The following is a 288,358-nucleotide window of genomic DNA, read 5'->3' as shown; positions in this document are numbered from 1 at the left end:
AAAGAACTATAAATCCTGGAAACTAAAATAGATTGGAAGATATTAAATAAAAGAGAAGCTGGGTGGAATTTATAATTAACGTTTTAAAGAATGCTGGAATGAAAATAAGATGTTAAAAAAGTTGAACAAGAATTTTTTAATGAATAACGCATGAAAAGATGTGGAAGCGCTTTAGCCAACGGATATTTTCTACTTATCTTAATCGAAAGACTCAAGATTAAAAATGGTCTCAAAGCAACTCATTAACTAAAATATCAGTCATTCCAAATTGTTCGCGTTTCAACAACCAATATCTTGCCTGCCAAATTTCTGCGGCAAGAATATTAATTTTTGGTAAGTGATGGCTAAAGATGACCTCAATTTAAGGTGCATGTCATCTGCAACCTACAATTTCTGGTGAGATAGAATTTGTTATCATGCGTTTCCTCTGTTTTACGTGAAATTGAAGATACCTTAGAAATCTTTACATAATTCACCTCGTGGATTTTAAATAAATGATGTCAAAGATGCATCCATAGGGGATTTGAACGCTACACTTCAAGTATCTTTATCTAACTCGGCTGACACGCCATCAGTTAATTATTTTTTGTCGTCCACAAATCAAAGGTTTTTTTTTGCAGAACGTAGCGACTATTCAATGTCACTATTTTATATTCCATCTAACCCAACACTAAAGATCCCTAAAACCTACAAATACTTGTAAATATGAACGATGTTTTAATATCCTAACACCAATATTATACATCAATGAATTCCGTCCAGCATGCTTAATATTTTCTTCCACTAATTTAATTTCTCGCAATATTTCCTTCTATCACAGCCTTTAACATTCCATTACCGCTCAGTTAGTCTTTTTCACAAGGTCATGCCTTCAGTTTTATAGAAATTCGAAAGTCAGTTCGAAGGAGCGTTTCCTCATTCGCAATGTTCATCAAAAATGAAAGCATTGCAAAAAGATCGCTAATAAGCGTTATTGTTGGATATTATTATTGTATAGTAGTTGTCTTTGTCTCTCCTGAGAAAACACAACCTTACATGCAACACCACAATAAACACTTCGATTTCGCATACTTTCTTCTTTCCTCCATTCCTTCAATCTCTAACCTATTTCTCTTCGACTTTTGCCTAACGTTCTCCCCTCAATCGCAGTCTTCAATACTCTATTGCCAATCAAAATGCTCCGCTTCCATCTTTCTGGTCTTCATCGGGTTTCTTCCAACAATCCTCTTCTCCTTCCCCTTTATCATGCCTAGTACTTCGTTTGTTTTCCTTTCTGTCCATTTCACCGTCTCCATAAACACTTTTGAAAAGATGTTAATAAGCATTGTTAACTAATAAGAGAATCAATGCGTTGCTAAATATCTAAAAATTATTGCTGATTATTGGTCATATTTTTTGTAGAGTGGGGGGTGTGAGAGTAAGTAGGCAACCCTTCCAGCGTACGGGATTCATGTCTGCTTGACGCGTTTAAAATCCGTCTCCTCACAGCCTGGTCGGAGTGACCAGAGAAAGTTCCTCTGGCATTGAGGCCGATATCAAGAGAGAGGAGGTATCAATAATATGTAAACATGAAAAACTTGCAATAAATGATATGAACAAGTAATAAAAAGTTAGAGGAAATGAAATAATTGAATGACACAGTGAAGAAAAACATTTGGAAAAAATATATTTGTCGGACAGGGCGATGTGTGCCAGAGGTTTTCATATGCTGGACTCTAGAAACACTCTATGAGCCGTGATTTAATGTGATTTTAATTAATTCCGACCGTATTTGCGGTACAATAGGGGTTATCGTTTTTAAGTAAATATTACTGAGAAATAACCGAGATAACCGGATGAAATTCATTTTGTCTTAAAAGTTTTTAAAAATATTCTTACGAAGTCTTCAAAACATTAATTTAACTTAATCCATCTCGATTATGCATTAAATTATTCTTTACTAAAAGCGCGTGATACCCCCTCTTGCGTAAGTAATTGAGATTTGAAAATGCCTGCAGTTGCGTACACTCTGGCCTATAAATACAAAATTTCAGTGGAATAATTACGGGGTGAATCTCGAAACAAGAGAGGTATCTTTAGTAAGTTAAAACAGATTTAATATGAGATATTAGTTAAACTTCTATAGGGTAGTATTCCAAAATTTAAGGCCATTATCGACATCAATTATAAATCCATAGTTATGAATTTTCCTACCAAAAAAACTACTTCCACTACTGCTACCATCTTATACGTAGCAGTTAAAGCCAATAATTACAGCCGTATACCAACTTTCGCAGCAATGGAACATTACAATCAATTTAAAAGTTATATCTTTTCATTCTTTCTCCAAATCTGTGCATAAATGACCTAATATATGACTAGCATATTAACTTAGATACTAATTTACCAAGCCTTAAAATACAAGGTTCCAAATCTCGGTTTTTGAAAATCATGTCCTATCACATTTACTCTAAGTCTCTATTATCACCTCCTTTCTCCTTATAAAAGCTCCTTTATCAAGGACAATTATCGTTCCAAATATAAGAGTTTTTTATCGTTGATTAAGATCATAAATAATCGTGAATATGACATCACGTCAAACAGATCAAAGCTATAATTCTTCAATAAAATAAAGAGAAATATTCAAGGAAACCATCGATTTCCGTCGCGTTATTGCAATAGTCCAAGCGGTGTAGGGATAGATCCCCTACCCGCTAGAGCCTTCCACGGGTCCCCCGATGCAGAAACAGAGTGGAGATATTTATGGTCCCTCCCGCATGCCCTCGTCCAACCCCGAGGGTAGGAAGGGAATGGCAAGGGGGGAGCGGGATGATTCCGGAAGAGAGAGAAATGTCCGATGTTGGAGATCTGCGACGGAAGCCGAGCGGCTGTTCAAACGCGGCCAGTCCGCATACACCCCACACGTCTCCTCCTCCTCCCTCAAACCACAGAGATAAATCGATCGAATCCGGGGCGAAGTGTTGCTATTTTTTCCCCGAGTCTGTTTCTCTTCAATTCAATGTTCCTCCGCCATCAGGGGTAATCAATCCGAAAATTGCTATGTGGAAGCTCTTCTGGGATGTCTATACTGTCACCTGCCAATCTTATCTCTTCATCCCTTCATAACAATTGTTCTCGCTGACGTCTTCTATCAATTGCTGATCGTAATCCATCCTTGTCCTTCCTCCGATATTTTCTTCCACTCCGTCGTCTTAAATTTTCATCTTCAGAGAATTGTCATCTCTCGACATGCGTCCAATTAGTTTTAATCTTTTAACCTCTGTAAGTATTCAACATATGCTTTGATAACTTTATGATATATTTAAATTTTTTTCAATATGACCATTAAAAATTTACCTGAGGTTTTAAACAAGGAAGCAGTGCATTAAAATGGTCGTATGCACTATGGTACACCACGTATTAGACACATGAAATGAAAAAAAGCCTTAAAACATGATGCTGGAGCTAAAATTATGCATAATATTAACTGGGCAGGTAAAGGGAAGACCGAGGAAGTATATAGAAGATCAGAAGAGGAAAAAGCCATATGGAGAAAACTCTACGGAAAAGAAAAGATAAATGAATTAGACACACCGTCAGGCACTATTAATTGGTTAGAAAACTAATAGAAGGGAAGAGATTTGCAGGGAATACCCCATGAGGAAGATCAAGAGAGGATGATATATGAAAAAGTAAGAGGGACGTAAAATAGAGAAGCTATCAGGGGGTGAGGGGGAATTAATACTGAATAAAGAGGAATGAAAGTCTGCATTAAACGGATCTTAGGATTGAAATGCCGATGAGATGATTATAAATTTAGACTAAAATATTTCTTAGCTATTATCCTCCTGGGATATGAATTTGAGCAGTCGTTTATGTCAATATTTGAAAAAATTTCCACTTCCATAGCAAGCTCTTTAATTTCCTCATAGCTACTAGTGTTGATTACCTTATTTCAATTCATTCTTTCACCATTTATTCCCTGTAATTTTCCTTCAATTATGGTCCTTACACACAAGAGCATACCAAATTAGACTATCTTTCAACCCTTTATAAGTATTTATAAAACAATTCCGTCAAAGAAGATCAGAAATTCGGTGATTTTTATTGAAATTTTGAACTATAAGAAATAATTACGTATTTGCACATTTTTGTATCCTCGCAATCAAATCATAATTGTGTAGACTCTGTGTTGTGTAAAATTTCTTCAACAAATGAACCTACAGGTCGTATTGCTCAGGGATGTGAAACATGAATGCATTTTAGCATATCCTAATACTTAGTACAACCTACCCCCTCCCAAACCTCAGTGGAAGCTGGGGTTCTCCCAGGAGTATATGTATCTACTCGGATTGAGCTTCATCTGAAATATACATTTGCTTCGTGTAAGCGAAAACCAATTTTTTGGAGAATAATCAGCATGCGTTTTCTTGCATAGACATAGAGTGCTTAGCTTATGAAAAAATAACATATAAGCCATTGTATTTTATATTGTAAGGCTTTCATTCACTGCACATGTAGTGAATGGTCGTGTATGGGCTTACAAGTAAGAACTAATGGATAGTCATTCATTTGTATTTATAATCGAATTAGGACAGGCAATGGGATAGTAAAAATGGCAATCGAGTAGATAATTCCTGTAAATCGAGATAAACGGTTGAAAACAATAAGGTTTTTAGAAAGAATCAAAGCATTTAGAGTGAACGCAGGGTTAAAGAATGATTTGCCGTATGTCGTATTTGATGATGTTCAGTATGAGTTTTAAGGATATTTGTTTTGATATCGGTCAGGGCTTAGGAAAACCGCAGTAGGTCTAACCATCCATGGGTCCATCGAACACCTACCCTAAGTCGGAGGGCTAATATTAATAATTTAAATCTAAGTAGGAGAAAAAAACTGATTCTTTAGTTTAGGCGTACAGATGAAGACATGTTAAAACTAATATATTTGTAGTTCTAATGGAGGGCAATTTATGTATCGGTTTGATTAGATTGGCGTTTGTAATTAATTACAATTATTCGAATGAAATTTCAATTGGGTCCGATTACTTTTACCGATGATCTTGCCTTCAGTGCAGCACAACTAATAAATGAAAATTTTAAAATACTTTTCTTAGAAGAAATTCAAACATGATCTTAGTTTACCTGATGAATTTTCCATATTACAATCATGAGTTTCATGCAGAAGAACTGGTTTTCTAAGATTAAAGCCTCAGTTGAATTTTGCCGTTTAAAGTGAGTTTATACTCTTCTATCGACTTTTCATGCTTTCAATTTCTTATTTTTACGTATCTTTTTTATAGGATATTTTTAATGAAATATTTTTCTCATTTTCCTACAGTACTTCCAGGAGACTAGCAACTTTAACCCACGTTAATTGTTTCCCAAAGTAGTCCAATTCGGGGCTGTGGTGCGAAAGTGCACATTTGCAATGAGAAATATATGATTTAGTTAATTTGGGCCTAAACCTGAAACCCTATCTACCGATGACCAAAATAGCATCAAGGTTAGATACCATTTCATTATTTCAATAGGAAAAATTGACGTTTTATTATAGCCTTTTGATTAATCCAAGGATTGAGCATCGCCTGATACACATCTAATCAGCGACTAAAGATATTACACTAACAAACCCTACACATCCACTTACAATATCACCTACATTAAAATATATCGATTTTTAAAACTAAGCACCATCACCATCACGCATGTCATATTTTTTGCAATTATTCCATTTAAATTTCAATAATTTTCCAATAACTGCTTACACACGAGCTTCCCTCTAATACGCTCCTAGGCATTCCATTATCCATCCTAATTTCCGGCTCCCAATTTTCCTGCATTCTTCAAATTCCTCCTAACAAAACCTTTCCTTTCCTCCCCCCACCATTCCCAACTCTTCCAGGTTTTTCTCACCATCGATTTCACTCATTCTATTCCTCTCGACATCAGCATTAGCAAAAAAAACCTTCAAACCATGCTTTCTTCTTTAGTTGGAACGATCAAGTTCCCACGGCATTTCGTTTCAGGTAACATTTTCGAGGGAGTTTATCCGTATTCAGAACGCTCTTCCTGACGGAAAATCACGCAGCACCCGGTGTTGAGCTCTGGTAAGTTAAGGGTACAGCCTAGCTTGCTCGTTTGAAACATCAGAAGGGGTATCCGACAAAGTTTTGGTTTTGAAGTTTCGTACTAATATGGATTCTTTTCAAAGAACTCCTACCGAGACTGGTTTTTTTTAGAAAGAACATTAAAGGTTTGGCTCATAGGACTCAATGAAGTTCCCTAGGCAAGGAAATTTAACTCCCCCTTATGTCCCATATCGGTTTACGTCCAATCGGACAAGAAATGATTGCCCAAGGCGGGTGTCCTCTTCAGACGATATTCCAGAAATGAGGGAAGACATATACAAACCAGAAACTGATCTTTCTTGATTATAAAATTGGAATTTGATATGATGGTTGAAAACTTGGTCTGGCTAAATGACTAATCATGAATAATCTTCATCTTTCTGAAAAATAACAGTCGTTAATTACCAAATAATGGTAGCGATGTAATTTGTGGTGATGCAACGGTGACAGTAAGTTAAGAGGTAATAGTTTTTAGTCCATCTATTTTCGGAATTTCATCAGTTTTAGTTTTAATCATGTAATGAGGCAACTATATATTTCGGCCAAATTTTACATTTGACAGGTTTTTTACTATCAACGCATTTGTGTCAGTCTCTATGTACGTGTGTGTGTGTGTGTATTTATCTATATGTTTATACACAGAGACACATACGTACATAGAGAATACATTGAGTACTACCTTTTCTTCTGAGGAGGATGGAGGTAAATTCCGTCGAAATTATTAAGAAATAACTTATGAGTGTTCTTTTTATGTGCTCTTTTATTGTTTGTTGCTGTCTAAATTTTTTTATCAACACTTCCGTGTTACTTTTCTCCGCATTCCTCAGAAGATATATATATATATATATATATATATATATATATATATATATATATATATATAAATAGCATATATATACTATATAGCATATATATATATATATATATATATATATATATATATATATATATATATATATATATGCACAGGGAAAGGAACTGGCCCCCCTACCCTGATGTGTGAATTTCACACGCCGCATAGGGCTTAGTACTGAGTGATCTCTACCATCACCGACCTTCGGGTTGATTTCTGTGTTTATGGTTTATAAATAAATATATATATATATATATATATATATATATATATATATATATATATATATATATATATATATAAACCATAAGCACAGTAATCAACGGAAGGTCGGTTTAGTAGGTGATGGTAGAGATCACCCAGTACTAAGCCCTATACGGCTTGTGAAAATTCACACATCAGGGTAGGGGGGCCAGTTCCTTTCCCTGTGCCGGTTATGGTTTCCCAGGAAGACCTGGTACCCGAAAAATCACTTTAGCTTGGGTGGAGCTGCAGGTGCCCAGAGTGCCTTGACCGGGAATCGAACCCGGGACCCCCCGGTCAGTAGTCCAACACTACCCACTGGACTACCGCGGCCCTATAAAAAAAATATATATATATATATATATATATATATATATATATATATATATTGTGTGTGTGTGTATATATATATACACATGTATATACACACACATATACGTATATACGAGTAAAACATGTACATAACATCGTCCACCACTTTGTGCTTAACCCTCCGAGTCTATAGCTGTCGAGTTGTATGTATTTTCCCATTCATTCATTTCTATACATTTGAGTCATTTTAATAGAGATCCAAACATAATAGAGAGCTAAGTTTCCTATCAACGAGCACTAATGTGGTTCAAAGGTTAATTACTTATATCGCGTAGATGATCGTGTCATCGACGAATATTTTGGCCTTACTAGTAATTTTACAAAAAATAGCACTAATGTAATTTTTATATTTTCACATATCGGCTCCCTCTCTAATCGGGAATGAATCCTCAATGCTCTTATGTATTGAATTTTCTCTCGTCCCGAATTTTCTCTCCTCAAATAGAAGACTCAGAATGCATTCCTACACTCCTCCATCCACTTCCTCTTGCCATTTTCACCTTCCCCATCAACCCTCACCATCGCCAAAATTGCCGTGCAAGCATTTTCGTCAAAAACCCCCGATGATTCCCTCCTCACCGCCTTCCATACTCCCTCCATACCCCTAATCCCATCGTTCCCTTCCGCACGTCCTCTTGCTCTAATCCCTTTATCTTTCCATTAATCTTCTCCTCTCCTTATTGGACCTCTTATCTTACTTCCCTTCACTTCCCTCGAGTGCGCAAAAGACTTCGGGAGGTGGCGGATCGTCCAAGGCTCTCGAAGAAGGGCGTTCGTTACCTTTCTCTCGAGGAGGGAAATGGGAATGGAGAAGGGGAAGCTTGGAGAACTCAAATGGAAGGAGCCACCTCTCTCCTTTCCTATCCCCACTCTGTCTTTCTTTCCCAAACCGAGTTCCGAGAACGCTGCGATGTACTTTTCTTGTTTTTCTTCTCTTCTCTTTCGTTGATTAGGATGAATAAAAGGACGCGTCGCGTGAATGATAATTTGCGGAAACGAGACCAGCGTTTCGACTACCAGACGGTCGGATTGAACACGGTGCGATGTTACGACGTCGATATCAAGTCGATCGGTTTATAGGTATCCATTTATCGAGAGTCGATACACATCGTCGATTTATATAACATAGACGACTATCAGGCTTCGTTCGGTAGATTATAAAACTACTGGTTCGTATCACGAGATTCAGGGATCGAATACCGGTGGTGGGAGATTTTTCGTTGTTTTCTCTTATTCCCTATTTTAGCGTTATGCACTTCATATACATATACATACATAATACCCCTCATTCCACCGAAAGGGCTTGTGATGAGTGTTGCTAGGTCACCAGGCATCCATGCACAATGATTGCGTATTCACATGTCATACTTTTATATTAGTCCGATCATGTACTACAAAATTATCATCGAAGCTAGTGGTATGACAGAATATTCGATAAAGTAATTATTCAATAAAACGATACGATATATCCAATTCATTCGACAACAAGGTCATAAAAAATGGGTCTATTTAACATGCATTAGGTTATCAACAAAATAGTATACACTACAAATAATAACTATTCTCTTCGCACCTGTGATCATATCTATTTTGATCTCTAATTGTACGAGGAAAAAACGACATTTTAAATTCATTCGTTCTTCTATCTATCTCCCTGATTTTCCGTACTAGACCTTATGTACCATAATAAGCAAGGGCTTCAATTAGAGTCCAATCGTACAATCGTTGGATGGGATGCCAACTCTCTGAAAATGTTATGCACGTTTAGGAAAAGGAATCTTCAGGGTGTATTAAGACTAATACAATACTAGGACACTGGCTGTCGCAGATGAAGTTTACCCTAATTGTAAACACAAGTACATAGGAAATAATAATTGCTAAATTAACATTGAAATAGTTTAGTGTGCACATCTCCTTCTCCAGTGCTTCGTGTGATTTACAAGGAAGAAATAGTATCTAAAAAATTATATTATATGCAGCTTGAGTGATACTGAGGGTATACTAAGACGTCCAATATGAGTCGGACTTGGCGATTAGGCGAACTCTCTGACCATTACGACACTACGGTCTTATTAAGTGTTCTCTTTTATTTTAATTCATCAAATAATCAATAGTACCTTTCCGTGTGTTCCAATGTGTTATTCCAGTTTCCAAAAACATTCATTTTTGGAGAAATCCATAACGTGTTACGCCGTAATAAAATAATCACATGTCCTTTCGATCGCCAATAGCATGAAAAGAATAATGGGGACAACCTCGTAGTCCAGTTTATTTCCATTTTTTTCGCGCATGTGAGGTACACATAAGTCTTTCAAGGCACGTAAAATAATCCGGGGATTTTAATTGGAAAAATCTAAATTTTAAGCTTCGTTCATACGTCAGCTGTATCAAACTGAAATTTTCAAAAGGTACTACTTTTGTCTTGACGAATGACAATGTTAAATTGAGATATTTTTTTGGTACCTTTTTTGTTCTGTAAACCTGTTATTATCCGAATAAAAATTGTACTCTTGTGCATCCCTAAAATACACAAAAAAATAACATTTTAGAACGTGGACGGCATCCAATGTTATGAGTTAACGATAAGCTTTTCCCGATAATCCCACCTTCATTTTCCAATTAAATTGTTTTAAAATTTTTGTCATTTAATCCCAATGCTATCATGTAGGTGTATTGAAAATACGTTATTGATAATCGTCCAATTTCGGAGGAGGAGAATCATTTTCCTTAGCCAAACGTTTTGTCTTTGCGCAAATGATATCAGTTATAAATGGAAATTGAAAAAAAATAATTTTCATTTTACTCCTGGCTGCATGATTTAGAAACTAAAATTTAAATGGATTACATATATATTATATATATATATATATATATATATATAATATGTGTGTGTGTGGTGTGTGTGTGTGTGCGTGGTATGTGTGTGTTTCTATATATATATATATATATATATATATATATATATACATATATATATACACACACCCACATTAAGGGATGTTGGATGGGATGAAGGGAGGAAGGAAGTACTCGCTGATGAAGAGGGACTTGATGTAGAGTAGGTTGCTGGATTGTGTTTTGTTGGGAGACACAAAATATTTATTTGGTAGTTGTGCCCATCCAAAACCTACCTTAACCGATAGATTACTTTAAAAAATGTATATATTTATTATATAATTAATATATAATATAATAAAAGTAGTCTACCAATCAATGCAGTTTATTAATTGGCTCTGCGTTTATTGACTTATAACTCTCTAAGCCTCTTTCTTTTCTCCCAACATTCGCCATCTCATCAAAAACACCTAAACACGAATAATTTAAGGCCGTTGGACCCAGCTGCAAACCACTAACCTCGAGTACTAATATATATTTAGTTACTGAAGGTCGGTAGCCCAAAAACCCTAGTCATACGCTTTCTGGGTTGCTTTCAGGGTACGGTGAGCCATATCGAACGCGATTCTAGACACCTTAACACCAGATAAAGTACGAGTGGCTCACATCACGGGTTAGCCACCAGAGGATTAGTTTAAAGCAGCGCACCAATCTATCCTGTTTCCTGCAAGTATCTTAATTTCCCACATCTTCTCGCGGCCATAGTTTCCAAGACTTCCTTCTCGTGCTTCATCTTTGATCAAAACTGCTCTTGTTAACATTACCTCCATAATTAAAATTCTGACATATTTATCGATAGCTAAAATTTCAAACTATAGTGAGCTTGCATACCTGAATTGAAAACACCATCTCTACCACGCGCGATATTTTGTGTGGTATGCTTAGATTTAAGCCTGCCTCCGTAAATATTCCCCTCAATGTTCCCTTTTGTGATGATAGTCAGTTAAATATCATGCTTCAGGATATATCCAATAAATTTTCCTCATCCTGTTGGTGCCTTCCATAATTATCTCTCTTCGCCTACTCTTCGGAGTATTTCTTCATCAGTTACTCATGTGAATTTATTTGATTTTCATCACTATTCTATGGCATCACATTTCTATCGCCACCAATCCTTGTGCTGCTCCTATCGTCCAAGTCTAACATCTGTAGAAAAGTAGGATCCAAATATAACTCTTGAATAATCACATCCTTATGACCGTGCTAGTAGCATACACATGGTTTTAAAAACTTTTCAACTCTGCCAACATAATTTTTAACTACCTCCATTCCGTCTAAAACTCCAATTCCTTTCCTCTCTCCCTACATCACTGTTTCTGGCTGACATAACATTCTCCCCCATAGCACAGACCTCCTCATTCCATTATCACTCAACACGCCCTGCATCCACTCCTGCCTTTTTCTCGTTTCTCTCCGAACAACCTTCTCTCTTACCCTACCTCGACTAGTACTTCTTTTTTTTCCACTCCACCATTTATTTTTTCATCTTTCTCCACAATCGCGTCTCAAAAGCCGCCCCTAAGAGAATAAATAGCAGGAATAAAGATTTATACAAAGGTTTTTGACCGATGTTTTCGCTATGCCCAACGATTACGCCTTAATTAGGCAGATAGTAATTTAAAATTTTGAAAATAAAAAAAAAATATGCTTTAGAAGGCACTAGTTTATGCATTGTAGACGTATGCACTGGGATTCACTGCGGAGTTTTTTTGCCCTACAACACTATGAATTGAGGCCGCATATGCCTGAGATATCCTCATTGCAATCTCTTGTAGAAGGAAAGAACGTTTTTGGACCTCTTTGAAAAATGATCCCATGCGGCAGTGATCAATCTCTCGGAGATCCCTCGAAAATCATCTTCAAGGGACACTTTCACTGCTTCCTCCACTACGCTGAAAAAGATTAACTTTCTTCTTCTGGAAACAATACAAACTTTCCGAATAACTGGTCATGACTGTCGCACTTTTGATGGATTGGGAGAGGGTGAAAGGAAAATGGGATACGTTGAAGAGTTTTAGTGTTCTCGGTTGAGGGAATTGAAGGACATAAGGTGGAAAAGAATGTTGGGGATAGTAAGGAGATGTCGCTCTCAAAATTGAATTGCTTATCACGGCAGACGAGTGAACATAATACCCACCAGTGAGTGGGAAGTGCTCGAGCGGATACAGACTACTTCGCAGATGTGAATGTTATCCCTTCCGGGAATAATGAAAGTGGATTCGATGAAAAATACGTTCTTTAATCTTTTTTTTGAAGCAAGGTTTCAATGCAGTGTTTTCCAAAATAAGAAAATGTATTTTGATGACTCAGTGACAAATTAAAATAGTTTGCATTGAGTTGTGACCTGTAGGTGATGAAACTAAATTAAACAATCATCTTAACTCTAACTTTCAATTCCGCCTCCATCCACTTTTCTCTCCTACGAATTCCGTCTACTTATCCTTTCCACACCATATCATCAATTTCTCTCCTCCCTGAGTATTCCTTTCCACCCAGCTTCTGTTTTCAATTCATCCTTATATTCATGTCTAGAAAGCCTCAAATTTGGGCTCATCCCCTTTCTCCTTGAAAATTAACTTTCCGTATCATGCGTACTGTCAAAGTGATGCCCGATACCGGCGTCTTTGACAAATCCCTTATAAACTCCATTACATCAGTTTTCCTCTAATGCTGCTTTTGTGAAAAAAACTTGCTGGAGATTCGTATTCAATACAATAGTTCCTCTCACTCGTCTGGCAACCAAGTATTAAGGGAAAACAAACTGATGAGGTATTCAGTACATCATCCGTAGTATTACCGTAATTACTAATGGCTTTCTAGCATTCTAAATTCACTACAATCCATTTTGCAAATGTAAACATATCCTTATTCATACTAATTCATTTTGTATCTTCTAAAAATTTACGTATTATTAATTTCAAATTAGTGTTTCAATGATTAAGTTAAGGTTTTTGAAGGACCCTAAACTCACCACTCTAGGAAGAGAAACCAAAATATGATCGTTGAAACAAGATAACACTACCATTTCGTCATAATTTGTTCAATAAATTAGAATTTGTATTTCACGACCCTTGAGTGACAACTTAGAATCGAGGAAATTTGGTGGGAAATCTTACGGTGTAACTCAAGAAACCAAACATTGATCGTGCGTCACAATGAAAAGATAAATAAACGTCTTTATTCGGGTAAAATTGTGACCATAAGGTCCCCTTCATCCATTTAACCCTCGCAAATACAGATGCTATCCTTCGCTAGTTTAGCACAGAGTTTTACGAGTTCCATTTTAAATTTCGGCAAGTAAATGTCGAATTGAATCAAAATGCAATCGATACAAATGCTGGTATAATTAAATTTAATTAAAAACATGACTCAAGCCGAGTAATTCTTTTGTGCGAAGTCTAATCACCATAAGGATGAACTAGAAAAAAGTATATAAACCGTTTGATGGAGGAATTTAATATGCCGTAAAAATCATGGATAGTGAATGTGGTCGATTAGACTTATCTTACCAGATCTTAAGATGAGGAATTTTTAAGAATCTCAAAATCAGAAGATGATGAGTTAAACAAGGTTTGCATGTGATAAAAGTGAAAAAGAAATATATGAAAAAGACATTTGTTCATTTCAATTCTCTCCTTTTAGAAAGCTCAACTAGTGAGTTAACTACCACAAGGTTACGATAGTCAATGTTAGATGATTTTTTACACTAATTTTTTCATTGAGATAGAATTACTGTGAAAGGGCAAACTTTATTGCGTTCCCTTATGCCGAGTATCCGTCTCATCTCTCTTTCATTCTCTTTGTGAGAAGAAAATTTTGAAGGGAAAAGAGAAGGAGATCCGTCACTATTCTTTCCTTGTCCCAGGAACCGTCTGGGTTAAGGGTGACGATGTGTATCCTAAGAGGTGGGAAGGGGAGACGATTGGGAGAAAGGGAAAAGAGAGAGAGAGCAAATAAGGGACCATTCCTCCCGATCTCTCTCCCTCTCACACCCATTCCTATTCATCCCCTTCCCTTCCCACCCGACCTCCACCCCGCACTCCGAAAACCCAAACCCCCGGGGGACATCAAGCATCCCCGCTCCCACGTGTCCCGCCCGCGGAGGGTCATCTCACCAAACCCTAGAGGGCGTGTCGCCATCAGTCGGGGTATCTTCTTTTGCCCCACACATATACATTTGTGGACGTGTGTTTGTGTATGTATATATATGTATTTATATACACAAACACACACACATATATATACGTATATATGTGATTGTGGGTAAATACTTACACAGTCAGCATCATCTCCTACCACACCACGCATCCCTCCTCGCCTTCCCCCACAACCCCCCGAACGTTTCGATTGACGCCCATGATCGATTGGTGCCCAATGTGGAATGTGCGTTCAGCCCTCACACACAAGATCGAGAGCAAGAACATTCACAGGGATCGGATGGGGGGGTGGGTTCGGTTTGAGGGAGAGAAAGGACGAGCAGGGAGGGAGAAGGTTTTTTTTCGGAATGATACCGCGGAGAAACGGTTGCCTCAAAACCCTTCCGGATGCCCACACTCGACCACACCTTAACACCAACCTCCCTCCCCCTCCTCTTCCTCAATCACCTGCTCCTTCCCCTACCTTCCTCTGAATCTTAAGGAGGGAATGGTGCTGTGTGTGCTTTGTGCATAGGTGGTTAGGGGTAGGGAGTGAGGGGGGTTTAAAAGGAGGGGGAGAGAGGCCAGAGGGAAAGGAAATGGTACTGGTTCCTCAGAGAACGAAGGAGAAGAGGATAGGGGTGAGGGCCGGCAAACTATGTTATACAGGCCTTACATGGTCGGAGCGTGGCTCATCCCACTCCTTAAGTCAAATCCAATTGATGCTATGAGAAGATTAAGCTGACGAAACGGGAATCGGTTAGGGAAATTAAATATTTTACTGGTACCCTCGAAGGTATTCAAGTTTTTCTAGGATCTAGTGGATGCTGATAACCATAAGAAGCAAGTAGATATTGTTGTGATAGACATTGCTAGAGCATTCAATGTGATTAATCATAATATAGTGATTGATAAGGATAATAAAATGGGGCTGGACCCAAGAGTAACAGACGGGGTAAAAACATTTATTACAGATGGAAAGCAAAGAATCAAAGTCAGATAAATTATCCGATGAGATTCGGGTGCATTCAGGTGTATTAGAACCTCCTGGGAAACATATGTCCCCCTATCCTTTCATCCAAACAACTATCTTTCTCCTACAACTTTCTCATTCACCTGAAATTCTCCCCTCTGTTATTGCCTTCAATATCCCATCCTATTACCACTCAAAACGCGCATCAAATCAATCTTTCCTGTATCCTTTGAGTTTCTCCCAGCAATCCTCGCTCTTCCAACGCCACCATTCCTCTTTTGCTTTTCTTTCCATCTACCCGACTTTTTTTATATTACCCATATTATAATATTATACTTTATTATATTACTATAATATACCATATTTCTAGTAATTATGACACGAAAAAAAATCATTAATTCCCCTCATTATGCTCTTCGGATAAGATGAGAGAAATAGGCTACAACAAGAGTCAATCCAAGGATCCTTCTTGCCTCGTACGATTCGCGATCCCAAAAGAAACAAAAGCCATAAAAGGAAAACGATACCAACCTTGAAAATTGATTCAGTCAGTTGCTGAAGCCTGGTGATATAATAACCCCCGCCTCTTTCCTCCTGGACTGTAAGAAAAGTATGGCGTTTGAGTAGATTAATAATTCATCTACGGCACAAATCATCATTTTTTGAGGTTTTGGCGTTATGTTGCAACCCCGTAAGGCATTGCAACTAATCCCATTCCGGGATATAATAAAAAGCTTCAAATTTTGCCATATCAACATTGCCAAAAATATTTATTCGTTGGATATCACCTTAATTTTCCGGACAATTTTCTCATATTTTAGACCTAAAATGATAATCCTTACCGACATATCGTCGAATGCCACGGAGGACAAGAGGACGATTCCGTTTTCTGAGGAGATTTCTTAATTGAACGACGAAGGTGCTATAATAGCTTCGAAATTTTTCTGCGTGTGCAGAATTTCACGACTCATTGTCTTCTCCAGGGTTTTCCGGGAGGTTTCTGTCTGGATGGAACTGGGAGGAAGTAAATTTGACTCTTGTCTCCCGCACAATCTCCAGATGGAGTCACCGCTTACGAAAGCGTAGCAGAGTACAGTAAAATGGAAATAACACTTTAAGGGCGCATTTCGGTGGTGGGGAGGAAACGGAATGATAAGACTATTACTACGGGAAAAACTCTCGCGTTCCCTTGCAAGGCCCTAAAATCTTTCGCGAAATGTTATTAATGAAATCTTATGTAAAAATATTATATCAAAATCACACTGTGATCTCCAACATGTTCAAATTGGATTTCTTCGGATTACCAGATTAAAAATTTCGTTTCGGAGTATCTTAGATATGTATTTTGGGGCATTCATTATTTAGCGTTGAGAGGATTGAGCGGTAACCAAACAATATCACAATTTCAATTCAAATTATCAATCAAGGAAAATTATCTTCTTTCACTAGCGAGTTCACAAACTAGCTAAGAGTTTCCGAATGTGATATTAGATCAAGTTAAATATGTGGTGTTAGTCCTAACACCACGCCTTTCATGATGAGAATATATCAGGAGGATATGCAGATCCTTCTTAAAGAAACTCGGCTTCATTAAATAGGTGGTGTGGAAATGTAATGATATGAAGAGGTGTTATTTTGCTTTGGTTAATCCGCATTTGGAATATACCGTATGTATTTAGGATCCTTGGGAGAAAGCGGAGATACAAAAGTTACAAAAAATTCCTAAGGAGTAATCCGCCAGATTCGTCAAAAATTGTTACGATAAGAGGACGAGTGTGACAGGTGTTTTAGTGGAATCAGGCTAGGAGCAGCTTGAGATATGAAGAAAACAAGCGAGACTTGTACTTTAAGCAAGGTTCAGAAAAAACAAGTTCAACTATTGCAAAAAATGGATTAATATGGTCCTACACTATTTGGGTAAGTTTGATCACAAAAATAAGATAAGAGATATATACTCCAGTACAGATAGATGTAAATATTCCATATTTCCTAGGTCAATCAGAATTCATATAAGTAAGAAATCAAAGGCATAGCAGAAATAATAAAGGCACTGGCATTTAAATCAAGGACAAGATTATTCACTGCGAGAATCTCTGGCACATTCACAGGTCCATGTGCTCGTGTACGTTAGTTGTTAGTGCATGTGTGTGCGTTAAAATGGGTTTGAAATGAATATCATCGTTTGGGTGGGTGTGAATTGGTATTTTTTTTTATTTTGCATGTGATTTTATTCTCTTTTACGGATTTTGTCCTAACACCCAAGCCCTTGCGATGGCTTACGGGGTATTGTGTAGATGTAGATGCATATAATTGTTTTACCTTCAGCATGCTGTCACCTTGAAACCTAGGGTACACTGTGAAATTAAGGTAACATTCAATTTTTATTCAATGAATATAGTTATAAAATAGATATTATTTTCAAAACCTTGAAAAGAGATTTTATGCAACAAATGACAGATTTTCAGACAGAGTTATATCATAAATCGAATCCTTAAAATCCGATGAATCGAATATTAAAACGTAGTGCGTTCGGCTGACCTATGTCTACTTAGGTGTTCCGCTGAATTTACTCCTGATTCTGTTTCTAAACCTATTCATATATTTACATCTACATATATTCCTACCTAATCGACCACTAGGGTGTCTGGTAGGGGTGTGATTTACACCATCTATGCCATGCCAAAATTCATTTATTTTTATTTATTTAAAATTATGTAAAATAATCCAAATAAAAACATTCCTTGGTAGTATTTTTTTATTTTTTTTAGTTTACTCACAATAATAATGAGAGCAGTTCATCAAAAAGTAAAGTTTATAAAAAAATCATACACTAAGCACTGTTACATAGCCTAATCCTCGATTTTAACGACATTATATAAATTAGTTAAAATTTAGATGCATTATAATATATCATTCTTAAACTCGACATACTTCCTGCCCTACTTAATTCAGTTCAACATACCCAATCTTTTATTCGTTCCAACTCGCTTCTCCTCTATATAATTGTCTTCAATATTGTACTGTATTTCATTGTGTACTGATTTTTTATTGTAGTTACATTTTGTGCTACGGATTGTGTCCGAATACTCCTGCTACATAACCTTGCGGTAAACTGTGAGGTATTTAGATATTATAAGCACTGTTCCATAAGAGCTCCTTTTGAGACGTCACCTGTACGATTACCATGGAGGTCGTAGAGGGAAGGTGGGGTGGAACAGTTCTCCCTTTTCCCTGAATGTGTAAATTTCGCGTGCCCTCGGGCTAAGTACCAACACAACTTTCACATGTCAAAAGAGACCCAAGGGATAAAAGCTCTTATATTAATGAGTTATGACAGCTAAAGAACTTTGACCGGGTCAGCAAACGATCTCCGTAATGTTCCCAGGACACACTATGAGAGTTGACCTGGCAAAATTATTAATTTACCTTGTCTCAACTCACAATTTTCACTAATGTCCGTATTCATTCTCAGGCAATGTGCTCAAATTATTAACTCACAAAGCTTTCCAAGCCCGCGAAATCTTTTTAAAATATTTTTTTTTGTGTGTGACGAATTAAATGACCTTGAAAGAAGACTTGCAACAGCTCTGAAAAATGCAAGCCTTCCGAATGTCGTACCTGATAAACGGTTCGGCGCTTAGGTCTTTTTCGAAATCTCCTTGGGAACTGAATTTATTTCGCGCAGTATGATATCACTATTATTCAATTCCGAAATCATGTCCAGGAGACTATGGGTTATTCCTTTCATTCCGTTCCGCTATAGTTTAGGATACCGCGAACTCGCCGATGATCATATCGAATGGTATTCATTCCTGCTTACATTAACTGCCCGCCGAAAACATGAGCATTGTAGGTAAACGATGAGTTTAATACCTGAACCCCGTGCGCTCTGAACCATAATTGGGACGCTTCCCTAGAGATCGCTAACATGAAGCTATACGGTGGATCCGAGACGTTTAAGTACTGTTATGGTTCCGCTAAACCCTAGAACGCCACTCTTTCATCACCCAGAGCATTCAACGTCAATCATCTACGAATCCCAAGTATAAATCAGTACCTGGATATTAGCCACAAACTTCCTCGGAGTATACCATAAACAGCTACCAAGGCCACATTTATGATACTCTAGGTGAGACCTCGAGAACTGCTATGGTAACGCGGAGACCGGCAGAGAACAAGAATACTGAGGGGATCCGTTCAAGCTAAAAAAGAGGAAAAATATTCGCGGAATTCATTAATTCTCACGACGGTGATTACTTAATGGGTTCTCGTTGTTGCGTTCTTTTTTTGTTATCTGGTTCCGGCTCGGATTCCCGTGGAGACTTGTGCGGTGCAGGTTGGCGCAAGATGATAATTGCATTGAATAAATCATTCGCGGGATACGGGATGCAGACCCCGTACTTTCTGATTTCCGTCCTGATCCCAATGGCGCTTATGCAGTCTGGTACCGCTGGGAATGGCTCTCTCTCGGCGCAGTTTTATCCAAGGGATCGGATCAGACTCAACCATCGGAGATCTCACCTTAAAGGTGGAATAAAACACCATGCATATTTTGCGATAAAAATTCTTCATCGCATACGTGACATCATCACATGGAAGGCAGAAAAGGAACCGGAAGATGTCAATTGTGCGTAGAACGAAACGTATAACCCCTGTAGTTAAGCCTGATTTGGTGGAATCGGAACATATTTATGAACAAAATAATTCCAATTTTCCAGCGGTTTAACTATCAATATTCGTGGAATTCAAAGAACGAAATTAATTAAATTTTCAAAAAGTTTAACTATCAATAATAAGAGCATATCAATGAACGATATAAATCCAATTTTCCAACAGTTTAACTTATCAATGAGTGGAAAATTGGGAATTATTTTGATCACTAAAAGGTTCGAAACATATTATTTACTTGTTTCGTGAAATCCACATTTTTTTATTCCTAGGTCAAAACGTTTTTTGGTTCATATTTCATTTACCATGAGTCAATCATCTTGCTGCATTTTAACCGTGATAGCACAAAATGTACCCATCGGATATGCACAACTTTAATAGAGACAATTTTTACAGTCCCTTTTTGCAAGTCTTTTAGATGAAATAAGATGAACTAGAGTATTTCATTTCACTATTTTTTTGGAAATCTTGATACTCTGGAACGATTTAATGATCTACCACCCCTTTAAGAGCCACGGTGCTTACTGAGGATTAATGAGTCTGCAGAACTTCGCCGTAAACCTCTTCCAACATTCCGTCGACACCTGCCCTCCACTCTTTTCCACAAATAATTAAAGGCGGAGAATCTCGGACTATCTAGCGAAAAGGCTCGCCTCTCCGGGGAGTTGTTCGGGGGAAGATAATTACCAAGAGTGTTCTACCGGTTAGATTAGGGTGTTTATGCATCTTGAAGCTAAGCATTGCTATGCTTCTAATCGAAACTAAGCCCGAAATTTTATACCTAAGATTCACGAATTGCTATTGATAATTCTTCAAATTCAAATCCATTCTGCCTTCCTTTATTTTCTCCAAATTGATTACTCTTTTCCTGCCTTTGCCTAGCTTACCTGGAACTATCCTCCTATATCAGTCTTCTTCCTTTCAAATTGCACTTAATATTGCCTTTATCCACCTTTCCTGAATGCTTTCCAATTTTTCCAATGGAATTATCTCTCTCTTCCTTATATATGCCCAGCACTTTTTTTATTTTGTTTTCCTTTTTGCTAATTTAATTTTTGTCCATCTTATCTACATTCATATCTCAAAAGTCTATACCGACCTGGTGTTTCTCTATACTAGGAGTCAGTGCCGCCTAAGACGCCACTGCTTATGAAATATATGTTTTTTTTCGGAAACATATGAAAAACTGCCAATCAACGCCCATCTAATTGCCTGAATAACCAACTTTCAGAGCCATACAAAACTATGCTTTGATACAAAAACTTCCTCTAATATTCTCTGTTAATCTTCACTTAAGTTCCGTTTCATAATTTCCATCTCTTTTAAAAAAGCTACCTGAACTAATAAATTTTCTCGCTAATTGTCTGTACTTTTTTGCCCACCTTCATCTATAACACACGCCGAAATCCTCCAATTGTCGATTATTTTCTTTCATCAACTGCCAATTTTCCGAACTGTAAAATTATACTCCCTGCGTCGAAGTTTTTACTAATCTTTTCTGTAAACTTTTTTTACGATTGGTAGTGGAAATACCAGGAGGATAAAGTATAGGATTTATCTTGAGCAAATTTAATCCCTCGCATACCTCATCGATCCTTCAACCGGTGGATGGACCCTGTGAGGGTCTCAGGGTTAGACGGAGCGGTCGGTCGAAAAATTCCTCTTGATAACCCCAGCAATCCCTCATCCAACCGAAACGGTAACGTGCTAACTTTGTGGCCGCTGTAGTCTAAATCATCCCATACTTGATAGTTTCCTACTGGCTATCTTCTTTCGCCATTTTTTGCGACAAAAATTAGTGAGTAAAGGGTTTTGCTTTTGATCGGAAGACCCGGGTTTGATTACGTGTCTCGCTTTTTGGCAACCTCAGCTTTATCCTAGCTGTGTGTTTTTTTGGGCACCAGATCTTCGTGGGAAACCACGGGCGGCAAAGGGGAAGGATCTACACTCCCTAGCTTCCCTTAATTACGCTGCTAATGTGTGTATTCCGTGCAGCGGAAACCTTACTAAGAGGTCTGTTGTCACCTCACGTATCAAAAACAATGTTAAGGTTCATCTTTGTAGTTTTCATATTGACGCGAATTTTTTCTTTATGCTCAGAAACTGTCTCTGTTCTCTTCAAGTGCATAAAAGTAAAGAAGTAATATGCGGAGAAAAGTAATCATCACATCGAAAACTCGTGCTCGTGAAAAATATTTATGAACAAATGGAATTCATCGGATGATTATTATTTCGTCTAGCATGGGAGAAAATGGAAGTACGAACTTCTTATGCAAGGAATAATCTATTAGTTTTATACGTACCATTTATTCGAGTTTAATATTGTCGCAGATGAAATAATTTTGCCACCGCATTGCATCGGTAGGCATGACCACTACGGGTTATTAGGTATAATCACGTGAGATATTTTAAACTCGTTGAAAATAAAATAATATGACATTTTTTACTAATAAAATACTCTGATGGCCTGTGACCTAACAGTAACCGTCATGCACCCCCGTAGGGGCCTATTGGGTAAAAAATAGGTATTTTTTTGTTGTTTTCTATCACTTATATCCTTCCTCATATACTTTCTGCATCTCAATTTTATGGAGAAGCATACTCCAAATACGTATATTTTTTTAGTATATCCTCTTTTCTGATTATGGTTTACGTTGACCTCTCTGCCTGACCCTTCGTGATCTCGAATGTAAAAAAAGGCAGACATTTTGTTTCGTTCATCCCTTTATTTTTCATTCCAGCATCCACCATCGCGAAATTTGCGTGACAAAAGAAGGACGCCTCTTTTAATGCTCGCGGTTTTCCCTTTTTGTTTTTAAAAATTTTTCGTCGTTATTAATTCCCTCTCTTCCGCCCTCTCTCCCTCCTAGGACAAATTCTCCGACGCCACATATACCAACATCAACGTGCTGCGGGGAAGGCAGAAAGTGTTTGCGGGCCCCGGGGGGTTGTGCGTTGGGTGAGAGGGGGCAGGGCGGGATGGGGTGGGATGGAATGAGGGAGATGTGGAGGAGGGCTTGGACGCGAAATTCCAAGCGTCGCCCGAATGCGTGCGTGTCGGCAAAAGGGAGAGTCAAATAAATAAAATTAAAACGCCTGTTGAGAGAACATGGATCACGCACCTTGCAGAAAGTATGCGAATAATATCTGCGACCGGAATTTTCTACCATTTGAACTATTATTAATAGTAGTATATCGGCTTGGCATAGGCATTTGATGAGCCCCGAGAATACACACTACTTGACACTTAATCCTTGAAAATAATTGCACAAATATCCTTAAACCCCACCCGGGAATTTAATATTAATAGCTGGACAAAATATGAATTAAATTACAGGAAAATATAAAGCGTAAGTCACAAATTCGGGGTCAGAGAAAATTACACTGGCACCCCATTTGAAGAAAGATATTTTGCGATTTAAATATTGGTGGCTTTAATGTAAAAATAAATGGTGAAAAAAAGGAAGGAAAATGCAACCTTATTCTGCTCATGCGTGAACATCATGCAAAATATAATGCTTAGTTTGGGGTGACATCTATTCACAGCAATTATAAGCAACATTAAAACTAAATATTCTGATGATGAGGAGAAATGTGTGGAATAAAGCATATTTATGAAAAACCGAATGATTCTTGTGGTAAATACATATATGAACCACTAAGGGCTAAGGACGAAGTCAGTTCATTTTACATACGAGTATAACCAGCCAACTATTATTTTGATTCCTGGCGCGTTTTTTGTGTGGTATTCAACTAGCGTTTTACGCTCCGTAAACTCAGCGAAGAAAAATTCCTTGCGTAATAGTGTAATGTTACACACCCAAAGTCAATGAAAGAATTAAAAATTTAGCCAAAACCTTTGGAGTTTACCATTTTATTGATTTTACTTAACGGCGTTACACTGGTTGATTTTTTAGCTGTCCAGTAACTAAACACTGCCACACTTTTAAATGCAATTTACATGGTAACCACAGTTCATATAAAGGAATATTTCCGCTCGACATAATTTCCTACAAATGAAATTAAAATTAAATGACATGATAGGGGAAAGAGAAAGAATACTTGGGATGAATTCAAAGGTAGATGTAAATATGGATGCAGAGCATTTGTTTAGTGATCAAATTGTGAAGGCTGTGGTAGAATGAAGAACTTTATGCAAGTCAGGTATGAGGTGGAAAAGAATAGATATGTTGGATGAAATAAAGGGAAGTAAAATGTATGGGAAATTAAAAAAAAGGTTTATTAGAGTGCAGGTTATGTCTTGTTTGGTCAGGCTCTGAGAGTTATTGAGATTCAGTCTCTGTCGATCCAAAACCTACCTTGAAGGATTGCCTTTCAAATAATATTAATACTTCCCCACCACAACCTATGTCTCTCAAAACATTGCTGTTCCCACCCCCTATACCTCGCTTACCCAACCTACTTCTCTATGTGTTACAGTATTGAACAGTGCCACTTAATATACCCTGAGCAAACATTTCATGATTTTTTCGAACATTGCTAAGTCCATTCAGTAAATTTCACAACCCACTCTCTCTTCAATCAAGCCTATATTTTTTCATTTGTGTGCCTCTCCTTCCATATTTTTTCCAAGTTCAAATTTCAAAATCTTCATATCTTTCACGCTTGTCCTCTGTTCTCAACGCCCAAGTTTCCGAGCCATACAAAATCTACGCTCCGCAATCGTGTTGACTTTATTGAAGAACCTTCATTAAAGGGAACGACAGATCTACTATAATTATTTCTCCCGAAGAAAGAGGTTTTTGCTCTTGACCTAAGTAGCGGAGAATTTGCTGGTAGCAATCAATCTCAAACAGAGACAAAAGGTAGAGTTGTTATTCCGTGTAAAGTGTTAGAGCGAAAGGGCATCAAAGTGGTGACGTGATGCTGATGTGGTTTGCATGGTGATTCACATTTTGCCTGAGCAAAAATGTGACTTGAAAATAGCAATCCTCAATCAACTGAACCATCTCGATGGAAAGCATTAGTTTTTTCTCGCACCAATATATTTCTGGAGAAAAAGTGCTGGAACCAGGGTAGTTTAATAAGATTACTGAAACATTGTCAAAAATGTTTTCATTTTTTTTTAAACCTGTGTTATGGTTTATATGCAAACCGTTTAGGAGCTAGTAACGGGTAGAGTTAAAATATTTGACATTTCACCATTCTCAAAAAACTCTTTAACATCCTTTGCTATCGTAAAAGTTAACAAATTGTCGGATTTACCAATGCCTGTATTGTACCCACTACCGTTTGTCGCGTGGTATTTGTACACTTCGGCAATAGAGTCGTTGCCAATTCGGAAGACGTCAAGCTCTGTTAGGTTTTTCTCAACCCTATGGATGTAAAATTCGGAACGAAGAGGAGAGTATTTGCTGTTCTCACAGCGAATACGATGGAATGGATCAGCACTTAGTAGCAGAAAAGAACTGTGAATTTAAAGGTAGAACATCTATAAACATTCCATTTGATGGACGTCTGTTCGGCGAAAAATAAGTACAGTTATAACAACCAATATAATACCGTGATCACAGAAACAACAGTACTAATAGAAGAGATTTGGCACGTCCAATCACCAAAATGATCAACGATTTGATGCGAACGAATGGAAGGTCAGCTCGATTCTAGGAAAGGCACGCAAGGATGGGCATTAAGGGTCTTATCAACGTTCCCCAAATTCGCAAGCGCCACGATTCTAGTCGATTGTCACGCTCCTCTTTTCAATGGAGACAGTCTACCACTCTGACTTGAAGAGAAATCCCATAAAACTTTATTCGATCCCCAGTCTCTCCCTCAATCGAAACTCCAGTCGCGACGTATAGGTTGCAACCCGAAGGGAAAAACCATTTTGTTGCTTTGCTGCTGGCGGGCTGCTTTTAATGAGGCTAAAGGGAACGCCTACTTTCCATTGCGGAAGAAGTCAATATTTGTAAAACAGCTTAATGAATCAATGCCCTTAAATTTCAATTCCACGTAGAAAATTCTAAAAATGCAGCAATTCTAACATACATACGAGGGGCAACACGTGTGTAATTTTCACCTGAAGATGACACGGAGTGTTGAAACCCGGGTCGTTAGAATAAAACCAGAATAATGCAAATCATAACTGCTGATTATCATTCCTATCCAATATGGAAATTTTCCACAAAGTTACGCCTGAAACTAGACTTATAAATGTCCCATTAATTTCCCTTAAATCTCCCTGTTTAGTTAAATTATTATTTCTCCATTTTAAAAATGCATCATATTACACAATACTTGTGATTTTTATCCATTGTTAATGTTCGACGTTATTTTTTTGTCATTTACTAATTTCAAATCCGCATCCATGTGCGTTTCTAATGGAATTATCAAAATAAAAATTATGAAAATGAAATTTTCTTTAGCAAAATCGAGCTCTAATGCATCAATAGATTTCAATTATAAATTTAAATGAAATATATAGCCGAGCACGTACATTACCAGATGACGTTAATACGTGTGCTTTATGCGTGAGCAAATATAAATTATTGTTAATGATAGAGCTCATTTTTATGCAAAAATAGCAAGTGCCTAACTTCCCTACCTCCTCATTTACTCACCTTTGGTGGCAATTTGCGGTGTGTTTTGTACGAGTATGTATTCCGTAGAAGGTGAGGAAGAAGACAAATTTTACTAAATCAATAAATTGTGTAATAGAGAGTGATAGTGGTAAAATGAGAGTGGAATTTACGGTAGATCTAGAGATTTTATCCTCTCAACTACCATGGTTGGAGGACAATTACGTTTCATCGGATAATCGAAAATATTTTACATGGACTACAAACATTCATTTATTTTGTTTACACTTAATCATCCTAAGAAATAGAGTCAGTGAGTAAACGTAGGAGAATAATTCTTTGGTACAATGTCCGGTTATTAATCAATATCAACTCGCACCTTTTTATTACCGTTTAATTTCTCTAGCTGTTTGAATACTTCCGGGTAGCATCCTTTTCTTTGTTTCTTTCCATTCCCTTACCCGGGCAGTATTTGTATAGAGCCACTCATAAAAATATTCTTTGACCTGTGTTATAAGAGCATGCTACTAAAAAAATCCTCCGAATAAGCGAAAGTTAAAACATTATTATGAATTCCTTGCAACTCAATATTGTTTTTCTAAGTTTTGGGAAAAAAGCCTCTTCCTTATTCTCCCTTAATTAACATTACCTATGGGTATACGATGACTACAGTGGATCAATCAATAAATGTATTCTTCTTTGATTAAATTAAAGTTTTTGAACGGTCCCTAACGATTTTTTTCCGAGCATAATTAGTATTTTCCATTTCTTTCTTGATGTCTTCGTAAATTCTGCTTGTCTCTATATTGTCTTAAAATCATTCTCTCTTCTTTCCTTTAATTCGCTCGCCTAATATTTTCTCTTCTATCAAGACCTTCCAAATTCCATTATTTTTAATATTTCCTATTTCTCCGCCTTTTTTAGATTTCCTTTTATAAATTTCTCTCTTCGTCCACCTAATTTAAAACATTTTTGTTGGTCTTTCTCTTTGCTCAACTTATTCTCTCCATCCTCTACCACGCCCACACACTTCAAACGCCTCCAATGTACGCTCGCTCTCTTGCCTTAAAGACCGTTACATTTTTTAAGACTTTATTGATCATATCTTCACTTCTTTGCTCAATGTATCCGTCACCAGTTCTCTACTTCTTTCAAATACTTCTTTTACTAACGTACTTATTCCTCTAATATTCAAATTATACAAGTAGTGACACTTTATTTTAATGCCCTTTTTTCTCTGGGATAATATGTAGTGGATAGTAATTGCTAAAATTCCAAATACGATGGTAATTCGATATCTAAAATTAATCCAAAAGCTGCTGTATGTTATAATCTTTTCCTTCCGACAGAGGTGTCAGTATTTACAACTTATTGGCCAGGTGCAAATGATTGAACTAACCAAAGTGCTATCATTCAAGTATGACTTGAACGATACGACTATACACTTTGCTGCTTTAATTACAAGGTACCTGATAAACGTTCACTCTGCCATATATGAATATTTTTCGTTATTAAAAATTACTTACTTATAATATTATTTTATCATTGGTATATATGATTGTAGATCTCAAGTAACGCAGAGACGGAAAAACTATCTAAAATACCGATGAAATTAATATATTATAATGTTTTAATCCACTTATTATCACCAAAATAATTTGACTTATTCATCATTATTCTTGATGAAGGGTAATGAAGACGATTCTGATAAATATCGCCGAGTTATTTATCACCTTTATCGTTAATATCATATTTCCTTCCCTAATGTTATTTCTCCTTTATATTTTCACTGACCGTTATCCTTCTTCAATTCAATTCTGGTGGCTCCTACGAGAACCAACGGACACTGCTTCCTATATATGTAAACCTACGCCCCCTTTCAATTTCACCAAGCAATCAACCCGCATTTGTATCCACCTTACATCATATATTTAAAACCATTTCATTCCTGACATTAATTACACGTATTGTGGTTTCGTTTTTGATGTGCCACGGGGAATGTAAATGATGTCATCACTGCAAGTAGAAGTACAATAGAAATCTAAAGTGAGGTGAATCCAAGGCCATAAACACGCCTGTAATATTTCCTTACTCTTGGTCACTTGGGAAATAACCGTAACCGCAGATGTCCTGATGAAAATCGAGAAATGAGATCCTGCTGCCCTGAGCGACGAGGTAATTACTATGAACAGAAATTATCTCATGACTCGAAATTATTCAACTTGTCAACCGCGAGGCATGTGGCACGTCATGTGAGTCGAGACTTGCTTTCTCAAGAGAGCAATGTCGTATATAGCATCCATACGTATTATTCCGATGGCCTGACTGTTCATTAAAAATGAAGGGCGTAGCAGGACAGTTTCAAGCCATACTGAATATATTGAAAGTTTATCTCCAGTTAGGAGCTGGAAAACAATAAAATTCTCCCCGCCGTACCTTTTAACTTGGGTAAATGGACAAATGGGTAAACAAGGACTAGTCTTTGAGCCTATTTGAGAAGTAGATATGGACGGTTTGAGTTTAATACAGAATATTGAGCATTCTATGCTATGATAAAATTGATTTAAATCTGTGTACCATTAACGAAACCTGCAACCTTCTAAATGCTTACGATGAACGATATTAATTATCTTTCAATACGGTATTATTTTTAAAATGCGTACATAATGATGTTTTATTTTGTTACTTGAATCATCGTTGCTAAGTAAGCTTGAAGTAATAGAGATTATATCAATATGTATTGTTTCGGAATAAAATATAAAAAGTTATACTTAAGTAATACATATAGTAAGTTATGCATCTAAGATATCGGAAGCAGAGGCTCATTTTTACAGTTCACCATAAAATAATCGAATCTGTGGGGGTCGAAAATCAACTGATCATTTTAACTTCAAACATAAAAACGCGTCAAAAAATACCGATATTATTTTCGTTGAGGAATTATTTTCCCCTTCAAAGCGTGAAATGAGATAACATTGGAACTTTTAGCATAAATATCTCACAAGTTAGCTTGCGAAAGATTTTATACTTATTTTTTTAATTAAATAAATATGAAAACAGTAAATACTTATTTTATGTATGAAAACTTTGGTATTCTTTCATATTTTAGATGAGGTTTGCTAATTATGTCATCGAAAACGCATATAGTAATCAATTTCAAGTGTCTTACATATTTTAAAGGCCGAATATAGGGGAAAATCAGTGAAGAAGAGAAGCATTTCAGTGGATAAAACTTGCTTCAGGGATGATTTTGCAGAAGCTTTCAAAGTTCCTGGATTTATAAACCACTTGGAGCCAGGGCCATCTTGGAAGCGTGTGTGAATAACTATACCAGAAACACGAAAGCACCTGGTATACCGCAGTAACTCAGGATATATAGGTAACTCAGATTTGAGCGTGGATGCATACAGTGTCCAATCGCGAGTTTCTCGGTAAGTTTGTAAAACCACCATTCTAAATGGCTCCAGAGGGATTCCCAGCCACCGTATCTGCAGTGCATGTATATCATATTTTTCGCAACTTTTCCCTTCCCAATTTTATTTCACGCTCCGCACAAATTTACCCTCAAGCTTCCAGCTCCATCCAACCAATACCCTCCCATCACCTCCCTCAGGAGCTTCTAGAAGTCCCCTCCCCTTCCAACAGGAATGAAAAAAGAAATCTCAAATTTTCCCCCTTTCCGAACCCATTTCCCGTTTCCTACGCTCCCGCACCAATTACCCTCTCTCGCCCCCGTAGCCGTTAACTGACGCGGTTGTGTTAGCTCGAGTCCCCTCCGACCCCCTTCCCTCCTCCCTTTACACAACCTTCCCCACGCGCTTGTTACTGTGGGAACGGGAGCGCCGGAAAATTCAATCCACTTCGCCCTATGCGAAAATTCACTCCCACCATGCCACCGAAGCCCTCAAACGCTCCTGGCACCTCCGGCCGTCGAACCTAGATGGCCTGGGTTATATCCCCCCGGCACCCTTCTATACCCTTCTCTTCCAGGATTTCTCCTCCCCTTCGCCATTCCCTCCCTGCACCCCCTGCCGTGAAATTCGTATGTCCTACTCCCTCTTCCATCCGTTTACGCTCCGTTCGGTTTTAATTTAAGGAGGCGTTCAGCGTCGCTAGGGAATTAATTGAAGATGCATCCTATTAATGAGGGTTGGATCGTGACTGCACGAGTCAAATGTGTCGTCTTATTTCGTGTATTAATGACGAGTGATGAAAAGTAATTAAACCCCCATTCGTGCGTAGTTCGTGAAGTGATGTGATGTGAATATACATTTTGATGTGAATTTACACTTTTTTAATTAATTCAGAGTTTCTCGTTTTTTATAACATTTTTAAAAACTCAATTTGGGCTAGTTTTGGGGCGCCAAAAAGTTTAATAATTATTTTTAATATAATTTAATGCTGTTTAATACTATTATGCTAATGATATTACAATTCTTAAATAATTGCAAACATAATAACAGTTGTTCGTGATAACGACATGTATATCTGCAAGCGTTAATCCATTGTCTTCCTAATATTAGTCCTCCGCTAACATAATAGTGTGCATAAAACCTTGGATTTTGTACGTCAATTTCTGTTAAAACAAACATGGAAAGATTCTATTTTATCATAGTCATTTGATAGTGCACTCTTATACCTTTTTGTCATCGTACGAGAGCGGGGAAAGAACAGGCTAAAATAATTTGCATATCTGAACATATATGAAGATAAAGATTGTATTCTGACTTTGTAAGTGAGTTTTATCAATAAAAAAGTAAAGATAACTTCTGCTTACTACAATTAACTTTCCAAACTACATAATTGCGCTTTTCTCTGGTTTTTATATTGATGGTAGTTTCTAGGGCAGAGGACAAACAGCTTCTGTTATTTTCGCTACAGGGAGATAATTTGGGGCTGTAGTATTGGAATTTTCAGGGAATCAGATAGAAGGATGGAAAGAAACCCGGCGGCAGCATAGCATACTCCTATAGCGAAAAACTACAAGGGGTTAGACATTTTAACGTCCCATCCGACGGACGGCGTAGTACGCATCCAATTCCCTCCACATGGCACGTAGGTGTAGGGATTATTCCACTGGAAAATACTGACACCGCCGGAATTCAAATTCGGGCTCTTGAGTGTGAGGAATCCAGCGAGCTGGCCACCTCACAAACTCAATTCTCGGGTAATTTTGTGCATCAGAAGGTGAAATGGAAAGTTTCATATTGGCATATCCTATCATAAGTTAGCGATGACGAAGATTTAGCGATTAACAGAGGATTGAGGAAATACTGTAACTCAGGAAAGGAGGCACACCATGAGGTTTTCAACGTGGCAGGCGAAGAGAGGAAGTTACTTGCACTGGGGGAAAATCCGAAGAAGGCAGAGTAAGTGGTTGGAGGAAATATTGCAAGGAAGGGTATGTTGGAGGCCTGCAGTGGCAGGAAGAACGTTGGGAAAGGGAAGCAGTGCAGGAATAAAAAGAGTAGAATTTGTAGACAGCATGCAACCAAGCAGAAGTTATGATGAAATGAGAAAGAAATGGCGTGCGAGAAAATAAAGAGGAAGTTCTCGCAATACTTAGCAGTAAGTAGCTTTAGAGGAAACTTTCGAAACCTACCTGGATATAGATAGAATACCTTGAATGTATGATCGCGCGACATGGTGGGTCCTTCGGGGGAGGGATATAAAACCCATCTTGGACGGCACAATAGAACACAGAAATATAAAGCAAAAATACGAAAAGGACACGTAACAGTTAAGTAAGCCCCACCTGAAGAAGACCTAAGAGAAGGCCGAGAGCTTTGCTAAATGAACTCTTTCTAAACCTACCAAACCTTTGGGATGATAACTAAATTTATGGTGTATATATATGTATGTGTGTGTATATATATATATATATATATATATATATATATATATATATATATATACTTATTTTTTGGCGAAATCCTATACAAAGCACTAATATGTGTGCTCAAATTGGGTTCTTGGTCCAAACATAGGGCATACAAACATTATCCTGATATATGCTCCATAAAAGATAAAACTGATGAGGTCCTATCGATGGAAACTAGGACGTTTTTAAGGATTGCTATGCATAATGCACCCTCAAATTCGACCATTGAGTGCGTGTATTGGTTTAGTTTTTTTATGGACCAGGTTTTTTTTGACGACCGGCTCGACTGGCTCCTCTCTTTGACGACCATCCACGGATATCGTCCATAATAAAACCCTGTCAATTTCATATCGGTCAATCCTCTGCCAATACTTTATTTCCCTTACCCCGAAAACCAAAGCGGTCGAAAAGAGTCTATCTTGGATATGGAAACTGTATATTGCTGAGATACAATCGTAACGGAAAGTCTTTGATTGCGCGCTACGAAAGGAAAACCTTAATATAAAAATATTTAGTTGGACGCGCAGGTTGAACAAAATACCTGATTCCGTCCTGAAATTCATAAATAAAAACTCTAAACGAGAGCCATTAATGTCATATCCGCACCTTTATGGACAATAAAGTTTCTGCTGTGACAAAGAAAGCCATGATCCAGTCCCTCAATATTCCCCAGCTAACCTCGACAACCCGGTTACATTATTCGCTGTCCGACAAAAGTCATTCCTGACTGAGGAGTGGTTTTGGAAGAAAATAATGTCATAAATTCCACATATCCAGCATGTCGACCCAATCAAATACGTAATCCATGGGGAATATCTGAAATATTTTTTATAAGGCATATCCGTGGAAAAATTCCCAGCGGAAGATAACGTTATACAAACGAAAGTTGAGGAGATTTTCAGCGACTTCACTTTGTGTAATTGTCACACGTTTTTAGTAAATAAAGTTGTACTATATGTACTCCAGTTATATATATATATATTTTTTTTTTAAGGTAATCTACCGGTTAAGGTAGGTTTTTGGATGGACACAACTACCAACTAACATTTTATAACTCCCAACAAAACACAAAATCCATCATCCTACTCTATATCAGGTCCCTCTTCATCTCTGAGTACTTTCTTCCTCCCTTCATCCCGTCCAACATCCCTATCCTGTTCCTTCCCTTTCCTCTTTTGCTCAACATTCTACCCTCTATCACAGTCTTCAACATCCCACTGCCGGTCAACACCCCCTTCATCCACTTTTCCTGCCTCCATAGGATTCCTCCCAACAAACCCCTCTCCTCGCCCACCATACCAAGTACTTCCTCATTTGTTTTCTTCTCTGTCCATTTCACCATCTCCATTCTTCTCCACACCCACATTTCAAAAGCCTCCAATCTACGTCTATCCTCCTGCTTCAATGACCACGTTTCCGCACCGTACATAGCTACGCTCCATATCAAAGTTTTTACGAGTCTTTTCTTAGCATCCTTAATCAAAGTCCCTGTCATCAACTCCCTCCTCCTTGTGAAAGCCTCTTTGCCTGGCGCAATTCTTCTCCTTACGTCCCTACTACTTTGACCGTGTTGGTCCAAAACACTACCGAGATACGTAAACTGTTCTACCTGCTCTAGTTTTTGCCCTCCTACTTTAATGTTAAGCTTAGCCTTTTTCTTTCTAGAAAATCGCATAACCTTTGTTTTATTAATATTGATTCTCATCCCATACCTGTCGCACTGAATTTCCAATTCACTAAGCAATGCTTGCAGCCCCTTGGCTGACTGACAAACTAAAGCTTGGTCATCAGCAAACATAACTGATTTTATGAATTCCCCGCCCACCTTCATTCCTACCTCCAGTTCTTCCCATGCCTCTTTAATCATTTCCTCTGCATACAGGTTGAACAGCAACGGTGATAATGGGCAACCCTGCCTTACACCTCTTCCTAACACTGCCCAACCGGACTCCCCGTTCCCTACTCGCACCTGAGCAGTCTGAGACATGTACAGGTTGCGGATTAGCCTCCTTTCCCTCCAATCTATTCCTATTTTCTGCAGAATACTCATTAGTTTTTCCCAATTCACTCTATCAAAAGCTTTTTCGAAATCTACGAAGCAGGCAAATACCTCCTGGTTGTGTTCTATATTCCTCTCGATAAATAATCTCATTACTGCAATGGCATCACGCGTACCTCTCCCCTTCCTAAACCCAAACTGATCATTGCCTAAGTAATTATATGCCCTACTCTCTATCCTTTTGTTTATGATCCTGAGAACAACTTTAGCTGCGTGGGATATCAAACTAATTGTCCTATAGTCCTCACATGACGTGGCCTTTATCTTTTTCGGAATAGGAACTAAAACTGTTCTCACAAAGTCTTCCGGCCAGATTCCCTCCTCATAAATACTACGGATCAGCCCATAGAGTCTCTTCCTCCCACATTTTCCTAAGCATTTTAAAAGTTCCACGGGAATGTTATCTACCCCCACGGCCTTATTTAGTTTCATCTCCCTTAAAGCCCTTTCTATCTCATTGTCTAGTATGCCTGGACCTAAGCTGTCTTCCTCTACGTCATTTTTTTTTCAATGTCTAGCTTTGTTGGTCTGAGTTCTTTACCGTACAGTTCTTCTATATACTCCTTCCATCTCTCTTGGATCTTTCCTGCGTCAATTATTACCTTACCCGCCTTATCTCTAACTGTTAGCATAGCTCTTCCTTTCTTACTTCCCGATAACGATTTAACTTTGCTGTACAGCGCACCGATTTCACCCTTCCTCTGGAGACTTTCCATATCCTCGCACTGCGTCTTCCACCATGCTTCTTTTGCTTTATTTGTTGCCCGCCTCAATTTATTGTTCAATTCTTTGTACTTCATTTTGCCTAATTCTGTATTTATATTCTTCCATTTTCGCCGCTCATCCATCTTTGTAATCATCTCATCCGTGATCCATGGTTTCCTAGTCCTTTTAGCGTTAACGGTTCCAATAGTGTCTTTTGCGGCTTTAGACAACCGTTTCTTGATCATTTCCCATTTTTCTTCGATAGTACTAAGCCCTTTGCCATCCTCCATGATTTTCTCTACCGCCTGTTTGTATTCCTTCCTTTTCAACCCATTTAATGCTTCTACATTCCATTTTCTAACTCGCCGCCCCTGCCTTATCTTTTTGAAACGTACGCTACATTTCATAACAACTAAATTGTGGTCTGAGTCCGCATCCGCTCCCGGGAAGCTGTGGGAATTTATCACACTGTTCCTAAACCTGTATCTAAGCAGGATATAATCTAGCTGATATCCTCCTGAGTCACCTGGCATTTTCCATGTATACCTTCGTCTTTTGTGGTGTCTAAACCAAGTGTTGGTGATGACTAACCCCTGTCTCCTGCAGAACTCAACTGCTTTCTCCCCGCGGTCATTACTCGTGCCTAAACCGTAGTCCCCGACCTCGTCACCATCTCTTCCTTCGCCTACCGTCTCATTCCAATCCCCCATCACTATCAAATGTTTCCCTGTAGCAACACACGCGATCATGTCCTCTAACTGATCGTATATACTGTCGACGTCTTCCTCCTTATGGTTGCTCGGTAGCATGTATACCTGAATAATAACTAAGTTCGTCGGTTCTGCTTTTATCTCCACTAGTAGTATTCTATCCGTTACCTGATCTATGTTGACTACGCTTCTTCCTACCTCTTCATTTAATACTATGGCAACCCCTCGTTGGCTCTCGTCCCCACCGCTGTATATTATTCTATACTTATCACTCCAGTAATCCCCGCTATCTTTCCATCTCACCTCGCATAGACCTAAAATATCTATATTTCCCCTTTCCATCTCTCGCTTAACATTCTCCAATTTCCCTGTCCTCATCATTGTCCTAACATTCCACGTTCCTATTCTAACTAATGTGGTCTTCTTCTCCTGCGTCTTCTGTCCTGCTGCTGCTGGTTTTCCCTTGCAAGGGTTTCGTTGGATGACGACCGCGGAAGCCTTGCCTCCCCCGCTGCCGGGCACGACACACGGCCGATTGGGCCGAGCCCCGTAGTTGCCAGGACTCAAAATATCTGTATAGTCAATCATATTTTTCTTGGGAATGATAATTGAGGTGGTTTCCCGTTGCCTTCCTCATTAGTGTTTTTAACGTGACACCATCACTCACTGGCCGCCCCACTGGGGTCAGACGCCATTGCAGCCGCCTCACTGAGAAACAGACGCTGCGTGGACTACCTTTCGTCTGGCTCCTAACCTTCGACCTATCTGGCATGGGTGACCCTACCAGGAGCAATAATTATTACTCCCGCCAGCACAGCTCTAGGGGTCATCGGAACGCACAAGCCCTTCCACCACGTCAAGGTTGTAGTCCGGGGAGGGGATATATATATATATATATATATATATATATATATATATATATATATATATAATACTAGATTAAGGGCAATAAAAGTGTGTAATACTATAAAGTATGATTCATTCAGCACATAAAAATAGGTGATTAAAATTATCGGGAGAAGTAAAGGAAGAGTGAATATTAGCAAAAGGAGATATTCTCCTTTGGACCTGTTGACCTCAACAATGTTACCGAAAATGATGAGGTCCGAATCGTAAAATCATGAGCCCCAATAGAAAATTCAACGAGAATACGCGCTTGTAAAGGCTTACTTTAGAACTTTAAGGGACACAACTGTTCCATATCTGCCCATCCAATGATGATCTATGAGATCATATATATAAGAGATCTAAGCTACCTTTATCTAGAAGCTCGTCGTTGTCGTTTCTGGAACATCTGGAGCCCATGTTTCACTTTCACCAGTAAATTTTATGAGGTATTCCTGGCCTTCGAAATTAATTTTTAAAACAAAACTGCAGTAGGTCCTTTTTTTGAGAGAATATGTTCGAAATGAACTGCTAGGTAAAAAACGCACAAACACGAAATGAAGAAGCAATTTCTGACTTCGTTTGGTGAATTTTGGTAAAATACTCTCACTATGAAAGATGTTTAGGAATACTCGTAAACTTGTTTAAAAATTGCTCATTTTAGAGATTTGAGAACAACAAAGAATGCACAATTTTCTAGTGAAATGATCTCGTTACGTTACGAGTTAAAACTCTTTCCTTTTCATTTGAACGCTCGGAGTTCCAAACGGATTTCATTATTTTCCGAAAAGATATGAAATGTAGTGGACCTTTCAAACAACTTAAAAATATCAGAATGTTTTTAGTACTGTGGACTAATATATAGTAGTTTGGAATGATCTGATTGGGCATGACGCACACTCAAACTAACTGACAATAATAATCTTATTACATTGGATTAGTTCTGGTATACAATGCTTTGCCATAGTTTTTAGACGCTCAGTAACTCTTAGTGTTCATGATTGAAGCTTTATTTTAGTGATTAGGAGAGAAACAGCTGTTTCATAGTTGCCCGTTAAATGATTTCCTAATCTGTGACTCGTCGTTTGTGCTAAGATTTCTGGCCGAATTTCATTATATTCCGACTTCAGAAAGAGATGAGATCGAGGCTGATCTTGGAAATAAATCCTCCAAATAATAGCGGTGTACTTTCTCGTGTTTTAAGTGAATGTGCCATGGTTTTGGAGTGGTCTGTGTACCGATGAATAATGCGACTTTTGGCCCCGGCCGTGGAACGAACCACCCCCACCCTTAAAACAGATAATATCCAACCACGGGGTAATCACCGTTTGTAATTACATCGACCCTAAGAAAAGAAAACTTTGATGTCTCCATTTCTACCACTGCACCGGTTATTTCCCAGGTGACCAAAAGTAGGGAAATGATTTAGGTGTGTTTATGGCCGCTGGAGTACTTTGCCCTGCGACCCTCTCGCTGATTTATCTTCAACTCCCACCCGTAATGACATAATATACATTCACGGCTGCACATTAAAACGATACATCAAAACGCTTTATCCAAGGGTCAAGGGGTTACAGCTCTGGAATGCAAAGGCTAAAACCTATTCTGGGTAGAACACATGGAAATTAAACGAGGTCGGGGAGCAGAGTAAGGAGCGTCCTTTTGCGAAGATATTAATCAAAAAGAAATGAAAACAGTAAGAATAATTACCCCCAGTCAACATTATCTCTCATAACCCATACTAAAAATATCCATATAGCTACAAATTGTTTCCCACACGATCTTGTCATGATAATTAAATTTTTATGAACATGGTTTAAAATTATTTCCACTAATATCGTCCATATTTTTCTCTGACTATTTAAGCTTAAGTGATAAAAAAATTAATTTAAAACATTACTCCCAAAATAGTATTCATTTCATTTGAAAGGACAAAGTAAAATCAATGGGGCATAATGACTATATTCAAGGGATTCATTGGTATGGTGGCTTATTAAATCGTTCGCCTGTGATTTCATCCCGTTTCAAAATTACCCTTGATGATTTCATTTAGTCATATTGTGAGGAGAAATTGTAAATGAAAGAAGTGGGTTTCCAATCAATACCGCTTGGGAACGTTTTAAAATGAAAAATACTGATCCCGTGCAAATATAAAGCTCCATTTAATTGGGAGTATTTGATAACCTTTATCATTGACATCCCACCGTTGATAAGAGGAAATTTAGATTAAGTGTGAGCCAATTCCGAGAACTATAACCTACCCACACCGGATTTCTTATTTTTTGTGTACTCTATGACTTTACCTACTATTTCCGTCTGAGTGCTGTACATTATATTATTGGTATTCTACACTGAAGGACTGATTTCACGTTTATCCGCTCCTCTTGTAGATTCGTCAATTTCTCTGGCAGTAGATGGAATAGCTCCCGAGTGACATCACTTAGTCAAAAAAAAACGGAACACCTGATTGTATATGTAAACCCTACGAGAATATAACTTGTAATTACGCTATATCAATACCTTAATTACTATAGCAACAACCCGGCAATCCGAAGGTCCGCTGCTCATTCACGGACAAGGAAGAGTTTTTCTACTTCGAAACCTCACCTTTTTACCTTCCCCACTAGCATTTCGTTTGTCCTATTTGGTGTTGCTATCCCATTTTCCTTATACTTTTATCAGCATAAAAAGTTTCTCGCTATTTGGCAGGTTTTATGTGTTTTAATATGCATAAATAAATAGATCACAAATATTTGGGGGGCGGGAAAGAAACGTAAGAGAAACGAAACGTAACACTTATTGCAGTTTTTTGAATCCTTAGCAGATGAATTACCACGATTTTAGAAGAGAAGAGCAGAGATCCTAATCTTCCTGGGAGTATAGTTTATGCCCTGTATTAGAGTAAAAAACATGCTCTTTCTTCAGCGTGTTTGGTATTCTCATCCTTCTCAGGAAAGCTCTATTGCATTCATCTAAATATCCAAATCTTATGAGTGAGAAGGGAAGAGGTATTACATGACGCTATGTTATTATTAATGAGACTATTTAATGGGATGGATACCTAAAATACAGGGAAAGGTAGAATTTTTGCATTTAAGGAAATAAATCATATTCCTAGATGTTTGAGATGGGGTGGTCAGGAAAGGGAGAACACTTGGAATTATTTTGCTGCCGGGTGTGAATGGTCTGAATGGGAAAGGGTTTTGCATCTTAAGCGATTGGAAGGTGACGGTGGTGAATTGGGAGTTGATGATGCTTTATTGAGGGGTCTGGTGGTTTATAGTGTGTCATCAAGATTTGTGAAATGCCTGGAGGAGGTTACTGAATGGGCATTTTGCGAGTAATTAGCGTTGGTTTTATAACTAACCAGGATGGGGAAAAGATCTTTGCAAACGGCTAGGAGGGATTTTAACGCCAGAAATTAATGCACCGCAGATAGATACGAGATTTTCCGGTGAGAGAATTGTTCAAATATAAATGTCAGCGTTAACATACGTGCATTTCTATCGTCGTCGATTTCTAGAACTTCAAGTAGTCTACCCGTTTACCGAAATGCTTCCAACGCTTTGGATTTTGCAGATGCTTGATGCGAAGTTTTTGAACCACATGCATGCATTTTTTAATGTTAGAATCTTTTTAATTCAAAAAATTCCGTCAAAAACACTTAATAATATCAAAGAGACACTCTTCTTTACAGTCCATTATCCAAAAAATGTGAGATCGCTGTAAATATTTTCAATTGAATTTTGTTCGCAAGGGCGTTTCATTAGTATGCAACCGCGAATGCAAACGGTTGATGGATGGGGAAGGGATGCAAGATAATGGATAAAAAATATTAAGTGGCTTCCATCACGTATTGTTTACCGTAGAAATAAGTCTCTAAATATGCTGGATTTGGCTTCCATTACACTGATTTTGTGCTCGTGTCCCGGTAGACAAATGCATAATGGACGACGATATACTATCCTCTTTAAAATACATACGTGAAAATTCTATTCATGGTCAATGCACAATTTGACAGAAACTTTTACTTTTTTACCTAGGTACTTTACACCCCATTCACCCCTGTAACGTTTTGAATACATAAACTCTTTATAACATTTCCCATGGGTACATTTGATAAAAATCTGATAAGAGTGAATTAAAAATGGAAAAATGGAGTATTAGTGGAAGGTATCACTAAAAAGGGGGTTGAGTACTAAGGAATGAATAATTTTTCATATTCAAAATTAAAATATCTAAATCAGCGTACCTATTTAATGTTTCTCATTAAACCACATGGTTTTAAAAATTAACCGGAATTAAATATATTGTCATGAGTTATTTTTATAAGGTCAAACGATCAATAAAGAGTAATACTTACAAGTTCAACGCCGTTTGAATGAAGCAATACGAAGAACAACGAGAAAGAGATCATGACTTTTGCACCTGCTCACATTACTTACTGCTTTTTTGTGAAGTTGTGACCAAAACAGTACTGTGGTAATGATCTTACAGCCTCCATATTTGTCAAAAATGACTCAGTGTGACTTTTTTCCGTTCCTAAAAAAATAAAGATGACCTTAAAAGGGCCGTCATTTTACATGCATAGATAAGATTAAAAATGTATTTCTGAGGTAGCTAAAAGCTATATCAAAGATCAAGTTCCAAAATTGTTTCGAGGATACAAAAAAAGCGCAGGCTTAAGTGTATAATATCTACTGGGGGACTACTTCGACGGGTATGAAACTTATATATAGAAGATTGAATAAAATTATTTCGAAATAACTACAATTCCCGTTATTTATTGGGAACATTTCGTATTCTTCGGCAGGATGATGCACATTTTTTTCTACATTTTGTTGAAGAGATAAATGAGTCCAAATATAATTCAGTTACGCAAGTAGAATGAAAAGATTTTTACGGATAGGGAGAGGAATAATGGAACTTCAAACCACACTTGGAACTGAGTTTAAAGTATTGAATGGAGGAGGAGGGCTAAATTTTTGAGTGGGTGGGAGAGTGGAAGCATGGTCGTTCTTCCCTCGAAAACAAGGATAGGCGGAGAGGAAAGACAAGTAACCGGCAAGTTGTACTATGACAGGATAGAAAGGGGAGCGGATTGCAGCTAGACAGGCAAAGCACTCCGCCGTGCTTCTAATTTGGGATCCACAGAACCATGTACCTCTACTCCAGTGAAGACCGCGGCTTCAGCGTTAAGATTAGACACTGCAATGCGCGCTCGACGTACAAAAAGAGTGAGTCGGAACGCATCAAGAGTACTTGCACGTGAAGAGGTTAAAGGTCAGATGTCGTCCTAATTGGGGTGTGCAACGGGGAAGAAGGGAAATGCGGTTTTAACCAAGCAACTTCCTGAAAATTTATCGCATGAAATGACAGATCTCAAGCAGTAGGGTGTAACGATCTGAAACTAACGCGAGTGTGAAATTCAATAATTCAAAAATTCACATATTTCTCACATCGCATGAGAGAAAAAATGCATTAAAAAACTATGTATGTCATTATAACCCAATGCATTAGGTATTTAGAGTCTTTTTTCCTATTTTCTGCTTCAAAATAGATACACCTAATACGTTTTCACAGGGGGCTAAAACATTTTTAAATACAGGCATTTTCTATTTTAGCTATAATTCATGAAAATTATTTTTTTAATTGAAGTTCATTATTGTCGTTTTAATATTTTAATGGTAAAGAAAGACATAGGAATTGCGAGAGTTAGGAAGGAAATTCAGTGTAGAATAAATAAATTAGATTATTTCTGTGAATGATCAAGCCTCTTGAATTTGCCAGTCAGACATTGAACTTCCAAAGAAGCTTTCATAAGGAAAGCGTCGATGACGAAGTCGTTATGTAAGGATTTTAAGAAAAGGTTTCTTTAAAATGTTGACATTGAGCGTATTTTAGTACGGCGGGGATACATGGTCGTTGAACCAAAATGATCGGCGTAGACTGTAGTTTTTTTAAATGTAAATGATAAAGGATGAAAAGGTAAAGTGGGTGGAAAGAAACAAAAGCGGAGAAGTAATAGGCAGGGTGGGGAAGGGTGGAGGATTATTACAAGGAATTCAAAGGAAGCAGGAAATGTTAATACGGAGTTTCTTGATTGGAGATTTAATATAGAAGAATGTGATAGAGGGAAGAACGTTAGGCAAGGCAGGGGTTGGAGTAGGATTGGCATGTTGGACGGATTAGAAAGGGAGGAAGTGTGTAGAATGTAAGAAGAGCTTACTGTAATGTTGGATGGCAGATTTTGTCTTGTTTGGTTGAGGCAAAGAAAATGTGTACTTATTTCTATGACTTGTGAACTTCGCACATAAATTAAGGTAGGAAAAGTGGTGGCAGAACATACCCACTAGTCGCCAGCAGTCTTTAAGACCGTGATATAAGAAGGGAGAATATTCTTTCAGCGAGTCATAGATGGTAATAAGGGGGGGAGGTAAAATAAAGAGAGGTTGGGAGTATTTTAAATAGAGAAAGGGCTTATTGTCATACCGGGTGCCGGAATGTTTCGTTGAGAGAGCCAAAACAAATGTATCGTTGCTCAGCCTGTATCGCTCCAAAACCTACCTTAAATAATTCATTACAAAATAATAATAACATTTTATCGTTCATCAAAAACTCATGTGATTAAGGCTATTAATGAAGTTTTCTGTTCAATGGTAATTGAAATTACACCAATGTTAATGCTGCTTGTCGATTATTAATTTGAAAATATGAGAAGAGGACGGCACACTCTAATGTAACAGTCTTTCATTACGTTTTTTAAATGGGTAAGGTATAAAACTGATACACGGGATATGAGTAAAATATATTATATGAATGATACATTATGGATAGGCTAAATGTAATTTCGCTGCCCTCCACAAATATTTAAATTCCAACTAATAATGTGGCATAGCTCAAAGCAAACGTTTTACGTTCCCAGGTGTTTTATCAAGGATTTTCGTTCTCATTAGTCTTTTAAAATTGTAATTAAACGCGAATATTAAAGTGTACAAACACTTTTATATGAAAAAATAGTATAGCTCCTTGAATTTAATATCAGAATAAATAGGAAACTATGTATCGAAAATAGTGACCTTTTTACTTAAACACTCGTGGTTATTTTTTTCATGCGTAAACATTCAAGAAAAAATGTATTACTTCGCCAAACTATGCAATGGTACACTTTTAATTTCACGCAAGGATTTTTTTCCTTGAGGTGAAACTAAGAAGGTAAGTTAAACAGCGTATAGAAATCTTTAGAAGCTTATATGTACAACTTTGGAGTAGTAAAGGAATTCGTCTGTCGACCTTTAAATTGTCTCAAGGAGTGCATACACTAATCTGGAAAGAGCTATATTATGGGTAAAGTTTTAAGCTACGGGAACATTTCGGGAAACAGCTGGATTCAACTGCTCTTTAAAGCATCATCAGTCTTAAACTCAACTCATTCCACCAGTGCACTTTCAGGAAGGGAGGACGGATGAACGTCCTAACCTGAAGTAAACAGCGGTAAAAAGGCAAGTTCCCGTAGCGATCAAACACAAGATGTCGACTTACACGAACTACGTACACAGCCATAGAAGAGGATGGCACCAAACGTGAAATGGCGGAAAACTCTCTTTCAATGAGATTACCACGTTGAGGAAATGTATCGTTACAGGGGCAATTGAGACTACCGAACAAGTAAATCACTCACAGTAACATTTCGCATTCATTGAGGTATTTACCGACGCTTATATCTGTTCATAAAGTTGCCTTCATTTAATAAAATTAGTAACGGAGAACTTAAAATTCTATGGCATGGTAAAAATGTTCTTAAAACAAATTCATAGTTAATAAGTAATGTATAGCAATTAGAGACAGTCTGTTTAGCTTTGCATAGTATTAATAATGAATAATTCAACAAAAGTTTAAAAATGATATAATTAATTAGTAGTTCGTAGCGTAAAATTTGGTGAAATAATAAGTCTTCCATTTTTACAGGACACATGTTATAATTCGATCGCTTTAGGCTAAAATATGTGGAATTTCACGTTCATGAAATAAGAAACACTGCATTCGTCCACAAAATTCAGTGGACGAGTACACTGTGTTAATTATTTCATGAAAATACAACATATTTAGCAGAACTATTCTGTCTTCCATTTGTCCCCTCAAAGGTCGTGGGCAAGGGTTCTTCCAAAGGTTGTTTTGATTTGAACTGATGGCTAAATCTTAGAGTGTTATCTATTCAGGCGTGATAACAATTATTTCTGATATCTTTGGTCTTGTACAATCACGCTTAGCCATAAAATATGTTAATTTGTGTATTCGTGTGTGTGTCAAAAACCAAATACATATTAACTATTTGCACATTAACACCTAGTTTTACATTTTTTACTTGTAACTTAAGGTGTTGGAATGGAACTTCCCCCTTCTTACTTTCCAGTTTTGCATGGTGTGTATCAGTTTGGGGGAGGTCTATTGTGTAAATGGTTGTGGTTCATTTGCGTTACGTCCGTTTCCTCATCACAAAAGGCTATTTTTTGAAGTGAAATTTCCACTTGTTTTGAACTAAGTCTTCCACCACCATGCATATAAATAATCATTTGAGGTTTGCTAATGAATATCTTTTCCATTTTCTCTTCCTCTCCCTAATTCTCCCTTATCCCTTAACCATACCACCTAGCGTTTGCACTTCCTACCTCACCTTGTTTTGGTAGATCGAGGAGTTTTTATGTAGATGTACCGAAATGAATGACTGTAAAGGGACCTGGAACTTCCGATCAATGTGTATGTATTGTTCAGGATTTGGACTGCGGATGTGTCATATTTTTCCATAAACGTTAATTTATTGTTTCCTGTATAAACTTTAACCAATACTTAAACTTCGTGAGTGATAATCACTGGTAATCTACCGGTTTATGTATTTTTGAGAGGACCAAGACCTGTACAATGGCACTAAAATACACTGACTTGTTTCTCCTAATAAAATACATCCCGACAATCCGACACTACAATAAACCCCTCCTCGATTCCGCATACTTCTTTCCTCTATTTATTTTGTACAAAATTTCCATCCTATTTCTACTCCCTCCTTGTTTACCTTATGTTCTTCCCTCTATCACAGTATGTTCACTAAAGATAAATATAAGCATGGACAAAAAAAGGCGGAGCGTTGAAACCACCCCCATAAAACGGAGATATAATTTTGGTATTTTCATCTAACCACATTTATTGACGTAAGTAGGAGGCTGATGGTGCGGGTGACGGGTAGGAGGGGAGGACAGGGATAGTAAGAATGGAGGAGAGAGGGAGGATCCAAGGGTGATTGTAAGGAGGGGTAGTTGACGGGAAGATGGAGGGTGCTTCCTGGCGAGTCATTTTCAGGCCCGGATTAGAGGATGCACCCAGGAGCCAATGTCACGCGGCTCGAAGGATTTTAAGCTTTAGTGGTGTGTTTGAAGTGACGAGAGAAGTGATAATTGTAACAATAAAACAGTCATTGAAAGAACCAATATGGAGGAAGGCGTGTTTTTGAACTGCTAAGGAATTGTTAGGGGAAGTGTTGAAGGATTTGTGGTGATTTTTGACGCAAAGTAGAGTGTGTTTCATTGCCCTATGTCGATGGAGTGATACCACAGTTGGTATATTACATTTCTGGAGTCAAAAGTGAATACCGAGCGGAATGGAATAGAATTGGTGATTCCTGTTTGGAAAGGAGGAATGATGAGCATGGAAGACATTTTGCCCCTGGGCCGGTTGTTAATGTTTCCGAGAAGATATTTGAGTGGTGGAGAATTTAGCTTCTCTTCATTCCTACCTTATTTCTTGTCCTCTAATCTTAATAAAGTTCTGAAGGAAAAATAATTAAAACATCGGGTTTTAATATCAAACGTTTCGATCTTGATTCAAGATTGGTGGTATTTATATTTATCTCTATGTTATCGCTTATATATAATTTCTCTTTTTTGCAGACTAGTGAAACTTAGATACAAGTAGATCAGCAACCTCAATGCCTGCGATCAAAATTGCAATGTTTGGGACTGACCAAGTCAACTTCCAAGTTGTAAGCGGGATCCACAATTAGACCCACGTAAGTACAAGACAGCAAGATGTAATTCGAGCAAGAAACGGCGTAAGAGTCTTAATACTTTAAGCCAAATATGTTGAAGTACATACTCAATGCCTTATTGAATTTTGTGATGGAAAGTAGAATTCCTATTGCCTACTTTTCGTAGTTCAAACTCTAGACCTTCCTATGTATTCTTCGCCTCCACGTTTCCTTCAATTATGACTTTCGATCAACTATCGTGTGTCAATGAGTCCAATTAAATTTTCTGTTCTGCCTTCTTCGAATGTACCCCTTGAAAATTATCTATTACCCTGACATGCCTGAAACTTGATCGTTTGTTCTTTATTCTGTCCATTGTATTTTCTTCAATATTTTCTACACCAATGTCTCGATAGCCTCTAGTGTACACCTAACAACTTGCCTCAACTACCTCGAAGTTACCGAACCATTTTAATAATAATAATTACAACCTTTTGTTGCAAGTCCTTTTTTCCTTCAGTTTGCTGAGGAGGGCTACATTGTAGCTGAAAAACGTATATCCGACGCACACTCTCATATTTCCCTGTTTTTTGCTAACTTTGCTCAATTTGAGTAATAATCTCCCAGTAGTGAGACTCACTCTGAATGCGCGAGTGTTTTTTTTCCTGAGTGCTTGTGGGTGTGTCAGCTCTGTGGTTGTCTCTGGCGCGGAATTTATCCCTGTAAATATTCACGGATAGTGTTTATTTGTTCCCCAGGTATCCTTAATGCTGTCCCTTAAACCCTGTGAATGATCCCAATTGGTTTTAAGTGTTTGGGTCTTCAGTTGGTCACCGGTGAGGAAGTAAAATTCCCGCGCACTACTACAGCAGGGTTTAATGGTTGAGAGGTTGTGGTTGGTCACTATCGTAGAATCTCTTTTCCCACAAACCACCACAACAAAAAAATGTTGCTTTCATTGCAGGGCGAGTGGTGCTAACTTATTACGGCTATAGGGGTTTTCATTTTTTTATAGATAATAATAATAACATAAATTTCCGTTTCCATTTAGATTTTTTCGACAGTCATTTTTGGCTACATAATCCCACGCGAAGAGATTTTACCACCGAGGAGGGGACTGTAATAAATAACTGAGAAGGTAACGACAAACCTGAGCAGAGATATATGTAATATAGGAAGAGGGGTGGTGGGAGAAAGACGGGAGAAAGTGGATGGAGGATGGATTTGTGTGCAGGAAGGATTCCTCTGCACCATCCTCACCCACTCTCTCCGCCTAGCGGAGGATGGAATTTGATCGCATAGTCAGACAAATGGGATACTGCGCGCGCGTCCCTTTCCCTTCTTGACAGCGTGCAATCTGTTCCGGGCAATCGGCTCTTGGGGTCTGCCGCACCTAAAGCGGGAGAGAGATTGTTGCAAATAGCGTGGAGACCGGAGGGGTCTGGTCAGGGTTTGAGGGGGATATGTGGACGGGACGGGGGGGAGTACGAACACGGGGTTACGGGGAGGGGTCGACCGCAATAGTATCAGGGAGTAAAGGAGTGGAGAAGGTAACACCCTACCCACCCTTCACAATCCCATCTCCCAAGCGTCCCTGAGCACAAGAGGGATTATAACGCCAGTGCCCAAATCTACCCCTTTCAAGAGATAGGATCGGAGTCTTCCCTCAATATGAGTGGAGATTCATATCGACGTATGGAAACATTAGATATTCTTTCCCTCTCTCTGGATATTTGAATGAAGTTCATTATCAGCGGTAGACCCTCAGTATAGAGTATGTCTTTAACTAACCCTGGCACTACTTAATTAAGTTATCCTATGCCTTAGCTAACATGGCAAGAAATACCCTTTAAACTCCGTAATACATATTTCAGTAATTCACTCTTCAGGTCCACATACCAACTACCTGCCAAAATTCCAGTCTGCCTATTCTTTTCTTCGTCCTACCTTCTTTTTACCCAGCTTTAAATCCTAAATTTCCATCCTCAAATCTAGTCAGGGGTTGAGGGAAAGAGGTTGATAGCATGGGGCAAGCGTGAGGTAGGGGAATGAGTAGGAGGCAGAAAAGTTGGATGCAGAGCGTTTTGATTGACAACGGGATCTTGAAGACTGCGATTGAAGGGAGGACGTTAGGCAAACAAAGAATAGGGAGTATAAGGATATGCAAATTTTGGACGGAATTAAAGGAGGAAAGAAGTATGCGGAATTGAAGATGGGTTTATTGTAATTATGTCTAATTTTGTTTGGTTAGAAAAGGCTAAGAATTGTAGCAATATTCAGTCGCTTTTCATCCAAAAACGTACTCTAAACGGCAGACTACTGAAAAATATTATTATTTTCATTGATAAATAAATCCGTAAGATTTATTTTTTATTTTATTTAGGCATCTTTCAACATTTTTCATGGTCAAAATACAGGTATCGTCGGTCGTTTAATTTATATAAATTTTATATCCTACTGCTAGAATGCTGCTTTCTGCTTCATTAAAATCTTACGATATCATTAGATACAAATGCCTTAATTAGAGAAATTTGATATTCATTATCATACAATACAAAAAAAGTAAAAATAAAAAAACAGGCCTTAGACTCAATCAATTTATTCGAAGTGGAATGGAAGGAAAACTTAAAGGAGAACATTTAGGAGGAATAGAATGTAATTAAGACGAGAGGCAAACTCATTTTAAGGGAAATAGAACCTAATGAAAATTAAGCATTACTTCTACTACAAATGATTCTCTTGAGGTAAGAAATGTAACAGATGATTAGCCTTACTTGGTTGATAAAAAAGAAGAATCAACTTCCCAGACAGAAATTCTAATGAGTGATTCATAAAATCATGCCGGCAAGAATAGGGCTCGCCTTAATGCATCCGAGGATTTATTTTCAAGTACAATTGAGGTTATTTGAGGAAAAATTATTAAGGAATTAATGCTCTCATTTGACTGCAAGTCTATAGAGCCTTTATCTCAATTGTTTAGCGCTCATTAAGATTTTGTCTTGCTTGAACCGGTGAAATGAAAGTAATATTAATTACCATGGAGACGCACGGCAATGGAAGACGAAAAAATTTTCTTAAATCACCATTTGCAAAAAAGAATAAATCATAAAAATAGTAATTTTATTTCTGGTCGGAAATGAAAACAAAAGAATAGTCAATAGTTATGGTGGGAGAGGAGTCATGGCTGTTGGAAGACATGCAAGGAGGCAGGAAAGATGGATGCAGAGCATTTTAATTGGGGCTGGGATGTTAAGAACTCTGATATGCTGCGGAGTGGAAAACTCTAGGTTGGCTGGATAGGGAGAGGAAAGGGATAAGAATGTTTGACGGAATGAAAGGAAGAAGAAAGTATGCGGAAATTAAGAAGGGTTTATTTTAGTGTGGGGTGTCAGGTTGTCTTCTTGGACGAAACAAAGAAATGTAGCAGTTTTCAGTGTTTGTCCATCCAATACCAACCTTAAACAGAAGAATAACAATGATAATACGTGAAAATTATCGTAGTTCACAGTTTGCTAGAAAAAATGTGAAAAATTTCCATTGTAGGATCAGTTTCACTAGGGCATTCTTTTGTTGAATATTGAAATCACTTTTCGTCACTCGAGCGTGATATAATTCAAATTTAACAATAAAGCAATTTTTACCAAGGGTTTACATTGCCATTAGCTATTTTTTCCCATAAAAATGGCGTATCCTCGTAATTATATTGATTTAGATTTCGAATGGGGTGGTCTAAAATTTATTTTTGTGACTTTCCAAATTTGAAATAAATTCGACTCTTAAATATGATTTTTAGTGCATGATTTCCAAGCTAAAACATTGAAGAGCATTCTAGTTTTTTGTGGGAAGTTTTTTAAAGTCCCTGGACTTCTACCCTGATAATTTGGTAAATAAATACGAAAATGGAGTAATGGTAACTGCATTTGGCGAGACATGCATAGTCCAAGTATATTATGAAAAAATTTCAATCGCTTTCTATCATAATTTACATAAACTTAACGGAGGCATTTAAAGTAACACAATGCAGATGCGTTTACTGTGTAAAGAGACTGCTCTTGGCATTGACATGCAGAAACTATTGCTTCATTGTAAAGCTAAGAAAATTAAAATGATCTTATCACCTTAAAAGCACAAAATTATCACCGAACAAGTAGCATGTCAGTCAAAGTTATCAAATAGAAGAAAATATATTCAAATTTTTAAATATTTGAAACATCTTACTCTTGGAAAATAATGCAATTAGCATGCCAAAACCAGCCAAATTTAGTGATACAATGTATAATTTTAATATTTAATTCGGACTAAAGAAAATAAAATCTACAAAACTCAACCGTTGTGAAAAATTCGGGGAAGTTTTAATATATATTAAACCTTACAACGCTTTATTAAATTTCCTCAGATTCGTCAAAAGGAATTATTATTTGTATTTAAACCATTCGAATATATTGGTTACAATTAGGTGTAATGTTACTTCCTATATATACACTGCGATACCTGTGAATACCTGTAATTAAAGTGATACTGATACCTTGGTGACAATGAGTAACACCTGGAAGTAAGGTTATATTAATAAAATGCTCCCTACTTTTTGAGAGAAATGTTAATAATTTTAGTCATCTTTTACGGGTTGATTTGGTCTGGTAGTGAGCACAACCTTCTCCACTTGACATGACAGCAGATGACTTCCATGAGTTCTGAAACCACACAACTGAGTAGGGAGGGAACACTGTTCATTGTGGAATCATCAGCAACCATCTCATGTCCTTTACACTACGAGTTGGCAATGTTAATCTGAGAACGAGAAAGGTGGGAGAAAACAATATGCCCTCATTTTATTAATAGAAAGCGGTGGGCTAGGCTCTCAAAGTTTTGCATCTCCTCCGACGGCGCTCAACTTCCGTTTCCTCTAAATTACTTCCCAAGACCTGCTGAATTTTACTAAGGCGCTTAAAGCAAGTTTGGACTCATTAAAAATTATAGATTGAAAAACTAAGAACCTTCCACGTTCAACAAAGCATAATCTGTCTTCTTCCATCGGCGTCCTCTGGATTAGTTTTCTATTCCCGATTGACGTGAAATTCTTACTTCAAACTCCTGTATGCTATTCTCGCAATATTTCCACACACGAAGTGTTCAAGTACACAGGATGTATCATCTTAAAATGGTAAAATCACGATCTTTTGTAGTGTTTAGCATGTTCTACTGCTTTCATTCCTAATATTTATATTATTATACTTGACTTACTTCGTCGTTTACGTAGTTTTAAAATTTGAAAAACAAAGATAAAATTTCGATTTTTTTCTAACTCCTATCTAACTCCTTATAACTATAAAAGTCTCCTATATTTCTGAATAACAGTTTTATTTGCGGTCATTTTTTTCTTCACAATGATTCTGCAGCATGCTTCATATGCCACACCTGGTACCATGTACGAGTACTTATGTATGGTAGGCTATCGTAGATTGTCTCCAACCTGCCTATCCTTATTCACCCTTGCTTCGCAGACCTAACTTTCTATCCTCTGTATCAAAGTCTTCAATATTCCAATGCGAACCAAAATAATCTTTTTCCCCATTTCCTTTTTTTCTTAGATTGCTCCCAGCAATTTTCCTTTCTCCCTCAACATACCTAGCATCTCTTCGCTTGTTTTCCTAATCTTCAATTTTACTTTTCCATCCTTCTCCACACTTGAATTTCAAAAGCCTTCAATTTACGATTATCATCTTGTTTTAACAACCAAATTTACTAGCCGTACAAAAATAAGCTCCACATTGAAGTTGTCACACATTATTTCCTTACGGTATTATTTAAGGCGCCTGGCATTCACATCCACCGTTTTAAACGCTTCCTAATCAACGTATTTCTTCTTTTTATATCCCTAATACTCCTAATCTTCTCCAACACACTTCCTAAATAGGTGAACTACTCTACCTGTATCAGTTTATTAGCCCCAAATTAAATATTCGTTCTAGCCTACCTCTTGCCTTTAAAATCTGATTACCTTTACGTTATTCTAAGAAAATGTACCTCACCATATCTACCGAATTTATTCTGCAATGCGTTTGGCAATTATAAGTAAGCCCTAGGTTAGCTGTTTTAACCAATGCTTAATCATCTGAAAATCGAAGTAATTATATGAATTCTCAACCTACATTTGTTCCAATATTTAACTATACCCATGCTTCTTTTATAATTTCCTCCACTATTGACATTAAGAATGGAAATCATGACGTTTTAGTCGACATTACCTAATTTTTTCGCCGAATCCTCGACTGTGATGGAGAGTTTGGTCGTTTTCATCTCCTCCCAACTGTAAGAAGCTTAAAAGCTTAAGTGCTTCCCTTATCCCCGTACCTATATCCCAAATCCAAATTGGTCTTTGCCTCAAGAATCACTCCATTATTCGCTCCATTCTTCCGTAGATGAATTGCGTAGATATTATGAATGAATGTTCCACCATGCTTTACAGTCCGAAAATATAATTCGGAAATAACTTTAAAAACGAGTGTTCTTCGCGTCAGTACAACAAAGGGAGAGATTTTATTATTTAGAAAGATATAGATTTTTATTATTCATAGAAAGCTATTTTCTCAACTATACCCATCGAGTGGCTCCTTACTGCTCAGGGTGAGTGTATGATGAAGGAGACATGATATCTATCACAAACGATTATACTTTGAGCCTCGGATAAACGGAAATTGATATCTCTACTATTGCTACGAAACAGATGACATAGCTAAGAGAAATCCGATGAAGGCATAAAAAGGGGGTGTACTAAATACTGAGAGGTAGTGGTATTCATAAGGCTGTTATATCCACCCAACATTGTTTTAGCAAGTTGCCTCCCGTGTCTTCACATACACAATTAGTGAAATAAATAATGAATAAACATATACACTGACTAATAATGGAGTCGAAGTAAAATTAATATGCCGGTAGGTATATTTTTAAAAAATATATCTGGCCTTGTGTACTCGATTTTATAATTTAATAGACATCGTTTCATACTTTTGAAATGTAAAAATATCTTTAATTTGTCTCAATTAAATACAGCGATTGAGGCAGGAGTAGAAAAATTATAAGAATTTCTGACGATATGAAGAGAAGGATAAAATATGTTGGATTAAAGCATGATTATTGTAGTTTGGTATGGCAGGTTCCGTCCGTCACTATTAAACTTGGAAAACATTTGCTGAAATCTATAATTCTGCAACTGAAGGGGCATGTCAAAGAAAGACAATGCTTGCCAAAGCATACCTGCTATCACCAAAGATGATTGCTGTAGGAAGAGATACAGGCAATACCACCTTAAATGATACCCTGGTTGTAAATTTAGCTATTTCTTACTGCAGTGACCATGCAGCTACCGCACATTTCTTATAAAAATGCCGACTAAGGTTTAACTTTTAGTCTGACGCATGTAAGGGGCATAGTGAAACTACAAGATAAGATAATATGGGCAAAATTCAATCAGGCATGCAAGAATCACTCCAAATTCAATTTCTGAGACATCATTGCTGAAGTAATATAATGAATAGATGCTTTTTGATAGATAGATTTATCTAGTTAGATGTGGCTTAGAAATGTAGGCGTTATTAGTCCCTGTCCGTTCAAAACCTACCTTAAATGGTAGACTACCGAATATTTATAACGCAAAACACTTAAATAAAAAAGTACCAGGCAAGGAGAGTTGTGAGAGTACTGTTGGGAGAAATCGAAAGTAGGCAGAAAAGGTGGATTTGGTTAGCTTCTTGATTGACGTTAGGATGTTGAAGGTTTTGATAGAAGGAGGAACGTTAAGCAAAAGTGGAAGGAATGTGATTGAACGTAAGGTACGGAATGAATGGAATATTCAGAATTGAATGAGGATATATCTGGATCCTGTTAGGTTGTCTCTAGCTAGGCGAGATCAAGAAATGTAGCAATATTCAGGCAATTTGCATCTAAAGGCTACCTTAAATAGTTTACTACCAAACAATTACATGTTAAATATGTATATTCTGTAACCAATGATCAACTCCGAGTACGCTAATATTACATGTTTTCTCAAATTCCTCATTCCGCAATTCAGCTTGAGGATAACCATATGAACATGAGAATAGATGTATACGAAAAGTTCACTTTGTTTTACATGTATGATTAATACGATTATATTTGTTCAAAATATAACTTTAAATTGTACTTACAGTTGTTATTACAAAACTTTTCACTCATTATCTAGAACTAAAATTTTTCCATGGAAGAAAATATTAATTTATGGTAATCTCTTTATAAATTTTCATGATGTGATAATTCATGATCAACTGATATTGATAAATAACTGATAACAAATAATTCATAATATTAACTGGCTAAATAATTATCCGATGACTATCTGTATTTTAAAAATTCACCACTACGACTGAGTTAGATGTTGCCACGTCTTTCGTGCGAAGCTCTGAACCACTTTAATTCTTGAGCACAGCACCGGTCTCGCTGGGAACGATTTGGCAACACGAGAATGATCGAAATTATCAGCGCCCCCACTACTTTGGCCATCTTAGCCCCAATCACGTCCAAGATAGTTGAACTGTTCCTCCTGCTGTACTTTTTTTCATCCTATCATAGCATTTAACTAAAATGTCCCCTTTCTTGAAAACCTCATAAGTTTTGCATTTTTTACATCAATTATCATCCCGTACCTATCACACTGATTATCTAATGCTTTCAGTAAGAATTCTAACCCTTTAATGTAAGTTGCTATTACTTCTCGTGGTTCCACGAAAGAAGATATAATTTAATATTCAAATACTATGGTTTGTCTGCGAAAAAATATGTTTTTTGTAGATCCTACCATATCATTACTCAACGCCATTAATCTTTTCTTCCGTATCTTTGCTTCCTAACGATCCATAATAAATCTTATGTTATAGTACCTACTATTTTGGCACATATTCATCCATAATGATCCATTGTGATCTGAGGATATCCGTAATGCTCTAATTTGTTCTAAGATGATCAATAATGATCTAAAATGACCTATAACGATCCAAAAGTATCCAGTATCCTGTATCTATAAATGTCTAAATTAATCTATTACATTACATAGCGATTTCCAATGACTTGTAATGATTTAAAATAATTACATTGAATGTTAATAAATTGGTTTAATTGGCCACTACTTACTCATTGCTTGAAATATTATGTTTGTACAAACTTGCAACTTGTTGAAATCTTGATACTATATCCATCCCTTGATAATATGTTATACTTACGAGGTGACAAGGAACCCGTAGTTGACATTATTCCTAGTGCAAATAAAATTACATTATTCCTAGTGCAAATAAAATTCTCCCCTATTCCCTTCCCCTTCATATATCCCCTTCCTCGGCCGAAAACTCGCCTCTCTTAGGTCACCCGCAACTTTCCCTCCGAGGCGATGAGACCCCTTTCCTTTGCATCATCCCTCACGGCCCTCACCCTATCCACCAAAGCGCCCTGCCGCCCATGACAAACGTTTGAATTCCGAGACCCGGTATTTCTTCCCACTCCGGCTTCATCCATCTCTCATCCGCCATCTAACGCCATCCATCTCTTCTTCCTTCCTGTCTCTCTCTCTCTCTCTATATCCACTCCCCCTTCTCCCCTCCTCTTCCTCCTCCAACCCTCCCTTGCTTCAATCGAGCGGGCCACAATGACGTGACCTTAACTCACTCACATCCGCGTCCTTGGATTCACTCGCCAAATGAAGTCGGTCAACATTTTTCATCCCTCGTCTCTACCTAGGGGATGATGGTGAGAGCATATCGATCGACCATAGGGATCGACCCGAAGGCTTCCGTTGGTTTCGATTGGTGCGGGTGGAGGCTTTGCTCGTCAACAGGGTAATAAAGGGTTCCTTTCTCTCCATCGCCTGCAGTTTCCCAGGTAGTCCTGGCAACCGAAAAAATTACACGGCTAAAGTGAAGCTTTGTGTGTCAAAGTCATCTTATCTCGAACCCGAGCCTGGCGATCAGCATCCTAGAGTTCCGCGCACTAGGTTACCACACCCCAATGGGTGGCGTCGATGGCAACATAGAGAAAAAGAAAGCTGCGAACAACACGGGCACGTGATTTGGATATGGTTTTTCACGGATATCAAAAAATTAATACCGTGCACATTGATGTTGAGCAAAAATTATAATTATCCATCAAATGAATCTTCCCTGTAGTCAGTAGTTATTATCGCATTTACAGATTCTTAAAGAAACAATTTTGAAATTTGGCTAGAATATAAAAAAATGACATAATACTGTAACAAAATTTTATTTTTTCCTTTAGCAGCTAGTTTTTCTGTTTTACGTAGAATATTGACCGCTTTGGCGTTATTATTGTGTATTCTGAGCTTTGTCCATTCCTTCAATCACTAAAATTCCTAATAATTACGAATACATCCAATGCTCTCTGTCACCATATAAATAAACTAAAAATGTAAAAAGAAAAGTAAATCCAAAATATATGGCGGATTTGCCAATGCCTTGGCAATGATCGTAGGTTACATGACGTAGGTATCCGACAACTAGAAAGATGGTGAAACTTTTAGGTGACGTTATGTTCACTATACCGGCAAATGATTCCATGTATTGGTCATTAAAGGTGCTTAAATGTCGAGAATCGATAACTTTAATCGAAATGAAAATGTAAATAGAAGTGAAGATAGGATTGATAATAAAGGTATGCACAATATTGATACTGTTAAATTTTTTAACATTCTGCATATGCATACCGAAAAGGGCAATACGGTTATAACCAACAGGACATAAATGAACATTTCACTCATCAACGGATAATCACAATCCTGAGGGATATGCATAGATTGAAGAACGAAAATTTTAAATGATTTTATATCTTACAATCTGATTAGCTATTAATACAGCAGAATACGAAATGTTCCTGTTTTACGCATAAGACATGAATGTAGTTCGTTATGGTGTCTAAAACGTAAATAATTTTGAATTCCTGAACTATGTAAAGCAGGTTAGGCATTAGTTTTAAAGTTGAAATTTTAATGAATAAAATAAAGTATTTTTGACTCGACGTCAGATAACGGTGATCCTTCAATTTTCATACTGGTTGCTAGAGAGTCGTTTACAAATGAGCGATTCGTTTTATGCCATTAATTACAAAAGAATCACTGAAAGTAAAGCTTTTAAATAATAAATGAGATAATTCTGTTGAAAAAATGGGTCGTTCAGAATATTCAGATATTGAAATTGCGGCAAACCTACCCCAACTATTTCATTCTACCAAAACCCAAAAACTAATTTGAAAGAGCTTACGAAAAGTTTGGAATTTGGCTTAAAGATGAGATACAGATACAATTACATAAATATTTTCGCTGTATTGTTCAGGAAACTTTACAATAAATATATGTTCGCCTGAAAGCAATACTTTAAATAAAAATTAACTGAGACGTGAAAATTGATAAACATACCTTGAGGACCAAATCGTCCACGGTGATTAAATTCTAAACCTTCATATCTAAAATTTGATGTGATTCAAAAGAAAATAATTAGTTAGTTGATCACCATCTTTCCCTTACATTCACGAGCGGATAAGGAAATTCTATTTTTTTTAAATAAATTAGAATAAAAATTTAATTTTTTAACTTAAACCACAGAAAGTAACTATTATTTTAGGGCTTTTAACGTCAACTGTTATGAAGTATTATTGACCTTTAAAGTTCAATGAATTTTTCACACACTTAAAATGTTTTTCCAAAATTAAGTTGAGCCATATATCATTGAACGATTACGGAATTAGCTAATATAAATCTTTAGTCGCAGTACATTTCCAGCAATATTTCCCGAGAAAATTAAATTGTTCCAACCATAACATTTTGCTTGCAAATACAAACACATAATTATATGCATAATGATAATGTGTTCGCCATTTTTCGGGGTTTCGTGTTTGAAAGTATACATGTACATATATGCATACATGTATATATATATATATATATATATATATATATATATATATATATATATATATATATATATATATATATATATATATATATATTTATATATATATGAATATATATATATACATAAATATATATTTATATGTGTACATATATATACACACACACACATATACATATATATATATAATGGGCTGACACAATATAACACAAATAGAAAGAATAGCAACATTTAAAAGGACACTCACACGGTAAATTGTTCGAGCTTTCGGCCCTCTCAGAGGCCTTCTTCAAGAGAGACTGACTATATATAGTGAGGTGAAAGAAAGAGAAAAAACAACTTTGCACTTCCACACACTTTTTTAATATAACACGACCATGGTTTCGATGCTGCGCATCATCTTCAGGACAATATGGTGTTATATTAAAAAAGTGTGTGGAAGTGCAAAGTTGTTTTTTCTCTTTCTTTCACCTCACCATGAAAGAATTCCACCAAGTTAAGCCTGAAACTGTTAGATTGACTATATATATATCTATATATATATATATATATATATATATATATATATATATATATATATATATATATATATATAATATAATATATATATATAAGCAAATTGAATTCCGGTTAATAACTTACCTAAACATAGAAACACAATTAATAAGCACTTACGAATATGTCTAACGTTCTCCTCTTAGCACTTTTCCTCGGTCAGTGGGGAGCTTTTCTCTCCAAACCCCCCTCTTTCCTCTTCCTTCTCTCATATTTCTTGTCACGCTCAACCACCTCCGTTATGTTCCTTCGAGGTTGTCCCCTGGACCATATCATTCCATCCTTCTTTTTCACCCCATCGCTGTCATATTTTTCTTACATCTATTTCGATTCCATCTTTCATCCAACTCTATAAATCTCCGTCTCTTAGCTCCAAATAAGCCTTTTTTTCTCTTGAACCTCATTAAGCGAATCACCCGAATCCATATATTTTTCACAGTTTTTGTATATTTTCGAGTGTATATGCACATACATATGCTCATATACTCGTGCACACTCATATGCATAGATACGTGTATAGATACGTATAAATTGATCGGCGATCGAATGTGAAAGACTTTGGCAAAAGGGAAAAAGTAAAATAGGCGAGGAAGGACGAGTAAACGGATAGGCATTTTGAACGGAATGTACGCGAAATAGAATAAGGGTCCATTTGCAGTGCGCGGCATCACTTTTAATTGCGTAGCGCGTTTTTGGTTTTATAATTAAAATTTGTATACATACAAATAAATTCATGTGTTCAACATGTTATTTCACTAATATGAGTCAGATATGTATTATCTGGTTATTCTCTGTTTTCCGTCTAGTTCTCACCCAATTAATTCTAACATAGACTTTGAAAAGGTTAGGTGTGAATTACGTCACCCGAAGCGGAAACAACTCCGTTACCACCGTTGCTATTGTCATGTTGCATGTGGTAATTGGTTCAGGCTTCGGCAACTCCGGATATTATTTCGGATTTTAACTGTTTACTTATAGGGCAGTAGAGAATATTAATACCACCCGTAGTTATATCAAGTTTTGGGGAATGTAGGGATGGTAAGTTTTAAATAATTCTTATTCTTTTAGTAAAAATTTGGTTGATTTTCTTACCATGAAACATAACATAACCACTAAGCGCCATGCATGCTATTACAATAATCTCCATACGCTAATGTGGTTTCCGTGTCAATTCTTTGAGGATCCGTTAATGAAATGAACATATAAATAATGCTTTTCGCATATATTGATTAAGATCGTAATTTTAACCAAAAATGTTTGGCATGGAAACTGTGTCTGAGAAATATTTGAAAAGTCGCGACCAGCATTGTCACGTGACACGTTGGTGTCACGTGACAATGCTGGTTTCAATATGCCTCATTAGACATTCACTGCGGACTACTAACATTTCCATCTTCATAGATACAGGCCTGACGAATTGTTTTACGTAGTCAATAACTCTCGTTTTCTGCGTACCCTGGCAACGGCACGTGCTGCCGTCTTCAAACTACCCTTTCATTACTCCTTGACGGACTTCCGGTTAGCCACGTCTGATTTTTTATCCTTAGTTCGCGAAATATAATGCGCTTCGCTCCCACGATTCGTAAAGCACTTATGCGCCGGAGTGACAGCCCTTAATCCTTTAAGAACGAAGAAATAAGGCCTATCACTAGGAAAATAGTAGATTGTGGAGAGCGAGTGTGGGGGTATTGAAGGAGGGTAGAGGCAAAGGAGAAGGGGAACGAAACGATCCAATTAAAAGCACTGAAAACTTTTCACGGTTAATTAAGGAAAACTTTGGCATGGGAAACTTTTTTTTTCATTGCGACGGAAAAATAAAAAGTCATCAAATCAGGCTCGAATAATGATGACCGAAAGTTTCCAAAGGAAGACGAACTTTAACAATATTTTATCGGCCCCCCGACAGAACTTTAGCGCGGACGAAGCAGGAACGGAGATGAAAGGAATGCTTGATGGAGACTTAACAAGTATCATTATTCACAAAAAGAAGGGCAATTCTCTTTGGCATATCTTACCAGTGCCGAACACGTCCCATGCTAACTGATGCAGGAAATAATTTTTGGTAATAAGTCTTAATTTAAATGAACGGTAACGAATGAGAGACATTATTTCAACGAAGTGCAGTTTTGGACATATTAATCGATAATTCCTTCTATGAGTACATGTAAGGAATATTTTATGCCAAATTATTTTTATTGATAGTGATATTATTAAAATTATTAACGGCATTCATTATAGTTACTCAGAGTACGTTGATTAATTTTAAGTGAGAATTTAAAATAACTTTCGAAATAAGTACTTGTATTTTTTTTCAAAACTGTAATTACCTACTTTAAGATATTAACCAAAGATTTTGCGGGGCTACTATTCATCTCCTAATATTCCTATATTCCTCCCCGCCTATTCATCCCCTAATAGGGGACGCTTGTGTCACAAGATTATTTCAGTTTCAAATGTTGCGATATTGAGTTTGTGTCCATCCGAACCCTACCTTGAACGGGAGACTACCATGTTTCAATACAAATCGGCTTTCATAGAAATGAGCCATTACATGAATTCAAGCAGATGGGTGTTAACAGCTATGTCCTAACCCAGTAGATAATACTTCGCAGTGCAAAATATAGATAATTGGTTCATGTTTGAAGGAAATTACTTATTTGTTTTTGTCTGGCCGATTCCGTAAAAAGAAAGAATGCATTTGCACCGACATAATACGTAGCAAGCATCCAAGGGCGTGTGGCAGGGGATTAAAGTTAATAAGAAGTAGAATGAACGATGATATTTGGTATGAATTAATTTTCGGATAGTTCAAATTTTCAAACATGACGATAATGTAAAAGAATTTACAATGGCGAAATTAAAACTTCTTTTTTGATCATTATATTGACCCTATAACCATACTGAGAGAATAGCTCAAGTTAAAAGAGAAATCCAATTGTTTCAAGGGTAGACGGTAAAACAAGTGACAAAAAAGAAGCCGCAGTCTGACGTCAGGATCAACACAAATTGGTTTTTTAATGGCAGTCTACTGTTTAAGGTAGGCTTTAGACGAACACACGGCTATCTTTTCAGATTTTCAAAATTTCAGAGTTCGCCTCGATAGCTTAACTGGATAAAGAACTCGGCCAGACATCGAGGGATCCGGGTTCGAATCGCGGTCAAGGCGAATTATTTTTGCACTCTGAAATTGTTGCATTAAAAAAACACTGTTTTAATCATTAAAATAATATTTAAAAATCCGATTTCTGCATAACATTATCCCCATCATCATTGGCAACAACTAATTGCCTGGTGGTGAAATAAGCAAATATCAATACAATTTTTATCGAATAGTTGTGCAAGGTGGATAGAGAGCCTTGTTGGGCATAAATGGTAAAGGAGGATTGGGATGGTTTAGGAAATGACGGTAAGCCGGGAATCTATAAAATCAGTAGAGCTTAATACGGTCGAGTTTTCTCAGCGTTGAAGAGTTTCTGCGGAAGTCCCACTGTGCTAAAGTTTTGTTGACGTGTTAATCCGATGCAAAGGCAGGCTTTGAAATGTTCAGAACAAGTTTACCTTAATGGCTTTCTGTTAGTGTGGCAGAAATCGTTCACGAGAGAAGACTCCAAGTGATTCGCTCAGCTCTACTGGAGCCAAAAATCCATTCACGCCAGTTTCTCAGGTTTTTCCACACATTTCAGTTGTCTTTGAAGGAGCAATTCACGTTTTTACAACAAATATTTTTTATTAAACATATTTTAAAAAAAAATAAAATCAGGCGCATTCATACGCCAAATTTTATTTTCTTTATGCGTAGATGTACGTATGTTTTAGCTTCAAAATAATTATGGCAAGGATCTTGAAAATCTTTAATAAAATATTAGCAAAAACCTAGGTTATTATGACTGACTAATGAGCCATTCAGTTCTCGAAGGAGGAGAAACATACACCTTGTGACATACTGCCTTGAGACAAGACGATGAGCACATCTTGAAGTATTTTCAATTATGGACTTATAGAAAATGGAAAAGATGGCATGGAGGGAAAGGAAAATAAAATAAATAGTGCTTGAAGAGTAGGGAGAGGAGAGAGTATTTTCGGGAAAAATCCAAAGGAGCTAAGAAAGTTGGATACAAAGAATTTTGGATGGCAACGAGATGCTGAAAACTTTGATGGAGGGGAAAGCATGAGGAAAGCGCATTAGGCGTTGTAAGAGAATAGGCATTATGGACAGAATGATAAGAGGCAGAAAGTATGTGGAATTGATGAAGGGACGTACACTGTCCTACACTGTAGAATGGGACGTCACACTGTCCTATCAGATGACGCTTAGAAACTTAGCGGTGGTCGGTCTACGAGTATATGCTCATCTAATACCTGCCTTTATGAGTAAAATAGAACTAATAATTCAAGGATTTTCCGTAAAATAATGTATCAAATTTTCTTCAAGCAAAAAAATACTTTTATTATTAAATAAATTGTACATTGACGAAAAGGCTGGACTTTTAGCTATTTTTCAACGTAATTAATGTTGCCATTAATTTATATTTGCAGGCGTCATGGCATTTTTGCATGCCCTTGGCATAGAACTGTCCTGTCGCGTCGCGCAGGTACCGCTCGAAATGTGACGAAAATATTGAAGAAAAATGTTATCTTTCGCTGGTTAGGCCTAATTTAGAATATGCTGCAAAAACATGGGCTCCTCATGAAGTTGGATTGATTGCCGAGTTGCATCGCGTGTAGCGGATAGGAGCTAGACTTGTAAAACGTTTTTATGGTAGACTAAGTAGCGTATCAAAATTATTAGAGGAGCGAAGTCGGGAATCATTTACGGAGCGAAGTTGAAATTACAGATTAAATGGATGAATAAATTGTAAGGATGTCTCTAAAGCGATAACATTGAAATTTTATTATTAGCCCCGTCTTACTACGGTAGGATAGAACCAAGTGATTTGGGTGAAAAGTAGTCAGGTGTGTAATCACCCCCTGCCACTCATCCCAGTGGTGGTTTGCAGGCTACTATGAATATTAAACTGGTCGAGTTAGATTTGCGAATATTCAATTTTCAGTTGGTGATGGTCAAACAGGTGATGGCTTACCATTGGTTATAAATAATACTTATACAATAGTTGTTGATTTACAGCCAAGTCACGGCATCTTACATCACGAAAATAACGTTGCTACAAATGCGTATGGGGAGTGTTAGAAGTATCAACCTTCTGCTATAAACTTAAGATAACTTTAGAACACGAATACAGCTTGCAGTTTTGCATGCGAAAAAGAACGTAGGGGAATTGAGTCCCAAATTAACATGCCATGCCTGATGTTATTCTTTTTAATGACGAGATGTCGGAAAAATTGTATGTGAAAAGGTATTTCTTGTTCCAGTGACCGCTGTCCATATGTTAAATTAGCTATTGGCACGTGTGTGTAAGGATTAGTTAATTGATTAGCTCTTTCACCAGCACCCGTCGGTGACAAACGCTTTAAGCTAATTGGTAACTTTAACTGCACAAAACAATTATCACCCCCGCCGCACCCACACATCCATTGTCTCGGCGGCAAGGGATAAATAAACTCCCGTCCAAATTAATATCCCCTGTGCGTGCGATAAAGAACGTAAAAATATCGTCCGAGCGTTCTGCCCCGTATTAATCACTCGAAATCATCTAACTAACTGGAGCGCTTTTGTTCGAATGAAGGGATCTGGTAAAAAATGTATATATTAAAGGGTGGGATCAGAACTGTCTGGGTTTTTTGGAACGAAAGAAAATTAAATCCGATACTGAATTGCGTTCGGAACTCCGTAAGAGCGATCGAATTATATATTCATTCTGCATGGTTTTAGTGCCTTCCAATGCAAGATTTTTTTACCATTAAAAAAAAAAGGTTCAGGTAAAAAGGTAAACACGGTTTGGGATGTTCACCACCAACTCTTTACTTCTGAAAATCTTGGGAACCTTTTTCTCGCCATATAGTGTTTGCTTTTTTCAGTTCTTTGTCAATTCTGCATGCATTCACGTAGTCTGTATGCTCTAATCAATTGAGCTTTCGAGGCAAATTAATTACCGCGGAAATCTGCGGATATTTCTTCAACTAAGTGTCCCGATGGATAGTATGAAAAGCAACATACAATCCCATAAAGAATAGGAACACCGAGTTTCGTGGAGGGCATAGCCAGAAGAAGGAAACGAGCTACATTGACTAAATACATACTCACCAACTCAAAAACCCTCCATATAGCGACCACATATTAACATGGATATAAATATAAGGAAAAGGGATAGGTTGTAGATGAAAAGCGGAAAAAATGTTTCTTGGTGAGACTTGAACTAGGGATATTCGACTTACCTGGCCGATTCTTTCTTCTCTTGAGCAGATTTGAAAAATAATTACGTTTCCTCCACAGCCCCCTGGGCGTCTTTTCTTATTAGAGTAGATTAAATCCGACGCCGGATTTCTCTTCACCCTTTCCCTTCTCTATTCCATGAAAATCATAACTCTTCCAAATTACCCATCAATCCCCTATGGCACAGATGATTTCTCAGCTGTTGGTCATCTACCCAAATAATTAAAATTATTCTTTCTTCTTCTACCCCGGACCGTAAATATTCTGCCACCTTTCAATATTTTTTCTCGACCTATTTTCTGATTTCAAACAGCAAATTCCTCTATTCGCCCACCATATTAATAATATCATCATTTGTCTTCCTCTTTGCCCAGTATAATGTTCACCATTCTTCTCTGTACTCACATCGCGAGTGCGAGGGCTATCCAGAAAGTAATTTCGTTTCGGTCTAGCCTTGTGACAGATGAACTGACGGAGAAAATTAACGAAAAAATTCCCAAAAATCTCCGATTTACGGTTACTAATCTCTCGCTAGACGTTAACTGCAGCACAGCGCTTTGACAGAGGCGCAGATTTGCATGCTGGTGTAATCAAGCGCCTAATATGGAAGATGGTAGAATTCTACAGAGACGGAATTGACAAAGTTGTGCATCTTTATGATAAATGTGTCAATTTAAATGACGCCTATGTATAAAAATAGTTTGAGAGTGTGTCTTTCAAATGTATATAATTAAACTGTGTTATGACTAGGTTCTTATTTCATTTCTAAAACGCAATTTATTTTCTCCATAGCCCTCTTTTTACTATCAACGCCTATTCTCTCGTCTAAAAGAAGTTTCCTATCCATACTCACGTTAAATACTTTACTAATCTTTTTCTTTACATTTTTACTCGGCAAACATCTCATAAATGTATTCCCTAAAAATTCTTCTTCAGGCAATCCGGTTGATATCTCAATTACTGCCCCGAATTTCCTCTGCAAAATTAGCAAAACTTGTGAAATATTGCATTAGCTCAATTTAACTTGATCCTACTTGACCCTATTTGACTAAAAAAACGACCTTTAGCTCCAAATAATTCCTATCTAACTCGACTTCGTGTAACATGTCTATTCTTTTCCACCAAATGCATAACTCTCTCTAAATTTTCTTTTATATTAGTCTCCAGCACTGCATCGCCAAATAAAATTCCCGCAATCCATCTCTCCTGCCTCCTCTGTATCTCTGCCAACAATCTCTATCTTCCTCCTCCACGTCAAATTCTTCGTTTGTTTTCTTTTCTGTCCATTTCACCCTTTCTATCCTTCTTCACACCCAAATGTTTCAATCCGCAAATTCATACATTTCATCTTGCCTCATTGACCAATTTTCCGTGACGTACAAAGCCATGCTCTATATTAAAGTTTTTACTAATTCTATTAAAGCATTTGTCCTACAAAAAAGGCTTTTTTTATAGCTTCAGAATTAAATACGGCGACGAACGGTCTCAATCCTATTTGGTTTAGCTCCGAATCATTCACCTATGGTCAACGAAAAAAAATATCTTCATCCTGCAACGGTCCATAATTGCGTTCCACCGAGGATTTCGATATTTTCTAAATATTTTTATCTTCTGGCAATCAATAGCGCCCCGATCTCCGGTGAATGATGGCGCCAATTAATCCGATCGCCTTTATTGATTATTCCATTAAAATTTACCCGGGTGACCTTTTCAGAAATATTAAGCTTCAACTCGGTAATAGAACTGAAAAAAAATGCTCATTCTAATTTTTTTTCACTAACACAAATATCTATGACAATAATATATTTCCCTTCGCGTGGAATATTCCATTTAAAACACTATCATGCGTGTTCTTTTTTTGTGGAGACGATCTGGAAATTACTCTTAGACGCTTCAAGAGTTATTTTATTTTATTTTGGAATAGATCTTCGATGCTGTTTCGAAATAAATTGTTTCGAACTGACTTCAGTGTCGACTAAATTGAGCTTGATATAGACCTGTCAGCTGATTACGTAGATTTATCCATCCCTTTCAAAAAAATTTGAAAGACATCGTGTTCTGATTACCTGGGTCATCGCAGGGCAAACAAAATACCCGATTTTAATCCCTCAGAATGGGGAACACTTGAAAAGAGATAAGGGAAGAGGGAAAGGAGAAGTTTTTTATAAACTAGGGAATGGTTGGGGCACTTAATATTAGGGTCGAGTAAGGCTAGATAGAAACTGTGATAATGTCACTAAAGAGAGAAAGTCCCTAAGGAACTACAGGTATAAAGGTACTACAACTTACATCCTACCCTGAAAGCCACCTCTGGGGTACGTGGCAGGTAGTGATACAACTCAAGATATGAAATATCAAAAATTATATTTTTCTTGCTTTTAAGTTAAAGGACACATTAAACAAAATGATTCAAACAATGTAGCCACTGGTAAATACAATACGATCTAAGTGTGAAGTAATCCTCTACGCATGCCAGAAAAGCAGCTAGTAACTAGAAAAAATAAACTAGTATTCGATGAAATAATGAAAACTAAGAAGAATAATTTATTTCGGCCACTTAGAATAAAAAAAGAAAATAATTTTTAGCGATAGCTTATAATTATTCACGTTTCCTAACATTTGTGGAAAAATGTATATTCTAAGTCTATCGGTATTACAAATGACAGCCCTTATCGTTGCACGACGGGGTTGGTAATACATTTTCAATATAATTTCTGAAGAGACATTACTTCAGTTCTTGCAATTGATTTAATCTGTAATTTAACCTTCGATCCTCGATTCCCAGTCTATATGCTCTAATATTTTGGTAATGCAAGTAATTTTATCATAACAATGTTTTACAAATCTAGCTCCTCTACGCTGCACGCGATCCCAATTGGATTGGAAGGATGTCTCAAATTGGAAGGATATCTCTTTAGCGGTGATGTTAAAAATTTATTATTACCTCCATCGTACTACGGTTGTGGAAATCATGTCAATAAAATAAGAGAGATTGAGTGTAGATCAGATAGATTTAAGTTGTCATTTTTTTTCATGAACGATAAGGGATCATAATAGCAATGTCCGACCGCGGTGAGGTCATGTTCGGGTAAAAGTTGGTCTGGTGTGTATTCACCCCCTGCCACACACCCTAGCGGTGACTTTCAGGGTACATGAATATTTTTTTTAATAGCTGAAAACATTTAACCAAACTTATTTCATTAATGACCGATGCTGGTGCATCCAATTAACACCCATTAGCATTTCCCCACCTTGTATCGCCTACTTATGCCACATTCACTCATCTACCAGTAGTACTTGATATGATTAGCCTAAGAGTAGAGGTACTGCATTTATTCAACCTACTCCAGTTATTCAACCTACCCCATTTATTCGACGTTCATGGTAATTCTGACATACCAATATTGCACTTCTATAAAATACTGTAATAAGGTCCTCGTGGAATAGAATAGCTAATATTATAGCAATAGAATGAAGAAAAATAAATTAGAACATGTTTACTGTTTTACATGTTTATGTAAACATGTAAAACAGTAAATTTATCAATGTGATAATTGTTTGACGGCCTAGAGAGGGTGATAAGGATACTAAAGGAAAAATTTAGTAGCGTAAAGAATCTCTTACAATGATGCGGACGTTGATGAATATCATATGTGTTGTTCGGAAACTTGTTCGTAGAGGCGAGAGGATAAGCGTAGATGGGGGCCTTTCGAGGTGCATGCGTGGAGATGAATGGAAAAAATAAAACGGATGGAAAGGAAAACAAACGATAAAATTCTACAAATTGTGTGGGGAAGAGAGAGAGCCAGTGGAAGAAATTCTAGGAGTGCAGAACAAATAGATTCAGGAGAAACTGAGAAGCAATGAGATGTTCAAGACGGTAGCAGAGGGAATAATACTGATACGTATAACGTAGTAGAGATAAGGAAAAAATGGGAATAATGGATAGAATTTCGGGAACTGAAAAGTATGTACCCTTAAAAGATAAGTTGATGTAATGTGACCTAAGGGATAGGAAAAGAATAGACATGTTGGACGGAATGAAGCAAAATAAGCATGTTTTATTATAGATTGGTTTATCGTAGTGTGTAGTGTCAGGTTGTCAGGTCTTGTGGAGCGAGGCTAAAAAAAGTGGGCGTGTTCAGTCTCTGCCTATTAAAATCACACCTTGACTACCAAATTACGAGTGTGTCTAACCAGCATAAGAATGAGCCGAATCTACCAATAAATATGTGTTCGACTATTAATCGCATATTCAAATTTTGCCGAGGGGAAAAGAGAAAGAAGTAAGGAGTCAGTTTAAGATGAGGGAAAATGAGAAAAATGTGGTTGAACTAAAATTATCTCACCGCACAGCTCAAGTTCAATTTTCGCCCCAAGTCACACAACCACACTCTTTTATAAAGATAAATTCACCCTGAAATCCGCGTTTGATGGCAGAAATAATTTTAAAAGTGACATAAAGACGGTAGAAGAGTGTCTATCACCCGGTATGGCAACGGAATTCGGAGGTTTGCGAGAGAGAGAGATTGGGGGGAGGTTTTAATTGGGAGTTATGACGTCAGCCCCCAAAGTACACAAAGTGATCTCCGAAGTACCGGCACCTCCGAACGGTCCCAATGCTGTGATAAATATTATCGCGGATAACAAGTTGCAAACAAGCCTCGTTCCACTGACCGTAAAGGAAAAGATGCCCAACGGCTCAACGGCTATTGAAAAACCCAGGCATCTCCTTTATTCGACCAATCGACGAAATGCCTATCGATTGAGGATTCGGACCGTAACAATAGCTCGCGGATCAGCTGCTTACACTCCGTTACGGATTCATTCTGTCCCCCCCCCCCCGGTTAGACACACTCTAATTTTCTACCTTACTCAGTCCCTCTCTTTCTCTTGATTTTTCGTTGAAAAGATTCGGCTGTTCAATCCTGAAGGCGGTAATACCACGGATGAGTAATAACCACCATATTTTTGGAGTAGCATATTCCACGACTAAATATTAAAGTAGGAGTGTTAAATATTAAGTAGAAGGTCATCAACCAAAGCAGGTGAAAAAGTTTACTTATCCTCAACGTGTTATGGACCAAAATGTTGAAAGTGTTGGGGACATAACGATAGAAATTGTATTAGGCAAAGAAGCTTTCGCAAGGAGAAGGGAATTGATGATGAGGGATGTAGAGTAATTAGGTTGAAAAATGACTTGTCAAAACTCTGATATGCAGCGTAGTTATCAGCGGCATGAAAACATGGTCACTAAAGCAAGATGATGAGCTTATGTAATGAAATGTGGGTTTGGAGAAAAATGGAAAAGATGGAGGGGACTGAATGGAAAGCAAAGGAGGAAGTACTAAGTAGGGTTGAGGAGGAGAGATAATTGTTCGGAGAAATCGAAAAGAGGCAGAAAAGATGGATGCATAGCATTTTGATGTGGGATGGGATGTTGAAGACTCTGATAGAGGGGAGAACATTGGAAAAATGAGGACGAGACGGAATGCAATTGGTATGTTGGATGGAATTAAAAGAGGAAGAAAGTATACGGAATTGAAGAAGGACTTAACGAAGTGTCTATTTTTAGGTTTTGTTTTGGTTAGAAGAGGCAAATAAATTCATTGTTGTACAATTGAATAGGCCCTGTCCATCCAAAACCCATTTTAACCGGTATTAATACGAGGGGTGTCCGAATGGGGGTGTCCGAATGGGGGTGTCCGAAGTAATGGGGGGAGGGAAATACTCCTCGATCTGCAGTGTTCGGGAGGTCGTGCCGCTTGTCGCTTGTTTACAGTAGTGAGTCAAAATGAACAATGCAATTGGAAATCCCGCCAAATCTATCGTTTTGTGATAAGGTTTGCACTGGCAATAAACTTCAACTACGGACATTCATCATTGGGAAATTTGTGCTCTATACGGACCAAATGTGATGAGTAACTAGATTTGTGCGTCAGTGTTGTCGTTCGTTTGAGAGTGAACACAAATGTCCATGATAATGATTACGGAATTGGCCGCCCGTCTTTGGTGAACAATGAACTTCATCAGAAATTTGACGAAAAGTTCGTGAAAACCGGTGTTTTACGGCATCTGAAATATTTAGAAAGTTGTTCACAGATTTCTACGACTCTGTTGATTGGAAACACGACTGAAAAGTTAGACTGCTATATGTTATGTGTTCATCTCAACGATGAACTTCAAGAAACCGCCATCGGTTGGCTGCGCGATCTCAGGCGGCAGAATTTATGCTGAAGGAATTTGAACTAGTTCAGAGATATGACGAATGTTTAAATCTGTCTGGCGAATATATATGAAATCAGTAGAGGTATACAGTTGTTAGATTAAAATGGTAAATTTTCTGTATCTATTCCAGTGTACTTTTTATAGCATAACAGAGGTTACATTTTGGGCAACCCTCTTAATCTTCTACGATTGAAATATTTTTCCTTGTTTCCTCTCAGATCTCTAATTGGCTGAGTCCATTTGAGTATCTAAGTAATATGAATATGAAAAAATGCTTTCCATTTTATTTTAATACATTGTAATAAAATTATTATTGTTTCATTACTCTTAAAATATAAAATTGAGAAAAGCTGAACGTAACGAAAACAATACGCCTGGTGTTGGAAACTTCAGGGTAAAATTGAAGGAAAGATCTGAATAACTAACATGAGCAATTAATGGAATCGCAAAACAAGGAATAATATATTGTCGTTATAAAAAATAGCCAAAATTATGGGTTCATTAAAATTTATTCTTTTTCGGTGGACTCCTAATTATTTTTCTAATCGTCGAACTGGCATTCTTCGATACACAGAAAATTCTTTACATATTTCAAGGAGGAGGTAGAACATTTTAAATGTTTGCAATCGGTGGGTAATCATCAACTCATAAATTAAATGAAAATTCTTATCAAATTCCTCTGAGTCATTGCGATGAAAAAAACAAAAGAGAAAGGAAAAATACACACCTTGTTTGATATCACACTATCATCTCCTTTTTAATTCCAGAGTCATGGAAATTTAGTTACTAAAGCACTTTGTGAGAAAATTATTTTTACTGTTTAAGGATAATTCAATTTTTTGCTATAAAATGGAATAGACACGAGAAGAAATAGTTCTGAATAAAGAAGGTTTGCAAGCCTCCTTTTGGTTTGGATTGGCACAATCTACTCTTAAAAATAATAAATAAAAACTATTAGCCACCGCATATGTAAACAGGGAGGGTCATAAAATTCCACCTAATGCATATATATATATATATATATATATATATATATATATATATATATATATATGAGATAAATGTAACTAAAATCTGACTGTATCACAATTAGACCACAACTTCAACGATGGACTACATACAATTAGCTACATTTCTACGCCATTTAAATTTCACTGTGGTTAAATTTTTCCCTACATATGACGTTGAAAAATGTTTCAAACGAATTATTGACAGTTGACCTCAATTTAATCTATCAATAACATTAAATTACACAAATATTATACCACATTTTCTTTCTGAAAAGTAACCCTCGAATAAAAATAAGCGATACGGCATAGAAAAAAATGTTATGCCATGAATGACAGCTTAGCCATGGAATAGGTTGCTAATAATTACTAATTGACACGCAACTAAGAGAGAAATGTTCTCAAAAAACTGAACAGTCCACCACACTTCAAAGTATTCACCCATACATTTCCGACATCCTGTGTGAGAAATATTTACGAATCCATCAACTAATTTTCCTCTAGAAGAGATCTAAAGTTGATTGGAATGTAATTGACGTCTTTCTTCACGTTAGGGGATAAAGTTACACCAAGATTTTCAAACTAATTTGTCCATTTTAATTGGTGTCCAGTCATGACAGATAAAAGAAGTATCACCACACCTGTATAAATTCTCTCCCAACAACTGTTTGGAGAAGTGTAGCGCGGGAAACTCCTCATATGTTATTGTTTTGGTGCCGAAAATAAACAGAAAATGGGCCCATTGAATTATGATTTAACTTTTAATTTGAACGAAAATTGAATGACTCCGAGAACTCTCACCGAACTTCCAGGGTAGTGTAGCCCCGACAACGATCATTTTGTTTTTTTTGTGAAAAAAATAAAGGAAAATGGAGTCGCGAATTAGGATTGGAGTTCAAATAAATGAAAAAGAAAAACTTTGTTCCAATCCACCACTTTATTTCAGGTGCGACTAGTTTCGACGCTACGGCGTCATCCTCAGGTACAATAAAGTGGTGGATTGGAACAAAGTTTTTCTTTTTCATTTATTAAAATGAACTTCCACAAAGTTGAGGCTGAAACTATTGAGATAATTGGAGTTTGACAAATTTAAAAAAAAGTTTAAACGATTCTTGAAATCCTCTCCTTTAACAGGGTAGCCCCGGGCGACATTTTGATTGTTTCTTTGTTTGGGAGCCAAGAGTTAAGCATAGTAGTAGGAGCCATGATCAAAACCAATTTCTAAACCTAAACTCAAATTAAATGCCTATTTAAATTCTCACTCCCCGTGCGGAGTGTGGCATCCAAGGCGACTGATCATTTGTTATTGCTTGTGAATCAGAAATGAGTCAATGCCGATAAGTGAGCTAGCTTTGATGGGACCTGGAGCGATGTCAAAATGAGTTGAATTGTAGGCGAAACAAATTGAACGCTCTAAGTAATAGCAATCAATCCATGCATTGCCTGCACTCAAAGAGATGAATTGGTTTATGCCCTGACGTTCATGCCGTTCTAAAGTTTTCGTTCAACGCCAGTTCATGTCTACTGTCCCCGCCTGCGTGAAATTACCACAATTCCAGGACCATTGCATCCCTCCAGGAAGTCTCGTGTGTTGTTCCTGGAAGCACCCTAGGATTCTAAAATAGAAAGCCCAGTATCGCAGTACAGTTTACCCTTTACGGCAGAACTAACAAGTATTTGTGGGAATCTCTTACGGACACAATTCTGCCTTCTGACCAATTTGAAACTCGGGTATTTACGCATGAGGAATTTCCTCGTGTTGAAATTATGTGTGCACAAGGACGCCGTAGAGAAAAAGGTGACATCCATTGGAAGTGGGGTTAGGACTGGTATAGAAGGGGCTAGGGAAAACAACAACGGCTTTACCTACTAACAGTTAAAGCTAAATTGTGGTATTCGAAAATCTAATTAAAAAAATACATTTCAGCGAGGGTTCTAACGGAGACAATTGAAAAAATTATGATATTTTTGAGTATATATGTGTCGATTACGAGCATCATCTTGTATCGCACTAATTCGCCCATTAAAATTGCCATACAACAAGGAAGTTAGTGGTTTTTATAAAAAGTACACTTGACTATGTTAAATCCGTTCAGCTTAGTCTTTCGGGGCAAACAAGTCAATTTTCCATTTGTCAGAGGAGATAAAATCACCGAATTCACAACCAAATAAATACCAAATAGAGCTTTCCCCAAATGCACTTTTTTAATCAGTACTCCACCAACTTGGTTGGGTTTTTTGGTGAAACATGGCACCAGGCACCACTAGAGCCTTATGTTACCTTGACTAACATGATAGAAGTGATCTTTAAAATCTATATCGAATATCACAATAACTCATTCTTTAGCTCTGCATTATTCCTACCTATCTAATTCCTACGAGATATGCAATAATTTTTAGAACCTAATTTATGTACAGTTTTTTAATAATTTTTGAGAGCAAAGAATGCTATCATTTTTTTATAACATTTAATATTTAAAATTTTTACGTCGGAAAAAATTATTCATCCTATAAGAACATTATTCGTCTTTCATAAAAAGTATTCCATACTGCCATGGACTCTATACGACCTGTAGGATGCATCAAACAAGAATAGTGAAAATTCAGAAAATTACCTGAGCACGATAAACAACCTTCTTCCTAACTCGTTGAGGAATTTTTCCGAGAGTCCTGGAGCAGTTTTCTCGAGATCATTCAACGTGAAGACCTTTGCGACTGCCTCGTCTTATGACACGAGAAGTCTAAGTTTGGACGCGCAGTGAATAGCTCATTTTCCCACTCGGACGTCATTCACTTGCCCTAGGAGTAACAACCAGTTGAAGTTCCTCGACTAGAATCGTAAAAAACGCAGCTATGAGGAATAAAACTTTCTCCCATCCTCCTCTCGTGGTTCGTAACTGACCCACTGCATATGCACCTACGAGTCACCAACTCTGAAAGCGGCCGCAATGGCCTATGGAATATGGAATATTTAATTCACCAACAATTTATTAATAGTACCTGTTATTATTTAATACACCAGCCATGCTAAATGTAGTAAGTGATGATTTGACCGCGGATTTTTTAAGATGGAAGTGTAAATTGGCCAATTCCTAGGCATGGTGGGGGTTAAAGAGAGAGAGATGTTGTCGATATGATTGATCAATATCATTTGAAATTTGGGTGTGGGCTAGAACGGAAAAGAGAAAAGTGACAGTTAGAAAAACAAATAAGAAAGTGCTTGGTATGGTGGGGAAGGAGAGATTATTGTTGGAAAAAATCCAAAGGTAGTCGGAAAGATGGATGTAGAGAATTTTAATTGGCGATTGGATGCTGAGAACTGTGATATAGAGGGGGAAATCAGGCAACTGATGAAGGGGAAGGAAAAAATTAGCCATCTTGGACGTATAGAAGCTGATGACAGGGCGTCACTGAATACGTGTATAACGCACTTAAAATAGTTTAATAGTGTGTCTTGTTAGATGAAGCTGAGAAATGTGGCAATTTTAAATCGGTTTTCATCCAAAAGCTACCTCAAATTGTGAAGTACCAAATGAATAATTATAGACAGCTAAAAAATGTTAATTTGCTTAATTGTATCACGACTTAGCTTTATAAAACGCAAAATATTCTCTAAAAGGTACGATTCAAGACCCGTATTAATCCCTCCAACACTCAAACATAAATGTACATGTAAATCAAGAAATGAACAAACTACCAATACGAATGAACGGAAAACGAAATGCAAATAAAATACAACAACAGTATGATCAAGGCATCAACAAAACTAAACGAGGATACAGAAATAGATGATAAGAACACACAGAATGAATGGGTGAAGAGAGAGAAACACATGGAAATGTGGAGTTCAGAATGTATGGAGTCAGGATATATCTTGGTCGTCCACGCCAGAGATGGAAATAGCAAGATTGAAGGAGCTCTTAGCAGACTTAATGCCTGCTACTTGGAGAAAGAAGAAGCCTCCTTCTGCTCAGGGTTCTATAAGCGTACCAACTTGAGGTCTAAGACAAACAACGCGAAACAACACCTCTCCTCGAACTTTTTTTATTCAAATATTTCCCCTCCATTCGTTTCCACAATGGCGTTTTGACTTTGTAGCCACGGAGCAACTTGAACTCGAGTCAACACGGGTGGAGGGAGAAGGGTGAGAAATTAGCTCCTTGCCATGGAAATGAATAAACCTTGACTCCGTCGCCCCATTTTGTGAAGTTTCCATTTGATTAAATGGAAAACATGCCGATACGGCTTGGTCGCCTGGTGCTTGATTGTTGAATGAATTAAGCTGCAATACGTAGTCGACGCAAACCAACGGTACATTTATTCAAACAACTCAGGTGATGTGCTTCCGACATCATTCGAAGTCGGCAAACGCCAAAACGGACTATATGCTCAACGGTGTAGACGGAGTGCATTCTGGTAAGTTGTTTCCGACCTGCTTTGTCAGTCTTTCCGCAGAATTAGTGGACGAATTCCGTAGGAATGCAGTTTTTTTCACCTAATGATGATTCGCAGCATCAAAACCATGGTCGTGAAATATTAAATCTTTATGTGGAAGTGTAAAGTTTCTTTTTTTACCCTCATCAAGAAGGAATTCCACAAAGTTAAACCTGTAACTGTTATGGTAATCAATGAAGTTAATGGAGGTGATTTACTAACTATGCAAGGTAGCTCAACAATTTTTATTATGAGCCTAAATGATGAATTGAAAACTCAATACGATATTCATTTATTTATTATGCCTTAAATTTACAAAAAAATACTACCGTATTAGAAAAAATGAATACATTTGGCGTTAAATCTTTGATATTTGAAAATAATATAGTGCAAATAAAGTTTATCTCGTTTCTTAGCCACGACTTTGATATCAATAAGCGATTTCGGGAGGCAAGAAAAATATTTTTTCCACAAAGAGTCGTAAGGCTTTTACGATTAAATGCTTATTGTTTATTGCAAATTTCGATCAGAGTTACTTCATTTAAATTCTAAATGTGTCGATATTAATCTTAAAAACTTTTTACTTAATTTTAGTTTGCAGATAAATCGTGATTGTCACAGTGAGCATCATATATGAAATTATGATTCAGAGCACTACCATGGGGTTCAATCGATTTAATTTCTCCACGTGTTTTAAATCTTTGATGGTTTTTTTAAGCAATTATGGTGTTACTCAGGTTGATTGGTTAACCCTCTAGAGACATATCGTCCGATATTCTACAAATGATGGGATTTGAAAAGCTCTAATGAGGCAGTGAATAAATCCGAGGGTATATTTCAGAAAAAGTTCTCCAGGATTCTGAGGAAATTCAAATATTGATTTCCACTGAGGAATAATTCATTTAATTACTATCATATTCGCATGCTAGAAACGGATAAGGGTTGAATAAACTGTGACCTTAAACTTGATTGAAGTGTGAATTTCGTATTACCTTGCTTCATCAAGTAAATTATGGAAGATCTTAACGTTCTACGGGCATGACTATGCTAATCTATGGGGATATAAATTAACATTTAATTAAATCCAAATAAAAGATAGTTTCTCAAAGAGCACTTTGTTAAATTATATTAATTTCTTATGACTGTAGTGGAATGAGGTGATTGCATAACTGTACGAGGTAATAGAATAGAGCGGTATATTAATAAAATTAGTGTGGGGATGATCAAGTTTTGGTTAGCCAGTCAGCCAAGAAATGAACAGTATTTGAAGAGCGAAATAGGTAATCAGTTAAATAGGGTTGGGATGAGAATTGATATACCAAAAAAAAATATGAATGAATTTTTTTGAGGAATAGGAAGACTTTCAAGTGTTAAAATAGGAGGGTAAAATCAAAAATTAGAGTAGGTGGAAAGCTTTATCTACTTCCGAAGTATTTTGAACAAAGATTACCAAATTACTAGGGGCGGTAAAAGAAAACTTGTAATAGAAGGTAAAACTTCCAGAAGAAAGAGGGTATTGATGGCAGAGAGACTGAGTATGGTCGTTAAGAAAAAAGTCGAATGTTGGCCATAGATTGGAGAATTTTAAAATGTGGGTGTAAAGTAGGATGGAGAAGATAAAGTGGACAGAAAGGAAAACAAATGAGGAAAAGGGGGAGGAGATAGGATTTTAGGAGGAATTCAAAGGAGGCAAGAAAGATGGATGCAGAGCATTTTGATTGGTAATGGAATGATGAAGATTGTGATAGAGTGTTAAATGATAGGCAAGCAAGGAAAGGGCAGGAATAGGATATGGAAGACGGGATGACGGGAGGAAGGAAGTATGAAGAATTGAGGAATAGTTTATTGTCCAATCGGATATCATGTTATCTTGTTAGACGAGGCTAAGAAATTTACCAATGTCTGTGTCTATCTAAAACCTAACTTAACCGTTAGACAATAAATGATAACAATGATACCTAATGGTTTCCATAAAGTAATCTTCGACTTATTTCAATCTCACTCGATTCTTTCAAGATTAGTTTTTGCAATCTTTTTCGTTGATTTTTGAGGTCAAGCACTATTGATATCGTATCATAAATTTAAAAAATCTAGCTTTCTTCATATCCATTTGAAGTGTAGTAGCCTGCCAATTTCAAGCAAATAACACTATTTTTAAATTAGTACAAATCTATTAATTCATCAGTAGGAAAAATAACTTTGAATAATCTTATATATGAATCAATTTTAAAAAATTACATTTAAGTCCAACGACGCAATAGAGATATCCCTTCGAATTTAACCCATCACATGTGACAGCTTTTCTTGTTTTTTTTAAATTGACAAATTTAACTACAACTTTGAATTTATATTACTGATGCGGTGACTAATTAGCATGTAAAATAATAATTGTATCACTGTCAAGTTCTGTTTTTTTATTATATTCGACCCGACTCTGAATATAAATCTCATATCGTTTTTGCTAACCCTTGTAATATCTACCCTGTAATGGGCGCATCACTTTAGGTTCCATCTGCCTAATGAAGTCAACCACGCGACCGTAATATATTCATTGACTTTGTGCGTCATGAAACTGCATCACACCCATCAATAAAAAAATGCCACGATGAATGCACCGAGTAAGCAAAAAATGATCGATACGAACTTTTTTATCGCCTTCCTCGGTATAATTTCAACTAGAGCAACTAGCAAATCCAAGCTCGCGGCTGTCAAAGAAGCAGAATGATGACGCTCAGTACATCCAGTCAACTGTTACAACCAATGAGCTTACTCCTTTAATCCACTTTTAGTAAACTCACGCTCACCACTAGTCCAAGTTCAGTTCTAAGGTTGCGCTGTTTTTTCTTTGGACTGTGAGTAGATACAAGGATGTGGTTGACCTTAGGTCGATATCTCTTAATAACTTCAAATCATAGATGACTACACCGAACTCAATCTCTCACGGTTCGGGTACCTACCTCTGGATTAAGATTCGATTTCAATAAATAAAATACTGTCGTTCTCAGTAAAATAAAGCCAGGATATGACAGAAGCAATGAATAAAATGTTGAATCATATAAATTTTGCAAGTTTGATACGTAGAAAAGGCAATGTACTGCTATTCCACGAAATATAAGTTTATTGCGAACGGTTTCGATACAGCGCATCATCCTCTGGCAATTTTACAGTAATTCCTCATGGTTATACTGGATGCGTAGGGAAGAGGGGCGATGTAGGACATGATAGGGCGGGGTTGAGCAGGAATCATTGGCGAAGAGAGGGAGGTGTAGATTATGGCTGTTGAAATGCGGGTGTGCAGACGGATGGATGGAATAATAAAATGACGGAAAGAAAAACAAAGTAAAATGTACTGAGCATAGTGAGAGGTGAGTAGATGGGATTGTTGAGAGAAATTCAAATATGGCAGTAAATATGGATGATATGGGTGTGGAAAATTGAGGAAAAGGGGGAATGGACAGAGGAAAAAACTGATGGACAAATGGGGCAGGGGGGTAACTTTGGGTAGAAATCCAAAGGAGGTAGTAAAGTGGATCAGAGCATTCTTATTCACAACAGAATGTAGAGGGCTGCAGTACAGAGGGGAGGATGATAGGCAAGCCAGGAAGGGGGTATGAAAAGTATAGGCATATTTGACGTAATGGAGAAAGTATGCGGAATTGAGAATAAGTTTATTATGTCAGGTTGTGTTTTGTTAGTAGAGGTAAGTAAAAATGTATCTTTGTATTATTTTCCAATCCGGGTTCATCCAAAAACTATATTAAACCGTAGAATACCAAATATTAATAATAATTAAAAAATACGGCAGACGCCCTAGGGTGAATTTTAGTCTAATGGTAAAAAACTTCAGAATAAAGACAAGATTCAGTTTGAAACATTTCATTTTCTGTGTTCTTCATATTCTGCGTACACCTGATCTCTGTTAATGTTTATATAATTTTTCTTCTTTTCGATTTTGCAGATGTTCCCGGGAGGGTGTAGAGGGGTCACCGAGGAAGGCGAGGAGGGGCGGAGGGGAGCATTGCGGTGAAGGCAGGGGGGGTAGGTTGGCGTGGAGTAGGAGACAGGCAGACCAGTAAGAAGGGCGGCTAGTGGGTGAGAATCAGAGAAGCAGGGTGAGGGTTGGGGAAAGAGAGATCGCTCCCGTGTGCTTCTGTTCGCGTGTGTTGTAGTGTCTTGAAGGGAGGAGTTCTAAAGGCGTTGAAGAAGGAAGGAAGAAGTGAAGCGGCGGAAGAGTGTTTAAAGTGATAGTGTATTCGCAGTTCTGAGAGCAGCTCTTCACGAGGATGGGGAAAGGAGACAAGAGATCCAGCCAGCGGTCGGAAGGTAAGTCGGCTGATAAGGGTCTACTCTTGATAGGGAGAAATAACCCCTGACCCCTAACCGAGTCCATGGGAATCTCTTCTTGATCCCCCCATTGTCTTCACACCCCATAATTTTCATAACACTCGTCTTAGATTTTGAGGTAACTCATTGTTACCCAGTCTCACGTCAAAAAGAGATCTTTAATCCGTTCGTGGTATCCTTGCCTCCAGTCAGCAGTCTCAAGCGTAGGTGCAACTACTTCATTGGGGAAAGTTCGTGCCACACAGTTCAAGTTTACGTACAATACATGGTCTACTATTAAAGTAATGCGCATGATTTTAATATTTCTCTCGCAAAAATATATTTATTGATCGTACCTGTGCACATGATTAAAATGCTTCAAAATACTCTCCCTCTGGATTAATTAACTTACGAAGACGTGCCTGCCATGCCTGGAAGGCACTCTGAAACTCCTCGATGTGAATGTCTCTCAGGAACGTTATAATACAGGTGTATGCTTTTGGATGTTTTCCACGGTCTCCCAATGCTTTCCTTTCAGCTCTCTTCAGTCGCGGAAACAAAACAAAAGTCGCACCGAGCGAAGTTGGGACAGTTAGGCGGCTGGAGGACCACCGGATGGTGGTGCTCCGGGCTCGTAGTATACGATTCATTTCTCACGGTTCTCTCACACGCTGCAATTTCGAGTAAACCACTTATGACGACTTTTAAGACCTTATAGTCAGTTCACAATGAACACTTCTTATGAGCCCAAGAAATTTACTCCCCTCAATGGGAAGAATTCTAAATCTGGGCTCACACAAATCAAAATCAGTCACAGCGTATGACCTCTGGGCCCTTGGTAAACCACTGTTACGTCTTCATACTGATACACCTACTCAATTCCAAGGTCAACTTCAACCAAACCGCACTGTAAGTGATTCAGAGCCTTCCAATAAAATTGATTACCATTAAATGTTGTAATTTTAATCACCCTTGTGACTCGGATGAATGGCGGTTAGAGGGACGTCAATCTGATCAATTATGAAAGGGCCAAACATTTTGATTTTTCGTTTCGATTGCGATCATTGTTTACAAGTTTTCCAAACGACTGCCTTTATGTGTTTCAATTGCAATGCTCCCTTTCTTTCTTAAAAATATTCTCCAAATTTCGTTGAATAACTTTTTTAAAAGGCAACCTATACATAAACTGACGTCATGAGTGCGGCCATGTTGAACTCTATTGCGACTTGCGTGACACATTTTTCGATTGAGTTCTCGTTTGAAACGCTACTTGAATATCTCAGATATCTGTGGAATGGAATTCACCAATCAAAACTCGCGTTCGGAAAACACGCGCAGCGATACGCAACTGTTGGAATGGCAATAGCTGACGGTCCTGTTGCTTTTTGTTCAAATCGTCACATTGTTTGTTTAGGTGACGATACATCCAAGGCAAGCAAATCGTTCATTCATTACTTCCGCCAACGTATCGGTTTTCCGCAATTTTATGGTGTGCAATGGCCAAAGCGGTAACTATTCTCACCAAAGATTATTTGTCCACATACAAACAACGTAAAAGCTGAGATTCAATTTTTGCATTTGGAAATCCTGGTACCAACGTTTAAACTCAAGATGATTTGTGCAATATTTCTTGTAGAAGTATCATTTTTGTAGAGTAAAAGATTGCTCGTAAGCACCCATTGCAAGGGAGTTAAACAGAAAAGTACGAGCTATCAAACGAAATATTAATATTTTCTGATCATGGAGTTAATTTCAAAACTTATTCTTTCTTAGAAAACTTGTAATCGTTGAATATTATTATCTAAATCATTGTAAACTATTCAAATATCTATTAGAGTGGAAACGAAAAGAAGAGATACAGGATAAACAAAACTTTGTTACTCGACGCGATTTCGAATATTTTTTCAAAGTTCCTCTATCACACGAAAAAAAATCGCTCGGGCATTAAAAAGACTGTTGGAAAAAGTGAGGATTTTTTCATTCCACAAATTATTTTCTACTTAATAATTGGCATACCTTCGTAGTTCAATAAATCCATAGAAGAAAAAAATATATTAAGTGGATTTTTTTAACATGAGCTCGATGCATTTTCCCCAGCGTTCCTCAAGCCTTTTTTAGCCGTCGAAAAAAGTAAGTTCAGAAGGTCCTCAAAGTAAGTAATAGTGTTGGCCACCTTCACGTTCGACGTTAATTCGTTTTTCGCCAAGCCATTTTTTCAAGTTTGGAAATAAAAAAAATCACCGAAATGCATTTCTGGTTTATACGGTGGATATTTGAATAACTTGAAATTTAATTTCATTATTTTCGCCATAAAAACCGTGCAAGTTTACACGCGGGCATTGTCTTGATGGAAGAGAATTTCTTTCTTTGCAAATACGTAGCAAAGGACGTTTTTACTTGATTTCTTTGTACAACCGGCGCAATAACGACGCACAGTACTCCATTTATTTTTTGCCCTTTTTGCAAGGAATCACTGTAGATGATTACGTATGTATACCAAATACCCGTGGCTATCACCTTGTCGGCCCATTCCACCGTCTTCGCCCTCTTCGGAGCTGGATCACATTTAGAAGCCCACCGTTTCGACTGTTCCTTTATCTCTGGAGTGAATTAGTGTACGCATCCATGTCCCGTTCACAATTATGCATAGACGCAGAAGATAGTTGGGATTGGGACGGAAAAGCGCCAAACCAGCCTCCGAATGGACTAGATGGTTGCTTTTATTTACCACTGAGAGCAAACAAACCCATCTTAACGAGTTTTTTTATGCACACAATATTTCGTGAAAAATTGAAATCACTCAACTTTGTGATACATGAAGTAGCCTCAAATATTTAATGAACTTTTATTCGTCGATCACTCAAAATCATATCGTGGATTTCGTCAATCATTTCAGAGGAATTCAATTCCACTGAATGTCACGAGCGATGCTCATCATTTGTGGATGTACGAGCCACGTTTAAACTCATTAACCCATTTTTGAACAGTCGCAAACACAATATCAGATTTGTCGAACTCCATCAAACTCGGCTTTGAACTCTTTTGGTGTTTTCATTAGTGGTGTTTCATCACCGCACGAAACTGATTCTCTTCCAATTTTTATGTCAAAAAGTTTGTCGCTTCTTCCGACTATGAAAATGAAGCTATGAAATGGTCGTGGCTGTAACTTTAACAAGTCTAGTAAGAGGTATTTTTTTACTGAAAACTATCCTTTTCCGTTGGTACGAACGCCACCTCTCGGATTTTCTAATGCATTATAGAAGACTCATGAATCTCCATGACTCCAAACAGGAATAAAACATTTGGAGGAATTAAAATTCGAAATATATACTAAAAAATAATTTTCTGGGGACGGATTAATGAGGTGACCTAATGACTGTTTTTCTACCCTAACGACTGTTTCTTTAAGTATCCTGGTAAAATCCCAACTCGTTTCGACTTTCTGATTAAGATTTAGACGAAATCATGAAAATTCTCCGTCGCAATCACGTTCAATCTTCCTTTAAGTATTTTATTCCTTTGACTATCAACGATTGAACTATTTCCTCCTAGTCGCGATCACCTACGTGACCTCCTACTTTCATTCCAAACTCTTTACTGTACTTCCTACTTCGGTGCCATTCGACCAGCCCATTCAATTATTACCATTTTGTTGTGCCCCATGTATTATTCCTATTGTTTCGCATCTTTTCTCTTATCTTCAGGCAGTTAGTGTCTCTCCGGAAGGGTAAAGTATCCTCCAGATACGCGCTTTGATGAAGTTTTTTATGTTCTGGAATCTTCTATTGACGCTGGCATTATTTCTCATGCCGACCGTCGACGGTGAGGTAGGATGGGGACAGTCGAATGGGGTGGAGGAGATCGAGTTGGACGATACGGCTAGCCAGCCGGTCGAATGACACGAATGGTTGCTGGTCACCATGGCATCCGTTTTACAAAAAAAAAGTAAAAGGTGGAAGAGCGAAAAGTTTCCTCTTTTCCGGCACGCCGAGCTGATTGTCTTTTTTTATATTTTCCCTCCCTGGCCGCCGTAGCAACGGTGGAATTCTATATCACTCTCGGCCGTGACTGACAGGAAATCGCCCCGACTGATAAATTGCGGGGAGGGCGTGTTAAATCGCGAAGGAGCGGCGAAAATTGTTTTGCTCTTCGACTGCCGGAGAATGAAACAGACGCTTTTCCTGGGGACTAAATTTTTTTTTAAAAAACGGTCCCTTTTGGGTGCACCGCTTGGTAGCGGAAAAAAGTACGTGAGACGAAGCTTATCGATTAAAATATCTCTGCCAGTTAATAAAAAAATAGAGTTCATAAAATTAGGAATTATAATTACATTTCCTCATTTGCCGTAGTTAACTTTGCATTGCATTACATATTTCAAAAATCAAAATGATATTTTAATCTTTCAATTTTTCCATGCATTTAGTATGTATTTCGCAATGAATTGGTGTTTTAATGAAAACTTAAAACAAAATTTCTCCTTGCCAACGTTTTGCTAATGTTCATTTGTAACTTTACGGTCATCGTTACCACAAAAAATGTTGTAAAGAAAAAGAGATGAATACTTTAAATGCGTGAGTTTATTCCTTCGAATAATCCGGGCATACAGGATTGCTTTACTACAGATATATAATAGATTAAACAACGCCGGAGTACGAAATATTCACATTTAATTTATAAAGTATGTACTAATTAATAAACTTCAGGAAAAAATATTTTTGTTGAATTTTAATCCCAAAAATAATTGCTGGCTATTAGAATTCAATAAGCCAATTTCACTATGCTATTTCTTTATTATAACTGTTTTTCGCTTATTTTTATTCCTTAGAAATCCGAAATTCGTCTTGACCGATAAGAAAGAGTGAATCATTATCATTTTAATATTGAAAATCTCCTCAAAGTAATGCTGTAGATGGTTTTAATTAATAATATGTTAAACTGAGTTAATGGCAGAATCTAGTGATATCATTTAACACACTTTTAATCCCATAAAACTTTCATAACTAACCTCCTCCACAGCCAGCAGGATTTTGATTGAGTTAAAAATGGTGAAAAATATTTAATATTTTCCTTAACTAAGTTTGAAGGCCAATAAAATCTCACGGCAGTGATTTTTAAACGCTTGTAATAATTTTCTTGCATTATAAGAATGCATTGGTCTCCTCCTACGATCTCCTGAATTAACCAGCGCATTATCGTTGCATAATTTTCGACTAGTTCTGATAAAACAGACGCTGTCCTAATTTATTAAATTTTCACCATAACTTTCACAGCATTTCAAACGAACATGTTTTAAATTTCATGATATTTGGCTTTGACCTGGGATTTCTATGAGGGCGTACACCACTGGCCACTTCACCTTCATATCAAATAAATGCTCGAGACCTAACGCACTCATGCTTAAATAAATAATCATAAGATACACTCCTATTCTAAACCTATACGTGTAGAAGAAAATTCTACCACCACACTTTTTTTATTTATTATCTGGCATTGTACCCTTTTACTAATTCTTAGATAGATAGTACGGACATTAACAAATTTACTTGTCTCTCCTAACAAAAAACCCAATCTGACATCGGACACTATAATAAGACCCATAGCAATGCCGTACACTCCCTTCATTTCGTCCAGTATGCCTGTCCTTTTCCTACCCCTTCCTCGAATGCCTAACACTCTCACCTCTATCACAGTCTTCAACATCATATTCCCAATAAAAACGCTCTGACTCCATCTTCCCAACCTCCTTTGTAAATTTCCCAACCATTCTCCCTCCAACCTTACGAAGCCTAGCACTTCCTCGTTTGTTTCCCTTTCTCTCTCCACTTCACCTTTTCTTTCCTTCATTACAGTCACATTTCAAAAGCCTCCAAATCTACGCCTATCAACATCCAACGTCAACAATCTTGTTTTTACGCCGTAAAAAATCCCATATCATCAGTTTTGAATAGTCTTTCTTAAAGTTCTTACTCAATATCCGCAAAAAAATGTCCTCTTCCTTGTGGGAGCCTCTTTGCCTAACCTAATTATTTGAATGTCTCCGCTACTTGCACTATTATAATCCAAATCTCTGCCAGCATAGGTAAACTACTCCAACTACTCAAGTTGTTGACCAACAATTTTAATATTTAAAAATGCCCCCCCTCTCTTGTAAAGCTCTTAACCTTGCTTTTTCTTGTATTAATTTTTTCCCACACCTATCACACTACTTTTTCAATGTAAATTAATATCTTAAAATACGTTTTTTTTTAATTACACGTGAGCGTTATAGAAAAGTAGGGGTAAGGTTTACGCTGAAATAGATTTTATTTGCGATACTAAAAAAGATAGTGAGTCCTTGGCAAAAATATCGTTCGGGAAGCCGTATGGTCTTCTTGCCAACGAGGACCAAAGGGGAACGAACATGTCAGTGACAGGTAGTTCCTTGTCACGTAACATGCAGGAACTCCCAACGGAGACGGTGAGAAATGGCCGGTTAACCAGAGAGCGAGGGCATGATGGTCACTCTGCGGTTCGATAACACTGCACAGAACGGCTCGATATTCTCGTTCCCGGCGATGGGCAAAATTTACACGTTCAAAAGATAATTACCAGTTCAAACCAAGCAGAATCCTATGGTGTACATATCATCTCAAATCAGTTGAAATAATCATAAAAATAGTGATTAAATGTTTTATGCTTCCATAAGTTTCCCCTAGTAAAAAAATGGTCTAAGTTCTGAGATATTAATGTTTTTTCCGATCAACCACTTACGCCAGGAAAGTGAAATTTCTATAACTTCCCATCTTAATCGCCCTGCCGACTTGATATATTTTATAAAGTCACATCTACGACGACTTGATAGCCATCCAGAACGGTTTTGTACGGGTTGCAAACGAGTACCTGGCTGTCCAGTGGGCGAGGTTTTTTAAGTCGTTTGTCACCCGAAATTGTTCGGTTTTTTTTAAACTATAAAACACCCACGACAGCACATTCATGACAGCAGCACCACATGTCTCACTCATTTGCAGGAGAATTTTTATGAGCGTTAAACCACTCTAGAAGAGAAAACGGTTGATATTATGCTGTTCTTGAGCAATAAACGGTGCCATTTTAAGTGTCGGTCAAATTTCCTCCTCTAGCGATAGGTAAACGAACCATGTGCACTGCACGGTGCAGCCATCTATATCTTGCGTGAATAACATAGTACATATTGAAAGATAATTAATTGAAATAATTGCGGGAGATGCCGCTATAGTTACTTTTAAGGTTTTCATTCGCTAATGTGTCTTAAAATGCAACATTTTGAGAGAGTGAAAATCATTCGCCATTCCCAGTTTATCAAGAGATAAAGAAATTTACCACTGAAAATTCGATATAATTTAGTTTCAATCCTCATTTTGTCCACTATGTGCGAATACTATCAATATCCCTCCACATTTACATGCATATCCTATCGTATATGACGTCGTAAGACATCGCCAGCTTAACTACGTTGAAAAGTGCATTGCTTTACATTTCATGACCTTCGAGTATAAGAATCCTGTTTTACTGAATCAATGCAATAATGCCTTCAAAAGAACCAAGTAAGGTGTGCATGCGTTTTATGAAAATGTATTCATTTTGTTTTTGGAAAGTAGTTGTAATTTGAATGAAATATGGCTCTTAAGCGAATATCTCCTCTATTAGTGCACACCTGGTAATGTTACTTGTAATATCGCTTTCTGGATCATACACATTCGTTTTATGCAATACGAGTGCGGTTCAATAAGTACCCGTGTTAGAAATGAAGAAACCATTTTATCAAAAACATCTTTTTTTATTTTTAACATAGTCCCCTTTTAGAAAGATACACTTCTCCCAACGTTCCGGCCATTTTTTAACCACTCCAAAAAATAGAATTTGTCGAGCTCTCCAAAATACGCCTCTGTCTCGGCGATAACTTCCTTGTTTGAGCTAAATTTTTTCCCGCGAGACATTTCTTCATGTTAGGGAATAAGAAAAAGTCGCAGGGAGCCAGATCGGGTGAATACGGGGGGTGCGGCAGCGATTCATAACGTAGTCCATGAAGTTTGGCGGCAATTGTGAGGAATCGCGGCACCCATCTGGCCGACAATTTTTTCATCGTCAACTTTTCGGTAAAATATTAATTGCCGTTCCGGTCGACACACCCACGGCCTCTGCTACTTCGCGCACTTTCGTTTTTCGATCAGTGAGAATCATGGCGTGGACTTTTTGAATGATTCCCTCAGTAACCACGTCTGCCGGGCGTCCTGGTCGCTCCTCATTAAAAACAGATGTTCGCCCACGTTCACGCCCACTGTGGTCATAGATGGCGAAGTGGCCCTTATAAACAGCGTCCAGCTTTGCTTTTATCTCCTCGCATTTCTTCCAATCCAAAAACAAAAAGCGAATTACCGAACGATGCTGCTCTTTTTCCATCTTAGCGAAAATCACGAAACACGTCTTACTCCAATGGCTGCCAAATCCAAGCTAAACTTTAAATCCGTCTGAAATTTGTTTCACCGTCGTTTGATAGATGGCAGCATACGATAATAACATAAACTTCCCTCAGGAACGCCCTTTGTTGTCAAACACGGGTACCTATTGAACCGCCCTCGAACAAGTTGTAAGTCATTTTTTTGTATCCATAGTTGGCTGGAATTTTAAATGATTCTTAGGTCCACCTGTATCGTGCGCATTTAATAGTTTTTCTGAATGAAGATTCTTAGATTTCGATTGAATAATTTGTTGGGAGTAACACATATTCCTTATGAGTCAACATTTTTGAGTTTCTATTCTTCCAGTCAGACCCAGGTTCTCCAATGCACTGTTTTTTCCCAATACGCTTGTGAACTACGTACACGTATTTAAATTGATCTAATAATGTCAAAAAAACTTCAATTGTTTTTTGGTTCCGGTCCACACAAAGATAAAATCGTCTGAACCGACGTAGAATATTTTGGTCAGTGGTTGTTTTAAGATGAATGTTTGTGTTTCTGAAGTATCCACATAAATGTCGGCCAAGATGGAAGAGAGGGGAAAGAGTGAGGCAACCCCAAGGTACTCTTATATTTAAGATCATCATAACCCCTGCTATATATTTTGAGGATCACTTGACCCTTGAACGTAAGAGTTAATTGAGAAAGGAACGCCATTAATGAAAACATTTGCACGTCATGGATTTCAAACTGTTTTGGAAGTTAAAATCAAAACTCAGCAGTGAATTCGTACAGTACTTCAAAAAAATATCTCATGCGTACGAAAAGTTAAGACTCTTGCAAATCATATTAAATGCGTTGGACTGAAAATACGTCGTGATTCCTTTGCTGAGTTCGACGTTTTCATTTGTGCCGCACGCTCTCCTCTTCCTCTTTTCAGATTGCAATTATTTCATCATCCTGCCATTCTGGAGATTTAAATGGATTAGCTCAGCAAATGGATAGCTCAGGTGAGCTGTCAATTTTGTATCTCTCCCGTAAAGAGCAAAAAAAAGTTTCGCTTCACTCAACAACCAATGTTTTCCACGGAACGATTGACTGGCATCAAATAAGAAAACTTTCCCTCGCTTTAATTTCTGACGGAGGATAACTCGAGACTCATACCGTTTTAATTTGTTCCCCCAGCACACCCTCCCTCTTTTCCCTTGAGTTGCTAACAATGCTAAAAGCCCGAATTCCCGTTGTAAAATTCCATCAAAAAACAAGGAATCAGATTTTCCTTTGCTTTCTCGGCCAACATTACACAAATAACCCCCTCCACTCTTCCCTTATATGCATATATATACGAGTGTGTATGTAAAAAAAAAAAATATATATATATATATATATATATACACTCGTATTTTTACTACTCTGTACTCCGTTTATATATATATATATATTTATATTTATTTATTTATATGTATTGATGATTTCGTCGACGTAACACGGAAGTGCCGAACAATAAATTAGACAGCAACAAACAATATAGAAACACAAAAAAAGATCACTCACACGTTATTTCTTAATCATTTCGACGGAATTCTGCCTCGTCTTCATCATTACTTCTTTTTCTTCCGATGAAGACGGAGAAGAATTCCGTCGAAATGATCAAGAAATAACGTGAGCGATCTTTTTTTGTGTTTCTATATTGTTTGTTGCTGTCTAATTTATTATATATACATATATACATACATATACACACTCGTATTTTTACTACTCCTTACTCGGTTTATATATATAAAAATATATGTGTGTATATATATATATATATATATATATATATATATATATATATATATATATATATATAGTATAAACCATAAACACAGTAATCAACCCAAAGGTCGGTTTAGTAGGTGATTGAAGAGTTTACCCAGTACCCGATGGCGTGTGAACTTCACACATCAGGGAAGGGTGGGCCAGTTCTTTTCCCTATGCCTTTTATGGTTTCCCAGGAAGATCTGGTATCCGAAAAATTGCATAGCTTGGGTGGAGCTGAAGGTGCCCATAGAGGCATGCCTGGGAATAGAACCCGGACCCTCCGATCAGTAGTCTAAGGCTCTACCCTTGGATAACTGTGATCCCCCATATATATATATATATAAATATATATATATAATATATATTATATATTATATATATTATATATACATATATATATATATACCCGCGAAGAGCTAAAATGTATTAATTCCTCTTTCCTTGAGGTGCCCGGAGCCACTTTAGTCAAAATTAGATATGATTTGGGGAAGAATATTTCAAGGGACAAGGAAACCCATCTTGAGGATATCTGCATTTCCAATTCATTCCCTTCTCGCTATCCTCTTCTCACTCCCCCTCCTATCCACCAACCCTTTTGAAGCTGTCTTTCTTAAAACCCTAATCCGCGTCCTCGCAGCTTTCACTCTCTCCCTTCCCCCGCTAGAAACCCCCTATTCCCCATCATAGCTCCCTCGCAAATCCCCCCCCTATTTTTCCACTCACCTCATAATGCTTAACTCCGATCCATTCACTTTTTTGAGGAAATTCATTCCCCATTCTACCGGAGGTTCGCGATTCTCTTTTTTATTCCACTGTAAATATTTCCCATTTTTGTTTTGGAGTGAGCATTAAAAAGGAATAGGAAAGCGAGGTGGTGGAAGGTCCTCCTGAAAAAATAATGTTACTCGACTCCAATCTCTCAAACTAGAGAGCGTTGCGGGCATAGATGTGAGGATTTTTTTTTAAATGTTTTAATCGTTCGAAATATTCCCCGTCGTCCTACTCAAAAATCTCACTGGGAGAATCAATTGAATTAAATGGCGGAACAAAAAGCATTTTTTTAATCGGATTCATTTTTCAATACTATAGTTGTCATTGTCTACAATTTTAATCCAACCAATTCCAAGTTTATATTTATTTCTAATAGTTTTTTTATATATTTTGATATCTGAACTAAATAACTCTTTCAGAAGTAATTGATGACAGGGACATTGAGTAAGGATACAAAGAAAACGGCTCGTCAAAGCTTTAACGTGGAGAGTGGTTTTAAGTGCGCGGAGAAGAGGTCTTTGAAATATGTTGATACATTTGTAAAAAAATGTATCTGAAAATAAAGCCAGCTAAGGTAGTTAATAAAAGGAACTAAGTTAAGGGTTTCTCCGAGGAGGAAGAGAGGAGGCGTGATAAAGATTATCGGAAAGGTACAAGGTACTCGATTTAACTTGATAGATATAGAGGTTATTCCTTTACCCATTTTTGTTACATAAAGCCGGTGAACTTACACTCCCTGCCGGAAACCTCCTGAGCAGCTTCCAACCTACGGCTTGCGATGGATAGAAATGTTAACGCCTGAGGCACTTAATTGTTTTATAAAAGTCATATTACACGAATTCTATCCATTGGCCTTAATCGCACTTTTTTATATCATCTACCGGATCATCTTTCACCAAGCTTGTGTTAAATTATGCGAAATTATTTATCCGTTTCATTCATATGCAGCTTGATCTCACACTTTAATTATTTTGCTCAATATTCTCATCATACACAACTACATCCATATATTTTTTTAAATGTTTAGTAAAATGTCTACGTTTGTGTGTGTTGGAGCAAACTGATTACGGTTTCAGAATGGAATACCATTAGTAACGGTTAAAAATACCTTTTCAAACCCAAATATATCAGTCAAACGGTACAGTGAGCTTTTCATATTTATTTTTTTCTTTACGGTGTAAGAGCCGGGTGATAAACTTTCTGAGTCTGTGTGCATTATTGTTAAGTGATGTAGACTGAGTGAGAAATTGAACTTTGATAGTGGGTGATGCTTGACGGTGAATGATTTTGGACGAGAGATTTGTGGATAATAATAATAATTTTTACGCTCAAAAATAGAATATAATTTGATTTTATGAACTCAATTAATCATATGACTCAATATTTTTTGGAATCGACCTTTTTTGGCACATTTTGATGGAAATGAAAGGGGGAAAAAACATTTCAAATTGATATTTGATATGATGCATCATTGCATCGATTATATTCAATCGATTTATCAAATTTTGGTGTCAATTATACCGGATATAGCTGTATCGATAAATATTATCCTGTTAAAATGAAGTTATTTAACAGTATTTTCCACGCAATGAGATCCAAGGTCCCGTAATTTTTATTAGAAGATATCCTTTGTGGCAAAAGACTACAGGAAGAAAAAGCATTCTGCATATTTCAATTTGATAATTTATTTGACACATTATTGCATCGGAAATATTCGATTTATACATATTTGTATCGATTATCACGTCATATCGATGTATCTGTATCGATAATTACGATTCTGGTCGATGTGTCGAAGTTAGGAGGAGAGCTCTTTTCAATTCCGGGTGATTATTGCAGACGGGGAGAGAAGTGGAGAGGAATGGGTTGGTAGAAGACACGGAGGTGAATGGTGTGAAATTGACCAGGGGGTGGATGTAGGGGTGAAAACCGGGGCAAAATGGGGGATAGGACTCGCAGGCGTGAAGACTCATGTTGAAGGCGGGGTTGGGAGGAGAGATAGGAAAAATACGAGTGGGGCTGGAGTAAACTTCCTAGGAGTCGGTCTAGACTTCTCTCATTCCTATACGAGGAAGTTGGGTTTCACTCCCACTGGAATATTTAAAACTGTGATTAAACTCCCAGAGTCCTCACCACCGCCGCTATTTATTCATTTATCATAGCCTCGTTAGCGACACTTAACAAACGTGAAACTTCTTAGCAGGAGATGGATGATGGAAAAAGTTTTTAACTTCAAAGCAAAAGGTGCAGACCCGAATTAAATACCTGATTGCCGTCGTTAGGAACTTTTTATTCTCTATCTCCTGAAAATCATTAACTCATTTAATATTATAGTTCTATTTCATAACTTGACAATGTAAACCGTCGAATTTTTCAATCTGAGGAAAGCATTAGAAGAAGTACGTATGCGAAGTTAAAGTATTACTTTCTCATTTGTGCAAATCTATATTTATGTAAACATTTGCCATTTTCTCTCAACTTGGCATGATTGAATGTTCACAAAAAGCGATAAGATATATGAAGAATACATTAAAAGTCGTATGAATTAAGAAATACAGGTTTGTTGGGATGTGAAATTCGTATTGAGAGTATTGAGATTTAGGTTTTTTTTAAAGGAACCCAAAATGAGCATGTATAAGAGTACAGAAGCGCTCCCTACTTATTGTACGCATATAGAATAAGAATTCATTCGTAAATGTGTTCTAAAAATTTTAAGGTGGGTTTGGACGGTTCATAATGATCATTTTATTCAAATAATCCCTATTATTTCCTCTTTCTTTAAACTATATTATGTTTTCCTTCATTTCTACGTAGAGTCTGCCTGCCTTCATGTTGTTTGACAAAACCTTTACATTTTCCTTCCTTCACCCAGCTTTCCCAACGTTCTCTTATTGTCACGGCCGTACAAATACATTACTATTAACTTGCAATATTTCCTTCGTCCACTTCCTCTGCCTTTTTAGAATTTCTCCCAGTAACTTCCTCTATTCACCAACCCTATATAAAACATCAGTGATATACTTCCTTCCTGTCAAACGTGAATTCTCCATTATTCACCACAAAGAAATCTCAAAAAGCTCCAATCTAGGTTCATACTTTAAAGATCAGGTTTCCGATCTATTTACATCAACACAACTCCCCGCAAGCCTTCTTAAAGGAGTGCGGTGAGGAATCAGTGGCTTTTGGCACCCATTATTCATGCACTGATATCAGTTCATACATGCATGTCAATATACGAATATTGGCTCATATACTCAACTCTATATTCACATAAACACTTGCATGCCTATGTACATCATGGAAAAATTAGTTGCTTCTATTTCTTCTAACTTCATCTATGACTACAAAGAGTAGTCACAGACGGAGTTAGCTCAAATACACTAGAAGTTACTTGAGGTGTTCCCAGGGAATGTGTCATCGGACCTCTTTTATCCCTACTTTACGTTAACGTCATTGACTCCGTGGTCACTAGTAAGATGCGTTATTTTGCCAACTGTTCAGTGGTTTACTGAGATATTCGTAATCCTGAGGACACAGAAGCAAAACGCAGGTGAGACACTTAGCAATTACAATATTAACTTAAAGAAATGCGTGACAATGCATTTTTGGGAAAAGAGAAATTCCTTCCAGAACGCCTAGAGCAGCGGGAACACCTAAATTGAATGTGTAGACTCAATTAAATACTTTGACGTCATCTTCACTCACGATCTCTCCTGGGTGTAACGCATACGGGAATATGTGGACTAGGTAACAAAATATAAGGATTTATTGGAAGAGTACTAGGTATATGTGATGAAAAAGTCAAAGAGAAATGTTTTCTGTCGTTAGTCAGGTCTCATTTAGAATATGCTGTAAGCATATGTGATCCTCTTAAAGTTGGATTAATTAACGAATTGTATTGGCTGCAGTGTAGAGGAAATAGATTTGTAAAACTTTGTAATGATAAACTCAGCAGTGTATCCAAAATATTAGAGCAGCTAGGCTGGGAATCAATCACGGAGCGAAGGTTAAATTACAGATTGAAGCTCTTGCATAAATTGGAAGGAGGTCTCTTTAGCAGCGATGATAAAAGTATTATTACCCCCATCGTACTACGGTAGGAGAGATCATGTTAATAAAATTAGAAAGTTCAAGTGTAGAAATTAGCCTGGTGTGTATTGACCCCCTGCCACACACCCTAGCGGTGGCTTGCAGGAGACTAAAATATCTAAATTTGCTTTTACTAAAATAAGGTACTAAAAGCTTTTCCATCGATTTATAACTACTAGTATCTCCTACTCATAAGATAAGATACTATTCTAACGGTCTAAAAAGGGTTTTTATCAGCTTAAAAGGAATACTACACTCAATAAAACTACAAACTGTGTTTGAATGAATTTGAAAGCGATTTATTTTCTTCATCATCTTGTGTTAAAATAAGTATGAATCATTTTCAGTATCAAAGTTCAGAGACGGCAATAGGTGAATCTACGCGTACATAGGTAAACTGGTAAATGTAAAATTTCCATTTATCTTGTTTCATTGTCGCGGTTGTTCAATATCTTTTTACATCTACATAGTACCACGGAAGTGGTCACAAGGGCAGCAAGAAGTAATAGATGACCTACTATTTGGTCATATTTGAATCTAATTATATTTCAGCTTATATACAAACATTCGTTCAAACACACATGTAAATGCATGTAATATCATGTGACTATTGACTCGATCATTTAATAGTTGTCTTTATGTGAATATATTCGTGTGTTTTAGTAGGATTTTGTTATTATTACCTGTCATGCGAAGAAAGAATGAGTTGTTGAATCTGTCGTTGATGAAGCTTCAAAGTGCTGAAGACGTGGGCACTGGAATGTGTCCTCTAAGCGCAGTTTGTGATAGATGTTGGCGTAGCTAAAATTTGAGTGGCATAAACAGTATTCTCTTCCCCCACTCCCCAAACTCGTGGTCAATATAAATATTAAATGCTGTTTCCATGGTGATTCGTGAAAAATACCATCAAGTTGAAGGTTCGCAACGGTGCTTATCTGATTTTCCAGGAAGGGATTAAATAATGAGTGTTTATGGGGGATCAATGCTACGCTTCCTTCGAACAAAATCCATCAGATAATCATTCAACATTATGTGCTCGCGATCTGTCGGCACGGTGCCAAAGAAGGGAGTTTGTTCCATACGACAAACTTCGACGTGGCGGAGGTACACGAACCTAACTCAGACGTCCGCCTGAGGGATGGAGAAGTGTTGGGTTTTGAGAGGGTGGCTGTGGAAGGGTGGGATATAAGAAAAAACATCGGAATAAAACAATGAAAATAAGAGCGGAAGGGATAAAAACAAATGAATGCGGAAAGGCGTGGCGAAGAACGAAGAATTGTGGAGGGAGGGGCGAGAAGGAAGGATGAGGAGGAAGAATGAGATGCCTACAAAAGGAAAGAGTTGACGTGGAGAGGGAGGAAAGGAATTTAAGAGAAAAAAACAGTATCGGAATAAAACAAAGAGTGGACGAAATAAAAGCAAGTGAAGGCGGGAAGGCGTGGTGAAGAGCGAAGAATTGAGGGTTGAGATGGAAGGAGTAGGGCAGAGAATAAGATGTGTTCTCAAAAAAAAGAGAGTGGGAGTATTTGTATTTTTTCCCCTCTCTCTCCTTGAATTAAAGGGTTTTAAAAAAAACGAGGTTAGGAAGGGCAAAGGAGTAAGGGGTACACGGTAAGGGCGGTCTGAAGAGGGTGCGGAGGAGAAGGAACTGAGTCTGAACAAGGGTCTTCTCCTTATTTCGAAACCCTGCCGTTTCTTCCCTTGCATCTTTTCCTCCTTCCCACACACTTTGCCCTCTCACGTGGAATAGGGTGGGTGGATGGACGCGCATGCGCGATCCATCTTGCAATCGGATTTTCCATCCCAGAAATGTCCCTGAAACGTGACTTAAGTTCCTAGAAACTCGTCCTTTCAATTCAACTATTAGTTTTTGACGATCCTATTCTTTAAAACACCACCAATTCCCTAGAGTCCACTTCCTTTCGGTAGTCACATTTTTTTCAGTCTTCTTTTTCGCAGTTTGTTATTCTATTTCACAGAAGCAAGTCACTGCGCGGATTGAAAACTGACAGCCACTGTGAGATGTTTTTTGTCACTGCCCACTGTTGGAATTCGTTCTCTATAATCTTCGTTGATTCGTCCAAATTCTTTGAAGAACACTGTCGCCATCATTGTTGTGTTCAGTGCGAGAGGGCGCCTTGGTAGCTTAACTGGCTATATCACTCGGTTTCGTGATCCTGGTTCAGATCCCGGTCAAGGCGAATGATTTTTATACTTTGAAACTGTTGCGTTGTAATACTATTGCCCTCGATACGAAAATCAAGAAAATATACTTTGTTTCGGCGAATAAAAAAGGCGTTTTTTGGAATACTTGAATGAAAAATTGAAATTAAATTATTTTAAATATATTTTCAAATAAAAAATGCACCCATTTCTTCAGTTAATTTTATTGGACAAATTCAGTTTATCAAACATTGCATTTTTAAATTCTTCTCTTGTTTTTGTTCGCTAGTGCTAACTTTATATAATATATATGTAACATATATATATATATATATATATATATATATATATATATATATATATATCACACATATTTATCTTCGAAATAGAACACTCTTCAATGACGCGAAAATATACAAAAACACTGATTTTGATAGATTTTTAAATCATAAAAACGAAGAAAGGACAAACACGTGTGGTTTTGACGTTTCGAAGGTACGGCCGTCATCATCATCTGATGAGACTTGTTCCATCAAAAATTGCTAAAATTCTTCATAAGAGCACCCTTATGTGTCGATACACCGATGCCAGTGCCTCCGCCAGTTGTGGCATGCTTCCTGTAAGGCATCAACAGGACCCTCGTTCAGGCACCTCGTCATCGCCTCTTTGACATGATCCAGTGGTCCAAAATGGAGCTCAAAGGGGTTATACTTGAGTCGTACTCAAAGACCCATGTCTCGTCACCAGTAATCACCTAATTTAAAAAATTCGGGTCACCCACTGTGGTCCAAGAGGTCCAAGGAAAGATTGTCACGCAAGCAGTTTTCTGACAGCATATTGGGGGTCATCTTGTCACACCTTTCTCGTGCCTAAATCTTCTGCTAACATCCTGAAAATTGGGGATCATTCGGAATTGAGCATGTGTCTCACATTTTTGCACATTTTCATTACACTAGGTTGTTGATGCATGTCCAGGGCATTCCTCATCGTCAACCTCTTCGTTACCCTCTCAGAACATCGTATGCAAGCAGAATACAATCACTAGGGACATTTATCCATCTCCATAAGCATCCTTAACCATGTTCATGGTCTATGAACCCAATTTTTCAAGCTTAATGCACAACTTTATCGCATATCATTCATTGCTCCATGGAAAGTGATATCGTGAATTCGTGACGTGACCGTCGAACAGGTATCCAATCTATCAGCAATCCGCAGACTGAAAATACCCGCATTTAACTGACGTGGGTCGCGCTACTTTCCGAAGATCTCCTATTACCTTTTCCACCACAAATGACCTCACCCCAGTCATCTGCATTGGTGGCAAAAAATCATTGCATTCATGTTTGGGACAGACCCTGTATGCAAAGTAAATGGTCAGCGAGGTATGGAAAGGGTTGTCGACTAGAGTGAGAGTATGTGGGTATTTCTTGAAATCAGTTACATTAGCGGATTAGTAGCCAATCTATCAAGGGTTTACAATTAATATTTTGCATATTACATAATAAATGTGATAGGTATGGGATGGGAATGTATGATCATGAAAATTGGTGATGAGAATCTGAAGAAAGAGGAAGGCTCTGATTAAATTTGAGGGACAAACTGAAACGGGTAAAGCAGTTCAACTCTTTGAGTAGTGTTTTGAATAAGTTTTCTTCAAGCGTTATAAATATGTATTTACAATGATTTATCGGAAATACGAATAATAGAGTTTTCTTATTGAAAACGACTTTAACTAGAGTGCAACGAATTCAAGAGGAGGACTCGAAACCTTTCTTTCCCTCTGAATTTGGAATTATGTCATCAAAATGGTCTCCATGGCTACGCTTTCTTCGTTTACCGCCTCACCTTTGCCCTTTTCACGGAGATGATCTCTTGAAGAACAGATTTAAGGCGTTTTCCCACCTTCTAACGGTTTTCCGAAGATGAAACGAGGCGGATTACAGCGGATAAAATCACCGAGCGCCACCATTATTGCTGCTCAAAAGGCTCCGTGGCTGAATTTAACGCGTCTCACGGTAAGAGTAGCGAGGGAAGAAATGATTTTTTAAGGCGACGTATTCTAGAAACATCTCAGAGTGTGTACCCTAGCACCTTCTCATCAGTCCAGATTAAGGTTTTATTATCGTAAGGTCGAGAATTCTCCAGAGTTCCACTAAAAACGTCCCCAAGACATGATGATACTTTCGATGTTGGAAAACCAGGGCACGTTTCGTTTTACATTGATTCGCGTTAGTTAAATCGGAAAATTTATGATATATGTATTATGGATATATATATATAAATATAAAACCGACCTTCGGGTTGATTACTGTTTTTATGGCATATGTATATACCATAAATATACTAAATATACATATATATATATATGGGACGGCACAATGAACACAAATAGAATAGCAACATTTAAAAGGACACTCACACGATAAATTTATCGAGCTTTCGGCCCTCTCAGAGGCCTTCTTCAAGTAAGACATATATATGTATATGTGTGTGTGTATATATATATATATATACATATATATAGTACAATACACAGTAACACACAATGTAGAAACACAAAAAAGAACACTCACACGTATTTTCTTGATATTTCGACGGAAACAATCCGTCTTCCTCTGAAGATTATATATATATATATATATATATATATATATATATATATATATATATATATATATATATATATATATATATATATATAGATATATATATATATATATATATATATATATATATATATAGATTTTTGTGTGTATTTAAGCGAGATTTTTACAACTTCATTGTTTTTTTAACCTCTTTCTTAAAATTTTCTGTTTTACCAAAGAATAATTTGGAGTTTTATTTTTTCAAAAGCGTTAGAGAGATATAAAATCTAATGTCCTGGGGTTAGCCCTATCGAAACTAATAGCTACATAAGCAAAAAAAATTCTCTATTGTACAATATAGCATATAAAAAGTTATTGAGTACTGAGTACATTTATATTTTTCTAAATACTCAAAATATATTAACAAAAAACTGATACACTCAAATATTTGTTAATTTAATGAAAAATGTAAATTTATGGAATCATTTATAAATGCATTGTGAGTAACTTTGATACTTAAAGCATAGGTTTACATATAGCATATGCAGGGTGCGTTTCGAAAGTAATGCGATTATTGTTTTTAAGTAATGCAAAAACTCGTTCTTTCCCCGGGCAATCAGGAATGTCATGATAGTAAGAAACCAAACTCACTAGAGAATTAATGAATACATTTCATTTACAAGTCAGGGCAATATTAAACGTTGCATAAATTTAAGGTATGTACGCAGGTGCATGTATATGTTATTTGATAGTATATGTATTTTCATGCAAAGCTATAAAGACTTTTGGATGAATAAATACGTCTTTGAAGGTTTAGATTAGCATTAATTCTTGGTTGTGCTAGCGACTTTTATTCTTTTTAGGGTTAGTGACCTAATACCCTTCCACTACATCCCCTTACAGCAGCTTGCGGGATACTATACATATAGATGTAGCACATTTACATCAGCATGGAGTAGATAGACTTGTAACACGTTGATATGATAAACTGCGTCGTGTATAAAGATCATTTGAATAAATAAGCGGGAGTCGCTTACGGAGCGAAGGTTGATTTACTGATTTAATCTCTTGCATAAATTGGATGTCTTTTCAGCCATGATATTTAAAATATATTATTAGTTCCATTTTTCTACAAGAGGAAAGCTCATGTTGATTAAAATTAGAGAGATCAAGTGTAGAACCTCCTTCAATGCAAAACCCTGTTTGTCAATGAGTACTGAGCCTGGGGTTACTAAGAAGCGCCGATGAGCACCATTATGCTACGTACGACCTTCGTAACGAAATTTTGGTTGAAAGAGGACGCACCAGAGAGCGAATTCAGCGGTAATTTGGATGGACGCCGGTGGGAATTTCCCAAAATTGGAACTCTAGTCAGTCATTTGCATTCCAGGTTCTAGAAACTCTTTTTTTTATTATTTTGGCGTTACAGCGGTGTCACTCGTGCCGCCGATCATCCGTGCCGTCAACGTGTTGCGCATTCTGTGCCAATTTTGTCGCGTGTCGGAGCAAATTCCGTCACGTGAGTTTGGAAGGCGAGAATCTGGGACTAGAATGAAATTGTATGCATACATAAACCTTGTGAACACCCAAAAAAACGAATAAGAATTCAATACCAAATATGTTCACTAGGATTTAATGACCTTCTTCGCTCCACCACCAGACTTGCAATCAAGCATCTCGTTATGTACATCATATAGTATTTTGCTAATAAATTAATTGTGTTTCACAAATAATAGAATTGATAAATTCCTGTTAAAAATATATTCCAAAATGGCGTGTTTTCGAATCGATAATTCCTATTATAATTATTTTTATTACAATTATAATATGTAATAGTAGGAGTGTTATATCTTCTACTGGTAGGTTTTTGATGAACCCTGCTATTAAGCATCTCTCTATTGCTAAATACCGCATAAACATGACACCTAATATCCATAGTTCCCTTACTACATTCTACAATAACTCATTTTTTTAGTTCTGTATACTTTTTATTCTCTTTAACTCCACATCAAATACTTATTATCTTCATCCCTCTACCTCAATTTCCCAACAATCTCCAATCTATTACCAACTTTAGCGTCACTTTGCCTCTCAGTATCTTCTGTATCCAGTTGTCCTGTCTTTTTCAAATTTCTCCATAATACCTTCCCTCTTTTCCTACCATTTCAAAAATGTTATCTGTTGTTTTCACATCCGCACATTCTATTTTCTTCATTCTTCTACAAACCCAGATTTCAAAGGCTTCCAATTTATGCTTATCCTCTTATTTCAACAGCCAATCATCCGAATTATGCAAAACCACATTTTTGCTGATCTACAGATATTCTTTTATTCTTTAAACTCATAAAGTTTTTGTCATTAATTTTCGACTCTTTGCAAACAGGTTTTTACCCAACGCAATCTTCTTTGAACTCTACTTATCTCATCCATTACTCTTTCCAAAAAGATAAACTGATATTTAATACATATGATTAATTCAAACAGTAAGAGCATAAAAGAATAATACTAATTATGTATTATTTTGGATGTTAAAAGAATGCGATAGAGAGGACGTTAGGCAAGTGAGGTAGGGTGAGGAAAAAATATTCATGTTAGATGGAACGAAGAACAGTTATTTGCGGTATGGGTTTCTAGGATTCTTCTAAGAGTCGCCTAACATTAGAAAACCTGGCACATCATGCTACTAATATTATTGAGTGCCAGGTTTCGTCATGTTAGTCGGAACTTAAAAATGTATGGTTCTTCATCTAACATCTCAAATGGTAAAATACCAAATAATAATAAAATAAAATTAATAAGGTTATTACTAATAATATTACTAATAATTAATAAAGAAAAATCAGATGGACGGAAAGTAAAAATGAACGAACAAGCACTGGGTATAGAATAACAGGAGAGAAAGGAGGCAGGAAAGGTGAAAAAAGGTTATTTTGATTTTCGATGATAAGCTGAAACTCTGGAATAGCGGGAAGGAAGTTGGGGAAGCGATTTATGAGAATAAAAAGAATGAGCATGGTGGACGAAATGGAGTTAGACTGCAGGAACTATTGAAGAAAGAGTCAAGTTTTAGTGTATTGGGTCAGGTTGTTTATTAACAAATGAGGTTTACGAACGAAGCAGTAGTATACAAATAAATACATTCGGAAAAAAGTCACATGAGCTTGACCTTGAATTTATAAGGGGATGAGTTCTACCCTTCACATTGATTTTTGAGAGATATTCCACAAAAGCATGCACTATACATATACGGCAATGAATTATCTAAGTGCAGCATTCAGCATGTTGTTATGAGATGTGACTTTTTTTCGATTGATATTGCCTTGGATATATTTCATCATATTCTTTCAACAAGATCCGTTCAATTTCCAAAGCTCTATTCCCTGAATGTCGATAGATTAACTGACAACAACTTACCCTACCGTAGGTGAAGTGAACCCGTTTGAATTTACAACTGCCACCGCTGTCGCAAAACTTGAGTCAAATTAATGAAACATGTACCACACATGCATTACATATTATTTTGAGCACACGATTAGTGTGCCATAAATTATTTGAATTGAAAACTTATTTACTTAATTATGGAAGGTCCTCTTTGATATATGTTATTATATGTATTTTTTCAGTCAATTCATTGTGCTGCTGTGGCCAAAGTCTGTATGAAAAATTTCCTTTCGAATGATGACCGTGAAGATGGATTCACTTTGGTAAAGTTGTGGGTTACGAAGCTCCCATTAAGCAACGGCAGAGAACAAGCCATTGTATGTGACAGTTGAGAGATTGGGGACGACCAGATTACGGTTCTCTCCCGCGCTTGTTTCATGAAATCCGCTGAGTATTCGAAAGGTTTCCGTAGGGAAAGGGTTGGGTTTCTACCTCTATGGCATGGTGCATTAGAGTTCAGGTTGGTAGATAATGGGATACATGCATTAAAGGACTGCCACAAACCAATCCCCGGAAATGATTGATGGGTCGTGATGATGAGGTCTCCTCCAGGTGCATAAGCTGAATGAAAACTCCCCCAGTCTCACAACAGGGAAGGTGTGCCAAGGAGAAAGATGGCAGCAGAGAATAGTACATTAGAGTTATTTGAGTGCATGTTTTGACCAGGGTTAGTATCTAAAGCAAGTAGACTAAGACAGTTAAATTGGTAGCAATAGGGTACGAAACCTAAAGTACTAATACATAGGAAATATTTTTGCATTTGTAACCTGCTGGATTCCGCCTTCCCCATCTCTCCTGTGTTTGTCTTTTATGTGCTCCTATCCCATTTCCTTATATCTGCAGATGTCCATGTGAATTAATATTTGTTCGCCATTTGGCGGGTTTGTCATGTTTAAAAGTGTATGTGTGTGTGTATATATATATATATATATATATATATATATATATATATATATATATATATATATACATACATACATATAATATGTGTAAATATATGCATAATTGCTTAAAATATATATATAAATATTTTCGTAAAAATTACGAACGTTTCGGAGCTAGGGGTGGCAAGGAAGAATCTCCTCCATCACTTCATTAGCTGAAGAAAAATAAATTGAAAGTGCACTGCTCTTTTTGTGATGATACATGGAGAGGGAGAAGTGAAGGTTAGGAGAGTAGAACCATAAAGGGAAGAGAAAAGGAGTGGGCTGACAACGAGAAAATATGCAGGAGTCAGGTTTAATATCGAAATAAGTTAAGAGTAAAAATCTAATTGAAAACTAAGGCATTGTTAGTGGAAGCGGAGGCAATGTTGTTCAAATATAATAGTTCCAGACTTCGTGATGAGGGTAAAGAAAGAAACTTTGCACTTCCACATAAATATTTATTATTTCATACGGTCATAAATCTTTATGCGCAGCTTCGAAATCATGATCGTGTGAAGTAATAAATCTTTATATGGAAGTGCAAAGTTTCTTTCTCTACCCTCACAATGTTTTTTAATGAAAATTGTTCAGTCCTGGCAAACATAATGAATTTAACAACCAAATTATTGATAATTCTGTACTTTTAAGCTACGTACCCGACGCAAATGGGAGAAAGGGCGTGAAAGATAGAAACGGAAAAACAGTTTTAAAATTGAAAACAAAATGAAAATTCGTGGGTGAGGGCCATTGGCATTGAATAAGGCCTCAAGGCTGTTAAAGCCGATTGAAGCGGAAAAGCAGCAGATGAGAGAGAATTTTAATGTGGCCGAAAACAGGAATGAGACTACGGAGCTTCGGGGTGGGAGATGGGGGGGAGGAACGTGGGGAAGGCGGTGGTGATGCAGAATATTTCGGAAGGTTGGCGGGTCACCTGTTAAAGATAGTGAGACAATGATAAACAAGGTTTTCAAGTAGAGGATCCGGTGTTGGATTTGGCCCATGGCTTTTATAGGGAAAGGGATGATGCGTCGATTAAGAAGGGTTAGATTTCAGCAGGCTTAGGTTATTCAAATGAAGACCTTTCGTCATTATATACCACTATCGGGTATCAGAGCTTCCTGGGAGACCACAGGCGGCACAGGAACACGATCTGGATCCCATGCCCTTGTTCTGTGAATATCACAGGCTCTTTGGCTTAGATGGACCCTATCCCCCTCCCAAACCAACCCTCGGGCTTAGTACTGTTTCGGTAATGTTTCACACATGTCTTCTAGCATGAAATCGGGTGCGGTCACATACTTAGGTGAGGAGTATTGAGGAGTATTGTGTTATCAGACGAAATATGAAATTACACACAAACCAACCACTGATACACTTCAAAGTCTCACCTAGTGGTCCACGACGTGAACAGTAGCATTGCAATTAACCCTTCTTCAATTCCGTATACTTTCAGTTTCCCTTAATTACATCTAAAATGCCTATTCTCTTCCTATCCCTATTCCCTTCCTCGTATTTGTCTATTATAATGTAATTTGTTCTATAATAGCCCTCAACATTCCTAGTCATCAATCAGTATGCTCCTCATCGGCTTATTTTAACCCCTCTGTATTTCATCCAGCAATGCTTTCCTCTCCCTTACCTTGACTAGTATTTATAAGCTTGTTTTTCTATTTACAGTTACATAAATACCTCGTGGTTCACCAAAACGTTCTGTGTTAAGAGGTACAAGTACCTGGTGGGATGGGTAAGGGATAATGGAGAGGAAGGGTGTGTAAATGGTTAGGAAAAGGGGAAATAATATTCACTAAAAAAACCGAAAAGACGTTCAAAGCCATACACATTATAGCAGAAAACATAGTTCTATACAAGTGTCATTTCCACTCACTATTCAAGCTCCCGGGTATACTAAAACGGAGAGCATAAAAATTAACCTCAACCACTTATACGATAGGCCAAAGCCATACAGGTCATGGAGCACTGTAAAGCAAGAAGAGGAAAATAATATTGGTCCATGACTATATCACTTATGGCCCTCATCCCTAGAGTCATAGGGAGAAAATGTGGCACCCCGCAACTGTCAGGGGAAGGCGCGAGGCATAACCCCCAAGTAGAAGGACGAGGGAATTAAGGGCTTAAAAAAAACAAAAAACGGTTAGGGAGTATTTTAACACGCACTAAGTTAATGTATGTCAGTCCCACCTGGTCAAGCGGGAAGGGATTTGCCAAAAAACACACGAGATCAGCGTAAAATGCATACATACGATTAAAAATAAATATTCCTTGGACGCTGCTGACTTTTCAGTCAATTTATCGAAGGTAGGATTCCATGGTATAATTGCCTGTACTCTAGTAATACCGGTAATAAGTGTTGATTCGCACGAAAACCCTTTAGAGATATTCTGCTGGGAAATATTGCAATTTAAGGGTTAGCGAAAGAGTCCAAACCATTTCCAAAAATGATCCGGGTGGCTACGCTTCAAACCCGCTCAAGCTCACACCCTCCAACCAACACCCTCGCTCATCTGCGACATAATGCACGACCACGAACCCCAGGTTACGTGACAGTCTGCTCGGCAGCGCGAAGTATGGAAGACGACTCATTATCGATAGAACCTTAAATTTCTCACCCGCTCCGTCTCCCTTCCTTTTTTTTAAAAAAATAAACAAGTGGATGTGATTGAAGGGAAGAATTGGCGAGAGAAACTGCGAGAGATATCTTCGTTTCCAATGACAGTACGATTGTATAAAAAAATGGGCATATGGGGGTGGGTGTACGAAACAAGTATGAGACAGGATAAGGGAAAGTGGTTGTTCGGTCTAAGGGGGGGTGGAAAGGGGAGAGTTCCTTGAGGGATGGGGAAGTTCGAGGGTAGGTTGAGGAAAGGGATTTTAAGGGGCGGAGTGGCAGAGGGAAAAGGGTTGGGTGGGGATGTTGGGATTGAGGAGGTAAGGATGAACGAAACCAGGGTTGAAAAGGGTAAGAAAGAGATTGAGAGCGCTCAGACGGTGACAGAGATGAAGGGTGATAAGGAGGAGAAAGGGGGTGGGGGAGTATGTTGGAGTTGAACGGGAGGGTTTTGGTGGGAAATGGGGCGACGGGAAGGAGAAAGTGAAAGGACCATAGCCTTGAGCGCGAAGCCGACGTCTTTTTTTTCGAAGGAAGGGAAAAAATAGGGAGGATTAGTGAGGATAATGAACGATTGGAGGACAGGACTAGGAAGGAGGGTAAGAATAGGACAGAATGAGAGAGAGAGAGGAAGACAAGACGGATGAAAGTGTGGGTAGGGGGGGGAGGGATTGTCGTGACCAGCCAATGAGAGAGTTATGCGGGAAAGGAAGAGTGGATTCGTAGGTGGTGGGAGTGAGGGGGGGGGGTTAGGAAATAGAGGTCTCCCGACCAATGACAGTGCGGGCAAGGTCGTTCGTTCCTTCCTTCATCCATATTCAACATGGCCACCGCGCGTGAATTTAAAAATCGTAAAAAATAAGAGGAGCAACGTGAGGAAACTCTTTTTCTCCACCTTCCGGCTTTTTTGGCCCAATTTCCATGAAATTCCATCCATTTCGGTGATATTTCTCCCCCAGAACTATCCGTATCGGTTCAAAAATCAACGAAAAAAACGAAATTTTAACAAAATAATAAAATTCAAGATGTTCTTTACGCATGGGCTGCGTGTTTGTCCTTTCCAGAAAAAAACTCAAACCTTCAACAATTTTAGGACAGCCTTTATGGCAGTCCACTCTTAAATGGACGGCGATAAATAATTCAGACTGAAATGGAGAGCAAAATATCGCCCACATGATGGTAGCTTGCATTCATTTCCATGTGTAATTGAAGAGATAACTTTACATATCTCACAGTACAGTAATAAAATCTTACTTCAGAGATTACTTTGATTATCTTCCATATCTCTGCTGAGCTAGTCCTGTGGAGGGTTGATCAGTAAAAAACGAGAATCAAAGGCAAATAACGAGTTTTTCTAAGACAATATGAAATTTATGCTATCTTTACCAACCACTAGGATTAAGACTAATTTTACGAATGATTCCATGGCTTAATAATAGAGAAACCGTGAAAATACAAAATGATAAAAATCTCTCTGGCTACGAATATAATTCAAAATAACCGATATTGAATATTTTAGGGGAAATACTTTTTTATAATATTTTTTTAAACAATAACATACCGAAAATTATCTTAGTATCAATATTGTTTCCATTGTTAAAGATATAAACAATTTTTTATCTGACAACATAGACATTATGATTTATTCATAGAATGAGCATCAATACATTTCTGAGCCGAGCTTTATACGACGCTAATTTTTATATAACCACACAGGACAATAAACCGTTTTATAACCCCACACATTTTCTACCTACCTTCAGGATTATGCCTAATTAACTCATTACTCTAACTCACTTATTTCAACATTCTTTCCTTTATCGCAAATTTAAAGATAATTTAATATTGATTTCGCATTCCTAGTGCGGAATCACCCCCTGCCACACACCCTAGTGGTCATTTTCATGGTACCATGTTGATGTAGATAAAATTCAATGACCTACCGCCCTCATTATATTGAATTTGGCATCAGTAGCGAGAGTTTAATGTATTTGCATTGATTATCTATGAGCTTAGCAATAAAAAACCATAGTAACTACGACGGCGATTCGAAAAGTAAGGTCTCCTATTTTTTTTAATAAAAAATCAAATTTCTTCTCAACTTTGTGTACACCGTAGGAAAGGTTGAGCATTCAGTTATTTTTTTTACATAGTTGCCTTGACGATCAACCACTTTTTGCATCCTTGTAACCAGCTTTTTAATACCGGCATCGTACCTTTCTCCCGCCGCGTCGCGAAGCCAACGGACGACTGCTGCTCCGATATAAATTCATTTATTGGTAGCATTACATGATTTGGTGATATTACATGTATTGTTAGGTATTGGGGCTATTTAGTGGTATTGTACGGTGAGAAGTGTATGGACACCAAAAACGTGCGGAAGTGGTGTAGGGAGTTTTTGATGGCCGTGAAAACGTCCACGATGAGCAGCGGTCGGGGCGACCGAGTTTTCCGGAATCAATGGTGGCTCCAATTGACGAGATGGTGCGCAATAACCGGAGAATCACCCTTAATAGATAGACAGATAGACAGAGGTCTTTATTTGGGGGGAATTGAGACCTAATGGTCCCTTCTTCGATTATCTTCCTAATGAGATGAAGGAAGGCCTTAATGAAGAGAGTGGCTACTTCTCCGTACAGTGTCGGAGGCCCTCGGTCACAGCAAGGTGTCTTACCAAAGGAATGTGTTTGCATCATGACAATGCACGTCCCCATGTGTCACATCAAACGACCACCCTACTCAATGGATTCGGCTGATGGGATATCATCGACCACCCTTCTCACCGCCCGGAAGTTGCCCCCAGCGACTACCACTTGTTTCCCGCTCTCAAAAAACACCGTGGAGGACAGAAATTCAAGTCAGACGAGGAAGTGCAAGAAGCAGTCGTCAGTTGGCTTCGTGACGCCGCGGGAGAAAGGTACGACGCCGGTTATAAAGAGATGCTTACAAAGATGGTAAAAGTAATTGATTGTCAAGGCAACTATGTAAAAAAATAGCTAAATGCTCAGCCTTTCCTACGGTGTACACAAAGTTGAGAAGAAATTTGATGCTTTATGAAAAAAAATAGGAGATCTTACTTTTCGAATCGCCCTCGTATTATCCATTGCTCATTTTGTCATATAGATTCATTATATGTGGTAGGCTATATATGAAACATGTTAATCAAACTGAAATCACCTGGTAATTAGGACTTGCTTCCTTAAATTAGATAAAAAAACGGTATTGAATGAGTTGGTCATGAAAAAATTTATATAGGATGCATCTTTATGTGACAAGTGAAAAATAAACGTTGGCTGGATTTGTAACTTTGAAAATATGCAAAAGAGGTAAATTAGAAAACATTTATATGAGAGCAAGTTGTGTGATTTCAGAGAGGTAAAGGGTTGGGCTAAAAAGGGTATGACAAATTAAAACTGAATAGACTTCCAAGACGAAGAATATTATACTGTTAGGAGCGAAGAGTGTGTTATAAATAGTGTATGAATGCAACATAGGCGGGAGTAGTATGTAAAGACATTGCAGCAAGGTGGAAATTAAGATAGCATAAGATTCAAATAGGGAATAAAAACAAAGATATCCACTTTAATCCGTTATTTTCAAGACAATGTTATCAAACTTTTCAAGGTAATGTTAAGGGAAACATAAGAAGGGAAGGAGTAAGGTGTATAAGTCGGAGACTATAAAATCAGTTAGACTTGAGTTTGATCATGCTACAGTCAACCCAAGGGCATTCAAGGTTTACTGACCGAATTTTAAATATGGGCCTAAGTTGAGAATAAATGTAAGCAAAATAAAGGTTATATGCTTATCAGGAAAGATAACTAAGTATTCCTGCAATTTTATTTTATATTGTTAAGAAAGTTTGTTTTAATAGCTCTAACAAAATAATATTTTAATTCTTATCCCATATATAATAGACGGTATGGAAATATATAAGAAACAGAAAAATAAGAAAATATTTCAATTGAAAACCTATTGGGAAAATGCCGTAGTTGAAATGAAGGGCTTTTATGCATAAACGACTCAGTATCGGATAATAGTCGCTGTTTGGACTGGAATTTGTCATGTACATTTTTATTTTAGAAGATCAATGCCTACAGATTTTGGCGTACTTAATACTTATGAGTGTTTGGATATAGGAGGTTGGTCCCAGAAGTGTCCGGCCGAACAAAGAAAACGAAAATATTTTGGAAAAAAAGATATTTATTTTTCAAAAAAATAAACTTTCAGCTCTATACTTATTTCCCGATGTTCAATAAGTTCAATACCCTTTTTATAATAAGAACTGTCTTGCTCCTCAAAATCGTCATTAACTGCTGACATCACTTCTTCACGGTTGGAAAATCTTTGACCACTGAACCATTTTTTCAAGTTTGCCAACACAAAATAATCCGAGGGGGCTAAATCTGGCGAATAGGGTGCATGAGGTACCAATTCACAATTTAATTCTGAATTTTGGCCATTGCAATAACGGATTTGTGAGCTATTGCATCGTCTTGATGAAACAACACTTTCTTCTTAGCCAAATGCGGCCGATTTTGCTTGATTTCTTCGCTCAAACGTTGCATTAAATTCGCATTATAATCGCCGCTGATAGTTTCTCCTTTTTCAAGATAGTCAATGAAAATTATCCCACGCGCACCCCAAAAAACCGACGCCATGACCTTGCCTGTAGATGAAACGGTCTTCGCGTTCTTTGGAGCCGGTTCTCCCTTATGAATCCATTGTTTTAATTATTCTTTTGTCTCAGATGTGCATCAATGGACCCATGTTGCATCCACGGTTATTCAACGGAAAAAAAATTCTGTTTTGTTGATGTGAAACTTTGCTCAACACTCAATTGAAATATCTTCACGACACTGGTTTTGCTCGAGTGTGAGCAAACGCGGCACTCATCTTACACACAGCTTTCTCATGCCCATATTTTCAGTTTAATATGTGATTTACCGCACTTTTCGAAATGCCTAATACAGGGTTCGTCCGGAAAATAAGTGTACTGAGCTCAGGAAAAAAAATTTATTACACTTTTACATATCTTAAGCTAATATTCCTCAAAATAGGACCCTTGTGAGTCGATACACTTGTTCCAGCGGCGTTCCCATTCCTGGAACGCTCCCGCGAAGGCATCATTGGGAACCTCTCGAAGACACGTCGTCACGGCCTCTTTGATGGCCTCCAAAGTCCCGTATCGCGTTCCTTTCAAACTCCTCTTTATCTTCGGGAACAGAAAGAAGTCCGATGGTGCCAAGTCCGGGCTGTAGGGCGGGTGCGGCAGCGTTGCCACGCCGTGCTTGGCCAAGAAGTCCGACACGACAAGCGCGGTGTGAGACGGCGCATTGTCGTGATGCAGCCGCCAGATGTTTTTGATAGCAGGCCGGACGCGGGCGACTCGTTTTCGAAGCCTTTCGAGCACTTGGACGTAAAACGCAGCATTTACAGTTTGTCGTTCAGGTACAAATTCGTAGTGGACGACTCCCCTTTTGTCAAAAAAGACAATGAGCATCGCCTTGATCCGAGATTTGCTCATGCGAGCTTTCTTTTGACGGGGTGATGATGGGGTGTGCCACTCCGCACTTTGTCTCTTCGACTCCGGGTCGTACTCAAAGATCCACGTCTCGTCATCCGAAACAACGTTCTCTAAAAAATGTGGATCATTTTTGCAGTGATCCGCAAGTTGTGTCGCGATTTCCAAACGATTGAGTCTTTGATCATCACTGAGCACTTTCGGCACCAACTTTGCACAAATTTTTCGCATCTGTAATTGCTCCCTAATAATCTCGTACACTACTGTTTTTGGCACATTACACTGCTCTGCTATCATCCGAACACTAAGACGACGATCAGAGTTCAGTACATCGCGAACTTTTCGCACATTTTCGTCGGTGAGTGTCGTTGATGGGCGTCCAGGCCGTGGTTCGTCGTCGACCTCTTCTCTGCCCTCCACGAACATCTTGTGCCACCGAAAGATCATGTTTCTGGACATGGCTGACTCCCCGTAAGCCTGGTTAATCATACCGACAGTTTCGGTAGACGATTTCCCAAGCTTTACCGCAAATTTGATGGAATAACGCTGCTTCGGCATCGCGTTCCGTGACGTGGGTCGAGCGTGGAGGTTCGCGTTAACAGAGCTCCTCACTACACCACAGCTCAGAGCCGACTGCCTTTTTCAGCGTCGCTTGCCAACATACCCCCCTCCAATCGCAGCCCGTCAGAGCGGTGCTGGGCGCGCCTGGAGCGGCGGGAAAAAATCAGTACACTTATTTTCCGGAGGAACCCTGTATGTCTGCTAGCTCTGACACTTTCAGTTAACGATCATCCAGTATCTTTTGGTGGATTTTCTTCACCGTTTCTGGAGTCGTCACCTCGTTTAAACCCTGCTATCCAATATTTTACTGTTGTAAACGAAGGAGCAGACTCATTTAGAGTAGAATCCAGTTCAGCTTTTATATTGTTTGGTCTTTCCAAATAAAAGTATTGTATCACATGGCGATGACCAATTTTCTCCATTTTCACAAATTTAGTGAAAACCTTCCATATTGATGGCTACCAAACAAATACGGGCGTTTAAACGAAAAACCTTTCGTTTAAACGCCCGTCGAACCTGCGAGACATCTTTAAGTCCACAAATCCAACTTCAAGCACCCCCGTCTCTCCCCCGCCCCTATCCGCACCATGCAACCGCCCACGCTGCAAATGCTGTCATCTTTTAAGACCCTCCCCCTCACTCAGTACCAACTCCCAACCACTCGCCACCTGTACCTCAAAAAATATTATATATCGCCTCTCCTGTAACTTCTGCCCTGCCTTCTACGTGGGCGAATGCACGACCGCACTTTCCCTCCGCATGAATAACCACCGATATTCCACCAAATCTCCCACCTTTCTTAATTATCCCATCCCTACTCACACCGCTTCCCACAACCAATCATTTGACGACTGCTTCTCTGTTTCGGTTATTGAAATCCTTCCCAAATCTGCGAGTATAATAGAGGTGAGAACCCGCGAGATGGCGCATATCTGGGTGGCCCAATCATTCAAACCGCCCGGGCTGAACCAAGCCCACTGAATGAATCAATTGGCTGCCTACATATCCCCCCCACCCCCTTGTTCATTTCCTATTGGTCCCTTTACCTCTCCTTCCCCCACCTCTCCCCCGCACATCCTCTCCGCTCTTCCCCGAGAACGCCATTCTGAAGACGACAGCCGTGCTGTCGAAACGTAAAATAACAAATTGTGAATGTCCTTTCTTTGTGTCTCTATACTACCTTGATCAAAAAGTTCCCGGAATAACCACCGTGTGGCGCTCCCATCGTTCCGATTTGAGTTCTGTTTTTTTTGTTAAATTGGTACATCTGTTGTTGATATTCCCTTTAAATCTTAGTGTCATAACTTGACATTTGCAAAAGTTACGTAGCCAAGAGTACATCTATCTCTGTGTGTGTTGGCGATTTTTTACAATTGCAGAAATGGATTTAAATTTGCAACAACGAACTTGTATTAAATTTTGCGTAAAAAACGGATTTAGTGGCGCACGGACGTTGGAAATGTTGGAAAAGTGTTTCGGCAACGATTCTCTAAAAAAAACGGTCGTTTACCAGTGGCACGAGCGGTTCAGAAGTGGTCGTGAGTCAATCGAAGATGATGAACGCAGTGGCAGACCATCGACATCGAAAGTCGGTGAAAAAATTGATAAAGTAAAAGAAATGTTGGTCAATAACCGCAAATTAACCATCAGAGAAATAGCGGAGGACTTGAACATTGCCTATGGATCCACCCAAGACATTGTGGTTAATGATTTGGGTTTCCGTCGTGTAGCAGCAAAGTTGATGCCGAAAGACCTCAATTTCATGCAAAAAAGAGACCGTGTTGACGTCGCAAAAGACATGATTTGCGAGGCTGAATCCGATCCCACATTCATCAAAAGGATCATTACTGGAGACGAGACGTGGGTTTATGAGTACGACACGCAATCCAGACATCAGGCAAGTGAATGGCGTTCACCAAATGAGCCGAGACCAAAAAAACCACGTCGTTTTCAGTCAAAAAAGAAGGCAATGCTGACGGTTTTCATGGATTACAACGGTGTAGTGCATCATGAATTTTTGCCAGAAGGCCAGACAGTAAACAAAGAGTATTATTTGGGCGTTATGAGACGTTTGCGTGAAGCAATTCGCCGAAAGAGACCAGAAATGTGGGCAGAAAACTCGTGGATTTTGCACCATGATAACGCACCGTCGCACAGTGCTATCATTATTCGTAATTTTTTGACGAAAAATGCAACAAATACCATCCAACAGCCACCGAATTCACCTGATTTGGCTCCCTGTGACTTCTTTCTGTTCAATCGAGTTAAAAAACCATTACGGGGAACGCGTTTTAGCAGCCGAGAGGAAGTAATGGAAAAATCGCAGGAAGCACTGATGGACATACCGAAAACCGAATATAAAAAATGTTTCGAGGATTGGATCAAGCGCTGGCATAAGTGTGTTGCAGTCGATGGGGATTACTTTGAAGGGGACAATATAGATTTAGATGAATAAACTTGTATTTTTAATTTTCTGAATAAATTCCGGGAAATTTTTGATCAAGGTAGTATTCTAAAAATCTACATCTGTGTCTTTATATATTTGTGTGTCGCCGATGAGCGTTCCATTTCGAAGATATTTTATATATATATATATATATATATATATATATATATATGCATATATTTATATGCTATATAACTATATATATATATATATATATATATTTATTTATTTATTTATTTATATATACATATAATTTTTAAAACGGGTGCCTTAGTCAACAGAAACTTCGTAACTTCTAACAATTCGACTTACCAGCATGTTTTCATACGCATATATTTATTAAATATATTTCGCTTCCATTTTTATTCACCGCAAAAAGACTCTTCCAGGTGGTAGGATTAACCATGTTTTTAGTATTTACTGCCAACAGCCAAAAGAATAGCGAGTTTAAGGTGGCATTACTTATATTTAAGTACGATAAATAACAGTCCATTTTTTTACATATTGCAAAAAATTACTCTTCCCTAGGCAATGGAGCAAGCATCATTTCTCAATCGATTGGTAGAGCCTGAGGACGACTTTGCAGATAAAAAAAATATGAGGAAAAAATTATTCTTCATCATATCGCTAGTAAAAATATAGGGCGATTTCCCATACGATTCTGCGCATCAGTGCAAAAATTCCCATAAATTTTTAAGTGTAACTTCGAAGGTCATATAAGAGCAATCTATAAATATACAACCGCCACCGGTGGCAGAGGCATTAGGTTGAGGGTTCGCAATCCCCCGAGCTATAAAATGGGTTTTCCGCGAAGGAGGGGATGAAATAAAACTGACGAGGGACAAAAAAAGGGGGAACGGAACATTTCCGTCCAAAATGGTTGAAAAGGGAATGTGGATGGGGGAACGAAATTCGAGGAATGGAGAATTGGATGTAAAAAAACCAGGCGGTCTATTCTCAAGTTTTCGCTCGTATTCGAAGGAACGGTTTGGTGCGAGTCACGTGGTACTTTCTCAAACCGTGAGTGATTTTAGTATGTTCGATCGATTTAATGGGAGCTGTGCGTACAAAATCCTACCTTCTCTCCCAAAATAAACGAGATCGTCTTTATTCATAAGATTGTCATTCAAAAGGACGGTTGCGTTTTAGCAAATGATATGAGTTGAAGATTTGCAAGATCAAAGAAGAGAATGAATGTAGACAATTCGTGAGAGGATATCTCAATTTTATTATTATTTGGCTGTAAACCATTAAAATTAGGCAAGAATGGACACGTACTACGTCCCTACATTTCTTTTCCTCTCCTAACAAAACACAGCCTGAAATTAGACGCTACAATAAGCCTCTCTTCAACCCATGTTTCTTCCTTTCTCCCTTCCTTTCTCCCTTCCTTCCGTCCAGTATTCCCATTTTATTCCTACTCTTCCTAGTTTTCCTAACATTTCCCCCTCTATCACAGTATTTTATATCTCATTCCCAATCAAAATGCTCTAAATCCATCTTTTCTGCCTCCTTAGTATCTCTCCTCCCCCATTATGCCTAGAATGTCCTCCCTTGTGTTCCTTTCTGCCCACTTCGCCTTCTCAATCCTTCTCCAAACCCACTTCTCAAAGGTCACTAAATTTAGGGCTCTTGTTTCTCTTCCACGACCATGTTTCCGCGCCATGCAACGCCATACTCCATACAAAAGCTTTAACTAATCTTTTGTTAACGTTTTCCCTTTACGTCCATGTCACCAATTCCCTCCTTACTTGACAGCTTCTTTCCCTAAGGTAATTTTTCTTATTATACCCCTGTCAATTTGACCGTCAAGATTCGTAAAACATTTCCGAATTAGGTAAACCACCCCACTTAAGTGAAAAGTTTCAGGCTTAACTTTGTGGAATTCCTTCATGATGAGGGTAAAAAATAATAGAAACTTTACATTTCCACACACTTTTACTGTCCTACAACCATGGTTTCGATGCTGCGCATCATCATCAGGCGTTTTCATCGTCATCACTCCACCAAATCCAGTTTTTTCATCCCATTGCGCGATGATCTAAGTCCAGATGCGTGAATCTGAGAAGAATAAGGAATTTTTCAGAATTGAAACAGTGTAGTGAAAATTGGTATTATGCAAAAGTCAGTTCCACAGAACGTGTACTTAATTCAGAATGTTCTTCAGTAATTCGTCAGTCATAACGTCGTGGTGCGTACGTGTTAACCCTTAAAAATTAGGAAACATTTTAGTATTAAGCATGCTCTGACGATAAAAACATAACATAAAGATATTAAGATGTAAGTAGAAGGGAAGAGAGAGTGGCGCAAACACAATCACGTGACATTTATTCATTTCAACAATTGGTTACGAAACAAAAGTGATTTTAAAATCAACATTGAGATTATTTCGCTATTATATCGTTCAACAAGTGGAACAAGAATCGCGATTTGACAAATGATTGATGATTAGTGCTCCGGCTGATTAAGTTTTCCTCTTGTTGGAAACGGCACTATTTACGAACGATTGTTATGCAAAAGCTCGGATATCACAAATTGTGTGCAAGGTAGGTAACGAAAATGCTTCCCAACCAGCACAAAGAGCGGGAAGTATTCTATGAACGAGCGTTTTTGGATGGCTACGGACAACACGTAGATTGCACCTAAAGACAATTTCCTCTTCCTGCACTTGAAACAAAGAACAACGGTTTCAAGAAGACAAGGGACTCCATACCGTTGTTGCAAACTGTTTTCATTCCCAGGAGTCAATATTGTATGCTTAGGAAGTAAAGGAAGTTGGTGCAGCGATACGAAAAATGTTTATAAGTGAACAACGATTAAGTTGAAAAGTTAATTAGGTTTGAGAGAAACTAAAACCGTCAATAAAAATTTTGTCTAACGTATTTATTTCTTTCATTATATTTTTACTAAACGGGACTTATTTTTTAAAAAATACTCGAAATCCCCTCCTGATTCCTTCACCAGTGATGATTCTGCTGCCTAAATAGCAAAACTTTTTTAATTTTTCCAGGCTGTCTTTTCTTAGTCGTAGTTGGGCGTTTTCGTGTATCTTCCCTTCTCTAATTACGAACAGTTACATTGGTTTCGACCACGTCAATCAATAAGCTACACATTTCACTTTTCTTATCCATATTTGATTTTATCCTTGTAATGCCCTCTTTCCTTTCTAATAAATTACCTACAGCAAAATATTTACAACATATTTATAAAATATTTAAAGTATCGTTCAACTGCTTACGTTAGTTTTCACCTTCGAGAAGTAGATTTCTTTTATGATGGATCAAGGTGTAATTAAAGTCGGCGTTGGTCAATGATTCAAGCTGAGGCCTTTTACAGATTTTAATTTTTTAGTGTTTTACATCGTTCAAAGTTTGAGGTGGAGGTGGGTGGGAGATACAAAGGTGAGGGATGATTTTTTTATTTGCTTTCTACATTCTCTTTTTCCGACGTTGGGCGTACGCACGCAATAAGCAAAAATCCCGAAAAAGCGCTGAAAAGAAGAAAAGACCTAATCCATCACCACCAACCATAAAAAATTCAGGAAATATCTCCTATATAGTCTTCCTAATCAAAATGTTCCCCTCTGAGACATCACGTGAGCGGTTTCGCTGAAATTTTTACATGGAATAGGGATGCACGTGCATTATAAGTATGGGTATAAATATATACAAATATATATGTTCTCGTCTATATGTATGTATATATATATATATATATATATATATATATATATATATATATATATATGCATACACGGGGAATTCGTAAAATCAGTTAGGTTTGCTGATGACCAAGCTTTAGTTTGTCAGTCAGCCAAGGGGCTGCAAGCATTGCTGAGTGAATTGGAAATTCAGTGCGACAGGTATGGGATGAGAATCAATATTAATAAAACAAAGGTTATGCGATGTACTAGAAAGAAAAAGGCTAATCTAAACATTAAAAAAAGAGGGCAAAACTGAAGCAGGTAGAACAGTTTACGTATTTCGGTATTGTTTTGGACCTACACGGTCAAAGTAGTAGGGACGTAAGGAGAAGAATTTCACTAGGCAAAGAGGCTTTCACAAGGAGGAGGGAGTTGGTGACAGGGACGTTGAGTAAGGACGTTAAGAAAGACTCGTAAAAACTTTGATATGGAGCGTGGCTATGTACGGTGCGGAAACGTGGTCATTGAAGCAGGAGGATAGACGTAGACTGGAGGCTTTTGAAATGTGGGTGTGGAGAAGAATGGAGAAGGTAAAATGGACAGAGAAGAAAACGAATGAGGAAGTACTTGGTATGGTGAGCGAAGAGAGGGGTTTGTTGGGAGCAATCCTATGGAGGCAGGAAAAGTGGCTGAAGGGCGTGTTGATTGGTAGTGGGTTGTTGAAGACTGTAATTGAGGGGAGAATGTTAGGCAGACGAGGAAAGGGAAGGAACAGAATAGGGAAGTTGGACGGGATGAAGGGAGGAATAAAGTACTCAGAGCTGAAGCTGATAATATGTACTCTGATACTATCATATAATAATCGAAGCACACAGCCTTAAAGATTCTTAGCTTTACTTAAGCTTGTATCGCCATGTGACGCATGGTGGGTTGCGTCACCTCAGGCGCCAGCACGTGCCTCGAAATTCTCAATTTTACGAATTTATGTCCAAAAGGTGCTCCCCAAATATGACTTCCAAAAAATATGTGTAACTGTATGTATATATATATATTTTATATTTATATTTATGTGTATATATACATCATTTATCATTGTGTGTGCCTGTATCGATCAACTCTTATCAATTGCACGTATTGTACTCTATACAAATTAAACGAATGTATCAATTTATTTGGGCATTCAATCCCCATTAGTTTTGTACTCTATACAAATTTTACGAATGTATCCAAATATTAATATTTTGGGCATTCAATCCCCAAGAGTTGTCAAAATCTCTTTTCTGAGGCCGCATTTGTAGTTTTTTTCTTGTTTTATGTCTGTTAACCGTGGTTCCTACCAGTATAACCTAAATTTGCATCGTGGGTTAGGGAACCGTGACAAAAAATGCCACAATTTCTGATAATCTTTTGAACCCCCATTACATTTTATTATATTTCAAGTGCGCGTACATTTACCATGAGAACAAAACCCACATAATTGGCGTGTGTAAAGTGATCACGTTTCTTTAAACCAGCACTTTTGAATTGGATTCTGACCCCGTGATCCCAAGGAACCCAAATTTGTTTCCTGAACCACGTTATCTAAAACACACTTCATAGGATAGGACATAGTCAGAAAATAAAAAATCTATCGAGTTAAAAAATTAATGAGACCTATATTTAAGACCTGAGTAGTGAAATCTCGGTTCCTAGTACACAAACCTATGGCGTGGTTTCTGGTTTCGCATTACGTACATTGAACCACAGTATCCAGAAGCTTCTTATCACAATATGGGTAAGAGCGAATCTTTGGTGCGTGTTCAGGATACCAAGGTAAAATAAATCACACTTTTTGACAAAAATAACAGAATCGGGATTCTTGCATTCGCGCGTTCAAAGTATGTGTGAGAAGTGTGAGACAAAGAACCAACAATTTACTCATCAATGTGGAAACGTGTGCCCTTAAAATAGCGACAAAATAAGGAGAAAACCACAAACGAGGGTACCAACTACTGTGTTTCTCAAAATTGAAAAAAAGTCATCCCATAAATCTTTATCAAGAAACACGGAATTAACACCGATAGTAGTAGAGGAACCCCACAGAAATTGTAATCAAGGGTAATGCCTATCAGTGGTGGAAATCAAATTACGGTGTCCACAAGAGAAAGTACCTCACTCGCATTGTCACAGGATTCTAAGAGTAACGGCGCATTGAATTTATCACCGAGAGAAGACCTCCATTCCCTCGATCTTCTCTCACCCTTCGCCGGTGTTCTTCGACCGATACACCCCGCTAAGATTCCCATCCAATTCCCACTTTAAAATTAGTCCAAGCGGCATTTACAACCCGAGCTGCATCGAGCTTTTTCTCATCGTTACATCAAAAAATAATTAAAGAGAGAAAGCCTAAAGTTGAGGGGGGTGGGAGTGGAGAAGGGGGTTAGAAAACGTTAAAAGGGAGGAGAAGGCTTCAATTATTGGAAAGGGTCGAGGTGGGAGTTTATTGGGGAAAGGAATGGAGGGGGTGAGTGGCAAGGGGAATGGCAGGATAGGAGAAGGAAAAAAGAGGGAAAAAAGAATAAGGAAAAGAGGGGAGCAGGGGAGGTTGTCTCGGGAGTGAGAGAAAGGGGTGGGTCATAGCAAGGGGAAAATAAGAAAGTGAGTCCAGGTTGCAGGTGGGCCCTGACTGACTTCTCCCGCGATAAAGGGAACGTGGAGGAGTGAGACGAATGGCATGAGAGATTCGATTTCAGGTCCATTCCCTGTGTCTCCCTTGGCAGCCGACGGTCGTCGGAACAACCCAATCCTATCTCCCTCCTCCTCTCCCCTTAACCCTGCCCCTCTTTCATCCCCATCTCTTTCTCTCCCTACAACCCTCCCCATGGTCCGAACTCCCCCCCCCCACTGGCGTCATTACCCTTACCCTCAATTCTCCCCCCACCTCCCTTTCTTCCCTCCTCCTTCTACAGGGGCACGGTGAAATCTTTAAAAATCGCCTACGCGTTGGAAATACTCTGGTAGAGGGATAGGGAAATTACCCATTGCTTTTCGATAAATATTTTCACTGGGGAATTGTTCCGTTGCCTTATAAAGGAGCAAGACAAAGTAATATTTTCTCAAAATAACTCTTTCGATACATATGTATGTGTATATATATATATATATATATATATATATATATATATATATGTATACACATACACATCCACACACATATATATATATGTACGAGGGTCATCCGGAAAGTAGTACCCGTTCGTGCCGCATGAAGTGCTGACGACGCGAGTAGCCGCTGGACGAGGTCAGATAGCTTCAGTGGCTTGTCTGCCTTCTCTGAGCCAAGTTGCGTGACGCTAGCATTGCCTGTGTTGTTTCTGTGATTGTTTACAATGTTTAAAAAAATTGAGAACGCCGCCAGTTGTGAAGTGAGGGCAGTGATTAAATTCCTCAATGCAAGAAACGTTCGCCCATGTGATATTCATCGCCAATTAAAGGAGGTGTATGGAGACAATGTAATGGACGAGTCGTCTGTTCGGCGGTGGTGTCGCAACTTCAACATGGGGAGGGGGAACACACACGACGATGAGCGTTCGGGGAGACCGTCTGTCATTACAGACCAACTGGTGAGCTCAGTTGACGAATTCGTGAGGAACGATCGGCGCGTCACAATTGATGACATCTGTGAGCATTTTCCCAATGTTTCTCGAACAATTGTTCATGAAATTGTTAAACACCATCTGCATTATGCAAAAATTTGTGCAAGATGGGTCCCTCGCGTATCTCAATGAGCTGGCGGCGAAGGACTATGCAGCAGGAATACAGAAACTTGTCACACGTTATGACAAATGCCTTAATTTGCTTGGAGATTATGTTGAGAAGTAGTTTAAAGTATCCTCTTTCAAATAAAATTTTTTATGTTTGTTAATATTTACTTTTGTGTCTTTATTTCACGAACGGGTACTACTTTCCGGATGACCCTCGTATATATACTTTTACTGTACCGCCTATGGTTTTCTAGTAAGTCCTGGTGATCGGAAAATCACACAGATAGGGTGTAGCCGAGGGTGCACAGAGGCGTACCCGGTAGTCTGACCTGGGTCCCCCGGTCAGTAGCCCTACGCTCTACCCCAGAACTATCACGTTCATATTTTTCTAAAACTCTATATATATATATATATATATATATATATATATATATATATATATATATATATATATACATATATATATGCATATATATACATATATACATTTACACACAATCTAGCGTTGAATACGGTGATATAGAGGGAATAAAGCCGCCAACACCACGTGAAAGCAAGATAGGAGGAAAAAAGTACGTTTTTGATGTTGCAAACGGAAGCAGAAAGTTTTTCATAGCCAAAGAATGAGTTACTTTAATATTCTCAAGGGTTAAAAATAGTTTTAACACAGATAATGTAAGGTAGAAATATATTTTTGTGATATGAGGACGTTACCGCGCCGACCCCAGTGGCGGCGGGGTAACGTCCTCGTCTGCCACTCCAAGGGTCGCGGGTTCGATTTCCGCCTGGATGAGTTTCCCTCCATCTAGGGCTTGGGTGTTTGTAAATGTGACCATTGTTATCGTTGTTAACAGTTCGATGTAAAGGCCAAAATGCGCGGTTTTCGGACTAATACTGAATAAATAAATAAATATTTGTAACGTCAAAGAGAGAAAAGATTTCTTTGCTCGAATTTACTGTTGTGGTGGTTTGATACTCAAGTTGTTGAAAATTATAGGTTCACCTTTTCTTTCGTGCAAACTCAACGACGAACGGGACAAATTGATACTAGGTCAGTAACACTTTGGTTCCGAATATGAGGAATTTAGAGGTCAATATATGTTTCAATAGGCATGAATAAAATACATGAATTTGTTGCTTGGACCTTTGCCAACATTGATCACTCACTAACAAGAGCCAAAGTTAAATCGCCATTTTAATGATTATAATTCTCCACTTCGCAAACCGTAGTCGACGCACCAGGAACCGGGATTCATTTTTTTTCAGCTATAACTTTTGGGTCAAATCGTTTTCCTAAACGTGACCACATGAATGAGGAATATTTTAAGTTTATTGTTGAAGTGGAGAGTCCCAGAAAGTAAAATGCGGCCAAGCTGGTTGTAAAATATGACGCGCAAACCCATTTAACTGAACCAATTGAGGTTAATTTCCATTTTCCCAGCGGCCCCCATAAATGAAACAATTATCTACAAACACTGGGTCACCACAAATGGCATAATAACGTATGAAGCTAAAAACAAACCGCTCTTAGTTATGAGTTGAGTAAGTGAATATCATTGCCGTTTTATTGATATTATGTGTATGAAATCAAAATGTACTTATCTTTGCTAATAGCCACAGATATGCCATAAATACGTATTTCTTATAAACGACATTGCTTATATTGTTCAATGATGAAAAAATTGTAATATATAAAGGGGTATAAGTAAACTTAAACCATTTTTACTATTAGGGTTTTGAGTGTTTGGAGAATAAGTGTTGATTTGTGGTTAATTCCAATTTTACAAATTGCACAAGTTTAATAGATGTTACAGGAAACTTTTAAGGATATACCTTTTCTCTTAATTAATTATGTTATATATATATATATATATATATATATATATATATATATATATATACAATGGCGTGTCTTATCATACACAATTATAATGCCGTGTTTCATATCACACAATAATAAATGTAAGGGTTGAAAACGTTGGGCGCAACAAAGAAGCAACAGATTTCTTTAAAATTTCTCTTTCATGATCAACAACCAATGATATTATAGCATTTGCTGTCCGAAGTCCACAATTATTTTTCTTTGCTCATTTTTGCAGTAAAGATGAAAATTGGCTGATGAAGTAACCTGAAAATAGTATAGGTCCTAGTTTATTTCATAGATTTGGGTAATTATAAAGAAATTATGAATTAAGAGCACATTGTCCTAATACACATTTTGAATCCTAATAGGACAATTACAAAATTTCCCACCATTATAGTTAAAATTTTTAAATTTAATGTATGACTTTTTTCCTTCATTTACTCATTAATTGGCCGCCCACCGTAGAATTTTAGTCATCAGTGATGGCCTTTACCGTAAATTGTGATATCTGGACTTAAATAAGGTTATGATCACATAAAACGAGGGCAAAGTTCATTATTGATACTATTGGAACATGGACTTATTATACTAGTGCAATGTGGCCACACCATGACAAAATTATGCATCATTTGGCGATAATATTCGTCTCTACCCTTCACTTAAGCTTTTATGATCATATGGTTAAAGAGCTTATCCAGATGTTTGATGATGTAACTAATCATAACATATGATTACTTCAGGATTAGAGGGTTGGTTTCAAAAGTCGAGCGGCTCTCATGATGCTATTTCAATATTGTGACCACTGATTGAGAAGAACATGGAACGAAAGTAGGTTTTATTTTTCTGTTTAGTAGATTTCGAGAAGGCATTAAATGGGGTTTATTGGTCAAAAATAATGAATTTATAACAGAAAATAGAGGTAGATCGGAGGGATGAGAGATTAATCTGTAGCCTGTGTATGCCTCAGACTGTTTAGGTGAAAGTGTAGGGTCGGGATGGATATTGCTAGGCAGGAGAATAAGATTTAAGTCTATTATCACCAGTGATTTTTAACGTTTGCGAGGGATAAATGGTGAACGAGGCATAGGAAGAACTGGAAATGGGAATAAAAATCGGTGGAGGGTTAATGAAAAAAATTATGCTTGTGGATGATCAACCTTTGCTTAGTCAGTAAGCGAAGGGGTTGCAAGCTTTGCTGAGTGAATTTGAAATTCAGAGCGTTAGATATGGGATGAGAATCCATATAAATAAAACAACGGTTGTACGGTTTTTCAGAAAGAGAAAATCTAAGTTGGTCATTTGAATATAAGGACAAAAATCAGAGCAGGTGAAACACTTTACATATCTTAGAAGTGTTTCAGACCAAAATGGTAAAAGTAGTAGGAACATAAGGAAAATCATTTCGTTAGGCTAAGAAGCTTTCACAAAGAGGAGAGAATTGGTGACAGGGACGTCGAGTAAAGATACTTCATGCATACACCCATGGTACGCTGCAAATTACCACTAGAGTATGTGCGGGGTAGACTCCACATCAGTTGGGTAAAACTTGTAAAAACATTGATATTTAGTTTCGTCCGCAAGGTGGGAAAACTTGGTGATTGAAGTAAGTTAAATATAGATCGGAGGGATTAAAGTTTGAATGTGAGGATGGAAAAGATAAAATGAACAGAAATAAGGAAAAGAAAAAAGTGCTTGTTATGGTTAGAGAGGATGGAAGAGGGTTGTAAAGGAAGGTAAGAAATGAAGTTGGATATTAATATAAACCATAGGTCCAGAAACCATACCAGAGCTCGCCGGTTCAAATCCCGTGACCAGCAAGCATTTTACAGCTTAGAAAAAAATTTTTAATGGTTTTTCGGAACGAGACAACCACACATTGACAGGAAAAATACAATAATGGTATTTCGGAACGAGAAAACGACAAAAATGGATTCCCACTAAAAACCTACCCTGACCCCATGGTGAAAGGTAGCAGTTCCACCATCGGGCACTGGTGGCTCAGACCGAGTGGGTCGGCTCGGGATCAGGTGCCACAGCTGCGGGAGAGAGTGAAGTGCACGACAAAAGCCGCAGTACTGCGATGTGGAAGGCAACGGGAAACCACCACATAATTCTCCTTAGAATATGTTACCTTGCCTTGTATTCTAATAAGAGTAGAATACAGCAGCTACAGTAAACCAATCTTAGACTGAAATACCGATGACGATATATATATACACACACATACATTTTAAAAATAACTAATTTTTTTCACTCATCCACCACATGGAAAGCTGCGTAATTTCTATGCAATATGGATTCATAATCCGTCCAGTTATCTCCATTATAAGCTTCCACGCCAATTTTCTAATAGTGATTTTGTGTTGTTTCCATAATAGTAGACATCAAAGCGTTAACTACCCTCACCGACAGACACAATACAATATATCCTTCAGTCATCTTTGCCAGCTACTCAGAGAAAACTTGCCGATTTCAAAAAAGCTTCGATGCTGACAAATGTGAGAACACAGACATACGCAAATGCTTTAATTCCATCATGTTCCCGTTTGTCAAATCTGTGCATCAATTTAAAAATCCCCCTGATAACGGACGAACATTGGCCACAAATCATTCTGAAATCATATGTCCAGTGAAATTTTGCCGCTATAAGAGTATGAAAGGGATTAATGTCGTTATAAACGTGTTTGTGTGATTGTTAATGAATTATGAATCGTAAATTGATTTGTAGCCTTGAATAATGGGACCAAGATATTTGAAGGCACACGGTACGGTCCTTTATCCATAATTTTTTGATACAACTATGTATCGATCTGTTTTTTGCAATCTATCCATTGCTATATGTATGAAAATGATTTTGTATTTATGATGCGATGATATTAATTCTAACGATGTTGATAAATCATACGGCCTAATTCGTTTGACTGAATTGATACGTTCGAGTAGTATTTGTAGTTTTTAGGGGAGGCGACCGACAGCTAAGGTCATTTGCGCCATAGTGGATGGACAGGAAAGGATGAACGCCGGAGAGAAACCCGGCGTCGGCATTAGCCTACTCTTTTCGAAAGGCGCTGAGGGGTCCGCAGTTTAGCGTCCCATCCGACGGACGGCGTACTCACTCAAAGTGCCCTCCACAAAGCACCTCAAGTAGGGATCGAGATACCTCTGAAAAATATTCAACACCGCCGGGATTTGAACCCACGCCCTCAGGGTGGGAAGCCAGTGCGTTAGCTCCCGTACCATCTCGATCCCCCATACGTTCGATATCATACAAAAAAACCCAGCTTATTTTTTCAATTAAGATGCATCGTTTCCAATTCAGTACGTTTTATTTTAAGTCGAGATCAGAAAAGAAAATGTATCGCACAGACCCAAATATTAAAATATTTTAAAGCCGGCTCACACCACAAAATAACAATTAACACGGTCAAACGCAACAACGGTAAAAGAATTATTTCTGTACCCATATGGCTTGTGACCACCTAACTTTATAGTAGTATAAATGTGACCTGATATGTACCTTCATTACGTTCCAATTCAATACAAGGTGGAGCTGAGGTTTCTACTACGAAATTTGGACGCTACTAATAGCTTGTTTTCCATGAAACTCCATATTTTCCGCGAATTTGAGAGCATTACAGGTGATCTAATTTTGCCAACGGTAAATATGGGTTAGAAGGGACCAACAGAACACATGTCACGCATACGCGTGACTGACTCTGACCTCCTAGTGGACTAATGCATGTTAATGCGAATATTATTACCGTATCCCTAAAGAGTTTCATCAATTGGCTCTGTCGCATTGTTTTCGAGTTTCTCGCACTGAAGGTGGTAACTTGACAAAAAAACAACCCAATAATTTTTCACGCGTACGTCAGTTAAAAGTGAAAACAAACAGTAATTTTTATGTGATAAATAATCTTCAGCATTTCATCGCCAATCAAAATACTCTGAATTCATCTTGCCTCCCTAATTTCTCCCATATAATTCCCTCTCCTCCCCCAATATGTCTTGTATTTCATCTTTTCATTTCCCAATTCACCTTTTCTACCCTCTTCCACGTAACAAAAATCTCCAATCTACGTCTACCATCTAACTTCAGTGACCGTACAGGTCACTGAAGTAAGATGGCAATACCTGTATTTCCGTTCCGTTCAAAATTAAGCTTCATAAAATAATTATTCACTAATTTTTTACTCCCTCGCCTTCCTCCTTCCTTCCAATCCTTATTTTTTTACAAATAATTGTGTAATTTGAGAAATGAGAGTCGAAGTGAATAAAAAATATTAATTAAATAAAGGAGATGTAAGATGGCTAAGCCGTGTTTGAGTTACCGTTCAAAAGATTTTGAATGGAGACGGTCAAATTATATGGGACATCAAATGCTGAATTGCCTTATGAAAATAAATGTTTACAAAGACGGAATTGAAAGGGCCGTTGAGTAAGGGGGTAAAAAGAAAACATTATCGGAAACTTTGATAAGGAGATTTATTTTGCACGACGAGGGAACTTGGTCACTTAGGAAAAGAATTAAATGGAGAAGAGTAATATATTCATTTCATGCAAGCTCTTGCATTTTATTCATTTCATGTTTAAGGTAGGTTTGGGACGGTTTCTAACGAGTATTTAGTTATAAGTTTCAAAATAACATCCTTTTCTTGCGCTAAATTGCTTCCTTCTCTATTTAATCCTAACTTTAAACTTCTCTTCTGACTTCGGAAAATACTATTTAAGTTCAAACATATGCAGCCGAAAGAAAAAAGATTTTAATGATTCCCTAGAACTACATGTATTTAGTCGAACCCGAACTTTATTAAAGAATCTTCGCCCATCTATAAGGGTTAGGTGATCGCTCTAGACAACGGGTTGGGATTTTTAAGGGTTTCACAGGGAGAATTAATTAAGACGGATACGCCAAGGGTTTGATGAAGGTCAACCCAAGGGCAACGGCGTTTCGTAGAAAATTCAATCAAATGGACCAGCCGGATGGGCTAAGGAGATTTGAATTCGAGGTTGATTCGAAAAAAAATAGAATTAGGATGGAAATCCAAGGGATTCAGGAAAGTACAAACTGACTACAGCCCCTGTGCTTCGTAGAAGGCTCGGCAAAAAAAGAGCAAGGTCGGACAATAGGATTTTGGACTTATCCGCGCGTAATTCCTGTCGCTAAGGGAAAAATTTTCCGATAAAAAAAATATGAGTTTTGTGAAAGTTTCATCCGTATCTCCCTCTCAAAATCCATGCAACAAGAGTTCGGTTGCTTGAGGTAAGTCTAAATCGTGTTGGAACGTGTAGACTAAGCGTCGATTACGCAAGGTAATCAACTAGCGTGCGAATCCATTTGGAATGCCGACTTTCAAGCATAGAACAAAAGAACAAGTGCGCTATAGACCTAACACGAACTTGATCCATGTTTGTAGTAGCCATCTTGTGCATCTTCAAGTACGCAATACTCCGCAAGTCTCAGTAAGAACATATGGCGGGAGCTGTTTGAACATTGCCCTTTAATCTAAGCATAAATAATTACTCATGCCTAAACATACATATACGTTATATTTCGCATAAGGGAAAGGATCTGGCCCACCTACCCAGGTGTTTGAATTTCAAATGCCGTCGAGTTTTGTATTGAATGAACTCTCCTATCACCTACTGAATCGACCTCATGGTTCATTAATGTTTTTTTGTTTTTTTTTACACTTAGTAAATTACAAATTTTAGAGCCAGATTGGAAGAATAGACAAATCATCCGCAACCTGTACATGTCTCACACTGCACAGATGCAAGTGGAGGATGGAGAGTCCGGATAATCAATGTTGGGAAGTTCAAAGGGTAGTGACACTCGCGATGTTAAGCAGTAATGTAGTCACTTATAAAGAGGAAAATAGAATACAATCTCGATGTACTTGTCTTGTTCGTAGATTTTAAAAAGGCGCTCGAAAGAGTCAATTTTGTAGATTTAATGAATCTCTAGCAGAAAATAGGAGTCGATTGGAGCGATTAGAGACTTATCCGTAACCTTTTTACATTTCACACGCTCAGTTGAGTGTGGCGGATGATGAGTCAGAATGGGCAGTGTTACGATGAGGAGTAAAGCAGGGTTGTCCATTATCACCCTTGTCGTTAAAAGTATACGAGGAGGAGGAAATGGTGAAAAAAAGGCATCAAAAAATCTGGAGATGGGAATATTAGTCAATTGGGGGGGGGGTGATACTAGAATTAAATCAGTAAATCAAAGGGTTCTTATCCCAACGCCACCATCACGGCCTTATAATCCGTGGAGATTTCAATATCCCATCTATTGACTAGAGGACATATAGTTTTAAAATGGGAGGTAAGGACAAAGATATCTGCGAATCGCCATTGAATTATTTTACATTGAAGTCATTGCATCAACTTTTCACTTAACCAACCAGGGTCGATTATATTCTCCATTTGTTAGCGACGAATATTCCTAAGGAGATCTTATATGTAGAAATTTTTAAAGGAATCAGTAGCCCCAGGGTAATAAATACTAAGTTTTTGCTACAAGGGGTCTCAAATAAGAAGCCTAAAAGACAAATTTACTAGTTTAAAGAAGGGGGCTACAAGGACTCTGTCATCACTCACGATCCTGGTGAAACACATGCGGGAAATATGTGGAAAAGATAATAAATAATTAGGATTTTTTTAGAAGAGTACTAGGTTAAATTGATGAAAAGGTGAAAGAGAAATGTTATCTGTCGCTGGTTAGGTCTCATTTAGAATATGTTGCAAGCAAATGGGATCCTCTTAAAGTTGGATTAATTGCTGAATTGTATTGCGTGTAGTGTAGAGGAGCTAAATTTTTAAAACTTTGTTATGATAAACTTAGTAGCGTATCCAAAATATTAGAGCAGCTAGGCTGAGAATCAATCACGGAGCGAAGGATAAATTACAGATTGAAGCTCTTGCATAAATTGGAAGGACGTCTCTTAAGCAGTGATGTTGGAAATGTATTATTACCCCCATCGTGCTACGGTAGGAAAGATTATATTAGTAAAATTAGAGAGATAAAATAAAAAAAGAGAGATTAAGTGTAGAACAGATACATTTAAGATGTCATCTTTTCCACGAACAATAGGTGATCAGAGTAACATTTTCCGACCGTGGTAGAGTCATATTCGGGTAAATATAATTTGGTGTGTATTGATCCCTTGCCACACACCCTATCGGTAGCTTACAGGATATATAAATAAACAAAAAATGAATAAAAATAAGTAAATACATTATTCCATGCTGTGAGAGTTTTCAGTAATACAATATCTTCGATGGAAACCATAGGTGTCGCTGGAAAAGGGATTGTCCCCCCTTGTTGACGAGTGAATTTCACACACCGTTGGGCTGGTTGACCCCGTTCAAAGTTACTGTCGTGACAAATCCTACAGTTCCTTGGAATTAATCTTGTTTTTAACGCAGTGCGTTCCAAATGTAATGTATATATATATATATATATATATATATATATATATATATATATATATATATATATATATATATATATGCATATATATATATATATATACGCTGGGTATTATCCTATGGATGATATCCAGCGCACCCACTCGGGAACGCGATGTTGGCTTGAACGATGGGAGTGAGAGAATTGCGCTGACAAGCAAGTAAGTGGATGAATTAACGACTCATAATTAGGATCTACGCAATGAATGATAGAAATCTATCTAAGTAAAAAGGAACAGGATGGTAGAGGTGATAAATTCTTTAAGGCAATCCAACTCATTTACGACTAACTGTAATTGCGCATGTGCATACGGTTGTGCTTTCGGTTGACGACAATGTTTACACTTTTCAACTCGAACAATCACTTAGTAGTCTTGTTTCCCGATTCCATCAATAGTTCTAAACGAGGAAATGGCAGTGTTTTTAGAGGAAATGTCAACTGTAATACGCTTACGTTGCCGAAAATAACAAAGAGGAAATTTGGGCAAGCAATTAAATTCCCCGGATAACGTTTGAGGAAGCGTACTTGTGTTTTTTGCGATGTTGCAAAATGAACGCCTGATAATGCAAAGGAAGTTTCAGCATCTTAATTAAAATACTCTCCAATCATAAATTCTTAAGTCTTTCAATCTGTATCCAACTTCTTAATCCATTTTTATAGATAGATCACGAAAATTGACTCCAAAAATTAGCTAACCTTTCTGCTCCGTCTCGCGACTGTATATTTGCATATAAAATCAACATTCAATGGAAATGTAGCTTAATATATACGCTATACTCAAACTCACACCTCCCTCACCCTCTTGCGTTATTATTCCACCCCCCACCGCAAGACGTCATCGGCCAGCCGCGAAATAACCATCCAGGTAAAGAATAAGTAATCCTCCATTATATTAGAGCAGTATGAACAAGGCTTGACAACGGCCATTTAAAATTAGACATACACACATATTATGCATACACACACAAGTACATTTTACATTATAATCTTCTGAAAACAAATCACAACAAACGCGACGTCACGTGGGACCGTCAGGAGACCAACAGAGGAGTTACTTTAGAAAAGAGATTGTAATTCATTTCGTGCTGGAAAAGTACGACTGAGAAACGCATTATTGGTACAAAAGCCTCGAGCGCCATTTGTCACAATATACTCTTGATCAAAAGGGACCATTATCGCGTGAACTGGGTTTTTTTTAAGGATTTCTTTTGGGGCTGCGGGACTGACCACGGGATCCTCGATTCCTCTTCGCCGGGATCTTTTCAAGCGAGACTCGCAGTCCGTTATCCATTTGCAGTGGGTCGTTTTTTTTCACCAGGCTTCTGATCGATTCATCATTATCAAAGGGTCAGCGATACCTAGCCAAGAGAGAGAGAGGAGTTTAAAGAAGAAATAATTTCGGGTCATCGAATCGAAAAGCGGAGACTCAGAGGGATAAACAAAAGGCCATATAGGCTCCCGTAATAACTCTTTCTAAAATCCTCTGGGACCGATATTAGCTCAAAAGCACCACCATTCATTCAGGGATAGCCTCAGGAGTAGCACCAAAAAGGTATATAAGGGAAATAAACATTTATTTCAAGGAAATATTCCCTTAGTTTTTTCCAGTTTCATTATCCTTCTGATAGTATCTGACTAAATAAATAATTCATCCATAACCTACATCTTATACTGCAAGCTACCAGCACAGTGTGCGGTCGGAAGGTTCAGCCACATCAAGCATGTGGAGTATGAGAAGATATGAGGCTACGTAATAAGTACGTATATCTGGTTGTAGCAAAAAGTTAAATGGGTAATTATAAAATGCACACTTTCTAAACTCGAGTAGATAGGACAATCAGCACCGATAAGGATATTTCCAGACGAAGAAAAAACGAATATCCTTAAAAAAAATTCTAGTATGTAGTCTGTCTGGTGTAATCAGCAAGAGTGCCTAGAATAACGATTCAGGTAAGATACAAAATAATATTTATTGTAGTCCACAGTTATTATAATATTCACAGCTATCCACAATATTAATTTCTGAATTAATGTACCGTGTCGATTTAGTGCAACAGGCAACATAATATATCCCGAGAACCATATTTTACAGAAATTTCGTTCCATAAATACACTTATGCTTTATTTTATTTCTTTTCTCTTGTAATATTTTACACTTTTTGTGAGTTTTAGTGTCAACATTGACTTTTGGGGATGGAAGAAAAGTTCAGCAAACGATTACACTTGCCTGTTTCATCTTTTGGTGACAGTATTCAGTGTCAAGTGCCAATCTTTTACTAGTCTTAACTGATTTTATCGAACAGGGATATTTGAATTCTAAATTTCATTTCTTTTATTATATTGATAAATGTACCCTGGAAGCCACCGCTAGGGTGTGTGGCAGGGGGTGAATACACACCAGACTAATTTTTACCCTACCGCGGGCGGACAATGTTATTATGGTCCCTTATCGTTCGTGAAAAAAATGTCATCTTAAATCTTTCTCTTCTACACTTAATCTCTTTACCTGTATTGGCATGATCTCTCCTACCGTAGTACAATGGGGTTAATAATACATTTTCAACACCACTGCTAAAGAGACATACTTCCAATTAACGCAAGAGCTTCTCAAGCAATTGAATAAAGTATTGATAAGTGTTGAAACTTTCAAGTTTCATACCGATCCCTCACACATTTCGTGGATTAGGAATTAAGTTACTGAGATTGTCATATATCCCGCTTACATTGAAGTAAATCAATACGCAAGTATTTCTTACAATTGGTTATTTTGATTTGATAATGCTGATATGTTTTTGTTTCCGGAAACGCCTTCGCTCCGTGAGTAGTTCCCAGGCTAGATCTTCTAATATTTTGGATACGCTACTATGTTTATCATAACAACGTTTTACAAATCTAGCTCCTCTACGCTGCACGCGATCCCAATTCAGCAATTATTCCAACTTCGTGAGGATCCCATTTATACTTGCAGCATATTATAAATGAGACCTCACCAACGATAGTTAACTCTATTAAAAATTTAACTTAATTAAAAATATTTCTCTTTGATCTTTATATCATATTTATCTAGTGCTCTTCGAATGAATCCTAATTTTTTTGCTAGCTTACCCACATTATCCCCGTATGTGTTTCACCGAGGAGAGATCTTAAGTGAAGATAACACCTAGGTATTTAATTGAGTCTACACAAACCATTTCGGTGTTCCCAATGCAGTAGGCGCTCAGATTGTAATTGCTCTTTTTCCAAAAATATATGACTACACACTTTTTGAATTTTAATTCTAATTGCCAAGTGTCGTACCAGCGTTGTATAGCATTAAGGTCATCTGACAAAGCTATCTATGCCATACTGGACAAAAATGGAAATCTATGCCTATCCAAGAATATCATGGACAAAAAGCGCTAGTTGTGTCTCGCAGGATCTAACCTTTCGAAAACCGTGCTGATTTTTCATCAATACCTTCTGATTATCGAGGTGTCTCAAGATCGAACTAGCAAATATGTGTTTCATAACCTTGCATGAAATGAATATGAGGAAAATAGGACTGTAATAACTCGGTTTCTCCTTGTCTCCGTTTATAAATATTGGTGTTAAGTTAGTCGTTTTCCATTCTCTGGGAACCTTGTGATCTACCAGCGACTTCTTAAATATTATTTCTTTTAACGGCGCAATTTCAGAAGCTAGATCCTTAATTATGCCTGCGGGTATTTCATCGGGCCCGGAGGATTTATTAGGCTTAATATCTGTCGGCAAACTTTCTATTCCAATATATGATATATTAATTTTGGGCATCGTTTGACCGGCACGATTTGGTAAGCTATCGGAGGTATTCGGTGAGAAATTAGTGAATACACTTTGAAAGTAGAAATTTCATAAGTTCGCCTTTTCCAAACTGCTGGTGGCTCTTTCAGCCTTATCAATTTTGAGTGAATTGACGGTTGACTTATTTCCCTGAACTTCTCAGATGTATGGCCAAAATGATTTTGGATTCTCTTTCAAATGTTCCGCTAACTTTTACCTTTTGAATTCACTTAACGGTTTCCGAAATTCATTCTTGGCATTCGCCCGAGATATCTTATAATCATAAGTGACCTCATTCTCTTTTGTCGCTAGAGATGTCATCCCTTTTATTTTTCATATTGGCGTGATATAGCCTTTGACTTTGTAATGCCTTTCTAACACCCGCATCTAGGTTCCGTCTAACATAAATTTACTGGGAATGAACTTATTGACTGCTGAGCGCGTCTTTTCAAGGAAGTGATTCCACGTATCCTCAGTATTTTGGTTATAACTATCTCTTTCAAAACTAGGAAATCGACTCTCTAGCACGCACTTTAGGCCATTGTAGTCCCCTCTTGAAACAAGTAAATTTTCCTGTTTGGCTTCTTATTTTGAACCGTGAATAGTGCTGCGTGTGGCTCGGAAACATGATCATAGGGGCAAAATGATAGGCGTAGGTTGTAGGTAATTAAAAGATTTGGGAGTAGAGAAGGATGGAAAAAAGTAGAAATTAGCAGAAAGGAAAACGAAAGAGGCAGTGTTTGTAATGGTGGGATGAGGGATAGGATTTTTGGGAGAAATTAAAAGGAGGCAGCAAAGAGGCATTCAGAGCATATTGATTGGTAATATAATTGCTGAAGGCTGTGGTCTAGAGGGGATAACGTGAGGCAAACGAGGAAGTATTAAGAATTGGATAGGAATGTTGGACGGAATTGCAAATTAAATGAAGGATGCATGAGGTATTTATGAAGAGTTTAATGTTATATAGGTTGTCATTTTATTTCTTGTGATGATAGACAGATTAGACTTAGAAATTCAGACTTTTTCAATCATTATCAGTCAAAAACCTACCACAAACGAATTCTAAATAAAATAAAAAGTAGTAGCGTCATTCAAATAATTGTCGGACGTATACTTCACGTTCTCTCAAAAATGATTTTAAGTTTGCAGTGCATTGCGTTTTCCTTGAAAATACTATGATAAAGGCTAACCCGAATGGCAGTAAAAATCCACTTTAATAGAACGCGAACTAACCTCTACATAAAGTAAAAGGAACCTTTTTTCTATCTGATGGCGGGCTCCCTGTAGTTCAGAATTCCTCGCACAAACACGCGCATATAAACCTACGTATCTACATCATGCAGTAATGGGTATGTTCCTGTGTAGTGTTAAACTTTATTTTTTCACTATAAAAAATATTGATTATCCCTTCTCCCGCAACATCATCGACATTAATAACCCACTCTTGGTGTTCGTCTAATGTGTACTTTGTTGAAAACAAAAGACGTAACGTCCGCAACGACGCCCAGGGTCGGACACCCTTTTACCCTCCATGCCGCGTAAATTAAAAATGTGGGGTTGAGTTTTTTCGCCCTCTCGGTGTTTCAATTGGTCGGATTCAGTAATCTCTTTCACGGAGGGATGCCGACGTTTCAAAAAAAAATTAAAATAAATATGTAAGCGAACCGATTCTGGGGGAAAGCGTAGAATGAAGTGAGATGCGATTCCCAGGAGGGAAAAATAAAAGAGAAAATTTCGGATCTAGTCAAGAGTGGTCCGATGAATTTTTAATCTCGACTCGCTGGTAAGTTTTTTCGAGAAAAAAAAGAAAAGCATTATAAAAAAAATAAAAATTACTGAAGTTCCGTCAACAACCTCCGAACCTCCGACGCCCTCGACCCCCCATGAATAGCATGTGAGGGGGGAAAAGGGTTGGATGAGACAGGCGAACTCGTTTTGCGGGACGAAGAGTTCTTTTGTTTTCCTTTTTATTCTCTCATCCACCACCTCCCCCTCCTATCCAACCAACCTCCTCATCTCCTTCGGAATCAAAAGTTCCCGCCGCGTGGGGAATTGGAGGGAATTCTTGACGAAACGCCTTGATGAAGAAAGCAATGTCTTTTTCTTCTTATTCCGGATAAGTTGAAGCTCGTCCCTTTCGTCTCCTCTCTCAAAGACCCTCGTGCCTTTCTCCAGCGAAGCCATCGCCCCAAACGTCATTAATGCATGCATGCCATGCATAGACCCTTTGAGACGTTCATTTCGGGACATGTGAGTTTGAAAAACGAAAACTTCTTTTCAACTTACTTATAGGGTCTTTAAATTTGTCCTTCACTAATTTATCCCTTGCCGCAGACTATACTTGAATAACTCTTCCCCCTCTATGTGACATTCTTCAATTCTTTCAATCATGCTCCTCTGGTCGTGAGACTTTTTGTTTCTTCTTTTCAATTGCTTATTTCAGCTTTATATAAGATATCTTTGTTCTGCACGTACTTGTACACCTTCTCACTCATTAAAATTATCTTCTTTGAGATATGTGATCGGTGATTTGATTCCATTAAATTACCTCAACGCGCAATCATTTTGAGGAAATTATTTTTTGGGAAATTTATTCCATGTTTCCTCATAAACTGGTAATTTTTCACCCCTTGCTATCCTATTTTCGATATAACACACCTCAAGTATGCTACTTCTACCTAATTTAGTCGATATTCATCCTAATTTTGGCATACTCAAATTGCGGTTCCAAATATTAACGTTGAGACGACCAGATATTGATGCAATGCAGGGTGTGGTAGTTCAGTGGATAGGGTACTAGGCTCCTGACCTGACAGCCAAGGTTCGATATCTGGGCACGTTTCCTCTCTGGACACCTTCAGATTCAGCCGAGCTGTGTGATTTTTCGGGTACCAGTACTTCCTGGGAAACAATAGGTGGTACAGAGAAAGGTACTGGCCCTCCCGTCCTGATATGTAAAATTCACTCGCCTTTGGACTTAGTATTGGGTGAACTCTACCATCACACATGAAACCAACCTTCGGGTTGGTAATTGTGTTACGGTTCATATATAATACATAGAAATATAAACATATGTATTGTTATTCGAAGAAAGAAGCCATTTTAGCGTTAAGAGTGGTCAAATGCACACGTGCATATACTCGTAGAAGCATGTTAACGGGAAAATTAAATATGTGATAAATAAACATACATATATATATATACATATATATTCATATATATATACATATATATATATATACACACACATATATATAAATATATATATACATATATATATTCATATATATATACATATATATATATATATGTATAAATATTCATATATATATTTATATATATATATATGTGTGTGTGTTTGTGTATCAGGATATGAGGACAAAACTCGTCAACGTATATTTACGTGCCAAATAATTGCAAACCTACCCAGGTCAAATGTAAACCCTTTTATTCTGCTCTCTTCCTCTGTAATCCACTTCCACTCTCCCATCTTCCATACAAGAAAATACTTTGACCTCCCTCCACCCGCACCTCACTACACCATCCCTCCTCCTTCTCCCATCTCCTCACTCAACCCTCACTCACTGCTCATCAATAACTCAACCGCTCCCGCCTCTCCCCTCCCTCCATCCCTCTTACACTCGCCATAAACCACCAGGCTGACTGAAAAATGGGTTCCGTATTCCGTTCCAGAATCACGTCCTCCTCCCATCCCCAAAAACCGGCTGACCACACACCGTTCCACGTCGATTGATTCAGCGCACAACACGACACACACATACTGTTTCATTCCCGCCAAATTGGGGAGGTTTCGTTTCTCTTTTTTTTTTAATTCTCCTCCCCAGTTTTCGTTGGACGTGAGCCCTTTTGGGAGGCTTGGGGGGAACGGCGCACGTCTCCGCTCTTCCACAAACTCACACACACACAGAGGCAAGACTCCCTCGTTTGAGTTTGATCGTTCAGTGAGCTGAAGAAACAGAAGGATCAGCGGTGCCCCGGGGTGTGTTTTTGGGGCATGAGGAGCAGAATTTATATCATGCGTCGGTAATTCTATCCTTAAACAAACAGAGCCATTTTTTATATAAATAAGGACCGTTAAAATGATGAAATTTTAGTTACAGCTAAAAACTTTGTGACTAACTTCGTACTATTATTCCATTATGAATTGGTCAAGTTAGATTTCGGATGAACAGAAATTTTAAAACAATATTTCCTTGCCTCTCTCTCAAATCACACCTTGACCTCCGGTTCTACAATAAACTCTTATTCAATCACACATACTAATTCCTTCCTCCCTTCATTCAATCCTAAATTCATATATTTTTCCTTAAATTCTCCCCTTTACGTATATCGTTGTTCAACATACCATTGCTAATCAAAATATTCTATATCCATCTTCCCTGCCTATTCTTGTTTTATCCCAATAATCCTCACTCCCAACATTCCCCGCTCCACTTCTTCGTTTGCTTCCCTTTCTGTCCACATAACCTTCTCCATCCTTCTCCACACCTACATTTCAAAAGCCTCAAATGAACGCCTACAGGGTTCGTCCGGAAAATAAGTGTACTGACTCCTGGGCTGGGCGCGCCGCTCCAGGCGCGCCCAGCACCGCTCTGACGGGCTGCGATTGGAGGGGGGTATGTTGGAAAGCGACGCTGAAAAAGGCAGTCGGCTCTGAGCTGTGGTGTAGTGAGGAGCTCTGTTAACGCGAACCTCCACGCTTCGACCCACGTCACGGAACGCGATGCCGAAGTTTTTGGAGCAGCGTTATTCCATCAAATTTGCGGTAAAGCTTGGGAAATCGTCTACCGAAACTGTCGGTATGATTAACCAGGCTTACGGGGAGTCAGCCATGTCCAGAAACATGATCTTTCGGTGGCACAAGATGTTCGTGGAGGGCAGAGAAGAGGTCGACGACGAGTCTTCGAGAGGTTCCCGATGATGCCTTCGCGGGAGCGTTCCAGGAATGGGAACGCCGCTGGAACAAGTGTATCGACTCACAAGGGTCCTATTTTGAGGAATATTAGCTTTAGATATGTAAAAGTGTAATAAATTTTTTTTCCTGAGCTCAGTACACTTATTTCCGGACGAACCCTGTATTATATTACTTCAACGACCATTTTTCCAACCCGCACCAAAACACGCTCCACATCAAAGTTTTCGCTAGCTCTTTTTGAACATCCATACTCAATGTTACTTCATACTATGGGTTAAATAGAAGAAGGGACCATTAGGTCTCAATTTTGCCCAAATAAAGAAATCTATCTATCTACTCAAGGTCCCTCTCTCAAACTAATATTTATGCGGGTATAGCTGGTGCCCTAAAACGCCTTCCCACACAGCCATACGGTATCTTGTACAGTGTTGGGTTGATGTAATTATAATAATGCTTTAAAATACCATGACCACCGTGAAACCTACGAAACCGCCAATGCCGATAATGTAATCCATCCTTTATGATGAAAACTACTGTCTAATTCTTCCATCTTGCCCTGGTAGCCGAAGAAGAAATTCTCAGTGGTATTTAGGGAGTTTTTTTAAATCTTGCTGGGTAGGTTTGATTATTTTAATGATAACTAAATTTTTAAAAACAATTCCCCTGCAATCTGGGGGCTGGATATGTGAATTAAGGTGAGTAGATCCGGTTTAAATCGTGCGAATACAGTTCCATTTGCATTGATGTGTGTGCCCTGCGCCGAGACCTGACCTCAAAGAATTAAAGTGTTGCTCCACGTCTCATGAATTCATTTCATTGCTCTCTCTCCCTGAGCGTCGTTGAGGTCATCAAGGATAAGAGGCGAACGCACAGAACAAAAATACGTAACTTTTCCTTAGCAACCTCTAGAAAATTTCCATCTGAAAATATTTTATTCAAAAATACGTAAATAAAATTTGATGGTTTGGATAAATATGAAAATTTGATTTTTTCAATTTTTGGTTGGTTCCATTTTTATAACCTACCGGAGTCAAGGAAATCCTTTTTATCACTCTGTTATATATTTATTTTCTTTAATGTGCAATGAACCTAAAGATACCTGAAACATATTTTCTTTTCTTAATTACCCTATCCACTACGTACTTCCTTGGATATCTCATTAAGGGTGAAAGAAGAAAAGACCAGATTAATTTACTCCCCCATTTGATGAAAATGAATATTCCATGATACATACTTTTTCCAGTGACCGCGACGATACTGAGTCGTTTATTTTCCAGTTAGGCTGTTGTGGTTTTCGGTTGAACTTCTTTTTTGGTGAGTAAGGCTGGATCGCTCCCGACGGAATAGCAACAAGGGTGGCTTTATCCTCTTCAGATCATTTTTTTGCAGAAGATGGCATGTATCTTAGATGTACGGTTGGTAATGCTATTAATGAGGGTTATTTCATAAGTTAGGTCATTTTTTGTTTGTTCATTGAAAAATATATTATGCATTATAAATTCGTCACAGAAAGATTTTATTTGCGACTTTAATTTTATAAAACCTTATTACACTTTTCTAAATAAACGCCGTTCACTGCTAAGCACTTTCCATAACGCTAAACGAGCTTATTTTATCTCTCAGAAGAGAACTTCGCCGTCTGTGAATCAAACCAGTTGTCAAAGGCGGTCTTGATTTTCATGCCGTATCCTAATTGCCGTACACCAAGTCAATGTTTCAATTGCAGGAAGATGAAATAGCCGCTTGGCGCAGGGTCATTGCGGTCCGAAAATGCTCGTCCACACAACATTCTTTGCTCTTTGTGTTCGTCGGTAAGGATTTTCGGTACCCATCTTGCACACAGTTTGTGATATCCGTGCATATCCGTTACAACCGTGTAAATAGCGACGCGTCCAACATGAGGAAAACTTTATCAGCCAGAGCATCAATCGTCAATCTTCGGTCAGAATGCAGTTCTTGGTCAACTTGTTGAACGATTTCATCGGTCTGGGAACTGTGTCTACCACTCCGCTCTTCGTCATGCACGTTTTCGCGGTGCTGGGCGCGCCTGGAGCGGCGCGCCCAGCCCAGGAGTCAGTACACTTATTTTCCGGACGAACCCTGTAGTTTCAACGCTTAGGCGTCACCATCAGGTACAAATTAATCAAGTTGCGGTCAATTTATATACCTACAGTACAGTGGAAATATTAATTGGGTTCTTCATTTAATGAACATGAACTTCCACAAAGTTGAGCCTAAATCAATTGAATACATAAAGCTTATGAATTGTTCATTCTAAATGTTAGGTTTATATCACAGCCAAAACGTAGGTATAAGCATTAATTTTTATTCTTGGCATACCACAGTGTAATACATACTTTGGTATGCATTAGTTTGATATTACTTTTTGGATAAATATTCTCCCCATCACTTGATTGAAGAGAAGACCCAATCTCTATCCTTTGAACACGTTTGGAGTGTGATTCCTCTTAAATTTTTTAGTGTTAGGGAATGAATGGGAATCAGAGTGAAATGGGAGAATGGGAATCCGTCGCACACAGGCTTTTTCCTTCGAGGGAGAGAGAGATAGCCGTCTCTCCGTGCGCTTATCCATCCGAAATAGGAAGAAACCTCTTTACATGTCGGGGAAGTGTTCCGAATACGACGCATCACCATTACCCAGCATCCCCTCTCTACTCCCTTTACTCCCTTGGTTGATCGATTTTTTTCCCCGTCTTTGAGTCCAACGCAGCCGAGGGAGATGAAATACAACTGATTGTGCCATCCAAGGAGACGGGGAGACGTAACAGCTCGCTATACAATCAATGAGAACGGATTTCTCGATCTAGCCAGATGTCTCTCCTCTGCCATCGTCCCACTCCGGCCCCATTTGACGATCAAAAGGAACGAACTTGTAATTTTTTTCGCCAAAATAATGAGAGAAATATTTTGCGCAATAGTATTCCGCATAATGAATCAATTTTTTTTGCTAATTATTCACTCTCAGTTTCCGATATCTCACCATATATCTGTTTTCGTTTAAGCTTCATAGTGGAAATTATAAAAATTATCATAATATAAACTATTCAAAATCAAAATAAATTGTTGATTATGCACCCAAAGCAAACAAGTAGTGCTGGGCTTTATGAGTACTTCTTGGTAATCGTTACTTCTCATTCCATCGCATGTAGGTACTCGTTACCTTTGAGTAGTTAATAGTCTTTCGTTTCTTTCTTTTTCTCAGGTAACACATATCAAGGGTCACAACAGTTGTTTACATCAGCCGTCTATGTGTAAACTGGTTTCACTGTTTCAATTTTCAAAGGTTTCCAATCAAATGTCTTTACTTATACGGATATATTTGTGATGGAAATGCATGGGAGGGGATCGAGTAATAGGTAGTCTTTCGAACCAAGTTCCCAATTATCCACGGTAGATTAAAATACATTGGAGCCTATCGGTGAATTCGTGTTGACTGTTTCATCTCCTTTTAAACGTTAATTTATTTTTCTATGTTTATAATTATGAAGACAATGAGCGATTAAGCGGCATATTACGATACTGAGAAAGGTACAAAGAAAGGCTGCCAGATATGCACTGGGGAAGTATAGTAGGATGGAGAGTGTAACTGAAATGTTGAAAAAAGCTGGGCTGGGAACCTTTACAAAGTAGAACGAAAATAAGCAGGCTTTGTGGAATCTTCCGCATTCTGAAGGGAGAGAAAGCTTGGGCAGAACTAAGGAAAGAGGTAGGAAATCCAAATTTTTTAGGGAGGAATGATCACAAATTCAAGGTAAAATGCTGGGAACAAAGAACAAATAAAAAAATTTTCATTTCTTAATATAACAATTGTTGGTTGTATCAGTTTACCTGCAAAACTAATCGAGCCCTTTCCTAACAGGGTGAATACTTTTAAGAAAAGATGTGAACAGTTTATATAATAATTTGATTGATGTGTTGTTTAAAATTGTATGTAACAGCTTAGTTTTGATTTTTTTCTTGTTGATTGGGAAACTGATGTTGATGAGTTGGGGATTTTCTTTTTTTTTATGTTTTAGAGATTGGTGTTTTGAAGTTTCCTTTAAATGTATTTTTTTTCTAACTGATTTTTTTTATTTGGTTTGAGATGTCATGTTATCTTTCCAAGGCAAGTTTGATTAAAATACTTGGGGCTTTTGTGCCGACTTCCATTGTCTATCTGCACAGGTGCGTTTAATAATAATAATAAATTTTCCAGTCCACCACCACCATTCTCGTTACATTGCCGGTATTTCACATTCGTGTTGTCACTGTGTATTCATAGCTTTGTTGTACTGGGTGCGGTAACATAACTTGCAGATTTGAATTCAAATCAGCACATTATTCTACCGCACCCTGTATTTAAGACTTAGTTTGAAAAAAAATATCAATTTTTCTTCTTCGGAAAATGGTAGGACAAAGCAAAAATTTTGGTTGTGAGATATTTATATTATCTTGTAAACACAAGTAAAATGTATTTGCCTATTCCTCGCAAGCCTTTTTCCTGATTTTCCGATAGCTTTGTTTTATTTGCAATATATTTGTAGTGTTTTTTGGGTGTTTTATAATGGTCACCTTAGCATTATTTTTATTACGATGCCATAATGCTTTTATTGATCCGTTAATGGAAACAATTGTCGCAGATATTCGCCGGATAAATGCAACATTAATATGAGACCATTTTGTTCGTACATATATATTCAACCGTAGTATCTTGTGTTTGACGGTAATCCTTTATTTTGGTTAATGTACCAACATGCAAAAAATAATTTACTTTGAATGGTGATTACTACATATGTTTTTAAAGCATTTTATTATTTAATTATTGGAAAGGTGATTTCGTCTGAAGACACGATTCTGCAAGGAGTTAAATTAATTGGGATAAAAATACCTTAATTGGGTAATTTTTGAATTCCTTTTTGCGTTTTTTTAGGATTGATTCAGTCACATATTTTGAAGTATGCGACACTTGACGAAATAAAAAAAATACTGGACACCTGAAAATGGTGATTATAATCACCGGTTTTTTTAAGAAGTTACAGGAAGATAAATCTACCTACCTTATATATCTAAGTCCGGGGACCGATGTATCAAAAGGCTCACTCCTGCAATGGTGCACGAATAGATGAATCCGTAAACCCACATATTTTGGTGTAGCTAAAACATGAAAGTAACATGTGTTTTTCAGATAAAGGACCCGTTAGTTCAGACAATAATGAGTAACGAATACCAAAGTAACGAGTAGTTACTACTCGGCCATCTCTACTAATCATTTTTTCGGGCTCTTCCCTATCTGCTGCATTCAGGCAATATTTAGTTATTTAATACATTAATATTAAAGAATAAACTAGAAGGAAATAGATTATGAACATCATTGAACATAGTACATGACCAAAACATCTATTTTTTTCTCTTTCCATCCCTCTCTTTCTATTCTTTTCAATTACCCACCGTCTAATATTTCAAGTCCCTATTCTTAAGTAAAAATTTAAAATAGGAGTTCACAAAGTAGAGCAGGTAGAACAGTTTACTTATCTTTGAATTTTTCTAGACAAAAACGTTCAAATCAGGAGAGACACAGGGAGAAAGAGTTTTTTGGACTGATTCCTAGCATTTATGAGGATGGAATTTGGCCGGAGAATTTGGTCAGATCAGAGTTAGTTCCTATTCCAAAAAAATGGAAAGGAAAATAAATGTGTGAGAACTGCAGAACAATAAGTTTGATTTTGAAGTGGTTCTCAGGATCATCAACAAGAGGATGGAGAGCAGAGCAAATTATTACTTAGGGGATAATCAATACGGGTTCAGGAATGGGAGAGGCACACTTAATTTCGTTGTAGTAATGTGGTCAGAATTTGAGAGGAGTATAGAGTGCGAGAGTAGTCCCAGAAGTACCCGACCCAGCAAAGAAAACGCAAAAATTTGAAAAAAATGTATTTATTTTTCAACAAAATCAGCTCTATACACTTTTCCAAGCGATTTTCAATAATGTCCATGCCCTTCTTATAATAGGAACTTTCTTGCTCCTCAAAATATCCATTAACTCGTACAGTCATCATGTATTTTTTGGTTCGCAAATAACAAAAAGATATTTCATAGAGTGAATTGGGTAGAATTAATTATTCCGTTATAGAAAATAGGAATACATTGGAAGGATAGGAGGCTTATGTGTTTCCTATACACGTATCAGAATGTGCAGGCGCGATTGGAGAATGGAATGTCCGGATGGGGAAAGTTAGGAGGAGGAGTAAGACAGGCGTGTCCATTACCATCTGCGCTGTTCAACGTATACATGAATGAAATGGTAAAGAGGCATGGGGAGAACTGGGGATAGGAATGAAAGTCAGTAATTTTGGGCTTGATGTTAAAATATCTGTCTTACCTCCATCGTGGGACTCCTTAGAATGAAGATGGCAGTGTTACACCTTGACGACGTCTGCCTCCTCTTACACCTGCTTAGTTGAGTATGTATCCCAATATCTCACTCTACAATATTATCGCCTCTCCAGATTGTCTTAGTGCATATTTTTCCTTACTTTTTTAGCATATTTAAAATTTCTCTTCGTGAAGTTAAAAATGTTGCCTCGATTCAAACCCATTTTGCGATAATTGATGCGCTACTCAATTTAACGTTAAACAAATTCCTCTGATGTTTAGTCGCCAAATAGCCGTTCTTTTATTTATTATTAAATAAGGTTAAGCACACATATAATATCAATTTTCGAGTAGTATTTATGCTGTGTTTAATTGATAAAATATATTTAAGACGAATAATATAATTTTATTTCTGTTTCTCCAAACATTTTCCTCGCAACAGTGAGCCATGTTTAAAAATAAGTCCTCCATTTTATCGCACTTTATGGATCATATTTCAGGCTAATAAAAATATTTTTTCCTTATTAATAGTATGAACATACTACCGCGTCTCTTTTGATAAATAAATGAATTGCTTTTAATTTAATACACATAGAACTAATAAAAATTATGTTTATGTATGTAACTTGAGTCTGGCTTATTTAAGTCCGAACTAACTTAAACGAACGTGGAAGGAGCAACAAGTGCCTTCCCCCGCCATTTTGTTCATTGAAGCACGAAGGTGGTGATTATTCGTCGTTTGACCTTACGCAGAAGTAAATCGGAAGGAAAATTGTATCCATTCATTCAGAAAATTTTAATCGGAGTTTATTGGCTCAAAGGTCAAAATTTTACCCGAGAAAGAACTTATCGGTGTTGGTGGATAGCACTTCAAAGGTAAAATATCCCTTATTTTCATCAGCATGAGTCAAATCGATTCGGTCTCCTCTTTCAGGGAGCCGTTAGAGATCTGTGATTCGTGTATTTTCGTGACTATGACGAATTTTTCGGATAATTTTTCGTCCGATATCATTACAGACTCAACCTATATTCGAGTTACATTTACAACAGATATCATAGCATGCTTGTGTCTATCCTATACCTACATTAACCGGGAGTAATAATCGGGAATACAAAAACCGGGAATAATAATAATCATAAAATAGCTAGGAAAAAATATACGCTGTGATGTTTGGTCATGCTCTTTTTGGCATTATAATTTCTCAAATTTCATATAAATTTATATCGCATATTTTTACCGTCCCACATTGGCACGATAAATGTTCATGAAAGTCATAACTTACGGAATAAAAGTCACAAGTTCATTTAATTCTTGTTTTAATGCAAAAAAAGTTGAACTTAAATTTTTAGGATAATTTTTATTATTTATAAAACTATCATTACAGAGATATACGAAATTTGTACCATGAGATTCCATAACCTCTATCTAATATTACAGAATGGAATGCATTCAAATAATTAATCATTTATATTATTACACCAAATATGTTTCGAATATTAAACCATGAAACGCAGAAATTGATCCATTTTCTATAGTTTTTTCAGCAGAGATCGAACTGAAAAAAATTACTTTTCTTGAAGATTTCCTTTCCAAAACCAATTTTGCGGTTAAAGCAAATATTTGTAAAACAGAAAGTTTTTTGCGGAATCAGTGGTATTTTTAATACGCAAGAGAACATTTTAACACAATTTGAGCATTGAACCTCCAAGTTAATGAACAAAACTCAGTGAGAAGTTCTTTTCAAAAATTTCACGGATCACTGGCTCGAGGTCTTATTGATGAGATTCCCATTGTTGAGAGTTTCATTGTTGTGAATCTAATTTTTTAGAGACTAAATTTTGAGAGATAACTGTTGAGAAACTCAGTGTATAGCGTTTAAATGTCGAAAGAGTCACTTTTGAGTGCATCATAGGTGTTCGTCTCATCCTTTGAGACCCACATCATTGATGGGGAAATAGACAACAATGGACACTGTGTCTTTCGATACCCATCAGACGAAAAGTTCCAAAAAAACACAGACACCCGTATCGTTCTCATGAGAACTGGAATTCTTCAAAGGCAAGCAACCGGACGTCCCTTATTCGCCTATCTTGAACGGGCAAACTGTTCCCCGCCCATTTGGGGCACTTCTATCACCCTTGGTACTTCATCGCGTCCTCCCTCGATGGCAACGGACCGATGGGGTCGAAAGGCGAAGATGGCTCCGGCTCCCTGGCCGGCATGGCCATGACCAATCCTGGCGCCTCGGACGCGGCCTCCTGAGCTAGCTTCTCCGCCTCCTTGGCCTCGTAATACCTACTGACGATGTTGTACGCCACCACGGCGCTCTCCCTTCGGCAGGGACTCTCGCCCCAGAAGGGCCCATGGCATTGGAACTGCCCGAAGCAGTGGTCGTCGATCCTCACGGAGCCGGCCCTGCAGCACCCCACGATGGCGAAGGTACACCTCGAGGGTTCCCTGATCTTTCGGACGCTTCCTACGCCCTGGGACGCCGGAGCTGGACTCGCCTCCGGGAGGGAGTTAGAGCCCTGAGAACCGGAGTTGGAGGAGGAGGAGTATCCTCTTCCGCCGCCGCCGCCCTCGGAGGCCTCACCGTTGGCCGAGACCCTACGACCATGGCCGGAGCCCAATTTGGCGTCTGGGGTGTCCAGAAGAAGTGTCTGGGAGGGGAAGAAGAAGCGGTGGGATATGCCGTTGGCGCCGCAGGCCACTACGAGCAGGGCCAAGGCCAGAAGGTCTCGAATCAGCAACATCCCGGCGTCGAAATTTCAAAAATCGACTCCCGTCTAAAAAACACAAATGAAAAAATATTAGCGGATATGCAAGTAAGAAATGTACCAAGGTTTAATGACAACTATTATTTTATCACGTTTCGCTTACAATGTAGTAGTAGTAGTTTTTAGGGGAGACGACCGTTGCTAAGGTCATTTGAGACATAAGGAATAGATGGGTGATACGATAGGGAAAGAACAGTCAGGGAGCGGGGGTACGTTTGAGAGGGTATGAGCGTCGGCATTAGTCTATTATAATAACGTAAGATGCCTAGGTTGCTTCAAGAATCCCATATTCACCGTCCAATCTGACGGCCGCCGCATTCACTTGATTACATTAAACTTGCCTGGTATCTATTACCCTATCCTAAAGAACCACGATTCCACCACCAACCTTTTTCCCAAATTTCACTACGTTACTTTAAAACGTCCCACCAACTTATCAGATCTCCTCAAATCAACCATTCCACTCCTTAAATCCCCGCCCCGTCCCAAAGCCACTCAGACCTGCATTAAATCAGGATTTAAAGCATGTCCTATTTTCAAAACCCGAACCCCATCCCTTTCCAACTCGTTTTTTAACTCTCTCCCGCCAATTCCGTACCACTCGTGCACCTCCAGCAATGCAGTTTACTTTTTGAAGTGCCAATTATGTCCTCCTTTCTATATTTGACAGTGTACCACACCCCTAAATATTGGAATTAATAACCTCATTCAAGAGTTATTCGCTCATTAGGATGTTCCCAATCCCAAAACACGCCTCCGAACATACTTCCTATGATAAATGCTATAGTTTTCCCATTCTAGCATCCCTCCTACCCTCCGCTCAAACTCAAAACAAGAGATCAGGTGTATATCTGGCTCCTTGATTACTTGAATAAGCCAGGTATTAATATCAGAAGCTGATTACCCAAATCTCCAGACATTTTCATCACCCCTTCGCTCCCAAAACCTTCCATATCAATCCCACACTTCCAAACCTTCCCCTCCCAACTCATCCTCTCCCAAACCTTTCCCCGCCTTCCCTTCCATCCTCGTCCTCTCCTATTAAAACCTTCTCCTCAGCTCCTTCTCGCCCTTAAGAAAGGTGGTAGGGACATATTTAAAGAGAATAAAAGCCTGAGTGGCTGATTCATTTTTCTTTATTTCAAATATGTAATTTTTTATTTTATTAATTTCTTATAAATATTACGCCTGACCGATCGTTATGGTACATTTTGGTGCTTCCAGAGATTTATCCTGAAATTTCCTTCCCCGCATAAGTTAGCCAATGAGAAACTCTTCGGCGTTTTCTTATCGGGTACTTCTGATGTCGTCCCAGCCTCATATAAGCTATTTTAAAAGCCCTTCAATATTCTTTACACGATATACTCTCCATCTTTCCCGTCGCCACTCTCCGTTCTCCTGCGCTCCCTTTATTGCATGGAGGAGTCATATATCACCGGAGGGAATATGATCCAGTCAGCGTTTTTGACGGACGGCGAAGTTAATATCTCGCGCGTAGGGTCGGCCGGCATTCTATTTTATGTAAATTCGTACCAGAGGTGTTGTTGCCCTTCGGGGTCTCTTTATCCGGGAAAGAAATAAGAGGGAAAGAAGGACATAAAAAAAAGTTTTTCCAAGCCAGCTTATTTGGTGCCTTATATTTATCGAACTTTGCCAGTGTCTTTTTTCAATCTCCCGCGAAGCTCATCATGGAGCCAATAAACCATATAAAAAGACGGTTGATTGTGCTATATCTTCAGGACTTGGCCATAGTTAAAAATCTTGGGGATATTTCAAAACCCGTCCCCCGTGTATATTAATAGATGAACATGCGATTTTCAATATTTTAATTGCATTAAAAATATTATGAACTGGATCGGATTATGTGCAATTTCTATTATACTGGATTTCTACCCCGAGGCACCGGTTTTGTACCCCAGTGGTGGTAGACGTTTTTCAGAGGTGTCCAGATTCCTTCTAGGGTTGCTATGTTGAGCGTTTTTCACGTTGAATCCACCGTCCGTAAAATGAGACGATGAATCTTGTCGTATTCCTTCGAAAATGGTGGACTAATGTTGACGCTCATCTTATCTCTACCCATCTTCTGCATTATTCTGAAATTCCTGGAAATATAAGATAATACTCTCGTATATGTTACCAGTCTACGTTCACCACCTTTTATAGCAATGCTATTTTTCGAAATGACTTATTTTCCCTAAATCACAAAATTGGCATTCAGGAGTATAGTAGTCAAGCGAAATTATTAACTTACACTGTATTTATAATTAATTATAGTTGCTTTACCTATCTATTCATGTATTTGAGTGATCTTATTTTTAGTTATGCGTAACTTGTTTCCAGGATGGATAAAAAACAAAATAAATACAGAACTATTAAAATTGTTGATTAAATAGTTTTTAGACTACCTAGTATGTGTATTTTAAAATGCAAAAATCATTCGCCTTGCTCGGGATTCGAACCCAAATCCATCCTCTATCCATCCATCCATCCATTTAGCAAAACAGTTAAGCTACCAGCCAATTAAGCCACCCACCTGACCTTGATGGACCCTGTTCCGAATCCCGGGCAAGTTGACTTATTTTTACCTCTTAAAATTCTCAAATCTGTATGTACCCCAGATAGAATGACTGCGCTTCGGTAACTGCCGCGTCATTTACTGCATTTTCATTGAATTTGTTGAAATACTTATATTTTTATTCAGAAAAACCGTATGCTATATTTTTCAAGACACACAGATGAGTAATGATATATTCTGATCCACAAGATAAATAATTTATTACAGGTGAAATTATTTATATCATCCGATATAGGAATTCATGAATTGACACAGAGTACAGAGTAAGATAGGCGTTTTCGTTCCCCACCATCCCTGCGGCCATTTATTGAATCCTCTTTTTGACATATTGGCATGAATTATGGAGCTTATGTATGACGACAAATCAATCAGAATAATAATTTAATCTTTCGTCGAAGGGAGCACACAGAGAAATCAGGAGATATATAAATCTAGTTGAGAATATCAGAAATGAATAATCCAAAATTTAATTCAAATTGATGTGATTATTTAAGTAAAATCAGTGATTTATCAACGTTAAGACATCGTCCGGACGTTCAAAATAGAAAACCATTAAATAAGGAGAAATTATTTTCCATAAGATTATATAAACTTCATTATCTTTTTTGAACTTGTGCATTTATTTTCAGGTATCCAATTGTGTAACTAAATTACCCTTGACAGGAATTATGTAAAAAATGAAACATAGCGTTGATGCGAAATTATAGTTGAGAAAAATATTGAATATATTTGGTTGTGTTTATGTTTGTAGTAGTCATGGCGACATATACGTTTGACATTCATTTTGTTATTAGACAATTAGGTTCATAAACTAGAGCAGATGGCACAGTTAATGACACGCGTGATGCAATGATGCCCACCTATTTCAATGTTTGGCTTGGCCTTTTTCTTTCTGGGAAATTGCAGAACCTTTGTTTTATTGATATTGATTCTCATCCCATATCTGTCGCAATGAATTTCCAATTCACTCAGCAATGCTTGCAGCCCCTTGGCTGACTGAAAAACTAAAGCTTGGCCATCAGCAAACCTAACTGATTTTACGAATTCCCCGCCCACTTTCATCCCTGCATCCAGTTCTTCCCATGCCTCTTTAGTCATTTCCTCTGCATGCAGGTTGAACAGCAACGGTGATAATGGGCCTTACACCTCTTCCTAACACTGCCCATCCGGACTCCCCGCTTCCCACCCGCACCTGAGCAGTCTGAGACATGTACAGGCTGCGGATTAGCCTCCTTTCCCTCCAATCTATTCCTATTTTCTGCAATATACTCATTAGTTTTTCCCAATTCACTCTATCAAACGCTCTTTCGAAATCTTCGAAACAGGCAAATACCTCTTGGTTGTGTTCTATTCCTCTCGATTAATAATCTCATTACTGCAATGGCATTACGCGTACCTCTCCCCTTCCTAAACCCAAACTGATCATCCCCTAAGTAATCATTTGCCCTACTCTCAATCCTTTTATTCATGATCCTGAGAACAACTTTAGCTGCGTGGAATATCAAACTTATTGTCCTATATATCTTAACTTATTTTGGAACTCACTTTTACAAGTGATAAACAATGATTTATTTCCAAAGAAACAAACCATCCTTAGCAGCAGGAACTCAAATTTTACATCTAGCCATCAATTTATTCCTATTTCATAAATTTTCTTTCAGCAAGGTAAATAATATCGCTAATCAATAAATTTTAAAAATACATTCAATACCGTAATAAACAATGTAGAATTATATTTAAATAAGTCTCAGTCAATGTGAATGAAATGAATATAGATGTTTATTATTCTTCTCTGATTTTTTTTACAAAGGCACCATTATTGGATGGTCGATCATTACTGAATAAGGGAATTAATTGGTTGTTTCTCACATTCACTTCATGGACTTAAAGGAAGAAGGCTTTTCTGACCTATAATGTAACGATTTGCGGTCAATAAAAAGAATTTTTATATCCACCAAGACCTCAAGCAGTCAATACCTCAACCACCTAATCGACGCACAATTCTGTGTTCTTACTAGTCGTTAGCGTTTAAATCAACGGTGGTACGTACCAAACGCTATTCCCTTCTCCCCCTAATTCCAAGGATTAAGAGAATTTAAACGCTGACTGAAATGAGAATAACAACGCGTTTGTGAGGGATAGTTACCCACGGGTGGGTAACTATCTCATCGCCGGGATTCCGCGCCCTAGGTTCGGTTCCAGCGTATATACCTGAAGAGAACGGGACGGAGAGACAGGATATATCCAAGTCGTTATCCGAGGGCAAGGTCTTGGCGCCCATTGTGGGCATGAGGGGAAGGGTTATCAAATAGAAGAGATTCAAATTAGAATGGAACCACGGAACTGGTTCCCAAATGCCGGTAAAGACACGCACTGACTGGATAATCAGTAGGATTTGGTTTAATCTGAGCCGTGGAGAAATTTATCGGTTGTTCTGATGAGCTCCCACGACGAAAACGCAACTTTAAATATTATATAGGAAACTCTGGATTATCAGTTTGCGGATTAGCCGTTTTGTGGTTTATCCGTACTACTCTCTTCCCAGCACCTCAAAATCTCAGTAAAATGGCAATCGTAAAGATAAATAAATGCTTTGACATTGGATATACCTTCACTAAAATAAAAGTTTGAAATACCTCGGCTTCTACATAGTTCATAATTTTAAAAAAATCAAAATTTTTAGTAGTTAATATTTTATTTAAACATTTTAGTGCTATCCGTACTTCCCCATTATCTTTTCCCTTGCATTTATTTGCCCTGAGAATTTCATATTCTCCTTTAAAGGCGGGAGCAAAAAAATTGTATATGTTTAACATGGACGGTAAAATAGATCACAAAAATACAAATAGAAAACACTTTAATGAACACATTTCAGAAATACTCAGTCAGGCTATACATATTGGATGTGTGTACATATATATAAACATATATATAAACATATATATATATATAATATTAGGTAATCTACTGATAAAGGTAGGTTTTGGATGGACAAAACTACCAAATATATATCTTGCCTTTCCTAAAAAAACACAACCCAACATCCTACTTCACAACAAATTCCCTCTTTATCTCCGTATACTTTCTTCCTCCCTTCATCCCATCAAACATCAATATCCTATTCCTGCCCCTTCCCCGCTTGCTTAACATTCTTCCCTCTATCACAGTCTTCAACATCCATTACCAATTCCTATGATTTTCATCAAATTTTCTGTCTCTTTAGGATTTCTCCCAGCAATTCCACCCTCACCATTGAACTTTATGTGTAAATAAACATGTGTTTATATATATATATATATATATATATATATATACATTTAATATTATATACATCGTTCTAATATTCAAATAATTCATAGCATGGTTGCTGACCTACGTCATCTATGTGAAATATAGTACACTTTTCTACTCATACGGGATGAGCTGGAGGTAACAGTATTTTCATGTATTTCTTGGCTATCTTTCTATTCTTTTAATCTCTCCTTCTTTCTTTTGTTTTACTTTTCTTGTTTCTTCTCATTTAGTTTATATCTTTTATATCTTATTTGGTTGCATATGGTAATATCGTCCGTTTCGTTCGAAGGTTGCTATCTAAACTCGATATATTGATTCCTACAAATTAATGACATGCAGCAGGACAAATAAATTGAAGCAGGTATCCAGGTATATCTGTAAGGTATGTGGAGATTAAAAATGGTTGGTGGTAATATACGCAGTTCAGGTGTTACGTGTCGAGTTATACAGGTTCAAGAAGTACAGTGGTCCTTTGTCCTTGGTTACAGAAAAACATACTTTTAACTGGTAGAATACTGCTAATTAATTACCTTCGTAATGAGTTAGCCTTTATACTAAAGGTTCACACTATGATGACGTGACGACCCGTGTCGAAGGTCTTTATTCTCGACGGTCACGGTAAGAGACAGGGTTAAAGGGAGAGGGTTATATAACCCGGTCCGGGTGAGGTCACCGGTAGGGAAGCAGAGGAAAGGGTGGCAGGGGATTGGAGGTATAAGGGGATGGGACGGCATGGAATACCTCCTCCTTCCTTCCTCAGGGTTTTGACATGGTCGCGCACTGAAAGGGAAGGAAGCAAGGAGGAACCGTGAGGATGTACAAGGGCTGACTGTAACCCTTTTCAAACTACCTGGGGTACTGAGTGTCAGGCCTAAATGATTTTTGGGACTAGTAGAAGAGAGAAAGTTCCTTAGCACTTGACTGAACAGAGATCATTGGGGTTCTTAACAGGCAAAGTATGTCTTCTCGGAAAAAAGAGTGAGCCGTTGCCATTCTGATAATCATGTGTGTCTGCGCGCCATTTTGCCGAACCTCCGCGTCTTTCCCATTCATTGTTGTCGTTAGAACTTCTCTTAATTGCGAAAGCGATGAGCTTCGTTGTGATATTTACTTTACAGTAAATGATTGACATGTAAATTATGCGAATTTAATATTTAAATGCCTACTTGTTTACCACTGGGTGGGATTTTGAAGCCGATTAATTTAAACATAAGCGCAGGGACGAATGAATGTAGGATAATTACGAGCAGAGTCGCGGATGCTGCGTTGTAGTCCATCATATGCCGTCATTAAAAATGCCGCAGCACATAACTCAGCTAAATGTTTTATTTTGATTCCCATGCAAATTTTCATTATTTAAGTGCCCTAAATTTAAAATATTATTGCAGATAATTATATTTAAAAATGCGCACCATTTATGAGTCGGTTGATCAGTTTTTCCATTTATATAATGCTGCTGATTTATCTTTTAAGATCTTTTATTTTAATAATCACGTATAGTTATCAAATTCATGTTCCTTCACATTTCTTGCACAGAATTCGATTTAATGCTCCAGGCGAAACTTAATTCCTACATTTACTGAAGATTTTTTAAATAATTAGCAAATGAAATCGTAACATGACATATAAATTTTTCTTTGGATATTTAGAAGAATTGTTTTCTCTTCGAATAATTAATTAAACTTTAGAGATAGGGAAAAGGTGAAAGATGGGTATACTTGTAGTTGGGGACACCCCTTAATTATATCCACCCCTGTCCCGTGCTTATGAAGATCCACGTTAGTAGTCAATGTAGAACTCATATCTCAAATATGAAAACACTCCGACAAGTGGTCAAGCTTTCATTTTGTTTCGTGAGGCTGGCCTGAACCAAGGCAAGACGTATAAACATCTACATCTACATACAGGGTTCGTCCGGAAAATAAGTGTACTGACTCCTGGGCTGGGCGCGCCGCTCCAGGCGCGCCCAGCACCGCTCTGACGGGCTGCGATTGGAGGGGGGTATGTTGGCAAACGACGCTGAAAAAGGCAGTCGGCTCTGAGCTGTGGTGTAGTGAGGAGCTCTGTTAACGCGAACCTCCACGCTCGACCCACGTCACGGAACGCGATGCCGAAGCAGCGTTATTCCATCAAATTTGCGGTAAAGCTTGTGAAATCGTCTACCGAAACTGTCGGTATGATTAACCAGGCTTACGGGGAGTCAGCCATGTCCAGAAACATGATCTTTCGGTGGCACAAGATGTTCGTGGAGGGCAGAGAAGAGGTCGACGACGAGTCTTCGAGAGGTTCCCGATGATGCCTTCGCGGGAGCGTTCCAGGAATGGGAACGCCGCTGGAACAAGTGTATCGACTCACAAGGGTCCTATTTTGAGGAATATTAGCTTGAGATTTGTAAAAGTGTAATAAATTTTTTTATTAAATTTAAATTAATTTTTTTTATTTTTTTTAAATTATCCAAAATATTAGAGCAGCTAGGTTGGGCCAATGCTATACGGAAGAAAAGAGTCCCAGCTTTTTAAAAAAGAATTTTTTTCTGCCAACACTGAACACAACACTTCAACAGCGGCCATTCTAGACCCCAGAGGCATATTGTCTATAACAGGGCTTCCTTGTCAGTTGTACTGTTATATTTATAAAAATTTTATTTTAATACTTGTTACTGTACTCCTCTGTACAACTGCTTGGATGAATAAACACCTTTGAGACTGAGAATCGGAGCAACGGTTAAATCACAGATTGAAGCTCTTGCGTAAATTGGAAGGATATCGTTTTAGCAGTGAAGTTGAAAATGCATTATTACCCCCAACGTACTACGGTAAGAGAGATCATGCTGATAAAATTATAGAGATTAAGCGTTGAACGGATGGATTCAAAATGTCTGCCGCCTATGGGTTTCATATAATGTGCACTATACACATGTTTGTGGGTTTTGATGCAGGTTTGCAAAAGGTTTAGCTCCAAATTTACTTTGAAATAATGATATTTCAACTTATCAATTAACAAAAATGAAGAGAAAAATGAACCACAAATTAACTTGGGGAAACTGGCGCCAATATAAATTTAAAAATGACGTAAAAACTACGGAGGAAAACATAAAAGACTGCTATCGCCATCCCTTGTTCGCAATTTGAATGTATTCAGCAATGACTGGCATGAAATGTCTAGGGAGTCTTATTTCTTGGATCCATAACGGTGAAAATTTTATTTTCCGGCAATATTTACCAAATCTTAGACGATGACTTTCTTATCCCGCTGTCTTCAACGTTTGCCGATCGCTTCACCCATTGGGACCTCTACTAAAAATGTAGAAATAAGGTGGTACCCTATTTACTTAACGTATGCCCCATTACACGCAATATGAATAGCCAACATGACGAAAATATAGTATATTGCCTATATTATTACACATAATAATCCAACAATAGAACATATCTTTAATGTCGTCCCATCAGTTGTATATTTCATTTCGAAATTATCGTCCATATAGTCACATCTAAAATGATTATTTACATTAAATATATCGATTCATCAAAATTAATCAAACTAGCATGAGCGATATGATACTACATCATATCGATATGATGTCATTAGACGTATAGTATCGCTCAGTTCTACACTTTAACTTGAGGAACCGGTCGAAAAGGGTTTTCCGTTTTGCAAAGACGAGGAATTAAAAGAGGCAATACGGAGGGTATAAGGTGGGCCCTTAGGGAAGCTAAGTCATCAGAGGTCAGATGTGCGGGAAGCGATGGAGTTGAGGGAGGGTGGTGTTGGGTGAGTGTGTGTGGGGTTAAGGGTGCGGGACAGGGCGGACGTAGGGATAAAGGAATATGGGAAGGGTCTGGTTGACGAGGGTGAAAAGGGTTGATGTCCACTGCGGCCGGAGGGAAGGCGGGAAGGTGAGAGGGGGAGAGAGAGAGTGGCGAAAAGAGGGAAAGGGAAGGGATTTAAGGGGTGTGAGGCGTGGCAGGAGAAGAGAGGGAATGTTAAAGCAGAAAAGAATCCAACAAGGTTCCCCATGGGGAAACGGGGAATTATGTCCGGGATGAAAAAGAAGTTTTAACTATCGAACTAAATTTGAAACCAAAGAAAAAAGAATTATTGCAAAAAAAGGTCAAACTAACCTCTGATTAATTCACACAAGACCCACGATCATTAAGGGCGCGAAATAATAGGAAATAAAGAAGGGAAGACTGCGAATACAGCGAATGAGAGGTGAATAAAAATGAGACCAAGACGAAGATAAATGCGCACGTAGTTTTTTTTATTTAAGTAATGTTGAGATACAGGTACTGGTGAAATATTACCTTTAGCCAGTGGTTTATTGTCCGTTTGTAGTAAAAAGATGGTAAGAATTTGCTATAGATTAAAATCCAAGTTACATCAGAGGGGGTGATAGTAAAATTACGGAATTTACGTAATATTAAGCAGGTCAAGATGGTCTGACTGCTTGCTCGTCGACTATTTTCATTTCGTCGGCTAACTATAGCTTGATCATCCATTCATGGTCTTGATCATGATCATATGCATGATCATGATCAAAACCATGAATGACAAAGACAATGAATATGAATTCAACATGGTCATATGAATTCAACATTTACTTTCATTCCTATTTCTACACATTTTCATTCCTAGTTTACCATTTCCTCCGACTCGATCGTTGAAAATTAGGGCAACAAAAACGGGCCATCTTCAAAATTGAATCTTTATTTAGTGGTTACGTTAATATTAAAATGTCAAGGCTTCCGATAGAGGACAGTATAATCCAGAATATAAACGTTATCCTGATACGACAAAACTGTAGGCATTCTCTTTTTCTTGTTGATTTCTACTTATGCTAGCTATACGCATCGTTTAGAACAGAATTTAAAACAGAGCAATCTTTAAACAGAAGACGCAGAGGCCATCTCACGCCATCGAAATCGGGGGCATGTCCGTGGGACGTGTAAAGGAAGGGTTATAGAATCAGAATTGGATTATAAAGATCTTCTTCGACAAATATAGTACGAGTTGAGTGAAGATTTGGAACGTTAGGGTGAACTTTTTATTCAAAAAATAGAATGCTTTATCTAAGTTCACACATTTGCATGTGGGCTCTAGCTCCAGCGTAGAAATACACATGCGTAGTAAATTCTGCGCACACTCTCCTTGGAGGGGAGGTTCAAAACATTTTTATCACCATTTTCTCTCTGTTCTCGTTTAAATGTCTCTTGACCATAACCCACTACATTGCTAACGCATGGTTCGCGCATTCTTTTAACTTCATTTTTTTTAATTAATCATGTTGACTTATGGTTTGCCAGGATAAATCAATTTATAATAAATTTTATGACTCAAAATTCACTGTAAAGCCATAATTCTTCTCTAAGTTACAAAGGGTACATCTTGGAAACCCTGCTTTTCTGTCTTCCTCAGCGTTACATTTTTCTTAAAGTTCACTTTCTCAACCCGGCATCGCAGTCAACATTTCAGAAACCCTTAAATATCTTCGTTTCTTCCATCTAATCGTCCGCACTTTTCAGGTCCATACATAGACAGGCAGCTCCAAGAGAAACGCTTAGCAAACCTCTCTTCCTCAGCGCAATCTGAAGTTCTTCCACGAGTCAGCAAACCTTTCGCCCTTACAAAAGCACCCTTTCCCCATTGATACCCTGAAGGAAATTAGCAGGTCGCATAAACCGCTCGCAACGGAACACTCAAACGGGGGACAGAGTAATAAAAGGGGTGGACCAGAGATCTCCTTCCCATTGTAAGGATTGGAGAGATACAGCCAACCCTCATAACGGAAGGGTGCGTGAGGGGTAGCGGAGGGAAGAGAGAGGAAGGATTGGGTGGAGAGAGAGGTCAACACGATTCTGACAAAGGGTGGTTGTCCGTTAGCTGAGCCTAATATTTTGCTTAAAACTGGCGGGTATATTCATTCATTCAGGGTATTCTACATATTACAGGTAGGCATTTGAACGTACCTAAATATTACGAGCGTTAAAAGGGTCAAACTTTCATATGGAACCGTCAGATTGCGCCTAAAGCACTTACTGTTGTCAAGGCTCAAAATATAAATAGCAACCCTCGTATTACCTTCTACTCAGCGTTTGAACTTCCTTTTTTCTGCCCTATATCATATGCTTGTTAATTTCTGCTTAAGTTCTTCTTAATCTCTACCTAGCTTACCAGTAACGCTCCCATTTCTATCACGGCTTTCAACCATCCTCAAGCTTTCAATATTTCCTACGTACGATTTATGCGTCTTATTCAGATTTTCCCTGGCAACTTCCTCCCTTCGGCCAACCTATTTAAAACTTTGGCGTTTTTCTTTCTCTCTCTTTCAATTTCTTTTTTCCGTTCTCCACGACACACACACAGACATCTCAAAAGTCTCCAATCAACACTCATCCCCTTGTCTCACAAAACACTAGGTTTGGCAATAGAGGCAGGTAGGTTAATGGTCGTTGAAAACTGTTTCATGTATCAACCTAATTTTTTTACTTGTACAGCAAATATTTTAAACGATAGAAGTCCTTAAGACATATTCACTCAAAATAACTACCTTTCAACCGGACCTGGGTAGTAATGGTGATTGGTTTTTGCTTAGATAGCGCATAGGTTTCTTAATAATATCCTCGAGATTAGGATGCATGTACTGCATTGATAAATTACTTAAGTCTCCTATTTTTCTTCGATTTTATTTTCTATCATCTTTCTGATTTGTGATGTATTTTTATTTTATTGATAAATAAAGCTTGATTGTAAAGTTACCAATTTCATTCTACTGGAGCTCATGTCCTTTCTTTACGTGTCATGTGAACTTAATAACTCTGTCGCTTTCTTGAGACTTTAAAAGTATTTATGTTTTTATCAGGGAATCCGAAAGTTAATATATATTTATAGCGATAAGACTGCTTTATTTCGATACGCCCAGCAAAATTTACCAGGTTAAATGTTCAGAGAAGATGCGAAGGGAGTAGAATTTTCCGAAAATCGCCATTAGAAACACGTAAGGCTCCTTTGGGAAAGGGGTTCATTTCTCTCCACTGCTGGCATCATGCCCTGGGCCTCGTGAAAGGGTTCCGTAATGTCGTTGGTAATAATACAAGCGGTGGCTCCATGACAACCCCCGTTGGGGGTCAGAATACACTCCCTCCCACCCTATCCAATACACCAGGGTTTCCCATTAGGGGAGGTCCACGACAAAGGCCTTTCGCCACCCCCCCTTCACCGCCCCCAACCGAAGATCTTCCATGTCACGTGTTACTCGTTCGAAAATGCTTATAAAATTACGGACGTGGTCAGTAATTGGATATGGTGGGAGGGCATCTTAAGATGGCTTTCAGGCTTGACCTCGAAAGGCTTTAAGATGGGACAATATTTTAATTGACTTTGGCAGGGTACATTGAATTAAATTTGATTTATCTTCACAAAAGATTACTGTAGCATAAAAGAAATGAAACTAATTAAATCTATTGCAACCATTGATGAAAATAATTCATACATCACAATTCAACTAATAGCGAATTTTAAAATTTAAATCTCCGTTACTAGGAAAGTGTTTACATGTTCTGATAAACGAGAAATATTCACTAATGTTACAAATCAGTTCCAAAATATTTTTTTAATTACACAATCATTAAAATTAATCCTCAAACGTTAAGTTTTTAAATTGATTGATTTGAAAAACACGCTATAATTATATTTCAACAAATTATCAAGAGATGCTGCTAATTTTCTTCTTTCCCTTTGTACTTTTTTACCTGTAAATAGCCATAACTTTAACCTGGAAGACGCATCGAAAATTACATCAAATATTAGTTGAATTAAGTCGCCATTTTCCCTTTTAGAGCTGAAAATTACGAATTTTGGGATAAGCACTAATATTTACTGGTATAGTGCATATAATCGACAAAAAATATTTACATTGTTTGTTAACTATCATCATTAATTAATAGTCCACCATATAGGGTAGATTTTGTATAAAACAATATCAAAATAGCTACATATTTCAGACTCGCCTAAAATAACACAATCCAAGGGGCAGGAAAGATGGATGCAGAGCGTTCTGATTGGCGGTGTGATAATGAAGATATTGCTATAGAGGGACGACATTCGGCAAGCGGGAAAGGAACAGGATAGGCATGCTTTAGGTAATGATGGGAGCTAGACAGAATGTGGAATTAAGCATGGTAAGAATATTTTTTTGCAATTAAGGGTAAAACGGGATTAATTAATATCTCCTTAATTGATTTCATTATTAATCTTGAGTTCGCTGACCTTATCTGAGAACATGAGGTTAATTATAATTGCCTGACTCATCAGTACAGATTCCTGCCATGTCTTCGAGTTGGAAAAAAGTATATATATATATATATATATATATATATATATATATATATATATTTATATTTATATTTATATCTTTGATTTCGTCGAAGTAACACGGATGTGTTGAATAACAAACTTGGACAGCATGAGGACGGAGCTGAATTCCGTTGAAATGATCAAGAAATAACGTGTGAGTGATCTTTTTATGTGTTCTTATATTGTTTGCTGCTGTCCAAGTTTGATATATATTATAAATATATATATATATATATTAATCATATATATAGTTTAATATATTTATTATTAAATTTATACATATTATATGTATTAATTATATATTTAATTAAAATGGCAGAGAAGGTTAACGAATATATTTATCTCTATCATAAATTATTTCCCAGATTAATATTTTTTTAATAAAAACAGTACTTCCGAAGCAGTCTACCTATTAATTTTCATGAGGTCGAGGCTCGGTGATCTATGCCAACGGTCCATGCATGCGATAAATTTCTTTTGGAACTAAATATCTTCTTTTCCTTTAGACTTTTTTCATCGGTAAATAACCGTTTATATTTTTCACGGTGAAACTCTGAATGCTTTGAATTGAAGCATCACGGCCTTTGAATACACTCCGTGAGGATGTGAATATAAATATCTCAAAATTACTCTCCTGGCAAAAGGCAGAGAGGGAATCGCCGAACCGAAAGCACTGGAAGTGGAAGAGAAAAGCCGTTTGGTTCTAAAAAAATAAGGTTTCTATTGAGATTTATCCACCTCCCATTCCCTAGGGTCTCGATTATTATGCAAAGACCACGGAATAGTTTAAGTACTTGGATCCTAATCTAAGGTTTTTTTTCGGCCAACCCAAGGAGTAATTTTTTTTTATAGCGGAGATCTGACGTGAGTTAATGGAAGTCCTAACTCGAAATTGCCTTACGAATATCAACGCTCACATGTGAGCAGGCAGAGAGTACCGCATGTGGTTTGGTGACCCATAATGTTAAACTTGGGAGATGTAATAGCGAACCGATTCGAATGCATATTCAAGCTATGTGTATATATATATATATATATATATAGAGACATATATATGGGTATATATTATATATATATATATATATATATATATATATATATATATATATATATACACATTCAAACATGAAAAAACCCCTATATTACGAACAAATATTCATTCACATGGATACAGACATTATATATATATATATATATATATATATATATATATATATATATATATATATATATATGCATATATATGTACATAAACATACACAGGGTGAAGCAGAATGAACTCCCTAGTTTTAAAAAAGTCGCTGGAGAGCGCGCACATAAATTAGCCGAGTGAGAGTAGTGGCGTTAGCTGTGGTAGGCAACTTCATTTTTAGTAATAACCACATAGTGGTTTGATAAGCTGTAAGGCTTTGTCGTAGAAACGTTCTTTAAGAACATTGATAGTGTAGTGGCGACGCAGAGGGCGCTGTGGTCTAATGATGAAGCGAATTTTCACCTCTTCTGCACAATGAGCAAAATTTTCACTGCTGGGCGACTGACAACACTCGCGAACTTCACCCAAGACCTCTTTGTAGCCCCAAAATGAAAGTTTGGTACGCTGTGCCCTCCATAGGCATTATTGGGCCTTACTTTTTTGAATCTCGAGGTTAAAATGTTATTGTGGAGTCTTTGCGCTATTTTGTGATGCTGGAGAACTTTTTAGTCCCCAAAAAGGAAGAGTATGGTGAGGAATATGACACAGAAGCCTTTTCGTTTCAACAGGATGGTGCCACGGTTCATATCGTCCGTCGCTCACACCAAATCCTGCAGGAACAATTCCCTGGCCTCCTGATCTCCTTACGAGGGGATGTTCATGGTCCCCTCGCTCCCCGGATTTGATCTCATGTGATTTTTTTCTTTGGCGATATCTCTTTTATATATATATATACAAATACACGAACGGTGACCCATTTGTACGAGTATATATATGGGTCGCGGTAGTCCAGTGGGTAGAGCGTTGGACTGCTGACCGGAGGGGCCCGGGTTCGTTCCCGGGTAAGGCACACTAAGCACCTACAGCTCCACCCAAGCTATGTGATTTTTCAGATATCAGATCTTCCTGGGGAAACCGTAGCCGGCACGGAAAGGAACTGGCCCCCCTACCCTGATGTGTGAATTTCACACGCCGTCGGGCTTAGTACTAGGTACACTCTACCATCACCTACCAAATTATATATGTATATATATATATATATATATATTTATTTATTTATATTTATAATGTATATATATATATATATATATATATATATATATATATATATATATCAAAGCACATATGACATATTTGATGGAGATTTTAATATTTAACCCCCTTACCATCTCCCCGGGATACGAATGTAACAGCACAAAGCCCCGACTATCCCGAGCCCACTGGAATGGTATTAATCCAATGACGTCGGCTGAAATTTTCACGCTCCATTCCGACGTTTCGCAGTAATACTCTAATGACTACTTCTGCACGCAAAGGTCCCTTCTTCCCTCTCTCTCACACACACACATACATGCAACATACACGTTTGGGTTCGTCCCTTCATCCACCGAACCACATTCCTCGACATACGACCGTTCGATCGCATGCAAATGTATGCGCATAAAGAACGTGTTTACACTTACGAGGCGGCTTTATGTTCCCTTCTTTTTCGTTTAATTCATCAGCCAATAGGGTTGCGTTCTCTTCCAGGCGCGTGCGCGCTTTGAAACGAGAATTTTCTTTCTAATTCAGTTGTTTTTTTATATTATTTTTACTCGCTCTCTCTGTCTCTCTCGCGGCAGTATTCAAATGAACATTGACTCACGTCGGGAGGGATGAGGATGTGTTTTTTCGGTTTTTTCCCAACCCCTAGCACGCACGCACAGACACATTCACACGCGCGGACGGAGTTGTATTTTTTTACGCAAACCTCCGAAGGGAAAATTCGATGAAGCCGCCATGAGTAAATTTTATGTGGTTAATACGTAAATCTCTCCGTGCCGGCGTTTGTTTCATTACGCTTTAACTAACACTGGAGTCCCTGGATTCTGCGGAATGATAATAATAATAATACGGCTGACCTCGTCGAAAGATTGGTTTCTCTCGGTATGTCGCTCGTACAGATTACGGCTTGCGGAAAATTTGGAAAAAAAATACGATCGTTAGGCGTGCAAAACGCATCGATGGGTGCACAGTCTTCGATTGTTTTCCGCCAAGCTCACGCGTGGTGCAAGGAGTGAATGTGGTTTACACGAAATCAACCCCGGCGCACCTCAAAGGATACACTGTTCACTCCCGCGAGAGGAAGGATATGTGAAAGAGGAGAAAGGGAGAAGGAATTTGGTAATTTCAAAAAAATACGTGTGTCGTCATCGCACCAGTGAAGTTTGCCAAGTTTCTCCATTCCATCTAAAATCGGAAATAATTTTCCAATATTCACGTTGGGTGATCACGAATGTTAATCGTTCACTGAAAAAAACAATTTCTTCATATTACATTCCTATCTTCGACCAGCTTAATTGTTTTAAAACGGGTCTTTTCACAAATAACAATCCTTAAAGGCAGAAATTAAGGGTTAAAGGGTTTCGATCCTGAAGTATATTCAGAGAAATGGAACGTGAAGGTGAAGATGAACAATATCTTCCGTATATTTAATTTTCCTAACTCCGAATTCCTCCCAACAATCATGTCACTTTCTTTAACATTCCTAGTACATCTTTGTTTGTATTCCTTTCCGTAAAATTTAATTTATCCATCCTCCTCTACACCCACATCTGAAAAACCTTCAATTTGCGTTTCCTCCCTGGCCTGAACGACCACGTTTCCGTGCAGTGCAAAACTACGGTCCACATCTAATTTTTTTCTAATATTTTATTTACATTTTGCCTTAAGAGCCTTGATATTAGCTTCCTTATCTTTTTCATTTTTTTGCCTACCGTGTATCTCCATCTTCTTATGTCACTGCTACTTTGATCATCTTCGCCCAAAAGACTTTATTTCTTCCAGTATCCCAAACCGTAGCAAACGACGCTCCAATTGAATGTTTTCAATTATTATATTTTTACTCTAATTTAATAACAATTTCTAATCAGGCGAAGTATTTTACCTGCTCTATTGTATAGCCCCCTTCTAAAATGTTTTTTAGACTTCCTATTTCTATGCATAGAGTCTTAGCTGTGTGATGATTGATTCTCGTCTTTGGAAATAGTGTGATTGGAGTTGTATAGGATCTACCGGATACCGAGAAATATCCTAGAGCCAAAATTTAAGGGTTTTTATTCTGTAGACTACCGCTTAAGGTTGGTTTTGGATGGACACAGACTTAACACCACTACTTTTCTTAGCAATGCCTAGAAAGACCTGAAATCACACACTAAAATAAAGTCATTCAATGCCACCAATGCATCCTGTCTGCCTTTTTTCTTTTCAATATGGATTTTTGTCATCCAGCGCGTTTAATAACGAAAACGCAGGAGCTAGCGCGGTAATAGACCAATTATTCCCGCCAAGTACGCACTTGTGTCGGCTTCGTCACGTGCATAACAATCCAGCACATCGATTTCGTAGAACGTGCGCTGCCACGTGGACGGAATGACGACAACAATCACGGGTGCGCTTGGCGGGAAACCAGGGCACACACGCGAATGGAAATAATTCGACGTAGAGCAAAGTTAAAAAAAAATAAACAAATGGCGACGTTGACGACGAAGTCCCTTCTAAAAAAAAACTCCAATTCGACCGTCGACTCGGTGTTCTGATTCACGTATGACGGAGAAGGCAAACAAGGTCGTTCATTCGTTTTAGGGAGGTGGTTCCACGAAAGGGTGAGGGGAATCGGGATAAAAAAGGCGGGAACGCGCATAAAGGGGTTGTTGTTCGGGGGATGGAGCGAAATAAAAAAAATACAAAGGGAGGTCGAAATCGGAGGTACTTTCTGGGTCGTTTGACGATAATGGACCCCAGCACTCATACGTGATAGCCGAGACGACAATATTTACCCATACCCTCCGTTAAAAACTAATAAAAATATAATCAGGTCCGAATATGTGAAAAATGGAATAGCTTGAAATCTTTCCCATGAAAATCCATCGAGTTTTTTTGTATTATTTTTTGTGTCACTGTAAGTGTCGTGCATAGCAAAAAGCGTGAGCACTTCGGCGCGAACAAATTATTTTCAAAATAAAAAAATATGTTTAGAAATATATAAAGTTTTAAATTGGAGTTTCCAGCACCGCGACGACCGTTTGCGCAATTTTCCACCAGTAATCTCTTGCTTTAATTGTGAACTGATGTAACTTTTACGAATATCACGGGGATTGAATAATAGCGGATATTTTTTGGGTCGGTTGATCAAAGAACCAAGCTTTTGCAGAGAAGGGATAATGCGAAATAAAATAAACATTTTTTTCGTTAGCATATTCACAAATGAAAAGTTCACACCAAAAACAAGTTTTTTCAACAGGTTACTATCTTCTTCATTTGCTAATGACCTGTTGGAATCCTAAATCACGGATGAAAGCATGTTTGGGCTCACATAACTAAGGAATTATTTCAAGAAATTAGACATTTAGCCATAGGTATTCTTTTTCAAAGTACCCGGGTCACAAGAATGGTAAAAGAGCAAAAAATAATAGCCCTAGGATATCTAATTGTGAGTATATGACAAGCGAAAGATTGTATTTTTTAACTATCAGTGGATTAGTCTAAATAAATAGGTGAATGTATCTTTCCGTTTGCATTGATAATCTCAATAAAAATTGATTAATTGTATTAAATACCAATAATATTATAAAATCAAATTTATCTAAGATACTACTGATTAGCGATATCGTTTATATTATTGGTATATTAAATAAAAGAACATTGTCTTGCTGTCTAATTGTGAAAGTTGAATATCGCCAAGGAAATTTATAATTTTTGGAAAAGAACCTACTTTTTGTAGTTTAAAATTTAGATTTGTTTGATAAATTCTGGATGTTAGTTAGAATAACTTCTCTTATAACGTCTTGTATAAACTTATATAATTTCAGGTGCGCTTTATTTTATTTTAAATTGATGAGCGGGTACAAACATGGCAGCCATATTTGAGTCACGACGCCATTTTCTCCTTCACGACCAGAAATTCAAAAATAATCGGAATTTTAACATTGGTATCTGCCTAAATGTCGAGTTTCCTTATTCACAAAAACGAGGATCGAATTCTCAATTATTTTAAGCAAGCTTTATACCGAGAAATAAAATTCATATTTAAATTCGTATTTGTTTTACTGAAGATGTCAGAATCATGAAAAAGATCTCGCGTTCAAAATATGTGACAAAAGAGAAATTACGAGAAACTTGTGTCGATACAGCGAATTCTTGTATGTCCCAAAAAAAGATTAAACTCCCTTTATTGTTGTTTTTTTTTTAATTGTCTTGGTTCAATCTACTTTAGGACAAAAACCTCATTAACTACGGAAGTATTCTAATGTGAAATCTGAATAGTACCCTTGGGAAAGCAGTTTGATCGAACGCGCGATGTGGCAACACCGAGTGCGGTTGCGGTGTTGCCGCAACGACAGGCAGTCATCGTTGCTAACGAGATGATGACGTCCTCATGTATTTCGCCACCACCGCGCGCTCGTCTTGAGGTACCCTCCCATCACGGAAATGCGCTTCGATATACAAGGGGAAATGGAGCCGAATGGTACTTAGACACGCCTTCGTTGTCAATTCAATGGAGCCACACGCAGAACACATTGATTCGCGCGGAAATATCCCATGAAAATACCCGCGATATTTGTACTGGTTAAGAACCGAAATTTCTTATAACACAATCAGTCTATACAAACATGAAACATTTCTCGATTTTAACTTAAAAGTAATCAAGGTTGATGGCTACTCGTATATAGCCCCTTATCCAATCGCATTGTTTTAAGGAACTCTTACCAGTCTCGTACAGACAGTCTGGAGTTGACTTTAAAATATAAAGAATATTTTGGATGAAAATTTTTAAATAGAACAGTCTTAAATGGCTCGGAAACTTGGTCTTTCAGACAATAAGATTAAATGCTTTTGAAAACACGGATGTGTAAAACAATGAAATTCTGTGTAGAATTATAAGAAAGGAAAGCAAACTAAGAAGAAGTCACTGTTCATAAAGATAATTCGAAAAGAAAACTCAATTGTCAGGAAGCAGGACATCCCTCTACCGCGTATGTTTTTGATTGCATACATGTAGATAAACTTGGCAACACTGTATGAAATTTCATTCGAAAAGTACAGTGCGAAAAGTTGGATCGGACTAGTTTTAGATTGTGGCGAAAGGTGCGTCATTTGACTGAAAAATAATGATGAATTCGACCACGGAGTAACGCGGTGGCAAAAGAGAGAGAAAGGGAATGAAAGGGTGGGGGTGTGTGTTTTCGTTCCGAAGGTGAGATAGTGAGCTTCCAACAAACCGGTTCGGTATTTGGCCAGATTATAAGCAAATAAACAAAAGAAGGGTGTCCTTGTTTGTAGTACCGTGCCTCCTCGACAGAGGGGAAAGGCAGTGAATTTATTATCATTCTGCCCGCACACAGTCAGAGTTTCTTTTCTCCAGGATTTGTGGGCGCGCGGTTCTGATACATAAATTTGTCCTTTTCTCATCGCCGGTGTTGACAAATTGAATTTTTTTAATCACGCCAGTGAACGATCATCTTTTGTTTATTTTCCCTTTAATTCGAGATCCATTTCACGTAAAAAGTATTAGCCAAACCCACCGCTAGATGTCGCCTTGAGCAAATTATGCAAATGAATCGCGATAAATCAAGCGGCCGCAAAATGTTTCGACCCTGCGAGACTGAAAACAGAAGAGTGATGATAACAAGATGGTAGAGTTTGATTAGTGTTAATTATTAATGGTGGCTCCTTACGCTGAAAGGTATTTTGCACCATTTGGGATATATGGAGGAGCACTTGGGGGAGTTGTTTAATGGAATGGAGGAAAGAATATGTGGAGAGAGAGAAACCCGGCGTCGAAAAAAGCCTGCTTTAAAAAATTAAAAAGGTGCCAAAGGGTCACAAAATTAAACGTCCCATCCGATGGACGGCGTACTTCATTTGAGGCGCTGTCTCTACATAGTAGCACATAATGGAGACTCAAATACCCCTGAAAAATCCTTTGCACCCTCTTGGATTCGAATCATGGCCCTTGATGTTGGATGTCACAGTAAAAACTATCGCATCAATCTAATTTTAATGAGCAATTTTCGATTTTAGAGGTATTATTTTTATAATTATTCATAAATTATTACTAAAAGCTACACCCGACTTTGTCAGACCACGTTTTCGTTGTAATTGGATTAATTCCGCAAAATAGATAGTTTTATGCACGTGTGTAAGTTATAGCTAATGTGTACGCAAAATATAAATATTCCTCACATAAATGAAGCTTAAATATAAAAAATATATAAATATCCTTCTCATAAAGGACGCGACTGCATAAATGTCGCGTCTCATTGAAGAGAATGAATAGAAATCGTATTTCTGAGTCAAAAATGTGTACGAAAAATATTTTTTCCAAATTCGATAGTTCCAATCTAAACAATATCCAGAAGAGAGTATTGATATTGGGTTTAACCTATGTTATTTCTTGTATTTTTACCTAGTTATTGCAAAAAATAGAAGCCATTACTCCGTATCGCCTTGGCGTGATAAGTCCCCAAAGAAAAAGGAAATTAATTTTCAGATCTGTATATTGGGAAAATTTAATTAATCTCGATTATGAACAGAGTGGAATAATCAAGTAAGAGATATAGAGTATATATGTATATATATATATATATATATATATATATATATATTATACACACACACGCATATTCAAACTCGAAAACCCGCCAAATGGCGAACAGATATTCACACAGGAATGGTGGGGGAGGCGGAATCGAGAAGATGACAGGCGTAAAAAACTTTCTTGACCGGGACTTAAACCACGGACATTTCGACTTGCCGGGTGCTCTTTATATATGCACACACAAACATATATATATATATATACATATATTAATATAATATATATAATATATATATATATATATATATAATATATATATGTATACGTGAGTGTGTGAAATGCGGTAGGTTCTATACCCGGGAAAGCCTCTCAGGGTACCCTCAGCTTCACCCAGGCTGTGTGATTTTTCAGGTACCAGGTTTTTCTGGGAAACCATTCCCGGCACAGGAAAAGGAACAGGCTCACTTACCCTGATGGGAGAATTTCACGCGCCGTAGGGCTTAATACCGGGTGAACTTTTTCACCTACCAAACCGACCGTAAGGCTGATTACTGCGTTTATGGTATATACATTAAAATTGGAGGGCAAAACTAGAGCAGGTAAAACAGTTTACGTATCTCGGAAGTGTTCTGGACCAACACGGTCAAAGTAGTGGGGACGTAAGAAGAATTGCGCTAGGCAAAGAGGCTTTCACATGGAGGAGCGAGTTGATGACAGGGACGTTGAGTAAGGATGTTAAGGAAAGACTCGAAAAAACTTTGAAATGGACCTTCGCTGTCGGTCGCCTCCCCTAAAAACTACTACTACTATATATATTTATACACACACACATATACATATATATATGCATATATATACACAATACATATATATTATAATTTCCATCGATTGTCCTGATATATGCGTTTCAAATTGGATTTCGATCTGTTTGAAATATCATGATAACATAACATAATTCTCTAGTGTGTCCGCTAAACGCCACTCCAAGATTTTTTTAAAATGAGTCGATTTGCGCAAACTTTCACCCGCTTTCGCGCAGAAACACCTACCCGAATTGTTTTCGCCCCAAATTGAAGTCACGGAGGTAAATTATTTCCAAGGTTATCACCGCCGCTATCCACGAAAGGAAAGGTCATATAAAAGTTACAGGGAAGTCACACCAACATTACTTTTACGAGGAACTGGCAACATTACACCTATATTTTAGCAGTCAACTGGTTCAAAACGCAAACGCAACAAAACCATCAGTGTCTAGTGCGTGGTGCGGGAGGAGAGGGGGTTGTTGGCATAAATCCAAAGGAGGCGGGAAATATGGATGAGCAGCATTTTGATTGACAATGGGATATTGAAGACTGTGATAGAGGACAGAACGTTGAGCAATCGAGGACGGCATTAAGGGAGGAATGAAGTATGCGAAATTGAAGAGGGGCTAATTGCAGTGTTGGATGTTGAGTTGCGTTTTGTTACGTGAGAAAAGGAAATATATCGTATTGCTGAATAGTCGTTTAGACCTTGCCCATCCACAGCCTACCGTGTACGGTGGATTAATATGCGTCATATCTCGGTGCAACACCCTTAGGAACCTTAAACCGCCTCTATGTGATTACGGTTGGATTTATTTTTTGCTTCGGACGATAGGAATAACTCATCAACTATTCGGATGCTCATCCAGTATCCCATCGCCGAAAATATTCTCGTAAGATATACAGCACATCGCGTACTTCTGCGTAGGTGGACTAGGCGTGAGAGACGGCTAGAGAAGGGAAAATATATTGGTTGGCAAGATTCATTAATTAAACCTTCCCAGAAACGCGCCTCGTCGACGATAATTTCCGCGATTTCGTATGCTGTTATCACCAAGGGCCATTAATCCTCAATCTTAAAGGTAGCTGCATAGAGTTTAAACCATGTAAAAAACGAACTAGTATATGGCATTAAATTAAAATTTCCATGATTTCTTTCAGTGAAAAAATATTGTATGCATCACAATATTTAAGGGAAAATAAGGACGGTTTGACCGTTGAAACGTAATCCAACTTCGTGTTCGTTCTCTGTGTGATCGTGCTAAATTAAGATTTAAATCAGAGTTTATATGTGGATATGTGGGTTTATATTATTATTAATATATATTCTCCCTTGAGGAAGGTGGTTTAGCCACAGTGCATTCGGAATACGTGTGAGTTTCATTTGTATGTAATTGTATTGTTTCATTTGTATGTACTCCGTGTTTTTGTTCGCAAGTGCTATCTTCGTATACATTTTATGTGTGTCTGTATGCATACATATATATGCATATATATATATATATATATATATATATATATATATATATATATATATATATATACATATATGTACATATATATACATATATATACATATATGTACATATATATACATATATATATATACATATATATATACATATATATATATATTTATATATACACACACACATATATATATGTATACATATATATTATGATCCCATTGGATATATATTGTTTAAGGTAGGTTTTGGATGGACACTAGATACCAAACGTTACAGCGACCGTTCCCTGATGGTAGATTTCACCCTGTACTAAGCCTGACGGCGTGTGAAATTCCCTGTGCCGGTTATGGTTTCCCAGGAAGACCTGGTACCCGAAAAATCACATAGGTCGGGTGGAGCTGCAGATGCCCAGAGTGCCTTGCCCGGGAATCGAACCCGGATCCCTCCAGCCAGCGCTCAGTCCAACGCTCTACCCCCTGGACTAGCACGACCCATATATATATATATATATATATATATATATATATATATATATATATATATATATATATACTCATATATACAGAAACATATATAAGGAAAAGGGATAGGAACACGTATAAAGGACGAACACAATAGAGGTGGGGAAGGCGGAATCGAACGGATCACAAGAGTAAAAATATTTCCTCAACCGGGACTCGAACACCGGATCTTTCCACTTGCCGGGCGGATGCTCTTAACCACTTGAGCTATCGAGGACATGTAATTTACCCTGAGATCCGTGGGTCTTATATGTCGCCAAGCGCCCCGATTCTTTAGCCAAGAGATGGCGTCAGGGGGCTGTTTCACCCACCAAAGGAGAAATAGACAATACACAAGAGGAAAGGACCTTGGTTAGAATTCATACAACATCATACAGGAAAAGAACAGTGAGTTTCGTGGCACGCATAGCCAGAAGAAAGAGATGAGCCACATTGGCCAAATACACATTCAAACACGAAATCCCGCCAAACGGCGAATAAATACTCATATATCCAGAAACATATATAAGGAAAAGGGATAGGAACACGTATAAAGGACGAACACAATAGAGGTGGGGAAGGCGGAATCGAACCACTCCCCTTTCCTCTTGTGTATTGTCTATTTCTCCTTTGGTGGGTGAAACAGCCCCCTGACGCCATCTCTTGGCTAAAGAATCGGGGCGCTTGGCGACATATATGACCCACGGATCTCAGGGTAAATTACATATCCTCGATAGCTCAAGTGGTTAAGAGCATCCGCCCAGCAAGTGGAAAGATCCGGTGTTCGAGTCCCGGTTGAGGAGATATTTTTACTCTTGTGATCCGTTCGATTCCGCCTTCCCCACCTCTATTGTGCTCGTCCTTTATACGTGTTCCTATCCCTTTTCCTTATATATGTTTCTGTATATATGAGTATTTATTCGCCGTTTGGCGGGATTTCGTGTTTGAATGTATATATATATATATATATATATATATATATATATATATATATATATATATATATATATATATATATATATATATTATAACAGATACAATTAACGAGGAAAGAGGGCCGCAGGCCATAACGTGGGTGGCCCGCTAAAGGCACCCTCCTGGAGTTGCGTACGTCCATTGTTCGATGTTCTCCGAACCAAGGCTTGAAGCAACCCTGTGATAGGGAGCTCGAGGCAATTTCGGGGTAGGCGCAGGGCGGCCATAAATACGCGCGCAAACGACGCGGGACTCTGCGAGATACGGTTACGGTGGACCAGACCTTAGCAGTAGCGTTGAGGAGCAAGAGGTCATCATTAAGGGGAATGCGAAAATTAACTAACGGGAATGCGTTACCGAAAGGGTCCAGGATGCGCAGTCCCCTCTAGAACAACTCTACGAATAGCCTATAACCTAGGATTGCCTACCACCAAGATTCAGAGGAGAGAGAAGGAAGTGAAAAGTGGATCGTTTGAGGTGGGCCTGGACCCGTAACATTTTGAACCGGCGTTGAATAGAATTTTCACCCTTGGGAACAAATTGCGAAAGGCTCATTTCGACTCAGTTCCCTAAAAATTAAGGAACAGAAAAATAATTCGTTGTCAGTCATGAAATACGTAGGGATTATGCATATGAAGAGTGTTCAATAGTAAAGAGTATTCATGCAACTTTTCCCTCATAATTTATTTGGCAAAGTTATAATGTTATATTTTTAGCCAAAAGTGTAATACATAGATATAGCGCCATTTCTACACACACACACATATATATATATATATATATATATATATATATATATATATATATATATATACATATATATATATATATATATATATATACACACACATACATATATATATACATATATATATATATACACACATACATATATATATATATATATAATTTAAACGGAGAAGTGAGATAGCACTGGCAAACAAAAACACAAGAGTCACACATAAAATGAAACATACGTATTTCAAATTTCGGTGATTAAACCACCTTCCTCTAGGGAAAGATGAAACCCAAGAGGAAAGTGGTTTGGCCACCAAAAATTCGGAATACTATATATGTTTCAGTTGTATGTGTTACTCTGTGTTTTTTTTTAACTAGCGCTATCTCGCTTCTCCAGTTAACTTATTATTCACCCCCGCGAGACCTTTAAGTTTTATATCTATAAACCATAAACATAGTAATCAACCCGTAGGTCGGTTTAGTAGGTGATGGTAGAGTTCACCCAGTACTAAGCCCGACGGCGTGTGAAATTCACACATCACGGTAAGGGGGCTAGTTCCTTTCCCTGTGCAGGTTATGGTTTCCCAGGAAGACCTGGTACCCGAAAAATCACTTTAGCTTGGGTGGAGCTGCAGGTGCCCAGATATATATATATATATATATATATATATATATATATATATATATATATATATATATATATATATATATATATATATATATATATATATATATATATATATATATAGTCGCTCTCTTCCTTGATAAAGGTGGCAACGACCACCGAAAATTCGAAAAATAGTGAGTCTCTTTTTTTGTGTTTCTGTGTTTTTGTCTGTGTCCACTAGTGCTAAGTGTTATACATTATTATCCACGTCCGTGAGACTTTCAAAAAGTGTTATATATATAAATATATATGGGGTCACGGTAGTCCAGTGGGTAGAGCGTTGGACTGCTGACTAAGAGGGTACCGGGTTCGATTCCCGGGCAAGGCACTCTGGGCACCTGCAGCTTCACCCAAGCTTAGTGATTTTTGTACACTAATAATTAATAAGTATACTAATGTACACTAACCATTCTGATAATCTCATACGCGATTGCTATCATATCTAATTTAATCTCTAATGGTTCGAGGAAAAAAAGATATTTTCAATCTACCATCCTACAATAAATCTCGCCGATTTTACGTTGGTGTACTGATCTACCATATTAAGCGGGGGTCCATAATACGTATGTCCTTAAAATCCTCAGATAAGTAACCTCAAATCTATAAGATAAGTGATCTTAATAAGTCTCAAATTTACGTAGTAAATTTAACCTGCATTTAAGCCTAGGGTCAACTATCGGTTTCCATCCGAATTCTTCCAATATTGTCGTGACACTGCTACCTTGTTCATTACAACTTTTCACAAACCTGGCGGCTCTTCGTTGCACTCGACGTAGTTCCAAAATTAAGCCTACTTCATGAGTATCTCATACATTTTCAGCATACTCAAGGTGGTGTCTAAATAACGTGAAATATAATTTCAACTGTCACAATACAACTGTTTCGCATGTTGTAGTTTATTTCTCCCGACTTAAATGTTTATTTTAGCCATCCCATTTATTTAAAAGCTCATTATCTTCCTTCTTTCATTATGTATCCTCATCCCATTTCTACCAGGCTAATTCGGCAATGCCATAGGTAATTATTTTAACATTAAGTTCGGAAGTAAACTGCCGAATTTCGTCGAAATAGGCACACATTTGAGAGTCCATCCTAACACGATGAAGAAAACGGTGCCCGAGTGGCCGCGATTGCCATTTAATTCTCTGATGGGTTCGACTGGGAGCGGATGAAAGGGATAACGGGGCGAGATAAAAAAGCGAACGGGCATCCGCAGTGGACCAGAACCTCGTCTGGGGAAAGATTGGCGATCGTGGCCCTACTGCTTTGATCCATGTGTGAATACAATTGACAAAGTTAAGCAGAGAAACGGATAAAGAAAACCAAGTGAAGGAAGCGAAGTGTGCTTTGTGAGTAAGTTCACAGTTAAAAGGATCTTACTGTTATTGGGATAGAAGGTTAAACTTATCAACTTAATTTTGAAGAAAAAAAATATGGGACGTTTTTTTAACATTAGAAGACGTTCACCTCTCTAGAAAACGGGTGGAAATCTTCGAAGCGAGCTCCTAAAAAGTGATAAAAGCACTGCTGAACGATTTATAATTTGATAAGTAATTACAGAGCTAACCTTGTAAAATGGTTACGAAACTTTTTCGGCGATGCATTCTAGTTTCTCTTTTAGTTTTCTTATTAAACACCACACTGAATCTACAAAAGATCACGTGCGGCCAAGTATTTTATACATATTACGCATAAATTTATGCAAGTAGGTTAAGTCAATTGCATTTTGGGGCGAAAATAAGAAGAACAAAAACTGAAAGCACAACAATGAAAGCAATTTATCAGTCTGAAATGGCGTAACCATGGAGTAGTGTCAATAAATATTCCACGCAAGGAAAATTCTTTGAATGCATTATCTACCTCAAATTGAACGCTAATGTGCAAATGAGTGAATATACTAGGAATTGAAAACAGTATTAACTTCCACTGGATCTGAAGTTATAAAATCTCTAGCTGCCTTTGGGTCATACTGTAAGGAAGGAAATGTTTATACTAGTTATCCTCATTATACGGTAAGTATTTTTTCCCCTTTATGATAAGAAATTCATTTTTTTAACATTCCTAACTTTTATAAATGTATGGTCCGATATCAAAATGGGATTTGAAAATTCATATTGCTATATATCTTATGTAAACGATAAGTAGGGAATGAAATAGGGAAATGCAAAATAAGAAACAAGTCGTCAATGATGGATCACGAAAGAGTGAAGCGGGAAGATGGCGAGGCCATGAAAGACGAGCTCCGCCTTTAATAGAATATTCAACAGGCAATTAGCGGAATCGGATCTTGAGAGATGAGAAAGAATATTTTTCCAATGCTAAGCTCCACCCTTTTGTGTGTTAGGTAACTACAAAACTTAGCATTCATCTGAGTTGACGGAACTCTTTGACGAACTTTATATAGCAGTTTCCTCCCTAGAACACAAAAAGGCCAAGGTTTTGTTCATTAAGGAATGCTATTTTTTTCCTTACTTCCATAAGTCTTTCGTAACATGATAATCGATAATAACCAGATTTTGAGATATGGACACAAAGAATAAACCCCCACCCGTAAGTCAAAAACTGGATATTATAAATGTCAACCTTGAAAATGTAAATGAAGGGGCAGCAAGAAAGGGCTGGGAAAAACTCAATTGAAGTCTTATCCCAAGAGGTTTGATTCAGAAGATCTCTTGAGGCGCATGGAGCCAAAATATGGATTTAATCTGCTCGACATTTGCATACAATAACTTAAAAAAAGACCACGAAAGCAAAGAAATAAAATCCCAAGTCAGGTTTTGATTCACGTTCTCGATAAAATATGAATTCATATTCCTTTCAAGAGCTCATACACCTTCCTTTGTCGACTACATTTGAATGACGCTCAATATGACGTAATCTAAGGCCTTGACTACCCGAATAACATTTAATAATCGATTCTGTAAACAATAGTTACTTTAAACTCCACTGCCATGTTAAGTAGGTCTGTGGTCACTGTATGAATCGTGGATGTATTATTTCATTCAATTTATTGAGACAATAATATTATTAATTGATTTTCTACCGGTTAAGGTAGGACTAATATGGATACAGCCTATACAATGTTACATTTAAACATTTATTTGCCCAAGACACCAAAGATAACCCTTTTTTCAATTCCGCATACTTCCTTCCTCCATTCCGTCCAAAATAAAATGGTAAACTGTTTCATCTATTCTAATTTTTGAACTCTTTCCATATTGTATCACTAATTTTTCTTGTTTCTAAAACAGCATAAACGGTCTTTTGCTTACATTTATTCTCACCACATGCCTATCGCACTGGCTATTCAATACTTGCACTGACTAATATAATGCCTGACTGAAAAATTAATGCTTGATCATCCGCAAACCTGATTAATTTTACAAAAATTCCACTGGTTTTTATTTCTCTCTCCAGTTCGTTCCTTGCCTCTTCAACCAATTTCATTACATATGCGTAAAAAAATACGTTGATAATGAACACCTCTGTCCCACTACTCTTCCTAGTATTATCTAACTCGCAATATTCCATTTAACTCATGAAAATTCCATGTCCACCTTCTTTCTCTACACTTCCTTAGCTCTAATTGTTTCTCACCTAAGTTTATTATTCAATTCTTGTTTTTTCTAACTGTTGTTTCCATTCTTCCATTTCATTCTCCCATATATCTTTCTAATCATCTTGTCCGTAATCCATTGTTTTCTTATCCTTTTCTTATATTAATACTCCTATTGTTTTTTGCTGCTTTCGATACCCCCTTTTTGATATGTTACCATTTTTTCTTATATGGCACCCACTTCACTTTCGTCGCTCATGATTGCCTCTAGAGCCTGCAAATACCCCTAAGACGCGTAAATAGATGAATTGAAAATCCTTACAATACTGCCACATTGAACTACACTATATTAAAATGTTAACTCTTAAATATTATTGAGACATTTTATTCCATATTCTATTATCATTTATTAAACGAAGTCAATCATTCATAGAAAAAAAAATCTTGAACAAATTCCCCGGGAAACATCGCAATTGACAAACATAAATTTGCCGACGACGTTTGTGTATGTAATAACTTCATAGTGACAACGATGTTCACTTGGTTCGGGTTATTGTTGATTTGCGGAGAAATCCCACCAACGCGATTTTTATTAATTCAGCTCGATACAATTTGAAGTAGTTTATTTTCTTTTTCTGTTTACTTCAATTTTATTTTTTTAATCATTCACTAATCTTCATGAAAATATTTGATTATTTTTGCATTTCCAATGGAGTAACTATCAATACGTGTTGTGATAACGGGATTTGTTTACTAACATAAGCGAGATGTAAGCAAGGATGCCAGTTCTCATAACATTAGCAGCGCCACAGGAGGATCGGTTGATAATTAACTTGACTTGATAAATGAATATTTTGGCAATATATATGTTATAGTATTTTATAAATAGCATTGATGACGTGTAGCCAGTTTTGAAAGTTTCAATATTAATTCTTTTCTTTATGTTCTCCGTTAATGTAGTAGATATGACATTTTTATTCGATATTTATACTACTTGTATTTATTTTATCATTTTTTCCCCTCGAAACAGCCCATTCAAAATAGGAAATGTCAAAGTTCAAATATCCAAAAAAAAGACAAGTATCTGAAGGTGCATACTATATATCAAAATGGCAAACAGTAGACAAAAGTTTCAACGCCTTCATGAATCAAGCTTTGTGTAACTGACATATATTTACGATATCATACTCGCCTCTTTAAATGGTGTGAAATTGTAGAAATAAATGAACAAGCAAATGATTTGGAATATTTCAGAACTTCTTTGGACAAGGCAGAAGTGGTAACTTCCGCGTTCCTCCACATCTAAATCCTTGTCCTACAAAAGCATTTTGCCTCCCTCCTATCTTCTCTCTATAAAAAAATATGCCTCTTACTTTTTTCTTGGTCGACGCGTAGTGTGCCATATCTCATCCCAAAAGTGAGTTCAATGATAAGGAGGGTGGTGCTGATAAGACGCGCGAATGTTCAAGAATTGGATGGACATCGAGCCATTCCAAAGTCCCAGCTAAAGGGAAGAGGGTCACAACCTAGTGCCCACTCGATTCTATTGCAGGAAGAACGTAATCCAGTCACGCTCAGAAACGTAGACGAAGCCAAAACAAGTGAGAACCGCATTTCTTTATTTACTCTTCACTACTTAACGTTTTTTATATGGAAGGTTTTAGCTATATTTTATACAGCAGACTTATCTGAATCGGTCATTCGTTCAATTTAATCTCCTCAATTATAATTACCAGCGCTACTTTTAGCAATGCATTATACAATAATGTTTATATTTTAATCATTATTTGCAAACAACTCTCTAGCAACCAGAATTGCAACTGCATACTCAATGTTCATCAATATGACTGTATGAAAGATAATTGCTGTTGACTTAGGCGAGACGGAAATTTACGTGGCGAAAACAAATCAGAAATATCCAGCTAGATCCATCGATATTTCGCATTTTAAAATATAATTTTTTTTAAATTCGAGAGCCATTGCCTAAGTTACCGTATGGATACGTACATAAATACCACTTTTCTGAAGAAAACATAACAACGTAAGAAAACGTGATAAAATTTTGTTTACAAAAACGGAATGACAGATAGAAAGAAACGTACAAAAATTCACACAGTCAGCGTGAACAGCACGAAAAGGACAAAAAGAATAATTTAGGTATCTAATACAATAATAGGCTATCTTGTGCTTCTTATTACATTTGGTTATGTATCGCATATAACCATGGGTAAAAACGTTTCTATATCAAATAAATAGTTTCAATATCAAATCGACAGTGCGTGTTCGTTCCTTTGTTTTCTTATTTACTTACTTCTTCCATCTGTACTGTTTTTTTTCTATTTTTGTCGTAAGTAATTAAAAGATATATTGTATAACTGTTAGAAAGTTAAATCAATTTAAAAATGCAGGTAGACAATGAGACAGCATTTGTCAAATGTTGAATATGCAGGACATTACCGCTTACGGCGAAGAGCTGAAGGAACTGAAGAATAAACAATGCAACTCGTCATTCAAAAAATACTAAATGAATGAAAGAGAACCACTTTTAGTTATATAACCGAACCAAAACATAAATTATCAATCGTGAGCAAGCCAGTACAGAAAATGACTGGCTGCAAAAGACTTTGCATTCTTCCATTGTATTTCATCTGCTGATGTACAGTTTGATAGTTACTGTCATGTAGGGAAAACATTCATTCATCGTAAGTTTTAGCAATTGTGTTTTTTATATTGATACTGATCTAACCATAAAACTCATATAATCTATTTAAATGAATTTATGCCAAACATGTTTCGATGCAATTTATTTACCCTGGGTTTCGCTTGCAAATAAATATTGACTAAGAAATTAATCGGTATTATAAAATAGAGATTTGAAAGAGCAATATCGGGTGAACATCGTTGTATCGAAGGATGTGTCAACCGATTAATGGACAGAAACTTCATTGTATTATCTAATCCTTATTTTATTGTTATTATTTTCTGTTATTTCAATTTCTTTTGGAAGTATTTACTACCTATATGTAGAATTTTTAAGCAGCTGCAGTTAATACTACCTCCATTTTTTAAATACATGGCACTTTTATTGCTAATTAACATTTAAACAAAAGTTAAATGTTGATAGTTTGCCTGGTGTGAAATCAACCCTTGGCAAAGACCCAAGTAGTGACTCGAAGGATACCATGTACATGTAGACCACATACAACAACCCCTCACCACTCAATTCACTGCCGATGTTTTTACGAAAACTAATCCATTCTAGATAAAAAATTGAATGCGGAGATATTAACGAGGCGCAACTGAGTCGGATTCTCAAAAATGTCTGTGAACCCTTCCTTCCATTTTGTCTTGGGGGTAAACACCGAATTTTAGCCTTTTAATGAAGCTCACCTCTTTTGTTATCTCAAAGAAAAAAAGAGGAAAAGTAATTTTACAAAAAATTAATACACAATGACTTTAAAAGAGGATCCCATGTAATGAGAGTGAAGAGGGTCAAAAAGAAATGAAATCAGCTGCCGCGCGCGTGGAGATGTTTTGTTGTTTTTTTTCAATTTTTGGCCCAGAGGACACAGCCAAAAGAGGGTGAGGAGAAGGTAGGAAGAGCGTTGAGGAAGCAGGGGGAATTGTTTGCGTTGGGTCGGTCCGGTTGGTCAAGAGGAGGAAATTTCGTCTTGCAATGAGTTCAGGGGGCAACCGCAAATTATTTTATATTGTACGGGGGATGACTAGAGGGATGGAGGTAAATAAATAGAACGGAAATGTAACAATCTTCCAGAGAAACACGCAAAAGAAAGCTTACGAAATTCAATAAAGGCCCACAGAATGAAAGGACCTCAATTTGGCTGTGGCTGAAACACCAAAAAACTGACGGGCTGATGAAGGCATGGGAGTATTTTTATTATTTTCCGTGGGAGACTAAATTTTCTCGAATCTGCACATTATATACATGCATTTAAGTACATTACATAAACCTTATTCATGAAAACGTATTTTTTCCTGTGAGACAAACAATAGTTTTGGACTTTTAAACGTTATTGTCATTCTTAAATGACATTACTTGACTCACTTCTGCCCAAAAAATGACCGTAAAAAAGTCGATATATTTTTTAAACTGATATTTAAATTTCATTTTTATTACGCGAGTAAATATTTGCATTGCAGCTGTCCGGAACGGAAATTTAAGTATTCAAAAATTTAAATTGCAATGCAAAACCTAACTTTCAAATTTCGTGAGAGCTTTCGCATAAATTCTTGTAAATATTGATGCATAACGTTAGGAAGCTTTTGTGGAACTTTCAGGGCAATAAATTTTTGTGATTCAGTTGTGAATGTGACCTTCTCAGTTATTTTAGCAAGCTTCAAATTAATTCAATAATTTGTTTTACACCATCGGCGTCACACGCATCATTCTTTTGAAAACAGCAATTGAATCAATGTTGACGAGACTCATCTGTAACTATGTGAGTCGTCAATATACCAAATTATATTTAACTCATACACAGATAACTGAAAATATTTCATCAGTTTTGTTGATTGCATTAGTATAAATTATATAAGGACTTCTGCACGCTTTTGTTTTTCCTCCATTGTCACCCGAAAGTAAGATGATTTGGGGGTCATAAGCGGATTAGTCCCTCGCCGTCAGTGTATTCCGCTAGAGTACGTCATGTCAGCAATGCAAGGTAGGCCTATTACGGGTTAATTAGTAAGTTATCAAAACAATGGCGCGACTTTTAGCAATGAGATATCAATTTTCGTGTGATACTGGTTCAAACAATTAATGAGAAGAGTATTCATATGCTCAAAGCCACATTAACCTCAAGCCTCGTACCCAAATCTAGAAGCTTTCAAAACGGCATCAGTCCCATTCATGGTCGTAGACACGTATGAAAATGATACGGAAGATTAGAATTAAAAGGGTAGACATTGAAAACCGGAGTGACCGGTCGAATTAGTTTCGGGCGAAGACACGTTTACGCACGGTTTGCTAAAACGACCTCGAACTTCAAGAAGATAATAAGTGAACGACGAAGGGACACGGGTCCGATTTACGAGGTCGCAGCCTGGCACTTAACCTTTAACTTTACCCAAGCGATGTGATTCATCGGGCATGAGGTCTGTCTAGAAAACCATAGGCCTAATAGAGAAAGGGAACTGCTCCCCAATACTACTATATTAAAAATGAATTTATATTTATATGAATCCCGCATGCCGTATTCATCATTCATTCCTTCATCAGTATTTCAATCGTGATATTTGTTTACCGAAACTTTCCATTCATCTCTATCCAGCGTTTATTCCCCCTAACCCTCTGATGGCTTCTCTCTGTTTTAAATCCTTCTTAATTTATTTCCGATGTACTTTTCTCCTAGTTTCCTCACCGGATCTTCCCTTCAATCTTCCCTCCTATTCGTATTACGTTATTAACTAATCCACTGTACCTCAAGGTGGCTCTTCTTTGCCGTTGAATTCTCACCATAAGGTCCCTTTCCCTATTCTGCCCTTCTGTTTTTATTTTCTCGCTCCTCACATTGTACGATTAGGTCCATTTAATCTACAGAATTATCTCTATCACGCTGTTACAAAGGCTTCTATTCTTTGCTGGTTCATTTTTTCAATAATCACTTTACCGCATAAGGCTTAATATTAGGTGAGCTCTACCCTAACTTATCAAACTAATTTCCGGGTTGATTACTGTAGTTTACTAGAAGCTGAGAATCGGAGAGAGATATCCGGGATATACCGATGATTAGTACATAAAGAGCGCCGTCTTCTAGCGAACTTAACACTCATCAACCAATGCTTAACGGAAGAGGGTGTAAATTATGAACGGGAAAAATATAATGGACAGGAAGGTGAAAAAGAAAGCAGTGAATAGTAGGAGAGTACTCGTAAAGATAAACTTGTTATGAGAGAAATTCTGAAATAGCAGGAGAAAGGGTTGCAGGGTATATCGAGGGGCAATTGAATCTTGAACATTCTCCATCTCCACATTACAAAAAGAATCTAGAAGTGGATTCTTCGATTCAAATGATTCAGTGGAATTTCTTTGCAAGCATGACAATGTCAGCATACGAGGCAATATCAACATCTTAGGCAGGGTTCCTTATATTTTTCTTCGTTTCTATCAAGCAAGCCAACAATGCAGACGCATACATCTATGAAGAGCACCATATTGCATTCATTCAAGAGAAAACAACTCCCTGTAGGTCGCGTATAACTTCATCACAAATGCATACCGCATTTTACACGAATATCCCTCATTTTCTTCATCGGGTCAAGACGAATGATTTTTAACCTCTGATAATTGTTGCATCAATAGAAGACATTCCTGGACCAAACAACGCTAAAACTTTTAAAATATGGCTAAACCTTTTCTTCCGATCGGTACAAATTCCATGCACGTGTTTGCCTGTGTATTATTGGCGTGAAGGTGAATGTCAAAAAGCAACTTACGCAACGCAAATCATCATGTACGCTTACCATCGCAACGAAACATCCGCACGCGAGGAGGTTTTCGTGATCTTTGAGTTACCCAACTACCGAAGTCTCCCGCCGGATAAAATCGCCGGTGTTCCATGGGACGAACGGGATTAATTAAAATCGCTCACTAAATGTCCTGTCTAACTGCTATAATGATGTTATGCTTCACCGTTCATAGGCACGCTCCCTCGTGAACAACGCGTGAGTGACAGCCTGGTTGATACAGAATCACTCACGTGAATTACATCCCCAAGAATATGTAATGGCCGGTAATTTCTCATTTCAATGATACATCGATTTTGGCCATTAATTTGGCATTGACAAGTTTTTCCCGGTAAATTTGTCATACGTAGCGTAAATATGAACTTGTTCAAACAAGATAAAGAAACGTTGTCGGTCGGACACACCTTGAGGCAAAATGGATTAGTAAAAACATAATAGAAGGGAAAATTGAAGGAAAACTTCGTCATAGGAAGAAAAAGAGACGAGTACATAGTACAAATTAAGAAGGATGTAAAATAGAGACGCTGTCGGGGGGTGAGAGAATAAACACCGAACAGAGAAATGTAGAGGGTCGCAGTACCCCAACATTAGGACTGAAATACTGATGATGATAACATTGGAAGACATATGAGAGTCATTTAGTAGAGAGCTTTGAGGAAGCAATTTGGTTGGTTAAGAATACGTTTAGGTTGGAACCCAAAAATAAATTTTTGCCCGAGTTTTTCGGTGAAATGTCAACTCAAAAGCAGATCCACGCAGCCTGTTATACGCAAACTATCAACGTTCAGGGGAAAAAAAATTTAAAAGTAGACCCAACTGACTTCCGGAGGTCAAGAACGGAGCGGATGAGGTGATAGTGACGACCTAAAATGGGTGCAATAGGTCCGCGCGCGAACTTTTTTTTACTTTCACGGAAACACTAATGAAGGCCAACCGGACGCCGAAAGCCATTTGGCCCGACGCAGCGCGAAGCAAGTTCAAATTTGATTTTTCATGGAAACTCTAGATACTCCTATTGTTTTAAGTGTAAAAATAGAAAGTTACATCAGATTTCATACTAACCGATCAAATATGGACACTTGGAAAAAAGATAAGGTCCCCAAGGCGTCTTCCACAGAACTTTTTGTTTATAGCGTAACGATCGAAATGTTTCAACGCTGTTTAACATTTCTCCATAAAAACTGACAACGTTTTCAGAATAGAAATACAGCAAATAAATTTCATAACAATGTACTCTTTTTCATTCGAGATGCAAAGTTTCTAAAATTTCGTTCGATCGATTTCGACGTCAAAGCTGCATTGTTTCGGTACCATTGTCATAAAAAAGGACCGCTTTCACGCAATCTATTTAAATGAAATGGAATTGAGGTCTTTTAAAGGTGTAATTCCACCTTAATAATGACATTGTGACCTCGAAATCGATCGAAAAAATGTATGTATGCGTTTGTGTGTGTGTACTCACACATAAAATAGACTCAAACCAACGCACACATGTATAAATATATAAACACATATATATATATATATATATATATATATATATATATATATATATATATATATATATATAAACATATATATACATATATAAATATATAAACAGGTTGCGGCAAAATAACTACCTTTTTTAAATGCAAAACGCTTTCAAAAAAGGAAGTTAAGTAGCCACACACCGTGTGTATAGGTATATATATATACAGGGTGTGTGTGTGTATATGTACACACACATATATATATATATATAAATATATATATATATATATATATATATATATATATATAAAAATATATATATACATATATATATATATATATATATATATATATATATATATATGCATACTTGAATATATATATTACTTGAAGAAGGCCTCTTTTAAACGTTACTATTTTATTTGTGCTCTATTGTACCGTCCCAATATTATACTGCTCGTGTGAGTGTTTCTTTATGATCGATATATATATATACATATATATATATATATATATATATATATATATATATATATATATGTATGTATATATATACTCACTGCAGCGGAGGTCCTTGAACTCTCGAAAGGAAGAGATGGAAAAAAATTCTCGAGTGACACTCAAGGAAGGAATTACGTATTAGAAACAAAGGGGTTTTCTAGTGCTAATTCTTCTTAGCTGACAAGGGAATGGAGGCTGGCGGAAATTTACGGACACCTGTGAGATGCTGAATTTGACAACAATGAACGCTTCTATTTTGCGATATAACTAGAACTGACGTTACAAAAGGAGGGATTACGAACGACATGCTCAAAAAAGACATGTCTCCTTCATCGAATTAAAGGTGCTGGAATTGTAAAATAATATTTCAGTTAGTCTTTTGAGGAGCTAAATCTGGTAACAAAAGCTGGGTTTTCTATCAAAGCGTAATTGTCAATGTGGGGTAATAGTACTGTCATGAGAGTTGGCGATTGAAAGCTGAGGTTATATTTTCCATTAGAGATTGGTTGGTGGGATATTTTGATAGAGGTAGGATAATCAGGAAATGATGAAAGAAGGATGGAGAGAAACCCGGCTTCTACATTAGCCTACTCTTAGAACGAAATGCGCCATGGGGTCATGATTAAACGTTCCATCCAGCGGACGGCGTGCTTCACTTAAGGTTCTCTCTATATACATTAATACCCAAAGTAAGGATCGGCGTACCACAGGAAAATATCCACCCATTGTCAGGATTTCAACTTGAACCCTTGGGGTAAGAAACCAGTTGATTAGCCATCATTCTAATTCCGTCAAAAACTTGAGAATTGGGAAAACTTGAGGAAAATGTTAGAAAACTTCTCTAACATTAATCCCTGTGAGGGGGCACTATGAACAAGACCTTGTCGAATAAAACCACACGTCCCATTCGTCGAAAAGATATCGAAATGACACTGCAGTCAGTTTACTCTTTCGAGGGGATAAATTTGGCAACAACGGTCGTGTTTTCGATTTAAAAGTGAAGTTTTGAGAAAACTTGCCTAGTATTTTCACCAAGATCTGGGATATGCGAACAAGAACAACGATCAAAAGGCACATATATCCTTCATAAAGAAAGTAGGTTGGGACAATCAGTTGGCGAGTTTAACTTACTTTTGTCGGGACTCTGGATAAAATCCCTTTCGTCCGGTCGAGAAACAATGGCCCCTTGGCGTCACGCGATGGCGGACTGAACCGGCGTCTGGTGGACTCGAACGACGAGAATTTCTTCTCTCTATCTCTTTAAACTTCACCGCGGAGAGGTCGGGAGCAGAGTGACGAAGGACGGCGATATCCTCAGACTCAAAACCGCTCGTTCGGGAAACTTTTTATTTCGCCTCCTCCTTCCCCACAACCACCACCTTCCCCCTCCACCCTACCGGTCACATACACTCTCTCCCACCGTGCCATCAAGCCATTAAGTAAAATCCCCCACCCCCCGCCTCGCCGCAACTCACTTGCGCCATCTTAGGCAGAAACACATCCCCCTCTCAGACCCAATCCTCCCATCCCTCTCCCCTTTCTCGATTCCGACGGGGATTTTTTTTGATAAAAAATTTATATTTTTAAATACAGCCTCGCCCTCATTCACGATTCCTGAGCGCGGGTTCTTCCCGCTCTCTCTCTCTCCCTGTCTTTCAACCTTCTCCACCATTCCCCTTCCTATTGTTAGGGCAGGGTTCTTCTACCTGTCAATGGTTGATTTTTAATTAGGGTTGTCCGGTTATCATAATGCTATGGAAAGGATTCGGGAGACTGCCACGTGTTGCCGGCATAAAATACTCATCCTTTTTTATAAGTGGCGAGGCAAGTTTAATATCTCACGCATAACATCCGTAACACGGTACTCTTACTTAAAAAACGATAAACTTGTAAATAAGGCTCTGCATGTAATTTCTACAGGTTTAAATGCATGCCGCAGTACATAACCCCACAATATTCTTGCTACCCATGCTCTTGATGTTTCATTCTGTCTCTATATGTAATCTTATGTACATTTCCATCTTCTATATTATATACATATGCTATGAATGGTACCCTTCAAGCTGCCGGCAGGGTGTGTGGCAGGGGGTGATTACACACCCACATAAATAACATTGCTCTCTAAACTTTCGTCACATTTGCCCAATACTCTTCTAATAAACTATTTTTTCGTTAGTTTTTCCGCATATTCCCCGTTTATGTTGCACTCAAAAAGTTCCGATTCGGTGAGTTGCATAGGTAACTTACATGACGCGTGTATAAAACTTTGAATGATGGGAATGCTTGTGACTAATGGTAAGAAAACTTCAACAACTCCATCAACAAATAAGGTTAATTGAGTAAATTTTGTCGATTCAATGCAACGAGCATTGTTTAAGCTTCCTAAATCGCATCAATTCTTAAATTGTGAATCATATCCAGGACCAACCTTAGTAGCCGGATGCTCTAAGCAATATATCATCGTGTTCTCCCGCATGGAAGTGTAGCTATGAATATATATATGGCAACGCGTCCCCTAGGCTAGAATCAATGCATTGTGACCGATGCAAATATGATGGATACGTGATTTCCCATGTTTACGATTAGGCTGACCTTAGTCATGGGTTGAGACACCCTCCCATTCTGGGAAACGGTTGGTGGTCACCGGTAGAGTGGAAAGATTTATCCGTGATTCTACTTCCGGGGCGGACCTGCAAAAATATCGGCACAGGAAATGCAGTGAAAAATATTGGCCGGCTTCGGAAAATATTGTAGAAATTATTCATATGATCGTCGTGACCAAAAAGTGCTTAAAAAACCATCGAATATGAAAAAATAACAAAAATTAACTATTATTCGTCAGTAAAAGACTGAAAAAATTATTTGCTCGGGAATAATAATGAAATACAACGAAAATAATAAATTATATTATTTCACTCACTCTTTTGATCCCTGGCGTCTTATCAAAGACCAAGCAACATCGTCAAGGGAAAAAACGCATGTGATAGGGTAAATACATGTTTTTATCATTTATATCCTCAGTATACCATTCCTTCCACTTCCTCATTTACCCAACGCTATCCCCTCTATCACAGTCTTCAACGCATCGTTTCTAATCAAAGTTCTCTGCATCCGTCTTTCCTGCCTCTTTTGGATTTCTCCGAATAATTCCCTCTCATCCCCATTTCTCCATCACACTAGCACTTCCTTGTTTGTTTCCTTTTCTGCTTACTTCACCTTTTCCATCTTTCTCCCAGACCACTCTTCATAAACCTTCAATCTACGCCTACCATCTTGTTTCAGTGGCCATGTTTCCTCGTCGAACAAACGCACGCTATAAAACAAAGTTTTGATGAGCGCATAGTTAACATGATCACTGAACTTCCCTGTCATCAATTCACGCCTCCTTGAGTAAGCTACTTCGCCTTACCCAATTATTCTTCTTACTTATCAACCACTTAGACCATTTTGGTTCCAAACACCTCCAAAGGTAAACTGTTATCTCTGCTCTAGTTTGTGCTCTCCTTTCTTAACGCTTAACTTAGTCTCCCTCCTTGTCGAAAACCTCGTAACCCTTGCTCTGTTTGCGTTGATTCTCAACCAATACCTATCACACTGATTATGTTATACGCTCAACAAATGTTTCAATGTTTCTTTTATTACATAAAATAAAAAAATATGATTGTTGTACAGTTAGAGGGCAGGTAGAAATCATATGGAATTTAAAAATTGTTTGATGAAATACAGTTTTGTTATGGATTTGTAGTGTAGTGTTGGAGTGGGTCTTTAATAGTAGTAATAATGAACCCTCAATCCATCAACAAACCCTATCCTGGCCTACTGTTAATTGTACGTAATAAAAAAATAATGCCATTTTCATTTGAAATCTTCAACATTTGGCTTCACAAAATCTGCGCCGTTTGTACATGCGCAACATTATTTATCTTCCCCAAATTACCCAAATAATTTCGTCCATGTGGGATAAGCATTTAATCAAGTGCCCTCCTAGCTTTATTATTCCCTTGACCACTCGGTTCTCGGCTTGTCCCTTCCGTACCGTTTCCTATCTCTCTCACCTCGTCATTCCAAGTCATTTTTTCCTCGAACGATAAGGGATCAGTATCACATTGTCCGACCGCGGTAGGACGGGGTCGGAGAAACGGGGTCATATTTGGGTCAAAATTAGTCCGATGTGTATTCATACCCTGCCACACACCCTAGCGGTAGCTTGCGGGGTACTGAAATGTATCAAAACCTTCTGATCTAGGGATCGCCGATTGCGTTTTGGAATAAGGTTATTGATTTTTCTCATCATTATGTTTTCCATTACTTTTCATTGTGGTCTCGGCTACTGTTATTCGTAACATTTTAAAGTTTTTTAAAATATTTTTATTATTTCATAGTACCCTGCAAGCCATCGCCAGGGTGACAGACACCCTAGCCATGGCTTGCAGGGCTTGCAATTTTACACGCCAGACTACTCTTGACACAAGTTTTGAAGCACCTAGCCCATTACAATATTTCCGGCAGGTATATACAGCGATATTCAACTACTTATGTCTTCCTCATGGAATGCGCAAACCAACGAAGAAAATCACGCAGCATGCCAAAAATATTCATTAGCGCTATGTTTCTATATTACTCTGTTTACTTGAGCTATTTTAAATTAAAATTAATGATGAAAGGAAGTATTTATTTAACTTGCATTAAAAACCTGTTGTGGCACGCCAGGGTACCACGGCACGCCGGTTGAAAGTCGCAGGGATTCAACTTCCCACGCACGTAACCTGTTTGTGTGTGCTCTGTTCCCCAACACAACCGTATTTTTCTTTCAATAAAATTTTGAAACGAACAAAGTATCCCTTTGAAGCTTTCCAGTATCGTCAAAAAACAATCATTGTCTCATTACCGATTATTTAATGATTTGAATTTTTTATTAATTTTGAAAAACGACAACGAACGGTAAAAATCAGTAGTGAAATTTATGACAGATGAATTATAAAAATCATATACAAACCCCAAGCTAGCAAATGATGAATTTGGGTGACTATCACGAGGGAGTGCAAAATAACAGTTTGATAATTACTTGATAATAATGTTGATCGAGTGAGCGAAGGTCAACGACCAAGGTCGGTGAAACCGGTTCTAAATTTGTGTTTCAGATGCTAAAAAGGTGTAATGACGTCTTATCAATGCGAAATGACACACCTTTTAGCCTTTATCGTCCGAATAATTCCTCAAAATTACTCGTTTGTTGAAACTAAGCTCCTTAAACGGTTTCCCGCAGATATTTCGAGTGGGAAACTGGAATGCAACCCTGCGGGAAACGACTGACCTTGACTGGAGACTGCTCTCTCCGCTCACGACTTTTCGTAGGCATTAAATGGACGCCGTGTTTCATACTCAAAACCATATTATATTGGTGGTTTATAATGGTGGAATCTCTGAACTTTGAATCAACATACATCCACAGATATATTTATAGATACTAACTACTTTGGAAGCAGTATCATCACCACGACTCTGTTAACTCTAACAGGACTCAAGAGATTAGCCGAATCAGTCGACTTGTCTCGGAATATGATTTTTCCGAGAGACCAGCTTCGACTAATCTTGGTTGGTATTGAGCCCTTGAGGAGTATGTTTTAAAATAATAGTTGAGGTACAGTAACGAAAGGATGGCAAATTTTACAAAAGAAAGAAAAATAGGACATACCGATTAAAATGTAATATTTCTGTCATGAAAGGCGTTTCGAGGGAAGAAAAACTCCTCTTGTCCCCCTTCGCCATGTACACACCACTGCTGATCCATCAAAATTTATTAATACAGGTGCTTTGAGTATTAAAAATCAGCCCCCGCGACACCAGATTCCCCAAAACGTGAATCATGCGATCTGCTTGAGCACAGTGAAGGATGTGCCGTGGGCTAGATTCATCACGACCGCATGACGCGATCTCCGGAAGCCGGGATCCACGTGCAATTGCGGGCGGCATAAACAATTGAAACACGAGATAGCGTCCCCAGTCTCGGATCTCCCCGGGGTTTCCCTGCGCTGACTCGTGACAGTGAGTCTCATAAGCGGTCTCCAAGAGCATTAACATTCGGAGCCATTTTTTTCATGCCATGAAATTGGAAATTTGCACCATACGCATTAAATAACATGTATCACACTGATAAAAAAATACACAAAACAATCCTTCACTTAAATTTTAAATAAAGTAAGGATTTCCTTCTATTGCTGGAAAATAAACAAAAAGCAATTTCACGATAGCCCTTAGGTTTTATAAAATCTCGTAATTCCTATATATATATATATATATATATATATATATATATATATATATATATATATATATATATATATATATATATATGATATATATCTATACATACATATACATATCTATACATATATATATATATATATATATATATATATATATATATATATATATATATATAATCATCTTTAAAACTGGCCTTAGAACTTACTGGTCCTGCTTTTTTCGTGTCGATGAAGCTATAAATTAAATCTTGAACTTGAGGAACTCATTACATGGTGGTGGTAAAATTCACTAAATGAATCGCTATGTTAAGATTATCAACATTAAGTTTTGTTGAGCTTATTTCTCCATTTAAGAGCAAAACACTATCTCAACCTTCATATAAAACTGATCGCGAGATACCGAATTACTATGAAAAGCAAAGGTTTTTCTTTTTGTTCTTCGTTGATTTAAAATACGTTAGGAGGACTCGTGGGCGATAAAAGCAGTGAACAAACAAGTATGGAGGCGATGAAAATGTGTTTCTTCAGAATAACGATGAAAAATTAAGACGGGGTAGTAAACGAAGAAAGGTTTCCATTAGTACGAGTAGAGGAAACTCTATGGAGGAAACATATTAAAGAGATGAAATAAACTAATTACATTCTGAGAGTTGATAGTTTAGTGAAGACCCCAGCTGAAGGAAGCTTAAGAGGGAAACAGTTACAGAGGAAGGCCATTGATGAATAACGAGGTGACGGATGACGTCAGAGCAAGAAACCATAAATAAATGAAGGCACTGAAATTCCACAGGTTAGCTTTGAGGAGTTGTTAAAAACCGAACCCTCGCATCGATAACCCATTATCATTATTATTTTATAATTTTTTGAGTATTTCATTGATAATTATTGACAGAACATATCATCATAACAAGTCATACATTAAAATTTGAGAGCAAAAGTTAGAACACGATGAGCACTTAACTATTTAGAAGTGTTTCGGGCAAGCGTACTACAAGTGGAAGATATAAGAAAAAGAATTGCGACAGAATAAGAAGCATTTCCAAAGAGAAAGTAGTTGATTACAAAGACCTTTGAATTAGGATGCAAGACTTTTGAGATGTCGGTGAGGAGAAGAATGGAAAACGTAAAATGGACGGAAAGGAAAACAAACAAAAGAGAGGATTGTTGGGAGAAATAGAGTACAGGAAGGGCAGGCTATTTTCGCTGTTGATTGACAGACGATCAACTGATGATTTCTAAGGATTTTCTACGGACCCCACGGTCAGTATAGGACTGCGAAATGAAGGGCAGAATATTTGGCAAGCAAGGGAGGGCGAGGGAGGAAATGGATAGATATTTTGGACGGGATGAAGATGGATACGGGGCATTGAAGGGTTATCCAATTCTTCAGGGCGTCATATATGTGTCGTGGCCAGGTAAATGCTTAGAAATGCAGCATTGTTTATTCATGGAAGATACAGAGCAACCGTTAAATCAACGACTGTAATGATTGCCTCATTAATTATTATCAACATAATGAGGTTACATCTGGGTACACGGTAGTCCGGGGGTAGAGCGTTGGACTACTGACCGGGGGGCCCGAGTTCGATTCCCGGGCATGCCTCTCTGGGCACCCTTAGCTCGACCCAAGCTGTGTGATTTGTCTGGTACCGGATCTTCCCAGGAAACCATGACACAGGGAAAGCAACTTGTCCCCCTACCCTAATTTGTGAATTTCACGCGCCATCGAGCTTAGTACTGGACGAACTCTACCGTCACCTACCAAACCGGCCTTATTTATTTATATACCCTGCAAGCCACCACTAGGTTTTGTGGCAGGGGGTAAATATACACCAAAATAATTTTACCCGAACACGACCCTACCGCGGTCGGACAGTGATATTATGATCCCCTATCGTTCGTGGAAAAAATGACATCTTAATTCCATCTTTTCTACACAATCTCTCTAATTTAATTAAAATGATCTCTCCTACCAAGGTACGATGTGGGTAATAATACATTTTCAACATCATTGCTAAAGAGACGCCCTTCCAATATATGCAAGAGCTTCAATCTGTACCCAGTGGAAAGAGGATATTTTATTTCCTTCCGGCAGTTAATAGTAGTGTTCCCGCGGGAACAGAAAACAGTTAAAGAAGAAGAAACGATGGATGGGAAGGAAGGGGAAAACAAAGTTATTGAAATGCGTTTTGTCAGTACTGAATTGATACAAATATGGGATACCAACCTATAACTATGGGATGGAAGGGAAGAAAACTTCTCAAACATCACATACTTGCAAACATCCATTCCATTCATACACAGAAATCATCGTTTAGGTACTTTATTCTGATTGGTGTGGGACAAGCATATCCCAAAACTAAGCCGTTGAGGCAGGCTTTTTCCATGGTCATTTGATCATTAGCTGAAATATAAATCCACTATAATATCAGACTTCAAATATCGAGACACATTTTGCGCAACAAAATTCCCATTTGCTCACACAAAATTATGTCGGAGTTAGCTAAGGGTAGGTCCTCTATTGATTTCATTTTCATGGATTTGAAGATTACTATTTGCTGATGATGGTTCGAAATCATTCCAGTAACAAGGCTTCAGTTCATTAGGGAAATCAACTCGGAATATGTTTTTTTTAATTCGCTAATAATCCAATCGACAATCACTTATTCCTATATGCATAATACAATTAATGCCATGTATACCTGCTGTTGAAATTTTGAGAGCAAACAAACCTTCATTAGCGCCCAGCGTCCCTATATCTGTTGAAAGGAAAAAGAGAGAGATGGCGTACAATCGCGTTAATTTTTAGCATAAACACTAGTTCGGACGTCCTAAGTTAATTTTTCCTCCAGTTTAAACATCCATCCGAATGGAACCAATCAAGACCCGGTCCACGTGCCTTGCACACGGGCGCAAGACGTCTCAGGCCGAACAGACCGAACCATTTGCTGGCGCGGCTGCAGAATACAAATCGCTGGCGGGGATCGATTGGGTCCAATGTGTAGCGCCTTATTTTTTCGCCACTCGCTATTTTTTTTCCTTTCTCTTCTTGTACTCGGTAAGAATTAAAAAAGAAAGCTAAAGGTTTCGGACGACCTTTAACTTTATCTGTAGGAGCCATTTTTGGCGCGAAAAGAAAACCTCTACCCTCTCATTATTTTTGCAGACCAACGAAATCTGATGAACATATATCTCGAATAATTCTGCCGGATCTTTGTGCGTACACGAAGATTATTTGTGACAAAAATCGGAGGGAAAAAGAGTGTGAGGAATGAGTAGATCATGAGAGAAGATTGAATGGACAAGCATGGGCAATGAGTGCTACGCTGATTCCGTCATGTTGAGAGAATGAATAAGAGAGTCTAATCACCGATCAGATATATGAGGGAAGAAAGGATGGTTTTAGAGAAGGAAGGAAAAGACAGAAAATCACGAGTAAATTTGGCGAAGAAGTGAATGAGGAAATGATATTGAAAAAACATAAGAGGAAGCTCACACGATGCTTCATAGTTGTCCACTATCGTCCAAATCCTACCTCTGACAGTCTATCTAGACTGTCCAGGACTGTTTATTTGATCTTGGAATAAAACCACATATGCAATGATAGGCAAAGGGCTTTTTCACAGGTGATCAACCGGCTTAGAGTTTATTTCTTTTGGATCCTGGCATTACGTACTGCGGCACTCTTCGAGCCTTAAGTAACATGACAGACAATAATCCTTAAACGTCAAACTACTCACCACAATAACTCATTCTTTAGTTCTGCATACTTTCTACCTACCTTAATGTTATCTAGAATGCCTATTCTTTTCTTTCATCTACCTTCCTCTCCTAGTCAAAGAATAGCCTTCCCATAGGTAACTAACCAAGGATGAGCGATCCGGAACTTTCTTCTTGGTATCAGAAGCTCGCACAATTCAATGCCGTTGAACTTCCCTGGAGTGTTAATTAAGTAAAATTTCTAAATTTTCTAGCCTCTACAGTGACGAAATCATGACGACGTGGCCTTAGTGAAGCCTGAATTATGTACGCAAGAATTGGGAATTCAGCGAGTCTACAACGTCTTAACAATGACAAAATTCTAGCTTAACTTCGACTTATCTCGAACTGTGAAGAATAATGCTTATTGTCGAGGCTGCGGCGTCACGGGTAAGAATTGGAGGTATTTTGAAGAATCATCGACCGTTGACAGTGTCGAAATTGGTGAATTAAGACCTCTGAAACTTTTGATTGCAAGACTCAGAAATGACCGAAGCTGCAACGTTACAACGTCGGAATTGTTGAGTAAATAATGTTGATTCCAGGACATTTGGTTTTCTAAATTGTCGAGCTTAGACAATTATAAAATGTGGACGTAATGGTTCCCTCTGATGGATAATTAATTTTATGTGCTTAAGACCTTGGAATTATCTTCCGTTTATACTTCATAAAAACACATCATTATTGAGCGACGACTATCCTTCCAGTTTTTCTTGAATTAGCAAGCCCTCAGCGGGAAGCAACTCCGGTCTTTCTGTGATGCAAAATCCTAAAACAAGAGGACGAAAGAGAGAAGCACACGAGAGATGAAAGATCATTTATCTTGTTTTTTCTTTCAAAGATATTGTTTCCGTACGGATAAACTAAGGCACCGGGAGAAGGATACGCGAGTATCACACCAACGAAAAGGATGGCGATGTCCAAAGACGGACCAGGTTAATTGGAATGGGCAGTCGGTGAGTGAGGGAAGCATTAGCAACTTCCGCGAAGCACTCTCCTCATTCTTTAACTGCCTCCTTTTCAGGAAACCTAGCCCCAATCCTCAACTCATATCCCGGAAGAGAGGGAATTTCGCCAAATTGACCTTGGATGCGTCAAAAAATTTCATTCAGCATTAATGCTTTTGGTACAGGTCTGATCGTGTTTTTCAGTGATTTAGTTTCAGGTTAAGCCGAACTAAACCCTTTCCTTTTTCCACGAATACCCTTTTGAGTCATGTGTTTTTTATCATTGAAAAAGAGAAATGAAAAATCATAAGTAAATCTTTTTAAAATATACTGGTCATCAATTGAATTACTTACATTTTATGCATGAAAAGAAAACAAAAACTTGATACATCTGCAATTAGTATATTACCAATGGTATTCTACATTTTGAGGCAGGTTTTTAATGGACGCAGAGTGAATAACGAGCTGCATTCCTTGCCTCTCCTAACGAAGCAAAAACTCACCCTACGACAGGCCACTCTTCAAATTTGATAACTATTTACCTCCCTCCATTTCACTCGATATGCCAATCCCATTTACAGCTCTTCCTTGCTTGCCTAAAGTTATCCACTCTCTATCACCGTCTTCATTATTCCACCTCCAATAATATTTTTTGCGTCTATTTTTCCGTCTCCAATTAATTTCCGCCAACAGTCCTCTCTACCCGTCTTACATGTCTAGTACCACTTTGTTAATTTACCTTTCGGGCCATTTTACCTTTTTCATCCTTCTTCACACTCTAATTTCAAAAACCTATCTACATATACCATCAAGCTTCAATGACCATTTTTCCGCGCCGTAAAACAACCGTGCTTCATGTCAAAAGCTTTTTCTTAAAATTTTGACTCAATGCCCCTGTCATCAACTCCCACCTCCTCCTGAGAGCTCCTTGCCTAGCACAATTCTTCTTCTTATGTCCCTACGGCTTTGACCATTTTAGTCCAGAAAACTTCCGAGATAGGTAAATATTTCCACTTGCTCTAGTTTATGACCTCATCTTTGATAAACATATAGCTAAACTTTCTTCCTTCTCGAAAACCGCATCACCTTTGTTTTTTTACATTGATTCTCATCCCATTCCTATCGCACTGACTTTCCATTGCACTTAGTAATACTTGTATCCCCTCGGTTGACATATCAACATCATATACGTACATAAGAGATAAAATCAAATAGTGAGCATTCAAAAAAGGCAGTTTTGGAGTCAACGTTTCGGAGAGAAAATATCCTTAGGTTATGTGCTATTTTCTCGTTTTTCGTGAATCTAAATAAAAGAATAGAATATGCAGCTGCTTTAGTAAATGTATAAAATATAATATCTAAAAGATAAAGCATGTAGTAGTAATATATGCAATTTATGTATTTTTTTATTTATTTATATAATCTGCAAGCCACCGCTAGGGAGTGTAATTACATATACCCAAACCGTAGGTAGAGGAAAAAAATAGCCTTGGAGTGATTTGAACGCGCGACCGTTCGCAGTGGAGGGCTTTACCTTACCGCCAGCGGGTAATGTTTGGTATTCTGGTATCTGCAACCTTGCGCATTCCAAATTCACAGTTTCAATCTCATCGAATATTGGCATTGACAATAAGATCTTACTCCAGGTCTTCCTTTGATCTTGCCAGCAGAATACTTCTCATTACAATTTTCATCACACAGACGCATCGTTAATTAATTCAAAAGAGGTAGAAAAGGTTGATTCAGAGCATATTTATTGATGATGGAGTGTCCAAGGCTGTGATAAAGAGAGAAGCAATGTATGCACAATAGGTGGGGTGATACAGGCGAGCCATTAGAATAGGCAATTTGAAGGATAGTATGAAAGCATACAGAATTGAAGAAAGGCTAATTGTAGTGTTGAGAGTTCGTTGTGGCTTGTTTTGTGACGCTTACAAATGTAGCGGTCGGTGTGCCCATCGAAAACTTACCTTAAACGGTAGACCAACATGATTAAATGATAAGGAATTTTGTCTTATCCATTCTTTATGATATATTCCATCATGAGGGCTATTCCTTAACGATAATTTTATCCAATTCCATGTTAAGTCATCGATGCCACTGTCCTCAGGCTCACAAAGGGAGGATTGCTTATTTTTACACGCCTGTCTCTCATCCTCAAGGTCAGGGCTGGAATCCAGTTTTCAGACTCAACGTTGCTTTCATTTCTGAGGTTCCAAGGTTGGATATTAGGACAGGTTGAAATCAGTTTGCGACGTCGACATACAAACGTTATAGAGCGCTACTCTAAAACATTCTTCGCATTACATTCTTTGTGTTCTCCGTTAATGCTTACATCTTAGAGATTGAAGATTAATTGGATTTCTTTTAGAATGAGTATCGCCCTAGATTCTTGGGCAAAAAAGCATTTGTAGTTTTTTATGCTTTTTTGTTTAAGTTGTTGGTCAAAATATAAATTAAGAAGTCGGCTTGTTTCTTATTGAATAAAATGAATTAAATATGTTTTAGAAAATTTTTAACGAATCCAGAAAGATAATTATGAAGATATATGTCATTCATTTGCGAAACTTTTTTATTCGTGGAAAAGGCATCTGAAGTAGTAAATTCGTTTCTTTTATTCATATTTTAGAATGAAATATATTACCAACCACCAGAGAGTTAAAGAAAATAGTCTTTCTACTTTTTTGGGAGAATTTTCAATGTCCGAAATACGTTGAAATATAATGATTAAATTTAATGAAAATATCTTTTGACACAATTCGCAATTCCATTTCATTTCCGGGCCAAATGTTTAACCGCTTAAAAATATATTCAGCTTTTTTATGTGTTTCCGTGTTTTTGTTTCCGTTCGCTAGTGCTAACTTGATATACATTATTATTCACATCTGTGAGACTTTCACATAAGTTATGCATATATATATATATATATATATATATATATATATATATATACACACACAACCAGGAGGTACTTGCCTGTTTCGTAGATTTCGAAAAAGCGTTTGATAGAGTGAATTGGGAAAAACTAATGAGTATATTGCAGAAAATAGGAATAGATTGGAGGGAAAGGAGGCTAATCCGCAACCTGTACATGTCTCAGACTGCTCAGGTGCGGGTGGGAAACGGGGAGTCAGGATGGGCAGTGTTAGGAAGGGGTGTAAGGCAGGGTTGTCCATTATCACCGCACCTGTCCAACGTACATGGGGAGGAAATGGTTAAAGAGGCATGGGAAGAACTGGAGGTAGGAATGAAATTGGGCGGGGAATTCGTAAAATCAGTTAGGTTTGCTGATGACCAAGCATTAGTTTGTCAGTCAGCCAAGGGGCGGCAAGCATTGCTGAGTGAATTGGAAATTCAGTGCGACAGGTATGGGATGAAAATCAATATTAATAAAACGAAGGTTTTGCGATTTTCTAGAAAGAAAAAGGCCAAGCTTAACATTAAAATAGGAGGGCAAAAACTAGAGCAGGTAGAACAGTTTACGTATCTCGGTAGTGTTTTGGACCAACACGGTCAAAGTAGTAGGGACGTAAGGAGAAGAATTGCGCTAGGCAAAGAGGCTTTCACAAGGAGGGAGTTAATGACGGGGACGTTGAGTAAGGCTGTTAAGAAAAGACTCGTAAAAACTTCGATATGGAGCGTAGCTATGTACGGTGCGGAAACGTGGTCATTGAAGCAGGAGGATAAACGTAGATTGGAGGCTTTGGAAATGTGGGTGTGGAGAAGAATGGGGAAGGTGAATTGGACAGAGAAGAAAACAAATGAGGAAGTACTAGATATGGTGGGCGAAGAGAGGGGTTTGTTGGGAGCAATCCTATGGAGGCAGGAAAAGTGGCTGAAGGCGGTATTGACCGGCAGCGGGATGTTGAAGAATGTAATTGAGGGGAGAATGTTAGGCAAACGAGGAAAGGGAAGGAGCAGGATAGGGATGTTGGACGGGATGAAGGGAGGAAGAAAGTACTCAGAGCTGAAGAGGGACCTGATGTAGAGTAGGATGTTGTGTTTTGCTAGGGGCCACAAATTATTTAATTAGTAATTACGTCCATCCAAAAACCTACCTTAACCGGTAGATTACCTAATAATAATAATATATATATATACATATATATATTTATTTATTTATTATATACATATATATAGAAGCACTGACAAGAGCAATATAACATTTGGAGGACACAATAGAAGACCAAATAAAATAGAAAACACATAAAACCACACTCACATCTTAGAATGTTTGAGGTTTAGGCCTTCTCTGAGGCCTACTTCAGGTCAGACTGCCATATATACATATATACATATATATATATATATATATATATATATATATATATATATATATATATATAAGCATTAAGAAAAGACTCGTAAAAACTTCGATATGGAGCGTAGCTATGTACGGTGCGGAAACGTGGTCATTGAAGCAGGAGAATAGACGTAGATTGGAGGCTTTTGAAATGTGGGCGTGGAGAAGAATTGAGAAGGTGAAATGGACCGAGAAGAAAACAAATGAAGAAGTACATGGTACGGTGGGCGAAGAGAGGGTTTTGTTGGGAGCAATCCTATGGAGGCAGGAAAAGTGGATGAAGGGGGTATTGACCGGCAGTGGGATGTTGAAGACTGTGATAGAGGGGCGAATGTTAGGCAAACGAGGAAAGGGAAGGAGCAGGATAGGGATGTTGGACGGGATGAAGGGAGGAAGAAAGTACTCAGAGCTGAAGAGGGACCTGATGTAGAGTAGGATGTTGTGTTTTGCTAGGGGCCACAAATTATTTAATTAGTAATTACGTCCATCCAAAAACCTACCTTAACCGGTAGATTACCTTATAATTATAAATAATAAATATATGCACACAAACAACCACGCACTCATTGAAACACGAAAATCCGCAAAAATGGCGGTATTCAATCACATAGATATACATGTAAGGAAAAATGATAGGAACGCACATACAGTAAAAAACAAACAGGAATGGTGGGGAAGGTGGAATCGAGCAGATCACAAGCTTAAAAACGTTTCTGTCACCGGGACTTGAATCAACGTACATAAACAAGACCAACTACAGCTGAGGCCTTAACGACGCAACTCCCCAGCAGGGATTCCGTATCATTTAAAATAATCTGTCAAATAAATTGCTTTGCTTCCTCTTGAGATATCAAATTTAGATGTGTCGCAAGCTCGCACTGCCATATGTATGTGCAATAAAAAAACTCGATTCCGAAATAAGAAACGATGCCCATCCAATTGGATTTCAGCCCGCAGTTGCAATTTTATCCGCAAACAAACAGGCAAATTAAAAATAATCATAGCATTAAATGACCCCGACTTCGGATCTATCATGCTTATACGACTTATTCAGAAAACTGACTACTTTACTTCCCGAGTAGAAGATGACGTCCCATTCACTTCGTGTTCTTATCTGTTAGCCTTTGAGACCACAGCCAAACGACGGATTTCCGATTATATTCGACACGCTGCGGCGTGTTCCGAGTAATTTGGTGTTCTGTATATGTCGTACGTAGGTGCATACGTACCTACATATCTCACGGGATATTCCAAAAGAATAATTTAACACGTGGCTGGTAAACGTGACTTTACGAAAATGGAATCACACAGTTATGTAGCTTCTGCCTATAGGGGAACAACGGAGTCTGTGATGGGTGTACAGAAACCGAATTATAGGGGACGATTCGGAAAGGAATTGGTTCTATTGAGCCTCCAAAATGACGCAATTATCTCGTCATTACTTCTATAAATGACTGAATATTATGTGCAAAATTTGGGAGTTACCAAAGCTCGAACGTCAATTCCTAGGTATTGTCGAGGAACGAAGCTTGTTGAGCACACCTGCTGGAGAACAAGCAAACAATAAATATTACGTCCCGTTGACAAAGAATTAAAATCCTACTATTCCGCTCCGAGTCCTTATTGGAAAGACGCGTTTATATTTGCTATGGAATTGTCAGGAGCATATTATGTATCCAATTTTAAATTGTAAATTCCTTATATAACTTATAACTTTCAGGATCCACTTCGTGGAATTTTTAGTTGTCCATATTAAATGAGAGATATTATTGATAGGTATTCCGTGGTAAATTATACACTCATTAAAAATGTAAATTCCTTACTGTAAAATTAACCTTGCCAGAATCGAACGCGTATGTAACAATCCTATGAGCACCGAACTACTAGGCTGGTGGCTTTCACATAAATTTCCTTTAATTGATAACTTTCAGATGCAATAAATCCAGTCTGTAAGATGTCTTTAGAGTGAAACTATGTTTTGATATGATAAATTTGTCTTTATTAGCTTTAACTTTGCAAAGCTCCATTCTAATGTTCCAAGAAATGAAAATATTCTGTAAAACCTGTGAGTAAAGTACTAAGAAAAAATTACACTGCGCGCTATCCACTCAATATTTTTCTTTATTCTCGTATAAATTACGCAGCAGTAGATTATGTTGTCCTCAGTCACTTTACTACTTGACAATATCTATGTTAATCGTTTCTTTACTCCAATATTGTTCCAATATTTATGCAAAATATTAATGGATAACACATGCTACAAAAATATTGTTTACTCATATGCCAAAGCTTAATTTGTTATTTAATTTTTCGGTACTTCGTGTATAGTTAGTAATCATTATAATTTAATTTTTACAAGTATGATTCACACCTTAACCGAACCCAATCATTTGATGGCTTAATTAATTACGCTGCACTGCAGATCGTGATCGTTATTGAATTAAACTCATTGGTAGTTGGAAACCTTTAGTTAGAGTAAATACACGAATTACGAGGGGTATATACATTTTTGATTACAATTTGTCGATATTTAACGGCCTTTCACAACACTGCAACCAATGAGTCAACTGTGCAACATTTTATTGGAGTATTGTATTGTTTGCGTTTTTTAAAAAACACGTAAATATTGCAATAATCTTAATATTACTTAAAACAATTGGATATAACTGCTTAATACTTAGTCATAATGCCAGTGCTCGTCAATAATACATTAGAAATTGGTTTTTTGATAAAGAAACTGCGATTTGATTCATAATTTAAAGTTTTAATTGAAGATTTCAGTATTTTCGACATTTAATTACTGAAGGTCAACTTCCGTGGAAACGAGAGCATAAAAATAAGTCACTATTACGTCCAATATAAAAAGCTACAAGCGGAGATACTTCCCTGAAACTTTCGGGATGACAGGGAGGTGGGGGTCTGTTATGTGACCTGAGGGCAGAAGCACCTTGGAAATGCACTTTGCAGGACTACGAAGTCCGGATGGCTTAGGTACTATGGAAGTAAACCTTCGCAAGTCCACATCGTGAACTTCTTCCTGTACGGCCAAATCGTGTTCAGACTACGTGCCCAGGGTAAAGACTCTTCGTCAAAGGTGAAAATGTCGGTCGTGCACCGCTCAACAGAGCACTCATTTAGGACGACACTTTGGTCTTGCGAGGTCAAAGAATGAGAGTGGCTCTCAGGATTTCGGCACTGCGACACGGAGGAGGTTGGAGAGAATGGGCCCTGGATGAAAAGGGGGAGAAAGTGCTGGATGCGCTCCAGGGGGAGGGGAGAGAAAGAAAGGAAGATATTTGGTGGGGATGATTCCAAGAAGAAAATGTATGAAGGAGAAGGTGTTGAGGGGTGTATCGGTCACCTTTGGAGGTCTTAGTCAAGTTTGGCGCGGGAAGCAAGATAAAAGCGATGCTGTGGGATAGCGTGTAAAGGAACGGTTACCAAAATGGTCGAAGGAGAAGACGGTGAAAGGAAGAAGGAAGTCTTTGTCCTGCGTGGAGTAGCTTCAATTTGCGATGCATTTTTAAAACCGTCCTCCTTCAATGGTTATATATATATATATATACATATATATATATATATATATATATATATATATATATATATATAACACGTTATTGTATTATTAATAACGTGTAAGTGATCTTTTTATGTTCTTATCTATATATATATATATATATATATATATATATATATATATATATATATATATATATATATATATATATATATATATATATATACAGGGTTCGTCCGGAAAATAAGTGTACTGAGCTCAGGAAAAAAAATGTATTACACTTTTACATATCTTAAGCTAACATTCCTCAAAATAGGACCCTTGTGAGTCGATACACTTGTTCCAGCGGCGTTCCCATTCCTGGAACGCTCCCGCGAAGGCATCATCGGGAACCTCTCGAAGACACGTCGTCGACCTCTTCTCTGCCCTCCACGAACATCTTGTGCCACCGAAAGATCATGTTTCTGGACATGGCTGACTCCCCGTAAGCCTGGTTAATCATACCGACAGTTTCGGTAGACGATTTCCCAAGCTTTACCGCAAATTTGATGGAATAACGCTGCTCCAAAAACTTCGGCATCGCGTTCCGTGACGTGGGTCGAGCGTGGAGGTTCGCGTTAACAGAGCTCCTCACTACACCACAGCTCAGAGCCGACTGCCTTTTTCAGCGTCGCTTGCCAACATACCCCCCTCCAATCGCAGCCCGTCATAGCGGTGCTGGGCGCGCCTGGAGCGGCGCGCCCAGCCCAGGAGTCAGTACACTTATTTTCCGGACGAACCCTGTACCAGACCAGAACCCCATTTTGTCTGGGCGTTTGCCCTATCTTGTAAAACTGCTTCGGTGCGACATCGTCCACCCCTGCAGCTGTAGTGGTTGTACAATTTCACATGGGATATAATAACGAACGAAAGTGTAAGTGACGAACGTGTACCTTTCCAGTGTTAGTGAAGGAGAAGTTGAAAGAAAGACCACTAGTGGGTTGGCAATTGGCCGTAAATTAAGAAGAGAAACTAAATTAAATTACCTTAACTTAAGGGCTGGAACATGTTGCCCATTATCACGTCAACACGACGTTAACTAATCCTAAATATTTTAAAATTAAACATATTACTATAAATCTGGTCTACAAACAACTTTTTTTTTTGTTTTGCATATACAATTTATATTTATGTATAAATATATTTTTTTTCAGTCTTTTTTTTTATTTTGTTTTTTTTAATTGGTTTTTTTTCTATCTTTTTTTTATATTATTAATTTTGTTTTTTTTCTGTTTTTTTTTCCTCTCCGATAGGCATTTGGTTGCCCGACAAGCCCGTAACATTGATTCGAGCCTGGGCCATCTGGCAAAGAAATTATAATTTTAATTATAATTATTATTTGATTAAATACTAACAAGTGTTGTAATACTTAAAATATAAAAATAAGAAGTAAAAGTCATAGGAAAGAATTCGGTTTTGTTACCGAAATATGATTTCTTTTGGAAGTCTGTAGCTCGGACGGCGTTTTCTATGTAGGGAGTAATCCCATATGTTTTTTGTAAGCGTGTTACGTGGAAGGGACCTCTCGAGTCGTTCAGCTTGCGCTCGAATGAAGTCGTGTACTTTAGGTATTTTGTGTGCGTTTCTGATCTCTTGTATTGGTACGAGTTTACTTTGGTTTGTGAGGTAGCGAAGTGTTTTATTCTGGAATGTTTCTAAGCGATTTCTGTCTGTTTTTGTCGCGTTTCCGAAAATTTCGCAACCGTACAGCATCCTGGGGCGAACATATGTAAGGTAAAGTCTAATCTTTGCCCGGTGCGTGAGGCGCGATTTGGTACACAAGAGTGGGGATAGGAGTGATCTAGTGCCCCTTGCTATTTGTAAGGCATGCTGTACGTGCGTGGCCCATGTCAGTCTGTAATCGAAATGTATCCCTAAGAATTTGTGTGAGGATTTCGTCGGAATACGCACGGATTGAAAGGTTAGAGGTTTTTTTGGGAAATAGCTTCGTCTCCTCCGAAAGTCGACAACAACACTTTTCTCAGCATTAATTGTTACTTTCGAGTCGACGGTCCACTTTTCAAGTAAAGAGAGGTGGTTTTGTATCTTTCGGAAGGCACACGTGCCGCTCCAAGATCTTGCCGCGATAGCAGTATCGTCGGCGAACATGAAAGTTTGAGTTTGTGGAGAAGAAGGAAGATCGTTGACATAGCAGTTGAAGAGAGTAGGAGATAATATGGCGCCCTGCGGGACGCCACAATTTATCTGTTTCCCGGTTGACAGAGCTCCGTTTTCGGCGACATGTATAGCTCGTGAAGCGAGAAAACTATGGAACATCTTGATGAGATGTATTGGAACCCCGATTTTAATTAATTTAAGTATCAATCCATCATGCCAGACTTGGTCGAATGCCTTGGCCACATCCAAGAACAACACTGCAATGTGTTGGTTGTTCTGCATGCCGTGGCTGATATACTCTGCTAGTCTGAGTATCTGCAGGGAGGTGGAATGTCCTTCCCGGAATCCCATTTGTTCCGGTCGTATTACGTCATTGGTCCGTAGGAAGAGGTCTAGACGGGCTTTCAAAATCATTTCAAACAGTTTAGAGATAGAGGAAAGTAAAGATATAGGTCTGCGGTTAAGAGGAATTGTCGGGTCTTTGCCTGGTTTGGCAAGCAGGCAAAGTTTTGCTATTTTCCAGGAATCGGGAAAATAGCAAGAGGAAAGACAGTTATTAAATAAGCCCAGCAAATGACGAACGGCCGGCAGTGGCGCGTTCTTTTAATGCCTGTTTGAAATGTCATCAATACCCGGGGCTTTTTTCGGGTTCGAGTATTTAATTGTCATTCTTAGCTCCGTCTCTGTAACTGGTTGGAAAGGCGGAGTCGGAAGGAAACTTAGGCTACTTACAGCAGCCTCAGCCTCCCCGTCCTCCACAGTTCTTGGCCACTCATTTCGAAGAATCATGGTTCCCTGAAATGCGTTGGCGAGGATTTCTGCCTTGTCATTGGCGTCAAAATACAAGTTGTTATTGTGCCTGATGGGCTGGTCAGGACGTCCTTTTTTGGTCAATTGCTTAGCAACCTTCCAAAGGGAACCGTCGTCGAAGGAAAAGTTGTCGAGTTTGTCTCTCCATTGGTCATTGAACCGATTTCTGATCTCGCGTTTGACGCAGGACGCGAAAAAGTTATAACGCCGTTTATAGGCGCCATCCCTGGTTCGCGCCCATTGTCTGCGGGCCTTGTTACGCTGTTTTATGAGCATCAGGATGTCGTCGGGTAGGGCATTTGAAGGGGATGGATGAGGGTACGGGAGTGATGCAAGTGCATGCGCTTCCCGCATTGTTTCTGTAATGGCAAGGACATGCGCGTCAATATCCTGCCTGTCTGAGGAATGTGGGATGGGGATTGCTGTGAAGGCGTTTTCTGTAAGGGTGGCGAACTGTTTCCAGTTCGTTCTTACAGGGATGGAAGGAGGTTGCTCATAAGGGACAGTCGCAATGTTGGCTTTAATCGGGTAATGATCACTGGAGAGATCGGGTAGTACCGTTGGAGTCTCTATGACAGGTAAGTTTTTGGTAAGACAGAAATCGAGGATGTCCTCTCCTCCACGACTGTCAATGTGCGTCGCCGTTAGTGGCACTTCAACGTCTAGCATGATGGAGTTTACAATATTAAGCAAACGCCGGCCATTACTATTCGCGGACCGGCACCCCCATTCTGAATGTTTTGAATTCCAATCGCCGATGGCTACGACGCGTCTGTCAGCCGGGAATAAGGGACGAATTTCGTCAGTAACAATAGTTTTACCACAAGGTTGGTAAGCTGAATAGATGTCAAGGTCACCTATGGGAGTTGGGAGTCGTATTCCGACGCATTCTAATGTACTAAGGGCGTGTGCTTTCAATGCCTTGTGTTTTATTGAGGATTTAACTGCGATAAGCACGCCTCCACCGCGCGGATGGGCGGTCTCGCCGATATGTGTTATAATTAGGTATTGTGAATTTGTGACTTGGTTTCAGATGCGTCTCCTGAAGGGCGACTACATCAAAATTGCCAGAGCTTATAAAGTTTTTGAATTCCCGTTGGCGGCCAAGTATGCCGTTGCAATTCCAACTGAGGAGGCAAATGTTGCGGAGCTTACTAGTCATTAAGCTCGTGCAACTCGCATAATTGCTGGAGCATAAAGATTTTTTTCTCCGTTTTTGTCTTTAAGAGACTTAACTGGTTGTGTATTGACATGAAATATCCAAAAAGTGACTGTTCTCCGTGTACGGGATTTGAAGTAGGGAGATTTGGTAGGTGACTGTTAGAGGAAGAAGAGGACTGTGAAATAGCGCCACCGGGCATTAGAGGGTTGATAACATGGGGAGGAGGGATTCTAGGAGGGGGTAAGGAGGGAAATAGGTTGGTGGCGGCAAAAGATGTTTGGCCCTGCAAAGGACCTTGAGCTCGTGGAGCCCAAGCGTTCCTGTTGGGAGCCGGGGCAGGTATAAATGTTTTCCCTTGGTCTGATCCTCGGGAGTTTGTGTCGCGCTTTTCACGCGCCAATAGTCGCTGGTTTTCCCATTTATAGACGGGACAACCGCGATAATTGGCTGGGTGGTCCATTGCACAATTCACGCACCTCGCGGGCGTAGTGCGGTCTTTTTTTTCGCATTCGGTCGTTAGGTGCGCGCCGGCGCACTTAACGCAACGGGGCCGAATGTCGCAATAATTTTTTGTATGCCCGAAGCCCTGGCATTTGTGGCACTGTATCACGCCCTTAGGTTTTGTGAATTTAGTGATGTTTACTCGCATGGTCAGCAGCCATTCGACTTTGAGGAGATCTCCTGGTTGTGGGTCTTTAGTGAGTATTACGTGGAAAACTGGTATCAGTCTCTTGGTGCCTGTGGTTTTCCCTAGTTCTCTATCTTTTAGGGTAGGCTTAGTAGTAGTTAATTGGGTAACGCTTTTGGTTACGAACCCTAGACGTTTCAGTTCGTCTTCCAAATCAGTCGAGCTGACGTCGCCTACCAGGTTTCTAAGACAGAATTCACTGAGTCTGTCGGTGGGAATCTGGTACGAAGAGAATTCTCATTCCCTTTTGCGCAAAATTTCTTTCGTCTTAAAGTAATCTGCAACATTTGCGCAATTGATGGCGACCCTGTTCAGTCCTTTAAGCGTGCACTTAGGGGGGGTGAGGAGGTTCGTTGTAAGCTCCTTTGACAGCTCTACCCACCCAGTAACGTTGTGAACTGTAATTGCTGGGATTTTGGTGGTTTTTGGGACAGAGGGCTGAGCCTCCATCACCTCCGGCGTGTCTAAGGGGGCAAAACTATTCGTTTGCGTTATCTCTGGGGATTCCACTACCCTGCGTCTTTTTAAGGGTGTGCCTTTCTTTCTGGAAACGACAGTGAAGCTGTCGTCATCCTGACCATGCGAGGTTTGCGCTTGTGGGCCAGTGTGTGTATTCATAGCGAGCGGGAGGGCTAAAGTGGCTTCCGCTGAAGAGGTGGACGGTTGGCATGGTTGGTCACAATCGGGGACAATGGTGTCCTTTGCACGTGGCTCGTTTGGTTTTTGAGCTTTTGATTTTAACAGTTTTTCTCTGTTAATGGCCGCTATAGCTATTGCTACAGCAGGAGACGGTGAGGCCGGTGTATGCGATTCTCTCGCGTAACCGGTGTTTCCAGAATGCATGATTTTAACGGCCCCTTCTGGTTTCAATGACGGATCTAGAGAGCAGTTTTCTGCGTTTTTCGGAGCCTCCTTTGAAGGGGGGCCGTTTTTGTTGGGTACCGTAAGGGTGTATACCGGTTTAAACATGCCCTGCAACGGCAGTGCAGGGGGCAGTGTTTTACCCTGTCCCTGGGCCTTTTCGATGTCCATTAGAAGGACAGGATTAGCCTTCGGAGCGGTATGTTTCGGAGCAAGAGTTTGCTCCGAAATGGTACGATACCCCCGAAGGGGTTTACAATAAGACTGTAGCGTACATGAACAATGATACAAAAAAAATTTTCCTTAGATATTAAAGTTAGTCTCTTAAATTTAATAATTGCTTGTTAATTGTCGAAAATTAGGAATTTTCGAAAATTCAGATTGCTCCGAAATGGTACGATAGTACTTATATAGTTGTTTTTAGGGACACCCTAGCGTGGGGACCCACCCGGTTCCCCAGTAAGTGCAATGCACCTTACGGTGCTTTACTGGATTGCCGAAATGAGGCGACCGCTTTATGTATACCCTGTATATATATATATATATATATATATATATATATATATATATATATATATATATATATATATATATATATATATATATAATGAGATCTAACCAGAGAAAGATAACACTTCTCTAAAAATATCACCCTTTCTTTGACGGCTCATAGTTTTAATCCCCTCTTGTTTAGCAAGTGATTAAATTAAATATATTCAATGACATTTGTTTAAAACCTAACATATACAGCATTTGGATGTGAGAGCAATACTGTATGTAAAATGAGTTACCGTAACGAGGATACAATATATTCTTTTATTAGTGACTTATATAAAACTTTAAATGTGTGTGAGTAGAAACGCATATGTGAGTGTATTTGTGTGTGTGTATATATATATTAATATAGGTACAATGAAAGCATGAATTCTCGTCAGTATGGCTAGAATGACGATAAATTTAAAGTTTCAAACAAAATATATTATTGTAAGTTATTCGATTGCACAAAACTTTTACCAAGTAAAATAAGTGTCATAGTCTTATGTGAAGCGCCAATAATTATGAGTACTTTCCGATATCAAAAGTATTCTTGAGTTCTGCTCTCTACTTTCAGGTTCGCCGTCATGCACTAAACCAGGTGAATAATAGCATTAACAAACTTCAACCAGGGGTTGGTCCCGGTAACTTGCGTGAATCACAACGCAGTGAGTCAATTCATTTGCACGTGTGTATTTCAGAAAAAATTATTCAGGTTTTCGTATCAAAAAACTTTCTAAAAATTGTGCTGTTGATATGTTATAGTCTTTTAAAATTATTATTTTCATCTGATGCAAAGAAATTACAATCCTAATTTATATGCATGGATATGAAAAGAACAATGTCTACTAAATAGCGATTCTCTTCTCTTTCTGCTTAAATCAATTTGGTTTTAAAGAAGAACTTAATGAAATGTGTCAATATTTTTAAAATTGACGCTACATTATGATTATTTTATTAAAATATCGCATATTTTCATATTTCCGTCACAAAATTTTTTTGTCGCTGGCAATCACAAAATTTAGTTTTTATAAAGTCTTTGCCACATAAAAAGATTTGTAACGGAGTTCAAATATAAAAGTTCAATGACAAACCTTTAGCATGTCAAAAAAGGCAAAAATCAATGAGCGCATGTGACTTATTTTTGAAAAAGAATATTTTTTCAGAATTGATGCAATTTGTAATAGCAGAAATTTCCATCGTTATGATCCGACAGCAGCCACTTCATATTGGTTTCAAAATTCCGTTTTCACTCATATTTTTTTAAATTTGCATACATTTACCTTATAAATGGGTCTAAATACGAATCTTGTAGTCCTAAGAGAACGTACTCTGCGGAACTCGGGAACAAATCCTAAATTCAGAATTAAACCTGTGGTACCCCCTCCTAAACCAGAATAAGTGAATGGAAAATAGTTTATTGATATTAATAAGTGTATATATGGTGTTGTTGCTGCGCCAAATGTTAAATTAAAATTGGTATGGTGTCACGAAATAATTTCATATGGAATGATCAATTAGACAATATTTGTTAAAAATCATGCAGAAAATACATATTTATGAAAATAAAATTTTATTTCCATAAATTTGACAAACATAAATCAGATTTTTTATCAAAAAATTATTGAATTTAATTAACATTGATTTTTTCGATTCATATTTGATTATTGAGGCAGAGAAATGATTTATTCCATATCATTTCAGTGGAGTGGAAGTATTTAACGCTGAAACATTAAATTTAAATTATTTCATAATACAATTCTAGATTTCTCGCTCAAGCGCCATTAGTTTTATCGTCACGTATAGCTTATTCCCGAAATCCTTTCCATCGCGAAGTTTTCATATGTGTCCAAGACGTATTTGTCCCGCGTGAACCACCATGTTAAATAACCAGAAGTATATTCTACGGCCTTGCTTCAGTTTAATGTGTCGATTGTTTCATAAGAGAAAAAGGAATGCACTAAGGGATACCAATGAAATGAATCAAATTCTGATTTTAATAGAAATAATACATTTGATATTTTAATACCTGCACGGAGATCATTCAACTAATGGCCATTACCCCACCTTCGCCGTATTGCTTTACTCCATAAGTAGCAATTCAGTATAGAGCTTAGACTCGAAGATTTTTCACCAATAAATTCCATTGTCAATCTTTAGCTGAAGTCATTTCATTCATCTCATCTATAAATTAAACATTGAAATGAGGGCGTAACGTTTTTAAATGCCTTGACACAATGCTGATGAAGATTTAAGTCTTGGTTTACTGAAAAATAGAATCAGTTGAAAAAAAAAACTATAAAATGGCCCCATTCCGGTCTGGAAGTGGTTCATCAACAATTCACGCTGGCGAATGGTGATTAACAAGGCCTGTTCCAGAAGAAGTATGACTTATTTTTTCCCGGATAGACGGAAGGACGGGCAGCGGTTTTTCTGGTTGGGTTTGAGGGAGGGGAGTCTCAGGATAGGCTCGAAGATTAGGTGTTCGCATGGTTTCTGATGCATCCCTAAAAGTTATGTGCATCGACTTGGGATCGAAAGCATGGGAATGAGAAAGGTGTGTGTAGTTGAAGCCGCGATTGCTCTCGGACGAACAAATGTAAACTCACACGCGGATCTGCCATGAGCTTTTCTACTACCCTAGAGCCTATATACGAGGCATGTCCAATAAATACGCGAACTGAGGCCATAAAAACTTTATATTGCAAAATTTAGTCTACATCGATTTTGTCCCCTTCGAATTACTCTCCGTTCGTTGATATGCACTTATTCCATCTTCTATTCCACTGTTTATAGCACCCTTGGAAGTCCTCGGCAATTAGGCTTATTTAGTTTTCTCGTCGTTTCTTCCTTTATTGTGTCCACAACTTGCCAGTGATGTCCCATGATCACATTTTTGCATTGTGGCAATGGGAAAAAGTCACAGAGAGCGAGATCTGGCGAATGAGGATGATCAAGGATGGTAATTGAATTTGTTATCGGAAACAGGCGAGCAATCAATGCAAAATGTGCAGGTGCATTGTCATGGTTAAGGATCAATTCATCATGTTCGGTTAAAATAGTGTGCACTGTTGATTTTACTAATTTCAGTTCATCAGCTATCATTGGGACAGTTTTTCGACGATCGGTAAAGACAAGGGACTGCACGCGATCAATGTTGAGTCAATCAGGGGGCTGAAGGTCGTCCCGGCCTTCCATCATCCGTGGCGTCTTATCGGCCATCTTTAAAACGCTTAATCCACTTGAAAACAGATGTTTTCTTCAGAGCATTATCACCGTAAACAGCTGTCAAGATTTAAGTAATTTCTTGAAAGCTTTTACCGCACTTCACCAAACACCTTGATGCTGATTCATTGCTCCATGATTTCGTCAATTTCCATTTTCGGTAAACAGTAAAAACAAGGGCAACAGAAACTAACATAACTGGCACCATACGCACAGCTCGACGACCCGCCAAGCGCAGACGGCTCATTGGGTCTCAGGCAACTAGCGCCGCTAGTGGGCCGCGTCATGGCCACCAGATTATACCAGTTCGCCCATTTATTGTATAGACTACGTACATTCACACCCCAAATCAATATATACATATTACGAGATAATGCGTAAATGAGAATGGTATGAATGACAAACTCATGTTATCAGACTGGAGCAAAAAATGACCACCCGTAACAGGCAACGGGTAAATTTTCCATTTGTACAAAAATCTCTCTCTCTCCGAGGAGACTTTGGGGTGAGAGAGAAAGGTGTTTTTTTATCTAATCCCCTACGTAAAATCCCTGGCATTCTCCCGATCTCCTACCGGATCCGTCAAGACTTCCCGCCTACTCCACCAGTAGCAATTTGCAAGCGATCAACGTCAAACGCGCCCCCCGAGGCCCTTGTCAAGGGGACAATGTCAAGGGGAACGCTCCGGTTCCCTAGGGCGAAGGGCGAGCGGCCGATGCCACGAATCATCGCTCGCATTCCGTCCGAGGAGGTGGGCGTGATGTTCGCTCGTTCGTGACCGTCTCCTCTACCTCCCTTTCCCCCTCTTAGTTCCTCAGTGGTCGAGGAGACGTACAAGTAGGTATCCGGCCCGAGACTTCGGATCATATCCATGCTACGCCCACGAAAATATAAACTAGCTCCATAAAATTCGCCAAGTGATATCGCTGGGTAACAGAATTTGCACTGGTTACCCGATTACGAGGCGGAATCACTTGTTTCTAAAGCAAGGGAATTCAAACAAAGCGGTCCCTTCAGGCTCCGATGTGTCAATGTGGCATTTTAAGGGGATTTTAGAGAAAAGTTACATTAAAAAGGTCACTTTTGGGAGGGCGTATATTGTTGTATGTCACACGATACATGGCACTGTTAGGGATCAATATGTGCTCCGGGGATTGCTGGTAAAAAAAATTTGAAACTGACAGTAGAGATATTTTATTTATATTCTTGCTAATGCGGACTGAATCAAAATTAAGATCTTAAAATTTGAGAAAATACTCCTCTGCTAGAATTCTTACACAAACAGTGGCAGAGAAAGGAGGAATCCTTCCCTTGATGATTTCAACTACAGCGCACGTATCAAGTCACATCGAAGGCATGCAATAAAGACAAATCATTTAAACCGCTCATTAATATTAATAGTAAGTATTATGAAGTAACATCGTCAGGAACGTAAATAAATGAACATGTTTAATATCCTCGCAGCAAAATGACTTTCCATGTAATTTTCGGATATTTTTGAGAAAGATTTTTCGCAAAAAATAATAGGCAGTAAGAAGACACAATAATTGTACAGCAGTGGGATTACATGAAAAAACCTAGATTTAGCAACAAATAGAAAAACAAAACTTTTATATAAGTTCCTAGGTGTATCACTATCTCCAAATGAGAAAAAAGACAAGATAACAAAATGAATAGGTAAAAGGGTCATCACTATTATTAGTAATCTACCGTTTAAGGTAGCTTATGAATGGATATTGACTGATCATTGCTACATTTCCTAGCCACACCTAAAAAGACAACCTAACTCCTCAAAGTATAATAAGCCCTTCTGAAATGCCGCATACATTCTATCTCACTTTTATCCATCCAAAATTCTTATCCTATTCCTACGCCAACCTCTTTTCATAACGCTGTTACTTCATGAAAGTTAAAAATACCATCGGTAGCTTCCTTTTGGCATCTATTTGGGCTTCAAAAATTTCATTTCTCCTAAAACGTAAACTCTTACAAGCTTTTTAACTCGGTCAGTGCTCCACGCCCTTCAATATTTGAAGTAACTAACCGCCGAGCCTGAAACCCAACCTTTACATCCGGTTCCCCGACACGCAACTACCCACAGTAAAACATGCGTTAATTGCAACAATGTCATCATTTTTTCCTCCCTTCCGTCTACAGCCACACCAATCCAATTAAAGCCAGTAGAATTGGCTTGCATTTGGCTATTTAAATCCTTCCAACCTCCCGGATTAAGCCTTTCCCATTACTTAACACCTTCCTCTCCTCTTCCCTCAACAACCAAGCATCAATAACGCACAATCCTATTACAGGGTACTAAAATATCTATCTATAGCCACTTTTCTCCTCCTCCTAATCTTCCCATCAGCTAATTTGTATACTCTCATGAAAGTGGAAAGGGGACCATATATGTATACACACGAGGTTAATGGCAAGGGAATATAGCACTTAATCTTCTAAGTTGTTTTTATCAACATTCAATTTTTGTTTGAGGGCCGTCAAATACTTATACCGAGTTCTGATTGAGGAAGAAATTCCATCGCTGAAAAATTTTTTATTAAGTAACTGGCGCATTTATCAAGTGTCAAAAACGGTGTTGAAAAAAAAAATTTCATCATAAGAATTTTGCCAAGTTCCATAAGAAAAATTGTTTCAACGACGACCGATTTTTTTATCGAAGACACTCAAGAATTAACCACCAAAAATTCTGGTAGTTCCTTTTCCCAAGATATTGTCGATTACTGAGATGGATTAAAAAAAACGAATTGAGATAAATCTGCTACGAATTTACCCACCATTGGAAACGGTGCTGCAATATAAATTATTTTTATCAATTGAAATTTTTTTAACATTGCTTATAAACTGGTTCGTCAACGACCGTTTTTTGGTCCATGGCAGCCAGACAGGGCCTGAATATTCCGGAAGAACTTAACTTCACTGGAAACTGTTTTATAAATGATCAGTTCAAATGTGCAACATGAGTTCAGAAAACGTCGGAAATGTCGCTGCTGTGAACAATCTTGTATCGGAGGAATTTTTCAAGTCTCCATTCAATTGTGGGCATTTCCCCGAGGAAATCAATATCCCTCGCGGTATGTCACATTCTTTTGTTCTTCTCCTCGCCCTTGGAATGACACGGTGATGGTGGGTGGGTGGAAAGAGAGGGGTGGGAAAGTGAGATCAGAGCCGCGCCAATGTTTTCTTTTGATCGAAAATGGGGCTCGCCCCGCTTTTTGTTTGACGGGTGAGGAATGGAGTTCGATGGACGGATCGTGTGCACGAATGGGCGTTTATCTTCACCCCACCGGAGGAAGTTGGGAATTAGACCCGCGCCACATTTTTTTTCATTTTTATTGTTTTCCCTCCGGCAGAGAGACGGCCGTGCGGGCTTTTATCATTCTTTTTTCGTCTCTCACGAGAGGAAAAATCAGCTGTTGCTGATAGCACAACGAATATTTTACTTCGAAACCACCTTGAAAAAATGCAGATGAACAGATAAATTCAGACCTTAATTTGTGCAAAATACTTTCACGTTCACGGTGAATGGAGAAATGCAACTTTGTATGCCTGATTCCGGGCGATATCGTGTAAGAGAGTATGACAAGGGTGTCCATCAGGACCAGTGATTTTCAACGGATATTTGGAGGAAATGGGAAAAGACACATTGGATGAATTCAAGATAGTAATGACAGTAGGTAAGGAATCCACTATATTAGTTCGTTTGGCGAATTTCTAAGCTTTGATTTGTTTGTCAGTCAAGGGGTTGTTAGCGTCGTAGAGCGCAGAGAAGGATGGAAAAGGTAAAATGGACGGAATGGAAAACAAACGAGGAATTGCTAGTCATGGCGGAAGAGTAGAGGTCATTGTTGGGAGAACTGGATATAGGAATTAAAGTAGGCGTGGAATTCATAAAATCGGGTTACATTTGCAGATGATCAAACTTTGCCACATCAAGCCAGTCAGCCAAGGAGTTACAATTATGCTGAGGAAATTAGAAAATCAACGTGATAGGTATGGTATTGAGGTCGATGCCAACAAAACAGATGTTATGAAATTTTCGAGAAATAAAAGTTATATTAAATGTTAAAAAAAGATGGGAAAAATTAGAACATTTGGAAATTTTGACCTATCTTGGAAGTATTTTGAACCAAGATGGTCAATGTAGAAGGGAAGGAGAAGAACTGCATTAGGCAAAGAAGCTTTCCAAAGGAAGATGAAACTGATGACAGGGACTTTGAGTCAATATGTTAAGAAACTACTCGTCAAAACATTGATATGGAGCGTGATATTTCACGACTCGACAACATGACAATTGAAGCAAGATAATAGGCGTCGATTGAAGGCTTTTGAAATTTGAATCTGGAGAAAAATGGAAAAAAAAGGTGAAATGGACAGAAAGAAAGACGAACGAGGAAGTGCGGGGGGTTTTGTTGGGAGATATTCAAAGGAGGCAGGAAAGATGAATGCAGAGATGTTGATTGGATGTTGAAGGCTATAAAAAATAACGTTAGGCAAGCGAAGAAGGAGTAGGAACGGAATAGGGAATGAAGGCAATAAGGTAATGTGTGGAATTGAATAAGATATTATTGCAATTTTGGAAGCAAGGTTGTGCTTTGTTAGAAGGGGTATGGAAATGTATTGCTGTACCATTGTACAGGCTGTGTCCATCCAAAACTAAACCTTACCGGTAAAATAGCAATAATAATGTGAGGACATTATGTTGACAAAATTGATTTAAAATTGGAAGAAGGCAGTAATAACAATCATCAATAGAAGACAACACAAAATTGCCGAAAAATGCCATGGCGATCTTTTTGATTTCAGAAAGGAGAGAAACTTACACGAGTACATTATTAGAAAGGAATATGGAATATAATTAAAATAGGTTTCACCTCTAGTTTGGTTTTGAGGCCACATTCTACCACGTAAAGAAGGTAAATCAAGTGTAAATGCTACGGAATATGGAAGTTAAGAGGAATGGAGGCGCAATTGACTAACTCGTAACTTGTGCCATTAGCCACCAGGCGTAGAAATTGGAGAATCATCATTGTTTTGCTAGAGCAGATCATCTCAGTATTCTTGTTCTCTGCCTTTATCCCCATTATCCTAGAACTTCTCGATGTATTACTTAGAGTGTCACAAATTGGGGCCATGGTAACTGTTTATGGTGTGCTCAGAAGACGTTTGTGGCTAATATCAAGGTACTGATTTATACTTGGGATACGTACATTGTTGACGTTGAATGCTCTGGGTGATGAAAGATTGGCGAATTGGCACATATGTGTGTGTGTGTGTGTCTCTCTCTCTCTCTCTCTCTCTCTATATATATATATATATATATATATATATATATATATATATATATATATATATATATTTATTTATTTATTTATTTATATATATTTATATATATATGTATATATATTTATATATGGATGATGTAGAGGCCCTCACGAAAGCAATATAACATTTGGACGGCATAATAGACCACAAAAATAAAATAGATAACACGTAAGGGGACACTCACATTTCGGAAATTTTAAGCTTTCGACCTTCTCTTAGGCCTCTTCAGGTAAGACCTCAGAGAAGGCCGAATGCTTAAACTTTCTGAAATGTGAGTGTTCTTTTACCTCTGATTAGCTTCAGGCCTGATGTGGTGGAAGTCGAGCATAATGAGTAACTGATCGAAACACTTCCACTTAAATAATAATTTTTTTTTATTTTGCGACCGGGTTTCGATGTATTACATCATCATCATCTGATGATGATGTAATACATCGAAACCCGGTCGTAAAATTAAAAAAAAATTATTAAGTGGAAAAGTGCTTCGATTAGTTATTCATGACGTCCTTTTACCTGTTATCTTTTTACGTTTACGTGTTATTTTATTTTTGTGTTCTATTGTGCCTTCAAATATTATATATATATATATATATATATATATATATATATATATATATATATATATATATATATATATATATATATATATATAAAACATTTGGAATCAAAACACAGGTAACAGATCAAAGTGAGTTAAGACGCAGGAATGCGTGACTGAGTATTTTTCCTCCATGTTTATCGTGATAGCCCTGAGTCTTTTCCACAATTCGTCACACTTCTGGTTGTGTGACACACCGGAGCTACATGGGAGAGAATGAAATAGCGTATTTCTAAGATTTCGCGGGTTTCGATGACCAGAGAGGAACGAATATTCGGAATGAAAATAATCGGAAGCAAAATCGAATAAAGTTATGGAACGGAAGTATATTCACGTTTTAAGATAAGTAACACTCGACAGGACGTTCCAAGATGAGTCGATGTGCCCAGAGAGGCTTGACCGGGAATCGAACCCAAACCCTAAAAATATATATATATATAAACAGTAATCAACCCGAAGGTCGGTTTGGTAGGTGATTGTCGAGTTCACCAAGTACTAAGCCTGACGGCGTGTGAAATTCACACATCAGGGTGGGGGGCCTTCCCTACCAGTAGGGGGGGCAGTTCCTTTCCTTGTGCCGGATATGATTTCCCAGGAAGACCTGATAACCGAAAAATCACATAGCTTTGGTGGAGCTGCAGGTGCTCAGAGTGCCTCACCCGGGAATCGAACCCGGGCCCCTTCGGTCAGCAGTCCAACGCTCTATTCCCTGGACTACCGCGGTATATATATATATATATATATATACACACATATGTATATGAATCATATATATAATATTTATATACGTGTATATATGTCATCATCATTGGTCATTCAGTCCTAAGATTGGTTTAATACAGCCATCCATCCTACCCTATCTGATGCTAATCACACACACACACACACACACACACACACATATATATATATATATATATATATATATACACACACACACATACACATATTTATATGTATATTATATCGTGTATTTTATTTGATTACGCGTCTAAATTGTAAAAATGAAATGGATGCATAATCTTACGTTACTCCAGGGCAATTTTTGCAGAAAATATATGTTATTAACCATTTGAAATGTATTGAGGAATAAATAATTATTTTTCATGGCAATTTAGCTTTGTTTTTGTTTTTCGACGATAGTTTATCAATGTCAGACTTCGTTAGCTTAGGAAACATATTTTTTTGTGAAAATATTTTATATTATGCGTTGAGGACGAATGTTGGAAACGGAAATAGCATAAGGATAACCTTTTCACGAAGGAAAGGAAACGATTAATATTTTTGGAAGGAAATGGAACGAAGAATTAAGGACTGAAAAAAATAAATTGCGGAATGCATTGGAGCGAGCGATTCGGAACGAGGAAAATAATGGAACGAAAAAAACTTGGGAGATTATTTTTTCTATCGCTCCCAAGACCGAATACTACTTCCTGTTACACTCTTCTTCCCACCCCTCTTGTCACACTTTATCACAACCTCCTCCAACAGCACATCCTTCCTCCTTTACGCAGGACCAATATCGCCATGTTTCTCTAACTCTCTCCGTTTCGGACGCGACGTAATAAGTGGACATCCTCGAGGAGGAAAAAACATGGAAGGAAAAAGGAAAGTGATTTATAGTTGCGAGATGGGCATCAATCTCATTTTCCAAAGTGAGTGAAAGGCGGGACGAAGAAAAAACAGCTGAGGAATCGAATAGGGCCATCCAGGTTTATAATGGGGAGAGGAAACATTATTGCACGCGGGTCACACCCGGGAGATGATATGCGATGACGTCAGCCGCCCTCTCACGGTCATCCTCTTTTAACTTGATATTCATATGCGGGGGGGGTTACTCTAACCGATAAAAAAGGTTTCCCTTCACCTTATCGTATTTAAGTTTCCGGGATGGAGAACTCAAGCGGGGGACAGGATTCGGGAGGCGCAGTAAATTGAACGGAGCGTGGGAAAAGAAAGCGGCAAAGAGAGACACATGAGGAGTAAGGGGAGATAAAAGAAAGGCCATTTAACATTTTTTCTATCTTCGTTTATCTTCCTCCCCTCCGCTATCGGGTGCAAACTTTGATGTGGAGCGAAGTTTCCTACGCCACGGAAACTTAGTCGTTGAGAAAAGAGGATGCGCGCAGATCAAAGGATTGTGTGATGTGAGGGTACGGCGGAATGGAGAAAATGAAATGGGTATAAAGGAAAACAAAAAGAAGTGTTGGGTATGGTGGGTGGGGGGAAGAGAAACTGTTTTTGGGAAATAATCGAAGAAAGTAGGAAAAGTGAGTTCAACTTATGTGGAGTCGAAATGGAATGTTGAAGACTGTGTTGTAAATAGGAGAATATTGAATATTGGGTCTTCGAGGCAGAAGAAGAAAAAGATTAGTCATCTTGAACGTAAGAATTTGAAGAATAGTTTATCATACTAACTATGCGGCATTCCGGTATGTTGTGTAGTTATTTCGAAGGACTTGGAATAAGAGTGTGTGTATGTTTATTAATATACGGATCGAAGGTTAAATTACAGATTAAATTGCATAAATTGGAAGGATGTCTATCAAGCAATGATGTGGAAAATGTAATTAGCCCCATCGTACTAGAGTAGGCGAGATCAGTAAAATTAGAAATAGTAAGTATAGAACTGATAGATTTAAAATTTAAGTTTTCCTACGAACGATAACAGATCAAAATGACGTTATACGACCGCGCTAGGGGGAGGAAATATTTTCCATCAAAAGTAGCCTAGTCCGTAATCACTCCTGCCATACCCCCTAAGCAGTGGCTGGCAAGTTACCATGTTTTAGTGAATCTATGAATTGATGAGAGACTGCTAGGCCAGCGAGGGAGAGGTAGAAATAGGGTAAGTATGTTGGATAGAATGATGGGAGGAGATGAGAGGCTTATTATGGAACGGCGTGTCACTATGTCTCATTATTACGTGTAGGTTGGATTAAGAAAAAATTATGCAGGCCTACCTTTTACGGCAGACTACCACTAAAAAATATTTCCGTTTAAGTATGTTTAATTGCAATGCCAAGTATATATGAATTTCATCAACTTTTCTGTCTGTGTAGTCTGAAGTGCTCTGTTGAATGGCAGCGACAAAAAACGGTCTTAGGTTGTTAGTCTGCAGAGAATTTGACATCGAAAATCCAAGTTTTCCTGCACGGTCTTACTATGACAGTGGGCCACCAGAGATATTTTGGATTAGTAATGCAGAATTACTTGTCATCCTCAGGATAAACAGGGCATATGCGCAATTATATAAGTTTTGTAATTATGTTAACATAACACCACCTACCCGGGTTCGTTTCAATTGTATTAATTAAATTGTGGGATAAGAACAGCCAAAATCACATAGTTTCCGAAATTAGCGCATCAGGATTAATCCAGAATATTTTTGAGAGACCACAATTCAAAATCAAATTAGAAAATTAAGAGTATTAAAAAACTGTAGACTCACTTCGCATCTGTTTACGAAACGTAATAATGGGTGATGCATTGATTTTTATCATACGTCACTGATAAATCACCTTAGGTGATATATTGATTCGTGCAGTAACAATCCAATCTCCTTAACTGAGAAATAGGTGGTTTTGTTTTTGGCACAGGTTCATACTGCGTCAGATGGTATATTTATTTTCTTACCGCGGGTCCCTGGAGGGATAACCAACGTGTTCGAAACATGCGCGTCTCAGACTGTGCAGATGAGAGAAACGGAATAAGAAACAGGTGTATTTTAACAACTTTTATTCTGTGTATCCATCAAAAGAATAACTTAGTTAGTAGAATACTTTTTATGATAATAAAATACATTCTCAGTCCCTTCATGCCATTATTTATTCATATTTTTATCTCTAATTAACCACACACTCAGCACTCCCCCTTCTATCACAATCTCCAACGTTTCCTTGCCACTCGACATTACCTGAATTCGATTTTCCCTACCTCCATATCCCAGGTTCTTCCAAAAATCTTTTACCTTTCCCTACAATGCCTATTATTTGTGAAACTAAATCAATCAAAATTCATTACTAAAGTCGCAGAAAAAACTTACCGTCATAACACAAGCGTCACCACACCAGTTTTGTCGTGTAACATCCCAAATCAAGCCCGGAAAACCCTCGTCCTTGGCGGTTTTAAATAGGAGAGTGAAAAGACACTTGACGAGGGAAGAGGGAGCTTGTGTTCCACTAGGTCATGACAAAAAGACTGTGGTCAATTATTTTGATATGATGCGTTTTCTTTCCGCAACTCAAGGACCCAGGTTTAATGACCAAGATAAGGAATGCCATAAAAATGGTTTTTAGCATTGCTATAACTATCAAGTACATCAGTATTTAATTAATAAAAATTATAAAAGGTAAGATTTATTAAAGATAAAATGTAACATTAGACGAAATGTCCATCATGTACTTAAATGATAATGTAGATTCCCGAAAAAACCTTTTTTTACAACCGCTTGATCAACTGAGAGAATTAGATTTCCTCGCATTAGACTCTCAGGAAAATTCCTAAATGACCTTTTTTTTCGAATTATTTGGCAACAGACTTCGAAAAAGTGCTGAATTCTTATCATTTACGGTCAATAAACAAGCATACACACTGATTTCTACAGTCAAAACCTTGCCATTAACTTGAGTCAAAATTATGGATGTTTTTTTCATTATCTTAATACCATAACGTGCATTTCCTCTGATAAGTTCATTTTACGATTATGGTTGATACAGCTTAGTTCAAATAAATCGTGGTAGCGAAGGAAATCGTGTCTATTTTGGTGCATTATTACTATGGTGCTTTCCTGTATTGCGCAGAAAATATGGTTGTTGACAATTAGACAATTAGAGTAGATTGGAGGCTTTTGAAATGTGAGTACTGAGGAAGGTGGAAAAGGTGAAGTGAGCAGGAAGGAAAACAAAAAAGGAAGGTCTAGGCATGGGGAAATGGGGAGGAAGGGGACTGCTGGGAAAAATCCAAAAGAGTCAGGAAAGATGGATGCAGAGCACTTTGTTTGGCAATGGGATATTGAAGACTGTGATATATAGATGGAGGTCATTATTAGAGCGAAATTGAGACCAAATAGTCCCTTCTTCCACTTAACCCATCATTATACAATGCCATAAAATTTACAAGTACACAAATACAGAATATCTATGCATAAATGCATATGATAGAGGGGAGAATGTTAGGCAAACGAGGAATGGGTAGGAATAGGATAGGGATGTTGGACAGAATGAATAGAGGTGGGAAGTTTGCAGAATGGAAGAGGCTAGTGATTAATGACAAGTTATGTTATGTTATGAGAGGCAAGGAAGGTTATTGTTATACCATAGAATAATCTGTGCCCATATATCCATACAAAACCTACCTTAACCAGTAGTGTACCAATAATAATAATTACTGCGGTAATACCGTTTATGGTACGTTTTGGAAGGACACAGACTATCACCTATACATACATAAACCCCACTCACTTAAAAGAACCAACCCGACACCCCACACTGCAATAAGCTAGAATATACGGTTTTGCTAAATTTTGAGTTGCTAACAACGAGAACTGAATCGAAAATTAGTTTAAAATTTTGATTGCCACAAAAAGATACCAAATTAAAACGTGCGAGGACGGCGTCCTAACATACCCCCGCCACACTCCCTACGTGATTGGCAAATATATATTGGAGGGTATGACGTGGATTTAGATGCAGAAACCTACTCGGGTTTCATGTGAAATGTAATTTAAAGGGAACCATTCCTTCCTTAAGGTCCGACCCCGAAGCATTTCGGTGAACAGTGGTTTCAATTCCTACGCTACGTAATCCATTCCCCACCACTCTCTAAGCGACCCCTCTCATGGAGTAAAGGACCTCGTCCCTCCTTATAACTCGCAAAACTGCCAGAACGCGACCCTTCAAGTTGAAAATTAGCTGTTCCAACTTCTACATTTGCTTCGGGACTACCGTGGATTCCTCGGCCTGCTCGTATGAAATGCGGCAGGAGATCGGCTAAATTTCGTGAGGAGTCCAATTTTACGCGGCCTCAATAGATTCATTTCCACAATAGTCACGTGCCGGTAGACAGCGACTAATCAAAACCTTTACGTAACAGCACCTATTTTACTCATGAAATGAGGCTTAAGTCCAAATAACTTGCTCCATAGGTCACTGCGTTAGGTCGCTATGCAGATAAAAGCACAAGCAAGCAGTTTCTACTAATCTTTCAAATTGGCTCGATCTTGACTGCGTGAGAGTATAGGGATGTAACGAAATGATTGGCGTCATCAATGCCAAATCGGGTCGGCAAGTCGAAGATCCGCGATTCGAGTCCCAGTCAAGGAATTCCGCAATACTCACGCATATATGTATATATATATATATATATATATATATATATATATATATATATATATATATATATATATATATACTCATATATATATATATATACTCATATATATAACCCACTGTCCTTTCCTTTCCTTGTGTATTGTCTATTTCTCCTTTGGTGGGTGAAACTGCCCCCTGACGCCATCTCTTGGCTGAAAGAATCGGGGCGCTTGGCGACATATTAGACCCACGGATCTCAGGGTAAATTGACTATCCTCGAAAGCTCAAGTGGTTAAGAGCATCCGCCCGGCAAGTGGAAAGATCCGGTGTTCGAGTCCCGGTTGAGGAAATATTTTTACTCTTGTGATCCGTTCGATTCCGCCTTCCCCACCTTTATTGTGTTCGTCCTTTATATGTGTTCCTATCCCTTTTCCTTATATCTGTTTCTGTATATATGAGTATTTATTCGCCGTTTGGCGGGATTTCGTGTTTGAATGTGTATATATATATATATATATATATATATATATATATATATATATATATATATATATATATATATATATATATATATGTATGTATGTATATGTATATATATGTGTATGTATATATATATATATATATATATATATATATATATATATATATATATATGTGTATATATATATATATGTATATACATAAAAGGGTGTGTGTGTATGTATATGTATTTATCTATAGACCAGACCAGATCCCCTAATGACTGGGCATTTGCCCTCAGTTTAAGCGCTGCTTCGGTGTGACAACGTCCACCCCTTCAGCGGTAGTGTTTGTGCAGTTTGCACAGGGAAATAAATGGCGATCGAATGTGTAAATGACGAACGTGTACCTTTCCAGTGTTAGTGAAGGAGAAATTGAAAGAAAGACCTCTAGTGGGTTGGCAATTGGCCTTATCTTAAATGAAGGACTAAAATTAGCTTAATTCTAAGGGCCGAGACATTTTGCCCAAAAACACGTCAACAGGACGGAAAAACATTTATCAATCTAAAAACTAAAATTAACATTAGATTCTGGTCTAATTAAATTCTATATAAGATATTTATTTTATTTTTTTTTTCTCTTTTGTTGTTTTTTTTTAAATATATATATATATTTATATTTTTTTTTCTTTGGATATATATATAATTTTCTTTTTGTCCTTTTTTTTTAATTTTTATAAATTTCTTAACTTTTCTTTTCAAAGTCCTTTTTTTTTTTTTACATACAATGAAAACAAATTGGCAGTTACACAATGCCTTGAACATAAAACATTAACTCTAGCTGAAATACATTTATAATTTTTTGACACATCTATAGAAAAAGAAAGTCATAGAAAAGAATTAGGTAATGTTACCGAAATAGAATTTCTTTTGGCAGTCTGTAGCTCGGATGGCGTTTTCTATGAAGGGAGTAATCCCATATGTTCTTTGTAAGCGTGTTTTGTGGAAGGGACCTCTCGAGTCGTTCAGCTTGCGCTCGAATGAAGTCGTGTATTTTAGGTATTTTGTGTGCGTTTCTGATCTCATGTATTGGGACGAGTTTACTCTGGTTTGTGAGGTAGCGAAGTATTCTATTCTGGAGTGTTTCTAAGCGTATTCTGTCTGTTTTTGTCGCGTTCCCGAAAATTTCGCAGCCGTACAGCATCCTGGGACGGATATATGAAAGGTACAGTCTTATTTTGGTTTGGTGCGTGAGGCGCGATTTGGAGCACAATTATCTATTCCCCACGTGTCCGGCCTTATATCTATTTTCATGTGAATGAATATATTATATTTATATGTATACATATAGGTATATATAAATTTCTATATATATATATATATATATATATATATGTACTGCATGTATTAGTTTCTCCAAGGCGAAGGTCACGAGCAGTCCTCGATGCATTCAATTGCAAGTGAACCGCAAGAGCAAGGAAAAATCGCTCTCCTTGACGAGGACCCTGGCCTGTAAGATGTCCAGAGCAAACAAGAATTGGGCCGGATGTCCGGGGATGCGGGCTTGGGGACCCGACCCCAAGGCAAACCGCGTTGTTTTCGCGCCGAGGCTCTCTAGCATTTCTCGACGTGTTTCGTCGCTATTTCAAAGATTTCACCGAACTACCCACACTTATTCAGTCGAAATGGAATCGATGGTCAATCAAACATTTTTACACAGCAAACCAAGGCTGCTTAAAAAAAGATAGCAAACGCATAGCATCATTTTAAGCAGTACAAAGTTTGTATTATGGTTTCTTTGATTTTTGCATATTTCTACGAAGTTTTTTGAATTCGTGCTTATGTAACTTTATTCGTCCATGTTCATAATCAAACTTGCTACTTGTAAAATTCCAGTTAAGTTTTGTTAATGACTTCAGGTTTTTTTAATCCTACCCAAACAATATTTTTTTATTTCTATAACTTGCGCAGTTTCTTCGGAGTCACGAACAACTTTTACTGATTTCAAATTTCAAACTCTTCGTTTCACAAATTGGTAGGTGTATGATATTCACCCTCAGCCATTTATAACTCCTGAGATACGTTGAAGTTCCTAGGTAGGTGTTAGCATAAATATCAGAAAAATCAAAAACGCCCAACCAACAGAACTACTCTTCCAAGGCTCTTAAGGTGATTGTCGCGTTTTCCCCGCGTAGGTACTGATTTAGTAATCCGGCCAATTCTCGCCAGCATCAGCATTAATGCCGAATGAATACATTGGGTTAGGAGTATCTGGCTAGTGTTCGCGGTAAAAATTAGATAGGAACCATGTTCTTTATTCTTAATCTGAAGTAAAAGCGAAAGCGACAGGGTGAAAAACGAGTTGATCATGAAATAAAATGGTCTGTATTCAACGAACGCATGAAAAAGAAGGGAAAATTGTTTGAAAGTGAAGAGAAAACCAAAATATTCATGAGAGACTGATAGAAGATGAGGAGATACACGATTTACGAGGATTTAGAAGTCACAACAGTTGAAGAAAAAGCATGTGTTTGAATAAGGTACGATTGTGACGGAGCTAAAATCATGCAAGGAATAAAGAAATCCAGGTTCCTGGAAGAACTGAAAATGAAACTTATATGCATTGCCTATCGTAAACGGGAGCGGTGATAAGGATATGTACGAGGGTCATCCGGAAAGTAGTACCCGTTCGTGCCGCATGAAGTGCTGACGACGCGAGTAGCCGCTGGACGAGGTCAGATAGCTTCAGTGGCTTGTCTGCCTTCTCTGAGCCAAGTTGCGTGACGCTAGCATTGCCTGTGTTGTTTCTGTGATTGTTTACAATGTTTAAAAAAATTGAGAACGCCGCCAGTTGTGAAGTGAGGGCAGTGATTAAATTCCTCAATGCAAGAAACGTTCGCCCATGTGATATTCATCGCCAATTAAAGGAGGTGTATGGAGACAATGTAATGGACGAGTCGTCTGTTCGGCGGTGGTGTCGCAACTTCAACATGGGGAGGGGGAACACACACGACGATGAGCGTTCGGAGAGACCGTCTGTCATTACAGACCAACTGGTGAGCTCAGTTGACGAATTCGTGAGGAACGATCGGCGCGTCACAATTGATGACATCTGTGAGCATTTTCCCAATGTTTCTCGAACAATTGTTCATGAAATTGTTAAACACCATCTGCATTATGCAAAAATTTGTGCAAGATGGGTCCCTCGCGTATCTCAATGAGCTGGCGGCGAAGGACTATGCAGCAGGAATACAGAAACTTGTCACACGTTATGACAAATGCCTTAATTTGCTTGGAGATTATGTTGAGAAGTAGTTTAAAGTATCCTCTTTCAAATAAAATTTTTTATGTTTGTTAATATTTACTTTTGTGTCTTTATTTTACGAACGGGTACTACTTTCCGGATGACCCTCGTATGTGAGTAAAAATTGGGTTAATTCAATTTCACTCAATTACCAAAAATTAACTCTACCATCGCATGTTAGATTACCCCTTGAAATAACGAATTCCGGCGTGACCCTTGTGCAAAAAGAGGTCCCAGAGTTTTTTTTCATTTTTGCGGCCGCCGGAAGTATACATCCGGAACTCCAATCAGCTTTAATTAATAGGTGAGAAAGGTTTGTGCGCCGGAAGCGTACGAAGTCGCTCTCATTATGGAGATTAGGAAAATGCGTGTCAATGGGAGAATATTTTCATTCACAGAAGGCCTTTCTCAAGTCTAAGGAAGAGGAAAGGAGATTTGTTGGTAAACTATCGAAGTGAAACTCACTGCAATTGTTGATTTATTTTTCTGCGTTATTCATCCTGGATAAAATCAAGTGCTCTATCACTTCACGCCGTTAATGTTTCAAATAGCGACAATCCAACTAATGAATACAATACTGGGTGGAAACTTAACAAACAAAGTTTGAACAAAGTCTAGAACAAAAGGTTACTATTAAGGTCTAAATAGCAATACAAATAGAAACAATATGCCTACAACACATTTGTAATTAATGTGGTAAGAGACAGCATAATAGACCTTGGTGAAGTGGATCCGGCTTCCGACCAGAGGTGGATCTCTAGGAAAACTATGGCACTCCCCTGGGAGAATATTTTTGGTTTTTATAAAATTTGACACAAATATTACTTATTTGGTCGGCGCTACTTTTAAGTACAAGTTATCCCCAGAAGATAACATTATTAACTGTAGGGTATGTTATGGTATTTTTCTATCATATATTTAGAATAAATAAGAATTTCTTCTTCTTCATTTCATCTGAATAAATTACCTATGTGTGCATTTATTGAAAGACCTCCATTTTCCTCTTTTATTACTTTTAGCAGAAATCAACTGGGATAGAGTGAGTTTTTGATGGTCCCAGACAGAAAACAAAAGTGTGCTTCTAAGCCTTCATTATGACTAAAATATCCTTAAACCCCACATGTACTCTGCATTATAGTGACTCATTCCTCAGCTCTACCTTTGTCTTTAGCTATTTACAGTTACTTCCCTAAATTCTTCTGAATAATGTCAAATTCAGTGTGTATACAGCTTCCAGATTTGGGAGTGTTTAAATGAATAAAAATTGAGATTTTAGGCTAGCAACTAAACAAGAATTTGTCTTTTTCTGTTCCAGGAAGTAACCTAGTTGGGAAATTCACCCAGAGTGTCCGCCGCATCGTACAAGATGTGAAAGATGAAGGAACGTCAAGTAAGTGCCATGAAAGGTCATGTGGCATCTCTTTCCCTTGAAGTGTCATCACTGCACCAAGATGTTATTCTGCAAGTTAAGACATGGGTTATTAGAATCAAGCTCCACTTGAAACAACTCCATCATTTTGGTCAAAAGATGGCTGTTTTAGCAGAGGAAAAAATCACTATAACCACAGTCATACCCAGAAAAAAATGTTACAATTGCACTAATTTTGGCCACTTTTATTCCAATGTCATTCTTTCTGTCACCCAGTTGAAGTTTTCCATAGTTCCCTGTAGATTTTTAAGGCTCTGAGATAGCAATGTTGTATCATCAGCAAACAAGAACGGGTACACTTCATCACTAAGTATTTAATCTCCCTTATCTATGCATCAATATCTCACAAATTTCTGCTTCAAATACCATTGAACAGTCATGATGATATCAAACATTTTGTGTCTCACACTTTTGCTTTACTTCAGATGAAATAACCTTAGTTGCCTATTGCATCCCCTAAAAATAGCAAAAACAACTTAATTCAAACCAATTATTGGATTTCTATTCACTCTCACACTTGCCAACTATTTTCATTCACTGTTTTTACAAAATTCAACAACTGCACCATTTTCTCTCAAATTTTACACAGCATACCTTGATTCAGCCCAAGACAATGATTAGAAAGAAAAAAAGTTCTCTCACAGCAAGTGCTCATTTGTCAGAGAGCATGGAAGCGTTCAATGCAGACAGCAGATAATAAGAAACTTAATGAAAAGTCTTCAAATAAGGAGTTCCAGTCGGTGATTCTTCAGAGCCATCTGAGATTGTTCCCAAGAAAAATTATTCCCATATAGAAAATTTCCCCCCGGGACAAGCAGTGTCGGATAAACCCTGTGGAGCAATTAAAATTTCAAGGACATATTGCTGATTATCTATTTATATTGCTTTAATTTTACCAACAAGCCATTCAAATAGTCCAATTTAATTACCAAAACAAACAGTAACAATCATTGATGCTACTCAATTACTTAATCCAAACATAATTTTTTTTAATTTAAAGAAGACAGAAAAACTGTCAACTGTTACCTTCCTCATTTTTTTGCGGTGAAATCTTTTGGAATATATATGGAATATAAGTCTTACTTTTACATAATCAGTAGTATTAATGGCATTTGAATTCAGTCATTCTAGTCTAATTGAAGATAATCATTGGCATATATTCAGTTGTCCACACTGCAAAAATTTTCATTAACCAGTAGAATTTATAGTAAGACACCTATCAATTTAATATTATTTTGACCCATTGTCATGGAGTCCTCTGAATGGCATGGGGATCATAGACAGGTAATTATTCTGCCTAATTGGTAATATATCACCAAGCACAAGGAAAAAAACTTTTAATTTACACCATTGGCATTAGGAGAAAATTCAGCCCAAAAAACATCAATACTGTTGACACTACAAAGCCCAGAATTAATCCTAAAGATAGACTAAGAAAAATCTGAAGAATGCATAACACTTAGCAGTCTCCAGGTAAAAACTGACAAATATAATTAAAACATAATTTCCCAGGACTATCCAGTCAAATTCATGATACAAATATAAAAGTTATGTGGCAGCATCTGATAAAGTTTTTAATTAACCATTCTAAAATAATACAGCCAAATTAAAGTAAAAAAATACAGTAAACCATCCGGTTGCATCTAATGAAGTCTGAATGAAATGTACCAAAACATTGATAAACGTTGAAACAAATTAAAAGTAAAACGTTTGTTGACTTAGAGACTGAATGTCTCAAACATATAATTATGCACTTAACTATGATTAGATTACTTTAAAGTAATTTTTATTGTTCTAATATTTTGTCATATTTTTTAATGCTTGGAAAATGGGAATGTTCCTTCATTTCTTTTGGAATCAAAATCATATATTGAATTCGGCAATAGCTTTTTGAAAAAAAATTTAGCATCACAAGATTTATTTGGTTACAGTATGAAGGCCAAAATTATATGACTTATTTTATTTCCTGCTAAATGCTGCGAATCAAAATCATTTCCTCTAGGTGGACTCACAAAGGAAGAAGTCATTGAGACCAATGAAAGGCTGAGAGCTGTGCGCATTCGCCTAGAGGAGTCATATGACACAGCTAAGCAAGCCCTAATTATCCTCCAAGGAAAGTACACAGACAGCAAATCAGTTCGAAATGTTTTCCAACGCTATGCTATGCTAAAGGCAATGATCAAGGTCAGTCAATACTTATTTTTTCATTTATTTCATATTTTAATTATGAAATATTTTCAATCAATGCATGTTCAATTACAAATTTGTCCATTTGACATAGGACAAATTGAAACATAACTAAAATAAAACCAAGAGTTCAAGTTTCAGTTCATTCTTAATAAAATGAATAAATGATAATAGTATATAATGATAATGAATAAACATAAAATTAGAGGATGAAATAGTTGAAATGGGCGGAAAGGAAAACAAACAAGGACGTTCTAGGCATGGTGGGGGAGAAAAGGGGATTGTTGGGAGAAATACAAATGAGGCAGGTAAAATGGATACAGTGAATTTTCACTGGTGATTGATTGTTGAAGAAAGTTTGCAGAGTAAGGGCAAAATTGGTATGCTATGCAAAAAGGTTAAAACATTATCGTGAAGTGAGAAAGGAAGATCTGTGCTGACAGTTCAGCCAGGTTAGATAATGGTTGAGACAAAAAAGATCCAAAAAAGATGGAAGAATATGTAGAAGCACTGTATGGTAAAGAATAGAGGCCAACAAGGTTAGATATAGAAAAGGAACATGACGTAGAGGAAGATAACTTAAGTTCAGGCATACTAAATGATGAGATAGAAAGGGCATTAAGGGAGATGAAATCAAATAAGGTCATGCAGGTAGATAACATTCCTGTTGGACTACTGAAATGTTAATGAAAATGGGGGAGGAAGACTGTACATGAACTGATTCGTAATATCTATGAGAAAATATCTGGCCAGAAGACTTAGTGAGTTCAGTGTAAGTTCCTATTCCAAAAAAAAGTAAAGGCTACATTATGTGAGGACTGCAAAACAATCAGTTTGATTTCCAGCACAGCTAAAATGGTTCTCAGGATCATCAACAAAAGGATGGAGAGTAGGGCAAATGATTACTTAGGGGATGATCAGTTTGGGTTTAGGAAGGGGAGAGGCATGCGGTGATGCCATTGCAGTAATGAGATCACTAATCGAGAGGAATATAGAATACAATCAGGACATATTTGCCTGTTTCGCAGATTTTGAAAAGGCTTTTGATAGAGTGGTTCGGGAAATTTAATAAGTATTTTGTAGAAAATAGGAATAGATTGGAGGCACAGGAGGCTAGCTAATCCGCAACCTGTACATGTCTCAGACTGCTCAGGTGCAAGTGGGGAACGGAGAGTTCGGATGGGTAGTGTTAAGAAGACGTGTAAGGCAGGGCTGCCCATTATCACTGTTGCTGTTCAACCTGTATGCAGAGGAAATGATTAAAGAGGCACGGGAAGAAATGGAGGTAGGAATGAAAGTGGGCGGGGAATTCGTAAAATCAGTTAGGTTTGCTGATGACCAAGCTTTGGTTTGTCAGTCAGCCAAGAGACTGCAAGCATTGCTGAGTGAATTGGAAAGTCGGTGCAATAGACATGGGTTGAGAATCAATATAAATAAAGTAAAGGTTTTGGATTTTTCAAAAATAGAAAGGCTAAGGTTAACAGTGTTGTGTGGTTGGCGACCGCAACATCATTGGTGAGAGCGTAGCACAGAATGAGACAGTAGTATTTGATTTATGAGTCTTTATTTAACCCTTTTCAAGCTATGGGGTTCAGGCACTGGGGAGTAGGGATAAGCAAGCAGGGTAAGGCTGGGCATCTCTGGTGTGGTCGTATGCTCGACTGACAGACTCAGAGGTGGCACAGAACGTCGGGAGAGGTGCGGGCCAAGCCTGGGTGTCTCAGGTATGGTCGTAGGCTCGATCGAAGGACTCAGAGGCAGAGTAGCAGGTGAGGAATGGGGAAGGGAATGGGTCCTGCTCCAGGATCGTCTCACTTTATAAGGCATCGAGTTAGCACAGCAATCGCTCCTTTGGGGGGAGGGATGACTTCATAGTAGCTACATTGTAGCAAAAAGGGGGAATTGGGCAGCGGACATTGTCTTGTTTGCTGGGGTGTACTCCTCCTTGGGAGAGATGATCTTTAGCGGGGGCTTCCAAGAAACCGGCACTACATCACCATACATTGTATGGTATGCTGGGGGGTATTCTTCCTTGGGAGAGAATCGTTAGCGGGGGTTTCCGAGAAACCCACACTACAACATTTAAATAAGAGGGCAAATACTGGAGCAGGTGGAACAGTTGACGTAGCCCAAAAGTGTTTTAGACCAACATAGTCAAAGTAGTAAGGACATAAGGAGAAGAATTGCACTAAGCAAAGAGGCTTTCACTAGGAGGAAGGAGTTGATGACAGGAAAGTTGAGTAAGGATATTAAGAAAAGGCTTGTCAAAACTTTGATATGGAGCGTAGTTATGTGCAGCACAGAAACATGGCCACTGAAGCAGGATATTAGTTGTGGATTGGAGACTTTTGAAATGTAGGTGTGGGCAAGGATGGAGATGGTGAAGTGGACAGGAAGGAAGGCAAATGAGAAAGTGCTAGGAATGGTGGGCAAGGATAGGGGACTGTTGCGAGAAATCATAAGATTACTGGAAATATGGATAAAAAGCATATTGATCAGCAGTGGAATGTTGAAGACTGATAGATGGAAGAATGTTAGGCATTCATATTCAAGATTTTAGCATTTTTGCAATAAATAAATAAATTCTGCATTGAGTGTTGATATGGATATATTTAAAGGTACTCTTTGCTAGGTCATGACACACCATTTATTCAGTAAAAGTTTATTGATGCAGTTTTCAGTGATTTCACCTTTGAATGATATATCATTACATAAAATCATGCACAGTATTTTTAATTTTTGATGGTTTTTATTGTGATGCTCAGCAAATTAATATCATTATTGGTATACTACAGTTTAAGGTAGACAAAGAATGATTTGCAATTCATATGCCTCTACTAGGAAAGCACAACCTGATATACAATATGAAGAACCACAATTAACCCTTCTTTAAGTCTGCATACTTCTTTCCTCCCTTCATTACCACCAACATGTCTATCCTATTCCTGTCCTTCCCCTACTTCCCCAATGTTCTCCCCTTCATCATAGTCTTGAACATCTTAACACCAATCAAAATTCTCTGCATCCATTTTTCCTGCTTCCATTGGATTTCTCCCAACAATCCCTCTTCTCTCCAACCAGACCTAGTAGTTTCTCCTTTACTTTTCCTTTCTGTTCATTTTAACCTTTTCTGTCCATCTCCACGTCCACATTCTAAAAGCCTCCAATCTACACTTACCGTCTTGTATCACTTCTGCAAAAAATATATATTTTTTGTTATTCACAAAAATATCCAAATCCATTGTTCTGACCTGTTTAAGGCTGAAACTGTGCCATTCCCAAAAATATTGATTGGTTCTTCATGATCGTAACTTTGACAGATTTTATGATGCAGTGAGTAGGGCAGATTTAATCCAGTCAAAATTTCAGGAAGTCATCCGTTTGGAAACTCAATACTGGACATTGGTTGACATCCCTAAGCAAGAGAAGCAGGAGACAGTTCCAGCATTTGTCCTAAGAGCATGCTCCATCATGGAAAACACACAGAAATCTGGAGAGGGGGTTAAAACATCAGCAAAGATAGCGGAAGAAGAAGAGAAGAGACGTGAGAGGCTGGATCGACTGGGAGGTAAGTGAAGACATTTAAGATCTCATTATTTTTTATGGTAGACAGATAGAGTATTAACTAAAAATAAAAGCAAAAATGGTGAAAGTATCTATTTGTATAGAATCACATATTATTTGCTGATTCCATGTCTTCTGGAAATATACATATAAATTTGCAAATTCTGCAAAGCTGAACAAAATCTGACGTGGGGACCATGCCCTAATTTGTCTTGATAAACACAATGGAAGCATAGAGAATAAGTTAATTTTGCAATAAAGGGCATGAAAGGATCAGTATTCAGCTGCACCGTTGTACATACATGAATACAAATCCAACCTTGACATTTTTTTGCTCTATGAAAGGGAAGATGTATTGTATGATGAATTAGCGTGGAGGAAATATTTGCAGCTTAGAATGAGGCAGGGAGTCGGGCCCAAAAGCTTAAAAGTAATATGTACAATAAAACTTCATTATTTTTAAACTTAATGAACACAGAAAGCACAACTTATTCATTTCATTGCAAATTTAAGAAAACAAAACTTAGATATTGGTCAACAGGAAATTGTTTTTTAAAACAAGTCCATTTAAATCTAGCATCTTAATTACACATGCATTAAGTTAGTAAGTTATATTCTTTACAAAGCTTTAATTTTTACATTAATTTTATCACAGTTTGTCAATTTGTTGCAATCTCACTCAGAATTTAGGAGTTCCATCAAAAAGTGATATGGACTTTTGTATAATAATTTCTGAGTGTAATGTGACTTTGACCTTCAGAATTCCCTAAAAACCAGAACACTTCTAACAAGAATAGGGTTCAAAGTACAAGCAGTAAACATTTTGTTTTTGGAATATGCAGAAACATATCACCCTTGTAGTTTCTTTGGAGAGGAAAAAGGAGTGAGGAAGGCATGGAGTTTCAGACAAAAATGTGAAACATCTTTCCTTTTAATTTGTTCACCAGGAGAGAGCACAAGTGGGACCCTGGTAAAAAAATGCCAGACATGGTCAATGAATATACATGGAAGCATTTTGGTAGTGGTATAAAAAGGTCTTCAACATGAGATTGGACATGACTTGATGTGATAAATTGTTTCTACCATTTACCCTCTGTCTATCAATTATTATTGCCTCATCCTCCCCATACCTTAGAGGGTTTCTTATTCTGCCTCCACCATCGAACCTTCTACCAAAAGCTGGGTGTAAAGGGCATGCTAACCTTGAATATTCTGCCATCTACCCAATCCATTGACCAAGTGAAAAATTTAGGGAGGGACTAAAATCCTTCCACCCAAGTGATAAGATAAAGACTAGTCCTTTTCAAAGAAAATGTCCCCTTCAACTCTCATCAAAGCGAAGGAACAATGCATTACATTAGACAGCGAATGGCACGACACTCTACATGTAAACAAGAATTTGTAATGAGAATATTGATTTAAGTTTGAAATGTTGCTTCCATTTTGTAATACCTAATGCTATTTCATTTAATCTATTGAGCAAGCCAAGATGTCTTTTGGAATCATGAGGTTTTTAAGCAAGAAATATAGGTGCAACAGAAGTACAATGCCTTGAATTTCAAGCATGAAATTTTGAAATACTCAAATCCCAGATGGATTACACTGTCTGGATTAAATATTTCAAAATAACGAATATGAATGTGAGTAATTGAATCAGATTATAGCTTCTGATTTCACTGTGGATGTATTTCAATTTATCTGTACCTACTTATAAGAATGCAAAGTCAAATGCTTTTGTCTAAGGCTGCTCTGAGCTTTGCTTTAAACAATATTTCAAGGGAAGTGGGGTTGAAATAGTGAGGTATTACTGAAACCCACCAGTAAACTGTATCACTGATGCTGAGCAATTATGCACTGAAAATGGTTACATCAAATGCACTGATCCAGTCATTAAACAACATATTTACATTGCTTGAGTAATATATCTAACATAGACTTTGGTTCCATTTCAGACATGACCACTGCACAGATTGAAGCAGAAAACACACAAATGACCAATGGTCTCTATCGTCTTTTAAAGAAGTATTCTGGCCTAAGAAATCTAATAAGAGAATTGAAGGTGAGTATTAAAAATAACTTCACAATTCGACATATTGGTAAGTAAGCAAGTAAAAGCATTTAAGGTAAAAAGTCCCAATTAATTTAAGACTGTCCCAATTCTGGCCACAGATTTTAAATATGACAATCTGAAGGCTGTTTTCCTTCAGTTCTTAACTCTGCTCTCTTCTAAGTCACCCTCTTCATTCCCCCACAACTTCTAACTACCATAAACCTCATACCAGCTTAAAGTACATACAATTAAATTTCATTATCTGAGGTGCAGAGTTCATTCATGTATACATATTCAGAGATAATAAACAATTATGCTCTTTTTTTTGTATTTTCCACTTTTTCATGACTGCATTTAGTTAATTCAACTCAGGCAAAAGAATGTTTTTAGTTTTGGAAGCAAATAGTTGGAAGTGGGGATTGTAGCTTGATAAAAGACAATTATTTTGCATGTAAAGGATAATAGAGCAGTATGAATTGATGTGTTTAAAAACGTAATAGTAAAATTAGTATCTGCACATTTCCAAGAAAATGCTACCAGTAACTTTGTGCAAAACAAGTAGGTAATGGCTGCAGCCACATGCCTTTAATAATTATAATGTATATACAATGTTTCAACCATGAATTTCAGCCATGCATGGTTGAAATTCTAATCAAGGAAGCAGAAGTAGTAAAAAAATTGTGGTGAGATATTTTCTAAAATGAAAGATAGACTAAAGGTAGAATATTAAAAGCAACTGAAAATATAAAAATCAACTCCAAGTCAATGAATGGTATTATTTAAGTCTTTATTTCATGTACATATATTGTTTAGTAAACATAGCACTAAAAATAAAATATTTCATTTCATGAGTTAATATTTTGTACATTGTACATCTTTGAGTGTTATGTGGCAAACATGTTTTTGTGTGTTTTTTCAACTAAAGAACTCTACTAAAATTCTTGATAAGATTAACGCACAAAAAACATGAAAATGTGAAAAAATTGTACATACATTTAAAATAAAAATCAAGGAAGGTGAATGTGAAAAATGATAGGTAACTTAGCAGAAAAAATGTTTCAAAAGCAGTTCATTTCAATTGAAAGATTCATCATTATGAGTGTTCTGGGTAGCCTCGGAGTATTTAAGAATTTGCTGATCAAAGAAAAAATCTCTTTATTTTTTATCAGCTACAGCACATGTATCTTCAAATTTAAGATAAGAAATTTTCATTTTTCCAGATTATTAAAGCCTCTGTTCAACTAAACATAAATTTATACAATAAAGTGACTTGTTATGAATCGATTTATAAATATATGTATTGGTAGCAAAAATGGAATGGTTCTGTTTTAAACATTAATCATGGAGAAAACTTTTCAAACATTTTTACATTTCAATGTATTATAACATTTCATTGATTCGATTATTTAATTTATTAATATTTACAATGTATATGCCTCACATGACAGATATACAGCAAGTTGACTTTATATTTACTTTGACCCGGAATTAAATACAAGAAATATCCTATGCTTCCTAGCATAAAGTAACTGAATTTCAATCATGTTGTTTTATTCATATTATACATTTTGTTATTACTTAACCATTAATTTCTAATATAATTTTATATGTCAATTATTATAAAGTGATATATGACCTCTTATTTTAGTAAAAATTATGCAGGCTGATCTCTAATATTCCTTATTGAAATTTTCTGTTAAAAGTTACTGTTGCGGCATCTCCCACAGTTTCTTTGGAATTTCCTTATTGACTTTTTTGAGGAGTGGTGAGGGTAATCAGGTATGATAGGATACCAGACATTAGTTTATTATGAGTGGCAGTGGGTTTTTTAAGTTATATCATGAAAATGTGAGATTTCCGCCATGTTTCTATATGGTCATAGGATTGACCAATGGCTAAAAGCTTTACACTTATTTACTATTGAGTCCAGGTAACTCATATTTCATCAGTGATAATGATCAGAATTTTTAATCATTTTGATTATTGTTAACATCAATTGCATTCTAAATTATATTACATAGTTCAAAAATGAAATTGATTGAATTGTATACAATAGCATTTGTTCTGAATGAACTTTGCAGCCGTGTCAATCAGGCTGTTAATTCATCAACACGGTGACCCAAATATCATGGATTTGAAGGTTTGAATCCTATCTTGGAAATGGGTGCTATTTTTGTCTTGTGATAAGTCACCTGGCTCATCAGGTATGGTATAGTTTAACCATTGAAATGCCAAAATATATTGCTCCTTCTATGAATTTTTATCAATTGCGCACAATTTTTTAATTTAATGTCATAATTAAAATGTATGCAATCATCAATGGTACGAAGATATTTCTAATCGTTGAATGATTTCTTTTTTTTTCAGAGTGAATATGTTAACTCCAAAGTCTACCCAATCTTCCCTCGTTACACAATACTCAAGGATATGATCAAGGACATAATGCACGATCCTGATTACATGGAAGTGAGACACGAAGTGGACTGCTAGTGCTCTTCAATAGAGTTAGAACATCAATGAGCAATCACCAAACTATTCACCACACAATTAGCAGTTTCTACACTCTGTGCCTCAAGGTCACACTCATGAAGGTGCTCCATAATTAACCATCAATTGTCTTTGGTTTTCACAAGTGGACTTAAAAAAAAAATTAAATCTCTCAGTACAGCCAAAACATATCCATCTGATGAAAATTCCCAGAGACTTGCTGACCAGATCAAAAGAGTGCAATGAAGTTGAGTCAAGGGGAAGAGCACCCAAACATTTGTCAAAGTAAACTGCCTCATTATAATAAACCTTAGCGAACAGTTAAAAAAAAATATATTAGGCATGGCTAAATATCCGGCATAGTAGATTTTGTTACCTTAGTAGACAAGCATTACTTTACTGGTATGTTTTATATTTGGCTGATGTGCTCACTTCATGTGCTTGTGGAATAAAAAAATGTTTAATGTTTACACAGTTTATGGTGAAAAGTTTACCAGAAGAGATGAAACTTTTGGGTATCATTATTACAGTGTCTGTACACATATCCTGAACAAATGATGTATTCATTTAAGACTGATTTATCCATTCTCCAAAACCTTTCTTCAAGCATTTTTTTTAAGTACACTCGTATCCAAATCATATAATTTTCATATCAAGCAAAAGAATCCATTTCATTCATTAAACAATAAGAATAGCATGATATTTTTGGAAACAAACTCCAAATATCATCTTAATTGCTTAATTAAACTGCCTTACTTTTGAGTTGGGAGGAATTCACAATTGCAAAAGTAATAATTTATGATGAATATTTTTGCAGTGCCAAAAATCAAATTTTCAACAAATCTTGTCATGTCATCAATGTTAAGTAGAAATTAGAAATAATAAACTGCAAAGTAATGATGTCTGTGAAATTCTGCTAATGCAGAGTGTGTTGCTGTTGGTATGAAATTATGCAATTTGCTGAATGGGAATATATAATTCTGTCAATGAATGAATATTGGAACAAAAATCAGTGTCCCTTAAAGTTGTATATTGTTGGCTGATGCCACTGTAGTAGATATAAATTATCTAAATAGGAACATATTTGTAAAACAAAACGCTAGTTCAACTTAGGTGAAAAATCATTGGTCAATTAATAGTTAGCATTTAAGTAAAAAAGCTTGATGTGTCCTTCAAGTTGTATTTTTTTAATCTATGATGACAGAAATACAGAATGCAACAACAAATTATAAGTCTTATTGAGACTTGCGCGACCAATCTTTTGTAACCAATGTTTATTACCAGTGAGTTTTCACTCTTTGACTTGCATATATTATTTTCAGAAATAATCAAACTAAGGACCACAAATGAAAATTAATGATATAACTTTCGGTTGTGTGGGATAAACTACTTACTACACCTCTGAGTAATTATCATGTACTTAGGCTTTGATTTTGTAAAACCAACGTATCATATTGTTTCACTTCATCTGCTGTCATTTTTTTGATTGAATAAAAGAAATTTTAATTTTTGAAATGCTCAGAATCATTTTTCATACACCTATTACCCTCCAATATTATTGGCATGCACATTTCTTATTATATTTAAGCGCCTAATTTTAAAATGCCTAATAAAACTTTTAAAGTCTAAATGCCAACGCAAAAGAAGTCATTTCCTGGAAAATAACTCATATAAGATTTTTTCAATTACAAAGCTCCACTTAATTGATTGTATTGAAAGTATGGTATGATAAAACCCTTTCCCACTGCAAAAACATTAAGCATATGGTACTCTTATGGTGGTCTTAAATGAAAATTTTAATGTTATCATTTTGCACTAACCTCTACACAAAATCAAATTTTGCCAGAAGGCATAATTTTCAGTCACTAACTAGAAAGTTCTGCCTGGGTGGTGCCTTGCTTGGACACTCTAAGCAGTTAGATATGATAATACCATCAACTTCCTGGGAAATTCCAGGCAAGCATGGAGGGGTAAATTGGCCCACTCCATACCGGGAATATGTGAATTTTACATACTTTGGCATGAAAGGCATTTGGCGCAAGGTCAAATCTACACTCAAATATCTAGCCTACCTTAATGTTAATTTTTATGGGGTCTTATTTCCTGTTTAGCATTATTTAAATTGGATCAATTAATGATTAGCAAAAACAAGGAAGACATAGTAGAATTGTTTCCTTGAAAAACTAAATTAACTGAAACTTTTATAATTTTCCACTTTTCAGAATAAAGATCACAATATTTTATTGAATCACATTGTGTTTGACAGAAATTCCCCCCCCCCCCCATTCTATCCCATTCTCAACCTGAATACTTGTACTTAGTGATGATCAGAAAAACACCCTAGTTTCTGCTCCGACATGACCCCAATCACCAACTCTGCTCTCGAAGACAATTTCCTAAAATACATTTCAGAATATCCTCTGCTCATTTATCTGAACCCTCAGAAAAGTTAACCAGCATTCCCTTTGCTGCTTATAAATATCAGAGACTTGCACTAGGAATTGTAAAGGAACTAATTATCCACATATTTAATTGATAAACAAGATTTCAAAGTAGAAAATTACTAAGGTACTGTTTAAGTTGCTTTTAAATTGAATCTGATCTATATCACGTGTCGCCATAGTTCAAGGGTAACAGTACCTTTTGGCATGGAGGATGTAAATTGAAATGGGAAGAAATGAGAGGAGATAAGATGAAGGAGACAAGAAGAAAATGGAACATTTCAGGTTAGTCCTAGATTATTCAGCAACTGACCAGAAGGTCTGAGATCAATTTCCAATTACTTCAATCATCCCCAGCCTCACCCAAATCACAGCTTTTTTGGTGATGGATCTTCCTGGAAAACCACAGGCAGCACAAATACATGTAGGGTTACCATGAAGGTAAGGAAAGTATTCAGGAGATCATCATAAGTTGTAAGTAAGAAATTCATAGTTTTCTTGTGCAGCTATAATATTCATAACACAAAACAATTACAAATAGAATATTCCACATTTAATAATTTTTTCTACTAATCATTTCCACAGGCTCATGACGAATTGCAAAAGTTAACAATCACCATTTACTAGATGTAATGTGGTTAAAAATGACAGGAACAAGGAGCAGCAATATCGCTTTCTATTGATTTAAAATTTGATTAGCACAAAATATAGCATCAAGTATTGCCAACAAAATAGTTTATAGGAACTACTCACAGGAATATGAATCAGTGGCAATTTGGACAACCCAAAAAATTAATGCTATAATACTTTTAAAATTCAAGACAATTTCATGTTTTTTCTTAAATCAGTTTGGAAACTTTTATTAATTTTATTAATATGTGGCGGCTCAACACTTGAATCATCATTGAGCGCCATTGCGAATGCGCCTTCGCCGGCAAGTGTTTTGGCTTCCGGCGTTCGCCACCAGGGTCCGCTGCCAGGGCGCAACCACGCCGCCAGAACCACTCTCACTCTCAGTCTCACTCTCTCTCTGACTGGCTCTGGACCGTCACGCGCGCCGCCATCGTGGTCAACCCAAGGACGCTGCTTCCTGGTGAAGGATTCTCTCCTGGCTTCGCCACCGCACGGCCGAATATTTACTGAATAATTACTGTTCAATCTCCTCATCAAGGTTTTAATTTTCTGAGCACAATAAACTTTGTTAATTGTTAGGAGGTGTCATTATTTCCACCACGATACCTCCTTCAAATACTCCACCCGATACTCCACACTACAATAAAACCTGATTCATTTCCATATACATTCTACCTCCCTTCATTCTGATCAACATCCCTATCTTTTACCTTCCCTTACTTCAATAGTCATCCTCCTTTGTATCACAGTCTTAAGCATTCCATCGCCAATCAAAATGCTTTGCATCCATCTTTCCTGCCTTCTTTGAGTTTCTTCCAAAAATGCTCTCTCCTTCCCCACCATACTTGACACTTCCTCATTTGATTTACTTTCAGTCAATTTCACCTTTTCAATCCTATCCACACACATCTCAAAAGCCTCCAAATGGGAGCCCCATCCTAATATATGGAGGATCTTTATGAATCCAATTAAGTATAAAAATTCTGAATGACTTTTCTGAGAGGACATAGCATGGCAGTTAGTAAAGTTCCGGGTAATTACCAGTGGGCCCAGCCTTTAATGTGAGTGATGCCACTAGGCAACCTTAGCTTTTACCAAGCTGTGTGATTTTTTGGATAAGAAATCGTTCTAGAAAACCACTGATGGTAGAAGGAATTATTTACTTTTCTTTAGCATAAAAATTAGCTGATTTTAACATCCAAAGTTTTCAATGCAAAGATTGATCTGATAGGTAAGGGTATGACTCACTTTCTGGTAAACTCAATGGCATGTGAAATTCACCCATTAGGGTGAAAAGGAGTTTCTTTTCCTGCACCTACTATAGTTTTCCAGTTAGCTCTGGTATTCAAAAAACCACGCTTACTTGGGTAAAGCTGAGGATGCCCAGAGGCATCCCATTGAATCATACCCAGGCCCTATTGTTAGTAGTCCTATGCTCTATCCACTGGAACACCACCCCCTTTTAAAATGTACTTATGTCAAGGGTTCTTACAAAATAGGGGAGTTCCATGACCAATTTATGCAACTTCAAGTTTCCCCTGACTCTACCATAAATGCCCTCCAATAAAATAAATCACTTTCCAGCTTCACACCTTTCAAATTTCTCTCATTCCATCCAACATATCCAGTCTTTTCCTCCATATATACCTCTTAGCCAACATTCTCACATCAATCAGTCTTTTAAAAACTTCATTGCCTCCCAATATTTCCTTCACTCTTCACTTTACCTGCTTCTTTTGCATTTCTCCTAACAATCTTTTCTCTACCCCATCCAAACTAACACTTCTTCATTTGTTTCCCCTTCCATGCAAATTGCAGGACAATAATTGAAGCTTTCCATTACTTTCCTCAAGAGTGTTTTTAATATTACTCCATTGTTTTAAATGACTGCCCCTCTGGGCTAGGGTGCCTTAGTTGCTGCCTCCTCGACGAACAAGATGCTGCCTGACCTTACATCTAGCTTCTACCCTTACATTATCTATAGAAATCGACTCAAATTTTGGTAGGGCAGGTGATATGAACCACCTAATTCTAAGCCAAATTCACAGATCAGGGTAGAGGGGCCAGTCCCTTTCTCTGGCATTTTCAATAGAGAAAGAAACTGTTTCTTAAAATAAATTTAAGGAAAAGATCACAGTGAAAAAGAAAAGAGAGATGTCATTTTGCAGCCGTCAAATCTCATTTTGAATATGCCTCACGCCTTTGAGACGCTGATTTGATATGTTAATAGTTAAATTGAATAATACTCAGATTACGGCAATATGATTTGCTAACAATTCTTCCCCTTCGCCAACAAATTTAGTTAACTTGAAAAGTCCCCTCATGGCGCAAATAGCCTTAGTTTCCCATTGCAACCCGCCCCCTAGATAACTACTACTCTCCAACCAATCCTACTTTCATCGTCAAATTGCATGCTTGAAGGGTGACCAACCACTCCCTACCAGGAGTCCCCATGGTGGCTTGTACGATATTATGTTAACGTTGCAGTTGAAATTATTCGAACCATACGTATATGTAATATGTGCAATATGAACCGGTTCAATGGAGCACAGGATGTCTTATTTTTAACTTTGTTCAATAGGCGTCCAGTGCATTGACGTTCACTGTTGTTGCATTTCCTCTAAGAGCACGGATTAACTCCTCCATGGGAAGACGTGGTAGTGCGAATACTGACAACAATGGGCGCCTTTTCACTCAAAACAAATATCATCAGGTTCTCTTGTTGCTCCCATTGAACACTGACTGCTCATGAACGTGCGTACAAGGTTTGAAGGGAGTGGGAAGGAAGACCTTGTCACCTTGGAAAATTTTCTATATATCCCCAACTAACCGATCTTCCTGTCCCCCGTTTACTCACGTAAATTTTCGTCTAGCCAATGAGCAATCAGTCCATTTTGACCAATCACTATGGAAACGGAAAGGATAGACAGCGAGACTGGTGCCATTGTGAGAATATCTTCTCTCGAAAACACTCGTCGGTTGTTCTATTTGTGGTTCCGACTTCTGCAGTGACGTTGGAAACAGAGAGAGGCGGACAGTGAAGGGGATCCAGGTAATTTGAGAGAAAATATTGTATCTGATGAAAATTCGGATTATGATAGCGTGCAATTCTAATTTGCGAGAGCTCCAACTGACCGTGAAAGTTTGAAATTTAAATGTGGTTGGTTATGTCCAATGACGAAATATTTTGGGATAGATATTGAAACGAATGTAATCTTATCACAGAGTAATAGGCGCCGGTAAGGGCAAAGGATCATCATCGTTTAGGGTTCAAATTCGTGGGCAATAGCTCATCCACTTCATCATAATTTGTGAAGCTCTAGTTAGCAAACATTTTTTAAGAGCGTTGCAAGCGGGTTAACTGTCTTCCGGGAACGATTTCGGGTCGGTGGATATTTTTTGCTAGGCTTTGTACGGCGCGGAAACATTACCAATGAAGCAGGTTGATAGACATAAATTGGAGGCTTTTGAAATGCGGGTGGGGAGAAGGATTGAAAAGGTCAAGTGGTCTGAAAGGGAAACAGACGAGAAAGAGTTAGGCCCGGTGGGGGAGGAGAGAGGATTGATGGATGAATTCCAAAGGAGGCAGAATTGACGATGGGATGTTGAAGACTGTGATAGAGGGGAAAGAATAAGATAGGAAACCGAAAAACGTTCATCCACCAGAGCAGGTGGGATAGTTTACCTATCTCGTAAGTGTTCTGGAAAATAATGGTATAATAATAGGGAAATACAAAGAATTGCATTAAACAGAGAAGTGTTCCCAAGGAGGGTGGAATTAATAATGGGTGTGTTGAGTAAGGATCTTTAGAAAACACAAGTCAAAACTTGGGAATGGTTTGCGCTTGGAAACTTGGTAGTTGAAGCAAGATAATAACCATAGACTGAAGGCTTTTGAGGTTTGGGGGTGGAGAAGGAAGGCATAGGTAAAGAGGACTGAGAGGAAATCAAATTACGTCTAAGCATGGTGGGGGAGGAGAGAGATTTTGGGAGAAGTATAAAGGATACCAGATAGATGGATATTGGGCATTTTGATTGGCAGTGGAATGCTTAAGACAGTTAGAAGGAAGGTTGTTAGGCAAGTGAGGGTGAGTTAGGATAAGGACAGGCATGTTGATCAGGATGAAGAAGATACAAAATATATGGACTTAAAGTTTGTTTGGAGTGTCAGGTTGTTTTGTTAGGAGGCAAAAAACATAATTTTGGCATTTTTAGTGTGTTTAATCAAAGCTGACCTTAAGCCGTATATTGCCAAATAATTTTAATTCCTTTCAACTGTTTTAATTCCTTCACTATCTTTGTTTACTTTAGAAACTTTTCAGTATGAGTGGACTCTCAAGAACAGAAGTAGACTGTAATGCCGACAGTTCTCATGTACTAAGTCTGTCAGGTTTCAGTAGTGAAGAATGCAAAGTGGAATCATCGAATTCACTAAATACCATGAATTATACTGATATAAAGCCTAATGAAAATGTTCTCTTACCCTTGAAATGTGATACAGATAGTCCAAAGTCTATCTTAAATGAAGGTAGTTATGATAATGATGTACTTCACAATTTTAATTAGCATTTAAATTTAAGTAATTTAATAACTGGTTATTATTTCTCAGGTGGTGTCATTGAATCATTTGATAATCCTGATGCAATCCATACCAACGATCAATCAGGTGTAACTGAGAAAAAAGTAGAGAGCATAGAGAGTTTAAGCTTTCACTTGATGAAAATGGATACTGTGTTCAGTGAACACGACAGGGATATGGCCAATGGTGCACCAGGCAATTCTGAAGGTATTCAAGGTAGTGGTGATGAGTCAGCAGTTACATCTGTCTTCAGAGATCCTCTGCAAGGAGAGCATGAGTTCATAAAACCATCTCAAATTTTAACTGCACAAACTGAAATCAATACCAACATTAAAGACGCAAGTTGCAATGGATGGAAATGGCATGGAACTCCACGGCCAACTAAGCCAATAAGGGCAACTTGCCTGAGTGAATCCTCTTCTAGAGAATTTGCTCGGTCCTATGAGGTAACCCCTTCAAAAGGTGAAGAGGAAGTATTTAAAAGGCAAAGTGCATATAAGAGGGTAGGTACTTTCTTAAAGTAAGAAAAAATGTGGTTGCAGAACCAAAGGAACTATGTTCTCCTCTGCAAACATATTTGGATAGTAATGTTGGCTCTATTTAGTAGATTAAATTATATTTTCTCATGATTTTTCACTTTCTTGACTACTTTTTAGCCCAAATGTTCATCAGCTTCGAAAATTCCTATCTCATGCTCTACTGCAACTTCAAAATATGGTATAAGGAAGACCTCTCCCCGTACCAGCAAAGCTTCAAAACTATGAGCATGATACCATTCTCGGAACTACCAAAGAAAAACATTGGAGAAGTACCTCTGGTAAGTAATTTCAAAATTTCCCTTGAAGAAAAAATATTAGCGTGATTAGATTAGTGAATCATGTAATTTCTGGCTAGACGCAAGGTTCGTCATACAAGCATGGGAAATACTAGTGAACCAAAGTTGCAGATCCCAACCAGTTCATAGGTACAGTTTCCTTACTTTTCACCTTTTCTCCCTTTATGATGATTTATTTGCAGTGTAAAATGACTGTGCCAATCATATAACCTGAAATCCAATACCCTACTACTGTATTTCTGTGTGTTGACACTGTTATATTATGGCATTTTAATCACTGATCTGTGATTTAGAAAATTTTATAGGCAGAGAATGCACTCGTTAATTAAATTCTTCACAACATTGATTAGTATAACTCTGGTATTTTTTGGGTTCCGATTACAATCTTTAGTTTAAAGTGACAGAAATGCTTTGCAAGAACATTAGTAAAAATGTAGCCTCATCACCAAAGTGATTATAGTATATAGTTGAATGATGAAAGTGCATGCTATTGTATAAATCTTTCTGCATCTATGCACTATAAATATTTTTTTATATGCTAGCATTTTTATGTACCCCTCAAAGGCACAAATGAAATTCCCTCCTCGTCATTGAAAGGTCTACTTCATAAGAGGCAAAAATACATGCTTTTTCAAAAAAAAACAAGTATATTAAAAAAACTTAAGTATTTTTGCCTAAATTTTGAATAAATTTCACAAAATTTTGCTTAAAACAACAGTCACAATTGATTGAGACAATACCGTAACAACCCTCCAGTGTAAGAATGACCTTAATTGGCAGTACTTTCACTCATAGTTTTAGAAGAAACAATATTGTCTTGAAGAAATGACACAAAAAAAACTAGTTGAGACCAAAATAATAATTATTTTACAGAGAATAACTGGCATACCTCAAAAACCAATATGAAATACAATTTTGGTCGAAAAACCAATAATATTACTCCAAGGCGGATACCTGAATTGGTTCCTTAGGCATCCTCTGTACCCACAGACTAATTTACACAAAGATAGTGGTCAACTATTTCACCTGTTAAGCAGAGATGGAAATAATGGCAATTGCCTATTTTGCAGGAGTTGCATGGTAAAGAAAATTTCCTTAAATTCATGAAACAATTTAAACATTTTTAAATTGTGCTACCTCTGTGCAAAATGAAATTTAGGAAGATATCTTTATGCCAGTAGCCTGCCTCATGAGGATATATTACACATATTGCTCCTCACTTAATTTTTCAAATGCATTTGAATTAATCCCACAATATTAATCAAAAACATAAACAGAATCTGCAGAATATAATGAGATGTTACTATTTGATCCAAGGATGCATATGTATTGATCATCTCTCTATTCATACAAACTTTCACTGCCTGTCTCCAGCGGTTTCAGTAGAAAAGAAGCAGGTTTGTATGTATAGGTTTCTCTTTAATTTCAAATGATGAAAAAACTATAGAAATCAACTCCTCCAAGAGGGGTATACTGGCTGAGTTGGTAGAGCACTGGTCTACTGACCACAGAATCAGAGTTCAATTGCAGGTGATGTCTCTGGGCACTCTCTGCTTCATCCAAGCTCTATGTCGTCTTTCACCGGACAGATGTTTCCAAGAAACCACAGGTGGGAACGAGGAAGGGAACTAGTGCCCCTTAACTCCCTATGTGAATTCCACACACCATTTAGGGTATAATATTAGATAAGCTCTACTCTCATGGTTTTTTAACTCAAGGGTTAGTTTTGATTGGCAAAGGTAAAGATCACCCAGAACTAAATGCTATTGTAAGTGAAATGAACACATTCAGGGTTAGAGTTGGGTGGTATTTAGGGTTAGTGCATGAGCAGCTACAACGCTAAGATCCTTACAGAGAAGTGAAGTTTAATTTAAAACTTAAGATTTCTCTTAGACTATTATTATAGGTCATCAAACAGTTAAGGTAGGTTTTTGCATGGACACAAGCTGCCAAATAGTACAGTGGCCATTCCCTTTGCTCTCTTAACAAAATATAACTTGGCACCAACATTACAATGAGCCCTTTTTCAATTTGGCATACTTCCTTCCTCCATTCTGTTCAGAATCTCTATCCTATTTCTGCCCCTTCCTCATTTGCCTAACATTCTCTTATCTCAGTCTTCAACATCCCAATGCCAATCAATGCTCTGCATTGATTGGCATTGGGATGTTGAAGGAATGGCATTGATTGGCATTGGAATGCTCTGCATCGATATTTCCATTCTTGTTTGGATTTCTCCTAGCAATCCCCTCTCCTCCACTACCATATCTAGCACTTCGTAGTGTTTCCCCTCTAATCTACTTCACCTTTTCCATCCTTAACAAACCCACATTTCAAAAGCCTCCTACCTATGGATGTAATCCCGCTTCCTTTCTGACCATGTTTTGACACTATACAAAACTGTATATTCTGGTGAATCAAATTAAAACTACCAATATTTACAGTGTACTTGAAAAGTTCACATGTCCTTCAAGACCTATGCCTTCATGAAAATTACCCATTTTGTACACATAGCTATGTGATCCTCCGCATGTGGAAAACTTTGATTGGATACTTTTTCAGTTTTTTGTACTTGATAATTATTTTTCAGGAAAATAACAGAGAAATAATACAAGGAAAATTGAGAAAAATTCCTATGGCTAGAATTTCCATTTCCTGAAATGAGCAGATAGCTGGAATTTTAAGCCACACATCAATGAAGAAGAATGATGAAAATGTCTATTAAAATCACCAGAAAACTAGCCAAATTATCAATGATACTGATAGCCTTAATTTTAATTATATGATACTTTTACAGTGATTCATACAAGTGTTGAATGGAATTTCACTCAGTATGGGACATTTATAATATGATCTACAAGAGTATTTGTTTAAGACTTCAATATATTTATAGTGTATGCTGTAAAATTGTATTAATAAATGTTCAGATTTTAATTTGTATTCCTAAATAAAATATTTTATAGAATTTTTGGTCATATTATTCATGAGAACTTGACAGTTAAAGTATGCCTATAAAGAAATTTATTGGTGTTTTAACAAGTCTGTGGTAACTGTACTCCAAGATGCAGTTGCCAACTCACTCTGTAGCCTTTTCTGCTGGAGATAATCATTAGTGCCCCTTCATCTGTTGCCTCCATTCTTCTATCCAGTGAGAATAAGTTTGTAGAGTCACATAGATTCTATTTGAAACCCAGCACAGGATGGTCTTTGATAGTGGTTGAAACTTGCAATGCCCATAAATTCTTAGTGAAAATAAGGTAGTGGAAACTGAAATATTCTGAATGTAAGAAGGTATTCTTTGCTGGGGATAGCTTTTTATAAGCAGGCAAGACATTTTTCAATGTATTGTCATTTGCCGAAAGTAGTTTGCTGTATGGGCAGCTGTTACTGTGAAATATTCGTGTAGACATAAGGTGGATCCCACATGGAAATTTCTTCATACTGGTGGAATTGAGGGGGGTCCAATGTAGAAAATCCCTGCTTTTCCTTGTCGAAAAAAAGTTTATCTTGCATCCAAAAGGATATGGATTCCATTTTGTCTTCGAATCTTCCAATCTTTGTTTTCCACAAAAGTTTCCACCAAATTTCCTTAATTTCAACAGGCATTCTACAAGCCTGTTCTCAACGAGTACTTTGATATTAAGTGATGGGTGGGAGGGAGGTAGAGCTTAATCAACAGAAAAAACTTAATCATTTTTCATATAAGTGTTAATATTTTGTTATAAAAATTACTAATAAAGGAAACAATGCTTCCTTGATAGCTGAATCTGTTAAGTATCGGCCTGGCAAGAGGAAGGTCTGTGATTAAGCCCCAGACATGGAAACTTCTCTGCTAAGAAGCCACACCCATCTTCCCTACTTAATTTGCTTTTGTCGTGTGTATATGTTTACATCCCACTTTCATTTAGCTGTTTTTGTAACGCATTAAATGGGTGAGCACCAAAGTAAATCTGGTGTATATTTCCTCGAGCACGTCCCATTTCCTTTTACCATTTGCATTCGCAAATCGGTGCTCGCCATCCAAACGCGAGACACGTGAAAAAGAGAAATTTCAACACCCTCTTATTGACTCACTGCTGTTTATCATTAAGGGTAAAGTGAGGTTGACGAAGTTTTTTGTAGGCTTGACGGCCAATAAATATTAGAATTATTACTCTCTTGGACTGTTACAACCCGCAAGACATTGCATCAACCACCTAGATATCTCTGTCGATTACGGGTATCTTCTTCGCCTAATGGCATGAAACATCATTATTCAGCTATGCCAGAACACGAGTCCCACAATCTGCAGATTTGTTTTCCTTTGCACGATTAAAGGTTGCAAATGAACTAACAGGCAAACGTGGTTATTACGGCTAATGGCAACACAAACATCTACCATTAATACCCCTGTGGTACGTTTAATTAATTAAAATGAATCTGTAAATGTAAGCAGTTCATATAATAACAGGTTTTCTTAACAACGAGATTTGAAGGTTCGACAAGTTCCGATTCTAAACGTCTGTTCTTTGTAGGCATGCGCTTTCATTCGCTGCCCGTCAGTCAGTTTTTATGTTGATATGTTCGTGGTTCGAATGGTAGCGTATGAAATGGTAAATGTTATTATTGGGATAACTTTGCATTGATTCTGTTCTTGATTGGTGCATTATTAGTGGTTGACTCTGGATCTACCTGATGATATCTCCAAGTGGGAGTGCTTTCTTAGTTGCTGAATAAATATCCCCGAATTAAGAAATAAATCTGGAATCAGCTTGGTAGTTCCATTTCTGAGATTCTTGAACTCATGCTACATACTCATCTGCATTTGATAAGTTGACTTTTCAAGAAAAGTGTATGTGTAGTATCTCTCAGGATGTATGGGACTATTCACCAGGCGTTCATCCAAGCAATGATGTGCCGTAAAATTGTTCTTTGGAAAGATGCGGAGAAACTATTGAAAAACATTACACAACAGTTCTCAAAGGGAGGTTAGTATTTATGTTATTAATAACATCAATATTTAATAAGTGTTTACAAGAATAACATTTTAATTGCAGATGAACAATATCAACTCCAGGCAGTCATTGATGAAATAAACAGTCGAGTTCGTGATCTCAAGATGCAATTAAGAGATGTTACTTGCGAGGTGACAGGGGAACGATGTTGCACTCTCGTGGTAACGGTTGAAACCTATGTATCCAGGTTAGTTGTAGAAAACTTGTTGTGTTGGAATGCAGATTTTGTCAACCACTTCAACACTTATGGAATAAAATATTAAAAATCTCATGGCTTGATCCTCGGAGATCAATTATATGACCTACGGAAAATAGGAATTCGTTTAGTTCGTATTATACAGGCTTAAGTTGGGAAGTTCGTTCTTTAAATCTTTTTAATATTCAAACAGCTTCATCAAGAAATTTCATTTTCTGTTTTTGTTGAGTTCTTAGTACATGCATGGAAAGTGCAGGATATTTTGTGAAAAAGAATGTATTTGCTACTTATAAGGAACTGTTTGCTCTTCGAGCATTTTCTGCACTTAACTACAAAATTACTAATAATTAGCTTCAATGCAAATATTTTACATTAAATTATTTTTCCTGACCATTCATGGTAATTTTTAGTAGCATTGATGTCATTTTAACATTGTAAATTGTGTTCTTTCTCCTTTTATCAAGGCTCTCAGTAAAGTATACCCCCAACGAACTACAGCTGTTTCATAAAATTCTTGATGAAATCATCTCATCAGTCAATGGATCTGTACTCCTCAATACTTGCATAAATTTGAACAGCAATTTACCAGAAGATATGACGAAGTCTAATGCAGAAGACGCGATTAGAAGATTTCTAGCGGACAAATGGCTTATTGAGGTTGTTTTACATTATTAGTATCAGGAAAATATATTAGTCTCCCATTTAACATAGGTTTTAGGTGAAAAAACTGACCAAACACTGCTAAAGTTTTAAGTCTCATCTAACATGACAAATTGCACTTAAAGAAACCATCAATTCCCATCCATAAAATATCAATTAACAACAATTTATGGCATGCTAAATGAATATAGTTTCTTGATTGTTATTAATACTTTTTGTTTCATTCATTTTTTGGTAATTGTGATTATGAGCATCATGTTACACAGAGGTTCATAATTTTCCTTTGCATGCAGCTTTCCATTGGCAATGGAAGCTTTTTACATATTTTAAACCCATTTTTACATAACTTAAATCAAAATAACCCTGGTTATCTTTAACTTTAAAATGCACAAGTTGAATGTAATTGGTCATATTATATTTGAACTAACAGAGAATATCAACAGTCTCATGAATCTTTGATAGTCTGAGAAGTTTGGATAAACCCATTTTGAACATCTGAATAGTCTGGATAATGCCATTGAATGGATGTACTTGCAGTACTGACGAAAAAGATCTCTCTTCATCCATCTTTTATTATTATTATTAAAATTAACATGTGCAGAGAGGCAATGTCAGGTGGCACACAAGTCCCAAGCAATCACAAAAGATAATAAATTAAATCAGTCAGTAGAAAAAAGTACACTTAAATGAAACTTCCATGCACAAATCTCTACCACAAAAAAAAGAAAATCCCCATTTCATTGTGATCAATCAATCAGCAAGAAAAAGAAATAAAAAATTAAGCTGTTGTATAAAATTTTACGCATCACATCAATCAAATTATTACATAAATTGTTTACATCTTTTCTTAAATGTATACACCCTGTTAGGAAAGGGCTCGAATAGTTATGCAGGTAAGGTGTTCCAATCAACAATTGTTTTATTTAGAGAAGAAATATTTTTTATTCGTTCTTTGTGCCTGGCATTTTACTTTGAATTTGTGATCATTTCTTCCTATAAAATTTGGATTTACGGCCTCTTTCCTTAGAACTGCCCAAGCTTTCTCTCCCTTTATAATGCAGAACATTCTACAAAGTCTGCTTATTTTTCTTCTCCTTTGTAAAGGTTTCCAGCCCAGCGTTTTTAACATTTCAGACACACTCTCTGTCCTCCTTTGCTTCCCCAGTACATATTGGGCAGCCTTTCTTTGTACCTTTTCCAGTTTTTTGATCGGTTCCCATACAAGTTATGAGCACTCTAAAATTGATCTGACCAGGGTCTTATACGCCTTTTCCTTAGTTGCTCTAACACTCCATTTGAGGTTTCTCATCACCCAACAAAGAGTTTTGAAAGCTTTCTTAACATTGTATTCCATGTTTAGCCCCCACCCTAAATCCTTGGTTAAATATACACCTAAGTATTTGCAGCTATCACTTCGAGGAATGGCATTATCTGAGAATTTATTGTCCATATTGTTTCCATTTACCTTGTTACTAAAAGTGATGGATTTGCCTCTGCTAACATTAATATCCATCCCATTATTTGTCACCAAATCTGCCATTTATTTTAGGTCATACAATCGGAAAAAGGGGATGACCTCGTGAAAATGAAGACAGAAAGCATTTGCCAATCCTAAAGGCAGTAAATAGATATGGCCAATGTTCCTTAATCATAGGGAAAGAAAAAAAGCCCAAAAACTTATAAATTTATTTGTGATGTCATTGCATTGTGTCATATTTTGTAAGATTTCTAGTGAATGTCAATCTCACCTATTTATTCTTGTCGCCTGATTCATGCATGTATCAACTTGGACACAAATTTTTTTCCATTCTTCATTGTTACAAATAATTTTGATGCAGATACAGCAAAAATATCTGGTGTCTTTAGTTGATGAAGTCTTTTCTTTATCCTTTCATTCTAAGTCTATGTATGTCTCTATAATATGAGGGTGATTGGAAAAGTAAGGTCTCCTATTTTTTTTCTTGAAAAATCAAATTTATTTTCAACTTTGCATACCTTGTTGGAAAGGTTGAGCATTCAGCTATTTTTCTACATAGTTGCCTTGATGATCAATCACTTTTTGCATCCTTGTAACCAGCTTTTTAATACCGGCGTCGTACCTTTCTCCCATCGCATCATGAAGCCAACTGACGACTGCTTCTCTGAAATAACTTCATCGCCGTTTAGTGGAAGTGTACGGTGAGAAGTGTATGGACATCAAAAACGTACGGAAGTGGTGCAGGGAGTTTTTTGATGGCCTGGAAAATGTCCACGATGAGCAGCGGTCGGGGCGGCCAAGTTTGCCGGAACCAACAGTGGCTCCAATTGACGAAATGGTGCACAATAACCAGAGAATTACCCCTCATGAGATAAAGGAAGGCCTTAATGAAGAGAACAGGCAACTTCTCCGAGCAGAATATTGTGTCGGAGGTCCTTGGTTACAACAAGGTGTCTCACCAATGGAGTGTGTTCGCATCATGACAATGCACGTCCACATATGTCACATTTAACGACCACCCTACTCAATGAATTCGGCTAATGGGATATCATCGACCACCCTCCTTACAGCCCGGATGTTGCCCCCAGCAACTACCACTTGTTTCACGCTCTCAAAAAACACAGTAGAGGACAGAAATTCTAGTCAGATGAGGAAGTGCAAGAAGCAGTCGTCAGTTGGCTTCGTGATGTGAGAAAGGTACGACGCCGGTATTAAAAAGCTGGTTACAAGGATGCAAAAAGTGATTGATCGTCAAGGCAACTATGTAAAAAGATAGCTAAATGCTCAGCCTTTCCTACGATGTACACAAAGTAGAGAAATTTGATTTTTCATGAAAAAAATAGGAGACCTTACTTTTTGAATCGCCCTCATATATTGTCATAAGAACTGGTGAAACTTATTGTTCATTGTTATTTATCTGCTGGTTCTTGAATTTTTCGTACTTTGACATTTTAAAATGATACATGGGAAGTTAAATTTCATGAACATTAGAGTATAGCATTAAGAAAGAGCAAACAAGACAATGAACTTGTTTTTTTCATGCAAACATCTGTTCAACTTGGCTCAAATGTTTGAATTTTATGTCCTAGAGATTGAATACGTAGCTTGTCAAAAAGGCGTTACATAATGTATGCTAAACCATATTTTTTTCTACGTGAAAAGTATCTTAATTTAATTGAAATTTAACTAAATGCAGTGGAGCCTCGCAAAATGAGCACAATATGTTCCATAATTATTCTCTTAAAGTGAAACACTCAAAAAGCGAACCAATTTTCTCATATAAATTAATCTAAAATAAAAAAGTTTGTTCCATGTCAAAAAGTTATAAATTGTCTACTATGTTTATTCATGGAAAATTATGTAAATACATTGTTAAGGATCATGAATCATCTTCATATTTTCTCTCTAGGAATCTAGAAAACAAAAAATGATGGAAGTAATTGGTTTATTATTAGTGCACAAGTAAGAATCAAAATCATTTTTGTTTCCACCGGGTAGAATTTATCACTGTCAACTAATTTTGCTACCCTGTAGCATAATCTGGACTGAAAGTACAAGAAGTTACTCCATTCATCTTTTCACAAATGATTTCTCATTAATAGCATTACCTTATAAATGCTTGTCATTTACCCATATGAGAAGCAACCTTTTACCATTAATGAGAATACTCTACCATTGTGTGAATATTCTTGTCACTCCCTTTGAAGCATCTATCTCCATAATTTTGTCCTTATTCTTGAGGATAGTGCAAGTCATTAATGATGACCAATAGTATGTGCGTGATAGATCAGCCATGCTCTCACCTCATTCTTTCTTTTCAACGACTTTAATTTACATTTCTATGGTTATATTTATTCTTGTTTTTTTTTTGTTATGCACAATATGTTAACAAGCTTTGCTTAAAGAAATCATTAATAATATGTCTGATCGTAAGCTTGGAAAAATATGTGATTACTGGTGACATTGAGATGCTAGTGGAATTATTGCTAAACACAAATTTAAGTATCATTCCCTCACTTATTCCGGATGTTCTCCTCCCCCCATCACTTGTTATGCAGAAAGTCGCTTGTTAAGCAAGTTACCTTTACAAAAATGTTTTTGCTTATTTTTTAAAGTACTTGCTATGTGAGGTGCTAGTTGAGTGAGGTTTGGCTGCATCAATACAAAAAACTTTTCATGAAAGAAGTCCAAATAAATTATAACTTGCATATTTATTTTTTAGAGATCATCTGTATACATTCAACTATTATTTTTTTCTTTCAGGCTAATAAAGGATCAATATACCTCGGTGCAAGATGCATATCTGAATTAGAGCCTTACCTTAGGGATGTGTACAAGAATTATATAGGAGACTGTCCTTTGTGTCAACAACTTGCAATAGTGGTAAGCAAATCTTAGTTCAAGGTGCCCCTTACCATTCATCAGGTTTTAAGTATTTTATAAACCTTAGTTTTCCTCAGTCACATAATTTGAAAATGATTCTCATGTATAAATAGTTAATGAAGTGGAGTGAATGTCAAAACAGTATAAGCTATATATTGCTATAATATTTTTCAGAAACCCAAATAAATCATGACTGCAGTTTTGATGGTTGCTTATGATAATCATTCAAAGGTGAAGATAATTCGTGTTTTAATTTTTCGATTGATAGCTTTGTGACTCAGAGGTCCTCCAAAATCTATCTTGGTCGATTAATGTTTTGCTTCCATTGATTGGTCAATATTATAATTATTTTTATTATTGGTACCTAAACATATATGGTTTTTGATGGGCACATTCTGAGCAACAATGCATTTCTTTTTCTCTCATGACAAAACAAAACCTGACATCCAACACCACAATAAACTCTTCTTTGATTCTGTGTACTTCCTTCCACCCATTATTCCATCCAACATGCATATCCTATTTCTACACCTTTGTTTACCCAACATTCTTCCCTCTATGACATTCTTCATCCCATCATCAATCAGAATGCTCTGCTACCAAAATCAATATTTCCTTTTTGCTAACAACCCTGTCTCCTCCCATTAAGTACAATTGCTAGTGATAGCTACATTTGACCAGAATTGGCTTGAAGACACTTTTATTAACTGCTGCAATTGGTTTTGGCAATTGCATCAAATTCAAATTATTTAAATTTCTTACCATATATGATGAAATTTAATTCACTCAGTTTTCCAGACAAGGATATGGACTCAGATCATAATTTATTGATGATGAAGTGTAGCATCTCATTCTAAAAGTTAATACAGTAAAGATGATTTTGGAAATGGTATAAGAAGCAATAACCAGAACGACAAGGAAAAGTGATCATCAAAACATTGATGAGGAACATGTATTTGTATGGTTGGGAAACATGGTTATTGGATAAAGTTGATAAGCATGTATTGGAGGCTTTTAAGATGTGATTGGAGGGAAGGATGGGAAAGATTAAATGGACAGAAAGGAAAATTAATTAGGAAGTGCTAGACATAGTGGGGAAGGAGAGAGGATTTTTGGTAGATATCCAATGGAGGCAGGAAAGATGGATGCAGAGGAACGGCTCAGTGGGGACCAGATGCTGTGCAGACCACCTTTCATCTGGCTCCTACCCTTAAACCCATCTCTCATGGGTGAGCAAATATCATTGCTCCTGCCTGAGCTGGCAGGAGCAATGATATTTGGAGCTGTGCTCTAGGGGTCATCAGAATGCACAAGCCTCCCACCTCATCAAGGTTGTTGTCCATGGGGAGGGAAATTATTACTGTGTGTTCCTTTTATTTTAATTATGCCCGTGCCCTAACTTTTTATTTTATTTTCCCTGAGCATTAGTTTAATAATGTGATAACATCCCAAAATGCCAAATATTACCGATGCTTAAGTGGCCAAATATTAACCAATGAATTCTCTTCCAGGGGAAAAAATGTAACTCATGCTTCGGCCGAACTCATTTTCACTGTCTGGAGAAGTTCAACTCTAAAAGAGGAGCAGCCAGGAGTAATGTGTGCCTGAAATGTGGAAATGATTGTAATGATGTTTCTTAGTATACTCAAGACTCTGAGGATACCAATTAAATATTTAACAATCCCAAGTTTGATAAAATGGCAAATGGGCTTGTATATAATTCCGAAGTTGTATTGGTTGTTGAAAATTTGATTATTTTTTCCAGTCTTCTTACCATTTGCTTCTTTTATCATAAAAAGTGGAAAAATCTAATTTTTTTATTGATGATAAATGTTACTGAATGAGTTTTTTATTAATGTATCAATGGAAATCTTTGAATAGATTAAACCAACTGGAACCACTGGTTGGTTATACTTTTGAAAGTTAAGGATGAAATACATGTATGATTTCATTGGTAAATCCTGAAGCTGGGATAATAATGGATAAACCTAAGCTCAAGAGATTCGATGGGCTTGAATGTTTGCTATGATGAATGACTGTTATAGAAATTGAAGTCATATACATGTGGATTTATGTCTACTATTTAAGTTTATTAAACCACTTTCTATTATTTGTAAAAATGTGAACCTTTCTGTTTGATGTACATTTATAACCTGAAACCATCTTTAACCAAAGAATGTGTTTGAAAAAAATATGGAAACCAACTTTTTTAACACCAAAGTACTGCTAAACACGTCGTCTACAAATCCTGTAAATAAAAATATGTCGTCTATAGATCTTGTTGGTATAAAAAGAGTGTGGTTACTTCTTGGCAAACTGGTGGGTGGAACTACAGAAAATACTGTTGACAGCTTCCTGAGAAATAACTATCCTCATATCCCTACAACAGTGAATAAGCTTGAGTCTAAAGGTGTAAATGCACCAGCTTTAAAATTGAAGTGCCTTTTCATGCTCGAGACAAAGTGATGTACAGTGATAAGTGCCCGTGTGACCTGACCCCAAGGGGTTTTTATTCGAGCGCTGCACTGCAGTGGATCTGAATTTTATGAAGTGGCAAAGATAACAAACCCCATTTCACTGGGGAGAGTAAGATCAGGATCCTAGTTTTCAATATAGTGTCTTTATAATTAGCTACAAGATGTTGAAGCATTAACTTTAATAGGCAAACAGGATGTAATTCGCCTTTGTGAGCATTGGATGAGTGAACTGGATGCCACAATTGCAGGGTACTGTTATTGTCAATAAGTGAAACACCATGGTAGAGTGGTGATTTATGTGGAAAACACTATTGTGCATAAAAATCATGAGATAAATCTGCAGTCCTTGAACACTGAACTGGTATTTGAATGTTCAGTGGTAAAACTTAATGTCAATGAGCAAATTCTTATCATCTTTGCCTTGTATCGATCTCCCGTAGGATCCTTTAGGGAATTCATTGAAAAATTGGACAACTTACTCTATAATATGACAACTTATTCCAGGAGGCTTACAATAATTCTCACAGGAGACTTCGATTGTAACCCTCTCACTGATGGTAATAATCAAAGAGAACTGCTGTCTTGATTAGCCTCCTATGACTTAAAACCTTTGGTTAATAATCAAGAGTTACAGCTAGTTCCAATACCCATTTAGATAACATCTTCACAGACTATCCCGAATCTCAAGTTAATACTGTTGTTTTTGACTCGGCTCTGTTTGATCACTTTGCAATTATGTCTGTTTTAAGTGTGTCTGAAATTAGCAAATCTGCCATTCCCCCTACAATATTAAACAGGATCTTTAGCGACTCAACTCTTCCTGACTCAGCCACTTTCAATTTCTCTTTTGAGTCAAGAGAATTTTGGAAGTCTTGAACGAGAATAACTCCCTGAACAGTATTTTGACCTGTTCTACAGGATGTTTTTGTTTCACTATGAATCTGCCTTTCCCCTTGAACCAATTAAGCACCCTAAACCCATTCAAAAAAGCGATCACTTCAGAAATTAAGCATTTGTCCAAGGTATTAAGAACTTTATCATAAAATAATCCTCACTATTATATATATATATATATATCTACTATCTTTATATGAAATATCCCCATCATTATCAAATGTTTTCCTCCAGGAACAACTGCAATGATGTCCTGTTACAGCGTATACCCTATTGACTTCTTCCTCCCAATGATTGCATGGTGGTAGATATACCTGAGCAATGATTCAGTCTGTCAGTTCCGCTTTTCCTTGTACTTATAATATTCTATTAATCACTTTCTCTATGTCAGTTATCCTTCTTCCTACTTTTTTATTCAGTATCATTGCTGCTCCTAGCAGATTCTCTTTCCCTCCACTATCCTTCTATCTCACCTCACACAGCCTTAAAGCATCTATATTTCCTCTCTCCAACTCTGGCTTTATATTTTCTAATTTTCCTGCCCTCAAAATCGTCCTAACATTCCAGGTCCCTATTCTAACTAATTCGGTCCTCTTTTGTGCTGCTACTTTCGTTTCATAAGGATTTCGTGGAATGATGATCGTGGGAGCCTTGCTGCCTGGCTTCATACATGGCTGATTGGCCTGAGCAAAATGAAAGTTACATGTAACTACCTGAATAATTAAAAAGTCTTTATTCATCAATACCATAGGAATATTCACATGGATGTCATCTGAACAATACAAATATAGAATGATGAGCATTTAAGAAATGGGCAACAGTACATTTAAAATATAACAGGTCTTAAGTTCAGCAGCTTGAAACATTAATTCATCAGCTATAGTGCATACGTTAAAAAAGATTTTTCTATTATATTTTCGAGCTTAATTACTTCTTTCTGAGCTGGCATCTTGTTGAAGAATTGTATTGTCATGTTGATAGCATGTCTTCGACAGCCTATCCCTGGTTAACATCGAGATTGTTTGCTCTTGTATCATGCGAATCTGATAGCCATATAGGGTATAGATTAAGATTTCTTTTAATGTACACAAGGCTTCAAAACACCGACAGGCTTTCTTAAAATTTGCAGGTTTTTTTAAAATGGGTCTGTAATGCTCACGGGGCCCACCTGTATTTCTAATTTCATGGGTCAAAAACCATGGGCAAGTTTGTTCTGAAAGAAAACCACTCTCAAGTAGTCTCCACTCACAAAGTTTGTTTCCTTAAAAAGTATTAAGTACTGGACATTTTTTTCAACTTTTTGCGTGAAAAACCAATAAATAGAAGTAGTTTATACACGGGAATTTATTATTTTTTGTAAATATTAAAAATTCAGCGCATCCATTTCACTCGTCCTCAGCATATTCTTACACTACGTCTTCCACAGCACTAGTTCTCCGCCTCGGTTTATTTTTCAACGCTAAAAAGCTCAGTCTCCCAATTCTGCGTTCACATTCTTTCATTTCCATCTCTGATAATCATATCATTAGAACTTACGCATACATGACAGAGTTTCTTTAATTATACAATCTTCAAGACTTATTTAAATATATATCCATTGAGTATTCCTAAATAAAATACTGATAACTAGGGTAAAAACATATAATTTAAGCACTCGAATAATGAGACGGAATTAGGGGATTTCAGATCCCGCGTAAGAAATCAAGTTCACCTTTAATAACTGAAGGCACAGGGATAACTGAAATATAAACCATTTTATTTGTATAAATAAATTAATAATTTTTTAAAACTGTTTTATAATAAAACCTAGAAATAATATGTACCATTGGGGATGTGACATCCTAATCAATTATTTTTTATACATAGTACTTCCGATTCGACTGCTTTCTGCTATCACCAACAACCGCTGACTGTTGAGCGGCTGGCGAACGACCTATTTTCAACCTTGATCAAAATTTTGCGATACTCAAGACGAAAATGTTTTCATCAACGTTCTCAATTCTAAGGAGGCAGGGAGCACAAAGAACGGTAATTGTGTTTGTTTAAAAAATTTTCGTAGTACCTCTTGCTTGTCGGTATTGATATTAATGTATTAAGCAAAAATGCTATCTAGTACCCTGATATTCTTTCTTAATGCTGCCAGTTTGGAACGTGGTATAATAACAGTAAAGATGTAGTAACCCGAATGATTCCTGACTTTATGGATTTATCTATGGTAACTATTAGGGGAGTAAAATAACAAACACTATTCGTTGGAAACAGTAGGAGATAAAGATTCCAGCCTTAAATTTGCATGTTGTGTTTGTTCCTGCCAGCCAATAATTTGTTATGCGATGTTTTATATTGTTGCAGAAAGCCCTTTCATCATGGTTTTCTTCAGCTCAAAATACATATGCCACAGAAGCAACATTTGAAACAAAGGTACTCTCATATTAGTAGAAGTCAAATTCTTCTTGAATTAGTGGTCAAGGGAAATAAAAGGATGAATTTTAATCTCTTTGTTTATTTTTGCCAGCCATGCCGTCTCCATAAGTTGGATAATGGCCCACCTACGTCAGCGACCGTGACTAAAGAAGATGGTATAAAAATGTATCGGGATATGCAACTTATTCGGCGTTTGGAAACTGCAGCAGGAAACTTATACAAGGAGAAAATCATCAGGGGTTTCTGCCATCTTTCATCTGGACAGGTGACATAATCACATGACATGGTAACCACTGTGTATAATATCCTAGCATTAAAAATAAATCAAATTTTCATGTCAAACAGGAAGCTTGCAATGTGGGAATGAGAGCGGCAATGAGAGATACTGACTCTATCATCACTTCATATAGGTAAAATCAAAACCTAAATGTTATTTCATAAGCTTGTCAATAAGTTCAAATCTTGACGACTAACTTAGTCGAGGGAAAGTAACTCCAAATCACCTGAACGTTTTCAGAGCTCATGGTTGGACCTACATGATGGGAGTAAGTGCTACAGGCGTTTTAGCTGAACTGACCGGAAGACAATCTGGTTGTGCTCGTGGAAAAGGAGGCTCAATGCACATGTATTGTCACAATTTTTACGGAGGAAATGGAATTGTTGGAGCCCAGGTACCTATCTAAAAATCTATCTATTGAAATATGCCTTGCTTGAAGTTAGACTAGTAACTGGTCACAAGAAATTTGGTTTAATGTAGGTTTTATGAACGAAACACCTGTGGTTTGGTGACTTCCCGAGGTTGTCTGCACATGAAGCCTTTTTTAGCTCAGATGTAAAAACGGGCCTTTTGCCTCAGAAGTCAGACAGCACAAAATCACCACAATAGCCATCTTTGATAAAGTTGCTCTTCTATTGCTCATTGAATAAATATCTCTTTATTGTTATCACCCTTTGTCAATAGCAAAATACTTTGTTAAACTGGTACATTTAGACTCAAATCCAATAAGTTTGGCTCCTATTTCATTATTTTTTTGCTGTGAAAATGTACAATTTATTGAAGAGTTGATTACTAAGTTTAATTGGAATAAAAATATGAGTAAAAAAGAATGAGGACCAGTGAAACTATCATCCTTATCATTTTTTTCAAACTTTTAAGACTTCCTGAATGAATCTCACTTTGTTCTTATAGTTAACATTAGTCTTTCAGTTGTTGAGTGCTAACTGCTCCCCTACAATTTCCTGCCCTGTGCTCTTCTCTTCATATCATCATAGCAATTTCTCCTCTGTCCACGAACTTAAGTTTTCTCCTTCCTCTCCTCATGGCTCTCTCAAATTTTCTCTGCTCCTCTTCTCCGCGGCACGGCTTTCTCGGCCTCTGCGTTCACATATGCATGGATGATTTTATATTGAAAAACAGTCGGATCTAGTTAACTCGTGACTGAAATAGGTGGTACATTTTTTGGTTGATATTTTTATGAATTTAAATGACAATAAAGCCACATTGTTCAACCTGAAAGTCATTTTGGTATGGGGAAGGTAAAAGTTACTTGATACTTAGCTCTATAGCATATGAAAATCAGCAATGGAGGTTTGGTTTCCATTCCCTATGCCTCCTTACAATGTCTCCGCATTCTCTGATGCTCAGAAAAGACATACTGCTTTAGTTTAGCTGGGAGTGTTCAAAGGCATTACCTGGATTTGCAAGTAGCCTCTGGTCAGTGTCAAAAATGTGGTGACTAGATATATCTCTCGCAAATGCCAGATTACTTCAAGTAACCCCTTGAAGTCTGTAGTGAGGTCCATTACAGCTGTAGTCAGAGCTAACTGGGCAAAATCGCCCAGCTTTGAAAGGGTGAATGAGACTCTAGTTAAGAATAAAGGCAGTGGAGAATATTTTCATTAACATTAAACACTATATCCGAATCGGGTCAAAATAATGAAAATAAAAAACAAAGATTTTAGCCATGTATTCTGTTACCGAAAGCTTATTTGTGAGTACATTGACATGAAGCCACCACACACTTTCAACTTATATGACTGTCTCCACCACTTCCAACTATTGAATCAACTCTTCGATGGTTGGAAAGGAATCAATGCATTGAAAAACTTTATTGAGGTAAACTGTAGACAAGTGTTATGCAATAATGACGTTGTCACGCCCATGTTTAACCCATGGCTTCTGACAACTTGGACTCTTAAAAAAGGGAAAGAGAACTTCTGTTGAGGCCTCGTTGTTTTAAGTAGGTAATTTTTCTCAAAATATAGTATGACTGGATCCTTTCTGGACAAACCTCATACACATGGGGGATCAGAAAACTTTGTGACCTCAGCATGAAGATGCGAGCACTCTTCAACTAAAATTAGGGAATGTACTTTCCAAACTTTCAGCCATTTGGAATATTCACTTGTTTGACAATCGTTTGGGTGAGTCATTGTGATGGTTTGTGTGAAAATGGAAAAAATTTAGAATTAAGCTATCATTAAATATTTGTTTTTAAAAGGCAATATGACTACACAAGTTGAAGAGGAGTGTGATGTTGTGTATGGAGACTTTGCAGCATCATTTCTGACTGTGAAATTTTCGGCACCAGAATTTAAATGTGGTCATAACAGGTTAGCTGATGATTAGCATTCAGGACAGCCAAAAACTGCAGCCACGACCAATAACATCAAAAAAGTTCAATGAATGGTTCTCAACAACTGCTAAATTAAGGTTAGAGAGGTAGCAGAGGCTATGGGCATATTGGAAGAATGCATTTGTCATTTATTGAATGAAGAGTTGGACATTCATTAGCTATCCAGACGTTAGGTTGGTTTCACATTGGACCAAAAATGCATTTGAATGAACATTTCCTGGGCCCTGTTGCAGCATTTTAAGTAAAGCAAGTCAGATTTCTTTTGCATTGATTCTTGGTTGTAAATGAAACTTAGACCCAACACTTACACTCCTGTGATGAAAGAACTGTAAAAATAGTGGACTGTAAAGGGTGAACCTGTTCTGAAAAAGGTGTGAACGGTTCCATCGACTGGGAAGGTGATGGTGACTGTTTTTTGAGATAGTCCCGGAATTGTGTTCTGCTATTATCTTCAAAAAAGGTAAAACAATAATATGATAGGATGACCCAGCATTACTTGACAAGTTGAAGGCAAAAATTGCAAAAAAACGACCCCATTTGAAGAAGAAAGTACTTCTGCCTCAGGACGACATACCTGCATCTTCCCTAACCTAACAGTTTTGCTTGGAGGACAGATCTTCATCAGGCAAGGAGGTCAATCGAATACATAAACACCTATTTTTGCAGAGAAAGGCATCAACTACTATTTGGAAGTGTTAAAAAAGAACTTCACTGGAAAAAGTGTATTGAGTTCAAAAAGAGACAGAGTTGAAAAATATAAATAAATTAGAAGAAAAATGTCTTGTTTATTTGTTAGGTCTGAAACTTTTCAGACTACCCGCATTTTTCCTTGCTCCCCACTTTATCTTTCAATTCAATCTTCAGTGTTCTCCTCTAGTACCATGTTTCAAAGGTTTCTATTCTTAACGGCTCTGTTTTTCCCCGTGTACCTTATCCGTAGAGTGCCATGTTTGATGAACTGCTTCCGTGATCGCCACCTCAGGTTTTTTTAACATAATAATTACCTCTTCTTCATGCTCTAAGAGTACTAAAGTGTTTTCCTAAATGTTATCTCATTTGACAATGACTTTAGTATATATTGTAAAGATATAAGGGAAGGATAGATACAGAATTTTTATTTTACCACTATGCAAGATTTGTCTACTCTCAGGCATCCTGTGACTTGAACACATTTTTTTATTAAGTCAGGAAATCAACATTTGGTGTGGGAATCATAAATTTTACACACAGGGATTCTCTTATCCAATCAAGGATTTTCTCTTCCACACACTAGGATCAAGTTTTCTTAGGATTTTAGTTTTAAAACATTTAACTCATTTGTTTTATAGCTACAGAGAGAAAGGATCAACTTATATGGTCGGAATGATACAAGTAATTTGATGAGATGTATGCTTGTCTTATAAATAGCATACTATTCTGGAACTCATCAACGCTCGAAGAAGACTGTTGGTGCTTCAATTAAAAGAATTAGTGTGATTATAATGATATATGATGTCAGCACTCTTAAAAAGTTAACTTAGGGAACTATCTGTATCATCATTGTACATATTTGAATGTGTTGTTATTTTTCCTGGAAAATACCTGAATTTATTTGTTAACGATTCTGATGTACAAATCCCTGATACAGGAAACTTCAAAAATTTCAAGTTCAAAGGCAAAGTGCAGCATTCTGTAAGAGCTATCTTATATATAGGATAATTAATTGAAATGGCTTAGCTGTTGATATTTAAGACCCATTGAATATTGACCAGTTTAAGAAGCATATATTGTCACTTTCCCTCCTAAGCATCCAAAACTATCTATAGCTGGAATTGTAACATCTAAGGTTGTTTTTATATCGAATGAATAATGTAACCATGTTTTTCGTAGTGATATTGTCATTGTTTTGGCATAGCCTGTATGTATACACATGTCCTTGATTTAAATAAATAATCAACATTCAGTCTCTCTTATTTTTATTTTCTTCCAGGCTCCATTAGGAGCAGGGATTGCATTTGCGAGCAAATATAATGGAACAGGAGGTGTGTGCCTTGCTTTGTATGGTGATGGTGCTGCCAACCAGGGTCAACTTTTTGAAGCCTATAACATAGCAAAGTTATGGAATATTCCATGCATATTCATTTGCGAAAACAATGGGTATGGAATGGGAACAAGCATAGATCGATCATCAGCGAATACTGCTTATTACACACGTGGTGACTACATACCTGGCATATGGGTGAGTTTGATTGGGACCTGTGCTGGTAATGAATGTTAACATAAGCTGCTGTGATGGTAATGAAATCCTGGTTTTCATTTCTTTTCAAAATCATCCTTGAATGAAATAACCAATAACCTCCCCTGGCTACTTGATATCTGATAAATTCCAATCTAATTTCAGGTTCAAAAACCTTTCTCATGCATGTATTAGCAGTTTCTTTTCTAGAACTTGTCACACTTAATCATGTCTTTAAAAATTTCCCATATTTCAGAGAGAAAACTACTTTCCTAGTTGTGGCATAGGGTGGCTATACTTTGTGTTACTTACTACATCATATCCCTTTAATAAGTGCTATGGAGTATGCTACGGTGTACTATGGCACTAACCAATAGTAGTGTAATGTAAAATGTTTAGACAATATATGTTTCATTTGCTCTCTTCAAGTAGGTTTTCAGTTGTTTATTGTTTTAACTGAACCAGGCCTTGCCATTGTTCCATTCTGGATCAAAGGAAATTTATTATTTTGTTTCTAACAGACTTTGCTCTGACTGTTGAATATTTTGAATCTTGCACTGGCTAAAGTGGGATGTGTTGATCATCCATCTTTTTGTTCATCCACCATGTGGAGAATTTCCTTTTCCATTCATGTATTTTTTAAACTCCAAGCATGCATAGTCCTCATTGATTGAGATTATGAATATTCATTCATCACTCTTGAGAGTCATCCAATCGAATGTTGGTTATGGATGTTCTTTGAAAGCTATTGCACCTTCTCATGCATTGTCCAGGCATTACATTAACCTGAAAGTTTTTTTTTGCTTGATTTACAAATTCGCTTCTTCAATCTCGTATACTTCCCAACTATTCCTTCACCCAATCCAGAGCGCTGATTCTCTTCCTCCTCCCTAGTATCTGCTTACATGAACCTGAGGCAGCATCCCATTATATCTTAAGTTTAAGACTTTAATAGTAACTTGTTAGATATTATTGCCTCAAGGTTAAAGGTTGATTTTTCAAGTAACTCTTGGCTTTACTCATTAATCTATTTTCTGTTACCTTTTGGATGTAACATGTTTATTTTTTGAATGAAACTGGACACATTAAAAGTTTTGACTTTGAGACAAGTTTATCTAATAAAGGGTAGTAATTGTAAGAATAATTTGAAATTAACTTGACACAAATAAGAGAGGACAGAAAAGAGAATGAAAGCCCTTCAACTTCAATATTTAGCACTCTGCTACCTTATTAATAAGAGTACTGTGATGCTGTGGCCTGAACAATTACAAAGCACATACATTGGAAGTATTCTCTAATTGAATTCATTTTTTACCTACCAATCAGGGTCAAGAATCACAATAGTATGTGGTGATTATGGGAAACTGAACAGAATTATTGTCCACTCGTCGACCAAAAATACAGCATTCGCATAGATATCCTTGAAGTGGTTTCCAATGAGTATTTCAATTGCTGGTGGTCTACTGAAATGAAAACCGGCACACAACATAGGAAGGAAAAGGATATGAATCCTCAGGAAAGAAGGAATAATTTGTCTTAATTTATGATCAAGGTATTGTGTGCCAAATCTCCTTTTGAGTCGGTCGCTAGCATTTGAAGTATTTATTGGAGAACAGTTTGAGGACATATTTGTGTGTGCTGTAATTTTGGTTCCTGTCAGTACAAATTCAGTATGCTTCTGCAGAAATATTCGTATTTCTTGTGTGATTTTTGGTGCTGTTTAGTGGAAAAACTCATGGCAATATAGGATATTCCCCACTTTTGGGTTTTGCATTTCTATCCTGTTTTAGAGAAATATAGCTCTCCATCAGTATTTGTCTAACCTGGAGGTTCAGAGCAGTTTCAAATTATGCTTTGATCCTGGGTGATATGAGATGACATCTCTTCCTCAATTTTTATTGAATTTATGTTATGTACATTAAACAATCCAGCTTTCCTTTCATCATCTTAATTGGCTATTCTACATAACCATGACTGCAACTTATCTTGAAACCTGGGAATAGTGAAAATGTCAGGAATTCTTGTTTGGCTGTGAGATAGTGGGAAAATTAAAGGAACTGAGGCTTAAGTTATTTCTTTAAGACTGAGGAAGAATGTTTGAGTCCCTTCACCTTTGTCCTCTTTAATGAGTCCAGCATTTTGCAAGGGAAACCTGATTCTGTACTTTTCCTTCTGATTTTCAAGTTCATCCCTCTTAAGTCGACCAAATTAAAGAAAAGGATTTGCATGCTATAATCTAGGGGTATGGAAAAGCAGTTCACAGATGATGTTTCTTACTGCTATAATCTTAGATAAAAGTTACATACATTTGTAGTTTGCTGTATTTTGTGATTGCCGTATAATTTTTTTACCTCTAAATTCCTTTTTGTCGAAAGCATTGCTGAGGTATCCTCTTATAAAGTCATCTGTTGAAGTTGGTCATATGAATTCATTTCCATATAATTCACTCTTGGAACAGAAAAGGAATTTTATTACTTCTTTCCTAAAGCACTTGTCAAATATGTCTTACCAAGAGGATTCCCTCAAATTTTTTCAAATTAACCGATGTGTTTTCACTCAGTATGCTGGGAAATATGAATGCATGTCTGTAGATTATCTATGGTACTAATTCATGAAAGCAGTGGATTCTTGGTGCTTTAAAGCTAAATTTTAAGGGAAGGTACAAAAGAACATGATTTTTTGTCCGGGAAATGTGCTACCGTAGCAGATTATTGAAAGCAAAAATAATAGGCAACTCCGGTGATGTGTTTCTTATGAAAAGTAAACGATGAAAGAGTCAGTGTACACTGAGAGTTAGTGCTGCTAAATGATTATTTAGATCTGTACTTATTTCTGTGTAATATCTTGTTTCCCCCTCCATTTCCCACAAACATTATTGGATGACCATGTAAAGAATTTAATATTTAAAATTCTGTGACTCCTGAATATACAGTAAAAATAGTTTTTGGAGAGTGGAATTATTGCTGAAATGATTTAGTTACAGCAGAAGCTTGGTGAATAACATTGTGTGTTAATTTTTTATCATTTTTAGACTTTTCCCCGCACATCAATCAGAATAAAAACAATGTGTACTTTGCAACTACTATTCTCTAGATTAGGCAAATATGTATCATGGTACAGAATATAACTTTTCCATTTTAGAAATTTCATGAGTGCTCTAATTGAGACTTGGGTATGCAGCTATAAAGAGGTATGCTTAAGTTTCATTGTCAAAGGACTCTTGTGCATTTTAAATTAAGAATTCATAAACCAAGATTGATCATTTTAATTAGCACAAGTCCCACCCAAGCCCTGACAGCTGATCTAATCTCATTGTTGGTTATTTCCTTTTGAAAATGATGTTTTAAATTTCCATCTAATGCCATTTTGTAAATCAAATCGGTTTGGAAAATTGTAGTAATGAGTATAAATTGTAGTATTGGGACTGGTGGTTGTAATTACAGGTTGATGGGATGGATGTTCTGGCTGTGCGGGAAGCTACAGCATTTGCCATTGACTACTGCAGTAGTGGCAAGGGTCCTCTTGTGATGGAAGCTTTCACATACCGATATTCCGGCCATTCAATGTCTGATCCAGGCACTAGCTATCGAACTAGAGAAGAGGTGCAAGAAGTCAGACAGACAAGAGACCCTATAACATCTTTCAGGGAGAGGCTTATTACATCCAATTTGTCCACTGCTGATGAGCTCAAGGTAAGTGAGAATCGCAGTTGTGAAACACTTAAATTCCTCATAATTTTGTCCATATTCAATGACAAGAATATTTTTATTAGCTTTACTCTCCGATTCCCCTCTCAACCATCAGCCCCTTGAATCTACAAATATTTACATAAATAGCTGTCGCCATGTACTGGCACTGGCCACTCAGATATACTTAAAAAAAATAGAAAATAGAACAGAAATGAAAGAGCATATTCAACATCTTCATGTTTTACATTTGATTTTTTTAACAAAACAAAGAATGAAACAATCTAATACCTCCTACACAAATAAATTTGTGTGTTATCTTTCACATCAAAATGTCTTTCTCACTTACCAAGAATCATATAAAAAGTATTTATCCTTCAGAAGTTCCTTGCTTGTTGTTTATTACATAAGACCTTGGTTCATTTCATTTATTTTCAATCACCTGGCGGGACCATAGTTATTATCTCGGATACCTTTGAAACAATGCTGATTGTCCTTCCACTTACAGGTCCTATTTTCTCTTAACATTTTTTGTCTTACATATATGTACTCTTTTCATGTCATTTTTCTTTTATATCATAACATCTCTGCACCATAATTTAGTCTGGGCTTCATCTAATTTAAATGAACAGACGAGGTAGCCCTCCGCAATCTAGATACCAATTTTTTTATTGATTCTTTATTATCCCTGTTTATTTTTATTTCTAATAAAGCCAAATAAAAATCATCACCATATGCTTCTAGTTACTTAAGAAGGCTTTTTTATTGTATTGACAGCTGACTCACATAAACAACTTCATTGTGCACAGTACAGGCTAGATGTTGTATGAATAATATCCTATTCCTTTATGAATTATTTAAATTGTCAAGATGAAGGACCAATATCTGTGAATGATTTCATTGATGTGCCATGTCTGGCTAAGATTGATTTTAGCCACTTGATTTCACTATCTAAGCTATTTATTGACAATTTTATTTAAGGTTTATTTAATTATCTTTACCCTCCAACTACCTTCCGTGGCAAGTACATAACACATAAATGTACAAGTACATCCAAAGGGAAGGTCTAAAAGTTTATCATAATGAAGTTGTCATTGTGATAGTATAAATCTCATTTTATTTTCCTGTGTTCTCCTTAAACACTGATACATATTTGATACTTTGTTCAGATAAATCACCCTCTTTTGAAAAATAGAAGGTGTGTATAAAAAGTATTGGGAACAATTTTATCTTGACGTGACAATATGTCGCACCATGATGGCTCATGGTGGGGGGTCTGATCTTTAAAAAGTGCCAATCTCCTGTGAATGTTCGTTCAGGCTAGATCATGTTTTTAGTGGGTCCCCGTCAAGTGACTCGGTGCCAGCAAAAAATTCTGTGGATAATTGAACAGCGGTATGCCATCACATTTTATGTTGGACTGGGGAAATCAGGTACGGAGTTGTTGGGTATGATTTGCCATGTGTTCAAGGATGAAAGCATGTCACAAGGTGCAGTTTTTAAGTGAACCTTGTGACATTGGTGCAGTAGCACAAGCTCTTCAAAGATGTCCAAGAGGAGTGTGGAGGACAAGCCCGTCACTGGATGGTCGTCAATCTCAAGAACCAACGACGAAGTGCAACACGTGAGTGAAGTGCTAAATTCAGACTGTCAGTTAAGTGTGCACATGATCGCAGATCGTTCTGGCATTGATAAGATGGCAGTGCAGGCCATTATTACTGAAAATTTGGTGTTGCAAAAGATCTGTGCTAAAATCGTCCTGAAGGTTCTGAGAGAAGACCAAAAGCAGAGCCAAATGTCAGTTTGCGAAGACCTTCTGTAACAGCATAGCAGTGATTCCCCAATCCCCTTGTAGTCCCAACTTATCCTATTCCCAAAAGTGAAATCCTCCCATAAAGGACACTACCATGGGACCCTAAGTGCCATCAGAGAAACTTGCACATTTACCCTTAAGAACCTTCTGAAATCCACTTACCAGGGAGCCTTCAAATTGTGGATTAGCTGCTGGCAAAAGTGTGTCGACGCTCAAGGGACGTACTTAGAAGAATTTTGAGGCATTGTAGCAATAGCTGAAATCTATTTTCCTGATACTTTTTATACAAACCATGTAGTCATCTTCATCCTGAAAATAAGGATGTTGGCATCTCTTTTGAGGGCTTAAGAGGTCAAAAATTTCATTTCCTCATATCTTTATTCAGATTTGGGAACAGGTTGTGGTCTTCATTGTTTCTTCTGGGAAGATTCTTGTCTGAAGCCATATGGTATGATGATTTACATGGATTTTATCCATGCAATCCAAAAATGAATAATTTGATTATTAAATTTGAGATTCATCCTTGACCATTTGTATTTTCAGAAATTGGAACAGGAAATTCGACGTGAAGTCGATGATGCCGTAAAGATAGCCAAGCAAGATAAGGAAATAGGAATGGATGAGCTTGCTGCTGACATTTATTCCCATCCACTGGAAGAAAATATCAGAGGAATAACTCCTTGGAGTCCTTTAACTCACAAAAGACTAGGTCCTGCTGTCAATATGAAGTAAGGTTATGAATGCAGCTGACCGATGAATTTCGATTATTTAAAAGTGATATTAATCATGAGAGATAATCACACTTATAGCCAGAAGCAGTGCACATTCTATGGCTCTAAACTGAAATACTCAAGCAATGAGTCCCTGATGTCATCATTTCATGCCTATATTTTTTTAAATGAATAAGTTTGGTGTTCCTGTGTAAAGGAAAGCTGAGTAATATCATTAATTTATGTTAATATTGACTCCTCAGTTATGTTTTTGAACGTCATGTGGCATTTAATATAAAATATGTGTCACAGATTCTTGCATTAAATAATTTTGTTTTTTTTTTGGGAGATTTCAGTTCAACTGACATTGTATAATACAATTGTAATACTCCCGGTTAACCTTGAAAAATATTTTGTTATAAAGGTGTTGCTCATGGACAAACCATTTTTACGATCATGTTAGGAATATGTAGTATTTTAGTGATAAATTAAATTTTGTTAGTTGTGTGCTGTGATCATTAATTTTTTTTAGGCAGACCTTTTGTTGGAATTTTGATATTGCCATGTGATTGTCAAATTCGTCATCCAACACTCGTATTGTCTCATGTAACATTGTCAGAATTCTGATACAAGAGGTGCCAAAATTATCTGTTGCATTGGTATTTTTTTATTTGAATGTTAATATATTAGAGAAATACATGAAAAATTTTTTAATGTCATTGCATTTTTATTGAACTTCCAGTCGAATCTCCTTAGGTAAAAAATTCTACTTAGAAAAAGAATAAACTCTTTAAAATGGTTAAGTAAGAGTCTCTCATTGAGTTATATTCAGGAATTCTTTTGCAAAAGTGTATTCATTATCTCCAGTAAATTCCTGCTGGAGAAAACTGGGGCTTAGGCATCACATAGTTTGCTACTTCTTGGAAGAGAGACTCTTGGGGTGGAGAATTGGCTGTGCCAAAAGCAAAAAAGTTCAAGGAATACATATCTATTATCATAATTTCAATCTTACATTTTGGTAAACTAAATGATCTGCTTTTTAGGCAAATTAAGATGAGAAAAAATGTTTTAATGATTGTAACAATCATTTTTGTTAATGTGCTTTCACGCTAATCATTCTCATAATAACAATAGTTATCAAGGTCAATGACCCAAGGAAGAGAGGACTGTAAGAGGTATATGTGTTGCATTGATCATTTTGCTCTTGAAGAAACTGGTTTCAACCCAAGAGAATTATTAACATTTTCTATACACAGGCATACCAAAAGTCACATTACCATCATTGCATTGCTTTGAATCCTTATATTGTACCAAGGAACACACGTATAATAATGTAAAGTTGCCCTATTTTATTATTATATAGTGTTGGTAATGCCTTAATGTTGAGAAATCACCAATTAAAGTTTGTTATGGGTAAGTAAAAAGTGGCTTGGATATAAATGTAGGGTGTGTTACTTTCCATTGTTTTGGGTATTAGGTTTACAGTATGTATTACCCATGGTACAGCAAGTCTTATGCATGTACATAAGAGGATAGTTGAGGAGTTAGCTCCAGTCCCTAGACGCAGAGGATTTATCAATTGAGATATTCTGAGTGTTAGACTGTGAAATCGTAGATTGTACAGGTAAAGAAATTACCTCCATCCAGCTTTGTACATATTTTCACATGCTATGGACTTCAGTATTAGCTTCAGCCTGGTCTGTAGAACTTGTCTTTTGGTTGATGAGAGAAGTTTTTGTATTGGCAAATTACCACAAGCTGTGCTTCTTGATAATTCTTTTTACTGTGTGTCATATTTATTAATTCCACAACTGGTATTTAATTAACGTTGTTAGGAAACCAACCACTGAATTATTGTTTTAACAAATCTTTCTCAGGAATGAAGTCTAATTATTTGGATAAATGTTTATTCAAGACTGCAATCACTTTATAACTTCGTTCTCTTGTGAAAGAATACAAAATTGTAAAACTTCTACTAATGGCATTTTCCATCTACACACACCTTTTCACTTGATGCTTTGCCCAAGCATATTGTTTTCAATATCAAATTTTAGATGCATTATCCAAGGCAGATATATATCTGGTCTTTAAGGTAAGAGGATTGGTATAGATTGGAGACTTGAAATATGGGTTTAGTGGAGTGGAGAATGGATAAATTTGATGGAGATGAAGAGAAATGATATGGTCCTAAATAGTGTGGGCAAAGAGAGGAATTTGCAAGAGAAATCCAAAATAGGTGGAAGAAATATAATCACTTATCTATATCACTATAAAGTGCTACTTTGTGTTTTTCATAATGACGAACTTCCACAACATCTCACCTGAATCTGTTAAATACATGACAAAGTTGGGAAGAGATGGAAGGAATGCATTGAAGTACTATATCAAGCTCCCAAACCACTAGAAGATGGCATAATTAAAGATGAAAGCATAATAGGTATTAAGAAGCAAATTCAACAGAGCCATGGCAGAACTGAGAAACAACAAGGTACCAGGAGTTGACAAAATAAATGGAAAAATAATCAAAGCACATAGAGCCAAAGTGAAGGATTTCCTCTATTGAATAATCAAAGATAGCAGAAGGAACAGGCTGTGAGATCAGTGTTAGGTTCTATTCCAGAAAATGTAAAGGCTAATTCATGTAAGGACTACAGAACAATAAGTTTGATATCCCACGCAGCTAAAGTTGTTCTCAAGATCATCAACAAAAGGATGGAGAGCAGGGCAAATGATTACTTAGAGGGTGATCAGTTTGGATTTAGGAAGGGGAGGGGTACTCGTGATGCAGTAATCAGAACACTAATTGAGAGGAATATAAAATACAATCAGGACGTATTTGCCTGTTTCGTAGATTTTGAAAAGGCATTTGATAGAGTGAATTGGGAAAAACTAATGGGTATATTGAAGAAAATAAAAATAGATTGGAGGGACAGGAGGCTAATCCACAACATGTACATGTCTTAGACTACTCAGGTGCGAGTTTGGATGGGAATTGTTAGGATGAGGTGTTAGGCAGGGTTTTCCATTAATCCTAAGGCTTCGGTGACGTCTATCTGATGAAGGGTCCCTGCTACTTCCGGGAATTACCATCACGTAGGTTGATTGTTAGACAACTGTTTCACTCCCAGTCGTGGAGGCATCTTCAGGTAGAAGTGATCTGTGTTGCAATTTGGCCACTATATATATTAGGCTTAGGTGGCATCTGGCCAACGAGAAAAGGGAGGATGTCACTCAAACCCTCCGTCAGGCGAAACCACCTTAGCCCAATACCACCACTGCAGAATGCACAGCATCAGAAGAACTGTGCAACAATAAGGAGCTTCTTGCCCCACCTGCTGATAAGGGGAATGCTATGGTAATCATGAAGAAAGAGGACTACTACAGCAAAATTACAGCATTATTGGATAGCAGCACCTATTCTGAAAATAAAAGTGACCCAACAGGGAAGATAGAATGACTCGCTAGGGAGAAAGCCAAATTATCATCTATTCCAGTGGAAGATAAATGGAGACTCTTTCCATTGGCAGCCAAACCACTGTGTCTGTATGGACTACCTAAGGTCCACTAAGAGGGGTAACTACGAACCATCATAAGCAACATCAATGCACCAACCTTCAAGCTGCTGCAATACTTCACATGTTCTATCCAACCCTTCACCGGCAGAACCAACTCTTTTGTGAAAAACTCCACGAAATTCATTTCAGGACATCGAAGTCAAGGAATGAAATGTGCTGGTGAGGTTTGACTTAGTCTTTCTATTCACAAAAACACCTATTGATGACTTCATACTACTGATCAAATAACTCACCTTGTATGGATTATCTAAGGATTTCCTGGACCTCGCAGAATTTTGCCTCAAGAACTCAATCTTCCTTTGGAATGATAAGTACTTTCAGTAGATGGAAGGTGTGGCCATGGGGTCACCTCTCTCTCCTTTAGCAGCTATTATTTTCATGAAGAATTTCGAGCAGAAGGCAATAGAGTTTCACCCAGAGAAACCATCTCTTTGAATCCGATATGTCGATGACACCTTCATCATCTGGCTACGCAGGAAGGAAGAACTAGAATCGTTCCTGAAACACCTAAATCAGCAACATCTTGCCATAAAATTTACCATAGAAATTGCACGGAATGATGCCCTACCCTTTCTAGATGTATTGGTGAGCAGAAAACCTAATGACAGCCTTGGCCATACATTGTATCGCAAGAAAACCCATACCAACCAGTATTTGGATGTGCGATCCCATCACCACCTTGCCCAGAAGAGCTCACTAGTCAATACACTAGTTCATCATGCCTACATCATCTCAGATGCCATATAGCTTCCATCGGAAAAATGATACCTGATCTCAGCACTAGAGAAAAACACGGAAGCCTAAAAAGGAAAAACTGATGACATATGCTACCATCCTGTACGTCGCCGGAATGGCTGAAAAGATAAGTAAGCTCATTTGGAAACATAATGTAATAACTAGTTTCTCCACAGCAAGAAAAATCAGTAATATCATCTCTAACCCTAACAAATGAATCCCCGATCTCATGTACGTAGGAGTATATGAGATCAAGTGCACATGTGGGAAGTCCTATATTGGCCAAATAGGAAAGTCCATCAGATGCAGAATTAAGGAGCACCAAAGGGTCACAGACAAGAAACAGTTCTGATTCTTGGCAATTGCCAAACATGTGTGGTCCGAACCCGGACACATGATTGAGTTCGAGCAAGCAAGAGTGCTGGTAAGAGCGGAACATTATTTTCCGTGGCCCATTAGATGCAGACTTAAGGAGCACCAAAGGGTCACAGAAAAGAAACAGTTCCGATTCTTGGCTATTGTCGAACATGCGTGGTCGGAACCTGG

At 37.6% G+C, this 288,358-nt stretch overlaps 5 protein-coding genes, 1 long non-coding RNA gene and 1 other non-coding gene across 9 annotated transcripts in view; 6 read left to right on the top strand and 1 right to left on the bottom strand.

The window, feature by feature from the left end:
• The window catches only part of LOC139700868 (uncharacterized), a 398,093-nt gene extending 351,017 nt beyond the window's left edge, over nucleotides 1-47,076 (top strand). The window contains exon 3 of the long non-coding RNA XR_011703898.1: nucleotides 46,970-47,076. This is a non-coding gene — a long non-coding RNA (uncharacterized lncRNA). The remainder of the gene's footprint in view (nucleotides 1-46,969) is intronic.
• A 34,535-nt stretch (nucleotides 47,077-81,611) lies between these two features.
• LOC139700824 (uncharacterized) lies at nucleotides 81,612-248,534 on the top strand. Of its 2 annotated transcripts, XM_071599249.1 has the most exons (7): nucleotides 81,612-81,866; nucleotides 217,574-217,597; nucleotides 237,548-237,622; nucleotides 239,664-239,845; nucleotides 243,218-243,416; nucleotides 245,365-245,471; nucleotides 247,830-248,534. In XM_071599249.1, exons 1-7 carry the CDS (start codon nucleotides 81,827-81,829, stop codon nucleotides 247,950-247,952), a joined length of 750 nt encoding a protein of 249 aa, XP_071455350.1. In that variant the 5' UTR covers nucleotides 81,612-81,826; the 3' UTR covers nucleotides 247,953-248,534. The 2 variants fall into 2 exon arrangements, with proteins under 2 accessions (XP_071455350.1, XP_071455351.1); XM_071599250.1 differs by lacking the exon at nucleotides 217,574-217,597 and having other exon boundaries at nucleotides 247,830-248,533.
• On the bottom strand, nucleotides 150,463-193,284 carry hdly (hadley). The gene is made up of 2 exons (XM_071599248.1): nucleotides 193,124-193,284; nucleotides 150,463-151,838 (listed from the first exon to the last, which is right to left on the bottom strand). Exon 2 carries the CDS (start codon nucleotides 151,803-151,805, stop codon nucleotides 151,185-151,187), a length of 621 nt encoding a protein of 206 aa, XP_071455349.1. The 5' UTR covers nucleotides 151,806-151,838; nucleotides 193,124-193,284; the 3' UTR covers nucleotides 150,463-151,184.
• On the top strand, nucleotides 178,324-178,399 carry TRNAA-AGC (transfer RNA alanine (anticodon AGC)). Its single transcript has one exon. It is a non-coding gene; the product is annotated as a tRNA-Ala (tRNA).
• Nucleotides 248,535-253,996: 5,462 nt separating the features above from the next.
• LOC139700822 (uncharacterized) lies at nucleotides 253,997-259,290 on the top strand. Its single transcript, XM_071599247.1, has 5 exons — nucleotides 253,997-254,075; nucleotides 255,335-255,551; nucleotides 255,633-256,105; nucleotides 256,259-256,419; nucleotides 259,028-259,290. The coding sequence occupies exons 2-4, from the start codon at nucleotides 255,347-255,349 to the stop codon at nucleotides 256,364-256,366; spliced, it is 786 nt and encodes a 261-aa protein (XP_071455348.1). The 5' UTR covers nucleotides 253,997-254,075; nucleotides 255,335-255,346; the 3' UTR covers nucleotides 256,367-256,419; nucleotides 259,028-259,290.
• Nucleotides 259,291-261,034: 1,744 nt separating this feature from the next.
• Nucleotides 261,035-268,921, top strand: Nse1 (Non-SMC element 1). The gene is made up of 5 exons (XM_071599246.1): nucleotides 261,035-261,404; nucleotides 261,474-261,618; nucleotides 262,092-262,284; nucleotides 266,528-266,647; nucleotides 268,159-268,921. Exons 1-5 carry the CDS (start codon nucleotides 261,290-261,292, stop codon nucleotides 268,285-268,287), a joined length of 702 nt encoding a protein of 233 aa, XP_071455347.1. The 5' UTR covers nucleotides 261,035-261,289; the 3' UTR covers nucleotides 268,288-268,921.
• A 2,983-nt stretch (nucleotides 268,922-271,904) lies between these two features.
• Nucleotides 271,905-284,217, top strand: LOC139700967 (probable pyruvate dehydrogenase E1 component subunit alpha, mitochondrial). 2 transcript variants are annotated; one of them, XM_071599490.1, is made up of 9 exons: nucleotides 271,905-272,046; nucleotides 272,162-272,233; nucleotides 272,371-272,439; nucleotides 272,534-272,707; nucleotides 272,788-272,852; nucleotides 272,960-273,113; nucleotides 277,048-277,296; nucleotides 280,737-280,985; nucleotides 283,336-284,217. In XM_071599490.1, exons 1-9 carry the CDS (start codon nucleotides 271,996-271,998, stop codon nucleotides 283,522-283,524), a joined length of 1,272 nt encoding a protein of 423 aa, XP_071455591.1. In that variant the 5' UTR covers nucleotides 271,905-271,995; the 3' UTR covers nucleotides 283,525-284,217. The 2 variants fall into 2 exon arrangements, with proteins under 2 accessions (XP_071455591.1, XP_071455592.1); XM_071599491.1 differs by lacking the exon at nucleotides 272,162-272,233.
• The last annotated feature ends 4,141 nt before the right edge of the window (nucleotides 284,218-288,358 follow it).

Source organism: Hetaerina americana, unplaced genomic scaffold (assembly GCF_022747635.1).
Source record: "Hetaerina americana unplaced genomic scaffold, ioHetAmer1.1.p SCAF_11, whole genome shotgun sequence".
Classification (NCBI taxonomy): Eukaryota; Metazoa; Arthropoda; class Insecta; order Odonata; family Calopterygidae; genus Hetaerina; species Hetaerina americana.
This window is presented reverse-complemented; position numbering and strand designations above follow the sequence as displayed.

What these genes read in the sequence shown, in the direction of transcription:
- LOC139700824 (XM_071599249.1), top strand. Translation starts at nt 81,827, where the DNA reads ATGGGGAAAGGAGACAAGAGATCCAGCCAGCGGTCGGAAG. An exon ending in GAGGCTGGATCGACTGGGAG is followed by an intron (nt 243,417 to 245,364) that starts GTAAGTGAAGAC and finishes GTTCCATTTCAG; the next exon opens with ACATGACCACTGCACAGATT. An exon ending in ATCTAATAAGAGAATTGAAG is followed by an intron (nt 245,472 to 247,829) that starts GTGAGTATTAAA and finishes TTTTTTTTTCAG; the next exon opens with AGTGAATATGTTAACTCCAA.
- hdly (XM_071599248.1), bottom strand. Translation starts at nt 151,805, where the DNA reads ATGTTGCTGATTCGAGACCTTCTGGCCTTGGCCCTGCTCGTAGTGGCC.
- LOC139700822 (XM_071599247.1), top strand. Translation starts at nt 255,347, where the DNA reads ATGAGTGGACTCTCAAGAACAGAAGTAGACTGTAATGCCGACAGTTCT. An exon ending in AAAGTCTATCTTAAATGAAG is followed by an intron (nt 255,552 to 255,632) that starts GTAGTTATGATA and finishes ATTATTTCTCAG; the next exon opens with GTGGTGTCATTGAATCATTT. An exon ending in GGCAAAGTGCATATAAGAGG is followed by an intron (nt 256,106 to 256,258) that starts GTAGGTACTTTC and finishes ACTACTTTTTAG; the next exon opens with CCCAAATGTTCATCAGCTTC.
- Nse1 (XM_071599246.1), top strand. Translation starts at nt 261,290, where the DNA reads ATGTATGGGACTATTCACCAGGCGTTCATCCAAGCAATGATGTGCCGT. An exon ending in GTTGAAACCTATGTATCCAG is followed by an intron (nt 261,619 to 262,091) that starts GTTAGTTGTAGA and finishes CCTTTTATCAAG; the next exon opens with GCTCTCAGTAAAGTATACCC. An exon ending in GTCAACAACTTGCAATAGTG is followed by an intron (nt 266,648 to 268,158) that starts GTAAGCAAATCT and finishes ATTCTCTTCCAG; the next exon opens with GGGAAAAAATGTAACTCATG.
- LOC139700967 (XM_071599490.1), top strand. Translation starts at nt 271,996, where the DNA reads ATGTTTTCATCAACGTTCTCAATTCTAAGGAGGCAGGGAGCACAAAGA. An exon ending in ACTTTATGGATTTATCTATG is followed by an intron (nt 272,234 to 272,370) that starts GTAACTATTAGG and finishes ATATTGTTGCAG; the next exon opens with AAAGCCCTTTCATCATGGTT. An exon ending in CCACTGCTGATGAGCTCAAG is followed by an intron (nt 280,986 to 283,335) that starts GTAAGTGAGAAT and finishes TTGTATTTTCAG; the next exon opens with AAATTGGAACAGGAAATTCG.